This window comes from Ambystoma mexicanum, chromosome 5q, assembly GCF_040938575.1.
Source record: "Ambystoma mexicanum isolate Mex_15411 chromosome 5q, UKY_AmexF1_1, whole genome shotgun sequence".
In the NCBI taxonomy this organism is placed as follows: Eukaryota; Metazoa; Chordata; class Amphibia; order Caudata; family Ambystomatidae; genus Ambystoma; species Ambystoma mexicanum.
This window is the reverse complement of record NC_090933.1, coordinates 456,185,652-456,474,009: the sequence shown is the minus strand read 5'-3', so window position 1 is coordinate 456,474,009 and position 288,358 is coordinate 456,185,652. Positions and strand designations below refer to the sequence as shown.

General features: G+C 45.0%; 1 protein-coding gene across 1 annotated transcript; it reads right to left on the bottom strand.

The window, feature by feature from the left end:
- Nucleotides 1–236,022: 236,022 nt before the first annotated feature.
- On the bottom strand, nt 236,023–236,514 carry LOC138498279 (ribonuclease H-like). Its single transcript, XM_069622115.1, has one exon. It carries the CDS (start codon nt 236,512–236,514, stop codon nt 236,023–236,025), a length of 492 nt encoding a protein of 163 aa, XP_069478216.1.
- Nucleotides 236,515–288,358: the final 51,844 nt, after the last annotated feature.

Here is a 288,358-nt window from a genome sequence, read left to right as displayed (position 1 = left end):
TGGTTCCATAGTCCTTGGACATATGCAGAGAAGGCCTATCTTCTGGTTATAATTATAAGGTTCTTTCCTTCATGCACCAGCGAGGTTCAAGTCTGAACATGCCCTTGCTTCTCGTGGATCGTTGGCCATTGGCGATGCTGAGCTTCTCAGTGAGGTAGCTTGGGGACGTCACAGTGACAACCTTGTATTTGTATTTGTATTTTGTTTATTTGTATAGCACGCCTGGCCCAAAGGCATCTGGGCGCATATCTTACAGTTACAGTGACATCTTATAAAGCAAAAGACAGTAGAATAAAGTACAGAATATATATATATATACGATCAAAGAAGACATACAAGCTCTATACGCAGTATTTACAAAGTATTTACATTCGGGCATGCCAAGCAGTGGCAGCAACAAAGGTGCAGGTTATTCTACAGGAAGAGTTTATGGTGAATGTGACAGATGGGGGTTAAGGGGTGTCCTGAGCAAGAAGCAACAGTTTGGCTTTACTCTTGAAGGAGTGGAAGGAGGGTTCTCATCTGAGAGGGTTGGGCAGTGCATTAGACAGTTTAGCGGCTAGGACCGGGAAACTAATCGTTCCAGCTTTCTGAAGCTTGAACCTAGGAAGGGAGAGACAGTGAGCTTGGGCTGATCTCTGTGGACGGGTAGCGGTGTGGGGTGTGAATCGGCTAGCCAAGTAGCTTGGAGCCTGGTTTGCCAGACATTTGTGGGTGAGGGCGAGTGTTTGAAGGGAGACTCTTTGGGCTACTGAGAGCCAACAGAAGTTGCATATGGTGTCCGAAATGTGCTGATTCCTGGGGATATTCAGAGCTGCCCTGATGGCATTGTTCTGTGTGACCTGTAGCTTGTTCAGGTTTTGTTGGCTTGTCCCTAAGTATAGGGCATTACAGTAGTCAAGTTTTCACATGATGAGTGTTCTGGCAAGTGTGGTGCAGTTAGCAGTCGTAAGGAAAGCATGGTAGGCTGTGATAAGTTTGCACTTTAAAGGCGGAAGCTGACATTACATCATTGGTTTGTCTGGAGAGTGATAAGGTAAATCAAGATATATTCCCAGGGTTTTAGTATCACTAGATACCTTGATGGTATTTCCATTGAAGGTGAACGATTTGAAAGAAGGATCTAGTCTATTGAGTCCATGATGGGAGGCAGAGATGAGGACTTCGGTCTTATCATCATTAAGACAGAGCTCATGTTGTGCCTTCCATGCCTGAATGACCTGGTATACATCATTTAAGGATTTTGTGTCCACTGTATAGTCTCCGGTAATAAGGATGATTATCTGGGTGTCATTGGCTTAGTTAGTGTAGGTGACACCCAAATAGTCAAGAATGTCGAAAAGTGGTTTTGTGAAAACATTATAAAGTGTTGGTGAGATGCACAATCCTTCAGGAACACCACATTGGACCGGTGATGGTTCAGCGGAGGCAGAAGGGGAGAAGACCTGCATGGATCTCTTATCCAGGAAGGATCTGATCCAGGAGGTGGCAGAGTCAGAGAAATGGGCAGCTGATTTGAGATGCCAGCAGAGGATTTGGTGGTTGACCAAATCGAAAGCTGCCGATAAATCAAGCAGTAGTAGAAGGGCCAGCTTTGCGTTGTCTTTCACATCATCAATTTGTGTTTTTAAATCAATAAGGGCAGTTTCAGTTCTGTGCCTGGGCCGGAAGCCAGATTGCCTGAGATCGAGAAGTTTATTAGATTCCAGATAATCCTGGATATGCAGATAAGCAGCTCGGTCCAGTATTTTAAGCAGAAAAGGAGCAGTGGTGATGGGCCTATCGTTAGTGAGTATGCTTGGGTCTAGGGAGGGTTTTTTGAGAAGAGGGATTACCCAAGCATCCTTAAGGTTATCAGGTACGATGCCTGCCTTGAAGGATGTGTTTATGAAGGCAGTGATAAAAGGGGCTAGTTCATGTGTGGCCTCCTTGATAATGGGAGCTGGGTATGTGTTGCCCTGGCAGTTGGTGGGTTTGAGTTTGTTGATGATACGTTCGACTTCTGACGAAGTTAGAGGAGAGAAGCTGAAGGGTTTATGGGTGTGAGAGATGTGGGTGGTATTGCCAATGGGGGAGTTGAGCTGTGGTCAATATGTAGGTTACTTTTTTTGGCATTGATTTCGATTGGAGTGCCGCGGTTTTGTCAAGGAGCGCTTTTTGTATACTCACGCACCATGTGCTATCTTGAAGAGTTCTTTAGTGTTAGATTCTGCTTGAAGAATATGCTTATTATAAGTGTCTTTTTTCGCTTGGAAGATAACATCTTTGTAATTAAGGGAAGTCCTGGTGAGGTTGTCCTTGTTAGCGTCAGAGGGCAGACTTTTCCAGCGGCCTTCAGCGTTTCACTTTTCTTTACGTAGTACTCTCAGTTGTGACATGAACCATGAGTTAAGGTGTGCACATGGTTTAGGTTTCCTTAATTTGATTGGGGCAATGGAATTCATGGCTTTGAGCATGGTATGGTTGAAAGTATCAACTAGTACAGTGGGGTCTGTACATGATGTTGAGGCTTTGTTTAAGATGGGTAGGATGAGGGGAACAGTTTTTCACTTGTTATGTCCCTTTTTTTCTGGTACAGATTGAGGGAGCAATGTCCTGATTGGAGCATTGGTCTTTGGCTTTGATGTTGAAGGTGATTGTATGGTGGTCTGACCAGGCACAGGGTAGATTAGACTGTAGATTAATGTTGCAGTTTAAATTGACCAGCCAATCAAGTGTTCTCATCTTGTTATGGGTAGGTTCCTGGATATGATGGGAGAAGCCCTGGTCAGTTAGAGTGTTGGCAATGTCAAGTGCTTTAGGGTCATTGGGGTCTTGGAAGCCAAGGTTGAAGTCGCCAAGTAGGATAATTTGAGATTTAGTTTTAGTTTTATCTGCTAGGATGGACATGATGTCATCGGCGAAGGTGGTGACAGGTCCCTTTGACCTGTAGCTGAGATGCAGGGTAGCGCTTTGGTTAGGTGAGAATGGAAGTTTGACTGACAATAACTCTGCTGAGGGAATCTGTTGATTAGGGATGATTCTGAGGCCGATGCAACTGTTGTGAATAAAGGCGACACCACCGCCTTTCGACTGATTTGAGTTTCTGTGGCATCTAATGATAGAGTAGGCAGAGAGAATTGCAAGGTAGAGTAATGGACCAGAGGCTGCATGTAACCAAGTCTCTGTTATGGCAAGGAAGTCTTGATCTTGAGTTGTGATAAAATCAGCGATGTCCAGCGCATGAGCTGGGAGGGACCTGGCATTAATCAAGGCACCCTTGATTGAGGTTTCTTTGATGATGTGAGAGGTGAGGTTAGGTGTGAATGATGGAGAGGTGTTTATGGTACTACGGAATGATTGACTAGATGATAAAGGTTTGAATGTGGTGTTGAAGTTGTGTGGATGGCAGGCTGTGCCAAGGAGTCTGGAGACAAGCCTGTAGTTCCTAAGGTGCAGGGCACATGGCCGATTAGGGGTGGGTTTGGTAGCAAAGTGTTCCAGCCATGGGGCGGGGATGATGTAGATTGTTGATGATGTAGCAGGATTTGAAGATGGTACAGGCTTGCATCAGGAACCACTGCAGTTCAATGAGGGTCAGAGTGATGTGGTCGAATTTTCAGATTCCTTTGATAAGAAATGCTACAGAATGCAGGACAGATTATTTTTATATTATTTTATATTATTTTAACAATTAGGTAACGTTCAGACCTGGAGGTATCTCAGCGTTTGTGTATAGGGTAAAAGAAGACAGATTGTATAGCTGAGTTAAGTACATACTTAGAGTCATGTACAATCTAGCTCATACAGAACAGTTAGTCATACATATTGAACAAGCAGGTTTTCAGCAGTCTCTTGAATGTTTGGTAGGAGGGCTCATTTATCATGTGTGGAGGAAGTGAGTTACAGAGGGAAGGCGCTGTTGTGCTAAAGCTCACCCCCGCTGCTCTGGCATGTTTGAATCCTGATGTAAATAGATGAGGAGCGGAGTGGGCCCCAGGGCTGTTTCCTGATGATGCAACAGTTCAAGTATTTTGGGGCTCCATTGTAAATGCAAAGGTGAGCAATGATTAGGGTTTTGACGTCAATCTGTGCTTTTATTTGTAGCCAGTGGACTTCACAACGTGTTGCAGATATGTGGTCTGATTTGCGGAGGACCAGGGCTGCATGCAGGGCTTTGTTTTGACCCATCTTTAGTTTTTTTAGGTTGGAGGCAGAGGTGCCTTTGAAGAGGGCCTTACAGTAGTCCAGTTTACTCAGGAGGATGGCTCTTGAGAGAGTGAGAGTTGTTAAAACTCAGGAATTGCCTCCTTAATGAAATGATTTTAGCAGTGTGGGCATTAGAGGATGTATGGGCATTAACAAGCCTTGTCATAGATAGTTCAGCATCAAGGTAGACTCTTAGCGTTTTTGCGTGTTTGCGTTTTTGCGTGCTTGAGGACAGGGATGGTGGAGCCCTCAATGATGATGCATGTGTAGGAAGGGTCAAGGGATTTGAGGTGAGTGGGGGGCCCACGATTAGTAGTTCTGTCTCATTATCATTGAGAAATAGGTTGTGGGAGACCATTCAGGATTGAATGGGGCAGAATACGTGTTTGAAGGTGTCAAAGTCATTAGCATGATTAGTGGAGAGGGGGACCAGAATTTGTGTATCATCCTCAAAGTTGGTGTAGGTAATACCTATTTTGTCGAGGATGTCGAACAGTGGTTTGGTATATGTATTGTAGAGCATCAGGGAAAGGCCCAAGCCTTGCGGGACATCAAGGGGGACAGGGATGGGGTCAGCTGTGTGGTTGTCAAAGATGACTCTAGAAGTGCTGTTACTTATGAGGGATTTGATCCATCTGACTGCTTCCGGGGAGAAGTTAAAGGTCGTGGTGAGGTTTTGGCAGATTAGGTCATGGTCCACGAGGTCAAATGCCACAGAGAGGTCTAAGAATAGAAGGATGGCCAGGTTGCCATTGTCTTTGATGCAATCAAGTTGCATTTTTAGGTCAATGAGGGCTGTTTCAGTATTGTGTTTTGTTTGGAAGACAGATTGTCTGGTGCCAAGGAGTGAGTGTAGTTCGAGGAATTGCTGGACTTTTAGGTAGGCAAGGTTGTCTAATATTTTGAGCAAGTAGGGTACGGTGGTGCTAGGCCTATAGTTGTAGGTATAGTACGGTCCAAGGAGTTGTTTATTAGCAGGGGGTTACCGACCTGGCCTGCTTTGATACTGGTGGGAACTTTACATTAGTTGAAGGAGAAATTAACTAAATCTGTGATGATGGGGGTACGGCTTGTAGCTCAGAGCTTTATGAGGTTGGCAGAGCAAGTGCCTAATATGCAGTTGGAGGGTTTGAGGGTAGGGATGATTTTCAGGACAGTGTCCTGGGTGACAGGGTGGAAGGAGATGCTGCAAACTGGCTCTAGGTGTCAGTCAGTTACGAGGTTGGTAAGGTTAGGTTGAGTCATGAGAGTCTGATGTGTAGGTTTTGAAGTTAGTAGAGCTTTCTTGGTTGTTATTATGTTGCAAATTAGGTTTATATTGGTGCTTAAGATGGTTAGTATGCTGTTACACCATGCTTTGTCAGGTTTTACTGAGGAAGTGGGTGCACTCAGGTATTCTAATTCACCCAGGATGGCGAAGAGTTTCTTGGATTTGGAACTGGCCATAGACTTTCCTTTTTCATAGGAGTGAGCTTTACTTGTGAAGATAGCGGCCTTGTATGTCTTAGTGGCATTGGCGAGGAGGGTGGCATTATTGGCAGTAGGGTATTTCTTATACAGATGCTCAGTGGCTCTTTTTTGTCTGCAAAGCAAGACCAGTTCATCAGAGAACCAGATGATGGTGGACAGGAATGGTTTCAAGAATGTGTTTTTAAGCGGAGAATGAGGTCTATTGTGATGTGGAGACTATCATGGTAGAAGCTGTAGAGATCAGCAGGGCTCTTGCAGTTAACGCGCTGTGCGTCTATGACTGTAAGTAAGGTATGCTTGAGAGTTTCATGGGTGAGTTTACGGGTGTTTCTCACTGAGATTTGAGTTAGTTGTGGACTCGTGCTGGGCAAAAGGTTGGCATTGTGCACTGTAAATTCGACAAGATAATGAGCCGACCAGGAGACAGGGAAGAGTAGTGATACATCAATGGTAATGTTAGTTGCCAGTATACAGTCAAGAATTCGCCCTTTGGTGTGGGTGGGGTAGAGACGAGTTGCATAAAGTTCATGGCATGAAAGGTTTGGACCACGGCTGTTGCTTTATGGTCAGTGGGGTAATTGAAGCCTATGTTGAAGTCCCCTAAAATGAGGCATTTGGTGGCTTGGCTGGTTTGAGGAAGGTAGTGATGAGTAGGGGAATTTCAGTGTCTGGTTGAGGGCATTATGTTGTTGGTAAAGTAGGAGAATGGAAAGGGATGTCTGGCGAGTGGTCTTGAGTTTGGGCTAGCAATTTTTTGTATCCCTCTGTATGGGCCAGGGGGAGGATATGGATCTGGAGATCAGAATTGTAGATGAGGGCAACATAACCCCAATAGCATTGGCTAAGTCACTTCTGTTGATAGAGTAGTTGGGGGGAATGGTGATGCTGAGCATGGGGCCCAAAGCACTATGTAGCCAAGATTCCGTAATGGTGAATAGGTCAATGTGTTTGGCAATAATGAGCTCATGGCCTTCAATAGTGTTTGCGCCAAGGTATCTAGCATTGATGAGGGCACAGTTAAGAGGTATGTTCTGTGTAGTGGGAGAAGGGTGTGTTGTCAGGTGGGTTCACGGCCAGAGGAAGGAGAAGGGGTACTGGAGGTTCTATGTTCCGGCTGGAGAGCCTATGCAGTCAGAGTTTGGCTAGACTAGGGAAAGAGCGTTGTTTGACTAGGTACGTTCTAGAATGTAAGTTGTGTAGTCTTTGGGGTCCCAGACGTGGAAGGGATGGTGGTAGTGGAATACTAGTTGTAGGGGAGGGTAACAGCATCACTAATAGGGATACTGCTTGAGTGATTCACGATAATGTTACTTTGCGGTTGGTGGCTGCGGATGTACTCTTTGCTGACCGGGGTGACCATTGTAGGTTTCAGGCTTGTACTATGCAGTGCCAAGGGAGTTGTGTGTGAACAGGGGGTAAATAGCGGGCCCGGCACAGGCCCATACTGGGCCATACATTGCTCTCCAATGCTTGCCTTAGCTGTGGGCCTTTGCCAGGGGCCAGCATCACTTGCCGGCTCACAGGTAATAGGGCAACAACATTATGTTGTGGCCGATCAAAAGGTAGGCACTTTGAGTGCTGACGAAGACAGAAATGCGGTGGCCATTTTGGAACGGCTGACTGTACGATCTGCACTCTTGATTTTGAAGTTTGACAATTTGATTTTCGTGGAAACTAAGTGAAAGTGAGTCAGAGAAAGTGACTGGAGAAACGTGTCCACCAATTTAACTATAAGAACTAGCCCTAGGCGCAGAGCACCTGCACGGTGAATCCTGCATCGAGTCAGGCACTCAGGTGTGGAGACAGAAACACTGCACTGTAGCCAGAGAGGGGGCCCTGGCCTGGTGGAGTGAAGCAAACAACAATGACAAGAAAACACCTGAATTTGGATGAGGGAGGACATCAAGAAGGAAGACTTAACAGCTTGTGGATTGCCCGCCAAGCTCAAGACCATCGACCGAAGTGAGACAATCCCCCACCAGCGACATCCCACTAAGTTCGACCAGGATGGGAGACTGATAACTAACATTTTCATTAGTCCTACCGACTTAAATTTACGCTGCCCAGTAATACAGACTCAGTGCATACTGGACCAAGACACGCCTCCTCCTAAGGGACAACGCCCTGATGATAAAACACCTCACTGTGAGCTCTGTGCGTATGAAAGGGGGGAGGGCGGAACAAAGGGGGACATGGAAGGAAGAACTAAGAACGGCGAGCTACACGAGGCAAATGAACTAGACAAGCCAGATGAGCCAGTCAAGTGAGATGAAACATAGGACCAGGGCACGGAGGAAGCAGGGGGCACCATGGTTAACAAACTCAATAAAACCAGGGAGCCAAAACTAAACAACAAAAAACAGATTGAAAAACAGAATAACAAATTAAACGAATTAAACCCACAAATGAGCGATATACAGGCAGAAACACCTGTGCGAGAGGTGGTGCAATAAGCCCAGGATGCATCAGCTTTAACCGAGATAGGGGTCCTGAGTGAAGAGGAAGAGTACCCTAATATAGGGGAGAGAGAGGAACAAGGAGACAGTGCATTGACACACACCAACAGCGTATTGACAGACTCGCACAAACTACTAGTGAAGGCCGTAAAAGAAGCATTGATGGGTCAAACTCGGACATTGGCACAGAAATGGTGCCAGCCAGTAGAAATCACCTCTTTACAGATCTTCAGAGGAGGAAAACCAGCAGCCCCTCCCCTTGGGCAAATATTGAATCCATGGTAAGCCCACATCTGAACTCAGGTGGAGGTGGTAGGAACCTAATGCTTGGAAAAAGAGAAATAGTCAGACACAAAATAAGCAGGACAGCGAACGCCCACCCGAAAAGTTGAAAGGGGTTGAATACACTCTTATTGACTCACATTTAACTGAACTTACAGATAATGAATTGCTGGGAGGAACTTTAGAGGATGAAGGAGAAATGACAAGAGAGCTCTCAAGTCTGAAAGTAACAAAACAACATACCACAAAAAATTACCACCCCCCCCACCCAAAACAGACAAAAGACTAATCCTATGGACAGAGACCTCAATGTAGGCATATCATCATTGCCCAAACAATCAGAAAAATGAGGGGCCAGATAAAAGTGAGCGAAATAGGACGGGGAGAACTATCCCCAAGGAATACAGATGTTTCTAGCACAAAAAGCCAGTTAGCCTTACACAATGAAAGGCATAGACAAAGCCACAATAAAGACCCTTTGAATAAGAGAATTACAAAGGAACTCAACCTGGAGGGGGAAGAGCTGGTACACACAACCATATGTGATGATTATAGCGGCACAAAAGCCCCAGAAGAAATGGATAAGGGGAGAGGAGAGGAGATCATCAATTCAGAAGATTCTATCTGTGAACCCACTCCACCTGACCAGACAAGGAGCTCTATGAAACAAAAAAACCTAGCCAGCAATGACAGTCGGTCCCCAAATGGAAACCTCCACTCCTTAGGTTGTCACTCCAATATAGTCTACTCAAAAGTGGGAAACTTAAAGGAAAACGGAGACAGAAGAGGAATTGATAAAGGGAAATGAAAAAGAAAAGGGAACCAAGACCTGTTCTCGCAGATGTCAGTAGTTAAAATCACAATGGCCAATTCTCAAAATTATATGAAATATCAATGCTCTGAGCAGGGCGTCGATGTAGGAAGCAGGAGAAGTGAATGGTAGAAGACCTCGTCGGGGCCTTAGTACTCTGGGCTGGCGCCCGCCTCCTGGTTGTTCCGATTGGCCAATTAAGGCCAGGCAACCAATGGGAGGGGGGAGTGAAGCCAGGCAAGGCTGGTCACTGGTCACAATGTGGTGTGGCCATCTTGGAAGGCCATAGAAACAATGAGGCAAAGGTGGTAAAAGTTGAGATAAATCGAAAACCCAAGTGGATGGCTTAAATGCAGGGCAGGGATGTTTGAAACACAAGAAGTGAATGGTAGAAGGTCTTGTAGGGGCCTTAGTACTTTGGGCATGGTCCCGCCTCCCGGTTGTTCAGATTGGCCTATTACGTAAGTTCATCTTTTGTGTTAGTAAAAGTTATAGGTTTGATATTTAATGGAGGCTTTTTTGGTCAACTTGTGTGTTTTAAGGAGAGTAACACAGCAGAAGTCCATCTTATGTTGTGTTATGGTTATCTGTGACAGAAAATTGATTACGTGTAACTTCTTTCTCATTGTTTGCTGAACCTTGTAATTGATATCATGCTGTGAATGGGGGTTGGAAAGGTATGTTTTTCTATTTTACTGACATTTCTAAAAATATACTGGTATCTTGGGAAAGCTCCCAAAATTGTGTGGCACCATTTGCACAGGAGTTGAACACAGTTGCTAGTAGTTTTTAATTAGGAAAATAAACAAGTATTAGTTTGAAGAGCAGGATTTACATTGAGGTGTATGCTGTAGAAACGCTGAGTGTACTCAGTGCAGTCAATATCTATAAATGCTGAGAACCGGTTTATGCCCACCTTTGGTGTTTTAAAGAGAGTGGGGGTCATTACGACCCAGGCGGTAAGTACGCCAACTTTACCACCATGGTGTAAACTATGTTTACACCATGGTGGATGGCGGCTTTACCGCCCCATTCCAAGGTGAGTGGGGCGGTAAATCCCCATTTCCCATTTTACCCTTCCCCATTCCCATTTTTGCCGCATAGGGCATAATGGGAGTGGGGAAGGCGCTAATTACGCCACCGTAAATTACGGTGGCGTAATTAGCACCAAGGCGGTTTAGCGCCATGGATTTTAACGGCTGCTAAAAGCAGCCGTTAAAATCGGAATCAGGCGTTAAGGGTTAACGACGGCGTTAACCCTTAACGCCTGAGTTGTAATGAGGCCCAGTGTGTGAGTGGCACTCAGAACCTGTGTGTGTTTTAAAGAGAATCTCTGTGCTGCTGTCTATTTTACGGTATGGTTATCTATAACAAAAATAGGTTGCATTTATGTCTTCTTTGTTGCAGTTTTGCTGAACCATTTAATTGATAATATGCTGTCAATGTGGCTTTGGTAAATTCTGTTTTCTCCCCGTCTTTAATTTCTTAAAATTCAGTGGTACTTCTGCATACTAAAACTTGTCTGGCACTATTTCCACAGGAGTTGAACATAGATGCTAGTAGTTTTTGATTAGGAATAAAACCGATTTTAGTTTGTAGAAGCAGGATGTACATTGAGGTGTATGCTGTAGAAACACTGAGGGGGTAATTCATGGATTAAATGCGCTGAAAAAAACGGGATTTGTGCGCCATTCTGCCCGCAAATCCCTGTTTAACAAAAGGGGATTTGCGGGCAGAATGGCGCACAAATACCGTTTTTTTCGGTGCAAATAATCCATGAATTACCCCCTGAGTGTACTAGGTGCAGTCAAAATCTATAAATGCTCAGAGAACAGCAGAAATGTGATTTTTCTGCGAAGGGTTTTATGCACATGGTTGTTTGAGTGGCACTAAAAATATTTGTTTTCTAAAGAGTATTTTTTTGGGTACAGTCATTCAAATTACAATTGCTAAATATAGAAAAAGGAAATGCTGTATTGGGAAAGATTTACTGTAAATTTGTAAATGTACATGTGGCGGCGATGTTTAGGCATGTACACATGTTGATGAATATGTATTCGCTGGGGCCTCCCTCTGGAACAGGCTCCCTGCCTCTCTGAGGGGCTCATTACGACCCAGGCGCTAAGTACGCCAACTTTACCATGATGGTGTAAACTATGTTTACACCATGGTGGATGGCAGATTTACCACCCCATTCCAAGGTGAGTGGGACGGTAAATCCCCATTTCCCATTTTCCCTTCCCCATTCCCATTTTTGCCCCATAGGGCATAATGGGAGTGGGGAAGGCTCTAATTACGCCACCGTAAATTACGGTGGCGTAATTAGCATCATGGCGGGTTAGCACCATGGATTTTAACGGCTGCTAAGAGCAGCCGTTAAAATCAGAATAGGCGTTAAGGGTTAATGACGGCGTTAACCCTTAACGCCTGGGTCGTAATGAGGCCCTGAAACTTGAGGAGAACCATCTTCGGTTCCAGAAGCACTTCAAGTCCTTCCTCTTTGATTCTACCTTCTCTCATCCTCTCCACTGCTGATAGCTGTCTGTTTCTGCACTGAGTTCCTGGCTACCCTCTGAATTCGGGCCCAGATCCCTGCCCACGCAGCTGCATACCCGCACTGCCTCCTAGCAACCCCTGCACTTGGATCTGTATCTGCAACCCTTCAGTCCTCTTACCTGCACTTGCCACCTGCTGGCCGCACTACCTGTTGTTTTGATTACGTGTTCTGCACTTTCCACTCCTATCTTGCCCCTTGCACGTTCCCCCTTCCCTCTCCCCTGCACTTGCGCATTCTCAATGTCACTGGGCCTAGTAAGATTGTTGTTTTGTCCTCCCTTATACCCCTCCCTTGCGTCAACGCGCCTTGAAACACGTGTGTATGGGCGCGATATAAATAAAAGTATCCTATCCTATCCTATCCTATCATATCATATTGATAATGTGGCTTCATTTTGACACGTGGCTGCTTACGAACATGTACGTTTTCAAAACCTGGACACAATGTACTGATACATTTAGGCTTTAAAGTACCATTTTGCATCAGCTACATAGTCTATCTTCTTAAATACGTGTTTGCTTATTATACCACATACTAGGTAACAGGTGCACTTGAATTTACTCTACTGTCTGTATCCCACCCTCTGTACACCTGACACACAACCTACACCCTCTCTAATCCCAGGCATGCACCCTACCCCAAACCTGCCTATCCTCAAACACACACCCTTTCCCATCCTCTCTACCCCACCCACTGTACCCCCACCCTGTTTACCGCCACACACCCACCCATCTTTCCTATCTACCTACCCTACCTTTATGCTCACACTTTCTATCCCCACCCACACTGCCCACACACTCTCGACTCCCACCCATCCACAGTACCCCCACCCTCTCAACCCTCACGCTTTTATAGAATTCTCCATTTTTGAAGGTCTAGTGGTGACTTGTATGTACTAAATATGTTCCTTTCTTTGAGGCATTGGTGCAGAATGCCATTTAAGAATCAACAGGAATGTGCCAGGAGGAAGGATTATCTGCAGTGAAGTAAAGTATTTACATATAGAAATGTTCATACTGGTGTTTCATGTTTTGCACAAACTTGTTCTCAAATATACAAATGTCTGTTAGTGATAACGTTTTTTTTAACTCGTCCAAATTCAGATAAAAGACATGTCAATTAATGACATGCAAGGAGCCAAGCACATTTCAAGACACACTGGTTATGCAAAAAATGTATTAATATTGTTAGTATTTAGTTAACAAAATCGTGTTAAGAAAAGAGAAACTAGAACTGTAGGTGTTAGACAGAGGAATACAAATATTAACTAAAAAGTTCCACTCTCGAGTCTTTGCAAATCTTTTGAGAACTGTGAAATTAAAATCTAGGCATGTGGTGAAGCGTTTTCTGCAACAACAAAAAAATAGATGGAATAATCAGAAAAGCTTTCAATATGAATTGAACATTGTTTATTTCCTTGTTGAATAAACCTAAGAAGTTAATTAAGGTCACAAAACCATTCTACACAAAGGTACAAACAGTTTGTGTACTTACACAACACAACTTTTGTGAAGTGTTTGGTGGAGAATATAAACACACTTTTCATACAGAAAGTCTTTTAATGAAGATAGATATATTCAATAATGGGATTTAACCCTTGCTATTGACAAGAGTGGAGGTAGCTATGAAGTACACAATGGTGTGATTAATTGAAAAAGAAGAAATCCAAAAGACAGTTTGCAGTGAAGTAGAAACGTTAGGACAGGGTGTGATAAAAGCAACAGAAGAAACTTGGGTATGATATGATAAGTCATTTATAAGGCACCTGTACACAAGTGTTTCTAGGTGTGACAAGACAAGGGAGGGAAGACAGAGGGAGGACAAGACAAACAATCTTACTAGGCATTGTGACATTCAGATCCTGCAAGTGCAAGAACGAGAAGTGCAAGGGGAAAGGGAAGGGGCAAGGGAGAAGGGAGAGGGGAGGGGAAAACAGGGCAGCAATGCTCTGAGTAAGTGCAGCTAGGCCAGTGCAGCTCTACTTAGTGCAAGGAGAACAAGGGACTGTAGGGTTACAGTTATAATCCCTAAGTTTGCGTATGCCCGGAGGAGGTGCAAGGGTGACCGATCAAGAAAGAGCATGGAACCCAGTGAGACTCTGAGGGTAGACAAGCAACCAGTTACAGGTAAGTTAGCAGGGGAGGGAGAGAGAAAAAGCAGAGGAGAAGAGGAAGGGTTTGAGCTGCTTCCGGAAATTCAGGTGGTCCGGTCCAAATTTGAGAGGGGCAGGGGGGCATTCTAGAGGGAGGCAACTGCAAAGGCGAGAGATCTACCCCCCACTCTCTGCCTGGAGATGCGTCTAACTCTTAGAGAGTAGGAGGTTGCTGAGCAAAGGGCTCAAGAAGGAAGCTATTGTGGAAAATGTAGTGCAGGCGCTGGCCCCAGAAGGCCTTGTGGACAATACAAAGGGTCATGAATGTGATCCTTGCAGCCACAGGAGCCAGTGGAGAGATTTCAGGGCTGGAGAGATACAATCCCTGGACTTGAGGGCAAGGATGATTCTTGCTGTCCTGTTCTGGATTAGTTGCAGAGTGCGGAGAGTAGTGGAAGGGAGATTGAGAAAGAGGCTGTTGCATTAGTCCTAGAGGCTCTGGAGACAGTGAGCGTCTAGGGAAAAGCAAAAAAGGGCAGAGTCCCTTTGAGGAGGTGCAGCTGGTAGTGGGACTTCTTGTCGACGTCCGAGATGTCAGGAGAGAAAGAGAGAGTGGAGTTGAAAATGACACCACGTTTTTTTGCCTCGCAGGAAGGCAAAGGAAGAGGGTCCAAGGCGGGTGGCCAGAGTGAGAGAGGGAAAGCAGGGCAGCGTTTCCAATGAGAAGGATCTCCATCTTACTGGCAATAAGGCAGAGATTATTGGAGGCACTCCAATCCTGATAGACAGTCAGGAATGAGCAAGAGAGGAAAGGAGGCTGAGGGGAGCCTGAAGGAAAGCTGAGAGTCATCCACATAACACTGAACGTTAGAGCAGATTGTAGGGATCACGTGGCCCAAAGGGGCCAAGTAGAGGTTGAAAAACCAGGGTGAGAGGATTGAGCCCTGGGGACCATCACAGGGAGAGATAAAATTGGCAAAGAGAAAAGGACTAAGTTGGACCTGGCGAGGAGTGGTCCAAGAGGAAGGAAATCAGCCTTTCCACGGCCTGATATATGATGCCCAGTTCCTCAAAGAGTCGATTGATCAGGATAGCTTGGTTGACAGTGTAGAAAGCAGACGAAAGATTAAGGAGAATGAGGACAGAAGGAATGCTGGAATCAAGGTTAGAGAAAAGATCTTCAGAGGTGTTCAGGAGAGCAGTTTCCATGCCTCTGGAAGCTCTCTAGCCAGACTGATGGTCATGGAGACACCCAACAGATTCAGTGTGGATTGTAAGCAGGGTGTTGGCCAGCTTTTCAAACAGTTTTCCCCAGGAAAGGGGTGATGGAGATTGGGCGATTGTTTGCTGGGCAGGTAGGATTGGCAGACTGCTTCCTCAGGAGGGGATGCACAAGGGAGTGCCTAAGGGGAGAGGGGAAACCTCCAGTGGTGAAATAGTGATTAGAGAAATTGGCCAAGGCTGGATCTAGAGTCTCAATATGGTCCTGGATGGTTCTGGATGAGCAGCGGAGCACCTGTTTGGACAACACATTCATAGATTAGACTTGTCGAGAAACCCAATCAGGTATTGTCAGAGATAATGAGGAAAACGGAGGAGGAGTGGTAGAGATGGCCAAAGGGGGGCCGAGAGAGGAAGAGGGAGAGGGAGAGGGAGAGGAGATAGAGGACAGAATGTTCTGTGTTTTAGCAGAGAAGTGAGAGGCCAGTGAGAGGCTAGAGAACAGAGGGCCTGGGAGGGAACAGGAGAGGTAGAGACTGCAACAGGCTTGTCAAGGTCCTTGCAGTTTTTAAAGAGTTTGGCCGTGTTGTTAGAGGCTGCATAAACGCATGCTTAAATGTGTGCTCTCTTCTTGGGCAGGAAAGAGAGTCTGTATTGCCTTTGGAGCAAGCAGCAGGCCAGTTTATCAGAGGATTTGCCTCATGCCGTCAATTGCCTCCCAGCAATCCCACATTTCCATTTCAGGACAGCGAGGTCGAAATCATACCAAGAGTTGCACTTAGAGGTAGGCTTCAGCCAGATTCTCATGACAGGGGCAAGGATGTCCAGGGTGTTGGAAATAGAATGATGCAGATTAAAAAGGGCTGTGTCAGGATGTGAGTTAGCCACCGAAGTAGGAGGAACAGAGAAAGTAGAGGCAAAGGCATCCACTGACGCACACTTCATGGGTTGAATGATCGAGAAGTTAGGTGGCAGTGCGTGGGGTCTTTGCCTGATGGATAAAGAGTTTCAGATAAGAGGAGAGTAGAAAGTGGTCAGTCCGAGAGAGAGGAGTGGTGAGAGGGTTAGAGAGGGAGATGTCTGAGACGATGAGAACATCCAAAGTATGTCCGGCAGAGTGTGTCAGGCCAGAGGGCAGGATGAAAAAGAGTGTCACAGAGGTTGCGGAAACGTCCAGAGGGATTAGAAGCATCCAGGTGGATGTTTATATCTCTGAGCAGGAGAGGTTGAGAAGTATAGGGTGACCTGGCCAGGTGGCCTATAGATGGTAGCCACAGGTAGAGAGGGGCCAGGGGAGATAGAGAGCCTGCAGACCAGGCATTCAAAGGAGTAGTAGGCTTGTGTATGGATGGCAGGCGGTGGGACGCGCTCCAGAAAGATCAGGTCTACTCCACCTCCGGGTTGGTTGATTCAGGGTTTGGATTGGTTCTTGTAGCCCACAGGGAATAGAGTGTCAAAACTTGTGACAGAACTGGCCATAAACCATGTTTCAGTGAGTGCAAGGACATCTATGTCAAGCTCTTTGAGGAGGTGACAGATGTCAGATGAGTGTTTGACAGCAGAACGAGAGTTGAGATTAGCGACGTGGAGCCGGTTGCCAAATTTGAAAGGATTAGCAGGAGAAGGGAGGAAGATGATTAGATGTGGGAAACGCTTATCAAAAAGGAGGAGATTGGGCTGAGGACCCTGAACCAAGATGGTGCCGTTCACATAGACATTAATAATTGTCTTGGAAGAGTGGAAGGGGGGCAAGAGGACCTCCCACCTAGTGCCACCATTAATGGGAGAGGACGAGAAAGGAGAGAGAACATTGATCATATGAAGGGTCCATAGCTCTGGAGAGGGGATGATCAAGAGCATGTCAGTGAGAGTCTGTCTGGAGGAAGCACTCACTGTTGTAGGTATCAGCAATAGAGAGAACTGGCTTGGAGACCACAGTGTCCCTCTTGAACTACTTCCATCCAGACTTAGTGAGAGGGATGGGGTAAGGGATATAGAAGCAGTTAGAGATGATGGGAGAGACAGAAAGCACCATATGATGTGCAAAGGAGGTAGGCGGAGGAGAAGGTGGTGAGAGAAGAGAGAGAGATGAACAGCCCTGTGGCACACAACTCAGAATGTGCAGTGGGAGGAGGAAGAGGGGGGCCAGGATCGCAGCAAAGGAAGGCACAGGAGGGGAACAAGTAACTCACAACAATTAATGGCACGCCTTATCAGGGTGATCTAGGTGGGTGCCCAGAGAGAACAAGCAACAATGCCACAGTTACCAGAATGCAAAAATACCCAGATTCGACTTTCCCAGAAGGGGGAAAAAAGGCAGGTTTTTGAGCACAGCACAATGCAGCACACCCAGATTCGACTTACCTAGAAGTGGAAAAGGGCACGTTTTTGAACACAGCACAATACAACACATCCAGATATGAGTTACCTGATCAATCGCAGCAGGTTGACAGCTGCAGGCTATGTGCTACCATGGCGAACACTGGCTGGCACCACTGCCGCTGTTCTTAGCCTTTGGTTCTTGGCCAAGTGGGCTGCCATGGTTGGGGGTGCCATGGGTCGCCGATTCAAAGGGTCGGTTAATCAATGGTAGCGCGGTGGGAGTGAGGGGGGAATTCCAACATCAAGTAAGCAACCGGGACAAAGGGAGGGGGCAATGGGCACACACGCGCAGCAGCACAAGACTAACATTTTAACAAATGCACAATGTACTGTTCCACAGAGCACCTGTCCTCATCCGAGCACCAGAGAAATGGATGTTGGCATTGCATGATGATGGTGGGGATGGCCTGTGGGGACAGATGGAGAAAACACATGTCAGCACATGCTTGCCTGTTGTCTGAGCAGGTGTTCAGGCCTTGGGTCCTCCTGGTCCAAACATGTCCAAACAGGAATTGCCCTTTTCTTAATCTGCCCTTTGCTTTGGACAACCGGGCGAGAGACGCCCTTGATCTATGAGTTAAGAGCAGAAAGGGAGAGGCAGGGCTAAGAAGTTGGGTGGTGCTTAGGCCAAGAAACCTAGATCCACTTGCACCTGCTCAACAACTGCAAATGAAAAGAGGCTGGAGGGTTACTTAAGTAGGGAAAAAGAGCGGCAAACCAGGAAGGCACCAACAGTTTAAAGTGATTGACAGGTGGGCAGTACCTAGGCCGGGTGACCTAGATCCACTTGCACCTGCTCACCAACTGCCTGGAGAAAACACATGTTGGCAATTGGACCTGTTTCTTGTAGAGGGATAAACAGATTTTTACAGGTATTGCACAAAAATGAAAATGTTCAAAGACAAATTAAGATGTTGCAGAAAATAGACTGTGAAGTTGGGGAGAACATATAGAGTGGACACCGTTGAAGGCCATGGCCACCTATAGGGTCTAAAAGAAACAAATTGGGGGAACAAGTAGAGTGGACAAGGCCGAAGGCCCTGGCCACTGGCCATGGCCCAGATGTTTTTTAATATATAGAGTAGGCAGGGAGAAAGGGTGTGCTCACTGGCCAGTGTGAAAGACATGTATAGTTGTCAAGGCTGGAGTCTTTGGACCCCTAGCGGGTCCAAAAGAAACATGTCAGGGAAACATGTGGAGTGGACACAGCTGAAGTCCAGAAGACTCGATTAACCGGGGAGTGAGGGGGTCTTTGGTTATTGCATCCAATAGTTTTAAAAAAAAATATTTGACAGAGAAGGGGGTGCTTCCTTCTCCCAAAAACAAAGCTATCTCCCCGATGGTGCTTTTCAGCAGAGTGGCTTTTCAGAAATGAAAAAGCTGCCATTTATTTTTTTGCTCGATGCAAGAGATATTCTCAAATATTCAGGGTGATATTCAGAGTTACCCAAAAATGAAAAGTTAAAAAAATGCCATTTGAAGTTGGGAAAAAGATGAAATGGCATCAGGCTAGAGGTGGGGAGGGGGAAAGAGGACAGCATGTGACATTGGGGAGTTGAGAGAGGTTTGGGGACAAAGTTCAGAGCTCAAAGTTTTTGTATATTCAAGATTATTTTTTCATATTTAGGGTTATTGTAAATGTGGCTCACGTATAATAACCGCAAATATTTTTGCAATGTTTTGAATGTTTTGGGTTATTTGTAGTCCATTTTGTATATAACCGTGGTTATAGGAAAAAGTTTAAAAAGAAAAAGAGAGTTAAAGAATAGAGATTAATAAAAAAATAAGCTTTATTTTACAGCTACAGTGAGGTGTGGGGTAAACATATTGGGGTAATATCTGCAGTGAACACTGTCATGTGTGTGTACTGTGAAACACTCAAATGCAGGGGGGAGCCATTCTGCAGCACCTTTGAGGCTGTTGTCAAGGCCCATGAGGAGGATCAGCCCGATCTTAGTTTTTTTATGTATGCTCTTCATTTTCCCTTGTCCACCTGTCTCCCCTTACGGTGGTTGGTGCCCCTCCCCTAAAATCTCCCATTCATATTACACCACCAAACACCAATCCCTCCTGTGCTTTTCTTCACTCTTGAAGTCCACGGATGGAGAAAATGTCTGTGGACTACAAGATCACAAACAGAGGTTTCTACTTCACTTTACTGCTTCCTTTCTTACTATAATGTTGGCTCTTAAAAGAGCATTTTTGTTCTTGTAAGAGTCTGATCTTAATATGTATATGTACAATATGTACTAACACATGTTTTAATGATATACTCTTCTACTTTCTATTTCATTTCTGTTTCACTGGATTGTGTATATTTGAAAGAAAAAAGCTCATTTCCAACAGTTGCTAGAAGTACTCCTTCTTTTCTAAAAAAAAGTTCACTACTGTTCGCATTTTCAAAAGATAATTCTTACATTTTCAAAAGAATGCACATACAGCTTTATTGACATTACACCATGCTTTTTCAATTTGTGGACAAAACAATATCTTTTCCACATTTTTCTTTGAGTAATTTGTGAACAAACAAACATTATTTGTGGAAAAAGTTAAATTTGCCTACTAAAAGTATCTTTCCTGGCAAACTGCAAAGAAATTCAAGTTACATACCCTAAACTATTGCCTCCACAATGCACTACAATAATTTCTGGATGTGAAGTGCTTGCTACCCTGTCCTCCTCTGCAGTGGAACTGCTTCTCCAAAAATAGAAAGCCTGATTGGATGAATCTCCCGAACCTTTATGGATGTCCGCAGCCTCTGCATTCCTCTTTTCATGCAGGGCATTATTAAAAGGCCCTAATGGCAAGTGCGATCCGTTCGCAAACATTTGCAGATGTTTGTGGACATGAAAACATAGGACAGACCTTCTTCCCTTTGTGCGATTATCTCAGTAACTGTAATGCTCACCTGACTCCCACGGAGGCGCTGGCCTGGTTCGCGCTACTGTGACCTCTTCTAAGGTGATGCGCAGGGTTGGAAGACGGACTGGACCGGGCCCCCAAATCTGGCTTATCTGGCTCGCAGAAGTATCCTTCTGTAGGCGAAAATAGGGGATTAACTGTCTGCGGGGTAATGCACTCGGCCTCCCACTTTCCCCTCTCACCCTCCTCGAAACCCTTCTGTGATTCCTCGTAGCGTCTCACCTTAGGGTCTGTAAGGACGAGCTCTCCATCCTGCTTCTGATGCAGGGGCGCGTTGGTATCCAGTTATTTCACTGGATTTTCGGATTGGTGAGAACCAAACTTGCTTGGCTTCCAGGTAAGTTTTTTGATAAGAGGTTCCCCTTGTGTCCATGCATTAATGTACTAATGCTAGTGTCTTTTTCCCCATAGGGGCCGGGGTACGGAATGCCGGGGAACAGGCACCAACCCGAGATGAGAGGTGAAATCCTTGTAGAAATCAGGTAAGTCTTTAATGAGCGTTTTTTGGTAATGTCTTTTCATTCGATCATTAACGCTGATGTCTCTTTTTCCCCTTAGGGGCTGGGGTCTGGAAATGCCAGGATGCGACGCGGACCCGAAATGAAGAGGGAATGAATCAACTGGTAAGTCTTAACATGGAGATTTAGCTTTCCTTATTCCCTTCTCTCTGTCACCTTTTGTTCTGGTCTTTTTCTCCCTAGGCGCTGGGGCGTGACTGCGAATCCGGATGATCGCTGCTGAACATGGAGGCGCCCTGAAAAGGTGAGTGGAATGCGGCGCTGCAGCGATCGACGCGATGAGCTTTTAAATAAAAGTCTTCCTTTTCAGGATTGTCGGCGAGATGTCTTCGGGATGCGGATTTAGCAGGTAAGGACTTTTCCTTCTTCTGTTCTCTTCTTCTCTTCCTTTGCAGGTGATCCAGGATGCTGGCAGGCGTGGCAGAAGTCAGGATGCAGGAGCAGACACGGTGAGCGTCCAGCTGCTAGATGCAGAACAACGCGAAGCACGTGTGGCTGTTCAGGTGGGTTTTAAATAGCCTTGGAAGAAGTTCCAGGTATGTATCCTTCCTCCAATCTGGTATGTATCCTTCCCCGACCACGCCCGGATGGTAAATTAGTCCCACAGGTAAAGTAGTTCCTTTCAGGCCTCAAGGAGGCCGGGATCCTGCAGCATGGTCTGCATCAGGTAAGTGCACGCAAGCACTAACATAATGAGCCTGGCGCCTATGGCGCCAGGACTGATGTCTTTTATGAGCCTGGCACCATAGGCGCCAGGACACTGTCCAAAGGGCCCCTATATGGGGTTGCTGGGTCCTTCCTTGGGGACTGGATGTCTGCTTTCGGGGACGCAGGGCTTGAACCGGCTCCCCGGGAGCAGGCATCATGACAGTAACACAAACTGATTGGATACATTCAAACAGCTGCACACCCATCCACCAATCACATGCAAAAACTGTACATCTAACGCTCACACTTTAGTTCAACAGTTCAGATGTATCTTTCAACTCTGAGAGTGCATTTGTGCTGTGATTCAGAGCCTCCTCTATCACAAGCTACAGTGCAAACCTATACATATTTCTATTTGAAGATTCAACAACATCTACATTCCACAATATACATCTATGAAGACATACTACTAGAATTCTTTCATTTTCAAAAGTAGTTTTTTTTACCACCGTTTTTAATAATATAACTTACAAAACAACCAGTGTTTTGTGCATGAAAACATAAATCACTGCAGCACCAATTAGTTCTTTAAACACGATTTTTCCACACATACTCACCCATATGCGCTACTACTTGTGCTACTACTTATATCACTCCACCGTTCCACAGTTAACAACATGCACCATTCAAATCTATAGATCCTATTCAAAACTGTGTTTCTCCTATCTACATTCTAGAACAAGTACTTCTGTATATTAGCAACTATTGTGAGGAACCTGAGGGCATTCTCACTTCTTTTTGCACTGTATCCTCCTCTTGAGTGGCCAGGGAAAGGTCATAGCTCTTGCATCAATCCCCTGGGGGTGGATATGCAAGGGAGGATCACCTGGGTGGAAGAAACTTGGGAGTTTGGAGAGAACATCCTTAGGTGAGACATGGTATCCCTCATTTCCTTTTCATACCAAACCCTCTATCCCTCAAACCTTAGTAGGCTATTGCCAGTCCCTTGCATGTTCTACCCTTAAAACATTCCCCAAGAAACACCAGTTCGACTCTGGGATGAGGAAGAGAACAACTAGAGAGACACATCCCCATTTTATCACAAAACACACATACCAGCCTCAACTGTGTACTGAGATGAGGAGGAGGACAGCAAGAGGAATGCAGGACTACCATTTCAATAGTAAGCAGTCTAGTCCTGTCTGGACCCATCATGGTGGCGGGACCTTTAAAAATGTACATCCTTTTGGAAATGAGGCCAGCTGTGGACCAGGGCTATGGCCGACTGTGTTCAGGCAGACCTCTCCAGATTTGCAGTGTGGCAAGCACTGAAATGAAGACCCATTTGAGGATGCAGAGTTTATGCAGTGGGAACCAGAGCTGAAGGGCACTGAAATCCGGTGCCACACCACAAGAGGGAGACCAGCAAGACTGAGCGCACAGTCCCAAGCTGCAGGAAGAGCATTGATGGGTGGCCAGAGCCACAGAGAGCCTTTGGGAGAAAAAGCAAGGTACTGCATGGGAAGGAGAGAACTTGTGGCGGCAGAGGAGCTAACAGAGAAGCTGTAAACTGTGACCTTTGAGTGTACCAAGAAGGGGGAAAACCAGACTGTCGGGCGATTGTGCATAGAAGGCAATGAACATTGATTTGAATATCGAACAAAGTTAAAGCGAATATAAGTGCTTTTGAATACCAAATGTAGTGAAAGCAAATATAAGTACTTTTGAATACTGAACACAGTGAAAGTAAATATAAGTACTTTTGAATACCGAACTGAGTGAAAGCAAGTTTTGATCACTCTTGAAGATTACAATGGTCAACCTATCATACAACACATATTGCCACCTTCTTTTCATCAGGCATTATGAAGACCAACAGTTTTGCATTTTGTACACACACGAAAATGCACTTCTAAAATACTTCCATAGTACTATTAACTATCACTTGATGGTTGCAAGTGCAAAATTGTGCAAGTATCTGGCATCTCATAGCACTGCGTAGCAAATGGGAAATGCTTAGACATAAGCCAACACGGTTGCCTTTATCAATGCTTCTTTTTAACAGCACTTCAGTGAAAGCCACACATAGTTCTTATATATTTACTTTCTAAAGGCAGACCTGTTTACTGCACCAATTAAGACAGTATTAACTCTCAAAGAAACTGCTCTTAAAAAGCACTAGCAGCAACTTGGCAAGAAACATTGATGTAATGCTTGATTAAAGCAAGCTTAAATAGTTCCCATTAAAAGAAGTATGGGGCATTGAGGGGCACCAACTGTGTGGGAATTCCTGTACTAATTACCATAGCCATGAACAGTCAGTGGGTGGGTGGGTAACTAACCAAACAACACATAGAAGCTAGATGCCCCATCCTCATATATAATTTCTCCTTATGAGTACTCTAATGCAGAAGCTTACATGTGGCTCAATGTAAACTGACTTTCCTTCTCTCAAAATAATACCCATACTTCCTATGCCACTATATTATACATCCTATCCTTTAACATATTTCACTGCAGGAGCTATCATACAACTTTATTTAGAGCTTTTATAATGACGTCTGCTACCATAAAAAAGTGCCATAGCCTACTACTTATACCACTGCACAATTATCACATATTTCAACTACCTTTCTTTTACATGTACAGAAAAAAGGAAAGGCTTACCAAAGAAACATACAGAACAACAAAACAAAACCAAATACATCGAGGCCCAAAAGACCAAGTATTTTTTGATTGAATTCCAAAAATATTTTGGATGTTTTCCCTTTTTTTTAATAATGCAAGGGGGGAGGCCCCGCACCCATCATCACTTTCCACTACCTTCATTTAAATCCCGACCCAACCTCCCATCTATTTATTTTATAAAGGGTACAAATATTCTTGCAAAATTCAAACAAAAACCTCTTTTCGGCCTTTGTTTTCCAATTCGTTTTTTGGATTGTTTGCCTATTAATGTGCCATGTATATCACAACAATTGTAATACAATAACTATACTGTTTGTTATCCTAAAAATATCCTTTTATAGTATACTTTATTCTGTTACGCAGTTACACACTTGCTCATTTCATTGGAGCAATCACACTGTTTTCCATTACACACACCATTCCTTCTTATTCAACAACACCACTGCTCCTGTATTCACTAACTCCACCACTCTGCAACCCGTAACTTAATAATACATTCCCATCACATACTAATTCCACAAATGACCACCCAATGGCATTCTATCATTTAGCCAACACCCCATCATTCTACAACCTCTCACTCTACCAACCTTTTCTACCACACATATCATAAATACATCTCTGCCTCATGTGACATCCAAGTACACATGATTGACCTATATATGTATGCTTAAAACACTCTCCCTCATGTAACTTTACTAACAACAATATGTTCATTCCCATATTCCCCCTTACTCATACCATTAGCCACATTACATTATTTACTATTATTATACCCACATCCCTCTTCCTCATAGCACAACAAATGTCTACAACCTTGTCCTTTACAAATGTTTTATTCCTCACTTTATCTATACATCCCTCTTCCAAATCATACTACCCAACTAAAATATATATTATTACTCCAAAACCCCTCTTCCTCTTCCCAATACACATGTACCTACACACATTTACAACAGTCTCCCTCATGTAACGTAACTAACACCAATGCATTCCTTCCTCCATTTCTCCTTCCTCATACCATCACTAAAATCACATTGCGTTGCATTATCCTCACATCTCTCTTCCTCATACCACTACAACAGATGTCTACAACCTCTACAAATATTGACTCCATACTTCCCACTATCTATACATTGCGCTTCCACATACTACACAACTCTACTCTATATTATTAATCCAACACCTATCTTCCTCATCCCAGTACTTAATATTAATGTGCATTAGTACCCATACATCACTCTTCCTCATCCCTGTAAAATAACAGCCATAAAACACTAATTACTATACATTAACACCCACAGAACCCTTCAACAACATTAAAATATACACTTTTCTAACAGGTAAAACGCAATGCCTACTAAACTCATCTCTGTAGAAAACAAAGAAAAGATTGAGCAGATTAAAAAAAGTAAAGCCATGCACTTACCCTCCACTAAAACAATTAATAGAAAGCATACAAATAAGAGAACAAGTAACTGTGCTCTTGCAAATTATAACAGGCAGCACTAAGACATTTCCATCTCCTTCAATAAATATGGATGTAGCCACAGAAAACCATTCAAAGAAATCAATTTTTACAGAAAATGTTCCAAACCAGAATTCTTAGCAATGTCATAAAAAATCTGAAAAGCCATTCTTTTCACTTAAAACTACAAGCAAAAAGGTATCCTTGAAGCTCTGATTGACAGCATATTTAAACTAAAAAGAATTGTTTTCATATTAGTTTTAAACAGAATGAAACCACTAACTAAATTAATGATAAAACTGCAAAAACTGTTTCTAAAGATTTGCAAAGTCTATATAGTTACCTTTTCCAACTTCTGTGAAGGAGAATGGTTTCACGCTAGTAGCACAGAGCCATACTTTAATGAAAAAGCATATAAACAAAAACAAAGAAACAAAACTGCCATAGATGATAATGGACGAGGCTATGAAATACTAACAGACACATTTACGGGAAAATAAACTGTAATAGAAGAATCTTCTCCAACAAACTTTCAAACAAATGTTCCTTATGACCACACACGTCATCCAGTGTACAAATCGACATTCAGTTCAATATGCAATGTCTGCAACAGTCGTTCAAATATTTACGACAGTTCCTCACTATGTTAAAATAATGGAAATTTTACAAAAGAAGGACTCCTTTCGAGTGCATTACACACTGGACTATGAGGACATTCATATACCCACTATTCACAAATTACTTGTAAACACACCTTCCATCATATTAAACTGTTAGCAACCCACCATTCTACAATGCAAAACCTTGTGCATAGATTGTACAATGCAAAGAGGCCCGTTGTAGAATGAGAAAAACTAAATGACACTCACCAAAATGGAACAGCTGAAGAACTCCTCAGACAAATACAACACAAAGTAAATATATTGGTACTGAAGTAGAATTAGAAATTACAGTTAACTTACAAAACACAAACCAACAACTTTCTAACACTATCCTCCTTATAAACACAAAGAAAAGAAATTGAAAAGTTTCAAAACATGTCTGCTGGCTAAATTTGCAATAAGCGTGCAGGAAGATCCACACAAATTCTTAATGTACTTACTACAAGTACTAGAAACAAAACACAACCCTAGAAACAACATTTTACAAATTTCATACATGTAGAAACATAAATCCACTCTGTGCAACCATGTTTCACATTAGCACATCCCTAATGTACAATGGGCCTCATTACGACCCAGGCGGTAAGTTACCTCCTGGGCCGTGACTTTACCACCATGGCGTAAACTACGTTTACGCCATGGTGGTTGGCGGACTTACCGCCCCATTCCGACCTTGGCGGGGCGGTAAGTCCCCAATCCCCATTTACCCTTCCCCATTCCCATTTTTGCCCCATAGGGCATAATGGGAGTGGGGAAGGCGTTAATTACGCCACCGTAAATTACGGTGGCGTAATTAACTCCATGGTCCCTTAGCGCCATGGATTTTAACACCTGCTAAAAGCAGGTGTTAAATCGCCATGGCGCTAAGGGACCTCGTACTCAGGCGGTAAGGGTCGGCGCTGTTTACGCTGCCGTAAACCCCTTACCGCCTGGGTCGTAATGAGGCCCAATGTGTGTATTTATTTATACCAAATTCTAATTCAATTTCATTTCAACAGCTTCTTCAAAATGTAAATCATGGGATACCATGCTCTTTTTGCAAATCAGACAATCAATCCAAGATAAAAATAGGTTCACATGCCCAATATCTATATTAATAAAAAATGTTTAGTTATGTTTGCATACTCAGCTGATGCAATTTCTCAGTGTTAGGTTGTTTTTTGCTGGCCAAATGGCAAAGTGCACCTCTGTGTATATTTTTGAAAACATAAGAGAGCAGATTTAGTTTGAATCATTTTGGAACAAATAATGATATCTCTGCATAATGAATAATGTATTTAATATGAAAGCCATAATAAATGAATTTTCAAGTCAAAATAAATCATTAAAGACATTCAATACCATCAAACAGAAGTATTTCCTAGTTATTAACTCCTGTAAGAGCAGTGGGGTGGAAAGAAATAATTTAAAGTTACTTCTTTCCCATCCCCACTTCTCTTCACACAGGGCACAGCGGTTCCAGTGCGTTCTAAATACCCTATCATATCATATCAATGAATGGTTTATTACTGGCTCAACGTTTCAAATGCTGTAGGATGCATGTCTCCTAATGAGCTAAAACTGAAGGTAGGTGCTGTAATTATGCCACTATGCAATTGTATGCAATCACTGGCACTCTGCAATGGAACAAGGTTGACAATTATGCCACAATGATACCATTACCGTGGCCATGGGCAGTGTCCAAATTGCTGGTGCCATGTATTAAACACAAAATAAATATATTACTATATCCATGCCCAATATCCATATTATTGGCTTTACAAAGATTACATCCTTTACATCATTACTGTAACCATGGCCAGATGTTGGGGGCATGGCCAATTGTATGATGCCCCCAACAATCTGAATACTAGCCATGGCCACATCAATATAGTTCAACCATGTCACAAACAATCTAGCTATAAAAATATGTATTGTTATTACACATGCATGTAAATATTAGTCACACTCTCTAGTTTCAATACCTAACTATAAAATCAAAGGTAATCACTATTGTAACATATTATGCAACAACTCAAAGTTCAAAATAAGTCAATGTTCGTGTCTGGGCCACGGATGGTAAAAAAGAATAAAGCGCAACCCAATAGCCATTTCTAACCCACAACAATGCTTCCATTTCTCTGTTTCACCCCAACTTTCCTCAGATACTCTTTGGTCCTCAAAAATAACCCTGAATATCTAAACCAGAGGCATTTTGTGCTGCGGTATCCACGGATGAAGTAGAGTAAGTACGTGGTTTGCAGATCCAATATGGCGTCTGTTTCAGAAGATCTAACGCACCTCACGCTTTTAATCAACCAATCATCAGCCGCTTATGACATCCATGAACATTACTTGCCTCCCATTGGTCCAAATTCATATGTGGACTGAAAACCAGGAAATGAGTCCACGGACTGGACAGCAATGTAACTATTTTTTGGACCTACTTATCCATCTTTTAAAAAAACTACTCAATGTATTAACACCAAATTTGCAAAAGAGCACTTTCGGGGTCATGCTGCTGCCCCATCTCTTGCAAATGTGCAAATTTTATCAAGCGGATTTGCCTCTAATCGCAAGCAGATTTTATTTCCAATAATGTCCATCTGGATTTCACAAAGTTTGGGACCCGCTATCACGTTGCCACACCTTAACAAAACTGCATGAAACTTCTCAAAATAATTTACAGGTGGCGGCATACTTTTTTTCAATGTTTTGTGAGGATACATCAAAAGGCACCAAAGTTATGAGCTACCCAAAAACGTTTCTTCCTATGGGTTGAGCGACTTAAGCATACATAGAGGCTCATTACAACAGACAGTGACCTACATATGTATGCTCATTCATAGTGTTGGTATGGTGAGAGGTGCAGTGGTAAAACACTGAGGGTGTCTCAGAACTGGATGGACATACCACTGCATGATGCAAGCTAATAGAGGAGCATTGTGAGAGTTATGAGGGTGTTTTAGTATGGGTATACCATTCAATGCTGTAAGTGTAGATAGAGGTGCACCATGAGACCCCTGTGAGTGTCTTGGTAATGTATATGTATGCAAACACATAGTGTAACTATAGTGATGTACTATAATCGCTCTGATGGTGTCTCAATATGTTATGGGCACACTTGGACATGATATAAGTGTGGCAGAGGTGTTTTTTTAATGCTCACCTGACTCCCACGGAGGCGCTGGCCTGGTTTGCGCTGCTGAAACCTCTCCTAAGGTGATGCGCAGGGTTCGGAAGACGGACAGGACCGGGCCCCCCAAATCTGGCTTGTCTGGCTCGCAGAAGTATCCTTCTGTAGGCGAAAATAGGGGATTAACTGTCTGCGGGGTAATGCAATCGGCCTCCCACTTTCCCCTCTCACCCTCCTCGAACCCTTCTGTAATTCCTCGTAGCGTCTCACCTTAGGGTCTGGAAGGACGAACTCTCCATCCTGCTTCTGATGCAGGGGCGCGTTGGTATCCAGTTACTTCACTGGATTTTCGGATTGGTGAGAACCAAACTTGCTTGGCTTCCAGGTAAGTTTTTTGATAAGAGGTTCCCCTTGTGTCCATGCATTAATGTACTAATGCTAGTGTCTTTTTCCCCATAGGGGCCGGGGTACGGAATGCCGGGGAACAGGCACCGACCCGAGATGAGAGGTGAAATCCTTGTAGAAATCAGGTAAGTCTTTAATGAGCGTTTTTTGGTAATGTCTTTTCATTCGCTCATTAACGGTGATGTCTCTTTTTCCCCTTAGGGGCCGGGGTCCGGAAATGCCAGGATGCGGCGCAGACACGAAATGAAGAGGGAATGAATCAACAGGTAAGTCTTAACATGGAGATTTAGCTTTCCTTATTCCCTTCTCTCTCTCACCTTTTGTTCTGGTCTTTTTCTCCCTAGGCGCTGGGGCGTGACTGCGAATCCGGATGATCGCTGCCGAACATGGAGGCGCCCTGTAAAGGTGAGTGGAATGCGGCGCTGCAGCGATTGACGCGATGAGCTTTTAAATAAAAGTCTTCCTTTTCAGGATTGTCGGCGAGATGTCTCCGGGATGCGGTTTTAGCAGGTAAGGACTTTTCCTTCTTCTGTTCTCTTCTTCTCTTCCTTTGCAGGTGATCCAGGAGGCTGGCAGGCGTGGCAGAAGTCAGGATGCAGGAGCAGACACCTTGAGCATCCAGCTGCTAGATGCAGAACAACGCGAAGCACGTGTGGCTGTTCGGGTGGGGTTTAAATAGCCTTGGAAGAAGTTCCAGGTATGTATCCTTCCTCCAATCAGGTATGTATCCTTCCCTGACCACGCCCGGATGGTAAATTAGTCCCACAGGTAAAGTAGTTCCTTTCAGGCCTCAAGGAGGTCTGCAGCATGGTCTGCATCAGGTAAGTGCACCCAAGCACTCCCATAATGAGCCTGGCGCCTATGGCGCCAGGACTGATGTCTTCTATGAGCCTGGCGCCATAGGCGCCAGGACACTGTCCAAAGGGCCCCTATATGGGGTTGCTGGGTCCTTCCTTGGGGACTGGATGTCGCTTTCGGGGACGCAGGGCTTGAACCGGCTCCCCGGGAGCGGGCATCATAACAGTTTTGTGAGAGCCCTAAGGTTGCCTCTGTAAGTGTATACTATTTCATGCTGTAAGTGTGGATAGTGGTATGCTATGAAAGGTGAAATGGTGCCCCGTACTTTTTTGCACTGCCTTTCTGCCCATGAATGCAATACAATAAAGCACATTGCACAGGCTATTTTAGGTCATTTTGGTGGTCAGCAAAAGGAGCTCCCTCAGGCAGCATCCTTCAAGCTTAGAGCAGATTTACAGAGTAGCCCATGCATTTACAAATTGACTTATCCTACCAAGTCAAATGCTGTGTTGCTCACTTTTCAGGGAGCTGCAAGTTGCATTGTTGTGTTCCACATCCCCTGTTCCCATTTCTCATCTGGTTTAGCATGACACAGATGGAGGGCAATGTGTCATTGGCTTTTGGTCAAACAGGGCACACATAGCAGCTGTCCAGATTAGGAGTGATTGTGGGGTACTTTATGTTGCCTTCTCAGAAATCTCCCTAAGACATCTAACCAACTTGTGGAAACGTTGTAAATGTAAGATCACAATTTCAGTCAACAGCCCACAGACTTCAGAGAGACAGCCCGGCAGACTCTCTCCTCCTTTACTTTCCGCTTTAGTGTAAAAAAGCTGTTATTGGGTGAGACAGTATCTTGCATGGGTCCTGGAGATCCCATGTGGGTAACAGTTCACATCTTGTGCATATACTAATCCATTACAGCCACTCAACCTCCATGCGAAGGACAGCCCTTAAAATATGGATTAATAATGCTTTTTTACACTGGTCTTATCATTTAGTTGCGACACAAGTAAAGCTATTCCCCTGAAATGCGTAGTTAGCACAGGGCCAGAGAGACAGCAAACTCAAGATTGCAGACTTATCCACGACATCATGCATGTCTTACACCCCTGTCTATCACTGAGAAAACACAAGGAGGGATTATTTAACTTAAATGTTGTTGCTCTTAAACTTTTCTTCCACATTTATAAAAAACACAGTTCTCAAATGTCCAAGGGAAGTCATTTCGCCTGCTCTCTCCACCGAACAAAAATTCAGTGTTAAGTCTTGTTCACAGTCCTCAACTGTGTGGCTTCTTGTTTCTTTGCTTTCCTGGACAGGTTGTCTCACTCCCTGATATCAGACAAGGTCCTGCTCCATGGACTTAGCAGAGACACTTGTGCCTCCTTGAGAGTGTCTCGTCCTCCTCTCCACAGGTCTCTCACCACGGAACCAGCATTATCCTCCTCGCTCCTCCAGGGCTGATTTGCCGAGGTACATAGTCATTCTTTGGTTTTAATCACCGGGGCTGTCCTTCACTTGTAAACTGTACTGCATATGTTGGTTCCACGGTGAGCTTTGAACTATCTGGTTGATCTTCTTCATGCAATTGATTGTATGTGCTCCAGTTAGCTAAATCACACTCTTCCGTGTCCCAATATAATTGGAGTGAATGGAGTCCTCTATTCTACAGAGGTACATAGAGGTGTGAGGGACCTCAGGGGACTGAGTGGGATGTGAGCATAGATGGGACAGCAATTAAGGGGGTAAATACAACATTCTCCCAAAGCTATTGTAACTGGTCCCATGAAGGGCTTTCCTTCTCTTGAGATCCACACACTGAGAACCAACCCCTAGGGGGACTATCGGGTAGATGCCTCACCTCCCTGGCCTCGTTGGAAGGGGCTCTCCCATGGGAGCAGTGACAATGACCTGGGATTAAAGAAGTGAAAAGTGAACAGCATGTAACCTCTTGTACTCAGTATCATCAATACTCCAACAGAATGTCTCTGTATGTTTACATTTTAATTTTGCTATGGAAAACATATACAATGTGAATTTATTTACTTTTGTTTATTCTTCGGACATGAAATGAATTATCCCAGTGAATAGGAATACACAGATCTAATTGATCAATTTAGAAAGAATTATCAGGGATTTTGTATTAATATATCAGCGGTGTGTAATGTTCCCATTGGTGACTCTTTAGATGCTTATTGAATTTCAATGTATGTGAGATTAAGTGATTTCAGAGAGGTATTCTGTAATGTGTGGATGCCTAAAGGATTGATTGCTAGGTCTTGAGGAACCATCATTGAAGTGAAAGGACATGGGTCACAATGCCAATATCAACACTAAACTTTCCACGTTCTCATAAGCCTTGATTCGCAAGAATTGGAAAAATGTGGGTAGATCACAGACTTCAACTATCATATAACAAACTCCTTGAGGGAGAGCTAAAGCTGAGAATAATGATTTCTTTACTCGGTATCATTAGTATTCCAACAGAACTTCTCTGTATTTTAATGTTGCTATGGGAAACATATAGCTGGTGAATGTATTCCCTTTTTTTATTCATTGGACATGACATGAATGACATGAATTATCCTAGTGAATAGCAACACCCGGATATAATTGATCAATTTAGAAAGAGTTGATATAAGGAATGGGTATTATTATCAGCAGTGATATCATTTTGATATGTCATTTATAATGCATCTCTACACAAGTGTTTCTAGGCGGGACAAGATACCGGGGGAAGACAGAGCGAGGACAAGACAACAAACTTACTAAGCTTTGTGCGATTCAGATCGTGCAAGTACTAATGCAAAGTGCAGGGGAAAGGGAGAGAGGGAAGTCCCAGGGAGAGGGAAGGGGGAAGGGGGAACTACAGCCAGGGCACCATTGCTCTGAGTCAGCCAGGTAGTGGAGGTGGCTGAGGACTATAGGGTAATGATATGGCCCCTAAGTGTTTAATGTTCCCATAGGTGACTTTTTAAATGCTTATTGAATTTGAATGTATCTGAGATTAAATGATTTCAGAGAGGTATTCTGTAATGTGTGCATGACTAAGGAATTGATTCCTATATCTCGATGAACCATAATTGAAGTAAAAATGCATGGGTCACAATGCCAATATGAGTACTAAACTATACACTTTCTCATAAGCATCGATTCACGAAAATTGGAAAATCCTAGGTGGATCACAAACGTCAACTATCATATAGCAAACTGCTTGAGCGAGACCTAAAGATGGGAATAATTATTGCTTTACACAGCCACAGTATGCAAGTAGAATAGCCATTTTGCTTCTTGAGAAATAGTATTGGGCAAGGGGGAGAACATTGAATTACGGAAATATATAGAATAAGGGGTGGTGAATGGTTAGTTAATAAATATGTCCAACAAAATCCTTGAGAATTCTAGAGCTGCACTACAGGTCCTAGTAATCACACAACTCCATAAGGGAATGCCCTCCTCACTGGCATCCTGGTGACACACCTGGCCCGATTTAGTGCAGTTCAACAAGTCTCTTTCTGTTAACTAAGAAATTTGACCGCACGTCTGCATACTAAGATAATTACACTAGCTATCCATCCCAGCCAGGATGATTTTCATAACTCATGCATCACCTATAAGGACTATTTTTGAACGAGCATTAGACCACATAGCCGAAAACAAAAAGCCTAACAGAGGATAGCCTTCTCAAGGAGCCATACGATTGCAAGGCTTGAGACTAAATTCACACTCACACAGAATAATAGGTAACATGCCTTTTGGTAAAATATCTGAGTCTACTGAAACACCATCCCAATCACAATCAAGACCTTTCTAAAGGTCAAGAGTTTCAGGTGATTACAACTATAGTTAGAACATACAAAAGCTAAACAGGAGGATGAACACCCAGTGAGTCTGTTGTTTTTATTGCTCCAAGAGACAATGCAATCGCATTTTGTCGGTTTATCAACATCCATCATTCCCAAAATGCTAAATGGTCACTCTAGTATGCTAGATTTACAGAGGGCATAGAGTTTTTGGGACCTGTGGGGCAGATTAACCCCTGTGGAGACTTGACATTTGATTATTCTGAGAAACCGTTCTGTAATGGAACACTCCATAATTTATCAACCAGGACAGCACCTGTATTCCACCTGAAATTAGCTTTGAATTAACTGGATTTTATTCAAAGTCCATTATGAGAATTTAGTTTTTCGACAGATTACACTGAATCTTGGTTTTGTCGTAAACCCAATTTTACCTGTAAATAAAAAGAAATATCTTTCACATTTGTTCTTAAATTCAATACACAGTACACAGTTTTTCTTTAATTACCTACAGCTTGATTACCATATTGCATTTGGTAACATTTTTGGGGGGGTGGGTGCCAAGAGCTAGGGAAGTAGTCTGTTCTCTTTTTTTCCCTTTCTTAAACATTCCATCCAGGCCCATGGTGGGCTGGGTGGTTTAATCCACAAGTAAACACAAATGCTAAATAAAATTATTATATTTACCCTGGTGTTAATGTCTTTATTTCCAGATTTTCCCGTAGGAGAAGTGCATGCAGCCAATACTAGCCAGGCCCGTTGTGGCAACATTGCCATGGCATTGAAAATGTCTGCATGATCATGTTAGCATCATTTCTTTGAGATTCCTTTGAGTGTTCCCAGCAGTCTCTGTGGTTGATCAAGTGCCTCCAGAACCTCTATTTGTCTTTTAATGCTGCAGTGGGCCCAGGGATTTCACAGGGTCTAGAAACTGCTCCCTTCAGATTGAAAACTATTGTTGCTGTCAGTATAACACTGCATGTCATAGCCATTTGTCACATACTTTGCTTAGATTTTTGCTCTTAGGGTTCTGATATATAGGCCTTGCTTGTGAGGATCTAGGGGACAAAGTGGATCATCTGGTGGGCAACAGATATGGATATCGTTTTACTAAACTGTTCTGCAAAGCCAGGAAAAGGGTGCATCAAACTGGGTTATATGTCTGAACTCTACAAGGACACATTGGAAGAGATTTACCTCTGAAACACATTTTGTAAGGATGCTATCTAGCAGAACCTCCTCACAATTCATTTTGAGCTAGGGTCTTCTTCAGTTCATTTCCAGGTTCAAATTCCATTGATAGACAAGCTATTGATGCAGCCCATTGGATACAATATGAGTCTTGGAAGCTGAGGGTTAACTTCATTCAAATGTTTGTGGACACTATTCACTAGGGGAACGCCACATTACAGCATTTTTTGCATTTTCCTCGGCATACACTCTTTTGTGCAAACCAGAGACAAATCCAATCACCATTTCAGTATGCAGCTGGAGTACAGTCTGACTCTTCAGGACCACCTCTTTGAAAGCATGTAGAAATCATCAATGTTCCCTCTAATTACTTTTCTGTCTGTGAGAAACTGGTTGGTTGTCGTACGCACAATATTTTTCATGGGCGCAACTGACTGATGAGGTAAGTCACTTTGTGAGCATGCATAGTTAGTGAGCTACTGTCTCTGAATAGAGTTTGCAAAGGTATTTCCACATCCCATCCACTGCAATTCTTTACAAATCTGTGTAAAACTTGCATCTTGCAACACATTTTTCCAAGCACATAGGCTAAATAATATTGTATATGTTATTATAAAGACCACTCATCAACTAGTCCAAGACTTCAAGATATGCCTCAGTACCTAGCAAAAGTACTCATGTGCAGAGAAAACGGTCTGTTGTATGCCACTGGAGAAACACTCATGTGTATTACAATTAACAAATATTGAATATTTAATGTAGCTGTCAAACAATTCAGACAGATTACAATATTACAATTACACCATATAGGCGGGGACAGTCAATCAGGTGGCTAGGAACGCAGGCTTGAAAGCCAGTGTTCCAACCTGCCCGACAACCGGCTCTCCTGATGCCATCTTCCCCATTCTCTGTCCCCTTTTATTTTTCCCCTCCAAATCCCCCACTTATCGTACATCTGCAGCAGTGGGACTCCCCGCCATGCCACACCTTCCTCTCTGTTCCTGCTTTTCTTTCCATGGTGGCCATCTTGGAAAAGCATGTTCCTCTGTCAATGAGACGTGTGCCGCGTCCCGTTAAACAAAGAAAAATATATTTTTTTAGCACCCCGCGTTACTGCTTTGGCTACCCGGGGTGCTTATGGCTTTTATCCCCTGTTCCAAGTCCTGGAAGAGGGTGGGGGTAACAGCCCGGTGTCCTTGTTATCCACCTTGGATTCACTCTGGCATATAATTGGGCTACCATGCCGTTACCCCCGTTCCAGCCCTTGGAACAGGGGATTAACGCCATATTGCAGCATAATAACTACACCTCAGAATATGATGGTCAAAATTCCTGTGACTTGGCTCACTATCCACATTGCGTTGTCCTGTGAGTTGAGACAACACTTATTCGAATCTAGCCTTATATCTAAGAGACAAATACACTGCCCGTTTTTACTCCCTAAAACAGGAAAAGGTGCCCAACAAAAATGGGAAACAGTGAACACATGGGAGCCTACCCCTTCTTCTACCCACAAAGCTGCACTGATATGTTTTCAAGTTAGTTACCAGCATAATAGTGGCATAGAAACAACTGTAATAAGATTGCTGCCCAATCTCATGAGGAATTTTAAGAGGAAGGAATATGTTTTAATAAGCATAAAATATCCTTATTGGCAAAACAAATTACTTTGTTACTGCCTAATAAATCATTTGAATCCAAGCAGGGAGTAGAATCTTATCAGAGTCCTGCTTGCAACCCTGGCATAGGAAGTGAAATGACAGGGCTCATAATACAGCCTATAGTTTTTCCCTCCCTTGTTCACCACAGCCTAGAAAAAGTCAACAAGAGCCTTACTGAGGTTTCTTATGGAGCACCATTGAAGAAAATCACATATATTTGTCTTTTATGTTAATAGCAGCAATGCTCATCGGTACAACAGATTGAGTGCCTTCTTCTGTAACCAGGGACCACTCTTCTGTAATTCATTGTTATGACTTTAATAAGTTGCAAGTGGACGCTTGAGTCAATAAATGAAGAACATTTGATTATATAGAAAAGCCCTCAGCAGCAGAGCATAGATAGAAACAGACGGCACCATGTCCGACCCGTTAGCAAACAACACATTTCCTTCCCTGTACTGTACTGCCAAAACGTTTGACTTGTTTTTTAATGTTTAATTTACTGATTTGTTCATCACCAAGGAGCGTTCTCCTGTGCCCTACCACTTGTTACCATATTACTTGCTAAGGTCTATGCCCAATGGAACTATGAGCACTTGGAAAAGATCCAAATTGTCTGAAAAACATTCTAAAAGCATTCTACTATCTGAATATCCATCACCCTAATATTATAGAGGAGTAATGCCAGACATAGTCCACACCCAATACCCCCTTGCAGGCCAAGAATTTGATATTGCTATGTTGCTCTCCACTTACAGGGTAATGTTAGCAGTGCTAAAGAAGGAGATTCTGAGCATGACACTTGCCTACTCAAACTCCTTCTAGGGAAAATTAATATGAGTTTCATAATTTGTTAACTTGCTAGGTGGCGGATGCAATGCACCTGTGTGACATATGTACGAAGAAGAGGAAGCATTGGATGATGCTGCACATCCAAGTAGCCTGCTTACTGAAAGTCAGTATCCAATTTGTTGCTGAAATGTGGGTTACATAGTGTGAGTGATGCTTTGGGTAAAGCACCATGAGCAACAGGATTTCTGGTGCTTGAACGTTATTCATATTACAACAGATATAAAACAAGTGGATGTAGGTACAAGTCTCAGAACCTTTTGCAGAGCCAAAAGAGGAAGAGTCAAGGTTGATATCTGAATGTGTTCTGGGCCAGAAGTTAGTCATAAGGTAAAAGCATGGTAGAGACAAGTATCAGAGTCATGGGTGGGGAAGGGGCAATATTTGGTTAATGTATCCAGGCATATCTTGGTTACATTCTGCTGTTCATGGAGCCACTTTTTCATATTAGTTTGTAACCTCCTTGGGTGTATTTAAGTAGGATAATGCAAATGAGCCATGCCAGAAAATTATGATTAATTATTTATTTTAAGAGAAAGCAAATGTCAGGTAAATGTTGTGGCTTGCACCTTATTAAATCTTTTTAAGTAGCTAAGAATTGTCTCTGTGTGCTGCTAAAAATCTTCTGAGTGGCACACAAAAGCAAGCTAGGCAAGCGCACAAGCACACAGTTCATGACCATATATGGCAACATTTGTGTTCCACTCACCCCCACAGGATACACCAGTGGGTTTCTAGGATCAGCACTGAAATTGACAAATGGTCTTCCAACTACAATAACACATGACAGCCACCAACCAACAGAGGCCATGCAACCAACTGTTGTACAGATTCTCAGATGACCAGTGTGCCTTTGGAGCACCCAAAACGTGAGAGGCCAAGGGTATCTCAGAGGAAAATGTAGGATTTGCATCGAAGAAGCAGCTTTGGATGATTATTATTTTTATTTTTTTTTTGGTTAAAGTTGATTTAACAATTAAGGACAAAATGTAAATTTACATGACTAGAGGCCAGTTTAGCATAGAAAAAAATCAGTGAACATGACACAAAATCCTAAAGGCATCTCTATTCTGTTCCATACCAATCTTCCAATGACAATTACCTACCAGCGTCAAAAGAAACATAGATGATTCTGTATGTAAAACACTGAATTGCAATATAACACACCATTTGAAAAACAAGTGTCAAAGTATTAATGCTGCAAGTGCACAATATATGTATGCGTGTGTCACTGGTTTTCTTTATTTTGCACCTAGACAAGCAGGGCTCAACATGCATTTTATCTCTATTTAATATTGATATGTCCTTAACTCAACTAACCTTATCATGCCCTTCTTTTAGCACACACCAATTTCTGAGCAGCCACCAGTGCTGCACGGTCAAATGCACATTTGGTGCATATTTTCACACGTATTACTACTGTGCCACTGCCATCAACATGCCCATTGGGAAGTGGACTTTATTTTTGTCTGATCTGTATAATGCTGTCAGCACCACAAGAAAGTCTGTATTGTTCAAACTTTTTTATTTATTTTGTTTCTTATTTATTATGTTACAGCTTGCAATACGCCTTTCACAAAATACACATATTCAATTACACACATTCAGTAAAATGCACATTATTTCCATCTAATACTGTACAACAAACACATATATGTCTTTTAGCACATTACTGTTACATCACAAACATATATTGTATAAACACATTTTTATTTTAAATAGAAATATTCATACATGTTCTTGATACATTTAATTAGGGTCAATATGAGAGACACCTGATCTCCATTTTTAAACTAACTCCACAAATGATCGGTTTTAAAAGACATTGGATTCTGCAAGCATTTTCTAAATGCATCTTCTCAAAATTCTATAATTGGTCTGCATTTTTTAATTCAATTTTGTGTTGATTCCATTTGTTCAGCTCTTTTACACAACCTACAAAACTTAAAATTCGGAGTAATTCCTCGTATAGGACCCTGTACGTCCAAAGAACATATTAAAAGTTGCCTAACTGTCATGAATAAATAACATACTTCATTATTCAGAAACCTTATTAAATATTTGAGTAAGCACTCTAATCTTGAGCAAAGAAGGACATACTCCTTAAAATGGTTGTAAATCTTAAATCAACTTTTTGTAGAACCCCAGTCATCTTCACATCATTTCTTATTTACAACTTTTGGTAGTCTAGCAAGTATCTGACTGGTGAACTACTTAGTAACATGTTCTCACAGTATTCTATACAATTAATTAATACTCTGGTTTTCAATTCCATGAATACCGGCCATGTAGTTATGGTTAAGTTGCTAAGCCCATAGAAAGAGCACTCTTTGGGCGGCTTACAACTTTGCTCTCCCTGGACGAATCCTCACCAAACCTTGCAAAAAAAAGTATATGGCCCACTCCGAATTGTTTTGCAAAGTTTGGTGAGGTTTGATGAAAGGGGGGGGGGCAAAGTTATAGGGGTGGCCCCAACATTTCTTTTTTACCATAGACTGAACAGAGAAAAAATGTTGCGCACGTCTACAGCCCAAACCGCTGGACGGATTTTCACCAAATTTGCGGCAGGAGTGGCGGCTTGGTCCAAAAGCGTGCTTTTGTAAATTTGGTAACAATCCATCCAGTAGTTTTATTTAAAACAACGAAAAAGTAGGTCTAAAAAAATGGGTGATATCTATGTCCACTCCGCGGACACACTTCCTTGTACGCTCCGCGGACAGGACACCAATTGGATAATCGGATTGCGTCATATCCGCCGACATATGATGTGTTTGCTGATTGGTTGGAGTGAGCGTGAGGTCCATCACATTCTTTCGATGCGCCCGCCACATTGAATCCACGGACATCCGCGGAGAGCGCAGTGTGGAAGTGAACATATATCCAATTTTGGGGAGTGTGTTGGAGTGTAGGAGTGCTTGGAGAGGGTGGGTGAGTAAGAGATGAGTCAAATTATGTATTTGTTTAGGTGGGAGAAGGCAGTGATGTGTTTGCGGTGTCTGCGGTCACCGCGGTTGTCTGAGGATATACTAAACACTGGGCGCGCTACTGGCTATTTCACTTTACTATGATATTGGTTTTGGGTCGTTAGTAGAGCATTGGGTGTAGAGGGTATGTATTGAAGAGTTTGTGCGTTGGTTGTAATTATTATTTTAGAATGTTAATTGAAGTGGATAGGTTTTGAGGTGGATGTGTTATGTTTGTGGGTTGTGGCCATTCGGTAGGTGTTTTCTTATATGGGTGTTTTATGCTGCAGTGGTTGTGGCCAGGGCCTAGAGTCTTGGGTGCATGGCCATAGGCCTTCGGCCATGCACCCAAGACTCTAGGCCCTGTCCACAACCACCGCAGAATAACTCTACAATGCTAACAAACATTTTGATTGTGGTATGTTGGCTGCTTAGGGGATATGTTCAAAAATGTGAGTACTGATTGGCACCAGTTTAATAGTGTTTTTAGGATAGTGAGATGATGTTTGTCAGTTGTTTGTTGGATTGTGTTCAGAATGTTGGTATTGAAGACTGTAGACATTGTGGGTTTTATTTATTAGTGAGGTGTTCGTCTGCATGGCTGTGTTATGTTGCTGTGTTTGTGAGTCTAATTATTAAATACTTACTGTCTCCTTTGTTGATGTTGTATGTTTAGTTTTGGCCAGGCCATGCAGTCAAGACTGTAATGTTTGGGAACAAGCACTGCAGCATAACATACCTATGAAAGCAAACATTTGGATTGTGGTCTATGGTCAGGTGTTTGCTTGAATGGGTGTGTTATGCTGTGCTGTTTGTGAGTCCAATCATTATATACTTACTGTTTCACTGTTTGTGTTTCTAAGCTGTTTTTTCATGACATGGGTAGTTGGAGCAGACTTTTTTCCACCACTGTGATAAAAGAAAAAAATACATTTAGTGTAGGTAGTTTATAATGAGTATTGCATTGCATAGTAGACATTTCTGTAATGTGGTACAATATATTTATTTTATTGATTTCAGTTGGAGGAATTGCATAGGTGCATGGTTTTTGATTTGGAAGTGGTGGTAGTATTGTTGCAATTAGATAGCAGTTAGTGTATTCTATTTGTTTATTTCTTTTTCTATTTTAGTGGTATTCAGCTATCTGTTGGCTTGTTGCAGATTTTTGAGGCAGTTAGATACCTGTTAGCGTATTCTGTTTATTTCTTGTTTCATTTTAGTGGTATTAATTTATCTGTTTGCTTGTTGCAGAATCTTGGGGTAGATAGATACATGTTGACGTATTCTAACTGTTTATTTCTAGTTTCATTTGAGTGGTATTCATTTATCTGTTTCTAACTGTGCATAGTATTGAAGTTGAAGTTTTGTTTATGTTCATGCACAGATTACGTATTACATTTTGGTTTTAAGAATATTAAGTAAGCAGTTACAAGATTTGCTGGTAATCTCTGTTTTACAGTAATGGCAGTATCATTACAATCAAACCAACCACAATCCTTTATTATATATGCAGTGTAGTGACTGCATTGGTTGTGGCTCCTGTGTGGTAGAATATACCTATTGTTGTGAAGGTTTTCTTACAAAGTGATACTTGACCATGTGTGAATCCAGTCCGCTTACAGTTGTTTTTGGTACCATCTGCATTGTAACATAAAAGCATTACTATTAAGTATTTAATATGTGTCTGTATTTGTAAGGTGTGGCGAGTATCTGAAATGCAGGTAGTACATAATCTGCTATGGTTTGCATTTTGTACAAGTTGCTGAAAAGGAATGGATTCACAGTTAGGTATGGATCATATACAAAGCGTTCATTAGGAACTGCTTCTTGTGCAACATGGCTTCAAAGAGTGCATGTATGTTTCCACATGTATGAAATCAGGAAGGTTGCATTTGTAGGTACATTTTTGTTTTCTAGTACTTGTGTTAAACGGAATATCATATTATGCCTCCTTTATTGTATATATTGGCCTAAACCAAGCCGCTCTGCGAAGAAATCCGCGTTGCAAGGTTCCGACCTTAGATCGACCTAGCCGCCATTTTGGGAACATCCGCCAATTTGATTTCCGTTTCAAAGTCACTCTGTGTTCTAAAATGGTGGACAGTGTTCTTCTGCTCGTAACCTTAGCTGTTCTGACCTTTACATAAGTTTATGCCTGAACTGCCCGTAGGCTAAATGTTAGGACCCTGTAATGAGACCTTGCCCTATGTTTGACCTATAGATCGAGGATTACCTGCGCCAACAAGTCCGATCCACGGACATACACTGAATACGATGTTGTTTAAATACTGAATGTGAACACTTGTTGAACTACATTGTATAGGACGTGTACTAAGGCTTAATGTCAAATTCGATGATACACTGTTGCCATTGTGACCTGTTGTTGTATAAACTAGAAGTGATCCAAAAGCATATAGTTGGACTAACTAGAGGCCAACTCGGCACGAACCCTAGACCGAGAATAATTAACTTGCAGAGGGGCTGGACATTGCGATTGAAAACTGTATAAAAGACGCAAATGTCTAGACGTCCAGTACCTCTCACTTCTCACACCGAAGGGCTGGTACTCGTTGTGATGTACTGAGGGCTAGATAGCTGTCTGATACTTTGTTTCTTTGTAAACTGTACAGTTATTTGAATAATGATCTGAGAATCTTTATAATCCCGTGATTGGTGTATTTCCTTTTGTGGTAGTCAGCCTCGATATTTCTTTTTGCTTTTACACTTGTAGTAAGTACAGTAGAAATTCATGTGGATCTTCCTGTCTGTTTATAGTGAATTTGACCATTCCAGCACAGTAGTCCAATTCCTGCCTTATTCCAGAAACACTGTAAGTGTTGTCAGGATTGTTGGTTGCATTTCTATGAAGGACTAACATTTGCAAACACAATTGGTCCCGCGTTAGTAAATGTTGTAAATGATTGGTGGCAATTGGAGTAGAATATTGATTGCTACATTTGCAAACCAATTTACACCAGTTGTATTTGAAAATTTGAATGGACCTGAAAGTTCTGTGTCCAAGTCATTTGTTCGGTGTGCACATTCTTTCTTTGAAGAGGTAGTTGACTTTGTTTCTGCAGTATATTCTACTTTGGTTGTGGTTTTTGATGAAGTAGTAGATTCTTTTCATTTCTTTGGAGGTATTGCTGTGAGGTCCTGCATAATTTGACAGTGAAGTAGTTTTCTTTTACAAGATTTTGCTTTTTGTGGAACAGGATAGGTATTTTAGACGGGGGTGTTGAGTGATCGTAGTCTATTGTATTCTAGAATGCAAGGAATATCAGCATTTACTTTACTTGCATCAAAGTTGATTAGAAATAGTCTGTCAAGTGTACGTAAGCATCATAGTGCTACATAGCTCATGCCTTCTTTCAACACTGTGCTACCAATACCCATCAATGCTTTATCTAGGGTAAGACCTTGTGATTTGTGAATGGTGACTGTGTATCCTAGAGTTAGAGAAAATTGTTCTCTGCGTACATACAAGTCTTTGAAAAGAAGGAAGCAGGCTGTTGAGTGACCTATCCTTTTAACTTCTGATAGTTTGTCAAAGAGACTATTGACAAACTAAATGTTGTTGTCACATGGGTATGTTTGAAAGCCAACAACTGTACCAAGTGCTCCATTAACTAGCACATGGACCACGTCAAGGTTACGTTTAAGCATTACTCTACAGTATAAAGATAATTTTAATATTTTCTCCAAACCAGCTGTGTTAGAGATAGAGTTGTCTAAGGTATTTAGCCTTGGTGTGGCATGTTGACACATGAGTAGTGTCATACCATGTACGTCCAGTTTGTCTGTGGAGCAAATATCAAGTATTGATTGCATTTTTCTTTAACATTGTTTCAATGCATTTTGAACAGGTTGCAAGAGTTGGCATCAAGGACATACAGTTTACATTTTTGTGTGTTAATTGTTCCATGACATCAGTAGCACATGAATTATGACCATGGAGTGCATGGGTGTGCCTGGTTTTCAATATAGATTGTACTTCTTGAGATAGTACACCAACTCTAATACTTTTCAAAATCTTGGCGTATGTGAGTTCTGCAGACTGACACATGTTTTCAGTTAATTCTTTGAATTGGAAATGCTGCCAATGGTTGACATTTCCTATGCTGCTAAGAGTTTTACGGCATAGTTTGTGCCCTAAGGTTTTAGAAATAGGTTCACCTTTAACTGGGATTAATTGAAGAAGATCTCCAAAAACTATAATGTGTTTTACTCCAAAGAGTTCTTCACAGTCTGTTTTTAGGACCTCTTGTAGTCTGAGGTGAATGAAGGCTAACATTGGAAACCATGCTTACTTCAACTATTAGCAGCATTTTCATTTGTTTGAAAACTCTGCGTAGTTCCATTGCAACTTCTGGAGAAAGTTTGTAATAGTCTAATTTGTTTGGAGTTCTACTGGAAGGAGTAGTAATCGGTGTAAAGTGACACTGCCTATGTTGTAGGCAGCTAACCCTGGGGGGGGGGAATTACAACAGCTGAGAGTTTGTTGTTTGTCAATTGTTGGAGGAACGTGCTGATGATTTTGATTAAGAATGTTTTGCTTGAACCAGCTTGACCACTTATGTATAGCAGTATAGGTTTGTAGTCTTGGCAGGTACATATTTTAGTTTCATGCTGCACACCATGTTCAATTTGTTTTATTTCTTGGAAAATGCTATGCTGCTCATTGTTTAGTTGTGAGTTTAGTAAAGCTAAGTCTTCTGTAAATTGCTCATACTGACACATGGTGTTTTCGACTTCTGTCATGGCTAAATCTGCCTCATTTGCTATTAGTGGCTGTCCAAGATGATCTTGTCTTCCTGTTACAGAAGGATGACTACCGTGAGAAGTGTCCACATCTAATTGCGCCTGGAGTTCTTCTTTTTGTTGCTGTTCATTGTGCAACATTGTTTTGTAGTGTGTAAAATGTACATCTGTTATAGTGCTTTCATTTGCTTTGGAAGCATCTTCACATGAGTCATAGGTATCTACTAAATCTTCTTCTTTTCTCCATGGTTTAAAAAGTTGTAACAGGGACATGTAATAAAGTTCTTTATGTTGATGAGTTTTTAATGACAATTAGATATGATTAATTAAGCTTTGTTTGGTAAGGTTCACTAAGCTGCCTTCACAATTTTCCACTCTGTATCTACCTTTCTTCTCATCTGGTTTAATATTATTTTTGTATGTGACGTTTTGGGCTATGTGGTATAGACACATGGTTTCCAAAGTGGTACTCCTATTTGGGTAGTATGTGTCTAGGAAACTGTTTTTCAAAGTTTCTTGGCTGTTGGGATCATTTTTGGCTATTGTTTCTATGTCTTCATATGATTTTAGAACTCTTTTTCTAGATTTAGCAGGACCAATGCTTAGCCAAACTATATTTTCAGATTTTCCATACAAGGCAGTACCAGTTAACGGTCTGCTGCTTCTTCATAGCAGCCACATTCTCTGTGGGAGATAATTTTTATGCCTAAACTGTACAATTTCTGTGATAGTGTTTTGTCAGATGATATGTCATCCCAGAGGTCTTGGAGCTCTGTTTTTTCTGCTTTGGTTAAGTAGGCTGTGACATATCATGCAACTGCAGTGGAATTTTCATGCACATCTATGTTTGCATTCAATAGGAGGGCAATGATTGCATTGTAATCATTGTTGTATTTTAATCCTTCTGTTCTTTTTATGTAATATGTGTTTTTAGGTGATTTACCTTTGACACTATGTCTAACTGAAGACATGAAGTTGTTTACTTGACCTGTTGTTGAAACTGATCTAGGGAAACCAAAGCAGCATCTGGTGTAGTATTTCCCTTTGTTTTTATATTTGCAACGACAATAGTTCCCACATTTGTGTCTTTGAAATTGTAAAATATGTGCAGAAAGGTCACCATGTCACGTTTGCGAAGGGATTTCACAAGTGAAATATTTTTGGATGAACTGCAAAACAGTGGCATCACTGTCCTCACCAAATTTAGGAGCATCTTTAATCCACAAAAGCATGTGGATGTGTGGTGTTCCTCTGGCTTGGTATTCTTTTCTCCAAAAGATGTGTTGCACTTCTCTGAGGGGAGGAACAGTTTTATTACAAATGAAGTGTAGCATAGCAATGAAGCGATGATGGAAATATCTTGATTCATTTACAGGATCTAGAGAGCAGAGTTCTCATGTTGTTTTCATATCTATATTTATTTTGTTTTTGTTTGCTATGCATGGGAAATCGTGTAAATCTTCCCATGCATATTCTGCACAACTCAATGTCACAAACCAAGTGGGTGGGACAAGATTTCTTATCATACAGTGTACATCTCTGTAATGTTGGAAAGGTATTCTTTTGTATCACGCATGTTTGCTAAAAGATTTGTAATGCTTGACTGTAAAACCACATCTTTTTCTTGCACTTTTTTGGAGTAATGGCATAGCTGACATATTTGGAAAATTGGTACCTGATTTCAATGTGTGTGCAACTCCGTAACATAGAGTTGCTAGTTCACTTTCAAAGAGAAGGTGGAATATGTATTTGACGTTTTGTCTGAATCTGGGGTCTTCAGAATACATTCGTAAACAGCGGAATTCTGATGCTCTTATTTGTGTGGGTCTATCATTTTATCTTCCTCCTTTTCCAGTAGGAAAGAGTAGAGGAAAGGCATGTGTTTCTATACTTATTTTCCATATGCTGATTGGAGATCCTTTGGCTTGTTTTTTTTTTTTTTTTTTTTTTTTGCATTTGGTACATTTCCAGAGCGTCATCTATGGGGTCTTTAGAGTGTAATGGGTGAATTGTATAATGGTCTAAAATATTGGATTCTGTATCAGGATCTAGAAGTTGAAATTGACCAGTTTCTAATGAGTCTTGGATTATTTCAGTTGTTTCCCTCAGGTTTTCTTCAATATTTATTTCTTTGTAGTATTAATTTTTGTCTTTTAGATATTGCAGGGCTTGTCTACCTTTCTGTAAATCCACAAGTTGTTGGCACATTATTTGTGTATTTTGTCTTTTGTAGGTATGCCATTTACTAAGATAATTAAAGATTGATCTATTGGACGTTGCACTCCCAGAGTGTGTACATTTTCTTTGTGATCTAATGGCAAATAAACTACTTTGCCACAAATGCCTTTCAGTAATTCAGAGGGAGGTCATTTTGCTGTTTTTGGGTGAAGGCATATTATTGTTTGAAATGGGTGCACTGTTTGAATTATGATGCTCTCATACAAGTTACGTTGTTGCAGGGGTTTTGGTAGTGGGAATAATTCCAAGTTATTTGTGATAGCACGTGAAGTTTTTTGGTTGTTGTCAAGTTTTGCAGTGCAGAATTAAGGTGTCAGTCATTTCGTATTTGTTTTCTGCTATAAGATAGAGAGCTAATTAGAACCACTTGGAATCTTCATTGTCTTCTATTTTGTACATTATATCTACAGTTTTTGTGCTATTCTTATAAAAAGTCTGGCGGCAACACACACACACACACACAAACATGGTTTGGTACTTCAGCAAATGTACTTTTAAACATTAGTATTTCTTTTTTGTATGTGTGTAGTAGAAGGTTGCCATTCATAAAGTTGTTGCTAGTCTCTTCTAAAGCAATGGTATTTTGTAAGTGGATTGCACTTGCAAAATATTTTCTCTGGATATGCTCTATTTCTTCGAGTAGTTCTTTGGCTGTACCATGTAGATGATTGTTATTTAAATTGGCTAGTGCTAAAGCAGGACTTTTGGCATAGTACAGTTTATGAACCAGATTTCCTATAGTTATGGTGTGTTGATATCATTTTGATATGGTGGAAGGTGCTTTTGCAAATAAATCCATAAATGCTGGCTAATGAATGTCCTTGTAATCCTGTGTATTTGCACAGTAGACAGGAGTCCATACTTTGTAATAGTTTTATTTTCAATTTGTCTTTGCCTTTCACATATTGATTGAGGAACTGGAGTAATGATTTGAAAGATTTTTTGGCTATGTTACCCATTGATGTGCACGGCCATTTGTATACTGGACGCATTGGTCCAGTGGAATGGAGAGTTGATACTAAGGCTTGATCCCGACTTAGGCAGTAACGCTGGTGGTATTACCGCCAGTGGTATTAGCCCTACCGCCGAACTCCCCGGCGCTAATAGCGCCGGATCACGAGTTCGGCAGTATTGTAATTCCCCATTTCCCATTGAGCCCATTTGGGAATGCCCATTCCCCATTGGGCTCAATGGGGAAAATGTGCACTATTACCGCCAACGGATTTCCCGCCGGCGGTAATAGCGCAAATTTTCGGCGGATTTCCCCCCAGGCAAGAGCTGGGGCGAAATCCGCCAAAGTCCTGATTTGCTGGACCCTTAAATCTGGCGGTAATAGCACGACCACCCGATTTAAGGGTTACCGCCAAAGTCGTGATGAGGCCCAAAGTCTTCTGGGGAAATTTTTGTTAGCAGCGTTTCTTGTTCCAAAATGGTATTCTTAAGTTTTTCATACCTTTGTCCATTGCTATTTATGGCAATTGGGTTTATTTGCTTTTGTTTGTATGCTTCTTCATTGAAATTTCGTTCTGTGCTGGTGGTGTGAGTCCATTCACCTTTCTGTTTATTGAGAAGTCTTTTTTGTAGTTTAGTACTTAGTTTTGTTAGTGGTTTCATTCTAATTAAAACTAAAATTAATAAGAAGGATTGCACTGTCTATGAGAGCTTCTAGGATTAATTTTCTATGGTGGGTTTTAAGGGTTGTGAGTGATTTCTCTCCTGTTTTAATGAAGTTCTGAAGGACTCTGTGGCGGAAATTGTTTTGTAAATTATTTTTTATGGTATGCTTACTTGTGGCTTCATTGAGATGTATAGGTGCAGTGCTAGCACTAGTGATAGCTGCAGTCTTGTTAATCACTTTCTGTTTCATTTTACATTTTGAAAGAGGAGTCAAAGTTTCTTTACTGGAAGCTGTTTTTGTTTTGCTTAGTGACTGTATTAACTGTTTTGTTTGAACATTTTATACACATTTCTGCTAGAGGTGGATGCTTACTTTGGACACTTTTATTTTTATTTTGTCTACTTTTGTGTTGCTTTCCACAGAGTTGCTTTTTGGTAGGCATTCGTTGATGTCTGTTGGAGAAAAAAAGAAAGTGTGGGTTGGGATGTTGTGCAATGTATGTGCTTTGTGCATGAGTGTCTGAGTATGATGGTAAGCATGTATATAGAGGTTTGTGATTGTGCAATGGGCTGTTACTTAAGGTTGGGAAGGCTATTCTCATATTTGTGTGTTACTATACTGGTGTTCAGATTACAATACAAAGTATGCAGATGCTGAGGGGCCAGCAGTAATTCTGAATCTAATGCTGCAGGCTTAATACAATTGTTTCTTCTACAATACTAGAATTCTATAGTGTTTGAGTAACAGTTAGAACATTATGGCAGTATTGACTTACTTTTTTGGATGGAAAGTAGGTTTCTTCTGAGTTCTGGTTCGCACTTTAGACGCTGCTGGTTTTCAGCAGAGTTGTGAAAGAAAGAAGTTAGTAAATATGTGTGTTAATAGCACTGTTGTTAATGTAGACATGATTTTGTTTTTTTTTTGCAATGGCAGTGCTTTCTGATAACTGTGCATAGCATTTAGATGCACTTTCCTTTGTTGTCTATGTGAATTCTGTATATTTTACTCAGAAACTATCAGTTGAAATTGCTTTAGAAATTATTACAATAGTAAGCACACAGAGCACACTTAGCGTATTAAGGGGGTTTAATTGGATGTTAGGCTATAGGAGAAATAACCATATACTTCTCTTCCTATTTATACATGGTAAATGCAGGAACTGTCAGGAAAAGCATGCAATGTATGCATTTGTGAGTGTGTAGGAAATAAAGATGGGTTCAGCAGCTCATTACACTCCAGGATAGTTGTAGGGGAGAAGGTTGAAATAAGAAAACCTGGAAAAGTGGCAATGGGACAAAGCAAGTTTACCTGACTGCAGGTGATTAGCAAACTACTTGGTGATCCTGTGGTGCTTGGAGATGGGAGAGTTTGAAATAAAGTAACGGATGAAATGAAGGGTTCGGTACTTGCGCTGCAGACTGAAGGGAAGGGGGGAGATGTTGTATGTGTTGGTTTACTACATTGTTCATACATAGTTGTACATGATGTGATAGACATGCATGCACCTGTGTATAGTTGAATGCTGTGGTAAATTCGAAAATGGAAATGGGCAACCAGCTGGGATGAGAGAGCTGTGTAGATTGTAAGAGCAGTTGTAGATGCAGTGGTGTTGTTTCAGCTGGGAGCCATTCAAATGATATTGGCTATCTGTGTGCATGAATAAAGATGCATGTAATCATCCTTCTCCCACAATTATACTATTATTTTGCACATCTTTTAGCATGAAATGTCACTTTGTAAGACAGCTGTGTGTATTGTGTCTGATTACTATTATAATCGTTTCTAAAGGAAGTTAAAATGAAAGATTGTGTAAAATATGCAGATTGTGTCGAAAGGAAACTGTATGTACATCCTATGCACTATAATGCATTAAATGCTAGTATAGCTGAAATATGGATAAATAGGTGGAAGTGGTTACACAAATGACAGAAAGAATGAAGAGAATAACAGTTTGCACGTTACAGTTAGTAATATAGATCAATACAAATTTGGAGAGAAGACAGATTTGGATGCGACAGTTGATCATAGCAGATGGGAGGAATGACAGTAAGCTTTTTTCACAGGTTATACATAGCTCTCAACTCAGCTGAATAACCCAACAAGTCCCTCATATGCCCATTCACTTCTATGGCCTCTCACCTGCCAAAAAGAAAATTGGGTGTTTTCACCCACCTTGGTGACACACAGTCTGGGAGCTATGGGTTATACAGGGTAAGTGGCAGTTACCCCGTTTATATGCATTTATACAAGAGCTGTACATGTACTGTGCAGAAAATACTTTTACCTGTAGTTTGTGTTCATTCATGTGGGTGTGGATGAATCTGGAAGCAGAAATCTAGGAGAATTTTGCCATAGTTGTTGATGTACGTGCTTTGCAGTCACAGCCCAATTGTACTCAGATTGATCGACAGTACATCTAAAGTGCTGAACGGTGATGACGGAGTTAGATGTAGAGTTCTTGTATGTGATTGGTAGATGGTTGTGTGACTGCTTAACAGTAGCCAATGAGGGAATGGTGCAGAGCATGAAGCGGAAAGGGTAGAAGGGCTGCCCCAGTCTTACTTATGTGCTCCGCGGACACATCAGTCATTTGCGGACAGGGCGTGCCACATTCGGGGCTTCTGAGCATGTATTGGGAGTGTATTCTGGGGATTAGCCAATCAGGTGTTGAGGTTCTGCTTTGCATTGACAGAGGCTGTGTGTAATGAAGATGGCAGAGGTGGAGAAAGTCAGGGTGTTGGTGGTTGGAGATATGTTTGTGAATGGTTTGGAGCAGTTTGCTAAATTTAAAAATGTGGCTAACAATTTTGACGTAAAAGGAGTGGAGGTGGTGTGGAGAACTGTGCCTGGTTTCAATTTGCAGGCAATGCTAGAATTTTGTCAGGATATGGCTAGGTTTATTAGTCAACATGTAGTTGTCCTACACTGTGGTGCTTTGCATTTGGGCTATGTCAGTGCCCTTTGTTGCAAGATATGGAAAACTTGGTTCAGGCAGTCATGAAAGTACTCCCAAATGCCAAGATTATTTCTTTCTGCTTTGGTACCTAGAGCAGTATGGGACAATAGTTCTGATTTTTGTCCTCAGCAAAATGTTGTTGGTGTTTATTTAATCAAAGCATGTTCGCTTTTATGACTAGAGCTGGCATGTTCTTTTGCAATCATGACAACATTGATTCTGGTAATGTTGTTTATTTTAAAGAAGATGGTATGTCTCTATCTTTTATGGGAAATGCCATAACATAAGGATTGCTTTGAAGAAGCACTTTCCATTCACGTTTCTCCTCCCCCTCTCCCATGCACTTGCGTGTTCTCAATGTCACTGGGCCTAGTAAGATCGCTGTTTTGTTCTCCCCTGTTCCCCTCCCTTTCCTTGACGCGCTCTGAAACACTTGTGTTGGAGCGCAATAGAAATAAAATATCAATCAATCAATCAATGTGAAGTTATGGTTGCTTAACTTACCATAACTGGCAAATTTCTAGGGTTTTTTGGTTTTACTTGTAATCATAACGTCCCATTAACAAAGTTTTTTCACCGAATTTCATAGGTTTTTAGTAGCAGAACTTAACCACAATGTCCCTTTAACAAAGTTTTTTCACTGAATATATTGTATCTGTATTACATGTAATTTTAGCAATGGCAAGCCTAATCATTTCACATAGTCCCTATGGATACAGACGGTGGTAGATTGAGGGTTTCCCTCCAAAGTAAATCCTTTACCCATTTTATAATGTGTGATACCTCACTGCATAGATCCGGCTAATGAGTACTTTAGATTTATAAAAGAATTGTTCATTGACCACATGCACAATTTATTTTTCAGGTTTCTCATTTGTGCACTTAAAGCAACTGATTTTATACATAATTACATAATCAGTTAACAATTCTATCCTCATTAGTTGTGCTAATGTTTGAGCAACCTAAATACATTAAACCTTTCAGTAGCTTCATTTCATTACCCTCTAACATCCATTTAAAATTAGTTAGTTTATTCTTTTTAACAAAAGTAATGACAGCTGATTAAGAAAGGTTTATTTGCAAATTATTGTGATTCACATACAGGGCCAAAGCTATTCTTCAAGTATATTTTGGTATGATTGAAAATGATAACGTCATCGGCATAAGCCAAACATCCTATGTGAACATCACCTGCTTTTGGTGGAAAGGAATGTGTTCATTCTGACCACATTCAGATCAGAGATATATAGATATATAAATGAAATAGATAAGGCTGTAAAACACAACCTTGTCCTAGATCCGTACATGTTAATATGCTTATAGACGTTAGGTCTTTTTCATTTATCTAACTTGAATTATTGTATCCATATGAATTAACTTTTTCATGTTTTAAGAATCTCTCTGGAATACCCATTTTTGCAATTGTGCCCACACAGTTTCTTGGTGTGCATACTCAAAAGTGGCTATTAAATCCAGACAGGCTGATTCTTTTCCAAAGCTGATTTTGTATTAATTGCAGTATGAACTCATTCAAGGGGATCCCATTCATTTCCCAAAACCAATGCAGAATGTTGTGAGCCTCCCAGTTCAAATAGCCTACACCATAAGCTGATCCAACAAAATGTTAGCCAAAGCCTAACAGCAGGCATATATGAGTGTGAGTGGTATAAAGTTGTTTTCAGATAACCAATCACACTTGTTATAGATCAGGGAAAAATAACCCCTATGTCATGACTCAGGTATGGTTGAGGTTCATTTTATTTCATTAAACAGAAGTGCAGACCAACGTCTGAAATCACCTTTCGAAGTTAAGTTACTTAAACCGTTTAGGCCTGCAGCACAAGATCTTTTGAATTTACTTATTTGATTGTGACTGTCCTCCACAAATATAATACCATCCAAACTGGATAATCTATTTATGTTTACCTCTTGGTGGTAATTATTGTTAAAAGATATTCAAAATGCTTTTTCTGTTTACTTTTTGGAATCAGCTTTGCCTGTGCAATTAGTTGTAAAGTATTGTTACTATAAATACATAGGCCACAAAGTACTCATGTGTTGTAGGATATTTTGTGTAAATTTGGGGTTTGGCAGTATATTCTTACCGTCAAAATATGAGCGGTAGTTTGGTGGTAAATTATCCTTGCATTAAGATTGGGTTTGGCCTCATATAATTCTAGTGACCATACATTGTTATATTATATTGGGGAATCTAGTGATATATTATTTGCAGTATTTAGTGGTGATATATTGTTTGCAGTATTTATTGCTGAGCATATTTTACTTCCCTATATTACAACCCCATCATAAACAAAACCTTCCTTTCTATTAGAGTACCTCCCAGTGATCTATAGAGAGAGCCCTGGACCTATGCAAGTGATGGAAACCCAACAATTTTATATAGAGCGCCACCTATAGGTTGTGGCTGGTATCACTGACTTATCTACATTCAGTGATCTATGTGCCCTTGGGCATCATTGGATTATCTACAGCCAGAAATCTATATATTATATCAGATCCCTTCAAAACAACATGCAAGGAAGGTGCACACACACACAAACCTGCTTTATCACTGAATATGATCAGCTTATTCTGGATTGTTTTTCTATTTGCATGTGCAAATTGACAACTGTACTGCTAAAGAGAATGAATCTCTCCTGTGTATTCATATAAATTCACAGATGCAAAGATGCAAAAATGGCATTAACTATTTGTTTTTATATTCTCATTATATTATATACAAATACAATTCACAATTATCAGTTCTTACCATAAACATTGCACCATCATCTGTAATACAAAAGATAAAGAAACAGAGCAAGCAAGCCTTTTAAAACATGAGTTAATTTTTAACATGCTGAACATAAAGAAATAAAATGCAGGTATTTACTATCTTGTCTACACTGTATTACAATCAGTCATCCATGCGACCTTACACAGTGACCTCACTTGTACATAGTTTCTTACCAAAATGTTTCTTTGAAGTTTCCCCCACACAACCTTGCTTTGTTCATCTCACAAAGACAGGCCCATTCAGCACGAGCTGCTCCTGTAATCTTGGGTGTCTGGGAAGCACGGCGAGAAACTCTCAAGCCAGCACTCAGTGAGTCCAGGTACTTCTGTCTTTAAAGCCCAGTCAGCACGAACTAAACTGCTCTCTGTAAGTTTTCCCATTAGCAGAACTCGGGACCTTCCTATTTGGTCTACGTGGTATATCTGCAATCACTTTCCTCCAATCAGGTTAAAAGCATGTTTGCAGAATTACCCTTCACTTTTATACAATGGGATCCTTGCTCACTGAGCAACTGTACCAATTATTATTCCCTTCCGTGCATACTTTCCGCTTTCTGCAAACCAAAACAGAAAGAGAGAGAAAAAAATGCCAGTGCACATTTAAAAACAAATTCCAAAATATGTATTTTCACCTCATTTTGCACATGAGACTACATTATAATGTTAAGGAAGTTAGAGTTAGTGTTTAGTAAATGTTAATTAAGTTAGTCAGTTATATAAATAATGTAGTCTTCTATGTATGAGGTTTTCAAGGAGAAAAAAAAAATATGGTGCACTTTATTCTCTGCAGTTTCACATTGAGCTTTTGATGTGTTATGAATTCTGTACCTTGCATGCCTCCAACAACATATTCACATGTTATAGTGGCAACATAAAACATAAAATAATTATATGTGTGTGCCACATTACTGCTGGCAACATCAACAAAAATGCCATCACATTTAGTAAAGCGCTATATATTCTTATAAAGCGATATATATATATTACTACAATGTTTTAATTTGCAGGATTTGTAGCATTGAATGAACACTTCATATTTGTGGACTTCCTATCAATTTATTAATAGCAATTCTGTTTGCTAATCATATAACCAATATTCATTATAATTTCTATTATTTTGTATATATGTACATTCCTTACAAATATCTTGTTCTTTGTTTCTTACAATTACAGCATCAAAGAATTTAACATGTTGTTTATTCGACATCCCACAGTTCAAACTAGATAAAAAACTAATTCTGGTAATGCTTTCAACTAACTAACTATAATTCACTGGAATATCAAAAGATTGATCACAACCATTGGTCCAGGCATTGAAATATGTTTCCATGAGATCATTGTAATTGCTAACATTCTTAACTAACCAACTAATTCTATTTTAAGATTGATTGCTAAATATTTGAAATTCATATGTATTGTGATTGTCCTTGTAGGGTGTTCTATTACTATCTGGGGACAAACATGCTTGATATATTTTGTGTTTTCACTAGCAAGCAAAATGCAGTGATGATACACTTCAATATATATATATATATATATATATATATATATATATACATATATATATATATATATATATGTATATATATATATATATATATATATATATATATATATATATACATATATATATATATATATATATATATACATATATATATATATATATATATATATATATATATATATATATATATATATATATATATATATATATATAATAAATAAAATCAACCACCCTCTCTGATTCTGGACTACATCATTTCCCAAATAATTCTGCATTAGACAACTGGGGTTACAATTATTGAAGCTCTTTGATTTTCTTGTATTAGTGCAGTAACAATTAAAGTCGCCTGCAATTATGATCCAATCAGACCTCAACGTACTATACCAGTGCAGTAATAGCTCAGCCAGATGATCTATTAGTTTGTTTTTATTGATCCTTTGTTTTAGTTCAATAGATGTTAATAAGCAGCAGGTCCTTGAGTTTGATACTTGATTGCCAAGAAAAGACTAATTGTCATGTTGGATTCTGGCTCTACTTCCCAATTGTTAATTGTTGCACATAGTGAGTTATCATATCAACTACCAACAGCAAAGCCTTACCTCTTCATCCTTTCTTTACTGCTTTTAGATCTGTTGAATATCCATCCATTCTAATACCAGAAACCAGTCATTTGCCTCTAAAATGTGATCCTTAATTCAATACTAGTGATGGATGTCCCGCCCCAAATTCACTCAGTGCACTTTTGCATTTGTAACTGAGGCTGCCAGAACCAATTGTGGTGTTACATTTCCAGCTATGTGTACATTTGTCCCTCAATTTATTTTAAAAAGTACACGTTGAAGCTCAGTATTTTCTAAAAACTCCTTTGAAGTCACCACTTTACAACCAGATCTACCTGCTTGAACTTCCTTTTAATATTCATAAAATAGCTAAATAAAAACTCATAAAAACCATATCCCAAGGATAAAATAATTCCATCTCAAAATGTATCATAATATATGCCATTTTTGAATTCAAATGTATTATAGCAGAGTTCAATCTATCCATATGTTCTATTTGTGAACTATCACTAGTTAAACAAGTCTGTATCAATGGAATCATAGAGAGCAAAGAAAGAATAGATGACTGTTTAAAATAAGAGCAATAATCATCCTTGAACATGCTCTATATGCTAATCTTCTGCTTGTTAGTTTCTTAAAATCTTAGAGTTATTTCCATGGGCCACGTTCTTCTTCTCATATATATTGCTTTATTTTCCGATATATGTTTGCAAATATTGAACATGGCAGAGTTTAAAACTCATCTCCACAAATTAAGCTGGAATCGATTCCAATTAATTTCTTCCTGTGTAATATCTTCAGATATAACATTATATTCTAATTGAATGGTAGAGTCTCCCTGTTTGAGAAAGGAAAATATACCATCTTGACAGGTCTTTCCATTCTCTTTCTTTTTAAAAATGTTTTATGTGCAAATATACAAAAGGCTGCCCTATTTCTTATTTCCTTCAGCTTGTTTTCCAAAAGGGAGGGTATTCATTTCATTTTCTACATTTAAGCTCAGAGACATGTCCTGTTGCCTCTGTTTTTTTTCTCCCTGTGACTTTATTTGTTTCTATTTCTTTGCCAAGTGTTGTATTTTCCTTCATTTGTTTGCTCTTGCTTTTTTACTTACGCCCTTCTTTTTATGTATAGAGATGTAATTTTCTTTTCTGATTATTACACTCTTTTCATTTGTTCCCACGTTCTGTTCATCCTGAATTCTCAATTTAGGTGAGCCATTTAATAGATTAACACAAGCCTTAATAGATGTCAAGTGAGGGTACCTTAAGAATCCTCATTCACACTTGCTTATTTCAGTCCCATCAGTTCAATATTCATATTTATTTTCCCCAATAAACATGACTGAGATTTGATTTCAGCACATATTCTATCATAAAGGTCCTACTAAAAGCTCAACACTCTATTTATGATCCCATTTTTGTGGATGCTGTCACTTTATACAAGAATCAATGAGACAGCACAGATATGTTTTTGTCAGTGGGCAAACAGGGCATGTGCCCCGGGCCCCCACCCTTGGGTGGGGGCACCTGCTGCCCAACTTGGGGCACTTCCTGGTGTGTGGCCAAGTCACAATATTTTGCATTCTTTCGTTTGTTCTCTCATTTACATCATAATTTAGACAATGATAAGAACACATGCTTTGTGCAGGCATGTCTGCAGGCACATGTGACACAGAAAACATGCATTGGCAATTCCAACTGCTTGGGCTTTTGTGTAGGCAAGGGGAAGGCATTTGCCTGGCATTGTGTAGTGGTATTAACTGCCCATTGATGGTAGCAAGTGCAAAATGTAGTACCTGGGCTTCTAATAGCAACAGCTGACAAATGCCTAATACTTATAAACAATCTGAAGTGATTGGCTTTGTGTATGCTTGTTTTTAACAGGACTTCAGTAAAGCATGTGCATTGTGCTTATAAATCAAGTGGCTCAAGGTAGACCTTGTTGACATTTTTATTACAACAGTAGTGTGCTTACAACTCACATTTTAAGTCATTAACTCTCAGAAGATTGCTTTGAAAAAACACTGGAAGACACTTTGAGAGCAAAGTTTGATGGTAAGGTTTCATTAAAGGGAGCTGAAACAATTCCCATGAGAAGGTGGTTTGGATGGGGAGGTGTGGCAACTGCGAGGGAATAGCCATAGGGATTAGCATAGCCCTGGGTGGTCAATGGTAGGCAAATAGCCAAACAACACCGTCAAACTTTGTGTGTCTCCTCAGATGCCATATCCGCCTATCTGTAATCTAGTGCAATAGTTTTAGAATATAGGTGGCTCTGCCACCTAATAGCACAAATGAATGAGATAACTAATTGCTCATTAAGTGGCTATTGATGGTAGCAGGAGCAAAATTACTCAAACACCTGGGTGTCTAATAGCAGTGCCTGCAAATCCCTAATACTTATATGCACGACAAAACTGTTGGCTTTGCCAATGCTTGTTTGTAACAGGCCTTCAGTGATGGGCATGCATAGTGCTTATAAATCGATTGGCTGACGGCAGACCTGGTTAAGACATTTTTATTACACCAGTAGCGTGTTTATTGCTCCAACTAAGTCATTAAATCATCGAAGACTTCTTTGAGAAAAAACTGCAAATGCTTTGGATGAAAAGTTTGATGGTTTCATGATACACCTTGATTAAAGCAAGCTGAAAGAGTTCCCATGAGGATCTGCTTGGGGTGGGAATGGACAGAGGGATTAGCATGACATGGGTGGTCAATTGGTGGGAAAATAACCAAAGAACACCTACAAGCTTTGTGTCCCTCCTCATATACCATTTCTCCCTATCTGTACTCTATGCAATAGTTTTGGTTTATAGGTGGCGCTAAAGGGCCACTTACTAGCCCAAACTAAAAAACAGTAATGGTGATTGACATGGAGCCACTTGTTTGGTGTGATGCATGCACCTCTCCTTGCAGTGAAACCGTCATTTGTCGATTTTCTCTGTGTCTTTCCGAAATCCTGGGGGTGGCTGTGGAGTGGAAAAGGGAGTGAGCGCAACTACACAAGCCTCCAAACCAAGTAGAATGAGGGCCCACACTTTGAGAGGCAGCTGGCCCAGATTTCTATCCGGATTCCTGCCTGCCTTGGATCAGACGCTTCCCTTCCTCCAGAGCGGCTGATCTGCCTCTGACCTCCCACAGCGCCTACTGTTTGTATGCCCCCCATGATCAGTACTTTCACTTTCACTTTGTTGCCTACAGCCTGCATACCACAGAAGGACAGCCAGACATAGCCTGAGGAGCTACTCCTCGAGACGATGCTTCTTGAGGCTTGTGGCAGGGGGATTAATGATCATCAAGTTACGGAAGGTACGCACATTAGTCATCCATACGGGGCCATCACAACGGGGGTGCCATTCAGAGGGGCAAACTGTCCCGGACCTCGGAGGGCAGAGCAGCCTTGGGGGGTGGGGTCTCCTCAGGTGTTTTAGCTTATTATTTGCATATCACCTCTGGTGTCTGGGGCCTAGTACATTTAGCTGAGGAAGCCTGAGGAGGGCATTAGCAGATCCTCACTTTAGTGGAAAGTATTTCTGGGGTGTCAGCATCCCGGACCCCTTGATTCTGCAAGGCAGACAGTGAGAGGGCTCTTCCATAAAGCGGGTCCATAGATAAGTGTATATTTTCAGAAAGCAGGAATGTATGGCCCGAGAGGGAAACAATTCTTAAACAACTGAGTGTAGTTGTCGCACAGCATGCTGTAAGAGCTAAATCATGTCTTTGCCTTCCAATTGATGGTTTAGTACCTTGTCCTGTACGCATATAGGCCAGGAACATGCTCTCTCAGTCAGACACTGGGCCTCATTACAACTCAGGCGTCAAGGGTTAACGCCACCGTTAACCCTTAACGCCTGATTCTGATTTTAACGCCTGCTTTTAGCAGGCGTTAAAATCCATGGCGCTAACCTGCCATGGTGCTAATTACGCCGCCGTAATTTACGGCGGCGTAATTAGCGCCTTCCCCACTCCCATTATGCCCTATGGGGCAAAAATGGGAATGGGGAAGGGAAAATGGGAAATGGGGATTTACCGCCCCACTCACCTTGGAATGGGGCGGTAAATCCGCCATCCACCATGGTGTAAACGGAGTTTACACCATGGTGGTAAAGTTGGTGCACTTAGCACCAAGGTTGTAATGAGGCCCACTGTGTCACTTCTAAGCCATGGCATTTTTGACCCACAGTTGTTATTGGATGGGGTAACCTCCCCGGAGCCTGCATCTCCAAGAGAAAACAAGAGCTGGTGACAGGTAGGCCGCCTCCCCAGATGTAACAGGAAACTAATAGTAATGGAAATTATGTTGATCCAATGCACAATAAATATATTTTAGTGTGTGAAGGTTTTTGTTGAGAATATCTTTTCTGGCAATTATGTGCGTGTTGAACAGTTGCAGGAGGAGCTGTACAAATTAGAATACACAGACATAAGTTGCAATTTTGCCTAAGTCTCTTGCTGCTCAATGTTGGCAATCATTTTGAAAAACAAAACACACCTGCTTACTTCTCTGCGAGTGTGCGCTTTGCAGCATGCCTGTTACAGTTCATCTTTGGTGCAGGGCAGGCATTCACACCGCACATTGTAAATAGCAATCAGTGCCTAGATAAGGTGATGGCTGACAACAAAAAGAGAGTGATAACAGGCAAGACATCTGTGATCTATTTATGTGTCTGCATACACTGAGATGTTGCACTGTGGGAGGGGCCTCCACCCTTCTACCCAGCAAAGATGTTGTTACACTTTCTTTAAAGACTTAACCACATCATGATAATGCACAGTGTGCTAGTAAGGTATTGCAACCAAGTTCAGATCAGATCAACTGAACCTCTAAATGCCCAGTTTGTGCATTCATTACAGCACAACCTTTGTGGCAATTCCCTCTTTCTTTGGGCAATATAGCAGTAAAATGCAATATTCAATGTTTAAATTACTATTGATAGGTTTGAGTTCCACCCTGGTGAAGAAGATAGCTTAGTGAGTAAAGCACTTTTTGCAGAAGTCTGTATATGTGTGCTGCGGTTCATATTTGTGTATATACATGATGTTGATAGGACACTTACTTTGCTATTAAAAAACATATCAGCAATAAAAAAACTAGTTTTATATGCTAAAATAGCGTCTGTATCTTGGTGGTCTAGTTTGTGCCGGTGCATGTCTTTCGTCACACCAATATTTGTTATAGCTAGAACAGAATTTTATAATAATAGCTGCTACATTTCTCAGTGTCATCCATCTACTGGTTTAAACAAAAAGTTCAATGGGAAGTGATGATAGCATTTCTCAAATCCCCCCTATAATTGCCCTCTTCATATCTTCTTTAGTTTACCTTAATGTGTGCTTTCAAATGTATCATGTTATGGATCTCCTTTGATCTGTCATTGTTTCAATTCCTGAGCATGACATATGTCACATTTTAGAATGTGTACACTGTAAAGAATTGCCATTTGGCAAGGGTGAAATGCGCTGTTTGTTTTATTTTTGTTAATACATAAAATGATGGGGTTAATTCCACCTGTAAAGAGTAATCTGCCAACCAGATTCCCCTTTTCATCAACTCCATGCCAATAGAACAGTGGAATTGTGCCCTGCTGTATCAGTAGACTGATCTGCAGCACCTGCTCTGCTCATGGTGAAGAGCAAATTCAAATTTCACAAGATGACCACTTGGCAGCTGCAGAGACAGCCAATTTTCTGTTGAGCAGGAGCGGCATTTAAGATTTGCCGCCTCCTCTACCAAAACTATGATGATCATGAGTAACCCATGTGGTGGCAGAGTACATTCTAAATAAAGATATGCCTGAGATTAGACATGGTGCCTGGTAATACATACGATTATGGCCACCACATCCCATTTCACACATGTAATCTCCTGTGAGGCAGCTCTGCTGTGCAAGGTGATGTGAATTCTGGTCACCCGGGTGGAGATTGCCAAATGGCAAGACAGGAACCTGGATGACCAGGCCTCTTTTTTATCTCTTTGTGAGGGCAGGTAACACCCTCTACCAGAGGCAGCTTTCCTAGGTGCCGGCATCAAAGGACCACACCCATTCATTAGGACTAATGTCACGCCGGGTGCTGCATCTCTAAGGGCCTTTGTTCTTAGTGGGAAGGGAAGGGGGTGGGATAAGAGTAGGCAGGAGGACCTGGTAAATGGAACAAGGCTTCCACCATCTTGTTTCTCTGTCTCTTTCTTTCTCTTTCCTGTCCCCTCCACTTCCTCTGGAGCAAAGCATTTGGGGGTGACATCAGAATGGCAAATTCCACTCCGTACAGGAACAGCGATTGGACCATTAATCGAATCACCTGGGGATTCTTGCCTTTAAAAGAAGGGGTCTCCCACCCCTTCTTTAGATTATGTCAGGTCCTCTCAGATCCCCTCAAGACATGAAGATCCACCTCAGAGGAACTCACTGGACTTCTTTTGGGACAGTTGTGCTTTCCAAAGCCCTCAGCATGAGGTGAAGAAGGAGCCATCCCAGGTGGAAGGAAGGTCTGTCCCATACCCAGTCCCAGGGCCCATCAGTAGTGATCTTTGATGTGGCCAGGACCTAGCACACTGTGCAGAACCTGAATGAAACCATCCTGTTCTCAAGTCCCCCTGATCATGCTTCACAGCAGTTGGAGTGCCAGATGAACCAAAGCTCTTGGTTCTACCAAACCGGTCACTCTGTATGTATTGCACCGTGATCTAGAGGGAAGGTGCTGGCACTGGCTTTTGCACTCCTCCACCAAGTCGAACTATTGCTTGCACTTTGAACCAGCATGATGCTGCCTCAAGCCCTAGCCAAGCCTGTCACCTGCCAGGCCCAAATCAACTACTCAACACGGCGACATTATCTGAAACACTGGTGAGTCAACACCAATTCAGACCAGGGCTTACAATGGACATCTCATTGACCTGGACATCATCACCACCAAAGTCCCCCCTTCAATGACCGCTGCCGCCAACTCAAACCACTGGAACGTCACTCATCAACCCCTCCCAGTGGCTAAAGCCCATCTCCGCCTGGCTCTAATGCGAAGAGATCCTTGTACCCCTCTGAATGGCATCATTGAGAGCACTCGTTCTGATGCATAGAGCAATCACTTTTGCCCCTACTCGGCACCCACCAAGAACGGAATCCTAGTCCTGTTCACCCTGAACTGCCCCCTCTGTCCACTTGGGCCCTAGGGACTGCTTAGGCCACGATTGCACATGTTTTGAACATTGGCACATCCTTTTTGTGGCTAGTAATTATCCTAATATGACTGGAACCATGCTCAGAGTCTTTGTTTTTTCTTAAATCTTCTCTGTTCTTCCTTCGGGTTGGATTTTGTATAGTATTTTCTATTTATTCTATTGCAGGTGGTGTGTTTAATTAAAACATATGTATGTTTTATACAACCTTGTGTAAACATCCAAATCCAATGTACTAAAGGTGTTTGCAAGTATATGATAAGAAAACTATTTTAGCAATGCATTAGACCCCTCGTGGTGATGCAGCTGTCACATGTTGCTCTTATTGTGCCATTGTATTTAGGGTAGATGTAGTTTTGCCTCACTTCAGGCAGCTTTTAGGCTGTGCGATGCACAGATAAACTCAAATGCATCAAAACACCTTTTTAATTATACTGTATTTTTTCTATCACACTTATATTATTTATATTATTAGATGAAGTTAAGTAGTTTGGATTTAGTTGGAATGTGTAGATTTTAGTAAGTATCAGTGTTAAATGCTGTTTTAAGCAAGAGGCCCACCAAGTTAAAGCAAGCCATTGTTACAAGCTGCAGCTCTTGCCATCCTAGGATGCTAGGATGCATTTTGGAGCTATGGTCATTTAATTGAAATTTCATTTTGCTGTTGGGCAGGAGGCTGCAAGCAGCCAAGTTCAGAATGGGAAAGGGATGCCAAACAGTGTTCAGTTAATTGTTGCAAGTTCTCAGGAGCCTGAAATGAGGATCGAGGCAGCAGGTGCCTTCCCAGATGATAGCCGAATGAATACATAAGGGCTGTGAAGGACAATATGAGAAACACAAGAAAGCCCACACAGTACTGTTGCCAAATTAAAGAATTAGGATGCGTGCAAAGCACCCCCACCGATAGCAGGGCGTTAGGTCCAGAGGTAAAAGGGCCGTGTTCAAATGGATTAATAAAATAAATTATTTTCCAGCAGCAGTGCCTCGCACACGTTTTTTGATACAGCCGTTCTTTTTGAATAGATAACTAGAAGGTCACATCCAGAGTTGGCAGCATGTCTCGGGAAGGTAGTTGTTGGTGCAAGGTGAGGAATGCCAAAGGGCCAATCATGGGGAAGGGATTGTGTTTTTCCAGGGGATGCAACAAAGTTTTGACCTCACGTGATTTCCACTCACAATATCATTGGTCCAACTCGGTGGAATGCTACGGCCTGAGCTGTCTAAGGTGTCATTGCCCAATTGGGACAGCTTTGTTATCAACTTTATTATGAAGAGTGACTTCTGCTGATTGTTACATTATATATTTTTTGGTGGTTGGTGTTTTAATTGTCATGTGAATAGGAAAGTCCCAAATCAGATTGTCCAATGTATAGTGTTCTTTAGGGGCTCAATGAAAAATAACCAGTGAAAAATATTTGAATTGTAATTAATGTTGCATTTGTAGCATATGGTAATTCTTTGGTTTTCTACCTTAAATATTGTAGCCCGGAAGAGTCGTGTTGAGCTGAACATCAGTTCAGTTCCACTGAGCTGTCTGATCCTCCCACTGTATTTTGTGAATAAAGAGCAGTTTTATTTGCAAGTTGTGCACTCCATTTTTATTACTTTTATGTTATTTCACCAGCAGGGTGAGAGATTTTGCCTCTTTGTCATTGATTTATCATTATCTCTATATTGGAGTCATACTTTTAGTTATATAGGGGTTCTTGCACTTTGCAGAAAAGACAGAGATTGACAAGCCTAGATGACTACACAAACACATTCACATAAGACGGATTATGGAATGTTAAGGTAGGAACTCTGTTCTGTGAATTTGTGGAATCTGATCTAACATAACTGGTGTCAATAATTAAACCGTGCCCTAATCGAGTAAGGACTTTATTGGAAACTAGTTTTAATGTTTGATAGCATTGGACCACTGTTCTTCAGTCGAGACTCTAACCTTTTTTGACATCATCAATAATTATATTATGACACTATGGGCCTCATTAGGACCCATACCGCCTTATTACGAGATTCCCTTGCGGGACAGCTCTGGACGTCTGGTCAGACCAGACGTCCTTTGCGGGTCCTGCGAGGGGACCAGGGAGTTAACAACGGGCCCATTATTTCCCCATTCAAGGAACCTGGACCCGGACCTAATGAGGCCCTATATATTGAATCATAAAACTAATTTTCTTAAATTAGATAAAGTACATGAATATACATTTTTCATTAAATGTTTGGCTGATTTGTTTAGGCTTATGACAGTGAACAGGAGACGGGAGTTTACTTATTCTTGGGAACTCGTCTCTTGTTTTCTTGACATTTCCCGCCCATGTGTGAAGGCAGGCTTTCTCTCTCCTACACCTTAAGATTAGGAATTCCAGCATTAAAACACACTCGCAGTCATCATTTTTTTCAATACAAATTGATTTATAAGGAGGCATTGTACATATTTTTTGGTATAACATTCATAGGGTGTCATGTCAGTTTGATGAACCAAACAGTGAAGTATGATCAGACTGACAAGGGTACTACGAGGGTACTGCATCTGAGGGGACAAACATTTCAAGTGACAGTGTGTTTCATGTCGCCACATCCATGCTAGTCTCTCTCAATCCCCTGTATACCGCCCTATGCCATATGATATAATATGATAGGTCATTTATAACGTGCCTGTACACAGGTTTTCTAGGTACGACAAGACAAGGGAGCGGAGACAGAGGGAGGACAAGACAAATGATCTTACTAGGCCTCATGTCATTCCGATTGTGCAAGTGTGAGAATGAGAAGTGCAGGGAGAAAAGGGGGGGTGCCAGTGTGAGGGAAGGGGAAACATTAAGACTTGCTCTGATTAAGTGCGGCAAGGGCAGAGCAGCACTGAGTAGGTGCAAGGAGGCAGGGACTGCTAATGTTACGGTTAAAGCCCCTAAGTGAATGTTAGGACCGGAGGCAGTGCAGGGGTGACTTATCAGGAAAGAGCTGGGTACCGAGGGAAACTCTGAGGGTTGCAAACAAACAGTTGGTGCATTAGCTGGGTGGTCAGGAAGGTCAGCAGGGGAGGGAGAGAGAGAAAGCAGAGTAGAAGAGGAAAGTTTGGGCCTGCTTCTGGAACTTCAGGTTCTTCGGCTCAAGTTTGAGAGGGGCAAGGAGGTCATTCCAGAGGGAGGCACCTTCAGAGGAAAGAGATCTACCCCCAATCTATGCCTGGAGTAGTGTCTAACCCTTAGATATTTGGATGTAGCTGAGCGAAGGGCTTGAGAAAGAAGGTATTTTGGGAGAGAGTGTTGGATATAGTGCAGGCCCTGCCCCAGAAAGCCTTGTGGACAATGGACATAGTCTTGAACTTCATCCTTGCAGCCACGAGGAGCCAGAGGAGATATTTCAAGGCTGTAGAGATACAGTCCCTGGGCTTCAGGCCAAGGATAATTCTTGCAGTCCTGTTTTGGACATAGGGCCTCATGGTGAGTCTGGTGGTAACCCTTAAATGCGGCGGTAGCGCTATTACCGCCGCATTTAAGGGTCCGCCAGATCATGGCTGTGGTGGATTTCCCCCAGCTCTGAGCTGGGGCGAAATCCACGGCAAAATTGCTGATTTTCAGCCCGATTACCGCCGGCGGGAAATGCACCAGCAGTAATAGCGTGAATTTTCCCCATTGGGCCCAATGGGGAATGAGGAATTCCCGAATGGGCCCAATGGGGAATGGACAATAACCCTTCCGCCAAACCCATGATCCGGCGCTAATAGTGCCGGGGGGTTTGGCGGTAGGGCTATTAGCGCCAGCGCTATTAGCACCGGCGTTACCGCCCAACTCGTGATGAGGCCCATACAAAGGTTTCCTCCATTGCCCACCTCTACAGGTGTCTCCACCATGCATCCACACTAAAGGCCCCCGCTGACTTACACTCCATAGTGATTCTGCCTTGCCCAGCATGCAAATTAGATGCTTCATTTTTGTGAGGTGTGCAACACCTTCTCTGTACGAGAAGAATCACAGCAAGCAGGCCTCGGGAGGCCATTTGTGCATATCTAAGTCATCCGTGGATACCCTTTTGTCACAATCTCCAACCGGAACCCCTATATCACCAGGCAGGACCAAAACATAGATATTGTCAGGCTCTAAGTCTGCACACCTGGGACAGCCCTGTTTGCGCCATGGAACTGGAAAGTCCTGTGAAGGGTCATGCATGCCATATATGTGATGTATAATTGTTTGAGTTTAAACCTGAGCCTTTTTTATGTTAAGAAGTATCCATGCCCAGTGTTAGGTATATTTTGGTGTTATATCTAGTACTTCATAGTATTTTGCTATGGTAGTTTTTGGTGGTATTTTGTATAGTCCTTGGCAATATATTGTGGTAAACTTGTTGGGGTATTTTTATAGTGGTGAGACTGATTTCAGAATATTGCCAAATGATTATTTTTTTACCAGGGTCACTAAAAACAAACAAATACTGGACTCCATACACTCTGAACAAATGGGTATTGCCCCCCTGTGATGATTTATTTACAACATCACAATTATGCCATTTTGGCTATGTTCCAACAAATGTAAAGTAAGCAATTGACTTAGAACACATTCATTCAGCCTCTCTAAGTAAAACAATACACTACGGCTACTTTGCTTTGAGATATTTCTTACCACATGTTCATCTCCGTATGTATGTCAAATCAATGAGACTGAATGCATAAGAAAATACACAGAAGCTAAATCATCTTTTTTAATGTGTTCTTTATCATAAACTAGAAATGCAAGTTATACAGAATGACAAGTACACCCACATTATAATTAACAAATTGAGTGAACTTTTCTTCAGCGGCTTTCAACGCTCTATCTGTGCCAAGTTCTGCTACATCAACCTTGGCTTTGTAAAACTTGTGAAAAAAATACCCTTTCAAAAATGACTTTGAGAAGTATAAACAAAATTTCACATGTTAATTTAAATTTGAATCTCTAATGCAGTACCTAAAATGAACTGAACAATTTAAGCTAAGCTAAACTACCACTCACTCCACTTGCCCCCTCAATTAACTTGATAATTACCAGATTAAGTTGGGACCTATCCTCATGCTTACTCTTGGAATCTTGTCACATTTAAACCATATGTTTCCTGTTCCTGCTACGAGCTCTTTTTCCATGCCATTTTCTACATGGTATGCACATCCATCTACATACACAGTTGGTAAATCCTTATAGGTTTCTTTGTTGAATGCCTTGTGTGGGGATTGCTCAAATACATTCAAACTTGTTTCTAGTTCTGTGTCATCAAGCGCACAGACAGCTGCACAATCATGCAACTCTGCTAGTTGAACAACAGGCTCTTTTTATTTTGTCCATACCTCACTTCTACAGGAAATCCCTGAAGTGCTAAGGCCAGGAAGTAATTATTTTCTGTGCCAAATTCCCAGAGTCTGGTGATTTGTTTCAACAATTACCCGCTCCCCTTGCATTATGGGACGGAAATGTTGTATTGCCCAGACAGTGGTCAGAAGTGCTTGTTTGCATTCACTGAATTTGGTCTCTACCTGTGACAATGCTTTGGTAGTTCATATCTTCATTTTTGATTAGCACATCATCCACATAGACTATTGTCCCCCTTTCAGCTTCATCCGGGAGTGCCTTGCTCAGGAATATTCCAAATTAATTTTCACTATTGGCATACCCAAAAGGAGTCCGGGACCACGCATATTGTGATTTGTCAAATGAATATGCAAACACATTTTGAATATCTTCAGCTAGTGGCACACACCAGTATCCAGCTGCAAGGTATAACGTGATAAACAAATTTGACCCGTGAACTTGTGCAAGAACCTGATCAATAAATGGAAGGGGCCACCTTGAAACAGGTACCTTTTTGTTTAATTCTCGTAGATCTGAACACAAGCGCCACTGGCCATTGGGTTTTAGCACACCTAATATAGGCGTATTTGATTTACTATGAATGGGCCTAATGATTCCTCTAGATTTCTGATTATCTTAGCTAGTGCTTGCAAACATGCTAGGGTTAACCTATATTGTCACACAAATACTTGCTCTCTACCATGACCTTCTGGTAGTGTGGCAACATGTAAATCAGTCAGCCTGCAGTGATAGGCATTTTTGGCAACAAACTTTTTAAATTCGATAAATATTTATTTCAATTGGTCTTTTTCTTTTTCACTTGTGCAAGCATATGCAGCTTGAATTTGTTCCTCCACCATTTTAGAAAATTCTGGGAAGTCCTCCAAAGCAGGAACCTCTGTACTGTCCTCTAATTGTGTGGTATGTCTCTTGGGACGGTTGCTACGCTCAAATATTTTGGAATATTGACCTCCATTTCAATATGCTGTTTTTTCCCTTTTAAATTCACTTAATTCAAATAGGATGCAATAATCTTGATGACCGCACACTATTTCAAAATATTTCACTTGGCTCCTAAGAGTACATAGACTGAACTTTAAAAATTCCTTTAGGCTTAGACTCCAATGATTCTGGTAACTCACCGTGTGCAGTCACATAGCTTTCAGGAATGTTCCCGATCACTGGGTTACTGAAATCGGCAGTGTAGTAAGAGTTCTGTACGGCCATTCCTATAGCTGAATTCTCTTCCAAATGAATGTCTTGAAATCCTTTATTGCCCACCAGGATTTGAATGGGTCCATCCCTAATCTCTATCAGTGGTGTATATTCTCATTCTAACCCTTGCTGTATTATAGATTTGTTTAAGCATACAAATGAATCAGACCCTTTTATCTGTTGTCCCTTCCTGTATTTTCATTCTATCGTATTCAAAATCTTGGATCTGGGGCAGTGAGGTTGGATTAAACACTCTTATATCAACTTCTCATACAAAAATGTATTCAAAACGTGTATCACAAAATACAACTAAAATTACATGGATCCTGTACAGAGGATCAATCCTGTCTATAACACCTACCATTTGCCACCTTTCATACCCACTCGGACCTTCATACATTCAATCTTTCACCAATGTTCCTGTTGTACAAGAGAAAACAGTTCACAATAAAGTCTCTTTGCCACCCAATATCATATACTACGTTCTTCCTTGGGCACCCTTTTTCCTTTCGTGGTGTGCCTCTAGGTCCAATACAGTTTTCTTTTGGACTCTGTCTACATATGTTTCAGTCGATCCAGTGCAACCAGATATCACCCACAGTTTTCTCGACCTTCTTCAAGACAAACAAACAAGAGCAACCCAATTCTTGCTCTCGCCAAAATATTGGTGGAAGATGTCTTCGACAACTTTACAGTTCCATTTAACCTAAAACCAAACATATACACACATCTTTTTAATCCAACCTCATTTCTTGATAACGGCATAACCAAATCATGCATCACAACCAAAAACACTTTGTTGTGGACACTAGCACTAACCTCCAATTTGTCAATGATGGGGGTAGTGCAAGTACTGGGGACATGTCCCAAATGTTCGAGAGAGCAGAGTTACACAACTCAAACACACTGTCTCCTATTTATTAGGAGCAGTCCAGGAAGAAACCTGCAAAGCAAAAGCCCAGAGTCAACCTCTATTTCCACGTGAATGGACAGCCTGTCCAACCGTACCTCTATCTGGGACAGAACAACTTACTTCGTCCTGTGTGTATCTGTTTCGCATTCGCTTGTGTGTCACCATTCAGAGTAACATTGTACAATTTTATACATTGCTTCCAGCATACTATCCATCTGCAAGATAATATGATACCAGTTAGTCTAAACATAGGAATCATTCATCTGCATGATGACATTTCCCATATAGAATGTGTTTTGTGTCACGTGCAGAATCCACAAATTGTGATGAATACTCTTAGGGCCAATTGTAATATTTAACATGCATCTTCCTACAATCCTTTGTCCCGACTCGAGGTCACCCAGGCGAAAAATGTGTTGTTTTTTTATTCTGCACTTTGGAATTTCCTCCCTGTCAATTATTTTCTGGAGTACCTTTTCATTAATTAAACTCCTTTAATGTTCAACCCTCCTTTTTGCCCACTTCATTTTGAATTTCTTTGTCTATTCTCCTGGGCTCAGAAATCATTTGGAGTGTAGCCACTGACCGATTCTCTGACTTGGTACCACTAGCGTTCACACACCATTTTTTCATTGTATTTTTTTCATTGTATTTTTTCTCGCTAGTTATTTATGCACTGCAAACTTTTGACTGGGTATTTTCACAAGTGTCACGTGACAGCCGATCAACTTCTGGTCAGACGTGTGCCACTTATCTGCATTTTATATGGAGCCTGACATTTTGTCCCTTGGAATATTGGTGGTTCAAAATACTCCTCAGGTGACTGAGTTACTGTTTCCACTGTATGGGTGTCAACAGTATTTCAACTATCAAGTAAGGATAATCTATCTGTTGATTCTATCTCTTCGTCTTGTGTTTTATTTTCACATTGGGTGCTCTTTTGAAATCTGCTTCTCTTTTCTTTGGGTTTTCTTGCTCATGTTCCCCCTTGTGTTCTTAATTTTCAGACAACTGAATTGTTGGTTCAACTCTACATTGAGCCACACTCCTTTCTTGTGTTTGTCGAAATTCCCTGTCTCACTTTCATTTGTTTGTTTTCTTATTTTTAAATCTGAAAGGAATTCTGAACCGTTATTCAAAGGTGATTCATAGGCATTTGTTTTGTTCTCATTAAAGCAGAGGTCATCAGCTAGTCACTTGTTGTCACTACAAGCAAAATCACTCCTATGGCCTTCGACACCTTCACTTGGCTTTTGCTTTTGTACTGCACATCATTTTCCTATCTGTTCATGAAACATTTTGGCTTGGGTCTCTTAGAATTGAAACCTATCATTGTCTCTGGATTCCTCTCTTTGTGGCCTGGGCCGGTAATAGTTAAACTCACCCTGATTAGGCCTGTTCTGATATCTCTCAGGAGATGGATTTTTATTTATGTTACCTCTTAATTCATGTGATACAGGAGGTGGAGAAAGCGGAGTGACCATCGTTTGACCATGGTCGACTGGGGGTGGTGATTGAATATATTGGCGAGGGACATAATTCATATTTTGTCTTTCATATGGTGGGATTTGTCCCCTATGCTGGTTTCCTTTTCAATGAATCCATTCACATATCTTGGTCTTTGTTTGTGGCCATAAACCATTGTATTAGGGTCATATCCACTCTGGGTCCCTAGTGTCTGGCATGGGCCATTGTACATTTGATTTTGATTGTTATTTAGGCCTGGCATGTCGTGGCGAAATGCCGCTTTGGGAGATATACCAAGATATCTAGGGATAATGTAGAAATCCTTATTGCTGAGATCAATGGATTAGAACATAGGATTTTGTAGTCATGTCCTCTGTGTAGGCACGCCCCTTTCGCTCTGCGTTATTTTGTTCGTTGCCAAAGTTTGGGCTTAATCTAGTGCCCTCTTTACAGATTTAACATCCAAAATCGATGGTGTGAATTCCTTAGACTTTGGTTTTGTTGCTTTATTCTTAGGCCCCTCTGCTAGCTTCATTCAGTTTGGTCCCCTGTTCTAGTATCCATTATACTGTTTTTTCCCTGTCAAATTCACAAATTAACTGGGATACAATTTCTTTTTGGAGTCCATAAAAATATACAGTCTTATATTCTACAGAGTTAGGGTTAAAGGCCACATCAAAGCATGAAAATGCTCTTTTTAAATTTTGAAGGTATTGGGGAGTTGACATATGCGGCTTTGCCGTCATACTATAAGCTGCTTTTTTGGTGTCCTGTATGGACTGTTAAGGTGAGAGTTGATGTTGAACCTCTTTCTCAAAGTCTGCTCATGTCAAATGTTCCTGTTCATTGAAAGCACAAATGACACTAGCAGATGATGCCTCTAGGGTTAGGTGAAAGTACTGTCTATATTGTTCCCAAGGTATCTGGAGGATTTGAATATATCGTGAACGGTTTCGAAATGGTCATCCATGCAACAATCGACTCCCTTATTGACTGTTTTAGTTAAAGTCTTGATGGATTTCATAATTTTTATAGGACTACATGGTGCATTCTGGTGATATATTTGACGTCTTGATCGACCAGAAATAGGTGCATGAAGAGAGACTACACAATTTCATTGTGATGTTTCAGACAGAAGACAACTGTGACGGTTCTGTGCACATCCTCTTCACGACACTAGACATAATTATGTATGTAAGAACAAATATGCATGACTCCATTGAAAGGGACTTAAATAAGATGTGCCTGTTCTGGATTCTACTGAAATAAGGAAGAAATAAGAGTTAGAAGATCTATGAACCATAAGAAATCAGTAACAGCATCTGGAGGAAGGCCTCTGGAAAAACCTATTCTAGGATGGGGTTTATTCCACAGAAATAGGCAAAACGCATTGACATAACATTCCTAAGACACAGTGGCCCTCATTACGAGGTATGCCGGTAAGGGAAAAACGATGCCGGTATGTAAATACCGGCATCATTCACCGTTCCGTAGCATTCCGACCTGGAACCCCGGTATTAGCGGCATACCAAACAACGGTGCCGCTAATAGCGGCATAGGCGCGTACACGCGCCTCTTCAGGTAGTAAATACCGGCATGCCGGTGATAGGGGGTAATTACAACCCACGCAAACATGCAAATACCGGCATCGCGAACCCGGTAATAAAAGGCTGCATGATGCCGGCAAAACAGGCATCGCGGACCACCCGCAAACAGCAAGCAAGATACAAGGCAGCTGCCACAGGTGCACACAATCCCCACAGGTGGAGTCAAAGGAGGAGAAACAGGAGGTGAAGGAGGTTGAGACAGGCCCATCCATTACCACCAGCGTAGCCACCAGAGCCTCATAGGCAGCCAGCAATACCTCGCACCAGACCCAGCCCATTCAACCTTACCCCTGAGCGGATCCACACCCTGTACCGGTTGGACCGTGACACCATCACCACCATAGCGCACAAGATACAGAATGACATTGCCAGCCACATACAAATATGCACTGCCATCCCCCCACTACTAAAGGTGGTGTATGTGCCACACTTCCTGGCCACAGGCACCTACCAACACACAGTGGGCCAGCTGCATGGCATTTCACAACCACTATTTTCACGCATGCTGAACCTAGTGCTGGATGCCCTCCTGAAGAACGCCACCACCCACATATCCCTACCACGGACTGCCCAGGAGATAGCCAAAACCAAAGTAGGCTCCCAGGCACTGGCAGACATGCCCAATTGTGTCGGTGCCATTGACTGCACCCATGTGGAATTGATAGTCCCCCATGCCATAGAGGCTGTGTACCGCAATCACAAACAATACCACTCCATCAATGTGCAAATGGTATGTGACTCCAGGAAGATCATCACCCATTGCTGCGCCCGATTTCCTGGATCAACACATGATGCCATGTTACTGGGTAAATCCACGGTACCCCATCAAATGGGAGACATGCTGGACCACATGCCTGGCTGCTTGGTGAGTTGCACAACCGCCCCATGGCAGTGCTTTGGGGTACTGATGTGTGGGGATGCATGAGGGGGGGGCAATACTGCACCTGGGTGGGAATAGCCGGTGATTGGAGAATGCATGCAGAGCCAAACACTCCTGACCTGAACCAGTTAAACGGTACATGACACTTCACTGGGCCACAGATCACAAATAATGCATATCAATGAGAACAAGTAAGAGGCACAACCAGGCCACCATGGTGATGGCAAGCAATGCATGAATGAACAGGACAGCAAGTGTGGCTATGTGGGCAGTGTGACCATGCATAGTAAATAATGAACAGCATGAATTGGAGTCAAAACATTGTTGCACTACCACAGCATATCTGCCTCAGCATGCATGATTACACCCTGCATCATCTATTGAATGCCAACCAGACTACCACACCTCATGACAGTACAGATTGCACCTAGATAACATTTTTTCATGCTTACAGGGACATGTGCATGGCCACACCAAATAGCTGGCGGCATGACTGTGCGCCCCGATTTACAGGAGTTCAGAGTGACAACACCTATTTGAATCTGCTTGCAGGTGATGGAGGATATCCCTTGAGGCCGTGGCTACACACCCCTGTGCCTAACCCGCAGAACGGCCATGAGGAGGAGTATAATCGTGTGCACACCCTTATCCGTGTTGTCATTGAGCAGACCTTTGGCCTGTCGAAGGGGCGGTTCCGCTGCCTCAGCAGGTCTGGTGGGGCACTCCTATATAGGCCTGAGAAGGTGGTAAAGATCACCATGGCCTGTGTCATGCTGCACGACATGATCTCAACAAGAAAGAAAGGATACTGGTATGTGTTGGGTTGGCTACTGTGAAGTCTAAATGAATTGGAAAGGTTCACCTGGTCTCAACCCATATAGTCTTGATAATTTATCAAAATTTACATGCACAGAAGGTGTGCTGGAAACCTCCACAATAATGGAACAAAAAAAGGTTTTTTAGAAAAAAAACTTTTATATCACAACTTAGTGCATATAATAAAAACCAACTTGGAGGTACATATATAATTGAAGACATAAATACAAATCTTCCATTTGTGGAAATAAAGAATGGCAATTTTAACACAAAGGGAAAAAAAGAGAAGGATTAGTGCATCAAAAAGAAAGCATACATAAAAATACATACGACAATTTTCCTATTAGCAAAACAACAGTTATTTATCACTAAAGTATTGGAATAGATCAAATAGCAAAACATTAGAGTAAATATAGTGATAAGTACCATACTGTCTCTATTTGAAATTATAGAAACTCAAAAATGAATATTCTTCAGTGTTTTGAATCAATCCCCAAGGACTCAGGGATGAGAATGGGGTCTGCCAACGCTTTGGGGGGAGTCAAAAAGCAAAAAATTAGATACATGTTTAACAGAGAGGACATGGTCCCATTAATGGATACATGTCACATAGGCAAAAAAAGAGAGAGATCCTGGTGTCCACAGGTGATGCTGTGAAGGACCTGTAATTCCCCTCTGATAGAAGAAAAGCGTTTCGGCGGAACAGGATTGGATAAAGACAAGAAGAAAGTGTTTTTCATATCCAAGGATTGTCCTCCGCCTTCATCAGGGCAATGTTTGGCAAGACCCTGTAGGATTGGAAAGATGAAAAAAAGGGGGGAAAAAAACTGGAGTGAATCTGAAAGACAAATTGCGATTGAAACTTGAGAATGGATAAACCATGGAGGCGGGACAGTACAGGATGCCTGTTACATGTAAAGCGTAAAGCACAAATGCAAAAACAGACAATGATAATAGTCGAGTCTGTAGATGTATCTCATGGCCACAAACTCATTAAACCTCACACGGAGTCGGGGAGAACTCGGAAGTAATTCCGATGCGTCTCCCCCCGGGGAGGGGGCAGAGAATATAAATTGTGGCCTTGGGTCCCCTTTGGAGGAGTGATGCATGGGTCCCTGTGTGTCACCCACCCGCCGGAGGGAGCCGGGGGTGCAACAGGACCGGGCAGGAATGGCTGAATAATGAGGAAAAATGCTTACTTGAAAAGGGCTGCTGTCTAAGTGAGCCAATGGACGTGGGGTACTGATGGCTGGTGTCGCAGAGTCCGACCGTCTGATGAAGTGTATGAGGGTCCAGAAGGTGATTCGCGTACAACAAAGGCAGAAAAGAGGGACCTGTAATTGGTAGGAGACCATAATTAGATGCCGTGGTGAGAGGACTCATCAGTAGGCAAGTGCACACAGACTCGGAGGAATATCCGGTCGGACCAGGAGCAAAAGGAGAGATTACCTGGTTCGCATATGTGTCCTTGGTCCGAAGGTAGTGAAAGAGAGACCGGAAACCATCAAGTGGAAAAAGGCTGAAAAAACATCTCGGTCGACTTCCCAATGTTAATGAGTGCCACCGGGACACGGAAAGTCGGATGTGGGCCCTAGGTGAGAAGAGAACAGAGGAAAGAAATGGATAATCCTGTATGTGTTAAGCCAAGCGTCCCTAGTTATATAGGTGGGTAAAGAAGGTTCTGGGATGAGTGTTGATATACTTGCCTGTGTTAAGGGATAGAAACGCTCGTGAAAAGTGAAGAGCGTGTGAAGAAGTCACAGAGTATCACATACTCTGTCAGCTGCCATCTGGTTTGTAAGCTGCGGCAACGCTGAGACGAAGTTCTGAGGTTGTCGGGGAAGCCGTAGTGTGGCGTCCCTCTAGGGGGAGGCGGATGATCACTGTCAAGCGTATCAGGCCCAATCAAACGGTGCCGGCCAAGATGAGTGGCAGGTGGGTATGGGTGGGGGCTAGCCAATGCTAGTGTGCCGCTGTCTGCCTACTGGATGTGGATTGGAGGCACATGGGAGCTGGAGGTGTGGCTCGCATGGGGCCCAATAGAGTGGTGCCAACCCAAATGATGGGCAGATGAGTCAAAGATCCGGCTAACCAATGGTCGTATGAGGGGGGCGGGGAAAAGTATCCCCGCTTCGTCTTCGTTACAGTAAAGAGACATGTACGCCTGATGGGCGAGTGATTGCCGGAATTCTGCGGAGTACGTCTTATGAGGACGAAAAAGTCAGGATGGCAGTTGTTGCAGGTAAAAACCATGGAGAGCAACAAACAATGCAGTGTTTGTGTCCTTAGTGGTGTGGATCTGTCGGGAGATCGGATGTATCCCGGTCTTGAGGCTCTGGTGAGGATGTGATTATCGAGTCATGAGGGTATCCAGATGTCAGGGATCATCCCGTCTGGTCTGACTGGAGGTGGGACACGTGGTGGGCATGATAGGAAGGTGTGTGGGGGGGGCTGTGGGGGAGGGAAAAAGGAGGGGTATACTCTAGTAGCAGGAGCTGTGAACAGCGGTCCTAGTTGCACTGAAGTGGAAGGGCGGAGAGCTCCTGCCACCCTCCACAAACTTGGATGATGTGTGGGCGGGACCCAGCGTTGGTGCTAGGGAGGGACCTCGTGTAGACACCAGAAGGGGGGGGGGCTGGGGGGGGGGTTTGTAGTAGGAGGTTTGTACGGGGTGTGGTGGGTGTGTGTGGATCCAAGGGGAATGAGCAGGGAGATCACTATGGGCTCAAGGACGTTCAGAAGGGAGGGATTTGCTCATTTAGACCCTGTTCTTGTGAGTTGAGTCTGTAAATCCATCTTCTTTCTAACTCCAAAAGTCTGATTGGTATGTTTTGTCCCGTCTGGATTCTATCCAAGACCCACCACAGGATATCATCTGGGCTGTGGCAGTAAGCCAAGTCGTGAGCGACCAGCGGAGAAGTGAGGTTTTTGCATCGAATGCGGGAGCGATGTTCCGAAATGCGGGTACTGACTTTGCGCATGGTCTGGCCTACGTAACGAAGGCCGCAAGGGCATTCGATGCAGTAGATTACCTGATTGCTCTTACAGTTGGATAAGGTATTTAATGTCCATTTCCGAGAGCCAATGTTAAATGTGAGAATCTTCTTAGTAAATTTACAGACTGAGCAAGAACCACAGGGATAGTGACCTGTGGTTTTGCGCAAATCCCAAAGACCTGTGCGTGGAGCGGGTCTGGAGAAAGAGGAATGGACCAGATGTTCCCTAATATTTTTTGCTCTTTTAAAGGCAAATCTCGGTGTGGGTTCCTCAGACAGTTGCAATCTCACTATAGGCCAATATTTTTTAATGACCTTTTTGAAGTCAAAGGTGTTGGGACCATATGTGACCACACAAGTAAGTCGTTCCTTGGTGTGTGTATTGGATTCTTCCCTTGGTGTTAACAGAGAATCTCTGTTCGTAAATCTAGCTCTTTTGGAAGAGGTGTTCACCAGTCTTGTCGGGTAACCGCGTGAAAGTAGTCTAGCACCAAGTGCATCTGCGTTGGCATAAAAATCTTCAAGATGGGTGCAGTTACGTCGAATCCTCAGGAATTGGCCATAGGGAAGATTTTGTTTTATGTGTGTGGGGTGATCACTCTGGTAATGTAAGAGGGCATTCCGGTCTGTAGGTTTTCTGAAAAGATTGTAGGCGAGTTTGTCAACCACGCATGAAATCTCGAGGTCCAGAAAGTGTATTGATTTGGTGCTGTACTCCATTGTGAATTGTATATTGTTATCACAGGAGTTCAGCCATGTTAGAAAACTTTGGAGGGATATAGTGTCTCCTATCCAGATAAAGATGATGTCATCTATATATCGATACCAGTGGGAGATTTGTGCCTCCCACTGGTTCGTATGGTTGTAGATGTATTTGTCCTCAAATGAAGCCATAAATAAAATGGCTAAACTGGGAGCGAAGGTGGCTCCCATAGCTGTACCTTTGACTTGGAGGAAGAATTGATTGTCAAAAGTAAAAAAGTTTTTGTTGAGGGCAAAAGTGAGTAATTCAATAATGAATTCAGGAGGGACTCGATAGGATCCTGGTTGGGCATATTCTTGAGTGAGATGTTCATATGCACAATCAATGGCCTTGTCCTGTGGTATGGAGGTATATAGTGCCTTGATATCCATTGTTACCAAAATTTGTTGGGAATTGTTAAATGGCAAATTTTCAAACACCTGGATGGTGTGCATAGTGTCCCTCAAGTATGATCGGGTTTTGATGCTTAAAGGTTTGAGAAAGTGATCAATGAATTGTCCTAATGGTTCAAGGATAGACCCGCATCCTGAGACTATAGGTCTGCCTGGAGGGTTATGTATGTTTTTGTGAATTTCAGGAAGAGCGTACAAGCAAGGTGTGCGGTTTGAAGATGTAGTCAGAAAGGAGGATTCTTTATCTGTAATCCACTCTCTGTCGTGGGCATAGGACACTATTTCGGAAATTGCTGTTTTCATGTCCATGGATGGATCTTTTCTAAGTGTCTGATAACTAGTTCTGTCGTTCAGTAAGGTCAAGATCATGTCAGTATATTGGTCAATCGTCATGAGGACGATGCCACCGCCCTTATCTGCTGGTTTAATTATCATCTCCCTGTTGGTAGAGAGATCTTTTAGCGCTCGTCTTTCGCCTGTGGTAAGATTATGCTGAGGTATATGTTTGGTCTTTTGTAATTTTCTAATGTCTTTGAGTACGCATTTCTCAAAGGTGCGTAGGTCCTCCGGAATTTGGCTATCTGTGGGTGTAAAGGAAGATTTGGGATGTAGGCCTGTGTCAGGATCAGTCTCCTGTTCTGTGTGGTCCTGAAAAAAGACCTTGAGTCTTATGTTCCGAAAGAATCGGTGTAACTCATTCTCAGTTCTGTACCAATCAGTGTCACCAGTTGGGACAAATGACAGACCTTTTGACAGAAGAGAAATTTGACATGAAGTCAGAGGGAAGTTACCCAAATTGTAAATGGGTAACTGATTGTTGTTCGGGGTTCGGGCTATCGCCTCCGTCTGCGGGAGCGTCTGCGTTGTCCCTGATAAGGTACGTTCCAGGGTGGGGGGCCCCATCCTCCACCTTGTCCTCCTCTGCCTAAAAAAGGGAACTGTGGTGGGTAAGGGCCCTGAAAATGAGGTTGGCCAAACGGGTATCCCTGGAAAGGTGAAAAATTCTGTTGTGAGCCTCCGCTCGAAGACCCAGAGCTGCTTGATCCTGAAAAATTAACTCTATTGCGTCTTCTGTTGGGTGAGGATTGAGATCCCCCACCCTGTTTTTTAAGAGAATCAATGTAGCCTTCTGCCGTATAAGGATATATGATTTCCGTCTTAAAATCTTGAATGTCCTTATTTAATTTGTTAGTTTTCTTAGTCAAGGTGTTGGCCTTAAATTGGTCAAATTGTTTATTAATGTTAGAGAGTTGTGTCTCTATGTCAGTGAGTAGAGGGTTGCTCTTAAATCGTGTTTCTTCTGCGTCTAAGATTTTTTGTAAATCAGTACTGATTCGTTGTGTGGTGGTTATGGTCAGTACCATTAAATCTCGACTGCACTTGGTGGCAATGTAACTGAAGTTAGTGGTGTATTCTTTGTCTTCCAAAAATAGTCTGGGTTTGTTGCGCACTATCAGACCATTGGGTATGATACTTTTTTTTAAATATTCCCGAAGGAAATGACCGTGAAGTTCAGTGCGAAAGGTCTTTTTCTTAAGTTTTAACAGGTCATCAGCGGTGTTCGATGAGATTGAAGGCTGATTTGGGTCAGGTGGATCAAACAGGGAGGGGCCACGAGTTAGCTCAATTATTTCCTCCTCAGAATAACTTAAAGTAGCATTTTCAGCCATATCTGCCCAGTCGTGTAGTTAGAACCCCGTGTACCAACAACACGTGTGGGTGGAAGGGTCCATGCAGGACGGCGACCAATAGGGGAAGGGGGAGAAAATAGTGTAAGTGCAGCCAAGCCTCCACGAAAAAAAGAGTTTGAGGATGCTTGTCTGGAAACAGGCCTGAATGTGGCTACTTTCAGTGATCTCCCAAAATATGGGCAATTTTGGGGAAAGGGATAACGGACCCGATCACTAAACAACCGTGGTTGTCAAATAACATCTATGCATAAATGGGCCACATCGTGGCCACAGTGATTAGCCCCGTGGGTTCACATACCAGTGGGGGGCAAAGTATATGATCTCAACAAGAAAGAAAGGATACTGGTATGTGTTGGGTTGGCTACTGTGAAGTCTAAATGAATTGGAAAGGTTCACCTGGTCTCAACCCATATAGTCTTGATAATTTATCAAAATTTACATGCACAGAAGGTGTGCTGGAAACCTCCACAATAATGGAACAAAAAAAGGTTTTTTAGAAAAAAAACTTTTATATCACAACTTAGTGCATATAATAAAAACCAACTTGGAGGTACATATATAATTGAAGACATAAATACAAATCTTCCATTTGTGGAAATAAAGAATGACAATTTTAACACAAAGGGAAAAAAAGAGAAGGATTAGTGCATCAAAAAGAAAGCATACATAAAAATACATACGACAATTTTCCTATTAGCAAAACAACAGTTATTTATCACTAAAGTATTGGAATAGATCAAATAGCAAAACATTAGAGTAAATATAGTGATAAGTACCATACTGTCTCTATTTGAAATTATAGAAACTCAAAAATGAATATTCTTCAGTGTTTTGAATCAATCCCCAAGGACTCAGGGATGAGAATGGGGTCTGCCAACGCTTTGGGGGGAGTCAAAAAGCAAAAAATTAGATACATGTTTAACAGAGAGGACATGGTCCCATTAATGGATACATGTCACATAGGCAAAAAAAGAGAGAGATCCTGGTGTCCACAGGTGATGCTGTGAAGGACCTGTAATTCCCCTCTGATAGAAGAAAAGCGTTTCGGCGGAACAGGATTGGATAAAGACAAGAAGAAAGTGTTTTTCATATCCAAGGATTGTCCTCCGCCTTCATCAGGGCAATGTTTGGCAAGACCCTGTAGGATTGGAAAGATGAAAAAAAGGGGGGAAAAAACTGGAGTGAATCTGAAAGACAAATTGCGATTGAAACTTGAGAATGGATCAACCATGGAGGCGGGACAGTACAGGATGCCTGTTACATGTAAAGCGTAAAGCACAAATGCAAAAACAGACAACGATAATAGTCGAGTCTGTAGATGTATCTCACTGCCACAAACTCATTAAACCTCACACGGAGTCGGGGAGAACTCGGAAGTAATTCCGATGCGTCTCCCCCCGGGGAGGGGGCAGAGAATATAAATTGTGGCCTTGGGTCCCCTTTGGAGGAGTGATGCATGGGTCCCTGTGTGTCACCCACCCGCCGGAGGGAGCCGGGGGTGCAACAGGACCGGGCAGGAATGGCTGAATAATGAGGAAAAATGCTTACTTGAAAAGGGCTGCTGTCTAAGTGAGCCAATGGACGTGGGGTACTGATGGCTGGTGTCGCAGAGTCCGACCGTCTGATGAAGTGTATGAGGGTCCAGAAGGTGATTCGCGTACAACAAAGGCAGAAAAGAGGGACCTGTAATTGGTAGGAGACCATAATTAGATGCCGTGGTGAGAGGACTCATCAGTAGGCAAGTGCACACAGACTCGGAGGAATATCCGGTCGGACCAGGAGCAAAAGGAGAGATTACCTGGTTCGCATATGTGTCCTTGGTCCGAAGGTAGTGAAAGAGAGACCGGAAACCATCAAGTGGAAAAAGGCTGAAAAAACATCTCGGTCGACTTCCCAATGTTAATGAGTGCCACCGGGACACGGAAAGTCGGATGTGGGCCCTAGGTGAGAAGAGAACAGAGGAAAGAAATGGATAATCCTGTATGTGTTAAGCATGTACCATTGTCACCTGACATTGACATGCATGGGCCGGGTGAGGATGATGAGGGTGGAGACGGAGGTGAAGTAGCCCCACTGCCAATACGTGATGCACGGGATGGCCATGCTGTGCAGCAAGCACGAATTCAAGTATACTTCTGAAACACAGGGACTATGAAAGACTTGTGTCAGTCAGACACTGGGCCAATGTGAACATGCACACAGGGAATGTTGGGAGTTGGGCACTGAACACCGTAACACATTAAATGGATGCACACGAAAAATAACAATGTCCAGCCATGGATTTTTCTTCTCACAACTTGTGTATTCTTTAAAACAGCAAATATGTGCCCACTCCCCCCTCCCAGAGCCCCCAACAACATCCCTCACCCACCCCACAAACCCCAGTAAATACCCCAACAAACTCCCTCACCCACCCCACAAACCCCAGTAAATACCCCAACAAACTCCCTCACCCACCCCACAGATCCCAAATGACCCCATGTGTTCAACAAACAGTGTTCCCTTCACCAATGTAGTTCTTCACATTGTCATTGCCTATACTGTTATTTCTTTGAGACTTTCGGGTCTCGGGGTGCCATGGCCGAGTGCTGTGCGCTCCTCCGCGTTAACCGCACAGGGGTCGATTGCACCAAGGTGGAAGGGGTTGTTGTAGTGGAGGTGTCTATTGTCAGTCCCATGGCTGGGCCAAGGTGTGGCCGCTGCATTTGCGGGATGCTTGCAAGAAGGGCCTGTGTCAGTGATCCCATGCACTCTCTGAATGCACACGTAGATGCCTCCACAGCAGCTGTATTGGCTGCAATGGCCATGGCTATGGCCCTCATGGCCTCATTTCAAGCGTCCATCTGTTGATGCATGATTTGCAGCATTGACTCTTGGCGGGCCTCTACCGTTGCCAGGCGAGCCTTGAAGGAGGTGTCGGCCGCAGGTGTACTGGTGGCTGGCAGGGTGGTGGCTGGCAGGGTGGTAGCTGGCAGGGTGGTGGAAGGCAGGGTGGTGGCTGTCACGGTGGTGGCTGACAGGGTGGTGGAAAGCACCTGCGTGGGGTCCTCGTCCTGGGCACTGTCCTCCTCGAAGATCCCAATGTCTGATTCTCTAAGGTCAGAGTCATGGAGACATGGATCGTCCAGGCTCTCTCACTCCGCAGGTGGGGGGGCTGGCAATGGGCCTTGGGGTGGGTGTTCCAGACATGATTCCAGCCTCATCATCCACTTCTGTGGACACAACGTCCGTGGTGGCCGGCAGAACGGCTCCTACTGTTGTGGGTGCCTGCTGCTGTTCTGTTGCTGCAGGTGTCCCCTGCAGGGTTGATGCCTTGCATGGCACCCTGGGTGTTGCTGCAGGCATTTTCTTGGACGGGGGTGGCGGTGGCCCTGGTCCCTTTGTGTGCACTGGATGTACTCGCACCCCTGTCCTGTGTTCCACCTTCCTCATCGGTGCCTGGAAAATAGAAGAGATGCAGATCATCAGTGATGTTGTCAAATGGCAGCTATGATGTATTGCGGTGTGATATGTTCATACATTCAGGCATCATTTCATTTCTGGTGTGTGGCATTTGGTGTACTGAGGGGACATGTTGGCAATCAATGCATGGCTGGTGGCATAGCATTGGTTTGGTGTCTGTGTGGTGGGTCCCATGGGCATGGTTGGGTCATGTTGCACTTCTGTTGGGATTAGGATTTTGACTCAGCATGCATGTGGTGCAGGGTGTGGCACACATTATTCTATGGATGTGTTGCTGTAGCCTTGGAACATGCATTGCCTTGCCTACTCTAACTTCCACATCACTTGTGCCACATCATGTTTTGGTATACGTGGATGTGATGGTTTACTCACCTTCCTCTGTGGTAGTTGCAGCGCTGAACTCCTGGTCTCCTATTCCCTCTATGGATTCCGGGTCAATGAATGCACTTGCGGTCTCCACCCATGCGGTGAGCTTCACAGGGGAGTGTGTGCCACCGCCTGTCGCCATTGCGGTCCTCCTGTTCTCTGCCAGTATCTTCCTGACCCGGAGGCTGAGGTCGTCCCACCGCTTTCGGCAGTCACGTGCACTCCTTGGGGTGCTCCCCACTGCCGACACCCTGCTTCAGTTGTGGCACACAACAACAAGAGTGTAGTGGTGGTTATGGAGGATAGCAATGGATATTGTTTTCAAAGATGGCCACCGGCTCATTTCCCGTTCCTGCGCGATGACGTAATTTCCGGGTCCTTTTTTGCGACCACGGTAATACCGTGCCGGTGTTACCGTGCCGGTGTTTAGTGGTTGTTATGACGCAGTTACGGAATGGGCGGTACCCGCAATGCCGTATAGGGGGGTTGGTGGCCCGTTACCCGCATGGCGGTTTTGCCACTACCGGCATGGGGTAACGCGCGTTCTTGTGCACTCGTCATCACCCGCTGTTAGCGGGTTCATACGGGCAGGGACTCGCACATTCCGGCATGTCGGTGATGGACATGCTGTTACCGGGATACTCGTAATGAGGGCCAGTGGCTTTAAAAAAAAAAAAAACAATCTGCATCTAGTATATTTGTGCTATAAGGTCTCCCTGAAAACAAATGCAAAATTGTGATCAAATGAAACACAAAGGAAACGAGGTTCCATATAAAACCCTTGTAATATACTTCTCATAATCTGTAACGTGATGTTTTCTGTATGTTTTTTGTATGGACTGCTTAAATGAAGAGATTGCTCACTATAAAAATAAATTATTGAGTATGTAGTACGTGATGTAATCAATTAAATCCTGAGTCTGGCTGTTTTACATTGTTTTTAGAATGATATAATCATTCATCTGTCACAAAGTGATTGGCATATATTGTGAAAACTCACAGGAGACAGGGGTAGCTTGTGTTTCATTGTTCTTTTACATGAATCCCTGCCTAACTACAACACAAGCCCCCTAATAACAAAACATATGGGCATTGACCTATTGTACATATGCATTCTGATGTGTGTCATTTTGTCGCTCATTCCTGTTCTCTCATGGGCAAGAGTGTGAGTGCAAATTTGTAGGTGATTCAGACCCCACCATTGGGTTATTACCAGGTCTGGCCAAAGGGACAGCTGTTGGTACATTGTTCCCTTGGCCATATCTGTAATTGAGTTCAGTTCCATTGAAAGTGGTACCCTGTCGCTTTTCCTGAGATTTAAGATTAAATATTTGCTGCTCTAAGTTCTTGCACTGTCCATGAAGCTGTTCTACTTCATGAAAGAGATCAGAATTCTCATCCCTGACCATATTGATTATGGCTTGCAATTAATTGATTTGTGTCTGATACTGATTAAGCTCTTTGGCCTTTTTGTCATTTTCTTCCAGTCATTTAAATATCTCCTGTTGCATAACATGGAATTCTTTATCTTTCTCCCTGTCATCAAGGGCTTGTATTTCCAAAATAGCAACATCTTTATCTTGTCTTATGCGGGTTCATTCTTGCTCACTCTCATTAGATTGTTTCTCTCAGAGCCAATTGAGTAGCCAGATCGCTGCATGTTGCTTGCAATTCCGTTTCTAGCTCCATCTAGCTCCATCTGCTATAATTAAGCTTTTAATTGCTGCACCTGGTCACATTCATTGTCCAAACTGCATTGCAACTTGCTAATAACTTCACTGCCATTCCCTTGCATCTTTAAGGACCTGTGTATCAGGAACCACAGTTGTGCGCATAGTCTGATGATGCAAAGTTTCTCCTCTGTGTCTTCTGATTCTTGGAATAGCCTAAAGAGGCACAACTGCACAATTCTTCCTTCATCAAAAATATTTGCAAATGCCCTCCCCCCCGTCCTACCTCTGTGGTAATTATGTCTTTCCATACTGTCACATTTTCTGAAGACCAAACTGCATGGGCATAAAGCTTTGCCTCAAGATAATTAATTTCACAATTCAGAAAACTCAGCCTGGATCTGGGACATGACAGCACTATTTCCAATGGCACTATAATGTGCGTCAAATGAGCGCACAGTACTGCACACAGTACTGCACTACCTCACAGCTCTGATTCAATTAATGAGCGCACAATATGGTTATGCTTTAGAACGCAAGGCCACACCCAGTAATTGTTTTAAAATTTCCCGGCCAAAGCACCAAATCTGTTATAGATAGATATATTTTGGGGATATAGCTAGTACTTCGTGGTATTTTGCTATAGTGCTATTTGGTGGTATTTTTATATTCATTGGCAATATATTGTGATTTCAGAATACTGCCTAATAATTATTTTTACCAGGGTCATGGTAATGGCTCATGCCCTCCGATGATGATTATTTTACATCATCACAATGAATCCCTTTTCGCTGTGATCCAACAAATGTAAAGTATGCAATTGAAATACAACACATTCATTCAGCCTTTCTGAGTAAAACAATTCACTGTGGCTACTTTGCTTTGAGATATTTCTTACCACATGTTTATCTCCCTATATATGTCAAACCAATGAGACTGAATGCATAAGAAAATACACATAATCTAAATCACCTTTTTGAAATTGTTCTTTATCATACAATAGAAATGCAAGTTACACAGAATGACATGTACACCAACATTATAATTCACAAATTCATTAATTGAGTGAACTTTTCTGCAGTGGCTTTCAATGCTCTATCTGTGTCAAGTTCTGCTACATCAACCTTGGCTTCGTAAAACTTTTCCAAGAAAAATACCCTTTGAAAAACAGCAAGTCTTTGAGAAGTATGATCACAATTTCACATGTACATTTACATTCAAATCTCTAATGCAGAACCTAAAGCGAACTGAACTATTTAAGCTAAACTAAGCTACCACTCACTCCACTCGCCCCTCAATTATCTTGATAATTACCAGATTAAGCAGGCGATATTCCCTGACTCAGCTTGGCAGTGTTCCAGGGTTAATCCCAGATAAGGATTCTTGAAATTTTGCAGCTCTGTGAAGTATCGCCTCCAGGGAAGAAATAGCTTCAGCCTTAGTCCAGCAGACCAGCCCCCTGCTCCTTCATTAGTCAGTGCTAGAAGAGGAATGCCTCCCTACTCTGCCTCAAAACCTTCTTTATGAAACCGCTTGTCAATCATGAGCACTTCCCCTTGTCCAGCTCATCCCCCTAAAGAAATCAAGTAATTTGCCTTTCTCATTGTGCGGATTGCATTGCTGAAGCGAGAAATGATACATCTCTCTTGCGCTTCCTGCTCCAAAACAATGGCAAAAACATTTTTCAACTTACCACACAGTGCTGATTCAGCCTGCACATTTAAATTTCATTATTCTTTCCCATTTTCAGAGCATTATACCTTTTCATCAGTCTGAATCCAGCTTATTTCATGAACTAATTTACACTCAATGTTTTATGGGAATCTGTTACATGTTAAATGGGGTTGAATTAATTAGTATGTTAGATTTAGGTTAGTATTATATATAGTGCAGCTCAGTTCATTGAAATAGCATAATGAAGCAAGGTGATCAATTTCTAGCATATGCTCTGTGCATTGGCATCTATTAAATTCTACCTGAGACTCATACTCTTGAGTCCAGCAATGAGTCGCACACCCTTGGCCCCAGTTGAAGTTCAAACCCTTGCTAAAATGTGAATGTGAAATTCGGGGTCCACATGCTGAAATGCAGAGTCTAAATGTTGAAATGCAGAGCCCACACTCCTACACCACTAAATGTCTTTCCCCCACATATCCCTTATCCCGAGATTTGACATAATATGTGTATTCACAAACAACTCCTAAAGTTTGGAGACCATGTGTCCACCTTCCGACATTTCACACATAGCCGCTAACACTAGTTCTCTCTCTGTGCTACCTTTAGGTTCAGGCCATCTATTATCTATGATCCGTGTGAGAATCACATATAGTAAGAATTGACCCTTATGTATGCCAAACTGGTCTACACGTGCAGCAAACACAGGCTGCCTACCATCCTGGAGCAAATATTCTAAGGTAGCCACCCCACTAACGTCCCAGTATTTCCTAATGCATTGTCGCCACCTTGGTCGTTCACCCCATACTGCTATAAAGGGTATGTGTGGGGTGTATGGGTCTGCAACACCCAGAAGCTTCCAAACCCTGCACAACAGCATCTTTCCCAGTGTCAGGAGGTGCAGCTTTTGGGTATGTTGATCCTCTTTCACCCACAGCAACTCTTTCAGGTAAAATGGATGGACTGAGGCCTGAAAAAGCATTGTGACCAATGATGTCTCATTGGCCAGCAAGATAATATAGTTCAAAATGGGGTATCCTAATCCCTCCATTCTCTTAATCCTTTGGAGTGTGCTCAAGGCCACCCTGTTCCTGCGCCCACACCATATAAACCCCTGATTATGGAATCCAGTCCATTCATAAACTTCCTGGGTATAACAAAGGGAACATTCACAAAGTAGTATTGGATGTGAAGGAGGACCGCCATAGTCAGGAAAACTGCCATGCCCATCATCGACAGGGCGAGCTTTGGCCAGAAGTCAGTGGCTTTCACCACCTGGTCAAGAGCTGTCTATGTATTGTGCTCATGTGAGGCCCTAATGTCATGTCAGATATTGACCCCAGGTATATATAGTTGTCCATAGACCATTTCAATTCCAAACTGGGGAGTTGTTCACTACTCAGCCCTTTCAAGCCTGCAAGTGGGAACAAGCTTTATTTGTCAAGGCTGATAGTAATGCCTGAGAGCTCAGCAAAGCAGTCTAGAAAGTCCAACATGTCTTGTAAATTAACCTCTGTGTGCTGCTCATATAGACGCATGTCATTGGTATACATTGATACCACATGTGTTACTCCTTCTACGGAGATGCTAGCACCAGCATATTCTGCTCTCAGGAACCCTGCAAGTGGCTCCAGAGAGAGGATAAATAACATTGGGGACAGCAGGCATCCTTGTTTAGTGCCCTTTTTTTAGCTCTGTGCCTGCCTGTTTTAAATCTGGCTGTAGGTTTGGCATAGACCAGCTTCACACATTTCTGGAAGCCCATCCCAATACCGAACTACTGTAGGGTGGCATACAGACAGTCCCATCCAATAGAATCAAATGCCTTTATGGCGTCTAGTGAGGCTACCGCATAAGGTTCATCAAGAAACCTGGTCTTGCCAGTAATGTGGAACAATCTTTGCAGATTCCAGGAGTTGTTCATGATAGGGCCGTAAGGATTTCACAGTCCTGATTGATTATTGATAAAGGTCTGTAAGAGCTGCAATCTAGCATTGGTTTATTGGGATTAAGCACAGGAACGATGATAACCTCCTGCAACATTTCAAGAAGTCTAAGCACTGGTCCTTCCGCATATTCTTTATAGAATTCACCCGGTAGCTGGTCTGCTCCACAGACTTTGCCCAAAGGCAATGACATGATGGTAGACTTCAATTCTTGCACTGTCTGTGGAGCATCAAGGGCATCAACCGACTCTCTATCCAGGTGAAGTAATTCAATCAGGGACAATGCCTCATCAAGATCCCTTTCGCAGCCATCGTTATCCGTAGAGTACAGGGAGCAATAGTATCTAAAACCGGTGTCATTGATCTCACTCTGGGCTCGCAAGGTGATATTGCACTCGTCATTTATGGCATTTATCATTTCCATCTTGTCCTCATGCTGGGATAGCCATGCCAACAGCCTCTCAGGTGTATTCCCTTCCTCATGCAGTTTCTCTGTATATTTACCATAGTCGAACTTGCCCATCCTGTCCCAGTCTGCAATGCATTTCTGTTTCAGCACCATAGGTTCTTTGACAACAACGCCCTTTTGCATATTGCTGCATATTGCTGCCGTTTACAGCCTCGATTTCCATTTCAGTCTTAGACAAAGCATACATTAAGTTTTTCCAGACACTCCCCATCTTGCCTATCACTGCTCCTGCAATCACTGTTTTAAAAGCACCCCACAGAGTACTGAATCTCTCCACACTGCCAGTGTTGATTTAAAAATAACCTGTTATCATATCTCTGAAATGCTCCCTAAAAATTTCAACTTGCAGTGCTTCGGATCTTAATCTCCAGGTGGGAATTAATGGTTGATTAGATGTTCTCTGACATATGATTAAGAGTGGGCGTGGTCAGAAAGGACTCTGGCTTTATAATCTGCTCCAGTGAATTCACCCACATAGTCATGCAGGTGTGTTCTGTGTGAGGGGCAGAATAATGTGAATAACCTTGGTTGCCCCATGTAAGGACCTACACACGTCAACCAACCGAAGGTGCTGAATCAAAGCATTCAGGGTCTTAGCAGGCAGAGCAGGCATTCTATGCGTAGTGTCAGATCTTGTAGAATCTGATAAAATGAGGAGCCTGGGTTTGTTATCAGTACAGAATCATTACTCTTTGTTACACACCCTTACCCATCATTACCCATTGTTAGAGAACTATTATCCAGTATTACCTCTTTAGGAATCAAGTTATCCATTGCATCATGTTTAGTTATCCATCATATATTCTGTTTAGTTCTGATTAGTATTGAATAGTAACAACCATGCATTTGAAGAGAGAAATAGGCCCTGTTATATGAAGGGTTTGTTTAGTTATGTTATTGCCATATATGTTGAAAGAGATGCTTTTAGAATGATGTAGTATGCATTAGAATGTAGTGCTTAGGCTGAGAGAGAAACGTGCTAGGCACTATAGAGAGAATGATGAGGCCTGAAATGACATGTTTTTAAAACTGATATAATATTGTTTCGTCCTCATTGTTTATGTTGGCCTGTGCCCAGACGCTTTGCGAGGAAATCCGTATTGCAAGGTCACGACCTTAAGTGAATCAAGCCTCCATTTTAGGTTAAAGCCGCCATTTTAGTTTATCGTGCAAAGTAACCCTGTGGCCTAAAATGGCCAACCTATGTTCTCTTGTTCTTACTTTAACCTCTTCAACCTCTGTAGGAGAGTTAATGTCCAACCTGCCTGCAGGCTACATGTTAGGGTCATGTATACCTTGTCCTTTGTTGACCTCGGGATCAGGGGATTACTTGAATCGGCGATGTTAACCTACAAGTATACAAGAACAATAACGCTTTTTGAACACGACATGCGAAACATCTGTTTGACCTGTATTAAAACAAATGTGTAAAGAGTGTAAAGTTAAACCCAGAGAATAATAGTGTTTGTTAGCAAATGTATTAAAAAGTATACCGCATGCACGAGATATGTAAATTAGGAACGAACCTGGCGCAACCATAGCCCAGTACATGATTAACTTGTAGGAGGCTGGACATCGTTATGAAGAAATTGTATAAATACGCTGATGTCCAGCTAGCAATTCCTGTTCACTACTCACATTGAACCCTGCTGGTGTTCTCTGTGATGTACTGACGGCCAAATAGCTATTTGTGTACTTTGTTTTGTAAACTGTACAGTATTGCAATAAAGATTCTGGGAATCTTTACAAGCCCGTGTTGGTATATTTCTCTTTGCATGGTGTAAAAGCCTTAATATTGTATTTTATGATTCCACAATGTAGAGCCATTTAGAATGGCACATTGTTATGCTTTGTAGTTACACAAGTAGAGACTGTCATGTACACATGTATGCACGTAGAGTGTGCACTTAGAATAGGCTTTGAGCATGTAGCTAGTGCTTGGGTTTGCGAGAAGAAAGCGTAAACGTTAGAAAGCATTTAGATGACTCCTAAAGCCATTTCTGGAAGGAGACACACAGAAGCACGACTGGGCTCTGTGCAGAGTTGTTATGGTACACTGAAAGAAGGAATTCGTAAACAGTTGCTTGGCAGGCAGAGACAGAGATAACACAAACCCTTGTCTGAGTCGAGAGCGAAGGAAGCTAATCAGCATGGCATGGCTTGGAGTTCGCGGAGACAGCAAAGGTGGGAGGGAGTGCCACATGGGGAGATGGGAGAGGTTCTTTGCAGGCAAGGAGGAGTCTTGCACACAGGCACGGAAAGAGGATATTGTGATGCCAACAGAGCCAACAGTGGAGTGAATGACAGTGAATATAGAAATAGGAGGCAGGCACCGCCGACAGATAGGCCATGAAAGAGATATGATGTCCAATGTCACGCTGACAGAACACGACCAGAACACAGAGTGATTGCAAGTGAAAGTACATTGTAAAACACAGACTTTCAGGCACATTTATATTTAGGAAATGCTGACAGAGAAAGAGACATTCTTAGCTTAGAGAACGATGTAACCATGGGGAATGAGTGCGTCATGGATTAGTATAACCATAGCTGAAGAGAAGGGAGTTTGAGAGTTGCTGTTGGAGATGGGGTTAGATACTGATGGAGTCCATTCGAGCTAGTTGCTGTTGGTGATGGTGATAGATGGAGTTTTGGATGGAGCTGCTCTCTGAGAGATAGATCGAGAGACGTTTGGATGCAGTTCTGAGAATGAGGGAGAGATGTCTCGGTGCAGCAGCATCCGATGGCTTCGGGAGAGATCGAAGAGCTTGGCAGAGCTTGGCAGAGGCAGTTCAAGTGACCAGATCTTGAGGGGCCTGCCACCACTGACTGACTGATTGCAGAGTAGCGGGAAGAGGAGAGACCTGGCCCTGACAAAGACAGAGCTGGAGACAGAGAGGCACAAGCAAATGGGAAGTATGGTTTATGGCCTAGACAAACTGATTGATTAGAACCAGTGGAGTGGCTTTGCTGAGGATGTTGAGGGGGGCATGACATCTGAATAGAGGGTGCCCAGACCAAGTGAGTGGGGACGGGATGGTGTGCCATGGAAGTTGGGGGGACAGGCACCCATGTTACTGCCCATCCCCCTATGATTACACCCATGATTAGAACAGACACACACAAAGAACTTTGGGTTTGGGAAAGGGGAGATCAGACAGGGATTGTGTTAGAGAGTGAGTGGGAAGTATGGTGTGGATTGGAGAGGATTGATTCTGCATAAAGGAGAGGATTGTTGGATGTTTGACGCTTGCATTAGGCTACATTAGAATCACAGGCTTGTATCACAGGCTTGCATTAGAAGCCTGTAAGGCTTATAGTTATTGCATGGTAGATTTGCACCAAAAGTATAAAAGGTGCAAACTAGATGTTTGCAATAGTTTTAGTATTGTTTGGATCATGCTTTGCTGTGCATAAATACATTTATTCTATTTTTATTATTGAATCGATTCATGTGTTTTCTTTGTGTCTTATGTTATTGTGTCCATAGGAGTATGATAGGAAAATGTTGGTAGGCGTAAGATAGGAGTAACACAGTGCACATAGGCCCTGAGATACGAAAGCAGGGGGGTATTGCGATCCACACCCCCATAGGAGATTGTCTAAGATTGTCTAAGACCAGTGCATGGTTGCCCAGGGGGGCAAGATCATGATAGGGATTTGTTTTCGGACTAACAACATGGCGTCCGACGTGGGGCCCATGAAGTGAAGGAATGTTGTTTGAATGTGAATCGCATTGCACATGAGAGTATTTGTTTGAATGAAACAGATTTGTTTTTTCAACATGGAGTTATTCAGCTTTGTGAATACTTAATGATGAAAAAAATGGGAGAGTGTGGTTAGAACACATGGAAGTGACACAGAAGGAAATGCAGGATATGGAATGCAATTGAATGAGAATGCAGGTGTGCAGCATTTGAATGTGTAATTTTTGAATGTGTATTTTTTACAGTATGTCAAATTATTTGTTCTGTTTTATTTTGAGAAGGACAGAGATGGAATTGCAGGAGTCATGCATTAAGCCTGCATGCATTGAGCAGCATGGAGAGACAGGCTTAGTTAAATATATGCATTGACACATTGATAGAACTGACTGCAGACACTGAGGGAACTAACATTGATGTCTTTTGAGAGACATGGGAAGAACTAGCAATGTGCACTACAAATGCACAATGGGAAATGCTGTTTTGTTTCTGGCTTTGATTACATCTGAATCTGATTGAAGACTGATACTTGCACTTTTGTTTTATTTGCATGAAATCTGGAGACACCTTGACCAGACCGAGATCGCGTTGATGACTGACCAGATGGCATTGCATGATCTGACCGGACCATGATTGGAAGCAGCATGATGATTGAAAGCAGCATGACCAGAATGACCAGACCAGATTGACCAGACCTTGATGACCGTCTGTTTGTGATCCATGATGGCTGACACCTTGTGACTTTGTATGGCTGTTTTGAAACAGCACCGAAAAGAGACTGGCTTTTGTCACCTTGTAATGTGACACCATCTGACTTTTGCTACGCTTTGCAGCAGCACTTTTGGGGAATGCCGACCAACCGATTTGAGGCCTTATGGTGTGGCCTTGTCTAATGGCTGTGCTCTGAGAATGTACCCAGAAAACCTGCTTGCTAGGCAGACCTCGTGGCATGACACCTATTGCCATGGAAAGTGAAGATCTTGACTGACTGTACGGAGAGAATATACCTTGCAGCATTCTGTGCCAATAAGTGAGAGAGAAAGAGCAGTGAAGATTGCTCAGCAAAGAAGAGAAGAAATGTGTTTGTGAGCTGTGTTGTAATATGCAGCGAGAAGAGAATCCATTTGGAATGCCTTATCTTGTGAACCAGAACCAGACACATGTTTGGGGCTGAGGAGAAAGAGAGAAATGCAGGAATGAACAGGAAGACGCGCTCTGAAAGCATTTGAATTCCTGTCTACTTTTGTACAGCAGTGAAGCTTTGTCTCTTGAGTGAAAGAGATAGAGCATTGATCCATGGTGCTTTGAAATGTGCACTTGCATTCAACGCTGGCTGGTCCCTTAATTGAAGAGCATGGAACTGGCATGGCAGGAACTGGCATGGCATGGCAACAACTGGCAACAGCATGACCAGCGAGGAAGGAGAGAATTTGAAAGATGAAGTTTGGCCTATGCCAAGGGCCACTGTGCATGGAACTGCACTGTGCATGGGATTGCACTTGATAGTAACAAACTGCATTTTCTTGCAAACATCTGAATGAGTGCACCAGTGTTTTGCACTTCGCCTTGGTTCCCCAAAATTTGAATATGAAATGAGAATGAAGGCCTAGGGAAAAGGGAGCGCATGAGCTGTATCAAATCTGCATCAAATTGACAGTTTCTGACACGCTGTATGCCCAGTGCTACCTTTGAAAATTGAAGGCATGTGTGATCATCCCATGGGGACAAGTGGGGCGCATATGGTACCGACACATTTGATTCTTGCTCCTGCCTTTTTGGAGCTCTGTGCAAAATCTCATTAGCTTGCTGCCATTTATTCAGCAGGCCAGCCTGAACTGGCTTGAACACTTTTCTGCTACTTGAACATTGAAAACCTTTGCTGAAAACACACTGATATGCTCATAGTGAACACATTACCGAATTGTGAACACTCGCTTCGTTGACACTACATCTTTGTTGACATTTGTTGTGCAGCCCACCCACCAGAAATTCCAGGCTTAGAGCAAGACTCACCAGATTATACGAGCCCTTGACCAGATCTCTCCCAGCCACCAATAAAAGAACTATTACCCATCAAGTCAGCAATACCAATAGCAAAAGTAAGCTCCTACCACCCACACCAAAACCATAACCACCATTATAGCCCCTCCTCTTAAATGTGGACTAATAAACACCATATCCGTAACAGCACATGCCACAGACATCTGGGAGATTATACTGTCCAACAAATTGGACTTCCTCACGGTCCTGGCTGCATGAGGCGGCAGGACCCCTATTATCTCTCGCAACCCCAGATGGCTATACCATCCTGAGACAAGACAGAAATATTACACAAGGCGGTGGTGTTGCTATCATCGCCAAATCAGCCTAAATATGAGAACCACTGTCATTCCAGATCCCAAATCTTGCGAAGTGTGCGCTATCAAACTCCCAACTCACAGACCTTGACCATCCATCTCATTTATAGGCCCCCGGGTCCTCTGGGCACATTTGATGAAGATATCAACAGCCTATTATCTACCAACCGTAAAACCTCCACGCAATTACTTATTCTAGGAGACTTCAACCTACGCTATAACGACTCCTCAGACAAACATGCCTTTAATGTGGCTAATACCCTCACAGAATTAGGACTAACCCAAAAAATTATGGAGCCTACCCACAACAAAGGGAGAATCCTCGACTGGCTAGCAGATCATAACTGCTCTGCAGTCATTACCTCTATCTCCCCACTATTATGGAAGGATCACTACCTGGTTACATTTGATTTATCCACCATCAGGGCACTCCTACAGGCAGCCAATATGGCCCTGTATGCCTGACCAGGAACAAAAAGAGCATCACCAAAGACAAAGTGATCCCTGCTATTTTACCCACACTGAACCGACTAGATGAAGACCTTAACCCAGAGTTACTTGTGGAAGAGTATAACAAAATCTTACATTCCACACTTGACAATATAGCTCCCCTTAAACTCAGACCCAGTAAACCAAAAAAACATCTAAATAAATGGTTCACCCGTGAACTAAATGACCTCTGTCAACTTAAAAGAAGTTGCAAATCGTCCTGGAGAATCTCACCCACAGAAGAGCATAAAAATAAACTTACTGAAATCTCCTCACACTATAAAAAAGAAATTGTCCTGGACAAACGGAACTCTTACAATTAGCGAATATCCTCAGCTAACTCAAGTATGAGGGAGCTGTTTTCAATCCTAAAAGAATTAGAGTCACCCACTCCCACTCCGGATATATGCACAAAAGACAAAACCTGGTGCACGGAGATACAACAAGCATGGACCAACAAAGTCACCATGGTTCAAAAGAAAATTGTGGCTAGAAAAGCTACCCTTAATCAGCCACCAGTACTTAACTCCAACCCACCACCATTAGAACAAAATACAACTAGCCAATTCAGATTTACCAAAACCTCTATCCTGGAGGTGGAAAAAACTATGCTCTCTCTTAAGCCCTCCAACTGTCAAGGTGACTTGTGCCCGGCACTACTCATAAAAGATGCTGCCAGAGAATTCTCGCCATTCATATCTAAGCTCGTAAATGCCTCATTCACCTTAGGCATTATGCCATCCAACCTGAAACAATCATGGGTACTACCCCTACTAAAAAATCAATCCCTCGACCCCCTCATCCCCACAAATTACCACCCCATAACAACAGTCCCCTTTCTATAAAAAATCCCGGACAAGATAGCATACACCCAAATGCAAAAAAATTCTAGAACAACATAAGCTCCTAGGAACAAGGCAGTCTGGCTTCCGCCCACAACATGGAACCGAGACTGCGCTCATTGACTTGAAGGCCCAAATTGATGAGTTAAGAGACTAAGGCCAAACAGCACTTCTACTACTTTTGGATCTCTCTGCCGCCTTTGACCTTGCAGACCATAAAGTCCTTTGTAACCACCTTAACTCTGCAGCACACTTCTCCAAAGAAGCCATACTATGGGTCGAATCTTTCCTGAATCAAAGGACCATGAGGGTGTTCTCCCCCTCAGATGCAGCGGATCCTATTCCGATCCTGTGCGGTGTTCCCCAAGGCTCCTGCATATCTCCGACACTATACAACATACTTACAATGCCCCTTTTTGATGATCTGGACCTTCTTGGTATCACCTACACTAATTATGCAGATGCTACCCAGATCCTTCTCCCACTTTCCAGGGATTACAACAAGGATTTGGCCTTAGTGAATAGGGTGTATCTCATCATCCAGGCATGGATGGCAACACATGGTCTATGCCTGAATGATGACAAAACAGAGCTAATCATTCTAGGCACGCATTCCACCCTCAAAAAACTAGGCCAGAAATATCATGCCTTCAAGATTGATGGAAACACTATCAATGTTGCCAAGGAAGTGAAAACTCTTGGCTTATACATAGATGCCACGTTCTCCTTTAACAAACAGGTGAACTCTCTGGGCTCAGCCACAGCCTACACTTGTAAGCTTATCAGAGCTGGTAAACACTTCATTTCTGATGAGAACTGCTTAATCCTAGCGAGAGCCTGCATACTATCCAGGCTCGATTATTGTAATGTCCTACATATTGGGGCCAACAAATTCATCCCGCATAGAATACAAATTCTACAAAATAATGCCTTGAGAGCAGCTCTTGGCATCCCTAAACAAACCCATGTCTCTAAGATAAGGCAGAATAACAACTGGCTTTCGACCCAAGACAAAATCTTACTGAAAGTTGCCTCCCTCACTCACAAAGCGCTGAATAATGCGGCACCACCTTATCTCTCCAATAGATTCTTAGAAAGAAGACCATCCAGACCTTCCAGAAGCTCCTATGCCAACACCCTTATCATTCCGAGATTTAAACTGAATAAGGCCAGAGGTGCTAGCTTCCCCGTCCGGGCGGCCCACCTATGGAACTAACTGCCCACAGCCATACGCGCTGAGAAATCCTACCTTAATTTCAGAGCCAACTACATCAATCACCTGAAACAGTCGATCAACTAACCAGCACCCCCGGACATCCTCCTGCCTGTATTATAGATACAAATTGTACATTATAATTGCTCTATACTGTTTTACCATTGCTACATCACCGGCATGCATTATATAAATATCATATCCTGTATATATCCTATTGTATAATAATGTACTGCATTGCTGCCTATCCTATCTATAGTATTTTCACCATGTAAAACGCAACGTGTAACTATTGTAACCATTTGCAAGCTTTGCATACTCTGTACTGCTGCGCCCTCTTACCCTTGGGTCTGGTGCGCATTATAAATGAATAAAACAAACAAACATTCCTTGGTGAAACCGTTGCATTAGAACTGGATTTGTACTTACGTGGAATTGTGCGCAGATGTGAGGGCACACATACCTCATGAGAACCTGGAAATAACTTGGACTGGAATATACCTGTGAAAGTGACATTGTTATTTTGTGCTTGACACATTGAAGAATGGAAACACCTGTATCCACAGTACACATTCATTGATTCTATGCATCGCATTTTCGTTTTCTGCTTGAAGAGACACTTTCACACTTTTGGCTTGTAGACACTTTTGACTTTTTGATTTGACTTTTTGCTATGAGAAATTTGGGTATGCGGTTCTGAATTCTGAGACATTTGCAGCTATGCATTTGTTATGTTATGGATGAATGTGGACAAGTATAGAGGATTATTGCAGTTGGCCAATGAGTGTGGAGGGCGGATGAGTGTGGAGGGCCAATGAGTATGGAGGGGGGATGAGTGCTGAGAGCGGATGAGTGTGGAGAGCGGATGAGTGTGGAGAGCGGATGAGTGTGGACGAATGTAGAGGACTGATGCGGTTGGCCGATGAGTGTGCAGAGCGGAAGAGTGTGGAGAGCGGAAGAGTGTGGAGAGTGGAAGAGTCTGGAGAGCAGAAGAGTGTGGAGAGCGGAAGAGCGTGGAGTGCGGAAGAGCGTGGGGAGCGGAAGAGCCTGGAGAGCGGAAGAGCAGAAGAGCGTGGAGAGCGGAAGAGTGTGGAGAGCGGAAGAGTGTGGAGAGCGGAAGAGTGTGGAGAGCGGAAGAGGCGGTATAGCGGAAGAGCCTGTATAGCGGACGAATGTGGACGAATGTAGAGGATTAAGGCGGTTGGCGGATGAGTGTGGAGGACCCATGAGTGTAGAGGGCAGATGAGTGTGGAGAACGGATGAGTGTAGAGGGCAGATGAGTGTGGAGAACGGATGAGTGTAGAGGGCAGATGAGTGTGGAGAACGGATGAGTGTAGAGGGCAGATGAGTGTGGAGAACGGATGAGTACGAAGAACGGATGAGTGCGAAGAACAGATGAGTCTGGAAAACGGATGAGTGTGGAGAGCTGATGAGTGTGGACGAGTGTAGAGGATTAATGCGGTTGGCGGATGAATATGGAGAGCCGATGAGTATGAAGGGCGGATGAGTGTAGATAACCGACGAGTACGGAGAGCGAATGAGTGGGGAGGGCGGACGAGTACAGAGAATGGTTGAATGTGGAGAGCAGCTGAGTATGGAGAGCAGAGGGGCGTGGGGAAATGATGAGTGAAGAGAACGGAAGAGAGTAAGAGAGTGGAGAACGGAGGAGCCTGCAGAGCGGAAGAGAGTGCAGAGGGGAAGAACGAGTAGAGCGGCTGAGTGTGGAGAGAGGCTGAGTGTGGAGAGGCTCAGTGTGGAGAGGCTGAGTGTGGAGAGGCGCTGAGTGTGGAGAGGCGCTGAGTGTGGAGAGGCGCTGAGTGTGGAGAGGCGCTGAGTGTGGAGAGGCGCTGAGTGTGGAGAGAGGCTGAGTGTGGATGCATACCTCTTATCACACCCCACGCTTACTCTCTCCTTACACCACCATTCAACTAGAACACAGAGATACTATGACACCATTCGGTATAACTGTTCTCATATCAACATCTGCCGCTCACTCCCCATTACTCTAAGTAAACATTCCTGGTCTCACACCCCCAGCCAAGCGTTCTCCTCAGGCCTAATGCTGCCACTCTTGGTCTGGATAATTCCAGCCAGATCGAACACATACTCCTGATCTATCAGCCACCACACCTACCGCTAGGAAGCAGCTGCCACAGGAATTCCGCACCAGCTGCACACATACCTGGTTCGCACACGCACCTTTGGACTCTCTCTACTCCCTCTACTGACCAGGACTTCGGTTCCCAAGGGCGTTCAACCTACCAGCGCCTTCAGACCATACCAATGGTATATAAGGCGCTATATAAGTGTAAAATAACATAACATAACAGCTATGCATTTGAATATTTTAGCTTGCCACTGACAGAGTGAAATGCTTGCATTGTCTAGGGGTTTCTGCATGAAATAATATGTTTTTTTCACTTTTGCAACTTTGCTTGGTATTAACATACCACATTGCTATGTTATGTTATGATATATAGGTAGTAAGACTATGTAATGATAAAAGGAGAAAATTGTAGAATCTGATAAAATGAGGAGCCTGGGTTTGTTATCAGTACAGAATCATTACTCTTTGTTACACACCATTACCCATCATTACCCATCATTACCCATTGTTAGAGAACTATTATCCAGTATTAACCCTTTAGGAATCCAGTTATCCATTGCATCATGTTTAGTTATCTATCAAATATTCTGTTTAGTTCTGATTAGTATTGACTAGTAACAACCATGCATTTGAAGAGAGAAATAGGCCATGTTACATGAAGGGTTGGTTTAGTTATGTTATTGCCATATATGTTGAAAGAGATGCTTTTAGAATGATGTATTATGCATTAAAATGTAGTGTTTAGGCTGAGAGAGAAATGTGCTAGGCACTATAGAGAGAATGAATGAGACCTGAAATGACATGTAGAGCCATTTAGAATGACACATTGTTATGCTTTGTAGTTACACCTGTAGAGATTGTCATGTACACATGTATGCACGTAGAGTGTGCACTTAGAATATGCTTTGAGCATGTAGCTAGTGCTTGGGTTTGCGAGAAGAAAGCGTAAACGTTAGAAAGCATTTAGCAGGCTCCTAAAGCCATTTCTGGGAGGAGACACACAGAAGCGCCACTGGGCTCTGTGCGGAGTTGTTATGGTACACTGAAAGAAGGAATTTGTAAACAGTTGCTTGGCAGGCAGAGACAGAGATAACACAAACCCTTGTCTGAGTCGAGAGCGAAGGAAGCTACTCAGCATGGCATGGCTTGGTGTTCGCGGAGACGGCAAAGGTGGGAGGGAGTGCCACATGGGGAGATGGCAGAGGTTCTTTGCAGGCAAGGAGGAGTCTTGCACACAGGCACAGAAAGAGGATTTCATGATGCCAACAGAGCCAACAGTGGAGTGAATGACAGTGAATGGAGAAATAGGAGGCAAGCACCGCAGACAGATAGAAGGCCATGAAAGAGATATGATGTCCAATGTCACGCTGACAGAACACGACCAGAACACAGAGTGATTGCAAGTGAAAGTACATTGCAAAACACAGACTTTCAGGCACATTTATATTCAGGAAATGCTGACAGAGAAAGAGACATTCTTAGCTTAGAGAACAATGTAACCATGGGGAATGAGTGCGTCATGGATTAGTATAACCAGCGCTGAAGAAAATGGTTTTTGAGAGTTGCAGTTGGAGATGGGGTTAGATACTGATGGAGTTCGTTCGAGCTAGTTGCTGTTGGAGATGGTGATAGATGGAGTTTTGGATGGAGCTTTTCTCTGAGAGATAGATCGAGAGACATTTGGATGAAGTTCTGAGAATGAGGGAGAGATGTCTTGGTGCAGCAGAATCAGATGGCTTAGGGAGACATTGGAGAGCTTGGCAGAGCTTGGCAGAGACAGTTTGAGTGACCAGATCTTGAGGGGCCTGTCACCACTGACTGAATGATTGCAGAGTAGCGAGAAGAGCAGAGACCTGGCCCTGACAAAGACAGAGCTGGAGACAGAGAGGCACAAGCAAATGGGAAGTATGGTTTATGACCTAGACAAACTGATTGATTAGAACAAGTGGAGTGGCTTTGCTGAGATGTTGGGGGGGGGCATGGCATCTGAGGAGATGGTGCCCAGGCCAAGTGAGTGTGGATGGGATGGTGTGCCATGGAAGTTGGGGGGGACAGGCACCCCTGTTCCCCCCCTAATATTACACCCATGATTAGAACAGACACTCACACAAAGAGCTTTGGGATTGGGAAAGGGGAGATCAAACAGGGATTGATTCTGCATGAAGGAGAGGATTGTTGGATGTTTGACGCTTGCATTAAGCTACTTTATAATCACAGGCTTGCATCACAGGCTTGCATTAGAAGCCTGTACGGCTTATAGTTATTGCATGGTAGATTTGCACCAAAAGTGTAAAAAGTGCAAATTAGATGGTTGCAATAGCTGTACATAAATAAATGTATTCTATTGTTATAATTGAATCGATTCATGTGTTTTCTTTGTGTCTTATGTTATTGTGTCCATAAGAGTATGATTGGAGTATGTTGGTAGGCGTAAGATAGGAGTAACACAGTGCACATAGGTCCTGAGCTACGAAAGCAGAGAGGTATAGTGATCCACACCCCTCTAGGAGATTGTCTAAGATTGTCTAAGATTGGTGCATGGTTGCCCAGGGGGACAAGATCATGATAGGGATTTGTTTTCAGACTAACAATCTAGCTATGGTGGGATTAAGTGTCCAATTGAAATCCCTGACCTATATCCACAAGCCTCCCTAGTACGGGGACAATCTGTGATACAAATAATTTAAAAAGTCACAGGCCTTGTGGTTGGGTGCATACATACTAATTAAGCATAAGTCGAGGGCCATGAACCAGCACCATCCTGCCCTCGACATCTTATTTTGTTTGCAGTACCTTAAAGGACACAGATGGCGCTATCCATATGAGTACATCTCTGGCGTATGAAGAGTTGGTATAGCCAAAGGTCTTCCCCTCCCATTTTTTCCCCAATCACATTTTGCCAGGTTAACAGTTTCGTTTTTTGCAACATAGCAACTTCACCCTTATTTCTGCGCCATCATTTCGTTTGACAAAATTATTGTGGTCACGTGCATTCTATGTGACTGCTCTCACTACATTAACCATGAGTAGCAGGTTGCAAATGAGAAATCTCCCCGCTGTGGCAACCCAAGGGTGGGCAACCATCTCCCAGATGGGCTGATGCATACAAACTGAGTAATGGCCAAACACAAGCATTGTAGTGGTGATTGGCAAAACATCATGGCCAGAGCTCAGAGGGCAGAAAAGGCAATTTACACACAACAAACAAAAGAATAAGGAGAATACAAGAAAGTAGAGAGGCAAGGACATTCCCTTGAACTACATAACAATAGCCCAATAGCATACACTATATTCAGGCTACGCTGCTTCTCCCTCACACTTTCCACCTATCTTCTCCCAGGTGGCGAGTAGTGGCACACACATTCAAATTGGTGTTGAAAAATTCAGTTTCTGTAGTGGTGAACAACAGAAGTCAGTAATGCAACCAAACTCCACAGTATAATGTATATAATCAATCGTTCTGCCTCATAGGGAGCAGTGTAATTCCTTTAGAATCCATCCAGTCATGCGTCTCTATCATGTCCTCAAAGAAAAACGGCTTGCTGTCGTACCGCACCGTAGGTTTGGCAGGATATTTTAGCATGTTCCGCAGGTTTTCCTTGCATAATCATTCCTTAGTGGGATTAAACATGGCTCTTTGTTTTTGAACCTGCAGCATGTAGTCAGGTAAAATGCTGAGTTTCGAGGAGGTCAAGTCCCTGCCAAAACGAGTATTCTTTCTCTGTCTTTGTAGTTCAGGATGCACACTTTTAGTGGCCTAGGACGGGGCTCAGGTGGGTGTCTCTTGGTAAGGGATCTGGGCAAATTCCACAGCAAATCCCTGCAGGAGTGTACCAAGGGCTGTAATTTACCTATTTACTAGGGCTGTAAAATTACTGTTCTATTTTTTTAATGGTTATATGGTTATATATCACATTATATCTTGTAATGTCTATTTTAATAGTTACAACTAACAATTATCCAATCACTATTCCTTTGTGAAGATGACATTTTATAACAACCCTACTATACAGTATAGTTACAGCTCTTATTATGTGATGTACATCAGTAGCCTGATAATTCCCCAAAGCTAAAGGTGTTTTTTGTGTATTCAAAGTAAAATAAGTAATATTAGAAACATACACCCCACCTACCTTCGTTTTAAGCATGTATTCTCTGTGGGTGTCATTTTGAAATTGTATTTTATTTTGCAAACAATGGATCACGTCACGCATTGTGCACATAGCATTGTACGTTCTGGTGGCAGTCTTGATTGGCTTTAGATTGTACTGCACATATCGGGAAGCATTTCCCTATAGATCCCTTTATATGTGATGCTAGATGGTGCTTATAAAGTTGCTATAATTGGTCAAAATGCTAAGATTGCCTCTATGTAGATCTACAACATAGAGTTCCGGGTACAAATACCCATAGCAACTATATCGACTCAAATCGTGCTTATTTTTATATATTAAGGCCTCTAAAATGGACCACATACCTCCTGACTCAGTATGGATATAATTTGGTAAAGAGTAGAAAATAAGTGAGACACATTCTGCAATCATCATGCATTCAACACCTCGTACCACTAATCCCCATTCTGTCCCACTACAAAAGGTATTCACAGTATTCAATACCAATTGCACCCAATCAGAGTATTTGAGTGGTATTCCCAGGAAAGATCCCATCTCTTGATCCGTGTTCAATCCGAATTTGGTTGATGGCATTTTGCATATACATTTTGATTCCATTTGTCGAAGCGTACATTCTTTGTCTCTTCCCTGTTTCCATAGGGAGATTTTTTTTCAGGCCAATAAATCTCAAGGCTGTTTTGTCATCCCTTTGATGTAATATCTGCTAGTGTATGGCCAGAGGGAATTTAGAATCCTGACTACCAATCATTGCTATATGCTCAGAAAACCTGATTCTCAGTTCACTGATTGTACATCTAATAAATATGCATTGACAAACACATTGTATTGCATAAATTACAAACTTAGATCTACAATTAATATTTTCTGTGATGTTCACTCTGTTTCCCCCAAAGTCAGTACATTCTTGTGTACTTGTATGTGCATACTTGCACATTGTGCATTTTTTTCACTTGTAAATTCCCTTTCTTAAAGGCTGCAGCCAGCTTACAGCTGAGCCAGTGTCAGTGTTTGATAGAAAGCAAAGGCTTAGTTTGTTCTTAATTGTCGGTGCCCTCATGATGATTATTTTCGGTGTATTATTGTAAAGACTGGATGGGAGTGTCTGTGTTCCTGCTCTCTATATGGCAGAGGAGAGGCACAGAGGACCCTAGACAAGATTCTCTATTGTTGGTGGCAATGGACGAGCAATCAAGGCTTAGCTTCTCAGGAGGGGATGCAGGCCGGTTCTTAAGTACAGTGTAGTGCCCAGGCACCCACAAAGGAATGTCTGCACATTGTATTAGTTAAAACACAGTGTTTATATAATTAAGGTTCAAGGTTATATACAATATCACAATAACTCACTTTGTGCTCAGTCAATATACAATGGCAAATATATACAGTTCTAAGTGATACCACAATTATTATCAGATTTCATTAAAGTGCATCAACTGTACTCTGGTCAAATGTCACACAAATCAAATAATAAAGGTAACCAAAAATAGACATAGGAGGAAAGCAGTTGGTTAGAACAGTTGGCAGAATACTGACCCCTACCACTAGACACAGTTCTGTGTGGAGATCCCACCACCTGGGCAACCTGTAAAATAAAGATACACTACAAGCCCAGTCCATATATTGTTCAAGTCTTATACCCTTTTAAAATGTTTCTACCACCCAAATATACCTGGAATAGCAGAGTTCCTCGAGGAGGCCTCGAGGGATTCTTCTTGAGAGACTCCCTTTAAAGCAGGATCCACAGATCGTCGATGGGCCTCAAAGAAAGTGAACTCGGCGTTGAGAATCCTCAATGGAAGTTCGGCGGCATCGAGGCAGCAGCTTCTGTCCTATCAGTGCTCATTGACAATGAGTCGGAGACTTCCTGCAAGGAAGAGACATGCTGCAGGGCACCTCGATGTTGATAGTTCATGACTGCAAAGAGTTTGTGAAGAACTTTGGCCCAGCAAGGGCATCGAGTCGTCCACGTCTCTACGGCCTTTGGGTGGCGAGTAACCCACCGGCAGATGCTCCTCAGCGCGTCAACGGCCTGGCCTTCTCCGGCGGGATAAGGCGGTCGGCGGTGCGGATGAGCGTGTCCGGGAATCAAAATGTCTTAATCAAATGGAGCGTTGCGGCTCCGGGCGTCAATGGAACAGCATCAAGCAGTCCCCGCTTCTGGGCAACACGGCCTCCAGCAGTTATAGCAAACCTGCAAACCCTTGTCAACGACGGTGGATGGAAAGTCCGGTGCGTCTCTTCATTCTCCGTGGCGGTACCGGTCTCCGGTCGGCAGCCTGTCAAGGGTCTGACTTCCAGGGAGCTTCGGTGAAGGTTAGCGGTGCTCGATGGTCCCTCGGAGCTCGGGAATAGGGCGCCTAACCAGGTCCTCTATTGGATCAGTCTCAACGTCACGGTGGCTTTCAGATTACGGTGAAGGTAACAGCAGTCAACCTTCTTCTTCGGGCTCAGCTTCGAGATTAAGCATCAGTTTTGAACTCAGCTTCTGAACGAATTCTAGCAGTGAGAGGCCCCCCGGTATACTGTTGATCTCCCATTCATTCTGCTGGGTCACCCTCAAGCTAACTTACCACCCCCTTCCCTTTTAGAGCCGCCAGAGCGCCAGGCGGCCATTCCGGTGGTGATAGTGTGTGGTACAAATATCCTTTAACAGTAACATTAACATTAACATTCTAGAGGCAATAGTGTATTTATCGTCTTATTATGGCAATAGCTGCCGTCTCCCTAACAGCATGTGTGCATTATATAAATCTATGCAGCATTTTCTAGCTTCCTGCATAGTTGTTTCTAGGTTGATGTTTATCCTAGTTGGTCTAGCTCAGTGTAGACCCTCACATTAGTTACCTTGGTTGCGATGGCAACATAATTTGCTGGATAGCTCGACAGCAACCTGCTCAACTTGGAAGCAAGACGACACAGAGCAAAACTGGTTCGATCCCAGGTCCGCACTTTAGAAACTTCTGGGTATTAAGCGCGCTATAAATAACCTATCATACTTGCCTCAATTACCTTAGATCTTGTCTTTTTTTTTATCTTGATGGCTAGTCAGGCTCAGCTGAATTTATCGCAGGGTTACCATGACAGGTTCTTACCACGTCCCCCTGTGCAATACATCAATTATTGTAGACAACATATTGCCTGCTCTATGTTGTTATGAAGAGCCATAGTCTTACCCCACTCTCATCATTACAACATTATTATATGCACTACGTTAGACAGTGTAGGTCCTCACATCATTTAGTACTTTGCATATAATGTTCTCCAAAGTAGGCAGTTTGTATTAATGAATGGTCTCTTATTAAAACCATAAATCTAGGTTCCTTCTTAAATTCGGATATTGATCTATACACATGGTTAGCCTTACAGTTAACTAAGTGTATTTCAGCCATTGTAATGTAGTCTTTACGATTCATTATCATATTTCCCCCTGTGTTCGCTTCTTTATAACACTAGTTCTGCCATTAGCCAGATGTTTAATAGCGTCATATTCTTTCCTTGATATACTGTCTGTGTGTGCGTTTCTCCTCGACTTCTGTTTCTCCATTGCTTTATTTATGTCCTCAAATACTGCCTTCTGAAAGGTGTCGATTAAATTTTCATATTGGCAACACACCCCTGACCTAAGCTGCCTTCAGTCAACAGCAACCTCCAACTCTCTGCCTCAAACATGGGATACATTGAAGAAAGGGTGTGTCTTCAAAAGAAACTGCAAGGGATAAGTATGTCCAAAAGAGGCAGATTCTGTCGGATTCTTTTGGGTTTTGGAAACATTTTGACTAAGTCAATTTCCACCTTCCTTATGGTTTTGCGGTCGGAAAGCAAGCATAAACTCCAGTTGTTCTATGCATCTCATCATTGGTCAACACCACTTCCATTCAGCTTGAGCTAATGGTCTGACTGTTTACACATGTCGCTCTACAGCTCACCTTCAGTGGCATGCTGTTCTGAGACCACATTTTGGTTGAAAGCTACACTGTGCCCTCACCTCCTGCATGTGTTGTCATTTTGTGATGTTACTAGTGTAAAGACCCAGGTACACGGGACGGTGCAGGCTTTCATTAACACAGTAGGATCACTATATATACTAAGCCAATGCCTCCCTCTAGCAGCGACAATAGTAGAAGCTAGTTCATCAGACAAACATACATCTGACCTTTTTATTATATTGTTTGATATCGAGATTCGGTGGTTCTCTTAGTAAAACAATTTAAAACAATAAGTACCTATTGCTATTTTTGCAAACCTAAAAATGAAACTTTAAAAGTTCATAGACTTTGTGGTCCTTGAGAATGAACAGGATTTTGCTTAACACAAATGTTTGCATGAATCTGATTTGCCTTAAACTGGCTCCAGGGACAGGCATATTTCAGCATATGACAAAAATAAATGAGGAAGGAGACTAAGAAACACTCCCTACGGAGAATGAATCCGAATGCAACATGTACACAATAATCACAGCAGCAACTGATGTGTGAATTTCCATCTCTGCATGCTTAACGCATTAGCTGTAAAACTGTTGAGTGGAAGGCTGAAAATAGTTCTGCCAGCGCCTTGGGCAATCTGCTTCAGATTGTGCAGGACTGTTTACAGCCTCTAGGTTTACGTTCCCTAATTCCAGGGGGTGTTTTGCTGTGGTCTGCACTTGTTCGTTTGCCTTAAACAGTTATTCTGCTGAGAAAGTTCAATGCTTGCCAATGAAATATTACTTGGAAGCATTGAGTTTGATTAGTGAGAGATTTTAGTTCAGTAAAATGGCGGGTAGTCTGAGATCAGAACATAATATGCTTGTCCATTATTGAGGAAGACGTAAACAATTCATGTTCTGTTTCGTTTTAAGGCTCCACCTTCTAGTATGTGCTTATGAACAACAAATATTGCTCTTGGGATACAATCCTGCTCTGAATTATATATGTTAAAGTTCTGGCTGTGAGTCAGTGCTTGGAAATTCATTCATTGAGACAGTGGAGAAATATAAGAGTCTGGAAAATTTGAGTTCATCTTTTGACCGGCGAGGGGTTTGCATTTTGCACTGTACTTGTAAATATGTATGCAAAAAGGACATCCACAGCCCTAGATATGTTTCTTCTTATTCCCTGTCATATATGTGTAGTCCCAAATTCAAATATTGTAATTAAGTAGGGGGTTGAATGATAAAGAACTCGGCATACTATGGGCATTTGTAATGTCTGTTGGCATGTGACGTGCAGATGCATCTCAGAGCCTCCCAATAAACATTGGCTTATTTGTTCACTATTGGGCAAGTGAATAAACGGAAACTACCTGCAAAACTCGTTCCATGGTCTGGCGGCACATGTAAATCACACTGCCCATGCTCAGAGGTTTAACCATACGCAACAGGTTGCCTTGTCTACAGTCCTGCAGGGTAGTCACTGAGGGCCTGATTCACAGAAGCATTTTATAATGGCGCAATCCCATTGGAAAATGTTCTGTGAATAAGGCCCTGAATGTCATGTTTAAGATGAAGCCTGGCACATATTGACACATTGTTCTGTTTTTAAGATCGTGTTCACTTTTACACCAGGGAATTGGTAGTGTGGTGGTTTCAACTCAGCGTCGAAGAAGGGAGCACAATCTGCCAGTACTTTGTTGTTTGATTTTGTTTTTCCTCCTATTTTTCTTATAGAGGTATAGATATGGTATTTAATAAGAACTCACAAACTTTATCTCACATGCTGAGCAAAGCCCTGAAGGATTTTTATAAATTGAATATTGCTAAAGCTCTATATCTATCTATCTATCTATCTATCTATCTATCTATCTATCTATCTATCTATCTATCTATCTATCTATCTATCTATCTATCTATCTATCTATCTATCTATCCATCTATCTATCTGTCTGTCTATTTCTCTCTCTCTCTCTCTCTCTCTCTCTCTCTCTCTCTCTCTCTCTCTCTCTCTCTCTCTCTCAATGGGTAACATTTTTGTTAAAAAAATAACTTTAATATCAATACAAGTTGATCTCTATGCATTGTTAATCTCTATGTTGAGGTTAAGTATGAATTAGACATTAAGCCTTACACTCTAAAAGTGGCACTACACATAATATGAAATAAAAACCAACACTGTTGAAAACGTTATTCATTCTCTTGTTTTGGTTTGTTGTTAATGTGGTAATGTCTTAATATTTTTTATTTATTTATTTTTATTAGCATTGAGTTTATTAAAACTTTTAGCTATGTTTAAAATATACATTCAAAGCCTGTTTCCCTCACAAGTGGGTCTACATTTTTAGACAGACCCACAGTCTCTTTCTTCAATCCCTTATTTCCTTTGGATAGTTCTTACATTTTATTTGATGCTAGATGGGACTTTCATGGAGGTATCTTTTAGTTTCACCAATGTAGCTTTCAGGAAGTTCACAGTGGCAAAATTAGTTCGTTGGATGTCAGCTTGATATATTCTTTCCCACCATTTCTTGGTGTCCAGACCCACAATATGTCCAAGCACAGGTAAAAGATGAATCGAGCGTAGCTCTTTAAGGTTGGGGCAGAATAACACCAAATATTTCAGAGATTCTTCTTTCTGACCGCACAACTGGCATTTGTCCACTGCTACTTTGTTGTATCTTTTTAATGAACAATTGTAAACTACTGTGTAAAATGTTTAGCCTTAGCCTTATAAGTAAATTCCTCCCTATGTTACTAGGGAATTTATTCAAATATCTTATTTTCACATTCAGTAACCCAATGATGTTTTGGATAGTGCGTGAATTTTAGACATTAACCTCCTTTCCTCTGTTTTACACCAGTCGTTGGCTCATGTTGTTTTCTTTACAAGCCCAGGATTTTTGCACAGGGATTCTTTTGATATACCGAGATGATGGAGATAGGAAACACACTCAGATTTCCATTTCTTCACTGACCATTCGTCTGCCAGGTTGTTTCTATTTTGAGTAGTTCAAATTGGGGTGGGCACTCTTTGATGATCATTTTCCTGAATAGCGATATTTAATTCCAATGATTTTGGAAAGAATTGAGTGCAGTGCCAACTTGTGACAAATTATTTGAACTCGTATGGATTTTGGTAAATTTAGGATTCTTTTCCAGAAATAACTCTCACATTGGTCCCAAACTTCTTCTCTTAAGCCATTGTTCGTTTCAGCTCCGTAGATAATAACGAAGGTTACCTTTTGTTTGAAGTATTTTAAGATCGAAATTAATAAGAATTTGCCGAATCGTTTGTTAAGTGCTACATCTTGCGCCGTCAGATGATGTAGTTTCTTTCGCACATTCTCAATCCACGCTCTTTCACTTTTAAAGGTGTTTAGGATGATGCCTAGATATTTCTGGTCATGGATCGGGTAGAGTTTCTCTTTATCTAGCATCCAGAAATCTTTCTTTTTGTTTTGTTTATCACCACATACCATTATGTTAGATTTTGAAGCATTGATCTTGAGAAAGTTTTTGCCAACATAATCTTGTAGGATGTTCAGTTTTCTCTGCAGACTGACCTTAGTCTGTTCTAATAGGATCAGTTCGTCCGCATATAATATCCATCCCACAGCCTCCCCATTGATTTTCAGAGGGATGGTAGTACTGTCAGACAAGACCTCTTTTATATCCTCAATAAAGAGGTTGAAAAGGGTTGCTGCTAGGGGGAAAACCTGCCACAGCCCCTTTGAGGTTTTGATCACTCTTGATAAGTTTTCCAAGTAATCAAGCTTCACTTTCATACTGGTGTTAGAGTACAGTTCTTGGATAATTTCAAGAAGATCACTGGGGCAACCTTTGTTCTTTAAATCCACCCACAGTAAGTTGCAGTCGATGCTGACAAAAGCCTGGCTCAGGTCTGCACTGGCAGTGTAGATTATCTCTTTTTTTCACTTGGCACAATGTTTTTACAGGTTTAAGAGCAGCAGTTCAAGTTACAACCAACTTTCTTAACAAACCCAGTTTGTCTTTTGTCAAAGGAGTTGGATGCATTTATCCATGTCTTCAACCTCGCAAGTATGACCATCGCAAAAATGTTCCCAAACAAGTCTAGGAGCACAATTGGTCTATAATTCACCGGTGTGTGTCTATCCCCTAAAATTCGGGATCATGATGGCTAACTTCCATGATTTTGGTAGTTTACATCTTTTGAATATTCTGTTGAATAGGTTTTATCAGAATTCGGTCCAATGTTCTGGTTCTGCTTTCATTAGCGCATTGGTAACCCCATCAGGACCGGGGCTCGGGATTTACTGGTTTTCTTTATCAACTGGAGAATCTCTTCTGTTTTGTAAGTTATGTTCAATGGACAATTCACTGTGATGTTTTTACTTTCACTATTCAGTATTTCGTTCAACTTATTGAATAGACTGTCAAAATGTGTCACCCATTTATCTTCTGGTATGGGATTGAGAAGACATGAAGATGTTGAGTTGCTGTTTTCTTTTATTAATTGCCAAAAACTTCTCCCATTGGTGTCAGCTAAAGCATTGAGTATACTTTCAAAATCGTTCAGTTCTAAATTCATTCTGTACATTTTTTTTCCAATTTCTGTGCCTTTGTTTCCATTTTCTTATCATCTCTTTTTTTTCTACGGACTTCAGGTTCTTAATTTCTCTGAGATCTTTCTTCAGGGATTTGTTTTGATTCATTATTTCTTTATTTAATATGTATAAATACTTGTATTTTGGCTTCCATATGCCTTTTTTTGTTTCCTTAAATGTCATGAGCATTTGGTAGTATTCCACAGAGTCTTGCTTTTTTAAAAACAACTCTGTTAAGTCATTTGTTATCTTTGGAACTTCAGTTGCCTTTATTCATATACAATTGAGGCCCCCTTCTACCTCAATTCTGTGGTTCCATCTTTTTCCTGAATTGATCTGAACTTGTTCAAGTGTCATGATCAAAGGGTCATGGTCGCTCCTGTGAGTTGTTACCACCTCCATTCTTATTATCTTAGGCAATACATTACCATATGCAAACCAATAGTCTAAAGTGGCTTGGCAATTTCATTTGGACCAAGTAAAGGCTGCAGGTGTGTCCCCAGTGATGTTTCCATTCAACAAATGCAAGTCTCTTAAACTCATTTCATACATCCAATCTTCTCCTCTATGGTTTTTTTTAAAATTATTACTAGTACTGGTACGTTTTCCGTTTGTTTTTTTTATGCAGTTTGCATTCAAATCTCTGCAAATCAAAATTTTGAGGTTTGGTAGTTCTGCCAAATTGGAGTCTAGAATGTTCATTACAAAATCGATGAAGATACTGTCCTTATTCACATCAGGAATCCATTATACATTTACAACCAAGAGATCTTCTTCAAAGACTGTGTTACCTTTTGTTTTCCTTTTCATACGAATCATCTGCACATAAGGATTCGGGTTTAGTGTTCCATCACTCTTAGCTCTTGATTGTTTTTTTACCAGTGTTAATAAGCCTAAGGAGGGTCTGCCTTTGGAGCCTCCACTTGCTGGGTTTGAAAAGGCAATATAGCCATCAAGAATGGGGAAATCTGACTCCAATAAGATTGAAATGGACAAAACCAGGCTCCCTCCTGGTAAAAAACCAGGAGAGCCGTACTGTAGTTGATCCAAGGCTTATAAGGTGAGACCTCCTGTTTTAGAAGCACCTGCATTGGTACATGCAGCGGAGAGTGCCATCTGCAACCCGCAATACCTCAAACAGGTGCTAATGCTACTGAATGCTATGAACAACAGAATTCTCTCAAGCCTCCCCAGTCTTGCTTCCACCTACTCAGTCTTTGGGAGATGAGGAGGAGGAGGCGGAGGAGGAGATGGTTCGACAGCATGCAGTAGATTACAAGCAGCAGGGTTGTGATGATATGAGTCTACAGAGCATCCTCAGCTGATGCTCAAATTGCCCCCCTTTCACCTCCACCTTCACCTCCCCTGGCCTCAATTGATTGTCACTATGAGAACTGTATGCGCAGACAGTCTTGTTTCTCTATGAGGAATGCAGGCAGCAGCAGCACAGCTTGTGACAATCCTTTAACCTTGCTCTTGGACCCAGTCACGGCCATGGACTGCCCAGATAGCGCTGATAGCCCAGCATGAACTATTTTCAACACGGCAGCTTTTGTGAATTCCCCTTATGCTATCACTAGCATAAGGGGAATGTTCCATCACTCTTAGTGTCATGATTTCTGCTTCCAAAAGGTCAGGGTTTTCCCAACTCCCTTGGAAGCAGATCCATAACCCAGGTTCCGAGTGCCAACCAGTCCCTATTGGGACCTTTTGGACCCAGTCCTGGCGCCAGTGGCACCAGGCTCATAAATATGCCCAGTCCCAGCGCTGGAAGCGCCGGGCTCATAATGCTTGGGTGGACTTACCTGCAGCAGACCATGCTGCTTACTTGCCTGCCCGTTGAGTCTCTGATCCTCTTCTGTTTGGAACTACTTTTCCTGTTGGGTGGGGCAGGAGCCACTCTCTAGATTCAGAACACTGGAACTCTTCTGGAAAGCAGGAACTCTTTTCTTACCTAGGCGTCGCTGTGGAAGGAGACACCTAAGCACTACAGGAGGCTATTTAAACCACACCCGATGGATGAATCTTGCTTTGCGTTATTCTGCATCCTCAGCAGCAGAACGCTCATCGTGTCTTCTGCATCTGATCCTGGGCCTAAGGAAAAAGGCTTACCATTCTGAATCCAGTCTTCAGCAACACCTATAAAGACAAGAAAGAACAGGTTAGCATTACGGTCTTCAGTGACAGCTCTTCACTTACCTGGTCCATCGGCTGTCACCAACGCCTCGCGCTGCATTCCGGCATCTGAAAGACAAAGGCTTACCTACTCTTCGTGCGCTCCGGAGGTCTTCACACTGCATTCCGGCATCTGAAAGACAAAAGCTTACCAACTCTTCGCATGCTCCGGAGGCCTTCGGCGCTGCATCCCGCATCTGAAACAAAATAAAAAGACAGTTAGAGCGCATCGTGAAGCAGGCAACAAGCGCTTACTTACGTGCTTCCAGGCGCTTCTATTCATCACACGGGCTCCATCTTCAACTCACTTTAGCCCGCCATCCGCCATCGCCGGAACCCTGCAAAACAAGAGACATCATTACTAAAGACTTTAAAGACATTAGAATTACTCGAAACTTACCGTTCGTGCAGTAAACGACGGACAGCAGTCCTCTGAAGTCAAGAGGCCTGCTCCCCTTATCCAGTGAAGAAACTGGTTACAGCACCCTGCCTCGAGGCAGATGGAGAGCACGGCGTTCACTTACCTAAGGTGAGAGCGTTAACCTTTGGGGTTCTACAGGAGAAGAGAAAGGGAAGAAGAGAGAGACATTCAATAACCCAGTTCATTAATCCCACATTTTCTATCTGCAGACATCTTACCCTTCGAGCCAGACATACAGTGCACAGAGGTCCAGCCCAAAGAGCCAGCCGTGTGTTACACATCACCTTTGAAGATACGGTATACGCCCAGTCAAGACCGGCGCCTCTACGGGAATAAGGTGAGCGTTACAGAACGCAAAGCCTACCACAAAACTCCCGTCCAGGCGCTATGGAAACCTCGGATACCGACCAGCTAGCCCAGTTACTTGGGGAACTAAGGGCAGAAGTGCATGCAGCCCGTCAGGAAACGAACGCTCTAAGAAGGGAACTGATTATTTCCAAGGAGCGAACAGATGATCTCGCTAGACAATTGCTACAGTCACAAGCCGGACAGACCCCGTTACCCGCACCTGGGGGAAATCTTCCTTCTACATCCTCTATGAATCCAGTGCAGATCAACCTACCTGGGAATGTACCTCTGGCTCCGCCCGAACGATTTTCTGGTGACCCAAAGAGGTTTGCAGTATTTATCAATCAGTGCCGGTTGCATTTCTTATGCCGGCCAGCAGCCTTTCCAACCGATCAAGCTAAAGTAGCTTTCGTGCTTTCGTACCTTAGTGGCAATGCGGCAGACTGGTCGATCCCTCTAGTAAATCAAGATGATCCGGTCCTCCATGATTTTCAAGCTTTTCAGCTCAGTATGGAAAAACTGTTCGCAAGACATTCACAGGGGCAGGCCTTGGACAATGAGCTTCTTTCGTTGCGACAAGGTAATCAAGACCTTTTGGCTTATATTGCGTCTTTCAACAGACTGATAGTGGAAACTCACTGGCCTGAGGACAAAAGGATTACGCTGTTTTATAGAGGTCTACGCGGAGAGCTCAAAGATGTGTTAGCCCAAGTAGTGAATCCCCCACAAGATTGTTCGGACTATATAGACTTAGTCGTTCAAATAGATCACAGACTGCAGAACAGGAAGGCCGATCGTTCCAAGTTTGATGCTCGAGTATTTTCCAAACCGCCAACTCCTTCCAAAGGATTAGACTCCGGGGAACCCATGCAAATAGGGGGTCTGAAAGGTCCTCTAACACAAAAGGAGCGGGAAAGGAGAAAACAGTTGCAATTATGCCTCTATTGTGGAAACTCAGGGCACTTTCTTCGAGACTGTCCGGTGAAACCTGCCAAGAAGGCAGTAGGAGCTGCAGTTACCAAAGTTACAAACTCTGAGCAGGGAAACAACCTCGCCCGACAAGAATAGAGGTCCTCTTGCCGAGCGTGAAAACCAGTTCCGTGACCTCGCATTTCGTGATACCTATGGTCCTCATTAGCCCTGATAATCCGGATCGATTACATGCAATTGAAGCTTACGTCGACAGCGGTGCCATCGGCAATTATGTGGATCATGAAATGGTTTTGAGGATGAATCTAACTCTTTGTCCCAAGGCTGTAAAGGACGTCATTACTACGGTGGATGGTACGGAGATAGCCTCCGGGCCAGTAACGCATACCACTCAAGAAGTGACGCTAGTAAGTCAAGATGGACACCATGAGAAGATCGTGTTCGATGTGATCAAGGCCCCTCCGTTTCAGATTATTCTAGGAATACCTTGGTTAGAGAAACACAATCCTCTGATCGATTGGCGAGCAAGAACGGTCCAGTTTCCAGAATGTGTCTCTACTTGTCACCCTCCACCTGGTGTTGCACTGGCAGCAATTTCTTCAGAGACTTCCCAGTTACCTCCCGAATACCTAGAATACCAAGATGTTTTCCGTAAGGATCAGGCTAACTATCTACCTCCTCATAGGTCTTATGACTGCCAGATCGACCTGATACCTGGATCTACTCCTCCTTGTAGTAGAATTTATGCCCTCACCGAGCCTGAGAACCTTCACCTTCGACAATACCTGGATCAATACCTGGCAAATGGGTTTATTCGTCCTTCCAAGTCCCCTGCTTCTTCAGCTTTGTTCTTCGTTCCAAAAAAGGAAGGAGACCTTAGAACTTGTATAGATTATCGCTCCCTGAACCAGATCACCGTTAAGAATAGATATCTGTTACCTTTGATCCCTGAACTCCTGGACCAAGTCAGAAAAGCATGCATATATACAAAGCTGGATCTTAGAGGAGCTTACCACTTGGTACGAGTAAAAGAGGGCGATGAATGGAAGACGGCCTTCCGCACCAAGTATGGGCTATTTGAATATCAGGTCATGCCCTTCGGACTTTGTAATGCCCTGGCCGCCTTTCAATATTTCATGAACGATGTCCTCAGAGAGCTCATAGATGTGTGTGTTGTTGTTTACATTGACGACATCCTCGTTTATTCTTCATCGGAATCTGAACATCGGAAACACGTGAAAATGGTCCTCGAAAGATTGCGTCAACACAAACTTTTCGCTAAGTTGGAAAAATGTGTTTTCAACGTGACTGAAGTTGAATTCTTGGGATTCATATTATCACCTGGCGGAGTGCGTATGGATTCAAAGAAGGTCGATGCAGTTCTCAAATGGCCATCACCATCCTCCGTAAAAGGTGTGCAAAGCATGTTAGGCTTCGCTAACTTTTACCGCAGGTTTATCCCCGAATTCTCTCGAATAGTCCAGCCCATCACTGCCTTGTTAAAGAAAAACAAACGTTTTGAATGGTCTACCGAGGTGGAACAAGCTTTCCAGGATTTGAAGACTAAATTTATCTCTGCACCAATCTTAAAACACCCTCGCCCCGAACTCCTCTACATCGTGGAAACTGATGCTTCAAGCCTTGCTATGGGGGCAGTTCTATCACAAAAGGACCCGGTAACCAATCAGTTGCATCCCGTGGCATTTTGGTCTCGCAAATTCTCGCCTCCTGAAATCAATTACACGATTACTGACAAGGAACTTCTGGCTATCAAGTCTGCCTTTAAGGCTTGGCGGCATTATCTGCTGGGGGCCCGACACACCGTTACTGTGATTACGGATCACTGAAACCTGCAATATTTGGAAACCGCAAAAGCCCAATCCTCTAGACAACTCTGTTGGGCATTATTCTTTGCCGAGTTTGACTTCATAATTACCTATCGACCTGGTACAAAAAACGGTAAAGCTGATGCCCTTTCTCGGATGGGAGTGGAAGAACACTTGATCAACCCTAAACCTGTACCAATTATTCCCGAACAAAGAATTCTGGGTGTAATCGCCACAGAATCCATAGAGGAAGTTAAGGATAAAGCCAGGCAACTTGTAACTCCAGCAGACATACAGAATTGGCATCTGCAGGGAAAGGACTTTGCAGTAAAGGACAACTTATTGTATTTCCAAGAACGATTATACCTACCCAGCGCAGATTTACAGAAAAAAGTAATCTCTTGTTATCACGATTCTTTAATGGAAGGTCATCCCGGTATGGCCAAGACCTCAGAAAAGATCAAGCGCTACTTCTGGTGGCTGTCTTGGAAAAAAGATATCAGAGACTTTATAATGTCCTGTGGAGTATGCGCCCAAAACAAGAGTCAAAAGGAAAGACCAGCAGGCCTCTTACGCCCTATTGACATCCCACCTCGCCCTTGGCATACGCTTTATATGGACTTCATCACCGATCTACCTCCATGCTCCGGATACAATACGATTCTAGTAATCGTGGACTTATTCTCCAAGATGGCGCATTTCATTCCGCTCAAAGGCTTGCCAACAGCAGCAACTCTGGCCCGAGAATTTCTCGAAAACATCGTCCGACTGCACGGTTTTCCTTCGGTTCTAATTTCGGATCGAGGTAGTCAATTTATTTCTCATTTTTGGCGAAGTTGCTGTCGGTCGGCTCAAATTGATGTGAGACTATCGACCAGTCACCACCCTCAGACCGACGGACAAACCGAGAGGACCAATCAAACTCTGGAACAGTATTTACGCTGCATGCTGCAAAAAACTGAAAAAACTTGGAAAGAAATCCTTTGGATAGCCGAATATGCCTACAATAACTCTGTCCATTCGGGAACTGGGAAAACCCCGTTTTTTCTTTTGTACGGCAGTCACCCTCGAACCTCGGAGTTGGATCCCCTCCAAGATCTTGAAACACCAGCAGTAGACTACCTGCATTCTACAATCACCCAAGCCTTTAAGGAAGCTGTTTCTCACCTTCAAAGGGCTAAAGAACAATACAAGAAAGGAGCAGATCAACATCGGAAGGAAGCCCCTCAATATCAAGTAGGGGATCAAGTCTGGTTATCCACCAAATATCTACCTCTAAAAGGGCCACGCACATTCAACCCAAGAGACCTTGGTCCCTATTCCATCACTGCCATAGTAAACCCCGTAGCGGTCAAGTTGGACTTGCCCCCGCACATGAAGATACATCCGGTCTTCCACGTCTCTCTATTAAAACCCGTGCAACCTCAAACCCGACTAACCAAATCTCCAAAACCTATCCTAGTTGATGGAGAACTCGAGTTTGAAGTTAAAAGCATTCTGGACTCCAAGATCTCCAAATCTAAACTATTCTACCTAATTGACTGGAAAGGCTACGGCCCCCAAGAGAGATCCTGGGAACCTGCTGAATATGTCCACGCTCCTCGCCTAATCAAAAGATTTCACCGAACATTTCCTGACAAGCCAAAACCCCCGGAGAAGCCCGGTTTGGGAGGGGCCTTGAGGGGGGGTACTGTCATGATTTCTGCTTCCAAAAGGTCAGGGTTTTCCCAACTTCCTTGGAAGCAGATCCATAACCCAGGTTCCGAGTGCCAACCAGTCCCTATTGGGACCTTTTGGACCCAGTCCTGGCGCCAGTGGCACCAGGCTCATAAATATGCCCAGTGTCAGCGCTGGAAGCGCCGGGCTCATAATGCTTGGGTGGACTTACCTGCAGCAGACCATGCTGCTTACTTGCCTGCCAGTTGAGTCTCTGATCCTCTTCTGTTTGGAACTACTTTTCCTGTTGGGTGGGCCAGGTGCCACTCCCTAGATTCAGAACACTGGAACTCTTCTGGAAAGCAGGAACTCTTTTCTTACCTAGGCGTGGCTGTGGAAGGAGACACCTAAGCACTACAGGAGGCTATTTAAACCACACCCGATGGATGAATCTTGCTTTGCGTTATTCTGCATCCTCTGCAGCAGAACGCTCATCGTGTCTTCTGCATCTGATCCTGGGCCTAAGGAAAAAGGCTTACCATTCTGAATCCAGTCTTCAGCAACACCTATAAAGACAAGAAAGAACAGGTTAGCATTACGGTCTTCAGTGACAGCTCTTCACTTACCTGGTCCATCGGCTGTCACCAACGCCTCGCGCTGCATTCCGGCATCTGAAAGACAAAGGCTTACCTACTCTTCGTGCGCTCCGGAGGTCTTCACACTGCATTCCGGCATCTGAAAGACAAAAGCTTACCAACTCTTCGCATGCTCCGGAGGCCTTCGGCGCTGCATCCCGCATCTGAAACAAAATAAAAAGACAGTTAGAGCGCATCGTGAAGCAGGCAACAAGCGCTTACTTACGTGCTTCCAGGCGCTTCTATTCATCACACGGGCTCCATCTTCAACTCACTTCAGCCCGCCATCCGCCATCGCCGGAACCCTGCAAAACAAGAGACATCATTACTAAAGACTTTAAAGACATTAGAATTACTCGAAACTTACCGTTCGTGCAGTAAACGACGGACAGCAGTCCTCTGAAGTCAAGAGGCCTGCTCCCCTTATCCAGTGAAGAAACTGGTTACAGCACCCTGCCTCGAGGCAGATGGAGAGCACGGCGTTCACTTACCTAAGGTGAGAGCGTTAACCTTTGGGGTTCTACAGGAGAAGAGAAAGGGAAGAAGAGAGAGACATTCAATAACCCAGTTCATTAATCCCACATTTTCTATCTGCAGACATCTTACCCTTCGAGCCAGACATACAGTGCACAGAGGTCCAGCCCAAAGAGCCAGCCGTGTGTTACACATCACCTTTGAAGATACGGTATACGCCCAGTCAAGACCGGCGCCTCTACGGGAATCAGGTGAGCGTTACACTTAGCTCTTGATTGTTTTTTTAACAGTGTTAATAAGCCTAAGGAGGGTCTGCCTTTGGAGCCTCCACTTGCTGGGTTTGAAAAGGCAATATAGCCATCAAGAATGGGGAAATCGTTGAACCATATCTCTTTAAGACAGATTAGGTCTGACTCCAATAAGATTGAAATGGACAAAACCTTGTGTATTCCAACAGCTAGCTTTCCAGCTGCTCTGTAGGCCAATCGTCTGCCTCTAATTTTGTGTGTTTAATTCCAAAGCATGAGTGAGCCAATCCCATGACTGATTGCTTTCAGACTCATTTTTAGTTTTGATGAAGCTTCCTTTTAAGAGTGATTGTTCAATCTTGGAGTTGTTTCACTATATGGTTATTTTTATTATTTGTTGTTCCTGATCCTCTTCAATGACCTGGAGTTTTTGATCAGCTCCATCCTTACTGGCATGTCATACAGTACTCAACAAAGGAGCCTGTGGGTAACTCAAGTTAGTGTCCTGTTTTTTTCAATTTGTTTTCGTTGAGCACATTACCAGCCAATCCATTTGCCACCCTTCATCCTGATTGACATCTTGGGCATCAAAATCTAATGCTCTTAATTCTTCTCTCACTTCGGAAATAAGAGAGCACGCAATAGCAGAGTTCATGGTAAGAATAATTTTATTGTTTAGGTTTTTGCCAGCAAAAGCAACCGTCTTTATATCCTTTGACATCATTACTTTCAATTTTGGAATGTGATGCATTAAGATCATCAGATTCGTACAGTTTACACCCAATCCATCCTCACATTTTTTTATTCTTTTGAGAAATATGAGGTTTGAGTCTTTGTCGTGTCCCTTTGAAGACCCTGGTCCAGTTCCCGCTTTTGTGTTTGCAGTAGGGTTCAACCGAAACAGTGGTTGCTCCATTTGTAAAGAATGATCATTCATTTTGGGTTTCATCACATTAGAATCTTTCCCTACTGATTGCCTCACAAATTTTTGAGATTTAGGAGCTTCCCCTCTTATAGTAATTTTTGTCATAGCTTGCCTTTTTTCACTTACAATGTGAAATCTTGTAGAATTGAACCTTTTACTTTCTAGATCGGTCACTAGGGTTGCATTCCTTATTCATGGTATAATTTGGAAGATTTGAGATTGCTCCTTTATAGTGAGTACTTCATCGTCATAGGTTGACAACTCTAATAGATCAGTGACACTTAACTCCATTTTAACTGGTGCTTCAATTTGCAAGCACTTAGTGCTCTTGGATTTTTGATTCACCTTGTTTGAGGAACCCACTGAAGAAGTCACTATGAGTTTGTTACAAGAAACTGTATCATCAGTTTTGGCCTTTTCATCAGCAGCTTTCAGTATCCGTAGACATTTCCGGGAGACACAGGTTTTCGTCTTTGCCCATTTTTGATGTTTTTTTTTTTTGCATCTGCATTGCTTTTCCTTTACAATACCCTCTGACATTGAGTTCAGAATTCTGTTTAAAGATTGAGAAGGTGTTATTAGTGACTTGATTAGATGAAATTCCAACATTTTCCTCTTACAGAGTTGAATTTGGCTCGAGCAGCTTTCATTATTGTGTATCATTGCTGTCACAATCATTAAGGATGGTGTGGCTGCAGGTGCTTGAATAAGAGTTGGGGGTTGAGGCAAAGTCCCTGCTTTTCGCAGATCAGTGAGTAACAAACCGGTGATACCCCTATCGATATTTTAAAATCTCAAAAGTTCATCCTTCTCCGTTACAACAGGTCTTGATGATAAGCTAAGGTCACAAGCCAGCAGAGTTGCAGGGATGTGTGAAGGTTAATGATGTTGCTTCACACCCCGCAAACACTCTGCAAACACTGTGCAGATGCTGCACTATAGAGTGAAGTTTAAATGGAATCCTGGTAATGATAGAAACAATAGACACACTCGAATCTCAGCCAAGCAGAAAGATAGTCCAGCAAACTCCTTGAGTAGCAGCTTCACACTTTGCAAACACTCCGGGTTTTAATTTGTCAATAGTGTTTTGTATTTTGTTTATATATTTCTGTTGTATATGTGCTTGTTTGTACTTCATATACGATGTTGTAGTTTGGTGTGAAGTTTGTAGTAATAGTATATGTTGTAAGCTAATACATTAAGTTAGGGTTGGTGAAAGTTGTGTGGTCATTGAATGCATCTTGTAAATTATTTTGAGTTATGTAAGTAGTAACTTTGTGTGGTTTTGGAATATAATTTATATATGCTATGTATGCGCTGGTGCAATGTTTTTACATGTTATTTCAGATGGTGAGTTAAGATTCCAACAATGTTGGTTTTATTATAAATTATTTTTGGTATTAATGTTGGTTTTGATGTATGTTTAGTCCTAAATGTATTTGAATCATTAAGGTTGGCAATACCAGCGTTTCTAGCCTTAAACTTTTTCTCGATAGAACATGTATTTTTTAAGAAGGCTTTCTAATAGGTGTCTTCATTTTAGAAAGAACGTATTGTATGAATATGTCTGAAATGTATTGACAAACTTGCGTAGAGTACACTGTTACAATTATATGATTATTATTTCCCTACATTTTTTGTGTATTGTTTTTCTGGTCAGCGAGTGATTGCATGCCAAAAGCAGCTGTGAGATTGTGTCTGGTGCAAGCAGTGCGGCTTGACACAGTCTGTGTGCCTTTTCCTCTACCTGAATTGGACAGGCCTGCCACAGTCCCCCAGTGAAGGTGCTGAGGCCGTCGGATTGTTCTGCAATATGCCACGTCAAGCAGAGAGCTGAGAGGAAGACCTGCAGTGAAAGTGACAATGGTGGTGGTGTTTGACCAGTGGCTCACTCCTGGTAAAAAACTAGGAGAGCCATACTGTAGTTGATCCAAGGCGTTATAAGGTGAGACCTCCTGCTTTAGAAGCACCTGCATTGGTACATACAGCGGAGAGTGCAAACTGCAACCCGCGATACCTCAAACAGGTGCTCATGCTACTGAATGCTATGAACAACATAATTCTCTCTAGCCTCCCCAGTCTTGCTTCCACCTACTCAGTCTTTGGGAGATGAGGAGGAGGAGGCGGAGGAGGAGATGGTTCGACAGCATGCAGTAGAGTACAAGCAGCAAGGTTGTGATGATATCAGTCTACAGAGCATCCTCAGCTGATGCTCAAATTACCAGAGGACCTCTGCCCCCCTTTCACCTCCACCTTCACCTCCCCTCTCCTTGGCCTCAATTGATTGTCACTATGAGAACTGTGTGCGCAGACAGTCTTGTTTCTCTATGAGGAATGCAGTCATGGCCATGGACTGCCCAAATAGCGCTGATAGCCCAGCATGAACTCTTTCCAACACGGCAGCTTTTGTGCATTCCCCTTATGCTACTTTTGTTCATCGACCAATCAAGTCATTTTTTCCTCTGTTCCCGCTATTTCCAATATTATATTGTACCATCTCTCTGAATTGCAGACAGACATTAATAATAACAACCTTGCTGCTGGTAAACCTCTATTGGACCGCAGTATAGGACTAGGCATGAGGATCAATAGATTTGATCTCATAAAGCATTAAGCTATGTGCATGGATATCTCTAAGGCCCATTCTATGAGGCCTCCATCGGTGGCTGAGCACGACAAACAGATAGACTCTGTGAATCTCAGTGGCCCAGAAATAATCCTCTTAAATGCTAGCTTCTTAGTAGAATGTGTGAATCGCTTAACAGATGACTATAACAAAATTAATCTCTCTTAAGGACATTTGGCTGAATAGAGAGACAGGGACGCAATTTACATGGACACGTGTTTGTATATAATTGCTACTGTTGCTAACATGATGGAGGGTTTTTACAAGCAGTCTGCTTTCAAGCCCCACACTTCCTCAGATTCCAGTGTAGGTGGTCCCGTGGCTGAGCCTACTCTCAGGCAAAATACTAGCCATGAGCCTGCTTTAGCTCTCGATCCAAGCGCTGGACACCCGTTGGCCCTTCATCTAAGAAGCCACCTGCTCAGACCCATGCTGTCCATGTGGGGTCCCCTTCTGTTCCTCCAACCTGTTCATATGTGTGCAAGGCCTTGGCAGTAAAGGTGGCGATTGAAAGAACTGAGGCACCCCAAGAGTCTTGTCCTCAGATACAGAGTTCTGGTGGTACACATATAATTGTTGATCGTTTGAAAGGTTGCAGGAAAAATAATTGAATTCTCTGTTTTAAGGGATTAACACATGGAAACAAAAACTCTTATATGAGAATAATGATCAAAGCTTTGTCTGATGTTCTTAGGATTAATTTAAACTGTTTCCCTGTAACAATTCTCTCTGACTGTATGTACTGCAAGGGTTGTAATATTCGGTTTTCTTGTGCAAATATTGACCTTCAAACAAGTATTTTAAACTGCTGTGACGGGTTGGCAGCTAAAAGCATAGAAGTGTACAAGGATGTATGTGCCTCAGTGTGTCACCTTCACAATTCTTGGCACACTAACAGGAATTTTGTGAAATCCTCTACTAATTCTATTTATACAAGGGCTCGCTCTCCAGCAAACCCCCCCTTAGAAAACAGGCTTATTATTGACTTGACTAGTGAAGAATTGGAACATTGATTAGGTTACCCAAACCCTCTAAAGATTAACATTTCAAATCAGGCGAAGGAGATAGTAAATAATTTTGCACAACAGTCCAGGTTGTGGGGGTAGCTTATCGGGCTTCTTTTCAGCTCTCACCCATAAATCTCAGGCTGGTGCTAATCACAGTGCCCAATGGAATATGGATAGAAGCAGTAAGAAGTGCTCCACCAAGGGGACAGCTTTGGTTGGCCCACCCTCACCTGCAGCCCGTTTGATGAGCTGGAATGTGGTGGGGTTGGCTAACAAATTAGAAGACCCAGACTGGTTAGGATGGCTAAAAAGCTTTTGATATACTATGTCTTTAGGAGACATGGTTATCTGAAGATACTTTATTCGTGAAACCCTTCCCGGATTACTGGGTAACAATTTCACTAGGTACGCATGTGGGGATTTTCCAGCCAAGCAAGGTCTTTACCACTTTGATACGCTGATCTGGGAACTGGGATCCTGCACCTATCCTTTCACCAGCAGACCAAATTCTTTTGATGTCCATCACACAGGTAATGGGGGGACACTAGATGTGTTATTGGAAATATCTATCTTCACCCTAAGGAGGATCTAAAAAATATTCTATCCCCAAATGGCTTACCGGAGGACAATCTACTATGCAAATGTGCCTCTAGCATGGTCATTTTCGGTGATGTTAATGCCAAACTGTCAAACTCGAGGCCACCCTATGATAGGCTCTTCCTTGAAGCTGCTTGTGAGAACCCCAAACAAAGTAAAAAGCTGGTTTCTGGCAATGCTCGTGGTTCTTGACTGGTTTCCCTTTTAAATGCAACCATGTTGGTCAAACTAAATGTGAGGTCACAGGGCAATGCACCCCCGAAATTCATCTACTGCCGAGCTGGAAGGAATTCTCTGATTGATTACTCTCTGGTTGATTGGCATTCTTTTTGGCGAGTGAGAAGTTTCAAGGTTTGTCTGTGCCCAAAGAGCGGCCATGATCCACTAATTATTGGCTGGACCGTCATGACCACAGGCACTGGACCAAAGCCCTCTGGTGTAAGCCATGACAATTTGGGAATAGCTTACTATTTAAGAAAATTAGATAAAGGGAGGTTGGCTGAAATTGTGGACAGCACACGGCCTGCAAGGTATGCTTATATGGTGCAGTCATTTGCAGGTGACCCCAATGCCCCTGTAAGGGCTAGTGAAAAACTGTTGACTTTTATCGCTGGACTATGCAGGGGTCCGATTTCTCTTTTTCTAGGGAAGGGTCCAAGATGGAAAGCAGGAGCCTGCTCTGACACCCAGTGGTTTGATGTGGAATGTTGTAGGGCTAAGTTCACCTTACGGCTTATTGATAGATCTAACAACATAACAGCAGGCGCTAGGTACGTGGCTAAGAGAAAGTATAAGAAACTTCTGAGCCTAAAGAAAAGACTGTTTTATGAATCTCAGTGGGAAAAACTCAAAGCAACGATACGTGACATAGACAAGAAAGGCTTCTGGAACTTGGTGGCATGTGGTTTTCGGGAAGGTTCTTTACTTCCCTCTGCCCTATACAGACTGCGAGTGGGCTGGGCACTTTAACACCATTATATTTGACAACAGTGAAATATTCCCTTTACTAACTAAGGCTGATATTGATTTTAATTTCCCACTGGATGAAGTGGCAAAAGTGATTATCGGTATCAAACCAGTCAAGGCTCCAGGCCCAGACAATATCAGACGTGAAATATATAGGTACTTCCCCGATTGGTGGCTACCAGTCTTGTTAAAACTTTTGAATGCAATCTCTACCTTATTGATGACTCCTCACTCTTGGTCTCTGAGTCTAATCAAAGCAATCTTCAAAAAAGGCTTGAGGCTGGATCCTCAGTCTTATCGCCCCATCTCTTTATTAGATTTTAGCTCCAAAATATGCAGGGATAAGAAGGGGCACAGTGTATGTGGGTTTTCTGGATCTAGCCAAGGGCTTGGATTCCATTGAACAATCTCTACAATGGGCTAAACTCAAGAGACAGGGTGTTCCATCCCCACTACTCCAGCAGATTGTTTATACGCAGATACTAGTATCTCTTTTAGAGGACAGCCCAGTGCAGGGCCGTCAAGTGAGTTCCCCACGAACAAAGGAGTGCATCAGGGCTGTCCTTTGGCCCCCCTTCTGTTTAATATATTTCTAGCTGATTTTATGCCGCCCACAAATTTGATGGGCATTCTCACCCAAGCTCGAAAGGGGTGCTATACCCTTCTTTACTTTATGCAGATGATGCAGTATTAGGGGTTGGCCTGCATCTATTATTTTAGGAACAACAGTCTAAAATTAAGCCTAAAGAAAACCAAGATTGTTGTGTTTCTTTCTAAAAAAGAAAATAAAGATAATTGGTGTAGAGACAAGGTCAATCTGAGTGTAGTGGATTGTTACTACTACTTGAGTTTTATGTTCCCAAGCAACTGTCAATGGTCTGCACATTTGGCAATGATGGAAAACTGCAGTAGCCTGGGTCGGCTCAGGCGATTTTACCAAAAATGTGGTGGATTCCGCATATTATATAGCAGCAAGCTGTGGGGAAGCATGAACTGTGCCTCCTTAGACTGTATACTTGGGATTTGTCTAAGAAAGTTGTTGGGTCTGATGCCAATCACTATCGGAACTCCTCTTGCACTATAGACTGGGGTTTCTAAAATTGGCATAGAGGCTGAACTCTGTTTTTTAGAATATTCCCACAAACTACTTTCTTTATTGTTGAACCATAAACTTTTGAATGTAAAAGAATAATTAGAAAAGCCAGAGCTGTATGCCATATATCCCTGTTTTAAAGATTGTACCAACTGTGCAAAATTGTCTGGAATTGGCTTTGATGAGTTGAGGAGTTGTACAATTACTAAACAACAACTATTCATGGGAGCTAGAAGGAGAGACTTTGTACTAGCAACAAATAGTATGGATAAGCTTAGCTCGTTGGGGCAGTTGAAGAGGGCCAGTCAGACCTACTCTGAATTTTTTTTTTCTGAGTGGTATCAGCTCACTGACACAAAGACGCATCATTGAGATGGTCTGTCAGAATGTTTTTCCTCCGAGGGCGCAAGTGAAATGGCTTTTTAACTCCAAGCTTTGTACATGTGGTTTCAGTACTCAGAAGGACCTAACTCACTTTTTACTTACCTGCCCAAAACATTTGGATCTGAGACACCTATGACTGAAAAAACATGTTTATGTCAATAACATCAGGCATGTCTCAGAGGCTATGAAATGTGTTCTCTCATGTGTTGACGTGTATTCATTAATGACTTATGCAAGTATATTGTTGAAGCTTTTAAACGTTCGGCGAGAACATTTTAAGCACTTTGTATATTTAATCACTCAGTGTTGTATTTTATTTATTGTTAACGGTGAAAACCGAAATAAAATGTTTAACTAACTAAACATAAAATGAAATAAAAACCACCATTGTTGAAACCTTAATTCACTCTCTTGTTTAGGTTTGTTGTTAATGTGGTAATGTCTTAATATGTCAATAGTGTTTTGTATTTTGTTTATATATTTCTGTTGTATGTGTGCTTGTTTGTACTTCACAGACGATGTTAGTTGTAGTTTGGTGTGAAGTTTGTAGTGTTAGTATATGTTGTTAGTTAATCAATTTAGTTAGGGTTGGTGAATGTTTTCTGATCATTGAATGTATCTTGTAAATTATTTCGAGTTATGTAATTCCGAGGTTGGTGGTAGTCATGACGCTATTAGCGCCATGACTAGCATCAATACCGGTACCGCCACCGACTTGGTGGAATGGGGACTTACGGCTCTATTCCGACCATTGCGGGACTGGTAAATCCCCATTTGAAAAACCATTCCCCATTCCCATTTGAGCCCCCATAGGGCTCAATGGGGAGGGGTAAGGCGTCAATAACGGTGCCGCAAATTGCGGTACCGTTATTGACCCGGTATCCCTTTGTGGGTCCTGTCCATAACGCCTGGAAAAACCAGGCGTTAAGGGATGGACCAGCAAAGGGACCTTGGAATAGGGCGCAAAGGGATTACCGGCACCGGTGTCATTGCCAGTGCCCGGTATCCCTTGGCGCCCAGGTCATAATGAACCCCTTTGTGTGGTTTGGGAATATAATTCATAAAGGCTTTGTATGCACTGGTGTGATGTTTTTACTTGTTATTTCAGATGGTGAGTTAAGATTCCAATAATGTCGGTTTGATTGTAAATTATTTTTGGTGTTAATGTTGGTTTTGTTTTATATTTAGTCCTAAACATATTTGAATCATTAAGGTTGGCAATCGCAGCGTTTCTAGCCTTCAATCTTTTATTGATAGAACATGTATATTTTTAAAAAGGCTTTCTAATTCATTTCTTCAATTTTGAAAGAACGTATTGTATGAATGTGTCTGAAACGTATTTACAAACTTGCCTTAGAGTCCAAGGTTACAATTATGTGATTATGATTTCCCTCAATTTTCTGTGTATTGATTTTCTGGTGTGTGTAGATTATTTTGTCATTTATCTGAGTATCAACTTCCTGAATGTTGTGTTGTTGGTATGTACAGACTATTTATGATTGATAATATGTGTAGCTTATACAACATACCATGGCAGGGGGTGTACATTTGGTGATTTAGTTATATAATATTGGGTATTTTTATCCCAATTCAGACATTTAGAAGCACATTTTCCAAAGCCCCTGAGCATAAATAATGAGTGTAAAAATAACTCATAAAACGATTGCACATTATATTTTTGCTCCACCATATTCTCCACCTCAGGGCACTCAGTGCATAACCTCCCACCTTGAAAACCATATTTGAAGAGTGTCAATGTAAGGTGGTAGCATCACACAGACAACATTTGTGATTTTACTACTTGATTTGTATGCCTACATTTTACATTTTGGAAAAACGCATAAAAGACTAATACAACACACTTGTATTTGTTTTAGCACAAACCTTGACATATAAAAATACCACATGCTAATAAAAGACACTATTTGAGAATAAGTGGTGGGTCACACATAAGGGTAAATAACAGCAAAGCAAGGAAGTCCAGCATCTACAACATTACAACGGTTTTCCCGGGACAGTCCGGGGGAAATCACCCTCCGTCCCGGGGTCCCGGTAGTTTTTACATTTTAGAAAACCCGTCCGGGGTTTGCACGGTTCAGTGGCTACGGCATTTAAAAATTGTAATTTTTTCTCACAACGCTTTCAGAATTTTGAAGTTGGAGCAGTGGCGCGAACCCCCAACCTATCAGGTACAAGGCACAACACTTACTGACTGTGCCACCGGAACTGATTTGAAAATGAGGGTACAGCAAGCCATGTTATATGCAGTAGAGCAAATGCCTGTTTTGAATTAACATGCCAATATTCATAGACAAAACTGCACAAATGAGATCATATACAGTTTACAGAAAGGAGAAGTGCTCGAAACATAATTGGGTGGTGGTTGTGGGGGCTTGTTGGGGGAGGGGCGGTAATTGGTGGGCTGTGATGGTGTAGTCCCTCTTTTATGTTGTTGGTCGTCCCGGTTTTTCGTTTTGGAAATCTGGTCACTCTACACCTGACCAAACTTGGACGCAGGGGATGGGGTCAGACCATAAATGAGTTTTACAGTATCTTGGTAGGAACAGCATTTTTTTTCATTCGAACTGAGGCAGTTATAGAGATGCCTGGTCCATGGATATTTGTGACAGAATCAGCTGCACTCCAAACAGTAAGCCCAACAGCCTCCTCTGCACCGTACGGCAACTGATCGACCTGCTGTACTGCTTTCCCCAACAGCCTGCAATCCAGCCCACCCCAGGTGAACAATCAGCTGCACTGCAGCTCTCCACATGCAGCCATCAGTATGCACTCCAGCCCACACCACGCAGCCAATCAGCCTGCCCTGCAGCTCTGCACATGCAGCTTATCGTCTTGATATGATATGATATGGCATTTGTAACGCGCCTATACACAAGTGTTTCAAGGCGCGACGAGGCGAGGGGGGAGGGGAACAAGGGGAGACAGACAACGATCCTACTAGGCCAGGTGTCATTCAGATTGCGCAAGTGCAAGGGTAGAGGGGAAGGGAAAAGTGCAGGGGGAAAGGGAAGGGGGAAAGTGCAGTACAGGGTTAGTAGAATACAGATAAATAATAGTGGCCAGCTAGTGGCAAGTGCAAGGTAAGTGCTGGGAGGAGGGGCTGTAGGGATACAGAGACAGTCCCGCAGAGCAGGGGTTGCCATGGAGACAGTGCTGAGAACAGTGGCTGGGCCAAGGACTGAGATCGGTGAGTGGCCCAGTTGCAGATTCAGTGCAGGTGCAGTGATTTTAGCAGGGGAGAGGGGGAGAGAAAGCGGAGGCAAAGTGGAAGGTTTTGAGGTGCTTCCGGAACTGGAGATGGTTCTTCTCAAGTTTCAGGGAGGCAGGAAGGCTGTTCCAGAGGGACACCCCTGCTGCGGAGAGAGATCTACCCCCAACTCGTTGCTTGGAGAAGCGGCTGACCCTGAGGGAGTTGGAGGCGGACGAGCGAACAGCTCGGGAAGGAAGATATTTAGGAAGAGAGAGTTGAAGGTATTTTGGCCCAGGGCCCCAGAAGGCCTTGTGGACAATGCAGAGGGTTATGAACTTAATCCTCGCAGCCACTGGGAGCCAGTGTAGTGATTTCAGTCCTGGAGAGATACGGTCCCTGGGCTTGAGGCCAAAGACAAGTCTCGCTGTCCTGTTCTGGATGAGTTGCAAAGGGCGGAGTGTAGAGGCAGGCAGATTTAGATAGAGGCTGTTACAGTAGTCCAGCTTTGAGAGAACCAGGGCTCTAGAGACAGTGAGCTTCTGGGGGAAGGAGGGGAAAGGAAGGATACCTCTGAGGAGGTGCAGCTGGTAGTGTGACTTCTTAGAGATGACAGATATGTGAGGAGAGAAAGAGAGTGTGGTGTTGAAGATGACCCCAAGGTTTTTTGCCTTGCAGGTAGGAGCAGGAAGAGGGCCAAGAGAGGCCGGCCAGAGAGCTGCAGGGAAGGAGGGAGTGGGTGTGCCGATGAGTAGAATCTCAGTCTTACTGGCATTAAGGCAGAGGTCGTTGGCGGCACACCATTGCTCTACAGTCTTATTCAGTAGCAGTGTCAGGACAGGAGGAGTGATAGAAGAACTCGATGATCCAACAAAGAAAGGGTATGTCTGACTTCTTCCTTTCTCCTTCTCTTGACCTCATTACCTTTGCTGAAATCTGGATCTTTCCCCCCTGACTGTGCGACCCCTGCTTCCCTTTATGACCGTACCTACACCTTCACTCATCCTCCAAAAGTCTTATATCGCCTACTCCCCTATATACTGCTAATGATCCCTCATTCAAATGCAGTATCCCCACAATCACTGTTCACTATGGCGTACATATTATCTCTCTCTGCCGGTCAGCTGGTCCATTCTTCCACCACCTCTCCCAACTAATTGACTCTCTTCCCCTCCCAATCACCACCATTGGTGACTTCAACCTCCCCTCTGCTACTCTGGCCACTGACTTTAACTGTTTTCTACTTAACCACTCACTCACTTCTGTCCACTCTCTGCCCACTCATTCAAAGCGAAACTCCCGTATTCTTATCTCTTCTCAACTCTCTGCCTCTAATATTTCCACTGTGCCTTCTCCCTCTAAAACCGCTGTCGTCTTTGCCTCAATCTCCACTCCTGCTTCTTCCTCACTCACTTCATCTACCACAACTATTACTAAGCACAATGTTCCCTCCTTCAAATTCCCAGACTACCTCATTGACCTACACCAAACTCTCTCTCCTATGCAGAACTCACCTTTCCATCCACTGAAGAAGCCTTCACTAAATTTGGACTAGGTTTGCACTTGGCAAAGGTCAAGACACTCCTCTGATTCTGATCTACAATTTTATTTTACTGCAGTTCAAAAGGTTCCCTCTACTCTTGACCCAGTCAAACATGACTTCTATGCCTCTCTCATTTCGTCTCACTCCTCCTAACATAGGTGCCTCTCAAAAATCTCTTAACTCAATTCTCTCTCCTCCTAAACCCACCTGCATCTCTTCTACTATTTGTGCAAATCATCTTGCTTTTTACTTTGTATCTACAATTTCTACCATTCACATTACCCTCTCTAATTACATTCCCTCCCCTCCTCACTTTTCTCCACCCCTCCTACCTTCCTCTCCAGTTACTTTATCTTCCTTTGCCCCGCCAACCCTGATGAAATTATTACATGACTCCTCAAGCCTCACCCTCCCTGTGCCCCACTGACCTACTATCCCCTCACATTGTAAAGCACACAATCCCAGTGCTGCTTATATCTTACTTCTCTCTTCAACTCCTCTCTTGACAATGCCAATGTTTCATCATCGTATAAGACAGCTACTGTCACCAGTACACCCTGTTTTGGCATGGCCCTTTCAATGCTGGCCGTTTTTGCACAGCACTTTGGCCACAGGGCCCCTTTTGGCATTGCCAAAGTAGCACAAAGGCCGATTTGCAGCAAGCCTTTTGGCGCCAAGGTCATTTGGACGCGGCTGACATTGCAGTCTATAAGCAAACCGCCCTCATGCCAAATGGACACTCAGGGGTAATAGATTTACAGCGAGCTGCACGGCATCCCATCTCCATTAATAGGAACATTTAACAGGCTTCCTGCTGATGTTCATGCACTAACGAGGACCTTATAAAGAGCAGAAAAAAGGGTTAACTTCACCATGGAAAAAACATCACAAAAGCTCAGTGTTCAACAAAAATGCAAGTGCTTCTCTCTCGATTTCAGGATATTCACATGACTTCTATAAGTGAAAAGCAAAGGTATTGGTGTGTTCACAGCCATCACACTTTCTGCCAATATTGATCTGAGATCGCAATAGTGTTGCTTTTAATAAATGTTGTGTTGAGTGCCTCGAGTACTTTCTTTCACTCTGTCTAATTTTTCAGTTTGTTTTTCAGTCAAATTGTGTACCCTGGTTGAAAAACTTATTTCGTGGTTTCATTGTGCATGCACAATTGTGGCCTCAATTCTTGGAATATTCCCTCAACCCGAGGAACGATAACAAGGATATTAGCGCTTCCTCTGTAACTTTGGCAGGGGCTAGACTGACTGATCCCGCTACTTTCTCCATTATGTCGGATTTTCAGAAAACGGACTTGCACATTCATAGATTTGCACATGCATAAATGTTACCATCTGCATATTTGGATCTGCGTGATTTTTCCATCGCGGAAAAGTCTGCAGCGGAAAAAAAGTTTGCATGAGAAATGTGCGAACCAAAAAAGATTTGCACATTTCCCATGCGAACACGCATTCAAAACCCCTACATACCCACAACCCCACCCACACCCACAACACTCCCCCATCCAAACCCTCAACACACCCCCACCCACACTCCCAAAATAAACAAACCCTACTTACCTTTTTCACACACTGAGTCCCTGCAGCACCAGTTCCCTTTCACTTCCGTGATGGGGAACTTGCGCCACAGGGTCCTTTTCTTTTCTTTTTTTTCAGGAACGGCAGGGGTGTCCCCCGCAATCCCTGCTCACTATACCACACAGTATAGTGAGCGGGGTGTTAAGGGGCACACCCCTGCAGCCCCCACCGACTTTTTCTTTATACTTACCTACATTGCTACCACCAAAGGTTCAAACCTTTGGTGTTCGATCCTTTGGTGGTAGCCATTTTTTTATCAGATCGTACAATTCCTATATCCTATATTTCTGCGTTAATTACACAATTTGAGTTGTAAATAACAAAGATTGAGATTATCATGCCTGTCTTGGTTCAAAAACCCTGCAAATAGGAAGCCTTTGCAGGTAGCCAAACTATCTCTATTCTGGGGAAGCAAGCATGCGTTATCGGCCAGACTTCATGTCCTCTTCAAGTGTCTCACCCTCTGATGCCATTTCCACTCATGCTGTATGTTCACGTCCATGATGTTATTTCCAAATTATCTGAATTATCAGGGTGCAGGCCACTGCATCTACATCATTTATGCATCACCTTCTCAAAGCTAGTTCTTTGATGTTAGCAATTCTATCCAATTTAACACCATTTACACTAATGCCGTGCATTTTTCCAAAGTAAAAACCACATAACAGCACTCGGTAATACCCAAACTGGGTGAAATATGGTGGAATTTCGATGGCCTTTTCTCCCCAATTTAGCTGAATAGTATAGTTACAAAAAGTACATTTTGTCATTTGCGCTTAACTCCCAGAACAGAGATGTACATACTCAGGTCTATGCAGCAAAACAGCGGTTCCAAAATGTCCAGCAACAAATTGTCATGCCTATATGTCCTGCTCTGACTGTCATCCCACTCCATAAGAAACCGGGATGAATCCTAACTGTACTGCCAACTTTCGCCCTGTCTCTTTTCTACCAATCTGTTCCAAAATCCTAGAGCAAGTAGTATTCAACTGACTCACTGAGTTTCTTGATACTCACAACCTTCAGAACCCTCTCCAATCTGTCTTCCGATCTCTGCGTTCTACCGAGACAGTTCTCCTCAATGTCATCTCTTCCGCTTTGCATGCAAACCTGTCATCTATTCTTATTGACCTCTCTGTTGCCTTCGATACTGTTGAACATTCTGGCCTTCTCTCTACATTATATCTCCTTGGCATCAGATAGAAGACCCTGCCTTGGTTTTCTTCCTATCTTGCCCCCAGACACTTTTATATATTTATTATTAACTGCATTATGGTTTTACGATAAGAAAACCTTTTACGCTACACAACAACAAAGCTAGTGATACATTGATAACAACAAAGCTAGTGATACATTGATAATAAAATACAGGTCATCAGTTGCCAAAAATACTAATACAATACAATGTCACAACAGGCTGTCCAGGTAAAACAAGCTAAATGATACATTCTAAAAACATGTCATACATTTTCCATACGGATGTCTAAACATAGTTATCAATAGAATCAGGTAGTATTTGTCTCTTATAACCTAAGAGGACAGGCACAAATATCATATAAAATGTGCTTTCCATGTGTACTATCAAAGCTCACTAAAAAAGAGAAAGTGGTCCATTACATATATGGTGGGATGCAGAAGTAAAGATCAGGGATTCTGTTGAGTAAATGCAAACCCAAAATTGATCGGAGGCTATTCTAAATGGAGTACTAACAAAGTGACTGTATCCTTTACAATCATTTAACACACACTGCGGAGTGCCTGTTGATTGCAGACTGAGACTGTAAGGCCTGCTGCTACTCTGCACAATGATCCACTTTTACCGACTTTGGAGATTCATTTGTATACTTTCATTCCTCTCATTGACTTGGCTCCACCCACCTCCCCGTAATTTTCTTCAAAACCGGGTGGCCGCACAAACCCACATGCTTGCACTGCAGCGTGCCTGTTGAGTTCAGACTGAGACTGCAAGCCCCGCCTCATTGACTTGGGTACTTTAAATTGCACATAAACACTTATTATTGCACCAACTCACATTATTTAAATACCCGAGTTGATTCTATTTTGTTCTTTTCCTTTAGCTCCTCCCACCTTCCTGTGATCCTCTTCAAAAGGTGGCAGCCGCACGCACCCGCATGTGTGCACTGCAGAGTGCCTGTTGAATGCAGACTGCAGACCGCAGTACCGCGTGCCAGGTGCCAAGGCCACCTCCCTCATATCTCTCCATTTCTTAATTCTGTAAAAAACTGTCATTATTAGTTACAGTGTAAACTTTCTATTCCCCTTTCAACTCCCGATAGTTGGCTAAGTCTAATGATGACTTTTCGACAAACCTCGGGCATGCCCCCCACAGGCCCGCCTTACCTAGCCTCATATTCATCTGACTTAGCAACCAGCTCAAATGGACGAGGGACATTGCAAAATACTCTCCCTCAACGCCCCCTGCTGTCTTCGGTAGGAACTTAGATATTTGACATTCACGGAGCAACACCACTTACAGTTGCATTGCCTGTGTCGGCGAACGCAGGTATGACAGTTTTTTCTGATCTTCCGCCTGGTGCGAAAGACTCGGCCTGGCCCATAGATATTGTTTCTGATGTCACAATGAACCTCTGCCCTACTCCAAGTTCTAATAATTGCGATCAAAACATAGATTAGTTTCATACACCTAGAGCGCAGATTGCCCAATCGTCTGCACAAGATGTTCAAGCAAATGTGCACATAGTGGACTCATCTTGTATCCCTCTTTTATATTCCCAAGTTGAAATGCCCAATCAATTGAACCCATGTCCTTTCTATCCCTCTGGTCACACACTTCAACCGCCAAATTAGGTTGGCTTTTCTTCCCACATTCAACCACGGAGTTCTTCCACCCAAGTACCATTGAACAGTATTCAACCTCCTGTGGATCAACCTCATGCAGACAGACTTTCGTAATCACCAGAAATGTTCCCTAACAAAAAGCAAATAAAAGAAAAATAAGAAAAATAGAAGATTGAGAAAAACCCTAGCAAGCCTGCTGTGGCAGACACAACTAACAAAATAAAAAAAAAACAAGAATGCATCAATGCCCACTAAGACTAATTGGAAACAAAAGACGAGAAAATGTCTTTCAAATGTGTCCTCTCTACCTGACTCCTCACCCGACCTCAATGAGGAGAGGCCTGACTCTTTTTCAATGACTAACCCTGAAAACTCTGAGTCAGCTAGTGCTGATCGCGCTCTGCCATCCCAGTCGCCACCATCCTCGTCAAGCAACAGCACCCTTGCCAGATGATGCCAAGATTATACCTAGAAACATTATAATTGATGATGATGATGTGCATGATGAAGTGTTGATGAATTTATCTGTTTATAGTGTCTCACCACCTCCAATTACTGAAATAGTGCACAAAAGCCTACAATCTATAACCATTATTTCTACAAAACCAAAGCAGGCTTTCTGTGTGAACCTAAATGTTGAACCAGCTTTCTTTAGGACACCATCTCAAAAATGTGAGACATGCCAAAATGAAACTTCAAGAGACTCATCCCATATTATGCTACCAACTTCTGTAGTCACGAGCAAGGGGCTGACCCAGCCATCACACGAGTCAATGCAATTTTCAGATGAAAAAAGATTTACCACAACCTCCTGTTACAAAAGAATTACATAGCATCTTAGATGAAGGTTCGCTAGTCTCAACAATGTTAGATAGATCAAACTTGGATCCTTTCCCTCATAGATGAACACTTTTTACCATCTTTCAATCAAGTAGTAACTTGCAACACATAAGATCATACGAAATTGAAAGAGTAACTTATTTGGATCCATCCATTCCCAACAGGGTAGAAATCCACATTCCTTCACCTATCATCAATAATGTAATATGGCAGATGCAAGACGAGTTACTTGATCAGGGCTTGTTGAAAGAAGAGAGATCCAAGTCTGCACCTAACCAAGACTCTCAAGTACATCAGTCACAGAACAACAATCCTACAACATAAAGAAATGAAAACTTGAGTACTCAGCTTCCGTGTTGTCATTGTAACAGAACACTACAATCACAACCTCAGCAATTGGCTCCTATTCCCCCTTCCCAGCCCAAATCAAGATGGACATGGCTACATGATGCTGAAACAAATTTGTCAAATGCTAACTCTAGGTAACATGAGTATGTAGAAAATGTTCAGCAGGTCTCATTTGCAGTTTGGAACACAAGGGGGTTTTCGGATTTACTAAACAAGGAGGTAAATGTCCTTATTGAATTTGATGTGATAATGTTGCAAGAAACCTGGATTATGTCAGAGCCCACGTGGCCTAACTATAATATTGCGTGGGTTCCCGCAACAAAAGCAGCAAGGGGTAGACCTGCTGCAGGCATAATCACTGCCATTTCGTTAAAGTCTAAACTACACATTGAACAATCCTATTCTCCGTGCCCTTGCATTCAACTAGTAGTTTTGTCAACTACACAATCTAATCATCCCTTCTTTCCTAAAATAGCATTGATAAATGTTTACTGGAATCCCCTGTCAATAACTGACTCTAAATTTTTGCAGCTCCTTGAGTCGGTTCTAGACTCAATTTTACTTGCTCCTAAAATACAAACCACTCTTGTGGCAGGGGATCTGAATATGAACTGCATCACACCAAATTCTAAAGAGGCCAATTCTAGATTAACTAACTGGACTCTTTTAATGCAAGTCAGGCAATTCACTATGCTGAATGGTTCATTTATTGAAGACAATCTCCTAAATCGACCTCAACGAGATTATCTATAATAGACTGTGTACATCTCTTCTAATGCTAATATGAAGATCGCCTCCTTGGAAATACTCTCCAATTCAGCCAGTGATCACAACGTATTGCTGACAAAATGGCTTCCTCATAAAACTGCAAAAACACAATTATATTGTCCGGTGGTCAGTCTAAATCAAGGACCTAATCGTTTGACCTGGAAGGCTCATTATTTAGCAATTTTATTTAGCAATTTTACTTCAATGGCTTACATCTGCTTCTGGAAATAACCTAAATTGAAAATCACCTTCACTATCCTACTTTTATAACCATCTTGAAAGAAGTGCCTACACATCACTCTCAATGTCCAATATTTACTAATAAGTATCAAGTTATCATGGAAATTCAAGACCTTAAAAAGAAGCTCCACAAAGATCTTCGAGTGCTCCCCGCATTACTCTGAGGATGAAATGTAGGAATAAAATAAAGCAAATTATTTCTAAACTAAAACAAGATCAAGCTGAACAAATGCTAACAGCCATAATGCCAAGTCAGCATCACAAATATTTAAACTCGTCAATGATAACAAGAATAACACTCCTCAGTCATTAACTTTAAATATTATTGATGAGCAGTCATGGATTCAACATTTTTCTTCTCTTTTATATGATCCTGCACTTCCCCTCTCTACTCTTGTCTCCAACCAGTGAATATTTACTCCTCAATCGAATTTGATATGGAAGATATAATAATGATTCTTAAGAACAGTAGTTCATCTAGAGCACCGGGGCCCGAATCACTCTCTAATTATACCCTAAATGCCCACCCCTCCCAGTGGGCTAACATCTTAAGCATCATTTTTTGACAAGTTATACATTCTAGGAGGATTCCAGTGTAACGCTCACCTGATTCCCACGGAGGCGCTGGTCTTGGCAGGGTGGTAACTGTATCTTGAAAAGTGAAGTGCAGGACTCGATTTGCTTCCGGGGCTGGGCCTCTTCGCACTGTGTGTCTAACTCGAAGAGTAAGATGTCTGCAGGTGAAAGAATATGGGGTTAATGGCCTGGGATTGTTGGGTGTCTCTCTCTCTCCCCCTCTCACTTTTCCGTGGAGCCCCAAGGTCAACGTGCTCACCTTAGATAGGTGAATGCTGGACTCTCCATCTGCGTCTGGTGCAGGGTGCCATTACCAGTTCCTTCACTGGGTTGAAACGTAGGCCTCTTGACTTAAGAGGATTGCTAACCATCGTTAACTGCACGAACGGTGAGTTTCCGGGCACCTTTAATGTCCTTACAATCTTTAGGTGCATGGGCACGTTAGTATGGAATAGGGCTCTGTATAATGTTCTTTTCAAATGGTGCCTTTTGTCTTGCAGGGCTCTTGAGGCGGAAGATGGTGGTTTGAAGAGAGCCGGAGTTCGAGCCAGCGCATAGGAATGAAGCGCTTGGGAGTGCGTAAGTAAGTGCCTGTTGCCTGCTTTCGAAATGCACTCCAACTGTCTCTTTTCTTTTGCAGGTATGAGTTCGGATGCTGAAGAGACTCTGGAAAACACTGGGGTATTTGCAGGCGCCTAATTGTGGAGGGCGCGATGGCGCGTGAGTAAATAGGCTGCCTAATGTCTCTCCTTTTCTCTTTCAGGTGCAGGAATGCAGCGTTGATGAAAACCGGAATTCGAGGGGTGCCGGTAAGTAATAATTATGCTTTTGTCTTCACAGGCTTTTATAATGGCGGAGGAGCAGCGCGAAGAGTTGGTAACTGCCGATGGATCAGGTGAGGAAAGCGCTGCGAGTGAAGGTTGCTGTGCTAACCTGTTGTTTCTTTGTCTTTGCAGGTGCTTCTGAAGGCTGGATACAAGAAAGGTAAGCTTTTGTTCTCACAGGTTCAGGATCGGAAGAATGAAGACTGGAACCGACACGGTGAGCGTTCTGCTGCAGATGCAGAATAACGCGAAGCATGTGCATCAATCGGGTGTGGTTTAAATAGCCTTGGAGTGATGAGGCGTCTTCCTCCACTGCCTCGCCCAGGAAAGAAAAGAGTTCCTGTTCTAGAAGAGTTCCAGTGTTGTATCCAGGGAGTGGAGCCTGCCCCATCCAGGTAAGAAACTAGTCCCGGCTCGTAGAGGATTCCCATATGGCTGGTAAGTAAGCAGCATGGTCTGCTGCAGGTAAGTCCACCCAAGCATCTTTATACATGTTATGAGCCCGGCGCTTCCAGTGCCGGGACCAGTGATTTTGATGAGCCTGGTGCCACCGGCGCCAGGACAAGGTCCAAAAGGTCCCAATGGGGACCGGCTAGTGCCTAGGATGAAGGTAAGAGGCCTGCTTCCAAGGACGTTGGGCTGGTCCTAGCCCCTTGGAAGCAGTGATCATGACAGCACCCCCCCTGAAGGCCCCTCCCAAGCGCGTCTTCTCCGGGGGTTTTGGCTTGTCGGGGTGATTTAGATGGAATTTCTTGACCAGACGAGGTGCATGGACATGTTCTGAGGGTTCCCAAGACCTTTCCTGGGGGCCGTATCCTTTCCAATCAACCAGGTAGTATAACTTAGATTTGGAGATTTTGGAGTCTAGGATGTTCTTTACTTCGAACTCAAGTTCTCCATCCAATAGAACAGGTTCTGGGAGTTTGGTCAATCGGGTTTCTGGTTGTACTGGTTTTAGTAGGGAGACATGGAATACTGGATGTATTTTCATATGAGAAGGCAATTCCAATTTGACAGCCACCGGATTAATTATGGCAGAGATGAGATAGGGTCCTAGGTATCTCAGGATGAAAGTGCGGGGTCCTTTTAGAGGCAGGTGCTTAGTGGATAACCAGACCTGATCTCCCACAGAGTAGTGAGGGGCCTCTTTACGGTGTAGATCCACTCCTTTTTCCTATAGTGCTTTAGCTCTTTGCAGATGGGCAGTGGCTTCTTTAAAAGCATGAGTGATCACCGAGTGCAAGTGATCCACAGCAGGTGTTTCGAGTTTTTGGGGAGGATCCAGGTTAGAGGTCCTAGGATGGGTTCCGTATAACAGGAAGAAGGGAGTCTTCCCGGTTCCAGAATGGATCGAATTGTTATAAGCATATTCAGCGATCCAAAGGATGTCCTTCCAAGGGTTTTCAGTTTGTTGGAGCATGCAACGTAAATATTGCTCCAGAGTTTGATTTGTCCTCTCGGTTTGTCCGTCAGTTTGTGGATGGTGACTAGTTGAAAGTCTCACATCAATCTGGGCTAAGCGACAGCAACTTCGCCAAGAGTGGGAGATGAATTGACTTCCTCTATCGGAGACCAAAACCGAGGGAAAACCGTGTAACCGAACAATGTTTTCTAGGAATTCTCGGGCTAACACTGAAGCTGAAGGTAGGCCCTTTAGGGGAATGAAGTGAGCCATCTTGGAGAATAGATCCACGACTACTAAAATGGTATTATACCCTGAGCACGGAGGTAAGTCAGTGATGAAATCCATGGACAGGGTATGCCATGGACAGGGAGGGATGTCAAGCGGGTGTAAGAGGCCGGCTGGTTTCTCCTTCTGGCTTTTATTCTGAGCACACACACCGCAGGAGATTACAAAGTCTCTAATGTCCTTCTTCCATGATGGCCACCAGAAATGTCTTTTGACCTTTTCCATGGTTTTGGTAATGCCAGGGTGGCCCTCCATTAATGAGTCATGATAACAGGAGATTACCTGTTTTTGTATTTTCTCACAGGGCAAGTACAATCGTCCTCGGAAATATGGTAGGTCTTGATCCACTGAGAAGTCCTTCTCCTTGAGTTGCCAGTCCTGTAATTCTGCCGGAGTTAGGAGTGATTTGACCGTTGTCTCGATGTCTTCAAGGGATTGAGCGCTGACCAAACCCAAAACTCTTTGTTCAGGGATTATGGGTATTGGTTCAGGATTGGTCAAGTGTTCATCTATTCCCATCCGGGAGAGGGCATCTGCTTTTCCATTTTTACTGCCTGGTCGATAAGTAATTATAAAGTCAAACTCAGCCAAAAACAGAGCCCAGCGGAGCTGCCTGGAAGACTGAGCTTTGGCCGTCTTCAGATATTGTAAGTTGCAGTGATCTGTCATTACTGTGACTGTGTGTCTGGCTCCCAAAAGGTAATGCCGCCAGGCCTTAAAGGCCGATCTGATAGCTAGAAGTTCCTTGTCTGTAATAGTATAGTTGATCTCGGGAGCCGAGAATTTGCGGGACCAAAAGGCTACAGGATGTAATTGGTGTGTAACTGGATCCCTTTGTGATAAAACTGCCCCCATAGCAAGACTAGAAGCATCTGTTTCAACGATGTAGGGGAGTTCTGGGCGGGGGTGTTTCAGAACAGGTGCAGAGATGAATTTAGCTTTTAAGTCTTGGAAAGCTTGTTCCGCCTCTGTAGACCACTCAAAACGTTTGTTTTTCTTTAACAGAGCGGTGATGGGCTGGACTATTCGAGAGAATTCGGGAATGAACCTGCGGTAAAAGTTAGCGAAGCCTAACATGCTTTGAACTCCTTTTACAGAGATTGGTGAAGGCCACTTGATGATTGCATCGACCTTTTTTTAATCCATATGGACTCCGTTAGGCGACAGTATGAATCCCAGGAATTCAACTTCAGTTAACTTGAAAACGCATTTTTCAAGCTTAGCAAAAAGGTTATGTTGACGCAATCTCTCGAGGACCTCTTTAACGTGTTTCCGATGTTCCTCTTCAGATGGTGAATAGACGAGGATGTCGTCAATATAGACAACTACACACACATCTATGAGTTCTCTGAGGACGTCGTTCATAAAATACTGGAAGGCGGCCGGAGCGTTGCATAGTCCAAAGGGCATAACTTGATATTCAAACAGCCCATGCTTGGTGCGGAAGGCCGTCTTCCATTCATCGCCCTCTTTTACTCATACCAAATGGTAGGCTTCTCTGAGATCCAACTTTGTATATATACATGCTTTTTTGACTTGGTCCAGGAGTTCAGGGATCAAAGGCAACGGGTATCTGTTTTTAACGGTGATTTGGTTCAGGGCGCGGTAATCTATACAAGTTCTAAGGTCTCCTTCCTTTTTCGGAACGAAGAACAAAGCCGAAGAAGCTGGGGATCTTGAAGGACGGATAAACCCGTTAGCTAGGTATTGGTCCAGATATTGTCTGAGGTGGAGATTCTCTGGCTCGGTGAGGGCATAAATCCTACTGCAAGGAGGAGTAGATCCGGGTATCAGGTCTATTTGACAGTCGTAAGACCTATGAGGAGGCAGGGAGTTAGCTTGGTCCTTCTGAAAGACGTCTTGGAATGCCTGGTATTCAGGAGGTAGTTGGGGAACCTCAGAAGAGATTGCTGCCAGTGAAACGTCGGGCCGAGGATAACAAGTGGGGGTACATTCAGGAAACTGAACCGTCTTTGCTCGCCAATCGATCTGAGGATTGTGCTTCTCTAACCAAGGAATTCCTAGAATGATCTGGAACTGAGGGGCCTTGATCACATCGAACACGATTTTCTCCTGGTGTCCATCTTGGCTCACTAACGTCACTTCCTGGGTGGTGTGAGTTACTGGTCCGGAGGCTATCTCCGTGCCATCCACTGTAGTAATGACGTCTTTTACTGCCTTAGGACAAAGAGGTAGATTCATCCTTGATACCATTTCACAGTCCACATAATTGCTGATTGCTCCGCTGTCGATGTAAGCTTCAATTGCATGCAAACGATCCGGACGTTCAGGGCTAATGAGGACCATAGGCACCACGAAATGCGAGGTCACGGAACAGATTTTAACGCTCGGCAAGAGGACCTCTACACTTGTTGGGCTAGGTCGTTTCCCTGCTCAGAATTTGTGGTACAGGTAACTGCAGCTCCTACAGCCTTCTTAGCTGGTTTCACTGGACATTCTCGAAGAAAGTGCCCTGAGTTTCCGCAATAGAGGCATAATTACAGCTGTCTTCTCCTTTCTCGCTCTTTTTGGGTTAATGGTCCTTTCATGCCCCCTATTTGCATGGGTTCCACGGTGTCAACTCCCCTAGCTAAGGTCTGCGGTTTGGAAAACACTCGGGTATCAAATTTGGAACGATCAGCCTTCCTGTTCTGTAATCTGTGGTCCAATTGAACAACTAGGTCAATATAGTCTGAGCAGTCTTGTGGCGGATTCACAACTTGAGCTAACACATCCTTGAGCTCTCCACGCAGGCCTCTGTAGAAAAGCGTAATTCTCTTATCCTCAGGCCATTGAGTTTCCACTATAAGTCTGTTGAATGATGCGATGTAAGTCAAAAGGTCTTGATTACCCTGTCATAACGAAAGGAGTTCATTGTCCAAGGCCTGCCCTTGTGAATGTCTTGCGAACAGTTTCTCCATGCTGGACTGGAAAGCCTGGAAATTATGAAGAACCGGATCATCCTGAGTGACTAAAGGGATCGACCAATCTGCGTCACTGCCACTGAGATAAGAAAGCACGAAGGCCACCTTGACCTGATCTGTTGGGAAGGCTGCTGGCCTACATAAGAAGTGTAAGCGGCACTGGTTAATGAACACTGCAAATCTCTTTGGGTCACCAGAAAAGCGTTCGGGCGCAGCCAAGGGCACATTACCGGGTAGATTGATTTGCACTGGGTTTGTGGAGGATGCTGAAGGATAGTTTCCTCCTGAAGCGGGCAGAGGTGTTTGTCCTGCCTGCGTTTATAGCAATTGCCTAGCGAGGTCATCTGTTCGCTCCTTGGATATAATCAGCTCTCTTCTTAGAGAGTTTGTTTCCTGACGAGCTGCATGTACTTCCGCTTTTAGTTCCCCAAGTAACTGGGCCAATTGATCGGTATCTGAGGTTTCCATTGCGCCTGGGTAGGAGTTTTGCGGTCGGCTTCGCGTTCTGTAACGCTCACCTGATTCCCACGGAGGCGCTGGTCTTGGCAGGGTGGTAACTGTATCTTGAAAAGTGAAGTGCAGGACTCGATTGGCTTCCGGGGCTGAGCCTCTTCGCACTGTGTGTCTAACTCGAAGAGTATGATGTCTGCAGGTGAAAGAATATGGGGTTAATGACCTGGGATTGTCGGGTGTCTCTCTCTCTCCCCCTCTCACTTTTCTGTGGAGCCCCAAGGTCAACGTGCTCACCTTAGATAGGTGAATGCTGGACTCTCCATCTGCGTCTGGTGCAGGGTGCCGTTACCAGTTCCTTCACTGGGTTGAAACGTAGGCCTCTTGACTTCAGAGGATTGCTAACCGTCGTTAACTGCACGAACGGTGAGTTTCCGGGCACCTTTAATGTCCTTACAGTCTTTAGGTGCGTGGGCACGTTAGTATGGAATAGGGCTCTGTATAATGTTCTTTTCAAATGGTGCCTTTTGTCTTGCAGGGCTCTTGAGGCGGAAGATGGTGGTTTGAAGAGAGCCGGAGTTCGAGCCAGCGCATAGGAATGAAGCGCTTGGGAGTGGGTAAGTAAGTGCCTGTTGCCTGCTTTCGAAATGCACTCCAACTGTCTCTTTTCTTTTGCAGGTATGAGTTCGGATGCTGAAGAGACTCTGGAAAACGCCGGGGTATTTGCAGGCACCTAATTGTGGAGGGCGCGATGGAGCGTGCGTAAATAGCCTGCCTAATGTCTCTCCTTTTCTCTTTCAGGTGCAGGAATGCAGCGTTGATGAAAACCGGAATTCGAGGCGCGCCGGTAAGTAATAATTATGCTTTTGTCTTCACAGGCTTTTATAATGGCGGAGGAGCAGCGCAAAGAGTTGGTAACTGCCGATGGATCAGGTGAGGAAAGCGCTGCGAGTGAAGGTTGCTCTGCTAACCTGTTGTTTCTTTATCTTTGCAGGTGCTTCTGAAGGCTGGATACAAGAAAGGTAAGCTTTTGTTCTCACAGGTTCAGGATCGGAAGAATGAAGACTGGAACCGACACGGTGAGCGTTCTGCTGCAGATGCAGAATAACGCGAAGCATGTGCATCAATCGGGTGTGGTTTAAATAGCCTTGGAGTGATGAGGCGTCTTCCTCCACTGCCTCGCCCAGGAAAGAAAAGAGTTCCTGTTCTAGAAGAGTTCCAGTGTTGTATCCAGGGAGTGGAGCCTGTCCCACCCAGGTAAGAAACTAGTCCCGGCTCGTAGAGGATTCCCATATGGCTGGTAAGTAAGCAGCATGGTCTGCTGCAGGTAAGTCCACCCAAGCATCTTTATACATGTTATGAGCCCGGCGCTTCCAGTGCCGGGACCAGTGATTTTGATGAGCCTGGTGCCACTGGCGCCAGGACAAGTTCCAAAAGGTCCCAATGGGGACCGGCTGGTGCCTAGGATCAAGGTTAGAGGCCTGCTTCCAAGGACGTTGGGCTGGTCCTAGCCCCTTGGAAGCAGTGATCATGACATCCAGCCTCTTAGCGTCAAGCTAATAATTCCTATTTTTAAAAAAGGAGACAGAAGCAAACCAGCTAACTATCGCCCCATTGTGCTCCTTGATGCGCCGGGAAAAATATTTGCTAGATTGATCTTCAAAGCATTGCCAAAGTGGTTGAATGATACTAATCATCTAGCTATGCACCAATTTGGTTTTACAAAAGGTGTAGGTATTGTTTTAAACTTAACAATTTTATCTGCGATTAAGAAGCAAGCAGTCGCAACCAAAAAGACAGTGTTTCTAGCCTTGATAGATTTTAGAAAGGCTTTTGACACACTGTCCCGTGAGCACCTATGGATTAAACTACATAATGGAAAATCTCCTGCTTATATTACATATTTTATTCGTCAATTTTACTCCGAGACAAATGTCAAAGTAAAACTCACAAATGATGGTGTTTTATCCCAATCTTTTTTTACAAACAAAGGCTTGAATCAGGGATGCATATTTGTATCTATTTTATTTAACTTTTAAATCAATGATTTAGAGGAAAGCTTTAAACTAGTGAGACATTTTCCACCGCAATTAGGATCAGAGGAGATTGCTTGGCTGCTATATGCAGACGATTTAGTGATTTTAGATATGACTGCAATAGGGCTGCAGAGAAAGTTACTGGAACTTGAGGTTTATGCCCCAAAAAATGATTTATGTATCAACTCAGAAAAATCGAATATATTAGTCTTCCACCACCATCCTTCGCCAAATGGCTTCAAAGTTAATTGGACATTAGCTAAAATATCTTTATCCCAAGTGTCAACTTAAAATATCTTGGAGTTAACATGAATATACATCGATCGGACCTTCCATATAAGTTGGAATTAAAAACTAGAATGAATTTATTAGCTGTCCAAGGAAAAGCGCTTTGCAGAGAATGTGGTACATTTTCATTCAAATCCTCTATCATATTTTATAAAATGAAAGTCATTCCTGTAATTACTTACAAAGCACAATGCAAACCTGTAATGCACCAAAATGGGATGTACTTGAATCCATATTTTGGAAAACCATGCTATCATTACCATTTAGCACTCCGATAGCGGTAATACGTTTTGAACTTGGACTGACTAACCTTTCTACCGTAGTCTCTTGGCAATATCTTGCAGCATTTCTCAAATGCTTAACATCTTCAAATTCTGCCTCAAACTTGTTACCTACTTTGAAAGCTTACCGCTAATCTAAACTCAAGGCCCATTACATGCATGGAAGACTTATTGGCCCTCATTACGAGTTTGGTGGTAACCATGGAGCTATTAGCTCCATGGATGCCACCAAACCGGGCTCATTTACCGGGTTCCTGCAATGAGGAATAACCGGGTCATTCCAACATTGGAGGACCCGGTAATTCCTCCTTGCAGGAACCATTCCCCATTCCCATTTGAGCCCTCATAGGGCTCAATGGGAATGGGGATGGAGGTAACAATGGGAAGATTATAACTGGCCCGTTGTTACCTTCTTCTTCCCCTCGCGGGTCCCCCGTAAAGCACGTCTAGTTTTACCAGGCGTCCGATCCGGGTCCCACGATGGGAAGCTTGTTATCGGCGCTCATGTAATGAAGGGGGCCCCTTTATTAGGGGAGCGCCAGGGTCGTAATGAGGCCCATTGTCATCAAATGCTTAAGAAAGCTGATATATATATGGATCTCCTTCTCGAAGAAACTGACAAAGTCAAATTGAAGTTATGGTGTTGGGATTTGTCCCACACTTGGGATACATGCCAACCCTACTCAATATTTAAGTTCAGGTACTTTATGCATACGCCTATACATAAGCCTAGAGACAAACTTCCATCTTATCTTGAAAAGTTCCCTGACCTACAGTACGCTACTGTGATTCTTCGCCAAAGATAAAACCTTTGGCCAAACAAGGTGAGAAGGGTAACATTCAAACAAAAAAGTGACAAGGAGCAGTCGTGCAGATTTTGCAGAGCTAAATCACTGATTGCACATGCTAATGGAAGTGAGGTTGTTATATCTTTTTAAATACTTCAAAGAACTAACTACACTGATGAAAGATGAAATTTGGATTCATATTTTTAACGCTACAAATTTTGTATGCTTGAATATTGCTGAAGTTCAATTTCCCCTAGCTTTACATTTAGATCTAAACCCAAGTTCTCAAGTATAACCTGCCCAACAATCTGAAATATCAACTTCATATAAACCCCCTGCTATCTTTTTCCTCAAATACTTAAGAAGAGATTCAAATTACAATAACATTACGGGACAGTTTTCCAGACAATTTACAATTGTAAACAGAACCGCCTAGTATAGTATAGACTGAATCCCCTTTCAAGAGTCACTTAATCTCATTATATATCAGTCGTACACATGATGCATCTATGAATGAATAATTGGATTGTTAAATCATTATGCTTTAAGAGATCTGACTGTTTATGATTTAATATTATCAAGGATATTCCAGCTGTGTTATTGTGACCTGTGTCTATTTAATTCTGTATGTTTATTTTTTGTTCCAAACTGTGTCTTTTGACATGCATGACCTCAGTGTAATAACTAATTGTAAATCCTTGTGTAGTTAATGATAAGAAGTACCTTGAGCGAGCACATTGTTTGAAAATGTTTTGTTTTAGATGCTCTTTTTTATCTATATAGATTAATTTCATTATTTATGATCTATGAGCTAATAGAAATTGTACAAATGAACACATGTATATAGATTGGGTGCTAAATTATTGGCTTAGGCATTAGGCTCTAATATCTACACACTGCTACATCTATACGATGTGAAAGCTGTTACTTGTATACTATTTGATCGAATTGATGTGAACGCTTTTTATCCTGTTAACTGTTGAAAAAGTTGACATTGTCAGCTAACACAACTTTTAAATAAAAAACAATAATAATAATAATAATAATTTAACGAGAAATAAGGACAGGCTGTGAAAATATGACAACACATTTCAATAGTTCCTCAACATAAACTGCATAGCCTTTCATTCGCAGGAATATCCAGCCAATCCACAAAATATGCACACATACAGGATGAAGCGCCTGAGATCAAGGCCACAATACTTTAATAGATAACTGTGCAGGATACCAAGGGATAAGGCTTGTGTGACATACTCAGCATACTTATTCTTCTTAGCCAACTTAAGTTGATGTTGTGAACAATCCCAGTCAGTAGTTTTAACTTTGAGCTTGAAGAGGAAATCATGGGAATACTCCTCAGAAGAAAAGTCTAGGCCAGGTGCCCTCAAAAGCTCCTGGCAGCACCGCTCAAAGCCACAATAAATCTGGTTAGTAAGATTATTGTAGCTATTATTGGCAATAAGAACAAGTAGAGAGTCTCCATTTCCTTTTGCCCAACAGACTCTGGCAAACACCTTACACCATTGAATAATCAATGTGCCTCCAGGGAAGTCAACCCCAATTCAAATCTCATGGCCTCAACAGGAATCGTTCTGGCAAGGCCCAACAAGGAGCACAACAATTTCCCCTCAACCATGTCAAGCCAGGAATCAAATCTCAAGGGTAAGGTCTCAATCAGTATAAAATACCAGGCTTGACACTAACCTTATACATTTCAAATAGGCCTTCAATAATATGCCCCCTTTTTTTTAATGACAAGCCATTTCTTGAGCAATTTCTGCGGCAGCAACATCCTGTAAAATGGGTGAGCTGCGTTGTTCTTAAAAGGAATGCCCAAGTTAACCACCCCCAAAGTTTCTTCACCAAGCTTCCAACAAAACCAACCATTGTTATAGTTTTTATTCCCAGTAACCATGATTTAGTTTATTTTCATATTATTTGCAGAAGCAAATGAGTAAAGAACTTCCATGGAACTCTGTAACCCTATAGGGGTGCGATCTAACATCACTGTGTCATCAACGTATACAATCCATGGTATGGATTAAATACCAATTTTACATGGAAAGTTGCACAAGCTCTTATGGTTGCGTCCATGTTCGCCAAATAAAAAATAAATAACAGAGGTGCTAAACTGCACCCCTATCTCCTGCCATTGTTCGTTGCAATGGGCCTGCTGGTCTGCCCCCCCCCCCCGGCTCCATTGATATGACTAGTCACGTGTTTGTATACATTTGTTTGATTCAGGAGCCGATTCATGGAATAATTAGCGCGGCGCAAGTGGGCAAAAACGTGCGAATCGCAGTGGAATAGCGAAAATCGCAGTGCAAGTGTGAAAATCACACGAAAAGCAGCGCACATCGATTCATGGAAGTCCGTGCGCGAGAAAACCAGCGGATGTGCGATAAAAAAGTGCGCGGCGCACGTTGGCGCACAGGCCATCTAACAGCGTGCGCCAGGTCACAGCGAAAATCGCACAGGCCACAGCGAAAATCGCACATAGCGCGGCGCACGCAACAAAAGTAGGCGGAACACGGGCGTAACACTCGGAATGGGGAACAACTTGCCAAAACATGGGCGTCACGGGGGAAGTACAGGGCACAAGTGCGCAGAACGCCCACACGCTCGCCTACAACACGTATTCATGGAATAGAATAGGGCAAAAAAGCGCAAGCTCAAACCAGCGCACAGGCACAAACACGACCGCCACAAGAAAGCAGGCGGTAGCGTCTCTGCGGCTGTAAGAAATGTGCGCCAAAAGGTGCGCCAACAAATAGCACCTATATACTGCCATGAAGAATGTCCTATACTGTGGCCCTCCAGGACAAATGACGTGCAAAGGGGTACCCACAAACACGGACACCCGCTGACAAAAAATACGTGTGCATGTATACCGGGGTGTGCGGGAAGTCTCACACGCGATTTGGCCGGGTACGTGTATTTCAGGGGTGCGCGGGAAGTTCCACACGCGATTTCAGCAGGGTACGTGTATTTCAGGGGTGCGCGGGAAGTTCCACGCGCGATTTCAGCAAGGTATGTGTATTTCAGGGGTGCGCGGGAAGTTCCACACGTGATTTCATCAGGGTACGTGTATTGCAGGGGTGCGCGGGAAGTTCCACACGCGATTGGCCAAGTGCGAGCAGGGTACGTGTATTTCAGGGGTGCGCGGGAAGTTCCACACGCGATTTCAGCAAGGTATGTGTATTTCAGGGGTGCGCGGGAAGTTCCACACGCAATTTCATCAGGGTACATGTATTTCAGGGGTGCGCGGGAAGTTCCACACGCGATTGGCCCAGTGCGAGCAGTGTACATGTATTTCAGGGGTGCGCAGGAAGTTCCACACGCGATTTCAGCAAGGTATGTGTATTTCAGGGGTGCGCGGGAAGTTCCACACGCGATTTCAAAAGGGTACGTGTATTTCAGCGGTGCGCGGGAAGTTCCACACGCGATTGGCCCAGTGTGAGCAGGGTACGTGTATTTCAGGGGTGCGCGGGAAGTTCCACACGCGATTTCAGCAAGGTATGTGTATTTCAGGGGTGCGCGGGAAGTTCCACACGCAATTTCATCAGGGTACGTGTATTTCAGGGGTGCGCGGGAAGTTCCACACGCGATTGGCCCAGTACGAGCAGGGTACGTGTATTTCAGGGGTGCGCGGGAAGTTCCACACGCGATTTCAGCAAGGTATGTGTATTTCAGGGGTGCGCAGGAAGTTCCACATGCAATTTCATCAGGTTACGTGTATTTCAGGGGTGCGCGGGAAGTTCCACACGCGATTGGCCCAGTGCGAGCAGGGTACGTGTATTTCAGGGGTGCGTGGGAATTTCCACACGCGATTTCAGCAAGGTATGTGTATTTCAGGGGTGCGCGGGAAGTTCCACACACGATTTCAGCAGGGTATGTGTATTTCAGGGGTTCTGGGGAGTACGACACGTGAATTGGCCGTGTGGGCCCTCCCAGGTGTACGCTCCACAACCTCCACGGACCCTGCAGGCAGCCCACACCACGGGGGACTACCCTGCACCCATGCTCATGTCCCACAGGCAGCCCATCCACCATGGGCATGCCCCCAGCCAACCCACATGTCACCTTGCACTACTGATCAACAATGCATGTCTACCACCACCCCCACCCCCCTGCCACCATGGGCATCCTCCACCAGGCCCCCACTCATGTCTCCCACCACCCCCACCCCCCTGCCACCATGGGCAGCCTCCACCAGGACCCCACTCATGTCTCCCACCACCCCCACCCCCCAGCAGTGCAGGGGCAGCCTCCAGCAGGCCCCCACTCATGTCTCCAACCACCCCCCAGCAGTGCAGGGGCAGCCTCCACCAGGCTCCCACTCATGTCTCCCACCACCCCCACCGCCCTGCCACCATGGGCAGCCCCCACCAGGCCCCCACTCATGTCCCCCTGCACCCCCACCCCGCAGCATCCAGGGGCAGCCTCCACCAGGCCCCCACTCATGTCTCCCACCACCCCCACCCCCCTGCCACCATGGGCAGCCCCCACCAGGCCCCCACCCATGTCTCCCACTACCCCCACCCCCCAGCAGTGCAGGGGCAGCCTCCACCAGGCCCCAACTCATGTCTCCCACCCCCCTGCCACCATGGGCAGCCCCCACCAGGCCCCCACTCATGTCCCCTGCACCCCCACCCCCCAGCATCCAGGGGCAGCCTCCACCAGCCCCCCACTCATGTCTCCCACCACCCCCACCCCCCAGCAGTGCTGGGCCAGCCTCCACCAGGCCCCCACTCATGTCTCCCACCACCCCCACCCCCCAGCAGTGCAGGGGCAGACTCCACCAGGCCCCAACTCATGTCTCCCACCACCCCCACCCCCCTGCCACCATGGCCAGCTCCCACCAGGCCCCCACTCATGTCTCCCACCACCCCCACCCCCCTGCCACCATGGGCAGCCCCCACCAGGCCCCCACCCATGTCTCCCACCACCCCCACCCCCCTGCCACCATGGACAGCCCTCACCAGGCCCCCATTCATGTCTCCCACCACCCCCACCCCCCAGCAGTGCAGGGGCAGCCTCCAGCAGGCCCCCACTCATGTCTCCCACCACCCCCACCCCCCAACAGTGCAGGGGCAGCCTCCACCAGGCCCCAACTCATGTCTCCCACCACCCCACCCCCCTGCCACCATGGCCACCCTCCACCAGGCCCCCACTCATGTCCCCCTGCACCCCCACCCCCCAGCATCCAGGGACACCCTCCACCAGGCCCCCACTCATGTCTCCCACCACCCCCACCCCCCAGCCACCAGGGGCAGCCTCCACCAGGCCCCCACTCATGTCTCCCACCACCCCCACCCCCCAGCAGTGCAGGGGCAGCCTCCACCAGGCCCCCACTCATGCCCCCCTGCACCCCACCCCCCAGCAGTGCAGGGGCAGCCTCCACCAGTCCCCAACTCATGTCTCCCACCACCCCCACCCCCCTGCCACCATGGGCAGCCCCCACCAGGCCCCCACTCATGTCTCCCACCACCCCCACCACCCTGCCACCATGGGCAGCCCCCACCAGGCCCCCACCCATGTCTCCCACCACCCCCACCCCCCTGCCACCATGGGCAGCCCCCACCAGGCCCCCACTCATGTCTCCCACCACCCCACCCCCCAGCAGTGCAGGGGCAGCCTCCACCAGGCCCCCACTCATGTCCCCCTGCACCCCCACCCCCCAGCAGTGCAGGGGCAGCCTCCACCAGGCCCCAACTCATGTCTCCCACCACCCCCACCCCCTGCCACCATGGGCAGCCCCCACCAGGCCCCCACTCATGTCTCCCACCACCCAAACCCCCCTGCCACCATGGACAGCCCCCACCAGGCCCCCACCCATGTCTCCCACCACCCCCACCCCCCTGCCACCATGGGCAGCCCCCACCAGGCCCCCACTCATGTCTCCCACCACCCCCACCCCTCAGCAGTGCTGGGGCAGCCTCCACCAGGCCCCCACTCATGTCTCCCACCACCCCCACCCCCCAGCAGTGCAGGGGCAGCCTCCACCAGGCCCCAACTCATGTCTCCCACCACCCCCACCCCCCTGCCACCATGGGCAGCCCCCACCAGGCCCCCACTCATGTCTCCCACCACCCCCACTCCCCAGCAGTGCAGGGGCAGCCTCCACCAGGCCCCAACTCATGTCTACCACCACCCCCACCCCCCTGCCACCATGGGCAGCCCCCACCAGGCCCCCACTCATGTCTCCCACCACCCCCACCCCCCTGCCACCATGGGCAGCCCCCACCAGGCCCCCACCCATGTCTCCCACCACCCTCACCCCCCAGCATCCAGGGTCACCCTCCAACAGGCCCCAACTCATGTCTCCCACCACCCCCACCCCCCAGCCACCAGGGGCAGCCTCCACCAGGCCTCCACTCATGTCCCCCACCACCCCCAGCCCCCAGCCACCAGGGGCAGCCCCCACCAGGTCCTCACAATCCCCAATCATGTGCGTAATGGTCAGCCTCCACAGCCAAAAAGCCCTACCAAGTAACCCATTCACCACATGGAAATGGAAATCACATGTTACACCCCCAATGTTCATGAAGCTAATGAACCCATGTCCGTCACACACAATGGTTGCAATTGAATGGGAAAACACACAACATGACATGCATGAAACCAATGAGATGATACCACACAGTGAAGTATGGAAACAAAATTGTATTGAAAAAAATAAAGAATGCTAAAGAAAGAAAACAAACTACAATGTGAATGAGAAAAAAAAAGCTGCATGTCCGTATAAAAACACAAAACTGCAAATCAGAATCAAAAAAAAATTTGGCCAAAGTCAAATGTAAAAAAATCTCCATACAATAAAGAACTATGTACAAAACTACCAAGGGTCCATGAGCCCAACTGAACAAAGGAAACCTACTAAAAAATCTACCTAAAAATCAACTATATACAAAAAGTGGAGCAGTGTCCGTCGACTCCAAATCATAATAAGAAAGAAAGGAAACCTAAAACTAAAGAACTATATACAAAGGCGGCGGGCAAGTCCAGCGGCTCACTCCGTGGTGTCCCGGGCCAGGGCATCATCGAACTCCTGTTCGATGTCCCGGAGGCGGTCCAGTTCCATGGCCCCGAAGGTCCGCAGGGACGACACCGTGTCCTCCTCCAACCCCCTGCGGATTGCCTCGAGGCACTTGGCCCGCCTCAGGGCCCTCCGCATGGAGTTCTCCACCCTGACCATTGTGAGACGCGCCTCTTCCGCCCGCCGCCGCTCCGCACCTATGGCGTGGCCCAACCGCTGCCACACGGAAGACACTCTCTGTCCTGGGTCCCCCTGCCCTCCGGCCGATGCCTGCCCCTCCGATGTCGAAAGCCCTGAGCCTTCATGTCTCCCACCATGTTGCTGCTGCTGCTGCTCTGCCTCTGCCCGTGCACTGCCTCCTGCTGCCTGCACATCCTCCGCCGGCTGGGGTGCAGTTGTTGATGTGGCCACCCCTGCTGGACCTCCGACTCCCGACTGTGGCAGGGATGCCTCCTCCACCAGCCTGGCCGCACCGTCAGAGGCAGCTCCACAGGGCACCCAGGTGACTGATGGGTGGGAAGATGGCACAGAGGACGACTGGCGCGTAGGGGGTCCAGTTGAGGAGGGGGTCAGAGCAAGCCCCATCAGACGGAGGAATCCGGCCTGGGTGACCTGTCCCAGCAGGCTGACGTGGTCAACAAGCCATTCGAGATAACGTGCAGTCTCTCCATGAAAAGACTGTAGGTCACCTCGCATGGCCCGTTGACGCAGCGCCACACCAGCCAGGACAGGCTCAACCCGGACCTGGATGGCCACGTCCGCAGGCAGAGGAAGGCCAGTTGACGTCAGCTCATCCCCTGCCTGAAAACAGGTCTGGACGTAGGCATCCCTGCTGGTGCAAGATGATGCAGGGACAGGATCGGGGACAGGATTGCACACAGGCACCTCCGCGGCCGCCTGTGCTGCCTCCTGTCCCTGGTCCTGCACTGCACCACTAGCACCAGTGGGATCCCCACCTCCAGACCCCGTCTCTGGTGCTTGCATGGCCCCCTCCTCCACCAAACCCCCCACCAACCTGGATGACTCCGTGCCATCTTCCCCTGTTGGGCCCTGTGGGGTCCCAGCTGCCCCTTCTGCTGCCGAGGAGTCCAACTGCGACCACCGCCTCTTGGACCTCCTCCCGGCAGCTGCGGCCTGGGACGCGGCACCGGACTCCTCACTCCCCGACGAGATGACAACACGGAAGGGGAGCCGGGCCTTGCGTCTCCGGCTGGCGGTCGGATCCCCGCCGCTGTGCTCCACAGCACCTTCTCCGCCCTCTTCATCAGTTGACGCTGCAGACAGGGAGAAACAAAACACAGGCATCAGGGCACTGTACAATGGACACATACACGCATGACAGTTGCACATGAGTGGCATTGGCAAACCTCAGACATGTCATCACAATCCCCAACACACATGTCATTGCAACTCGCACACATGAGCCATACCACAGCCATATCGCAACTGCCACCACCATCCCTACACATACAACAGCATCATCAGCCAAAGGGGAGTCAAACATCACATGCAACACAGGAAGTGCACCACACATGTACACACACCACCACACTTGCATGCATGTCTACACCTCTGCCAAGTGTCGCACTGTTCAGACGGGCATCCATGTCACATCTGCCAATCAGGCTTCCACATACCGCTGTCACATGCATCCATGTTGTATCACTGTTGCACCCTTGACAAATACACACACATGCACATGTACACAGTGCTCATACATGCAGCCGAAAACAACATACATGCCTGACATCACGGACATGTCTACTTACATACACATTCCTCCAAACATGTTTGCACGCACAACTGCATTTGCCATGCAAGCCCACACACACAAGCACCATCCATGTCTCACACATTACAGCCCTCGCATGTGTCAGCCCCACGGCCCTGTACACCCCCACCCATACTCGACCCCATACAAACAGATGTGCAACCGGCACAATACCGAATAATGACCACACGCACTGCTCACAATCAGGATGCATGTACACTCACCGCTCGACTCCAGACGGGTCTGCTTCTCTAGGACCTGGACGTGGAGCGCTGGGGATATGCGTTCCAGGACCCCCATCTGTTCTTCCGACAAGTGGCCCCGGCGCCCCTTGGCATCCGCTGCCTTCAAGAGGCGCCGGGCCTTGTTCAGGGTCCTGGACCTGAAGTCCTCCCAGCGCTTCCTGACATGTTGTAAGTCCCGGACTGCCACCCCCTCCGCGTTGATGGCAGTCACGATGTCAGTCCAGATCCGAGTCCGTCCTTCCTTGTCGGCGCGGGAACTTCCGAAGAGGGCATCATACTGCCCCAGGACTTGCTCCACCAGGACACCAACTTCGGTGGCACTGAAGCTGGTGCCCCTCTGCCTCTCTGGCCGGGGGTTGTCAGTGGTCACAGATGGTGTTTGCCCCGACATGACAACCCCAGAGGCAGGAGTGGGTGGGCAACTGGGTCCTGGGGCTGGGCTGTGGAGCGATGGAATTCCAGTCGGGAGTCTTCGGTTCCAGCAGGGGTGGTCACAGCAACAGCACCCCTGGCTGATGTGCAGGCAGCAAATGGCAGTGCACGTGGGCAGCAGGCAGTCAGGCAGCAGCAGATGGCAGGTGGGAGCGTGCTCGGGGCTCTGGGGGGCAGTAGTTCGGCCTTCTGGGCAGAAGCATGGTCTTCCGTGTGCTTACGCATGGCCAGCTTGGTACGGAGTGATTTGGCACGTGAAAATCCTGCACGTCAGCGTGAAAACCGAGAAAAGGCCCTTAGCGCGTAAGCGCGTCAGCACGCATACGCGAATCTATTGGACCAAAGGCCCCCAGCGCGTAAGCGCGTCTGTGACGTGACCCGCACGGGTGTTTCCCACACAGCACGTGATGACAGAGCACACGTGGAAAGACTGCACGTCAGAGTGTCATCGCGTGTAATTGGACAGCACGTCAGAGTCTCATCGCGTGTAATTGGACAGCACGGCAGAGTCTCATCACGTGTAATTGGACAGCACGTCAGGGTGTCATCGCGTGTAATTGGCCAAAAGTGCGCGTACACGCGATTGGCCTATGTACGTGTATATCAGGTGTGCGCGGACACTTACACACGCAAGTACGTCAGCGCACCTGTATCCCGGTGTGCGCGGGAATTCCCGCACGCTATTGGACTGGGTACTGGATTTCAGGGGTGCGCGGGTCACACGCTCGCCTACAACACACGCAACGCATTAATTTGCGGGCTAACAAAATAACAAGCTCAAACCCAGGATGAACATACCGTTCCTAGAAGCAGTGGGCGTGGCCTACCAAAGGAGGAGGAGGAGGATAGTCAGGGCCAGAATATTCACACCCAGAACCAGCCTTTTCGGGATGCCTGATGACCAGGTGCATGGGAGGTACAGGTTTCCACCACACATCATACTGGACCTGGTGAGTGAGTGGGAGGATGACCTCACATCACCCACCCTGTGCTCCCAAGCACTCAGCCCCCTGGAGAAGGTCCTCAATGTACTGCACTTCTTAGCCACTGGATCATTTCAGCGGACAAGTGCCATTGTTGGTGGTGTATCACAGGCCACCCAGTCACGCTGCCTACACCAGGTCTTGAACATCATCACTGCACGCCCATCAGTCCGCAGGCACATATACCTGCCCAGAACCCCTGCAGAAAGGCATGCTGCTGCCCTGGATTTTTACACTGTGGCACGATTCCCCAAAGTGCTAGGTGCCATCGACTGCACCCATGTGGCTCTACGTCCCCCCAGGGCATCTGAGCACATCTATAGGAACCGCAAGCACTGGCATTCCATCAACGTGCAGGTAGTATGTAATGCCAAGGGAATCATCACCTCAGTATATGCCAACTATCCCGGGTCAACCCACGACAGCTTCATTTACCGAATGTCCACCCGAAGCCGGGACCTAGAAGCTGGGCGGCATGGCGATACATGGCTGCTTGGTGAGTATGAATGCCACTGCACATGCATGCATGTCAGATACTGAGCAAGGTCACAACCCCACCAATGATACCAATCACCACCTCCACAGGGGACAGTGCCTACCCTCTCAGCCCCCACATGATGACGCCAATTCGGAACCCCACCACGCCACCCCAGGTAAGATATAACGCAGCCCACATTACAACCCGGGGCATAGTGGAGCGCACATTCGGAGTGCTGAAGTCACGCTTTCGCTCCCTTGACCGTTCTGGCGGGCAGCTGTTGTACGCTCCCCCAGTAGTGTGCAGGATCATAGTGGCAGCATGTGTCCTGCACAACGTTGCAACACGCCGGGGCCTGGCCATGAACATGGTGGTGCCCCCCCATCCCCAACCACATGCACAGCCGCTGCGCATGGGAGGGGAAAGGGCATGGGGGGAGGCAGCCCGTACACAGCTAGTGGCTAATTACTTCACATAGAAATCACACCCCTGTGGAGTGCACACTGCCCTGGCACATTCCATCCGACAATCAATGATGACTCAACCTGACACTGATCCTGAATGTCTGGAGAAAGAACCGTGAAAACCATATCAGCCTGAGATTGTTCACCTGGAAGTGTCACAATGTGTGCATCCCTACCCACACAGACACCACCAATGCAGTTTTGTGAAGTTACACATTCAAGCAGCTAAAATGAATACCCACTTGCAAAATGCAACAAGAGGACAGTGCCATGTCAGCCAACCCAACCCCAGCACCGCCACACGACACACCGTGCCATGTCATGCTATTTGCAGGTAAACAAAGTAATCCCCACAACATGACACTAGTGTCACAATGTACAGTGTCACTATTAGAAACTTGCAACACCTGAAATGCTCACAGTAATGCCGGACCAACAACAAACTTGAGCACGTACTACCATTAACATGACATCAGTAATGTTAAATATTAGTAGTCTCACCACCTGGAAATGCCTGCACTCCCACCACGACCAACTGTGCAGTGTTGGCGCCATGTAGAGTTGTAGGTGCACTCCTGCCAACATGGACCACATCTCCAGACTAGAGTTCCTTGTGTAGACATGAGGAAGGGACCTGCAAATTGGGAGGTAGACACAGAAGATGAGTTACACATCAATGCAACATGCAGTGTACAACACCACAGCAATATGCACTAGGAATGTATGCACAGTATTGACTACAGACTGCCCACACAGCTCATGGGAGTCCAACGTCACTGTGTAATTCACTGTCACTTGGGCACACCCTTTGCAAGCCCATGGAAACGCAAGCAGGAGGGGTGTGTGTGACTCAAACCCAAGCATCTGAACCAAATACATTACAAGTCTGCATGTGCCCAGCCACAATGCAGCGTATGCCCACAGGAACCACGGAAGCCAACAAATCGTCACAAAAAAATTGGGAATAAAATAAATAAAAATAAAAATAAAAATAAAAATAAAAAAAAATCAAAAATGGCCATTGAAGTGCCCGGGGGGGTTGGGGAGGCCACCCAGGAGGTCCGAGGACAGGATGCACACCAGAACCCACCTGTCGCTATTATCACCCTGTGCAGCTGCATCCGGAGGTGGTTGCACTATGGGAGGCAGCCCACGCAAGGCCCTAGTCTGCTCTTCCATGGCTGCAAGCATGCGGGTGTGGTAGGTCTGGTTCTGGAGGATGAGTGTGCAGAGGTCCCCATGCAACAACTCACGGGATGCCCGGACCTCCGCCCTCGTTGCCTGCATCTCAGCTGAGACGGTACAGGTGAGACGCTCCAGCTGCTGTTCTGTCCTTTGGTGTGTTGAAGCCTCAAGCTCAACAAGAGTCGTCCTGAGGTGAAGGAGCTCCTGCCTCAGGGCTTCCCTGTGGCCCTGGGACTCAATGGAGATGGCCTCCTGCAGAGTCGCCAGTGCCGCCCGCCTGTCCCTGTTGGACCCCAACATGTCCTCCCTGTGTGACTGGCAGATGGAGTCGGTTGCCTGCTCTAGTCGCTCCATCAGCCTTTCAGGGGGGACAATGGAAGTGGCCACCCTATCCATGGCCTGAGCCATCATCTCGGATGATGCTGCCTGTTGGGTTGCCATACCGTAAATGGATTGCTCCCATGCGGTATTGCCAGGTGGCGTACGGCCACCACGTCGGCGGGCACCACACCTGTCTGGGGCAAGGCGAACTGCGCCTTGCTGTGCCGGCACTGCCTGAGGCTGCAGACCTGCATTCCCCCTCTGATCTGCTGGCCCAGGAACAGGATCAGATGTCGCGGAGTGTGACCCTGCATCCGTAACCACCGAAGGCGTAGCTGCCAACACTGACATCCCCATTGAGGGTTCTGACCCTGGTGCAGGTGGGTGAGACAGAACAGAATCCCTCCCTGGAACACTCACCTGCGACGGCACGTAGGTCTCATCCGAATCAACACCTGAGTACAGCTCGGGGGAGGTGTAGCCAGAGACACCCCTTGAGAGCACGACCTGCAGCACTTGTGGGTTCTCACCCACCACCACACCACGTCCCTCACTGGTGGTAGGTCGGCCCTCGGACCCCTCCTGGGTCTGCACCATCTCCACAACCCCAGCAGTATCAGGTGCGTCTTCCCCTGCAAAGACATAAAAACAAAGAAATGGAAACAGGCATTAGCACCATGGCACACAATGAGGGCTGAGAAGCAAGAGAACCAGTACTTGATTGACACATGTCCCACATGACTAAAACCCTCCCATGCATGCACCCTCACTGCGTATGAAGGGCAGGCAAATGGCACACACTGATGTCACCAAGATGGAAGATGAACACATTTTCTGCATGCTGCCTGGCAGTGGCATCACACATTGGCCTGTGATTGGCAGGTGAAACACACATTCCATCACACAGATGGCATGTACCATTGCTATTGAGTCAAGATGGAGAGGAGGGCAGCACATATTCATTCAGTCCAGTTCCCGCATGTAATAGCTTTTCTAATTCAAACAGGTCAGATTCTTCACCTGGAGCTGCCAGTCCGAAATGGTGCAATTGCACAGGGACATGTTTGAACAAATGATATCCAGGTAACAAAGTCACTCCACTTTACCATAGCCATGTCAGACATGTGACTAGAGGACTGAGACATGCCTAGTAAAAGTGGTGGAATGCAAACAATCTGACTAAATGAACAGTGAAAAATTAAGCAACAATGTTGTGGCAAGGTGACACTTCAAGGGCAACTGGCGTGCAGTTGGGCTAGATGTCTACTGTTGGCAGAAGGGATACTGCTATGGCCAAATGCAGCTGCGCAGGATGTATTGAATGAAGCACATGGCTGACCCATACGACTCAGGCGCACACACTCTCACCTGGCACACAAACAGAAGCCCTCACACACACCATGCACATGGATGACACACACATGCATGTGCACTCACCGGACAATGCCTCGTAATCAGCCAAATCTCCCACGCCTTGGATCTGTTCCTCCGTGACGTAGGTCCCAGCGACTGACTCATGTGGAGTGAGTTCCATGTCTACTACTGGAGACCCACCTCCAGTCACTAGAGTTGCGGCATGACTTGAGGCCAGCTTACTCTTTGCCCTGCGCTTTAGGTCATTCCAGCGCTTATAGCAATCATTGGCTGTGCGCCTCACGATTCCAAGGGCACTTACGATGTCCGCAACGGTCTGCCAGTGTGCCTGGCGTTGTGCAGGTGTGGTCTTGGATCCTGCAACAATGACCATCTCGTTGTCATGTGCGGACACATACTCGACAAGTGCATTCAGTTCGTCATCCGTGAAGCTGGGCTTCATGGACGGGCCGGACTGTGTAGCCGTGTCTGGGGCATCAGCCAGTTCCGGACGAGCACTCTTCCTCTTTCGCTTGGAAGGTGGTGGTGATCCTGAGTGTCCTGCGCCGCTCTGGACACTAGGGGCAGGAGCCCTGGTGGACTCTGTATCAGGAGTGTGGGATTGCACACTCAGCATGGGAGTTGGTGCAGGCATTGGCTCTAGTGTGATGGTGTCAGGGGGAATGTCAGCAGCATGGACTAGGACCGACACTGTCCGGGCTGGGTGTGTGAGGGCTGGGGTGGATGGAGCCGCAGCTGCCCCTGCAGCCTCTCCGCCCTGCCTACTTGGTGCAGCAGATGACCTTGCTGCCCCAGATGCACGTGGCATGGTGACATCAACGTGCACCAGCGCACGTGTCATAGGCCTGCTGACCTGGAAGTCAGCAATGGAGTCAGCCAGGTCTGGTGCCACAATGGGATGGTCCAACAAGGGCTGAGCATGGATGGTGTCAGCCACATCAGCCTCAACGGGAGGGGGGGAGATTATGGGTGCCCTTGACTGGTCCTCCACACATGGGGGGACAGGCTCACCCTGCAAGTCACGACCACATCCCCTACCGGATCCACCACGGCCACCACTTGTGGCTCTTCCACCTTTGCCACCCTTACGGAATCCTCGCCTCCCAGCCATGGCACTGATGTTAATGTGCGTATGGGAGTGGCTGTAAAATATTGTCCTGGGCAATTGGGGGTCAAAGGGGTTGGGTACCAGATGGTAATTGTACCCTAGTGCTCTTGCAAGGCTGTATGTAACCCCTGGGGAAAGATGACGGGTCACGCTACGCACAGGAGCCCCAAAAAAGGGAGATGACGTGCACGCAACCCCTCCTAGACCACGTGTGCAGAAAGAAAAACCTGCACTACGCTGTGGCACCCAGTAACACAAGAATGAACGTATGCATGTCACACGCAGCCTAGAATGACCTCTGAAGGGGTAGGCTACACACGGGGCAAGCACAGATGTTAGATACGTGCGTGACTCACTGTCTGCCAGGTAAAAGAGCGTGAAAAAGGAGCACGTTTGGTTGGCAACACCCCCGCCAAAAGAAGATTTGTACGCTGTCTGAGGAGACAGGACAACAGTAGAAGGGAACACTGTTTGAGGGAACAGGCCCAGGTAAACCAGTAAAAGAGAAAAAAGAGAAAAAGCTGTCAGAGGTAACAGGGAATACGAACTTGAAACGCCGTGAAGTAAATCGCGTGTGAAACGACACGAAGTACAGAATTCACCCACTCGCTCTCCACGAAAAGCACGTACAAGGAAATGGTGTTCTACGCGTACCTTTTATACAGGCCCACACGTCCAGCGTCACTTACGCAGCGTGTACGCGCTAGGGCCATTTCCACCAATTACACGCTTAGTCACTTATGCGTGTAGGGCCATTTCCACCAATTACACGCTTTGTCACTTCTGCGTGTAGGGCCATTTCCACCAATCACACGGGATGACACTCTGACGTGCAGTCTTTCCAGGTGTGCTCTGTCATCACGTTCTGTGTGGGAAACACCCGTGCGGGTCACGTCACAGACGCGCTTACGCGCTGAGGGCCTTTGGTCCAATAGAATCGCGTATGCGTGCTGACGCGCTTACGCGCTAAGGGCCTTTCCTCGGTTTTCACGCTGATGTGCAGGATTTTCACGTGCCAAATCACTCCGTACCAAGCTGGCCACGCGTAAGCAAACGGAAGACCACGCTCCTGCCCAGAAGGCCGAACTACTGCCCCCCAGAGCCCCGAGCACGCTCCCACCTGCCATCTGCTGCTGCCTGACTGCCTGCTGCCCACGTGCACTGCCATTTGCTGCCTGCACATCAGCCAGGGGTGCTGTTGCTGTGACCACCCTGCTGGAACCGAAGACTCCCGACTGGAATTCCATCGCTCCACAGCCCAGCCCCAGGACCCAGTTGCCCACCTACTCCTGCCTCTGGGGTTGTCATGTCGGGGCAAACACCATCTTTGACCACTGACAACCCCCGGCCAGAGAGGCAGAGGGGCACCAGCTTCAGTGCCACCGAAGTTGGTGTCCTGGTGGAGCAAGTCCTGGGGCAGTATGATGCCCTCTTCGGAAGTTCCCGCGCCGACAAGGAAGGACGGACTCGGATCTGGACTGACATCGTGACTGCCATCAACGCGGAGGGGGTGGCAGTCCGGGACTTACAACATGTCAGGAAGCGCTGGGAGGACTTCAGGTCCAGGACCCTGAACAAGGCCCGGCGCCTCTTGAAGGCAGCGGATGCCAAGGGGCGCCGGGGCCACTTGTCGGAAGAACAGATGGGGGCCCTGGAACGCATATCCCCAGCGCTCCACGTCCAGGTCCTAGAGAAGCAGACCCGTCTGGAGTCGAGCGGTGAGTGTACATTCATCCTGATTGTGAGCAGTGCGTGTGGTGATTATTCGGTATTGTGCAGGTTGCACATCTGTTTGTATGGGGTCGAGTATGGGTGGGGGTGTACAGGGCCGTGGGGCTGACACATGCGAGGGCTGTAATGTGTGAGACATGGATGGTGCTTGTGTGTGTGGGCTTGCATGGCAAATGCAGTTGTGCGTGCACACATGTTTGGATGAATGTGTATGTAAGTAGACATGTCCGTGATGTCAGGCATGTATGTTGTTTTCGGCTGCATGTATGAGCACTGTGTACATGTGCATGTGTGTGTATTTGACAAGGGTGCAACAGTGATGCAACATGGATGCATGTGACAGCGGTATGTGGAAGCCTGATTGGCAGATGTGACATGGATGCCCGTCTGAACAGTGCGACACTTGGCAGAGGTGTAGACATGCATGCAAGTGTGTTGGTGTGTGTACATGTGTGGTGCACTTCCTGTGTTGCATGTGATGTCTGGCTCCCCTTTGGCTGCTCATGCTGTTGTATGTGTATGGATGGTGGTGGCAGTTGCGATATGGCTGTGGTATGGCTCATGTGTGCGAGTTGCAATGACATGTGTGTTGGGGATTGTGATGACATGTCTGAGGTTTGCCAATGCCACTCATGTGCAACTGTCATGCGTGTATGTGTCCATTGTACAGTGCCCTGATGCCTGTGTTTTGTTTCTCCCTGTCTGCAGCGTCAACTGATGAAGAGGGCGGAGAAGGTGCTGTGGAGCACAGCGGCGGGGATCCGACCGCCAGCCGGAGACGCAAGGCCCGGCTCCCCTCCCGTGTTGTCATCTCGTCGGGGAGTGAGGAGTCCGGTGCCGCGTCCCAGGCCGCAGCTGCCGGGGGGAGGTCCAAGAGGCGGAGGTTGCAGTTGGACTCCTCGGCAGCAGAAGGGGCAGCTGGGACCCCACAGGCCCCAACAGGGGAAGATGGCACGGAGTCATCCAGGTTGGTGGGGGGTTTGGTGGAGGAGGAGGCCGTGCAAGCACCAGAGACGGGGTCTGGAGGTGGGGATCCCACTGGTGCTAGTGGTGCAGTGCAGGACCAGGGACAGGAGGCAGCACAGGCGGCCGCCGAGGTGCCTGTGTGCAATCCTGTCCCCGATCCTGTCCCTGCATCATCTTGCACCAGCAGGGATGCCTACGTCCAGACCCGTTTTCAGGCAGGGGATGAGCTGACGTCAACTGGCCTTCCTCTGCCTGCGGACGTGGCCATCCAGGTCCGGGTTGAGCCTGTCCTGGCTGGTGTGGCGTTGCGTCAACGGGCCATGCGAGGTGACCTGCAGTCTTTTCATGGAGAGACTGCACGTCATCTCGAATGGCTCGTTGACCATGTCAGCCTGCTGGGACAGGTCACCCAGGCCGGATCCCGCTGTCTGATGGGGCTTGCTTCGACCCCCTCCTCAACTGGACCCCCTACGCGCCAGTCGTCCTCTGTGCCATCTTCCCACCCATCAGTCACCTGGGTGCCCTGTGGAGCTGCCTCTGACGTCCAGCAGGGGTGGCCACATCAACAACTGCACCCCAGCCGGCGGAGGATGTGCAGGCAGCAGGAGGCAGTGCACGGGCAGAGGCAGAGCAGCAGCAGCAGCAACATGGTGGGAGACATGAAGGCTCGGGGCTTTCGACATCGGAGGGGCGGGCATCGGCCGGAGGGCAGGGGGACCCAGGACAGAGAGTGTCTTCCGTGTGGCAGCGGTTGGGCCACGCCATAGGTGCGGAGCGGCGGCGGGCGGAAGAGGCGCGGCTCACAATGGTCAGGACGGAGAACTCCATGCGGAGGGCCCTGAGGCGGGCCGAGTGCCTCGAGGCAATCCGCAGGGGGTTGGAGGAGGACACGGCGTCGTCCCTGCGGACCCTCGGGGCCATGGAACTGGACCGCCTCCGGGACATCGAACAGAAGTTCGATGATGCCCTGGCCCGGGACACCACGGAGTGAGCCGCTGGACTTGCCCGCCGCCTTTGGATATAGTTCTTTAGTTTTAGGTTTCCTTTCTTTCTTATTATGATTTGGAGTCGACGGACACTGCTCCACTTTTTGTATATAGTTGATTTTTAGGTAGGTTTTTTAGTAGGTTTCCTTTGTTCAGTTTGGCTCATGGACCGTTGGTATTTGTGTACATAGTTCTTTATTGCATGGAGATTTTTTTACATTTGACTTTGGACAACATTTTTTTGGATTCGGATTTGCAGTTTTGTGTTTTTATACGGACATGCAGCTTTTTTTTCTCATTCACATTGTAGTTTGTTTTCTTTCTTTAGCATTCTTTATTTTTTTCAATACAATTTTGTTTCCATACTTCACTGTGTGGTATCATCTCATTGGTTTCATGCATGTCATGTTGTGTGTTTTCCCATTCAATTGCAACCATTGTGTGTGACGGACATGGGTTCATTAGCTTCATGAACATTGGGGGTGTAACATGTGATTTCCATTTCCATGTGGGTGAATGGGTTACTTGGTAGGGCTTTTTGGCTGTGGAGGCTGACCATTACGCACATGATTGGGGATTGTGAGGACCTGGCGGGGCTGCCCCTGGTGGCAGGGGGGTGGGGGTGGTGGGAGACATGAGTGGGTGTCTGGTGGAGGCTGCCCCTGCACTGCTGGGGGGTGGGGGTGGTGGGAGACATGAGTGGGGGCCTGGTGGAGGCTGCCCCTGCACTGCTGGGGGGTGGGGGTGGTGGGAGACATGAGTGGGGGCCTGGTGGAGGCTGCCCCTGCACTGCTGGGGGGTGGGGGTGGTGGGAGACATGGGTGGGGGCCTGGTGGGGTCTGCCCATGGTGTCTGGGGGGTGGGGGTGGTGGGAGACATGAGTGGGTGCCTGGTGGAGGCTGCCCCTGCACTGCTGGGGGGTGGGGGTGGTGGGAGACATGAGTGGGGGCCTGGTGGAGGCTGCCCCTGCACTTCTGGGGGGTGGGGGTGGTGGGAGACATGAGTGGGGGCCTGGTGGGGGCTGCCCATGGTGGCAGGGGGGTGGGGGTGGTGGGAGACATGGGTGGGGGCCTGGTGGGGGCTGCCCCTGGTGGCTGGGTGGTGGGGGTGGTGGGAGACATGAGTGGGGGCCTGGTGGAGGGTGCCCCTGCACTGCTGGGGGGTGTGGGTGGTGGGAGACATGAGTGGGGGCCTGGTGGGGGCTGCCCATGGTGGCAGGGGGGTGGGGGTGGTGGGAGACATGGGTGGGGGCCTGGTGGAGGGTGCCCCTGCACTGCTGGTGGGTGGGGGTGGTGGGGGACATTAGTGGGGGCTTGGTGGGAGACATGAGTGGGGGCCTGGTGTGGGCTGCCCATGGTGGCAGGAGGGTGGGGGTGGTGGGAGACATGAGTGGGGGCCTGGTGGAGGGGGCCCCTGCACTGCTGGGGGGTGGGGGTGGTGGGAGACATGAGTGGGGGCCTGGTGGGGGCTGGCCATGGTGGCAGGGGGGTGGGGGTGGTGGGAGACATGAGTGGGGGCCTGGTGGGAGCTGCCCATGGTGGCAGGGGGGTGGGGGTGGTGGGAGACATGCATTGTTGATCAGTAGTGCAAGGTGACATGTGGGTTGGCTGGGGGGCATGCCCATGGTGGATGGGCTGCCTGCGGGACATGAGCAGGGGTGCAGGGTAGTCCCCCGTGGTGTGGTCTGCCTGCAGGGGCCGTGAAGGTTGTGGAGCGTACACCTGGGAGGACCCACACGGCCAATTCACGTGTAGTACTCCCCAGAACCCCTGAAATACACATTCCCTGCTGGTATCGCGTGTGCAACTTCCCGCGCACCCCTGAAATACACGTACCCTGCTCGCACTGGGACAATCGCGTGTCGAACTTCCCGCGCACCCCTGAAATACACGTACCCCGCTCGCACTGGGCCAATCGCGTGTGGAACTTCCCGCGCACCCCTGAAATACACGTACCCTGCTCGCACTGGGACAATCGCGTGTGGAACTTCCCGCGCACCCCTGAAATACACGTACCCTGCTCGCACTGGGACTATCGCGTGTGGAACTTCCCGCGCACCCCTGAAATACACGTACCTTGCTCGCACTGGGCCAATCGCATGTGGAACTTCCCGCGCACCCCTGAAATACACGTACCCTGATGAAATCGCGTGTGGAACTTCCCGCGCACCCATGGAATACACGTACCCTGCTCGCACTGGCCCATTCGCGTGTGTAACTTCCCGCGCACCCCTGAAATACACGTACCCTGATGGAATCGCGTGTGGAACTTCCCGCGCACCCATGTAATACACGTACCCTGCTCGCACTGGCCCATTTGCGTGTGGAACTTCCCGCGCAGCCCTGAAATGCACATACCCTGCAGAAATCGCGTGTGGAACTTGCCGCACACCCCTGAAATACACGTACCTTGCTGAAATCCTGTGTGGAACTTCCCGCGCACCCCTGAAATTCACGTACCCTGCTTGCACGGGGCCAGTCGCGTGTGGAACTTCCCGCGCACCCCTGCAATACACGTTCCCCGCTTGACGTTTGCTGTTTGCCAGCCCGGTGAACTGGTCCAGGGTTAGCGCAGCCCTTTGCGATGATTTAGCGATTTTGATGGCTTTTCCTTGCGCGAGGGCGTTCTTGGGGGCGTTACTGGCGCTGCTGCAGGGTCGCTGCGATTCTCTGCACCACAGCTGGTTTGGAAGCCTGAAATCCATGAATACGCTGTTTCGCGGAAATCGGTTTTAGCGCACGTGCCTGGCGCAGTCAATCGCACGCGGACACTCTGCGCCAGCCGCTTGCGACACTTTTCTGCGAAATTCTATGAATTACCCTGAAAGTGTCATATGGTAGGATCAGTGCCCCAGTGCACCACCTTCTCACATGGAATGTTACGTGAGACACAATCGAAGGCACCAGCATAACACAAATATAGTTTGCTATTGGGATGGTGATCAGTATCAGCAATGAGGTGCTGTAGCATACAGATTTTCAGGCCGATTCATGCAAAAGCGTGCGATTCGCAGCGCATGTGCGAAAATCGCAGTGAAACCAGTGCACAGCGATTCATGATAGTCCGTGCGCGTGTAAATCCATGGATGTGTGCTAAAATCCTGCGTGGCGCATGCTGGCGCACACCGCTTCATACAGCGTGCGCACAGCGAAAGCACACATAGCGCAGTGCACACAACAAAAGTAGGTGTAACACGGGGCGTAACACGCGGAATGGGGAGCAACCTGTGAAAATGTGGGCGTCACGGTTGAAGTGCAGGAGGCAAATGTGCAGAACGCCCACACGCGCGCGTACGACACGTATTCATGGAATTGAATGGGGCTAATGCGTGCGCCAAAAAAGACGCGCTAATCCGGAAACATGTATGCCAGCAAGAAGCAGGCGTACAGGGACCCGCGCAGCATAAAAGTGCACGCAAACAAGCTCAGACGCTAAGATGAATATACCGTTCCTCGCAGCATTTGTCGTGGGATACCGCAGTAGGAGGAGGAGGATAGTCAGGCCCAGAATTTTTACACCCAGAACCAGCCTTTTTGGGATGCCTGATGACCAGGTGTATGGGAGGTACAGGTTTCCACCTCACATAATACTCGATCTGGTGAATGAGTGGGAGGATGACCTCACATCACCCACCCTGTGCTCCCAAGCACTGAGCCTCCTGGAAAAGGTGCTCAATGTACTGCACTTCTTGGCCACTGGATCATTTCAGCGGACAAGTGCTATAGTGGGGGGAGTGTCACAGGCCACGCAGTCACGCTGCCTACACCAGGTGTTGGCCATCATGACTGCACGCCCATCAGTCTGCAGGCACATATACCTGCCCAGAACACCTGCAGAAATGCAGGCTGCCGTCCAGGATTTCTACGGGGTGGCACAATTCCCCAAAGTGCTAGGTGCCATTGATTGCACCCATGTGGCTCTATGTCCCCCCAGGGCAACAGAGCACATCTATAAAAACCGCAAGCACTGGCATTCCATCAACGTGCAGGTAGTATGTGATGCCAAGGGAATCATCACCTCAGTATATGCCAACTATCCAGAGTCTCCACCCATGACAGTTTCATTTACAGAATGTCAACCCTAAACCGGGACCTAGAAGCTGGGCGGCATGGCAATACATGGCTGCTTGGTGAGTATAAATGCCACTGCACATGCATGCATGTCAGATACTGAGTAATGTCACAACCCCACTAATGATCCCCATCACCACCTCCCCGGGGGACAGTACCTACCCTCTGAGCACCCACATGATGAAGCCAATTCGGAACCCCACCACACCACCCGAGGTAAGATACAACATAGCCCATATTGCAACACAGGGCATAGTGGAGCGCACATTCGGAGTGCTCAAGTCACGCTTTCGCTCCCTTGACCGCTCTGGTGGGCAGCTGTTATACGCTCCCCAAGTAGTGTGCAGGATCATAGTGGCAGCATGTGTCCTGCACAACATTGCAACACGCCAGGGCCTGCTGGTGGACATGGTGGTTCCCCCACATCCCCAACCACAAGCACGCCCGCTGTGCATGGGAGGGCAAAGGGCACGTGGTGAGACAGCCCGTACGCAGCTGGTGGCTAATTACTTCACCTAAAATCACACCACTGTTGAGTGCACACAGCCCTGGCACATACCAGCTGACAATCAAGGATGATGACATAAGGGACAGTCAACTGTCACAACCATACCAGCCTGAGATTGGTCACTTGGAAGTGTTGCATTGTGTGCATCCCTACCTACCGAAACACCACCAATGCTGTGTCATAATAGGACATACATCTATGCTGCTAAATTGATTACCCCCTTGCAAAATACAACATGAAAACAGCGCCATGTCATCCAACCCCTCCCCAGCTCTGCCACCCAACGCACCATGGCATGTCATCCAATGTGAAAGCACACAAAACAATGCACAAGGCCTGACGCAAGTGACACAAAGTACAAGTGTCACAAAGTACAGCAACACACCATGAAACATTGCAAAAACATAACAGTACTAAGTCAAAGTAGTGGTAGTCTTACAACCTGAATAAGCCAGCACATCGACCCCTTCCAACTGTAGAGTGTTGTTGCTACGCAAATGTGTCAGTGTACTGCATACAACATGAACTCCATCTGCAAAGGAGACGGCCTTGTGAAGACATGAGGAAGGAACCTGCAAATTAGGAGGAAGACATGGATGCACAAGCACATATCAATACACCATGCAGTGTACAATACAACAACAATACCCACTAAGGATGTCCACACAGTATTGACTACAGACTGCCCACACAGCTCATGGGAGCCCAATGTCACTGTGTAAGTCACTGTCACTTGGTCACACCCTTTGCACGTGTCATAGGCCTGCTGACCTGGAAGTCAGCCATGGAGTCAGCCAGGTCTGGTGCCACAATGGGCTGGTCCAACAAGGGCTGAGCATGGATGGTGTCAGCCACATCAGCCTCAACGGGAGGGGGGGGATTATGGGTGCCCTTGACTGGTCCTCCACACATGGGGGGACAGGCTCACCCTGCAAGTAACGACCACGTCCCCTACCGGATCCACCACGGCCACCACTTGTGGCTCTTCCACCTTTGCCACCCTTACGGAATCCTCGCCTCCCAGCCATGGCACTGATGTTAATGTGCGTATGGGAGTGGCTGTAAAATATTGTCCTGGGCAATTGGGGGTCAAAGGGGTTGGGTACCAGATGGTAATTGTACCCTAGTGCTCTTGCAAGGCTGTATGTAACCCCTGGGGAAAGATGACGGGTCAGGCTACGCACAGGAGCCCCAAAAAAGGGAGATGACGTGCACGCAACCCCTCCTAGACCACGTGTGCAGAAAGAAAAACCTGCACTACGCTGTGGCACCCAGTAACACAAGAATGAACGTATGCGTGTCACACGCAGCCTAGAATGACCTCTGAAGGGGTAGGCTACACACGGGGCAAGCACAGATGTTAGATACGTGCGTGACTCACCGTCTGCCAGGTAAAAGAGCGTGAAAAAGGAGCACATTTGGTTGGCAACACCCCCGCCAAAAGAAGATTTGTACGCTGTCTGAGGAGACAGGACAACAGTAGAAGGGAACACTGTTTGAGGCAACAGGCCCAGGTAAACCAGTAAAAGAGAAAAAAGAGAAAAAGCTGTCAGAGGTAACAGGGAATACGAACTTGAAACGCCGTGAAGTAAATCGCGTGTGAAACGACAAGAAGTACAGAATTCACCCACTCGCTCTCCACGAAAAGCACGTACAAGGAAATGGTGTTCTACACGTACCTTTTATACAGGCCCACACGTCCAGCGTCACTTACGCGGCGTGTACGCGCTAGGGCCATTTCCACCAATTACACGCTTTGTCACGTATGCGTGTAGGGCCATTTCCACCAATTACACGCTTTGTCACTTCTGCGTGTAGGGCCATTTCCACCAATCACACGCGATGACACTCTGACGTGCAGTCTTTCCACGTGTGCTCTGTCATCACGTGCTGTGTGGGAAACACCCGTGCGGGTCACGTCACAGACGCGCTTACGCGCTGAGGGCCTTTGGTCCAATAGAATCGTGTATGCGTGCTGACGTGCTTACGCGCTAAGGGCCTTTCCTCGGTTTTCACGCTGACGTGCAGGATTTTCACGTGCCAAATCACTCCGTACCAAGCTGGCCACGCGTAAGCACACAGAAGACCACGCTCCTCCCCAGAAGGCCGAACTACTGCCCCCCAGAGCCCTGAGCACGCTCCCACCTGCCATCTGCTGCTGCCTGACTGCCTGCTGCCCACGTGCACTGCCATTTGCTGCCTGCACATCAGCCAGGGGTGCTGTTGCTGTGACCACCCCTGCTGGAACCGAAGACTCCCGACTGGAATTCCATCGCTCCACAGCCCAGCCCCAGGACACAGTTGCCCACCCACTCCTGCCTCTGGGGTTGTCATGTCGGGGCAAACACCATCTGTGACCACTGACAACCCCCGGCCAGAGAGGCAGAGGGGCACCAGCTTCAGTGCCACCGAAGTTGGTGTCCTGGTGGAGCAAGTCCTGGGGCAGTATGATGCCCTCTTCGGAAGTTCCCGCGCTGACAAGAAAGGACGGACTCGGATCTGGACTGACATCGTGACTGCCATCTACGCGGAGGGGGTGGCAGTCCGGGACTTACAACATGTCAGGAAGCGCTGGGAGGACTTCAGGTCCAGGACCCTGAACAAGGCCCAGCGCCTCTTGGAGGCAGCGAATGCCAAGGGGCGCCGGGGCCACTTGTCGGAAGAACAGATGGGGTCCTGGAACGCATATCCCCAGCGCTCCACGTCCAGGTCCTAGAGAAGCAGACCCGTCTGGAGTCGAGCCGTGAGTGTTCATGCATCCTGATTGTGAGCAGTGCGTGTGGTGATTATTCGGTATTGTGCAGGTTGCACATCTGTTTGTATGGGGTCGAGTATGGGTGGGGGTGTACAGGGCCGTGGGGCTGACACATGCGAGGGCTGTAATGTGTGAGACATGGATGGTGCTTGTGTGTGTGGGCTTGCATGGCAAATGCAGTTGTGCGTGCACACATGTTTGGATGAATGTGTATGTAAGTAGACATGTCCGTGATGTCAGGCATGTATGTTGTTTTCGGCTGCATGTATGAGCACTGTGTACATGTGCATGTGTGTGTATTTGACAAGGGTGCAACAGTGATGCAACATGGATGCATGTGACAGCGGTATGTGGAAGCCTGATTGGCAGATGTGACATGGATGCCCATCTGAACAGTGCGACACTTGGCAGAGGTGTAGACATGCATGCAAGTGTGGTGGTGTGTGTACATGTGTGGTGCACTTCCTGTGTTGCATGTGATGTCTGGCTCCCCTTTGGCTGCTCATGCTGTTGTATGTGTATGGATGGTGGTGGCAGTTGCGATATGGCTGTGGTATGGCTCGTGTGTGCGAGTTGCAATGACATGTGTGTTGGGGATTGTGATGACATGTCTGAGGTTTGCCAATGCCACTCATGTGCAACTGTCATGCGTGTATGTGTCCATTGTACAGTGCCCTGATGCCTGTGTTTTGTTTCTCCCTGTCTGCAGCGTCAACTGATGAAGAGGGCGGAGAAGGTGCTGTGGAGCACAGCGGCGGGGATCCGACCGCCAGCCGGAGACGCAAGGCCCGGCTCCCCTCCCGTGTTGTCATCTCATCGGGGAGTGAGGAGTCCGGTGCTGCGTCCCAGGCCGCAGCTGCCGGGGGGAGGTCCAAGAGGCGGAGGTTGCAGTTGGACTCCTCGGCAGCAGAAGGGGCAGCTGGGACCCCACAGGCCCCAACAGGGGAAGATGGCACGGAGTCATCCAGGTTGGTGGGGGGTTTGGTGGAGGAGGAGGCCGTGCAAGCACCAGAGACGGGGTCTGGAGGTGGGGATCCCACTGGTGCTAGTGGTGCAGTGCAGGACCAGGGACAGGAGGCAGCACAGGCGGCCGCGGAGGTGCCTGTGTGCAATCCTGTCCCCGATCCTCTCCCTGCATCATCTTGCACCAGCAGGGATGCCTACGTCCAGACCCGTTTTCAGGCAGGGGATGAGCTGACGTCAACTGGCCTTCCTCTGCCTGCGGACGTGGCCATCCAGGTCCGGGTTGAGCCTGTCCTGGCTGGTGTGGCGTTGCGTCAACGGGCCATGCGAGGTGACCTGCAGTCTTTTCATGGAGAGACTGCACGTCATCTCGAATGGCTCGTTGAGCACGTCAGCCTGCTGGGACAGGTCACCCAGGCCGGATTCCGCTGTCTGATGGGGCTTGCTTCGACCCCCTCCTCAACTGGACCCCCTACGCGCCAGTCATCCTCTGTGCCATCTTCCCACCCATCAGTCACCTGGGTGCCCTGTGGAGCTGCCTCTGACGTCCAGCAGGGGTGGCCACATCAACAACTGCACCCCAGCCGGCGGAGGATGTGCAGGCAGCAGGAGGCAGTGCACGGGCAGAGGCAGAGCAGCAGCAGCAGCAACATGGTGGGAGACATGAAGGCTCGGGGCTTTCGACATCGGAGGGGCAGGCATCGGCCAGAGGGCAGGGGGACCCAGGACAGAGAGTGTCTTCCGTGTGGCAGCGGTTGGGCCATGCCATAGGTGCGGAGCGGCGGCGGGCGGAAGAGGCGGGGCTCACAATGGTCAGGACGGAGAACTCCATGCGGAGGGCCCTGAGGCGGGCCGAGTGCCTCGAGGCAATCCGCAGGGGGTTGGAGGAGGACACGGCGTCGTCCCTGCGGACCCTCGGGGCCATGGAACAGGACCGCCTCCGGGACATCGAACAGGAGTTCGATGATGCCCTGGCCCGGGACACCACGGAGTGAGCCGCTGGACTTGCCCGCCGCCTTTGTATATAGTTCTTTAGTTTTAGGTTTCCTTTCTTTCTTATTATGATTTGGAGTCGACGGACACTGCTCCACTTTTTGTATATAGTTGATTTTTAGGTAGGTTTTTTAGTAGGTTTCCTTTGTTCAGTTGGGCTCATGGACCCTTGGTATTTTTGTACATAGTTCTTTATTGCATGGAGATTTTTTTACATTTGACTTTGGACAAAATTTTTTTGGATTCGGATTTGCAGTTTTGTGTTTTTATACGGACATGCAGCTTTTTTTTCTCATTCACATTGTAGTTTGTTTTCTTTCTTTAGCATTCTTTATTTTTTTCAATACAATTTTGTTTCCATACTTCACTGTGTGGTATCATCTCATTGGTTTCATGCATGTCATGTTGTGTGTTTTCCCATTCAAGTGCAACCATTGTGTGTGACGGACATGGGTTCATTAGCTTCATGAACATTGGGGGTGTAACATGTGATTTCCATTTCCATGTGGGTGAATGGGTTACTTGGTAGGGCTTTTTGGCTTTGGAGGCTGACCATTACGCACATGATTGGGGATTGTGAGGACCTGGTGGGGGCTGCCCATGGTGGCAGGGGGGTGGGGGTGGTGGGAGACATGAGTGGGTGCGTGGTGGAGGCTGCCCCTGCACTGCTGGGGGGTGGAAGACATGAGTGGGGGCCTGGTGGAGGCTGCCCCTGCACTGCTGGGGGGTGGGGGTGGTGGGAGACATGAGTGGGGGCCTGGTGGAGGCTGTCCCTGCACTGCTGGGGGGTGGGGGTGGTGGGAGACATGGGTGGGGGCCTGGTGGGGGCTGCCCATGGTGGCTGGGGGGTGGGGGTGGTGGGAGACATGAGTGGGTGACTGGTGGAGGCTGCCCCTGCACTGCTGGGGGGTGGGGGTGGTGGGAGACATGAGTGGGGGCCTGGTGGAGGCTGCCCCTGCACTGCTGAGGGGTGGGGGTGGTGGGAGACATGAGTGGGGGCCTGGTGGGGGCTGCCCATGGTGGCAGGGGGGTGGGGGTGGTGGGAGACATGGGTGGGGGCCTGGTGGGGGCTGCTCCTGGTGGCTGGGGGTGGGGGTGGTGGGAGACATGAGTGGGGGCCTGGTGGAGGGTGCCCCTGCACTGCTGTGGGGTGGGGGTGGTGGGAGACATGAGTGGGGGCCTGGTGGGGGCTGCCCATGGTGGCAGGGGGGTGGGGGTGGTGGGAGACATGGGTGGGGGCCTGGTGGAGGGTGCCCCTGCACTGCTGGGGGGTGGGGGTGGTGGGAGATATTAGTGGGGGCCTGGTGGGGGCTGCCCATGGTGGCAGGGGGGTGGGGGTGGTGGGAGACATGAGTGGGGGCCTGGTGGGGGCTGCCCATGGTGGCAGGGGGGTGGGGGTGGTGGGAGACATGAGTGGGGGCCTGGTGGAGGGTGCCCCTGCACTGCTGGGGGGTGGGGGTGGTGGGAGACATGAGTGGGGGCCTGGTGGGGGCTGGCCATGGTGGCAGGGGGTGGGGGTGGTGGGAGACATGAGTGGGTGCCTGGTGGAGGCTGCCCCTGCACTGCTGGGGGGTGGGGGTGGTGGGAGACATGAGTGGGGGCCTGGTGGAGGCTGCCCCTGCACTGCTGGGGGGTGGGGGTGGTGGGAGACATGAGTGGGGGCCTGGTGGGGGCTGCCCATGGTGGCAGGGGGGTGGGGGTGGTGGGAGACATGAGTGGGGGCCTGGTGGGGGCTGCCCATGGTGGCAGGGGGGTGGGGGTGGTGGGAGACATGCATTGTTGATCAGTAGTGTAAGGTGACATGTGGGTTGGCTGGGGGGCATGCCCATGGTGGATGGGCTGCCTGCGGGACATGAGTAGGGGTGCAGGGTAGTCCCCCGTGGTGTGGGCTGCCTGCAGGGGCCGTGGAGGTTGTGGAGCGTACACCTGGGAGGACCCACACGGCCAATTCACGTGTAGTACTCCCCAGAACCCCTGAAATACACATTCCCTGCTGGTATCGCGTGTGCAACTTCCCGCGCACCCCTGAAATACATGTACCCTGCTCGCACTGGGACAATCGCGTGTGGAACTTCCCGTTCACCCCTGAAATACACATATCCTGCTCGCACTGGGCCAATCGCGTGTGGAACTTCCCGCGCACCCCTGAAATACACGTACCCTGCTCGCACTGGGACAATCGCGTGTGGAACTTCCCGCGCACCCCTGAAATACACGTACCCTGCTCGCACTGGGACTATCGCGTGTGGAACTTCCCGCGCACCCCTGAAATACACGTTCCCTGCTCGCACTGGGCCAATCGCATGTGGAACTTCCCGCGCACCCCTGAAATACACGTACCCTGATGAGATCGCCTGTGGAACTTCCCGCGCACCCATGGAATACACGTACCCTGATGAAATCGCCTGTGGAACTTCCCGCGCACCCATGGAATACACGTACCCTGATGGAATCGCGTGTGGAACTTCCCGCGCACCCATGTAATACACGTACCCTGCTCGCACTGGCCCATTCGCGTGTGGAACTTCCCGCGCAGCCCTGAAATGCACGTACCCTGCAGAAATCGCGTGTGGAACTTGCCGCACACCCCTGAAATACACGTACCCTGCTGAAATCCCGTGTGGAACTTCCCACGCACCCCTGAAATTCACGTACCCTTCTTGCACAGGGCCAGTCGCGTGTGGAACTTCCCGCGCACCCCTGCTATACACGTTCCCCGCTTGGCGTTTGCTGTTTGCCAGCCCGGTGAACTGGTCCAGGGTTAGCGCAGCCCTTTGCGATGATTTAGCGATTTTGATGGCTTTTCCTTGCGCGAAGGCGTTCTTGGGGGCGTTACTGGCCCTGCTGCAGGGTCGCTGCGATTCTCTGCGCCACGGCTGGTTTGGAAGCCTGAAATCCATGAATACGCTGTGCGTGGAAATCGGTTTTAGCGCACGTGCCTGGCGCAGTCAATCGCACGCGGACACTCTGCGCCAGCCGCTTGCGACACTTTTCTGCGAAATTCTATGAATTACCCTGAAAGTGTCATATGGTAGGATCAGTGCCCCAGTGCGCCACCTTCTCACATGGAATGTTACGTGAGACACAATCGAAGGCACCAGCATAACACAAATATAGTTTGCTATTGGGATGGTGATCAGTATCAGCAATGAGGTGCTGTAGCATACAGATTTTCAGGCCGATTCATGCAAAAGCGTGCGATTCGCAGCGCATGTGCGAAAATCGCAGCGAAACCAGCGCACATCGATTCATGGTAGTCCGTGCGCGTGTAAATCCATGGATGTGTGCTAAAATCCTGCGTGGCGCACGCTGGCGCACACGCCTTCATACAGCGTGCGCTATGCGCACAGCGAAAGCACACTTAGCGCAGTGCACACAACAAAAGTAGGTGTAACACGGGGCGTAACACGCGGAATGGGGAACAACCCGTGAAAATGTGGGCGTCACGGTTGAAGTGCAGGAGGCAAATGTGCAGAACGCCCACACGCTCGCGTACGACACGTATTCATGGAATTGAATGGGGCTAATGCGTGCGCCAAAAAAGACGCGCTAATCCGGAAACATGTATGCCAGCAAGAAGCAGCGTACAGGGACCCGCGCAGCATAAAAGTGCACGCAAACAAGCTCAGACGCTAAGATGAATATACTGTTCCTCGCAGCAGTTGTCGTGGGATACCGCAGTAGGAGGAGGGGGATAGTCAGGCCCAGAATTTTTACACCCAGAACCAGCCTTTTTGGGATGCCTGATGACCAGGTGTATGGGAGGTACAGGTTTCCACCTCACATAATACTCGATCTGGTGAATGAGTGGGAGGATGACCTCACATCACCCACCCTGTGCTCCCAAGCACTGAGCCTCCTGGAAAAGGTGCTCAATGTACTGCACTTCTTGGCCACTGGATTATTTCAGCGGACAAGTGCTATAGTGGGGGGAGTGTCACAGGCCACGCAGTCACGCTGCCTACACCAGGTGTTGGCCATCATGACTGCACGCCCATCAGTCTGCAGGCACATATACCTGCCCAGAACACCTGCAGAAATGCAGGCTGCCGTCCAAGATTTCTACGGGGTGGTACAATTCCCCAAAGTGCTAGGTGCCATTGATTGCACCCATGTGGCTCTATGTCCCCCCAGGGCAACAGAGCACATCTATAAAAATCGCAAGCACTGGCATTCCATCAACGTGCAGGTAGTATGTAATGCCAAGGGAATCATCACCTCAGTATATGCCAACTATCCAGAGTCTCCACCCATGACAGTTTCATTTACAGAATGTCAACCCTAAACCGGGACCTAGAAGCTGGGCGGCATGGCAATACATGGCTGCTTGGTTAGTATAAATGCCACTGCACATGCATGCATGTCAGATACTGAGTAATGTCACAACCCCACTAATGATCCCCATCACCACCTCCCCGGGGGACAGTACCTACCCTCTGAGCACCCACATGATGAAGCCAATTCGGAACCCCACCACACCACCCAAGGTAAGATACAACATAGCCCATATTGCAACACGGGGCATAGTGGAGCGCACATTCGGAGTGCTCAAGTCACGCTTTCGCTCCCTTGACCGCTCTGGTGGGCAGCTGCTATACGCTCCCCAAGTAGTGTGCAGGATCATAGTGGCAGCATGTGTCCTGCACAACATTGCAACACGCCAGGGCCTGCTGGTGGACATGGTGGTTCCCCCACATCCCCAACCACAAGCACGCCTGCTGCGCATGGGAGGGGAAGGGCATGTGGTGAGGCAGCCCGTACGCAGCTGGTGGCTAATTACTTCACCTAAAATCACACCACTGTTGAGTGAACACAGCCCTGGCACATACCAGCTGACAATCAAGGATGATGACATAAAGGACAGTCAACTGTCACAACCATACCAGCCTGAGATTGGTCACTTGGAATTGTTGCATTGTGTGCATCCCTACCTACCGAAACACCACAAATGCTGTGTCATAATAGGACATACATCTATGCTGCTAAATTGATTACCCCCTTGCAAAATACAACATGAAAACAGCGCCATGTCATCCAACCCCTCCCCAGCTCTGCCACCCAACGCACCATGGCATGTCATCCAATGTGAAAGCAGACAAAACAATGCACAAGGCCTGACACAAGTGACACAAAGTACATGTGTCACAAAGTACAGCAACACACCATGAAACATTGCAAAAACATAACAGTACTAAGTCAAAGTAGTGGTAGTCTTACAACCTGAATAAGCCAGCACATCAACCCCTTCCAACTGTAGAGTGTTGTTGCTACGCAAATGTGTCAGTGTACTGCATACAACATGAACTCCATCTGCAAAGGAGACGGCCTTGTGAAGACATGAGGAAGGAACCTGCAAATTAGGAGGAAGACATGGATGCACAAGCACATATCAATACACCATGCAGTGTACAATACAACAACAATACCCACTAAGGATGTCCACACAGTATTGACTACAGACTGCACACACAGCTCATGGGAGCCCAATGTCACTGTGTAAGTCACTGTCACTTGGTCACACCCTTTGCAAGCCCATGGAAATGGGAAGCAGGAGGGGTGTGTGTGTCACAAACCCAAGCATCTAACCCAAACTCAGGACAAGTCTGCATGTGCCCAGCCGGAATACAGTGGATGCCCACGGGAGCCACACAAGGCAACACACTGTAATAAAAAAGAATGGCAATGTGAGGGCCAGGGGGGAGGCCACCCAGGAGGTTCGAGGACAGGGTTCACACCAACACCCACCTGCGTGGATGTTGCGGAAAAAAAAAATACCTCCATGGGCTCATGGCCTGCACGGCTATGCCATTGTGGGAGAACTGCTGTCACTCTCTTCACCCTCTGCTGCTGCATCAGGAGGTGGTGGCACTATGGGAGGCAGCCCACGCAAAGCCCTGGTAAGGTCCTCCATGGCAGCAAGCATGCGGGTCTGGAAGGTCTGATTCTGGAGGATTAAAGTGTGGAGATCCCCATGTAGCACCTCACGGGGTGCCTGTACTTCTGCACGCATGGCCTCGCGTGATGCCCGGATCTCCTCACGTGTTGCCTGCAGCTCAGCTGAGAGGGAACGCGTGAGCTGCTCCAGCTGCTGTTCTGCCCTAACATTTCTGGAAGGCTCAAGTTCAAGCAGACTCTGCCTGAGGTTATGGAGTTCTACCCTCAGGACTTCCCTGTGGCCCTGTGACTCTATTAATATGGATTTGCGCAGTCTCCAGTGCCCCCCATCGGTCCCTGTTGGACGCCAACATGTCTTCACTGTGTGATTGGCAAATGGAGTCTGTTGCCTGCTGTTGTTGCTCCATCTGCCTTTCAGTGGGGATAATGGAAGTGGCCACCCTCTCCATTGCCTGAGCCATCATTTCTACTGATGCTGCCTGTTGGGTTGCCATACTGTACATGGAGTTTTCCCATACAGTATTGCCTGGTGACGCACGGCCACCGCGTCAGCGGGCACCACACCTGTTCGGGGCAAGGCGATCTGCACCTTGCTGTGCTGGCACTGCCTGAGGCTGCAGGACTGCATTCCCCCTCTGATCTGCTGGCCCAGGAACAGGATTAGATGCTGTGGAGTGTGATCCTGCATCCGTAACTGCCAAAGGCGGACCTACCAACACTGACATCCCCACAGAGGGTTCTACCCCTGGTGCAGGTGGGTTGGACAGAACAAAATCCCTGCCAGAAGCGTTGACCTGCGACAGCACATAAGTCTCATCATCCGACTCAGCACCTGAATAGAGGTCTGAGGAGCTGCACCCAGAGACATCCCTTGACAGTATGGTCTGCAGTACAAAAGTGTTTTCACCCACCACCATACCACGTCCCCCACTGGTGCTTGGTCGTGCAGAGAATCCTCCTGGGCCTGCACCATCTCCTGAACCTCACCAGCATCAAGTGCGTCATCACCTACAAAAACATGAAATACAAGAAATGGAAACAAGCATGAGCACATAGCACACACATAGGCCTGACAAGACAGAGATCCTGTACATGGTTTACACATGTCCCACATGACTATAACCCTGGCATGCATGCACTGTCAATGAGTTTTAAGGGGGGTCAAAAAGGCAGACAATGAGGACACCAAGATGGAAAAGCAACATATTTGCAGCATGTTGTGTAGCACTGGCATCACACATCAGCCTGTGAGTGGCATGTCCAATACACATACGTGACACATGCCAGCACACAGATGTCATGTAGCATAGCCATGGTAAATTAGACAACTACAGCGATATGTCAGTGAATGAGTACTGTCACACATCCATGTCACATGGACATGATGAGAAGATTAATGCAGAATAGTGTTGCAAAATGTGCATGTGCCACACACTGCAACACATCCAGTGTACAATAATACAGTCATTGTAGGCAGATGTACACATCAATGGTTGGTCACTTCAACATGACAGGAAACAACTATCATGTTCCACATGCAAACAGGCCCTAAAAATAAATTTCAGCAGGCCAATACTCTCTCGCTCTGAATGGTCTAATCATTCACATGACCAGGTAACTAATGTGGCACAATGTGGGATGTAAACAATGACAGAAGCATGTCACATATGTGGCATTTGGGATGAAAAAAGCATATGAAAAATGGGATGATCTAAACAATCAGCCTCAATGAACACAGAAAAAATCAGAACAATGCTGTTGCAAGATGATAGTTCAAGGGCAACAGCAGTAATGTGGGGCTAATTGCCTACTGTGGGCAGAAGGGATACTGTCATACCCAAATCAAAGGCACGTGAATGTATTGGAGGAAGCACATGGGTGGCCCATAACACTCAGGAGTACACACCCTCACCTGGCACTCAATCAGAACCTGTCACCCAAACAACATACAAATGGATTACACACACATGCATAGGCACTTACCAGACAATGCGTCCTAATCAGGTAGGTCTCCCACGCCTTGGATCTGTTCCTCTGTGATGAAGGTCCCAGCAACAGACTCATGTTCAGTGAGTTCGTTGTCCTCTGGTGGAGACCCACCGCCAGACACCAGAGTAGCGGCATGATTTGAGGCCAGCTTGTTCTTTTCTCTGCGTTTCAGGTCATTCCACCACTTGTAGCAATCATCAGCTGTGCGCCTCACAAATCCAAGGGAACTTATGCGGTCTGCGATGGTCTGCCAGTGTGCCCTACGTTGACCAGGTGTGGTCTTGCACCCTGCAGTCACCACCATTTTGCGGCTATGTGCCAACACATAGGCCACAAGTGCATCAAGTTCGGCGTCATTAAAGCTAGGGTTCCTTGACGTGCCGGAGTGTGTAGCCGTGTCTGGGGTCTCAGCCTGTAGTGCCAGAGCACCCTTCTTCCTCTTTTTCAATGGTGGAGAGGAGCCTGAGTGGCTTACGCCGCTCTGGTCAGTAGGGGCAGAAGCGCCGGTGGACTGGGTACTAGGAGTGTGCGAATGCACAATGACCATAGGTCTTGGTTCAGGCATTGGCTGAAGTGTGATGTTGGCAGGGGCAACGTCAGTTTGATGGACCTGGACCGACACTGTCCCGGCTGGGAGACTCAGAGCTGGGGTGGATAGAGCTGCAGCTGCCCCTGCAACCTCCCCACCCTGCCTACTTGGGGCAGCAGATGACATCGCTGCCCCAGATCCACGTGGCCTGGTCACTCCAACTTGCACCACTTCACGTGGCTTAGACTTGCTGACCTGGAAGTCAGCCTGGGAGTCATCCTGTGCTGGTTCAGGTGCCGAAATGGGCTGGTACAACAAGGGCTTATCTGGGATGGTATCAGCTATGTTTCCCACAACCATGGGGGGGGCATGCGTGTCCCTGATTGGTCCTCCACACATGGGGGTCTAGGGGCACCCTGCAAATCCTGGCCACGCCCCTACCGCGCTCACCACACCCACCTTTTGGAGGTCGGCCATCTTTGCCTCCCTTACCGCTTGGTCGCCTCCCAACCATGGCACTGATGTTGTTGTGCATATGGGAGCAACAGTAAACGATTGTCCTGGGCAATTGGGGGTGAAAGGGGTAGGGTGCTAGATGGAAATCATACCCTAGTGCTCTAGCAAGGCTGTCTGTGACCCCTGGGGGAAGATGACAGGTCACGCAACGCACAGGCACCCCGAAAACAAAAAATAACATGCACGCAACCCCTCGTAGACCACGTGTGTGGAAAAATGAACCCGCACTACGCTGTGGCACCCAGGAACACAAAAATAAGCGTACGCGTGTACACACAGCCTACAATGACCTCTGAAGGGGTACGTGACACACGGGGCAAGCACAGTTGGTAAATACGTGCGCGACTCACCGTCTGCCTGGAAAAAGAATGTGAAAAAGACACACATGTGTGCGTTGGCAAAACACCCGCCAAAAGAAGAATTGTACACTGTCTGAGAAGACAGGACAAAAGAAGAAGTGAACGCCCTCAGAGGTAACAGGGAGTACGAACTTGAAATGCTGTGAAGTAATCGCGTGTGAACCGACAAGAAGTACAGAATTCACCCACTCGCTCTCCACGAAAAGCACGTACAAGGAAATGGGGTCCTACACATACCTTTTAAACCGGCCCACACGTACAACGTCACTTACTCGTGTACGCGCTAAGGCCCTTTCCTCCAATTACACGAGCTGACACTCGGAGGTGCAGTTTTTGGACGTGTACGATGAACATGCACCCGTGTTGAGGGAAACGCCTGCGCATGTGACATCACATACGCGTAGGCCTTTCCTCGGATTACACACATTCACATGCAGACGCGCAGTTATTTTCATGCGCCATGAGCCACTATGCCCACGTCACGAATGAAATGCCCGCACGCGTAATGTCACAGGCGCGCTTACGTGCTAAGGGCCTTTCCTCGAATTACACGCAGACGTGCAAGATTTTCACATGCCAAATAACTCTGTATCAAGCTGGCCACGCAACAACACACAGAAGACAACGCTCCTGCCCAGAAGGCCAAATTACTGCCCCCCAGAGCCCCGAGCATGCTCCCACCTGCCATCTGCTGCTGCCTGCCTGCTGGCCATGTGCCTTGCTATTTGCTGCCTGCACATCATCCATCTGCAGGGGTGCAGTTGTTGTGACCACCCCTGCTAGAACTGAAGACTCCCGACTGGGATACCATCACTCCACAGCCCAGCCCCAGGACCCAATTGCCCTCCCACACCTGCCTCTGGGGTTGCCATGTCGGGCACACCACCATCTGGCACCACTGGCAACCCCCAGCCAGAGAGGCAGTGGGCCACCAGCTTCAGTGCCAGGGAAGTTGGTGTCCTGGTGGAGCAAGTACTGGGGCAGTATGATGCCCTCTTTGGAAGTTCCCGCGCCGACTGTGAAGGACGGACCAGGATCTGGATGGACATCGTGAATGCCATTAACGAGGAGGGGGTGGCAGTCCGCGACATCAAACATGTCAAGAAGCGCTGGAGGACTTCAGGTCCAGGACCCTCGACAAGGCCCGGTGCCTCTTGAAGGCAGCGGATGCCAACGGGCGCTGGGGCCACCTCTCCGACCACCAAATGACGGTCCTGGAATGCATATTCCCAGCACTCCACGTCCAGGTCCTTGAGAGGCAGACCTGTCTGGAGTTGAGCGGTAAGTGTACATGCATGCTGATTGGACACTGTGCATGTCGTGGTGTGCCAGTAGTGTGCAGCTTGCACATGTGTTTTTGTAGGGTCATGTATGGATGTGTATGTACAGGGGCGTGAGGCTGACACATGCGAGTCCTCTCATGTGTGAGACACATGGATGGTGTATGTGTGGGTAAGCATGCAGGCCAAATGCAGATGTGGGAGCACACATGTTTGAATTACTGTGTATCTACGTTGGCATGGTTGTGGTGTCACACATGGATGTTGGTTCCATATGCATGTATCTGCGCTGTGTGCATGTGCATGTGTGTGTATTTGTGTGCAACTGTGATGCAACATGGATGCATGTGGCACTGACATGTAGAAGGCTGAATGCCAGATGTGACACAGATGGCGATCTCATCACTCTGACAGTTGGTGGACATGCACACATGCATGTAAGTGTGTTGGTGTGTGTGCATGTGTTGTGTACTCCCCGTGTTTCATGTGACGTCAGGCTCACCTTCGGATGCTGATGCTGTTGTATGTGTATGGATGGTGCTGCCTGGTGCAATATTGCTGTGGAATTGCTCATGTGTGCAAGTAGAAATGACATGTGTGTTAGGGAGTGTGATGCCATGTCTGAAGTTTGACACTGCCACTCATGTACAACTCTCATGTGTGTATCAGTCTATTGTACAGTGCCCTGATGCCTGTGTTCTATCTCTCCCTGTCTGCAGCGTCAACTGATGAAGAGGGCGGAGAGGGTGCTGTGGAGCAAAGTGGCAGAAATCACACCACCAGCCGGAGATGCAAGGCCCGGCTCCCCTCCCAGATTGTCATCTCTTCGGGGAGTGAGGAGTCTGGTGCCGCGTCCCAGGCCGCAGCTGCTGGGGGGAGGTCCAAGAGGCGAAGGTTGGAGATGGTCTCCTCGGCAGCAGAAGAGGCAGCTGAAACCCCACAGGGTCCGACGGAGGAAGATGGCACGGAGTCATCCAGGTTGGTGGGGGGTTTGGAGAAGGAGGAGGCCGTGGAAGGGACACACACTGGGTCTGGAGGTGGGGATTCCACTGGTACCAGTGGTGCAGTGCAGGGACAGAAGGCAGCACAGGCCGCTGTGGAGGTGCCTGTGTGTAATCCTGTCCCTGATCCTGTGAGTGCATCATCCGGCACCAGCAGGGATGCCTACATCCAGACCCGTTTTCAGGGAGGGGATGGGCGCACAACAACTGGCCTTCCTCTCCCTGCAGACGTGGCTATCCAGGACCGTGTTGAGCCTGTCCAGGCTGGGATAGCGTTGCGTCAACGGGGCATGCGAGTTGACTTGCAGTGTTTTCGTGAAGACACTGCACGTCATCTCGGATGCCTCTTTGACCGCATTGACCTACTGGGATGGGTCACCAGTGCTGGATTCCTCCGTGTGCTGGACCTTCTTGCGACCCCCTCCTCACCTGAACCCCCTACGCGCCAGTCGTCCTCCATGCCATCTTCCCACCCATGTATCACCTGGATACCCTGTGGAGCTGCCTCTGACCCAGTGGCCAGGCTGGTGGAGGACACATCCCTGTCGCAGTCGGGAGTCGGACGTCCAGCAGGGGTGGCCACCACGACAACTGCACCCCAGCCGGAGGAGGACATGCAGGCAGCAAGAGCCAGGGCGCAGGCACAGCAGCAGCAGCAACATGGTGGGAGCAATGATGGCTTGGGGCCTTCAACATCGGAGGGGCAGGCATTGGCCAGAGGGCAGGAGGACCCAGGATTGCAAGTGTCTTCCATGTGGCAGCGGTTGGGCCATGCCATAGATGTGGAGCGGCAGCGGGGGGAAGAGACACGGCTCACAATGGTCAGGGCAGAGAACTCCATGCGGAGGGCACTGAGGCAGGCCGAGTGCCTCGAGACAATTCACAGGGAGTTGGAGGCCAACATGTCATCGTCCCTGCGAACCCTCGGGGACATGGAAGAGGACCACCTCCAGGACATTGAGCGGGAGTTCGATTATGCCCTGGCCCAGGACATCCAAAAGTGAACCGTCGGACTAGCCCGCTGCCATTCAAAATAGTTAGTTAGTTAGTTAGTGTTAGGTTTCATTTTGGTTTTCATTTTCTTTTTGGGGCGCTTGGAAAATACCCCTCATTTTTGTATATAGTTCTTCATTAGTTAGTGTATTTTTGTAGGTTTCATTTGGACAGTTGGGCTCATGGACCCAGGATTTCATCCTTGTAAATAGTTGGAGGGTGGATTTGTCAGCATTTTCTTTTTTGATTTTTCCATGGAGCAATGGATTTTACTTTTTCATTTCTGTTTGGATTTGCTTTGTTGGAAGGAGACTTTGGAGACATTTTTGATTTCATATATTTTGGATTCTGATTTCCTTTTTTTATCATTATGTGACATTCTGCATTGTTTTCCTTATGTCCATTGTTTGGTATTTGATTTTCTTTCACCACATTTTTTGTTCAATACATTTGTTCCCGTACTTCAATGTGTGGTATTCTCTCATTGGTTTCATGCATGTCACGATGTGGGTTTTCACATTCACTGGCACCCATTGTGTGTGTGTGACGGAAATGGGTTGATGTACATACATGACATTTGGGCTGTTTCATGTAATGTGCATTTCAATGTGGGGTGTATGTTATGCTTGGTTGGTTATTTGGGCAGGGGTGGCGTGCTGTGGGATTTTGGTGGCCATGAGGGCCATGATTGTGGGTCATGTTGACATGTTGGGGGGGTGAGTGGGGGCCTGCTGGCAGGTGGCCCTCACTGCTGGGGGGTGGGGGTGCAGGGGGACATGAGTGGGACATGGGTAGGGGCCTGCTGGCAGGTGCCCCTCACTGCTGGGGGGTGGGGGTGCAGGGGGACATGAGTGGGACATGAGTGGGGGCCTGCTGGCAGGTGGTACTCACTGCTGGGGGGTTAGAGTACAGGGGGACATGAGTGGGACATGAGTGGGGGCCTGCTGGCAGGTGCCCCTCAATGCTGGGGGGTGAGGGGGCAGGGGGACATGAGTGGGGGCCTGCCGGCAGGTGCCCCTCACCGCTGGGGGTGCAGGGAGACATGAGTGGGACATGAGTGGGGGCCTGCTGGCAGGTGGTCCTCACTGCTGGGGGGTCAGAGTACAGGGGGACATGAGTGGGACATGAGTGGGGGCCTGCTGGCAGGTGCCCCTCAATGCTGGGGGGTGAGGGGGCAGGGGGACATGAGTGGGGGCCTGCCGGCAGGTGCCCCTCACCGCTGGGGGTGCAGGGAGACATGAGTGGGACATGAGTGGGGGCCTGCTGGCAGGTGCCCCTCACTGCTGGGGGGTGGGAGTGCTGGGGGACATGAGTGGGACATGGGTAGGGGCCTGCTGGCAGGTGCCCCTCACTGCTGGGGGGTGGGGGTGCAGGGGGACATGAGTGGGACATTAGTGGGGGCCTGCTGGCAGGTGGTCCTCACTGCTGGGGGGTCAGAGTACAGGGGGACATGAGTGGGACATGAGTGGGGGCCTGCTGGCAGGTGCCCCTCAATGCTGGGGGGTGAGGGGGCAGGGGGACATGAGTGGGGGCCTGCCGGCAGGTGCCCCTCACCGCTGGGGGTGCAGGGAGACATGAGTGGGACATGAGTGGGGGCCTGCTGGCAGGTGCCCCTCACTGCTGGGGGGTGGGAGCGCAGGGGGACATAAGTGGGGGCCTGCTGGCAGGTGCCCCTCACTGCTGGGGGTGCAGGTGCAGGGGGATATGAGTGGGATATGAGTGGGGGCCTGCTGGCAGGTGCCCCTCACTGCTGGGGGGTGGGAGTGCTGGGGGACATGAGTGTGGGGCCTCCTGGCAGGTGCCCCTCACTGCTGGGGGTGGGGGTGCAGGGGGACATGAGTGGGACATGAGTGGGGGCCTGCTGGGCTGGCAGGTGCCCCTCACTGTTGGGGGGTGGGGGCACAGGGGGACATGAGTGGGGGCCTGCTGGCAGGTGCCCCTCATTGCTGGGGGGTGGGAGTGCTGGGAGACATGAGTGGGGGCCTGCTGGCAGGTGCTCCTCACTGCTGGGGGGTGGGAGTGCTGGGGGACATGAGTGGGGGCCTGCTGGCAGGTGCCCCTCACTGCTGGGGGGTGGGGGTGCACAGGGACATGAGTGGGACATGAGTGGGGGCCTGCTGGCAGGTGGCCCTCACTGCTGGGGCGTGGGGATGCAGGGGGACATGAGTGGGACATGAGTGGGGCCTGCTGGCAAGTGCCCCTCACTGCTGGGGGGGAGTGCTGGGGGACATGAGTGGGGGCCTGCTGGCAGGTGCCCCTCACTGCTGGGGGTTGGGGGCGCAGGGGGACCTGAGTGGGGGGCCTGCTGGCTGGTGCCCCTCACTGCTGGGGGGTGTGTGCACAGGGGGACGACATGAGTGGGGGCCTGCTGGCAGGTGCCCTTCACTGCTGGGGGTGGGGGTGCAGGAGGATGGTGATCATATTGCAAGGTGACATGTGGCTTGGCTAGGGGGCATGCCCATGGTGGAGGGGCTGCCTGCGGGACATGACCAGGGGTGCAGGGTAGTCCCCTGTGGTGTGGGCTGTCTGCAGGGGCCGTGGAGGGGGAAGAGGGGACACCTGGGAGGACCCACACTGCCAATTCACTTGTAGGACTACCCGCGCACCACACTGGATACACGTAACCCGATCTGACTACAAAATCACATGTGAAACTTCACGCGAACCCCAGTAATACACGTACCCCGCTCGCACAGGGCCAATCGCGTGTGAAACTTCCTGCAAACCCCAGTAATACACGTACCCCGCTCGCACAGGGACAATCACGTGTGAAACTTCCCACGATCCCCAGTAATACACCTACCCCTCTCGCGCAGGGCCAATCCCGTGTGAAACTTCCCGCGAACCCCAGTAATACACGTACCCCGCTCGCACAGGGCCAATCACGTGTGAAACTTCCCGCGACCCCCAGCAATACGCGTACCCTGCTTGCACAGGGACAATCGCGTGTGAAACTTCCCGCGATCCCCAGTAATACACGTACCCAGCTCGCACAGGGCCAATCGCCTGTGAAACTTCCCACGAACCCCAGTAATACACGTACCCCGCTTGCACACGGCCAATCGCGTGTGAAACTTCCCGCGAACCACAGTAATACATGTACCCCGCTCGCACAGGGCCAATCGCATGTGAAACTTCCCGCGAACCCCAGTAATGCACGTACCCCGCTCGCACAGGGACAATCGCGTGTGAGACTACCCGCGCAGTGGGGTACGTGTATTCGGAGGGGTGCGCAGGGAGTTTTACAGGCGTTTTTGAGGTTGTGAACCTGTGCGCCATGTACGGGATTTGTGCGCTGTACATGGCACACGGGGAGGGGTTGGGGTGTAACTGGTGCTGCTGCAGGGTCGATGCGCCACTCTGCGCCATGGCTGGTTTTGGATGTTAAAATCCATGAATACGCTGTGAGCGGAAATGGATTTTAGCGCACGCGGCTGGTGCAGAAAGTCACACACGCACACTGTGCACCAGCCGCGTGCGCCACTTGTGCGCTGAATTCTATGAATTACCCCGTTTGTGTACGGTGCTGTTTTTTTTTTTAAAATCAGTTTTTTTTGTCAACCCACATATTCAGCTCTCTCGATAGTAGTGATGACCCAAGATTTAAAACTCAATTCAGTCATGACGAGTAGTCTATAATTCCAGAGGTCACATCTTAGTCCTTTTTTAAAAACTGGAATCAAAATAGATTCTCAGCAGGTGTCCAGAATAATTCCCTTACGAAGTACCAAAGTAAAAACTTTGTGTAACAACTGCACCCAGAGACTGGGGTTTCTTTTAATCACTATATTAGCAAGGCCATCAGGTCAGGATCCATACAGGCCTTTATTTTCCTAATGAAACACATTAAGTCCTCAATCTCAATCTCAATCTCAAGATCATCATCTAAATCGGTACATACTTATGATTTGTCTGTGGATCCCTATTAACATTTTTATCATAATAAAAACTACTGATATGATTATTCCAGCAGTCTTCAGCAATGGGATTGACCTCATCAGGCATCTCTTCTTCTAAAAACATGCGGTAGAGATGCCAACATTTTTTGCTATTAGGGATTTTGAATAGGTTAAATAGAAATCTCCAATTTGCGTTGTTCAAGTCATTCTTCGGGAGCCAGTTTTTGTATCGAGTACGTAATAGTGTGACATGGCGCTTGTTGGCTTCCCAAGAAAGGATACCAAATGGCTCAAGGCAGTACGCAAATGTTTATTTTCTTTGAAAAGGACAATGTTGAAAAGTCAAGGACCACTCGATCTAGGCAAGGTTTTATCCGATATTGTCCATCATGGTACAGATTTTCCATTGATGGTGTGATAATAAAGAATAAACAGACCTCCCACAACATTCATGATATGATAACATTTTCCAACATTAGCTTCTTGCGGGCTACTCTGTACCCTTGAGCATTGGTAGAAACCCTTTGCTGGATCCTATTAATTATCTTTCCCATAGAAAAAACAATGGCCAAAGACATCATAGCATGGTTATTGAAGTCGGTGAAACCAACAGCAAATGTTTTAACCATCCTTTTGATTACAGGCCTAACAAAGTAGTAATCCACACTGGACAACAACTTCCCATTCATCTATATATCAGTGGCACCATTACCATAGCCATTACTCATAGTCAGATAAACAAGATCATATCCATGTAGAAATTCTACCCAAGGACGACCTGTCTCAGTCAGCTTCTTATGATATGCACCTATTTTTGCACCATCACTCCTACTTTGAATGGTGGATCCACTTTACTGGCTTTCAGGAAATAAGGGTAGAGCACAATAGACATTAAAATCACTGGCAACAAAAACTGGGGAAATTTGGATAACTGTTTCCTCTATATAAAATCTAAACACAAAAGTTGTATTACCTCCTCAAGGGTCATACAAATTAAAATGTAGAAGATTGTTCCAAGCAGAGGGTAATGCTTCTACTGTGGCACATTATACATAAGGAGAGGGCCTGCCTTTAGAATACTCTCAACATTATATGTTCTCTGGCCCAAATACAAAGTCCTCCCATAGAGCGCCCACTATCAAGTGAAATGGACACTTGCTACATGATATTATATCCATCGATAATAAAAACATTTGCAACCATGTCTCGTGAAGAAGATATATTTCACTTGCAATAACTACAGAATGTCTAACCGAATAACACAAAAAAGAGCAGAAACCTCTAGTATTCCATGAGAGGAATTGACAAGAGTGAATCAGCATGCCTCGTCAGATTCAGTTTTCTAATTGATTATCTCCAATGGATTCTCAGGATCCATCGTTCCTCCTCTCCCGCATGCCTCAACTTATGTATGTGGATAAGTTGCAGACACTTTCAGGTGTCCTGCAACAGCCATACCTCCCCGCTCCCTCCCATTACTGTTGGAGTTCCTTAAGGGTCTGTTCTTGATCCACTTCTCTTCACTATACTTCAGCTCTTGGTGCCCTGATCTCCTTTAATTGCTTCTTCTATCAACTCTTCATGGTTGATTCTCAGATCTTCTTCTGCTTTCACTCTGATGAGCTGTTGCCAAAAATGTCATACTGTCTCTCTGCCATCAAATATTAGATGGCATCTCACTCGCTCATTCTCAACTCCACTCTAATTCCCAGCCGAACAGGCTATCTCTTTCAATCCTTGCTTCTTCTCTTCTCTCCTTACTACCGTCCTTACACTGCTTTCGATGGTAACATTGGCGTCATCTTCAACCCATCATACAACTTCTCACTCTTCATCTCCAAATCTGCCACTGCAGCCAGACTCAACCTCCTCAATATCAGAAAAAAACACCTGTCAACTTCTTCCTTTTAATTCTGCTAAACAGCTATTCTCCTTAGTCCTTCCTAGTTCGGACTACTGTGTCAGTCTCCAATATGCACTTCCCAACTATGCTTTTTTGCCTCTGGACAAAGTCCTCAACTTCGTGGTCCACACAGTTTTCAACCTCTACCTCCTCTGCCCATCGCCAGATTGGCTGGCTATCTATGAAACAACATGCTAACTATAAACATCTTGTCATCAACTTCAAAACTATTGATAGATTCACGTCACCCTAGCTATCATCTTATTTCACTCCCTAGTCTCCTCCTCGCTCTTTAAGACTATCCTCAGCTCACCTCCGTGAACCAACCACTCAAGCCCCCTATGCTCCCTCTTGTTTCTGCTATCTCAGCACTCCCCTTACTCTGGAATGCTCTTCCTCTCCCTCTCTGTGCAATTCCAACTCTACCAATATTTAAATCCAACCTCATAACTCTTCTTCTTTTTGAAGAACCTGTTTACTAGCACTTTACACAACTGCATCACCCTGTTTCCTTTATGCCTATCCTTCCTTGAGCACTTTCAGGCACCCCTCCATGCTTAATTCAGCCATTTATCCACCAAGCCATTCCTTTGTGAGTGTGTCCTGTCTTCGTCCCTGGTTTATTTTTCCACCTCACTCTGCAACACCTGGTCTTCAAGTCAAATTCTCTCACCCCATTGTAAAGGACCCATGTCCTCCACTCTATTATCAATGTTACATTCTGTACGTGTTTTGTCCCAAAACGGCATTGCTTTCCCTGTGAATAAATAAATACATATAGAAAAATTAAGCTGATGCTGCTCCACCTAGACACAACAGACTAATTGGTTGTCACCACCTACAGCCTGAAACTTCTCACCTCTTTGGGCTAGTGGCAGAAATTGAGTAACATCTATCCTGCATAATTGAAGTTCCTCAAAGTGATCCCTTTCTGTGGCACAGGAATATTTTATCACTCTGTAGCACACGCACATGGCATATATTGATGCTCTGCCTCATAGCAAATGCACAAAAGCACACAAATGCTCTGCATGTGACCCACACCACTGTGCGCATATCTGTCTGACAGCACACAGATGTGAAGGAATACACATGGCCATGGGAATGCAAGGAGGACAGGTTGTACTGGTCCTCACTCTGCAGTGAGTTGTGCACTTGTCAGAAGTCATGTTTCACAATAATTGAGCGATCATTGTTCCTCCTTTGCTATTGGGCCACTGTACTAACAATTAACACCCTTCTTCAGCAATATTTATAAATTACTAGCAGAAGTACCTGTTCTTCAAATGCATACTGGGACCTTCTGTGTTCTCTCCTCACCTGTAGCCTCAGCCTGGCGTAGTACAGTTCGTTTTGGTGCATTGCAGTGCAAATATCGTGGAAAATGTGCACCCTAGGGACTGGACATCGAGTTTGTTTCCTGTGTCGGGACCGGTCCTTCTACGACCACATTAATGTTTTGCCGATTTCAGGCAACCATCTCATGTGTGAAGGTGCTGAAATGCAGGGAATGGGGTGGGGTGTCGAAATGTCATGTAGCTAGTAAAGTCGTGAGGGCCCTAACAGGTAACTATGCAAAAGTTGGTGCAGATCGGTGAAACAGTGTGGAATTGTATAAGGAACAACGCTTCAAAAAGCCACCAACCCACAAACAAATTTTGACTTGTTACTGAAATCCGGGGAACAGAATGTGGTGTCCAAATGTCATGTAGCCTGTAATTTCCAGAGGGTTCTAACAGGTAACTATGCAGGATTTGGTGCAGATTGGTGAAACGGTGTTGAATTGCATGAGAAACAACACTTTGCCAAGCCACAAGCCCACAAACCCACAAACAAATGTTGACTTTTGCTGAAATCCAGGGAAAAGGGTGGGGTGTCCAAATGTCGTGTAGCCAGTATGTCCAGATGGTCTTAACTGGTAACTAAGCAACATTTGGTGCACATTGGTGAAACAGTGTGTAATTAAACAAGGAACAACCCTCTGCCAAAAATGCACTAACCCCCAGATTTTGCATTTGTTCATATCCAAGGAAGGAGGTGATATTATATGATATGGCATTTATATCACGCCTGTACACAAGTGTTTCTCTGTGCCAAAAGAACATGCGTCCTGGTTTTCCCTCTTATTTTTTTGCAGGGTTATATAGTGCCACATTTGGATACATCCAGGTTTATGAGGTTCATAGCACTGGTGGTCTTACCGGGTTTAGTGCTGCCTGAGGAAATGCTTTAGACAGGTGTTGCTTTCACATTCAATCATATAGGACATAAAAGGATGACAAAAAGAACGGCTCACTGGAAAGGGCACTTGAGCTGAGGAAGGGTGTCCCAATGCTTCCGCACTGTACTCGTGTGGCCTGCTTCTTACCTGCTAAGGATTGCTATCTATGTGTGTGCAGCAGAGGTAAATGTAGATACTGTGAGACTTTGCCCGGCGTGCCTGGGACCCTTCTGGGAGCACACATGTTCTTCTGGGGTGGCAGGCCTTTCACTATGCCTCGGCTTCAATGGGAACATTGCAGAGGGTAGTCCCGGACTTCTACGCAAAAAGAACTCTGATTCAGGTTTTCCATCTTGCTTACCTTCCTGGTGGCACTAGCCTCCCTGCACCCATCTTCTGTGTCACCACACTCATGCTCATGGCACAGGCCCACTCCTTCTACCACCTGACTGAATGAGTCCTCAGCATGACACAGAAAAAACTGACATTGAAACCCAATGCTTTTTTTAATGATGTGCTCAAAGACGTTCTACCCAAATAAGACGCACACCAGGACAGTGACCATGACTTGCCTTCCTCCACTCCTTCTTTCACGATGGCCTTTTCTGTACTAGGTTACTGTACAGTCTGTCTCTTGTGGAAGGGGCCCTCACTTTCTGGTCAATGCATGTTAACTACACTGTTTAAGGGCTGATTTCCGTCTTAACTTGCATTTCAATTGCGTTCTTCTTGTTATTCTCCAGTGTGGTGCTAGCTTCTTGATCCCCTTTATACATGCCCCCAATTGTCGAAGTTGTTAGTGCAATTACAGCAGGTCTTCCAGAAGGTTTTCCTCTGTTGAATATCTAGTACCTTCCTTTAGCAGTTCCTGTTTCTCCTTGCTAATCCCACCATTCGCAAACAGGCTGGGTTTGCGAGATAGAGCGTGCAATGCCCACTGGTCTGAAATGCTGGCTACAGAATCTTAAGCAAGCATCAAGCCACAGGAAGTCCAGAGTTAGTGGGTAAAACCGGCCCTTGATAATTTGAGGTAGCAGCAAAATCATTCTCCTCAAGAGGAGATGGAAAGGCTCTGAGAACTGATGGTGGTTGTGGCTATCTTAACCACAAAAGTGGTTTCGCTCTAGAAAGCCAAGGCAGTGCTCCGGCTGACCATAGCAGCTATCTCCCCTTCTTTGCCTAGTCTCGCACTGTGACAATTGCAAGAGAGATTCCAAGGCATGTAAGGATTTTCTGGATATGTGTACAATACAGTACACTTCCAAGCCCCATCAGTTTGCTACCAATAAAGCAAAGGTGGGTTATCATTTCGGAAAATCTGACTGGGTATGGTTTGGCTTGTGGCACTCATTTAGTGACACAGGACAGCTTCTATGAGGATTTTTTGAGAGAGTTAATGACAATGTTTTCCAGACACGATCAAGTGTAGCCTGCACCAGAGGTATTGCTGGACTTTCAGCAGGGTTCTATGGAGTTCTTGTGATACTTTTAAAAAATACATATTTTATTAAGTGCATTCTAGTTTAATTAAGCCTTTTGACTATAAAATCAAACAATTTAAATTAAAACACTTGAATGGCAATTCATGACAATTCAATTGATTAAAAATTAGTAATAAATCAGTCGATTAAGACCGCCGTAAAAAAAAAGAATTACATAAAAATATTCATGACATCATACATTCTTTACAGTTTCATTAAATCATTTCATGCATCCTACTCTTTTGTAAGGTTATAAGCACAGAGTACAGAACTGAATGTGTTAATGGGCACCGTATATTCATGATTGTTTTTCGAGTTTCAGAAGCACCTCTGATCCAGGTTGGGGAGAAATGTTTGATATGCTCTACAATGATAATCCCCCAAGGCTGGACACTCCAACAGTAGATGCCAACTAGTCTCGACCACTTGGCAGCACAGGTGGCATGTTCTACAATGTAACGCAATACCAGCCCATGCACCATGATACTCATTGGTGGGAAATGTATTAACACGTACATACAAAATGAAAGGTCTAATAAAAGAGCAACCCAGCTTCAATAAATACTGTAAAGGGCTTCCAACATTAAAATCGGACATGGAAAATTCAGCATATCGCTTTTTAAATTCATTTATTGTGTTATAGTAAAACCAATCTGACTTTTCACAAAATCATGGCTTAGATAAAATCAACAAATAACAGGGGGGTAACAGCTACCCCCTACTGATGAGGGTCAACCAGACCAAAACACATGTCTGGGGTTGCTGTTGGTACTCTTATTCAGAGGAGAATTGCCTAGCATGTCGGTGCTGGACTGCCCCAGGGCGGGACAAAGACCGATATGTTTAGGATATTTCTCCTCAGTGAAAGATAGTGAGCTAAAGACTCTGGGTAAGGCTCTTGTAAACCAGGACTCATGTCTGGCAGAGAGTCTCCCAGGACCCCCCTTGTTATTTAGATAAAATCAAGTCAGTACCAAGAAATAGAAAAATGAAAACAGTGAATCAGAAAAAAATACAAAAGAGAAAAAAAAAGCTAGGAAACGGAACATTGCAAATATACATACAGAAAATCTATGTTAAACCAGATCAGCACCACAAATAAAAACAATCTATCTCTTTAGCCAATAATAATTACTAAGAGTAAAATACACAAGAGATTTCTCATCTTATAAAACTCATGATTAATATCATATCACAGCAAGGAATGGAAAGCATAAGGTATCTTTGATCTTCTGTGTTAATACTCCCTAAGAACACATCATATCTTTAAGCAGTATCTTTCTGTTTCATTCTCATTACTATCCAGTAAGATTTAATTCTTTCAGTATCTTTAATACTTCAGCTGTCAGAAAAAACATCATTCCCCGAAGCTAGTTTTAGCCAAAAACAATTTGTTTCTAAGGACCATACCTTATGTACAAATCTTTGAAGCCATTTCACCCTCAAGTCCCATGTCTCTGAGCATGCATTTAATGTCTGTTCTATGGACTGTTTTTCAGCCCTGTCACATTTTTGGCAGATGTTAGTAGGAGTCTCTACATCATCTTTAATATGCTGTATTTCCAATATGGGTAGAAGATTTCATTGGAATCGTAAGAAGTCTGATCTACTTGTGGGGTCTGGTGACTTCCTTAGATAGATAGGTAGAAAGGACCAAGGTTTATCAGTCAGAGTCATAGATGCAGATATTTTTGCATATCTCATCCTCTCACTGGTCCTAATCCAGTCCATCTTTTTAATGCATTCTTTGACCTTGAGTGGGTTTTGGATCAGTATTTCTACTGTACTATCTGACTGTATCAGTATATCTGTACATTTTTCGCTCAACTTAACTAAATTATTAGCGGAACCCTGTAAAAGAACTGCCACATCTTCATATAAGGATAGCAAGGGTGGATCAAGGATCCATCTATATAGGGATATCCATTTACACTCCAACCATGCTCTAAGTGAAGTGAGGCCCAGTTCGTAACGTACACAAGCAAAAGGGATGCAATTAGGGATACCCAATGTTTGCCTCCATATTTTTCCTTCAATGCTGTCCCAGTCAATAGCAAATGATTGAAAATTAGTATCCAAACCATAAAGTAGAATTGGAACTATTTTGCAAGTATAGATTCTTATGACCGGGACAATAGAGAATTTGCAAAGTCTAGTTAGTATTTTTTCATTTGCAAACCCAAAATGTTTGCCTCTAGGGTCAATGTCAAGTAGCCATTTGTTGGAAATGCACTAACCTGTGAGCCCAAGTAGGTAACCTCCTTAACATTTGGATTTATTTGGTTGTTCAAGTGCCAGATTAATTATTTAGTGACCTTTAGAGGATGTTTAAAAATCCCAATTTTCAACTTGTCAGGATTTATTCTGAGTTCATTTAAATTCACATATTCTTGCAAAGCATAGAGCAGCCGCTGTAGACCTGTCTGCGTGTGGTCCAGTATCACAATATCATCAGCATATGCCAACCAATTTATCCTTGTAGTTCCTCTTTTGGGACTCACCAGGACCACGTCTTCAAGCCATAGTACCTAGTCTGATAGATATAAATTGAACAAAAATGGGGCTACCAGGCAGCCCTTTCGGATTCCTCTTTCTATTTGGATGGTCTTCAATAATTCCCCAGATATACTATTCTGACCTGAAGTTCCGAATTGTTATGAAGTTCTATAAGAATGGCCAGGAGACTGTCTGGTAAGCCACATTGTTTCAATATTCCCCAAAGGCGGTCCCTATTGATGGTGTCTAATGCTTGGGACAGATCGACCCAAGCCCCGAATAGTGAAGTACCGCCTTGGAGAAAGCACTGCAGCTGACACAGCTGAGGACCAAGCCATTAAGTGAAGTCGAGAGGCCTCTTCTAAAACCTATCTGTTGTTTAGGAATAATTCCAATGGTTTTTGCCCATAGTCCCAGGTCCCTCTACACCAATCCGGTGAAGATTTTTACCATCCGCGTTCAAGAGTGAGATTGAGTGATAGTTCGTAGCAGCCAGACGATCTCCCCTCTTGTATATCGGAATGATAATCGATCTTCTCCACGAATCTGGGATTTGTCGTGTCTCAATTATTCTGCCAAAAAGGAATTTTAGGACCCTGGCCTAGAGATTGGAGTTTAATTTGAGGATCTTGTTGCTTAGACTGTTTGGCCCTGGTGATCTAATTTTCTATTAAGGTAGTCACCTCTTCTAAAGAAGCATTCAAGGATCATTTTGAGTCTATTGTGATCTTGATGTTAGGAGATCCTGTGATACCATATAGATTAGAGAAGTGATCCACCCAGACTTGCTCCTGGTTGACATCATGATGTGTGGTATTAACTGGTCTCTCCATCGATCCAATGATCAACCAGAAGTTACGGAAATTCTTCTGACAGACCGACCTCAGCATGTCTTCCCCCTCTCTTTGGAGTCTAAGGGATTTGTGGGACCTGGCCCAGTACCTATAGTTGTTATTCACCAGTCTTACTTCCCTTTTATACACTTCAGCATCTTTGTTGGCAGTTTTGAGTTGTCTTCTACTTCTCCTCTTATCTATTTTTTTCTCAAAGATTTGTATATCAAACAGATGTTTATGTTTGTCAATTTGAGATGCAAAGGTCCGTGGTGGATTAAGATCCCATAGAAATTCTACAAAGTGGCTAGGTTGGCAAAGTTTTGAGAATTCCCCATCAGTCATGTGACCTATTGTGTTTCCTAGTATTTTAATAAGGACACATCCCCCTTTTTGAAATTTTGCCAGTCTATTGCCAACAATGTTCAATACCAGCTCTTGGCTAAATCGGAGTACACTATTTCCCTGTTTTATGTTGAAGATGGCTTCCAAGGTAGCATGGTTATGTATATCTTCATGTAAACACTGTATCATAATTGTAAATTGCTATGTGTATTGTGTAATTAGTCTTATTGTAACTGTCTCATGCAAAATTTACAAATGTATGCTGCCTATGTAGCTATGTAAGAAATGTGCCCAGATACCCATGGGCTTGGCGCGCTATATAAATAAATACAATACAATACAATACAATGGTCACTTGGAGCCTTATTATTTACAAAGAAATGGACACACCTATTAAAGAGGCTCATTGAAAGAAAAATATAATCAATAATTGAGAAGCTTGTATCCCTTGTCCAGGTAGGGGCTGGAGGAATATCCCCAGTGATGTTCCCATTAAGCATTAATATGTCCCATCCCATTTTGAAGGTTACGCCATATGTCCCCATTATACATGGGAGGTTTACATCTCTCAAAGCCCAAGGGGGCACCTTTTATACATTGCAAGTTTAAATCTCTCATAATCAAAGGTTCATCACTTGGAAATTGGGAAGCATAATAAAGAAGCAAACCTGACAGTTTCTGGAGAAAGCCCAACAAGGGGCACTTCGGGGGATTCCAGTAGATGTGTATTACTATCCAACTTGGATTGGAACCTCCCAATCCAGATTCGACTCTTACAACCAATATACCGGAAACCCCATCAGACAGCAAAGATGAGTGTGAAAAGCGCTAATTTCTGCAGGCAGTACACTATCCCCCTGCTGGACGTAATACCCCTTCCCCTAAAGCCAGTTGATGAAATGTAGAGAAACCGTCTAGCCCAAAAGGGGACATTCACCATGTTTCTTGGAACAATACCAAATCAAATTTATCGAAGATGTAGCCCCTCTTGGTTTCACCAAAAAACGATTTGTGCCCTCTCGTGTTCCAGGATAACACTTTAATCGTATCCGTGACTAGAGTGACTGCTCCGGAAATTTTCACATTATTTTACCTGTTTTGTGGTACATCATATTTAGCTACATGCAGATTGCCTACATTTGGCATAACTGGCAGATCTTGTGATACTGTATAGCCCCTCTTAACCCACTCCAAGTTAGTTCGCCGGATGACTTCCATCCCCAGTATTGACTTTAAGTCTAGCTCAACAATATCTGTAGCTGGGGAGAATGGAAATCTATATCTGCCTAAGTAAAAAATTGCAGGTCAGTTGTGGCCTGATCAATGTAAATCCAGCTTGTTACCTTTGTTCTTGCTGGCCCTCCAAAGGTACGGCCCCTGTCACCAGCTTAGTTTCAGTCCTTTGTTTGCCCCTTAGGAAAATCGGAGCAATCTTTAGTGGTCCGTGATACTTTTCCATTCGGATCCCCACTGTGACTTTAGAAGATTCAGGTCTGCTGACCTGTTTCCCTGCCATTTAACTTTATCTTGCTTAGGTTTCTTGTTTCTTCCCAATTCGGAAGAAGGCTTAGCCCCCTTCTTTTTTGTCTTATTTGTTTCACTTAGGGCCACCCCTTTTACATTCTGAATTATTAGATTAGCATCAACACTGTGATTTTTTTCTTATGTTTCTGAGTATTAGTTGCCCTCAGTTCTCCAGAAACAATTGGCGAGGCCTCCAAGTCATTTCTTTCTCCTCGTTTTAGTTTTCCCATTTGTTTTTTTTTGCTTCTCTGTTATTTCCCTTATTTTCGGATTAGGCCTCTCCAGGGCATCTCCAGTGTTGGAGATGCCATGTCCTCTTCCTCGGCCAATGAGCCACACAAATAAATTCTTCTAGTTTGGATGCGGATAACGGAGTGTCATCCATGATGGCACTCAGTCAATTAGATGGCAAGGATTGTAAGCAGCGAGGGCATCTTCGCTGGTGGACACCATTCAAACCTTCTCCAAAATTTGAGTTCAATATCATCAGCTCCTCCTTAGTTCGCTCCCATTCTTGTATAAGAATGTCCATATTTCCATATTGTTTCTTGGATATGGAGCGGAACCCTGCCAGGTTTTCCCCTAGCAAGTCATTAACTGCGGACCTAAGTGCTACCAATGAAGATTTGTTGATCTCTAAGTCCTTTGTAATTTCAAGAAGTATGCCTGAATGTTGCTGCATTTCTGTTTTCGAGTTTTCAAATACTTTTACAAGTAAGCTGAGGACAAAATGTAATGCTGTTAATGTCGGTGTTGCAATCTCAGTCTCCAGTATATTGGGTTTAGGAGAAGGTCTTATTTCTCTTTTTGTTGATATTACCCGATGCTCCATGGCTACCTTAGAGACCTCTAAAAGAGCTGACATTGCATTCAGCTCAAAGGAAGAGTCCAGCGGTAAATAGAGTTCTGAGGTCCCCACTTCCCTGCCTGTCATCAGGTTATTGATTCCAAAGTTCCCATTCTGGAAGTCACCCATCCTGGATCTCCGGTGATGACATGTAGATTGACCTGGTGAGGCTTCCTTCCCATGGGGTGCCTCTCCTGTAGGAAAAAACAGCAGTATTGTGTTTTTCATTGTGGTGGCCGTAAGTGTGTTTTCCAGGTTTGGTAATAGAGTGTCTCTTACCTTTCTTTGCGCGTATCCTTGGGGTTGAGAGCAGCTCGCCGGGCAGCTCAGCTGCAGGATAGAAACATCAGGATAGTCCATCTGGGCCTCAAGTTAGGATTTGTGTCTTTTTGTTCTTTGTTTAGCGCTCCGAGCGTGTGGTTGTGTTTCTCCCTCCCCCCTCTCCTTGCAGCCTCTTCCTGGTGCCCTCCTCCAGCCCGCCTCCCTGCCCGCCCCCCCCCACCTGATTGGCTCCATCGGGTGTCCCTCTGGACTACCCGACGGTTGGTCTCCCCGCTCGCCTTTTTGCGCGGATCCTTGGGGTTGAGAGCAGCTCGCCGGGCAGCCCAGTTGCAGGATAGAAATCCTGCCGGTCCATCTGGGCCTCAAGTGAGGATTTGTGACTTTTTGTTTTTTGTTTAGCGCTCCCAGCGCGTGATTGTGTTTCTCCCTCCCCCCTCCCCTTGCAGCCTCTTCCTGGTGCCCTCCTCCAGCCCGCCTCCCTGCCCGCCCCCCCCTCTGATTGGCTCCATCGGGTGTCCCTCTTGACTACCCGACGGCTGCTCTCCCTGCTCGCCTCTTTGCGTGGATCCTTGGGGTTGAGAGCAGCTCGCCGGGCAGCCCAGTTGCAGGATAGAAATCCTGCCGGTCCATCTGGGCCTCAAGTGAGGATTTGTGCCTTTTTGTTTTTTGTTTAGCGCTCCGAGCGTGTGGTTTTGTTTCTCCCTCCCCCCTCCCCTTGCAGCCTCTTCCTGCTGCCCTCCTCCAGCCCGCCTCTCTGTCCGCCCACCCCCCCCTATATACCGACCCTCCTGGGCAGCCCCCTGCCCGGCAGCCCCCACGGCTAAGTGCCCCTCAGGCAAAGGGCGGCTCCTACGCCTGCGGCTCCCACTGTGTCTGCAGGTGTCCGCAGGGGACGCTTGGCGCCGGTCTACCTGGTTAGCTCCACCTGCCCCCTCGGCCTGCCGCACCTACAACTGTTGACTTCATTCGCATGGTGCCTTCACTTCACTGTGCCCTGCTAATTGTGGTAAATTAGGGTTTTTCTCCCCTCGCAGGATTCTCAAACTTAGGTGACCTCTCCACTGGGTACCTAATACGCATTTACTGTTGTTCTCTGAAATGTGGTAAACTTGGGCTTGCCGCTCACTTCCTGTCCGCGTGCTCTCGTCTCATCTGTCTCCCCCCCCACTCCCTCCTATTCCATGGTGCTCTCTATCTCGCCTATCTTCTCTAACTGCTTCTCTATTGACTATCCTGCTCTCCTCACTAAATCTGGTAGGAAAAAGTATAAAAAGGACATCCTGGTCTCCAACCCAAGGAAGTCCTTCAAGGATGGCAACCTTCTCCACATTGCCACTCTTAACTCTCGCTCTGCCACCAAACATTCCTCTGATATCTGTCGCCTTCTTGAGGAACTGGACCTTGACGTCCTCGGTCTCACTGAGACATGGTTCACGGCCAGCTCTGTCACCAGCTTTGACACACTCCTACCTGACGGTTACAAGATCCTCTCCGTGCCATGCCCAACAGTTCAGGGGGGGTGTGGCCCTTATCTTCCCTGAGTGGATTCCTGCCACTGTCACTCCTACGCATACCTACTCCTCTTTTGAATGTCTTGTCTGCCGACTCGCTCTCTCTCCTAGCCATTCCCTTACCGTGGCTACTATCTATCAGCCACCTGGTCAAATTTCCTCCTTCCTCTCTGAGTGGGCTGACCTCTCCTCCTCACTCCTGTCCTCAAACACTAAACTCCTCTTTCTTGGTGACTTCAACATCCACCTGGATGCCTCCTGTCCCCCCTCTGGACTCTTTCGTGACCTCTGCGACTCTCTCTCACTCTCAATTCTCCCGTCTGGGCCTACTCATTCTGTAGGGCACACTCTTGATGCTCTGATCTCTTCTGACCTTCCTCTCTCCGTCCCTCTCTCCACTCCTCTCTCCTGGAGTGATCACTTTCTCCTATCCTCCCACCTCACCCTCCCTACCCCACAGGCAAAGCCACCCTCACCACTGACACCCACCTTCTCGGTCATCCGACCCATGAAGCGCGTGTCAGTTGAGGCTTTCACTGCCACCTTCTCGCTCCCCCTCCCCCTTCGGCTGACTCCCACCCTGACACAGCCCTCTCCACGCTCCACTCTGCTATATCCGATACTCTTGATATCCTTGCCCCTGTCATGAGAATCCGCCTAAAGCCCAAAGCCAAATGTAACTCCTGGTATGACTCGGATCTCGTCACCCTAAAACGCAAGTGCAGGGTGACAGAGAGGAAATGGTGTGCTTCATGTTCATCCTCTGACAAACTGGCCTGCCGCCTGCTCCAAAGGCAATACCGTCTCTCCGTTCTCACCAAGAAGAGAGCCCTTATCCAATCCCGCATCTCTGCAGCATCTAACAATTCGGCCGAACTCTTTAAAATCTGCAAGGAGCTTGACAACCCTGCTGCAGTCTCTACCTCTCCTGTCCCCTCCCAGTCCCTCTGCACTGCACTGGCCTCTCACTTCATCTCTAAAACTCAGGACATCCGGGCCTCACTCTCCTCCTATCACCTCCCTCCCTCTCTTCCTGGCTCTTCCTCCGGCCCTTCTGCAGCCACCCCTCTTCCCTCCTTCTCTGCCTTTCCCCTTTTCTCTGCTGACAAGGTTTCCAGACATGTCTGATCTATGAAAGTCTCATCTAAACAAGTTCACCCCTGTTCCTCCAAAACTATCAAGGACCACATCGACTCCCTGGCTCATGCCCTGGCTGACTTTTGCAACCACTCCTTCGCCTCTGGAGTCTTCCCATCCCCCCTTAAGCACTCCCTTGTGCACCCTCTTCTTGAGAAACCCTCTTCCGACCCCTCCTGCCCGACTAACTATCGCCCAATCTCCATCACTCCCTTCCTGGGCAAGCTCCTGGAGAAACTGGCATTCTCCCAGCTTAACCTCCATGCTGAATCTGTTGGTAGTCTTCATGACCATCAATCTGGCTTCAGAGCTGCCAGAAGCACGGAAACTGCTCTCCTGAACATCCGTGAGGACCTGCTCTCGAACCTCGACTCCAACACTCTGTGTGTTCTCATTCTGCTCGATCTCTCTTCTGCCTTTGACACTGTCAACCATGCCATCCTGCTCAACCGTCTCCGTGATAACCTGGGTATCACTGGTCAGGCTCTGGCGTGGCTGACCTCTTTCCTTTCCAATCGTCCCTCCCAGGTCCAACTGGGGTCCTTCCTCTCTGACATCTTTTTCTCTACCTGTGGTGTCCCCCAGGGTTCTAATCTCTCTCCCTGGCTTTTCAATCAGTATCTGGCACTCCTTGCCCACCGCATCGCCGCTCTCTGCCCCAACTTTCAGTGCTATGCGGAAGATACCCAGCTCATTTTCAGGCTACCCTCGGCCTCCTCCTCTCCTTCCCTCATCTCTGACTGTCTGTCTGCTATCCGGGAATGGTGTGCCGCCAATGACCTCTGCCTTAATGCCAGTAAGACTGAGATTCTACTCATCGGCACACCCACTCCCTCCTTCCCTGCAGCTCTCTGGCCAGCCTCTCCTGGCCCTCTTCCTGCTCCTACCTGCAAGGCAAAAAACCTCGGGGTCATCTTCGACTCCACACTCTCCTTCTCTCCTCATATATCTGACGTCTCTAAGAAGTCACACTACCAGCTGCACCTCCTCAGAGGTATTCTTCCCTTCCTCTCCTTCCCCCAGAAGCTCACTGTCTCCCGAGCCCTGGTTCTCCCGAAGCTGGACTACTGTAACAGCCTCTATCTTAATCTGCCTGCCTCCACTCTCCGCCCTCTGCAACTCATCCAGAACAGGACTGCGAGACTTGTCCTTGGCCTCAAGCCCAGGGACCGTATCTCTCCAGGACTGAAATATCTACAATGGCTCCCAGTGGCTGCGAGGATTAAGTTCAAAGCCCTCTGCATTGTCCACAAGGCCTTCTGGGGCCTGGGGCCTAAATACCTTCAACTCTCTCTTCCTAAATATCTTCCTTCCCGAGCCCTTCGCTCATCCGTCTCCAACTCCCTCAGGGTCAGCCGCTTCTCGAAGCAACGAGCTGGGGGTAGATCTCTCTCCGCGGCAGGGGCCTCCCTCTGGAACAGCCTTCCTGCCTCGCTGAAACTTGAGGAGAACCATCTCCGGTTCCGGAAGCACCTCAAAACCTTCCTCTTTGCTTCTGCTTTCTCTCTCCCTCTCCCCTGCTAAATTCTTCACGGAAACTGCACTGAATCTGCAACTGGGCCACTCTCTCCGACCTCGGTCCTTGGCCCAGCCACTCTCCACTTGCACTGCCTCCCTGGCAACCTCTGCACTGCGGGACTGTCTCTGTATCCCTACAGCCCCCCGTCCCCAGCACTTGTCTGCACTTACCTTGCACTTGCCACCAGCTGGCCCTATTTTTTATTTTTTATTCTACTTACCCTGTACTGCACTTCCCCCATCCCCTTCCCCTTGCACTTTTCCCTCCCCCCTACCCCTGCACTTGCGCGATCTAAATGACACCTGGCCTAGTAGGATCGTTGTCTGTCTTCCCCTTGTTTCCCCCTCCCTGCCTCGTCACGCCTTGAAGCACTTGTGTATAGGTACGTTACAAATGCCATATCATATCATATCATATCATGGTGTTGATTCAGCGGTTACTCTTGGTTCCACGTTTTCTTGCATCCCAGTTCCCGACCCTGTAGCTAATTGGTTGTCCATGGGGACTACACTTTTCGGCGGGTAAAACCTCTCACCACCCACCAAGTATGACTTAAATATTGTTCTATCCACAGTAATTGGATTTTTGGCCCACCCAGCGTTTTCTTCAGTTTCCGGGGCCCTAAAGTTTTCTCCCAGGCCAGTAGTACGTACATTTTCAGAACGTGACATGATGTAATACAGCACAAGTATTCAAATTGGATTCTTTGCTATTTATATCAGATCAGATACGCTGCTGCTCTCTCGAGTTTGTCCATAGCTCTCAACTCACACGCTTTTGGCGGGTGTCACCCGCCTTGTAAAGGGCTGACTCACCCGCCAACCCTCCTGCACGCCCATACATTCCAATGGGCGTCTCACCCGCCAAAAACAAAATCGGGTGATTTCACCCGCCTTTGCAACACAAATGGTTGAGAGCTATGGTTTGTCGGACTTCACACTTTCCACTCTTCAGTTTCAACTTTCCGCTTTCTATATGGTCAAAGCAGACCCTCACACTCTCCACTCGCTAGAATGCTCTAGCACGGAAAGGATGCACCCCCACACGAGTCAAAGGCCCTAGGCCCACTGTCCCTGCCTGGTTGAAAGTGTCCAGCGCTTTCATTAATTAAGGTTCCTCCACTGATAATAAAGGATGTACTCCAGCATGGGTCAAAGGCCTTAGGCCCACAGTCCCCGCCTGGTTGGGAGTCTCCATAGATTTGCTTGTGTAGTGGCTAGTTAAAACCATGCCCCAAGGCTGTATATCTTGCAGCTCCCAACACAATGTCAAGCCAATTGGTGTCATGGTTTGTAAGCATGTACCATAATAGGTACTCCACAGAGTTACCAATGGGTATTATGGGTATTGTAGCTCCATGTAAAGCAATATTTGCGCACTTCACGAAGTTTGATTTTGTTCAGGGCAATACCACGTGGAAGTGAATCCAACAGCTTGTTTTACCTTACAGAGGCAGTGTTGCCGTCGTGGGTTTCACTGCCCTCACTGACTGCAATGACTGCAAATACACTCTGCGGCCTGCTCCGCAGTACAAATGGGGTTTTGTAAAGATGTGCTCTGCAGGCCCCTCCTCCCAGGACGACTGCAATAGTTGAAAGACTCTAAAAAGCACTGAATGCAAACACACTCTGCAGCCACACTCCTCTATCACTTTTTCGTATGCAGACTATCCAAATTAGTCAAGCGAGCCCAGTTTGACATTTTTACATTAAGGTGATGAAAGTAACTGGGACAGTACTTGTCTGGAGTAAGAGATAGACCTATAGCTTTTAAATGTGTCTGCACCGTTACCTCTAAATCAACACAGAGCACATTTTTGGGGGCCAGTCTTTATGCCCAAAGCTATCAAGTTTAAAATAGAACAATTTCTAGACTGGGCCCATTTGAGCTTAATTTTAAGGTTACTGCACCAAAGCAACCAGAGCGCCCTGAGAGAGGTTATGCTCAGTTCAAATCTAAGCGTTTTCGACCAGGACTGCCCGAGGTACCACTAGGATAGATCGTAAAAGATTCCCCTCCAGTCTACCGAACCATGTCAATTGCTTCAGGGCTAAGGCTTCAATGCCATACAATAATGCAGGGATAATTCTGTTTTTTATATATCAAGGATACACTTAATGCTGTAGCCACCCTTCCTCAAGATCAACTGGCAGACTGCTGACCATTTTCTAAGGACTTTTTGCATTATATACATTTCAACGAAGGCTAGACTGGGGCAAGGAGTCATGGGGGCCCCCAAATATATCTAGGTTCCCACAACTTCCAGCATTTCCCTCCCAATCTTCCTTGCATGCCCATGACCATCATTTTGGTTTTCTTATAATTTATAAGCAAGTTGTTATTGTTTGCATAGGTGTGCAATGTGTCTAGTGACCCCTGAAGGCCATCTATCTTCTTCTCTACCTGTGGTGTTCCCCACGGGTCTAACCTCTCGCCCTGGCTTTTCAACCAATACCTGGCAACTCTCGCCCACTGCATTGCCACTATAAGTCCTTTATTCGTGGAAGTGGTCATAGTTACCTGTCCTGCCTGATCTATTCTGGCAAACACTGATGTACTAACGTATGAAAACTTTATATAATATATTAAGAGGGGGTTAATTCCCCATTTTAAAAGATTTGCCCAAAGTGAACTGCTGGAGACAGAGTGAAATGCACATGCACAATCTACATAACATATACAGTGCCTAGGGGCCTCTGCAATCATATAATGAAGGGCAAGTACAGAAGGATCAGTAATCCCATCTAGCCTGACCTGGCAGATTTATATGCCATGGGCCTCATTACGAGTTTGGAGGTAGCCATGGTGCTATTAGCGCCATGTCTGCCTCCAAAATTGTGTCCGGGTTCCCTGAATGGGGAAATACCGGGCCATTCCGACTTTGGAGGGCCCGGTATATCCTCCTTCAGGAAACCCGGACCCGGTCCTTCCGCATTCCCGTTCAAGCCCCCATGGGCTCAATGGGGATGAGGATGGAGCTAATAACGGCCCCGTTATTAACGGGCCCGACATTAACTCTTTGATCCCATCGCGGGACAAATGAGGCCCCAATGTATTTGTAGATCTGCAAATGGATGAAAATTTCAAATAGAGATGTGAGGAAAAGAAGCACGCCTGAGCTGGCCCTGCATGACTAAATTATAAACCTGCCTTCTGTTCAGCATCAATCAAGAACCTGGACACTGAGGGCCAAATCCATAAAGACTGGGCATGAATAGTCCCTCTAACCCCTTAAACCAAGATGGAATACATGGGACAGAGAACAGGCAATTGCATGTACTGCAGAGAGAAAATACTGTTTTTTCAGGGCTGGCCGGTATGACCGGTATTGACACCATTACAATTTTAAAGAAAAAATAATGCTCAGCCCTGAAAGGGAAGAGAGGTCTGGGTACACTATGAATTCTTCCCTTATCATTTCAGCAGACTGACAAGCAGTTGGAAGCATCTGGCAGTATAACAGTGTTGCATTTAAGGGTCGTCGTTATATTGTCTATGGTATTACTGACATACCCACTGTAGATGATTCCATGGTGTAGGGGAGAATATAAGAAACATTAAAACTGCCTAAATCTAATGTGAGAGGCAGTGAAGTAATGCCTCTCTCCATTCATGTGTTGTGTTTTTTGTCAAGTACCTAAACAATCTGCACCATGTAAATAGTTATCAGTTTCACTGGGGAATAACACTTGACAAATGGCACAGATTTGTACCACACACCAGGAACATTCCTATGGGATGCACAGGAACAATGTACTGAAAGCCAAGGACTAGCACTGGTTTATGTGTTATTTGAAAAATATTGACATGCATTAAACAAAATCTGGCGACAGATTCTACATTATCCAGAAACATATGATTACATATGATTACATTTTCAACAGATCTGTACTGTTATCACATTTAATTTTATAAATCAACATTTTTGTATGTGTTTAATATTGATGCATCACATTGCACAATCTCGTAATTACACAAAGTTGTGCATTGTAACTTCACATGAACATCTGATTGTACGAGGTGTGTCAGCTTTTAGTTTATGCCATCATAATAAATATAAAAATGATGTCTTTGTAAATGCGAATAGAGGGCTATTGTAAATACCCCAATGTCGATGTGAGACTTTAAAAAGGGTTATACATTACTGTTTCAATGTATAACAAAGCTTTGTTTTTTTGAGATGGCTCTGCCAGTGTTGACTTTCCAGATAACCTGACAACAAGCTGAACTCACGTTCTTCCCTGCTGATATTGTTCATGTGGGTAGGCTTGAAATCCCAGGCAATCAGTATGAATATTTGGAGACAACCTACGCCAGAAAAACCCATTTAAAACTTAGAGTTACAAAGATCATTTGTTCAAGGCCATTTTTTTAATGAGATGCTTCCCAATCATATAGCCGTATCACAAGAGACATATTTTTAAGGAAAAACACATTTAAATTGCAGCAATGGTAAATCTTCAGTCTTCTAAGATACAATCTGAGCAAAACACATGACATGAGCACTGTATTCCAGACTCCTCAACTTCATATTGTCACCTCTTGGCGTGAGCTAAGTTAATAAAGTTTGCCAGATTCCCAGTAATGACAGAGGAAGGAGCCACTGAGAGCTGTTTATATATATTTTATATTTGAGAGCTGTTTATATATATTTTTTTTATTTTTTTACATTTTTTATTAAGTGCTTTTTGATCAAATTCAACCTTTTACACTTTAAAAATGTATACACAATTCATAAAACATTTCAAACATCTTATACATAAAATAGACTTTTAAATAAAAGCACATTAAAATTTTTTGCCCAACTGAGGTGAATCCATCCCCTATCCCAATGTTGTCTGTCCTTGGACAGCATCTCTGTTAGCCCTTTCAATTCTTCCCTGAGCCTAGCTGCTGCAATCACAAGTGATTGTGTCCCAAATATTGGGCCTCATTACGACTTTTACATAATGGGTTAACGGGCTACGCTAATGGAGGCGGACCCGTTAAACCGATTACGCAAAATTGCAAGGTCCCCTTGTGGGACCCGGTAAGGACGCCCACGAGGGAACCAGGGATCTAACAACGGGCCGGTCGTAATCGGCCCGTTGTTAGCTCCCTCTCCCATACCCGTTGAGCCCTATGGGGGCTCAGATGGGAATGGGGAAGGTCCGGGCCCGGGTTCACAGAGGGAGGACAGAGGGAGGAATTACCGGGCTCCCCAAATTCAGAAAGGCCCAGTAATTCCCCATTCTGTGAACCCGGACCCGGTTTTGGTGGCAGCAATGCCGCCAATAGTGGCATGGCTAACGCCAAAGCCGTAATGAGGCCCATTGTGTTCCAGAATTGGTCTGCCTGCTGCATTTTAAACTTGGCATATCTCTAATAATTTTCCCTTGTGAGTCCCGGACAGTTTATGAGTATGTGTCTCTGGGATTCCACTTGTCCGGCACACAAGCAACACAGCCTTTCGACCCAAGGGATCATATCCCATGCCCCGGCAACATTTAATCTCAATGAGAGGATAAATCGTGTTAGAGTGGGAGTGCTGAGTTTTGTGTGGTAAGATCTTGGTGAATCCCTGTCAAAACCCTGGTGAGAAAAGATTGCATAACTCGCTGGGTAGCCAGGTGATTCACCCCTTTCGAGATATCATGGTGTCTGGTTTTCCTCTCCAATTTGATCAGATGAGGGTCTAACCAGGTTGCCCGTGGATTTTTAATTCCCAAGTCCTCAAAATGTTCTGCCACCATATTCCCCTGTCCCCTATACCAGTTTCTTTTCTTGCATCGGGTTGAATGGGGAATTGTGAGGTTCAGTAAGGTCACCACCCTAGAGTCACTAGGCTGTATTTCTACCCACAGTTTGCAGGCCACAATCTTCCAAAGTGAGAGCAGAGAAGGTAGCCCTAACTCAAGGCGTACTGCTTCTACTGGAATGCTAGATGGAAGACCAAGCAAAGAGCGCAGTATTTCTGCCTCTAGATTTAGCAACCAATCTATAAGATTTATTGGATAGGTTTCTGGCACATATAGAATGCTGGGGACTATCGACTGTATATAAGCTCTAATCTTGGCCTTTAGAGAATGGCCACCATGAGTGTCAATGATTTTCTTCAGAACAAGCTGTTTTTTCCATACTTTGCTTGTCACTGCCTCCCTCAGTTGAGCTTAGGTCAATTTTGCTCTAATCATTGTTCCAAGATACCTATATTTTTCTGTTTGTTCCAGAGTAACCCACCTTGGTGCCATCTGAATGAGGGGGCCCCATATAATCCTATCCCCACCCTGAGGACTTTGGTCTTTGTGCTATAAGGGTATAGCCCATGTTCTGCAGAATAGGTATACAAAGACTCCAATGAGCGTTGGAGACCTATAGCCGTCCGCTCTATGATAAATGAGGGGGGGTGATTATGTGCATTTTCCAGGGCTTGTCCTAACTCTGTTGTATATAAATTATATAGCAAGTGGGCTAGAGGGCATCCCTTCTTGAGACCTGTATTAGTCATGGGGGCTATGCTAAAGTTCCCTCTTGGGACAGTCTCACCTGAACCTCTGTTTCAGAGTAAAAAACAGCATAACAATGACGGATCTATTCTCCATCTTACTAACTTCTCCCATAACATTTCTCTGATGATCCTATCTAATGCAGCTGTGTAATCTGCCAAAAGCGATGTAAAGCACTGTACCAGGATGGATATGGGTATCTGTTTTCAAGGTCATCACGGCCCATATAGAGTGGGTTGTTCTGCATCCCTTCCAGAAACCAGTCTGGTGGAAGGGAAACAGGACTTCTCGCTTTACCCACTCAACCAGGAGTGCTTGCAGTAAGATAACAAAGATCTTTGCACTATGGTCCAACATTACCAATAATCTAAGTCTTGATGGTATTTTATGAGGCCCTTCTTGTGCACTGGTATTAGTATGATGCTTCTTCAACTCTTTGGTAGAATTCCCGTTTCACAAATATGGAGGAAGATGGATTGCAATAGCAGGCCCCACCATGCAGGATCACTCTTCATAACTACATTGCATTCAAGGGTTTCATCTTAACTAACAACCCCTCTATGTCAGCTCCTCTTATGTGATTTTCCACCACTGTGTCCCTCATTGAGCTAACCTCCCATAGGTCCCCGGGCTCCCTGTCCCATCTAAAGGTTTTCCCATCAAAGACATCCCATTGTTCCTCAGTTCTACACACTTCCAGCACTATGCTGCCCATCCCATTGCTCCGAATAAGATGCCAAACCTTCTTCGTGTCATTTGTTTGGATTAGTTTATCTATGTGTTTCCAAGCAGCCAAGTGTTTGACATATTTGTAATTCTGCCATCTTGCTTTGTACTTAGATCTGACCCTTTTCTGCAGTTCTCTCTTTTCTGCCTGTGGTATGTTCTGAGATCTTTTGATTATCCTTATCAGGGAATTTACTTCCCTTGTTGACTTAAATATTCATGGGTCAAATCTAGGTCTTACTTCTCCCAATTGTTTGGTGACAACAGGCTGTCTGGTGGGGGGGGGGGGTATATGGCTAGTGTAGACACCAGTCTCTTTAAATCCCAATTGCAGGATTTCTTCTCCATTCTGACCCAGCCCTCTAACCGTAAGGATAGAGTGGCAAATTACAGCCCCTGACCAGACTAATCTGTTTCCTTGTAGGTTTACCATGGGATTGGCTGGCCACACAAAGGTAGTTGTCTCCATTTTTCCTTTGCACTTCATGCTGAGTGTGGCGTGGCCACTGCTCGGGGCAGGGGCAGGGAGTATTTCAAGCCTAGTTGACCCTCTCCTTATGGTCATGTTTACATATATGAAATCAATACTGCTCTTATGTATTCCATTATGTATTCCATTTGACCATGTTGTTTGCGCTTCTCCAACTTCTAATACCAAGTGGGATAGTTCAAACTCATCTAGGGCCTCTCTCCAATGGTTCCCAGGCCTTCCTTTCTCTCTAAGGAAATAAGGCCTAGGTGATTGTGCGCACATTCCATGTTGAAGTCTTCTTTTAAAATGATACCCCCATTGGGGAAGCTGTGACACCAGTTTCTGAGGGTGTCTACCAAAACCTCTCTCCACCCGCAGGGTCATATAACATTATTACGAGTGTGGGTCCCACTCCAGGCCATAGGTTGCTTACTTGACCACATATTAGATCACTGTGGGGAGTCGCAGTTTGGTATTCTGTTCAATTCAAATATGTTTTTCCCCGATGCACAAACCTCCCCTACGGCGGCCCGTCTTAGGGTGTTTTGATAGGTTAAATAGAATTGTGAAATCATCTAGCTCAAAGCAAGCCGTCAGCCAGATCTCCTGGAAACAAAATAGCTTGGCCCTCCTGATCAGTTCCAGCACTGGCTGCTAGTTAAGGAAGGAGCAAAAACCCCTAGTGTTCCAGGAAGTAAGTTGCCAGTCCTTTACCCTTTCCATTGGTCATAAGTGTGATGTTTTAATTGGGGACCAGTACCCCATCTGGCCTCCCTTTCACTTTCTATCTCGAGTTGTTTGCCATAATGATGGCTTCTTATTTTCTAAAGGTGGTGTTATGGGGAGGATGCTTTGAGCATGTGGGCGGAACACCAGAATCTCAAAACCCTGATCTTTAAATGCCAGGGCATTTTAACAGACATGTTCCACCACGAAAGAGCAAAGTTAACCAGTACCCAATTGGTTGTACCGTCTAACTGTGGAAGCTCCAGCTTCCTTATGTCCCATGACATAATGTTTTTCAAGTCTTGTACCAGATGTATTAGTTCTAGAAGCCACAAACAATTGAGAAATCAACTGGAGGTAGTGGGATTGATCTCAATCAATTTTACAAAGTGTGTGGGCCTCATTACAACCTTGGTGCTAAGTGCACCAACTTTACCACCATGGTGTAAACTCCGTTTACACCATGGTGGATGGCGGATTTACCGCCCCATTCCAAGGTGAGTGGGGCGGTAAATCCCCATTTCCCATTTTCCCTTCCCCATTCCCATTTTTGCCCCATAGGGCATAATGGGAGTGGGGAAGGCGCTAATTACGCCGCCGTAAATTACGGCGGCGTAATTAGCACCATGGCAGGTTAGCGCCATGGATTTTAACACCTGCTAAAAGCAGGCGTTAAAATCAGAATCAGGCGTTAAGGGTTAACGGTGGCGTTAACCCTTAACGCCTGAGTTGTAATGAGGCCCTGTGTCTCTATAATATTTGGCACTGTCTCTGATTGCTATTTTAGCTAGGGAGGAAGGATGGAGTTACCCCACTCGCTTCCATGAGTATGTGAGGTTCTGTGTACTAGGGCCGCACCCTTTGGCTTATTCTGAGTGTGGTGACTGCAATGGTCTCAGCGAATTCCCTGGTCTCTGTCGTTCCCCTCCCACTCTGTGGAAGTGGCATCGAGGATAGACCCGGAGTGAGGCTCTCCACTTTGCTGTGAAGCTTTGGTATAATGCACATGAGCCAATTGGCCCACTATGCCTGCTGAAGGCCTCTTCTCTGGTGTAAGTGGTCTAGTGTCTTGGCATGAAGGGGGCAATTTTTCAGACCTCTTAACAGAAGCCACCCAATTGTCCAATGGGCCCTGTAATTGTACCCTCCTTGTTGTTCCATCCCCCATCCACTTGCTTACTCTCTTTTTTTTCATCATCTTTTTATGGGCCTTTTCCATTCCTTCTCTGACGTTCATTTCTACATTTGTTCTTGGTTGGTGGGCTTGCCGCTCGTTAGGTGTTTCCCGCCCCTAGATTGGATGTCTCTTCTCCTATTAATATATAATTTCTGATCTTGCAGTATTCTATTTGGTCCTCTGGTAGTCCCCTGCCAGGTTCCAGGTGTTTTGTCATGGCCTTGGATTGGTGAGTGGTTCTGGCCGCTTCTGGTTCTTGGCTGGCCCTCAGTATCATGTCTACCAATTTTACCAATATTTCTTGGATCCCCGCGGTCTTCCGCAATTTTGGAACAGAGACTTAAGACTGCATCTATGTTTGCCCCTAATGTTTCCAGAGATGGACCAGTGGCAGAAAAAAGGTCTTGAGACAACTGAGAAAGAGTTGAAACCTCAAGCCTCGATTCTTCCTCCATATCACTTCCACTAGAGGATGAGACATATGTTGTGAGTAATTTTTCCAAGTCTGGAGTCTGTGATAAGTTTTAGGCCAAGTTGATATCATATGCAAAGTTTTTTTGTAGCCATGGTATTTCCTTGGATGACTTTGCATAGTTTCAGCAGAGAGCCATTGTTATCAATTGAAATATTCTCTACAGAATCCTCCACCTCCAATGACTCTTGGGTCCTTTGCAGCAGCTCCTACAGCCCATTGTTTTGCTAGGTACGCTTGACCCAAAATAAAACTCTAACTTTGCTTATTTGGGTCAGAGGAGCCACCTCTCTCTCATTTGTCTTTTTTCCTACAGGGGGGTGGGATCAGTTTTTATTTTACTTTCTGAGGGCGAAGGGGGCACTTTACTGATATGCAGCAGTGACTTCTAAGGGTTGCACACTGAGTGATTTTGGATTTTCCCATATCTTTGGGCTTATTCTACCGTTGGAGTGCCTGGTTTAATCCCCACTCCCCCGCTCCAACTCATTTAACAACCTTGCCCCATAGTTCCTTAGAAAGAAGAGTTAGGGGGTAGGGGAGTGGTGGAGGAAGGGGGTGGGGGTCAGGCAATAGAATCATTTGAGTTATGCCCAGGGTCCACCAGAGGCACCAGGAGTCCATTGGAGTAACATTGGGGGGGGAGTCCCTGGGCCATCAGTTCTTTCCATTTTAAACAAATACTCTCTTGGCTCGGACATAGCAGCTATCAGCAAACTGTTTGTTTGAGAATGGTAATAGATAGCTCACCCGGGTCTCATCTTCAGGGCTCCTCCTACAAGGGCTTTTCGTTCAGACTCCTATGCTGCTGCAGTGTTGTCGATCATAGGAAAAGGGCTTTGGTTGCTGGCACGCCCCTCAGTTCCAACTGCTCCCAAGCTGTGTTTTTCAGTCGGAACAGGCAGTGGGTGTGGACAGGGGTTGGGGGCAGAGCACAAGTGTCAAAAATGATAGGTCCTACAAGTCCGCTACCCGCTACACCGCCAGCACTAGCAACACCCATCTCACTCTGCTCGCTCCAATCCTGACAAGGACCTTGAATGGTGAGGCTACTCCTTTAATGTGAAAACAGTAAACAGACTCGGGTTCAATAGCCAGGCACAACGTGTGGTTGCAACACTCTTCACACTCTGTGTTTATGTGGCTAATGTTGGTAGCACATGGTGTCAGAATTCAAGGAAATGAAACTCAGTTTAAATTAACACCAGAAACACATTTATAATCCACAACCATATGACAGAGAATGAGACGTAGAAAATGTGCAGCTGTTAGATTCTCCTCTATCACGTGTGTCCAAACCAGATATTTGTAGTATAAGTACAAATCAATACACATTAATACAATTATAAATATTATTACATGAGTCATGACTAATCACATACATTGATGATGAACATCCCTGTGTTTGGAGGGATCATGGGGATCCGGAAATTCATAGTCCACTCATGTACCATTTTGCTATGATCAGATAGGTATGAAATATAATTTTTAGCTTAATATTGTCCAGTGTACAGCCCCATCAGTGTCACACATTTACAAATATGATCAATCTTTGAACGTTAAGTGGTATACTCTCTGGGAGGGTCTGCCTGTTAAGCAGACCAATGGACATTTTGACCAATTAAAAAGTGTGATGTCACAATGACAGAGTGTAGGAATCGTTTCCATTATAAAAAATGAAACACAAATAAATGAGGGAGAAATAGGAATTTGAAAGCTGCCGAAAAGCGCAAGTTTGTTCCAACTGGATGAATGCTCGATTGTATAGTATCTGAGATGAAAGCGCTTTGTCCCAGGAGGAGCTTAAAGTAGATTTACCTGTGATAGACCCGCTATCCGAGAAGAGTGAGGGACCAGAAGAGGCCAGGTGACTGGGACATCCCTGCAAATGCTTGAGTATATTTCTGACGTTATGACATAATGAATTATTCAAATGTCAATATGAAAATCTGCCAATTTAATTGAGCATATGGTGCCTAGAAGCATTTCTCTGCTAGGTCCAATAATGAGTGAACTGGCAGGGATTTCCACTATGGGTGTTTATTTCAAATTGAATGCTGGTGCTCTTTGCTTCCTCACTGTGATTAAATTTATTTTACATGGGAAATACAGGGATGTCATTTGTGGGTAGCCAGGGGTCGCAATTGCAACCCCTAGGGGCCAAAGTTGCAAACCCTGAGACTCCCTTGTGACCCTAAACTTAAAAAAAAAGATCCCCCAAAACAAACAGGTGCTCCTGGTGAAGCGTGCTGTCTCGCATCATAGGGGGCACTCGCCACACCAGGTCTGGTGGGTCCCTGGCCCATCCCTCACCAATCAGGGTAAGGGCTCGGCCGAGGAGGTACTCAGAAGGGGTTGGAGCTGACTGTGACATGTGGCCTTCTCCCATCGGCTTCCTTACAGCTCACATACAGGAACCAGAATGCTCTCGTAGCTTTCTGTTTCCTGTTTGTATCCAGCATGGAGGAGACAAGGGGGCCTGGAAGAAGGGCCCGAAGCTGCAACAAAAAGGTAAGAAGGCTTTTTTTCTAGTATGATGTGTGTTTTGCATGTGTGAAGTGCGAGTCAGATGTATGTGCGTGAATGAGAAGTGATGTGATGTGTGTTTTTGAATGTTCCGGGTGGGTGGGTCTGTGCCGGTGTAGAAAATGCAATGAGTGGATGTAAAAGAAGGTGTGAGTGAATGATGAGTGAATGTGAATTGATGTGATGTGGTCTGTGTTTTTGAATATTCTAAATTGGTGTGTGCTTCGTAGAGAATGCAATCAGTGAATGGAAGAGAAAGTGTGAGTGACTGGGGGTGAATGTGAAGTGATGTGATGTGTGTTTTTGAATGTTCTCGGTGGGTGTGTGCCTGTGTAGAGAATGTAATGAGTGGTAGGAGGAGAAGGTGTGAGTGACTGATGAGTGAATGTGAAGTGATGTGATGTGTGTTTCTGAAAGTTCTGGGTGGGTGGGTGTGTTCATGTGTAGAAAATGCAATGAGTGGATGTAAGAGAAAGTGTGAGTGACTGGTGGGTGAATGAGAAGTGATGTGATGTGTGTTTTCAAATGTTCTGGGTGGGTGGTTGTGTGCCTGTGTAGAGAATGCAATGAGTGCATATAAGAGAAGGTGTGAGTGAGTGACTGGTGGGTGAATGATCAAACATGTGGCAGTATGTGTTTGAATGTTCTGTGTGGGGTTTGGTGTGTACCTGCAGACTGAATCCAGTGTGAGCTAGTGCGAGAGGCGATGTATGGGTGAGTGACCGGTGGGTGAAATGGGATGCATGTGTGTGTAAAGTCATGGGAGACTGGGGATCACTGGAGCTTTGTTGCCACATCCTTTATTAACTTTGCATGTTTTACTGGTATTTTTGGGAAAAGGCAAGTTCATGTGTGTTCATAGACTGGCATTTTGGTGCAGTCAGTCTAGCCATTGCTTACTGTGGCATGACACTTATTACTCAACATCTAAGAGCAAGCATGATGAGTAGTGTTACCTCACTAGAGTGATGTTTTGGCATAGCGGCATGGGTGTTCTTCACTGTAGCATGACTTTTTATTAACTGAGCAACTATGATGAATCAAGCAAGATAAGTGTTCTTATGGGTTTAGACTGGCTTACATAGGAACCAGTTTGGACAGGTTTTCCTATTATGACATTTCACTTTTAATGGCCAAACCAACAGGAGTACGTACATACTTAAGAGAACTGGCATATATTGGCAAAGCCAGTTTTGTGCACAGTGCCAGTAATGTTACTATAGAAACATATTTTAAAGCGAACATAAGTATAGTCTTATATGGGAATACTAGCATATGCTGGTGGAGCCAGCTAAGAAATATATGGTCACAGCCAGCATACAAAGGATTTTTACACTGGCATATATTGCATGGACCGGCATGATAATGCATCGGAAAATGCCCTGTGCACTTTTAGTGACTTGCATCTATTGTACTTTTACCATGATTTACCCTACACCCTACAAAACCGATTGTTGCTCTTTTACCCACATTGTTGGCCTTTTATGCAAATTTTCCCAGACAGTGTGCTTTTTAATGCCCCATTTTAAACCATTAATCAAAACATTTACTCTGGGGAGGGAGAAGGATCCCCCGGCAACCCAACCCCATTTCCGATAGTTCATGCTCGCTCGTTACTGTAACGATTACCTGGACTCCTCAGGAGCCTAATGCCTTGTCAGCCTGTGGACCTGGCACCTTGGAACATTTAGGATTATCTTTCTGTTTAAACAAACAATGACAACAGTAGAAATGCTATAACATCTATTAAGTGAAATAGTACTGCATGAGATGTATACTCCTGTAATCCCTCCCTTCTCCCCTGTGTTTATTTATTGTCGAGCTCTCCATCCTGCTTTTCTACATGGGCGAGTTGAGATGCAGGAACAATGGTAACTTGGATAGCTGATGTACTCTATAGCATCTTGCCTTTAAATATCTCTACTTTAAGAATGAGTCTTTGGGTAAGAAGCTGGTGAAAATACTGTAATCTTTAAGGGCTTCAATTGATTCCTACGTCAGAGAGATCTCTCTTTCTAATAATTTGCTCTTTTTCTCTTTTTTTGCAGGTTCTCGAAATTTGGGGAAAGAATTATGGCTGCAGAGTTAGTCAGGATGAGAAAACGTGTTTTTTGAACCCATAAATTCGCCAATAGGGAGTAACTGCAGCCTTCAAGGAAGAGCGCAGAAACAACTGTGAGGTGAAAAGTTGAAGAACCTTTAGGTACATAAATGTTTATTAAACGTTTTTTTCTTTTTTACTGTTAAGTGCATTTGTAAATTAAATACATCTTGTATTTTCTGCAGCTTTTCGGAAGATGCAGTTGCTGCGGAAAAAACTTCTGACTGAAGATGCTGCAACTATGAGCGAAAACTGCTGACTGAAGATGCTACGGCTGTGAATGAAACTTCTGACTGAAGATGCTGCGGCTGTGAGTTAAAACTGCTAACGGAAGATGGTGGGGCTGTGAGTGAAACTTCTAACTGAAGATTATACGGGTACGAGCGAAGACTGATGATTGAAGATGCTGCGGCTGTGAGTGAAACGTCTGACTGAAAGATAACCGCTTCGGAGATAACTTCGGTCTGGTAAGTATTTTCTATTAACTGAGTATTCTGTAGTTTTCTGTGAAGCTAATGTCTCTATTTTCTCCTTTTACAGATTCTGTGAGGATAAATGCTGGTAGCGTTACCCACTGTCAGCGGAGCAGATGTGAAGCGTGCATTCCAGCGGAGGCGGGGCTTAAATAGCTCCCTTTGCAATATGAATAGAACATGCTGCAATTTGTAAATGTATCTTGCAGCGGCCATGATTAGTGTAGGAAATTACTGTAAAACATCACAAGAATCTATGAAAGCATATGCTGTGAATGGTGTAAATGCCATATGTGCCAGGCTAATACCCACCTTTGACCTGCTGACTGATATAATGTTCCCTGCCTAGCCTGAATACCTGAATGAGGACTTTGCTCACTGCCTGGGATCATGACAGTTACGCTCAGTAACAATCACATACTTGTGGCAAATATTTACCCCCTCCAAAAAAACAACTCATCAGCCACCACTGGTGGCTGGTATATTTGTGGACCAGACACCACCCCCTTCTCTCTATGTTAAATTAAAGACTTAAACTTTGAAAAACATGTTTACCTCTTTCACTTGCAGTAGTGCATGCCCCTGCAGTGGCATAATCATCATGGACATGCCGCCCACATGGTGGTCTGGACTGGCCCGGGGGTCGGCTTGCCCTGTGCTTTGCTAAGGAGCCTAGGCGGGCCCCAACATCATGACTCGCAGGGGAGCTGCCAAATTTTGTGCTGTGCCATTGAGCACCACTAGGTCTGACCAAGGGGTAGTGTGCCATGCGCGCCTTGAAGTCTGCCAGTGAGTTCCCGGTTGAGAAGCAACTTCTGGGTGTTTAACATTTTAAAGAAATGTGTGGTGCAATGAATTTATGTGTGGAGCAATGATATTATATCAAATGGTGATTTTTTAAAAAAGTCCTCTGGCACACATTATTATGCTTTGATAATAAAAACTATGGGGTGGGGGATCTTAGTTATATTGAAAGAACCTTTCCCAGGTATTATACTGCAGCAAAGATAACATTAACAGGTGCACTCCCCTCTGTGCATGCAGACCAGTCTAATAGGTTTCTTCTGTCGTAGTGGTAGCTGAATCATAGACACATTTATAATCTGGGAATTTTGTTTATACTAAATCCTGGTCAACGATTTAATTTTCAGGCCTTGCTCATGCAGCATTTTTATCCTGGTTAAACAGCAGTGCACGCCTCCCCAGGTCAGTGCTTTTTTGGCTTGCTTAACACAGTAACACCACAGATAGCACATACGTCTGTGCCCATTAATCTACAGATGTTTCATACACTAGTGTAGCCTGTGTTTGTGCCCTCCCCGACTTACACTTGCAAAAGAATAAAACAGACACACGCCAGATGGGGAATAAGACATAGAGAGCAGGCTGCGAGAGTTCAAGGCAAGGTTTATCTAATGAATGGCATTCAAAAGATCTCTGAGAGCGCTCTGACACAAGTTATCATTACATTACATTTTATAGGGTAAATGACGCAACTAACATAGGATACTATGTTGGTCCCGGATTGGTCAGCTCACGCGATGTCTCAGGTGTGGGCGGCATCTCTTGCTCAGGGTTGGTCGCTCGGTCGGCGGGAGAATTTGACGTTCATCTGTGCTCCGAATGGGTGAAGGTCAGGTCGCTGGGAGGCTGGGTGGTCACTATCTAAGCTAACATAATATATTCTCAAAAATGCATGCACTAAATAACAATTGTTCAAAGTCTTTCAGTAGTTTATCATGTCTCTATAAAAGTCACACATACATCTATACTATCAATAAAATTGGATTATACAGGTCTTAGGTTAAGGGTCTTGACCACTATCATACACTGGTTGAAGTTAAGATCTGCACTCATAAGAATCTCTGGTATGTGGCATTTGTTACTGGTAGGCAACGATATACTGCAGCAGGGGTCTAATGTTAGTTGGGGATCTGCTGGGTGGGCATCATGGCGTGGTCAGTGGTCTGGCACATAAAAGGAATATCTTGCAGGGACACAGGGTCACGCTAGCAGTAAGTTTCCACTGGCGAGGGACTGGGGGCGAGGACACGTTTGTGAAGATGGACGAGCTATGTGCTTAGCTCATGCTGGTTCACATGCAGGACAGTGATCTCAGAGGAAGAGTGATGTGTTACATTTATTATGTGTTGCAAGCACCTCCGGCTTCAGCGTGACAATGGAACCCCAGAGTTTTCCAGTCAGAGTGAGAGCGAGGGTGGGGGCCCTGTGCCCTGTGCACCTGGCCGTGCTGCTGCGAGAAAAGGGAAGAGAAGTGTGTTTGTACTATCGCAGTGAGGCCTAGTCACCAAGATAGAGTCAAAAGGGGGTACAAAAATTGATGCCCCATGTCCTGCTCAGTGGTCCCATCTACACGAAAGTCAACCAAAGTTAACATTGCATAAGGGGAAGGGGCGAACCCACTACTGGAGGCACTTGGTCCGAGTTTTGTACTGAGAAGTAGAGGACATGAGGGGCCTGATGGCCCCTCGCTCCCACACATTCCCCCCTTTCGTTACATCTAAAGTAACAAATTATGACACTTTATTCTTTTCATTCTCCCTTCGGTAGTACTCAGCTTCAGCGACTGCTTCTACACAGGCTGGGTACCCTTTATTGGCATCCATGCTCTGCATACACTTCTCAAGCTATTCCCTCTTCTTGCATATTCATCTGGAGTGCATGTTAAGTATATCCTACCATCTCTGTCCAAATCTACCCATACCTCATTATACCATTGCAATTCTGTTGGTTCCTTTATTGTGGTGTGGTATAAATTATCAACCCTGTCCACATATTGCCTGTATATGGCAGTCATCCTGTACTTTAGAGGGTTATGTTCTCCTGTTTGTATTTGTGCATCTATCATAGTTGCTACCGTTGCCGGTCGGCCGATTGTTACCATCATCATAGTTGAGGTAGGCATGCTTTTTGAACAACACTGGAGTCCCAGTTGGCACACAAAGAAGAATAGCAACACAAAGACGATGATAGGGACAAGTATTTTCATCATCACATTTACCCATGATGGTATCTAGCTGAACAAGTTGTCAAACCATGTACTTTCTTCCGCTCCGTCTTCTGTTCTCATCTTCTCTCCTAGATTGTGGACTGCTGTTATCACATGTGAGAGTGTCCCGTTATCTGCATCTTCGGATGGCATGAATGTGCAACAGGCCCCCTGATTTTTTGGCAAACACCACCGTCCACCGCCGTGTGGAGATCTAGAACATATCTGTTTTGCATTGTCATTAGGCAAAGGGCGCAGAGCTCTATTTTTATAACGTTGAATCCTTCTTCTGTGTCATTGGCCAGTTGGATGAGCTCCCAGCGCACTATTTGTAACCATTTGGCGTTTGCTTGTGCTTGGAGCCCTGGTGCTAGGAGCGATGCGAAAAATGTCTCTGCAGATGAGAACAGCTTGTATTTTTGTGGGATCTCAGCAAGGAGTTTTGACGATTCAGGCGAAATATAGTTGGATGATCTTTTGCTTCGTGACAACTTTGTTTTCAACTCGTATTCTGACAACAGTTTATAAGCTGGAAGCTCTGTGGTTTCTTGTTGTGGTGCTGCCGATGGACCAGCCGACTGCCCTGTTGCCAATCTGCCAGCCGAATCTCCTGCTGCTCCTTGGATATGGCTTTCTGGTATTACCATCAGGGCTGTATGGAGAGTGGCTAAGGCGCAAGTACCTTTCCAGGATGCGGGTAGATGCAGGTAGGCTTGTTTGCCACAAACCCAGTACATGTCCATGAGGGCTGCGGTGCCTTTTTTCATGTCTGCTATTATTAGTGTCTTGTTGCATTTTCTTGCTTCCCCCATGTTCACTTTTCCTTCCCCAGAGAAGCACAGTTTGTGCGGTATTTCTTTTTGTGCTTTTATAGGCTTTTCCAGCACTGTAATCCATGTTAGCTTGGCAACATGCTGTGACCAGATAGGGGTGCACACTCCTTTTATCCATTGGAACGTGTCCTCAGCCAGCCCCCGGAGTGCTTCTGCTCTGCATTCAATAGTTTCATCGTGCCATTTGTTCTCTGCATACCTAGTTCCTTTTATGACAAGAAATTGCTCTCTGAGGCAAATTACTCCTTGACGCCGGCTCGTGCAGGTTCTCTCACTCTCCATTCTTTCTAGGCTGACGGTGTGCACCTGGAAGGTGCTTTTTATCCTACACAGAACTAAGTGAATTAAACATTGAGCCTCCGACAAGGGCACTTCCTGGGGTATCAACATTTTGGGTGTCCCTGATGCATGAGGTATGAGTGAACAGACATAGCAGCTTTCATTTGTTGCTTGCTTTGCTGTAGCACTCATGTCCGAGTACCATTTGTTAGATCAATCAGGGTGGCGGGGGTCTTCTAATTCATCTAACCGTAGGTCATGATAAATGTCATATCTTTTCCCTCCCGCCCCCCTTTTCCTTCTCCTTCCCCCTCCCTCCTTGTAGCTTCCCACTTTTTGGTAATGTATTGGGAAAATTCCAGCCCAGGCAGTGTCATTGCTGTTGAAGATGGCATGTGTGTACTCATCAGTAGCAGCATAATATGAGGTAGGTTCTATGGCTATTTGTGCATGTGTACTTGTGTTTGCTGGTTGCTCAGCCAATAATAGTCGCCATCATACTCAATCAATTCATAATCATTACTCATATTTATGCCAGGATGTGACAAAGAGACAATTGTTGGGCCTGCAGCGGCGTGTTCTGTAGGTTGCTTTACATTTGTATTGTTAATACCAATATTATAAGTTTCTACCCACATTGTCTTTACTCCAGTCCATATTAAGTGGGAACCTTCTTGTATCCTATTAGCCCCGCTCCCCCCTTTGTGCAAATCATTAACCAGAGATAAGAGAGTATAGTACCAGGCCATGAAAAACAACATCACTGAAAACAAAACTGCAGCACATTTCAAAACACATTCAACATTGCTAAACCTTTTTGCCCTAATGGTGTCCCTATCACTATCTAACATTATTGCATTCTCCGCGATTGTACTTCGTTGGGCCATTTGTCACCTGGAGGGGAGATATAAAGTTGTTAAGTCACCAGAATACGTACATTTATTTATATATTTACATTTCATATTTACTCATTAGTTCCATTTACAATTGCTTTTTTATATACATTTCTCAGGCCTTGTTTCAATTACGTCCTCTGTTTTAGGCATTTTTATAGTGAGAGAGAGAGAGAGACAGTGATGAAAAGAGAGTGAAAGGAAAAGGGATACAAAGATAGGGCAGAGCAACCCAGAGGGCATACCATCCCTTCATGTTCCTTTTTCATTAAATAACATTGTCATTGTTTCTCAACATTGTTTGTAGTACCAGTTGCACATTCTTGTTCAATCTGAGGGAGTGTACTATCGCGTGCCCTCCTCACATCTGAGAGGTGCACCCAATATTTCAGTCCCTTAACCTTAACTGCAGTGGGTGTACTATATATAACCTCGTAGGGGCCATGAAACCTAGGTGAATTCCATCTTCTCACAAAGCTTTGGACGTACACCTGTGCCCCTGGCATCAGTGGCCCACTTGGGCTGACTTCTGCTGGTGTTGTGGTATCAGTTGCCACATTCTCAGTAAAGGATGGTGCTATTTGTCGTGCTATGCTTCGGACTGCGCGGGTCAGCTGGTGAAATATTCCTTAAATTCTTCCCCCAGCACTGTGGCAGCCCTGTGTGCATCTGATGCTCTCCTAATCGGGGAGAGTGGTGTGTGGATTCGCCGCCCAGTCACAATTTCATGGGGGCTAGGATGGTGGTCCTTGCATGGTTGCGTTCTGAGTTGGAACAGTGCTAGGGGCAGGCAATATACCCAGTTTTTCTTAAGTGTGTTACACAACTTTGATAATTTACTCTTGAGCAGGCCGTTGATCTTTTATACCATTCCATTGGCCATTGGATGATAAATGGAACACAGTTTGTGCTTTACCCCCAAGAGTGTCGTCACTTCCTTGAAGAGGACATTCACAAAGTGTGTGCCGTTGTCTGACCGTATCACATCACATATCCCCCACCGGGAAAACACTTCTCGTACTAGAAATTTCGCCGCACACTTCGCGTCTGGGCGGGGACATGGACCCGCCTCCAACCACCTTGAAAAGGGACACACCACCACAATTAGATATCTTGCCCCGTTACATCTCTCTCCCATGTCGGTGTAGTCTATGTGGAGTTCTCTGAATGGACCTACTGGTCGTGGCAAAGTGCCTCGCAATGTCCTCAATGTCATCCCTGAATTGTATGTTTGATATGTTGTACATTCTATGATACATTTTGACAACTGTCCCTGTAGGTTAGGGACAAACCAATGTTCCTGGATGTCTGCGGCGATGTGTTGTTTCGCTACATGGGCTTCGAAGTGCAGCTGTTGGAATGCTACTTCCAGTAGTTCTACTGGCATCACTACCTTTCCCGTTGTCTCTTGCCTCCAAATGAAATCTGTAGCTGACTGTTTACACCCTTACTTGCCCCACAACTCTTGCTCTTCCGGTGGTGCTCTCCTCTGTAGCTCTATTAGATGTGCTATGGGTGTGTTACTATAAGCTTCTTCTAGTGGCTCCATAGTGGTTTCCTTTACAATGCATTCAGTTACTGGTATATTGAAATACGAGGCCTCCTTCGCCGCTGCGTCGGCTGCCGCGTTTCCCAATTAGGTTGCATCGGTATTATTGGTATTGGCTTGGCATTTCACCACTGCCACTACCGATGGTTCCGATAAGGCATCTATCAATTCATTCAATAGTGCAGCGTGCTGTACTGGCGAGCCATCCGCTCGTCTGAACCCCCTCCTACGCCAGCGCGATAGTCCTGAATGAACAGTGGTAGTTGCATATGCTGAATCTGAATATATTGTCACTGTGCATCCTTTGGCTGTGCGTAATGCTTCAATTAATGCAGTTAGTTCTGCCACTTGTCCGGAGTAATGGGACAGGAGGCACTTGTGGACGATTGTTTCATAGCTATCTTCTTCCATTCGTACTACGGCCATCCCTACATGTTTTTCCCCTATTTCTGGATTTATTGATGCTGACCCATCGATGAAATATGTTTCTCCTTCCTTCAGGGCATTTTCACTGGCTTTGGGAATATCATCACCCTCCCCCTCATACGTTGCACAGTCATGTTCCTGAATGTTCTCCATTGTGCATGGCTCTGTTATGAACGTTGCTGGGTTTACCGTTTGACACCTTACTACATGTACATTGGGGCTTGAAATTATTATTTCATGTGCGGTTGCTCTTTGTGTTGTCAGTGTTGATTTTGACCGCTCGAGAATCGCAAATAATGACTGCTCTGCATATAGTGTTACTGAACATCCCATCACAATGGTGGCACTTTTTTCAATGTCGAAGGCCGCAGCTGCGAGGGCCTCTTCGCATGCGAAGTGACCTTGCATCACCACGTCTAGTGTTCCACTGTAATAGGCCAATGGCTTGTGGCCTAATGATGTTTTTTGTGTCAGCACTGCTGTCATCAGTGTTCCATTGCAGTGTGAGAACAGGAAAAATTCCCTCTCATAGTCTGGGTTCGCGAGGACTGGGGCATCTGCAATAAGTTCTTTTAGTCGGAAGTACTGAGTCATCATGTCATGTGCCCATTTCATTGGGGCTCTATTCTTCTGTGCTTCTTTTAATGCTTGCAGTAATGGACGTGTGTATGCTGCATAATCAAGGATCCATGCTCAGCAATAGTTACATATGCCAAGACATTTTCGCATGTCCTTCACTGTTTTTGGTATGATTGTGTTGCGTATAGCAGCTGCCCTGTCTGGGAGAATTTGTTTCCCATCTTTTGATATTGTCCGAGGGATATAACTTCAGCAAGGCAGTATTGTAGTTTTCCTTTATCCACCTTGTACCCCTTGGTAGCTAACACATTTAATAGTGTTATGGAGTCTTCTCTGCACTTTTCTTCTGTCTTGATGCAGATGAGTAAATAGTCTACGTATTGTATAATGGTGCTCTCTACATCTATGTTTCCAATATCTTCACATAGTACTCTGTTAAAAATGCTGGGGCTTTCGCAATACCCCTGTGGGAGTCTGTGATGCTCATATCTGTTGTTTCCCAGTGTGAATGCTGTAAGGTAATGTGATCCTGGATCAAGTGGTATAGAGAAGAAAGCATTCTTAAAGTCAACTACAGTAAAACATGTAGATTCTTTGGGTATACTGCACAGTATTGATGCCGGGTTGGGCACTAACAGGAATTCCTTTTGGATGACATCATTAAGTGGGTGGAGATCTTGGATCATCCTCCACACCCTTCCTTTTGCTTTTTTGATTGGGAAGATAGCCGTGTTACACAGAGAGTTTGATGGCACTATGATACCTTGGCTCAGAAGTGCATTTATTGTTTCCCTAATTCCTTCCTCTGCTTCTCTGGATATTGGGTATTGTTTCACTCTTGGTGGTATTGCACCTGGTTTGAGTTTTATCTTTATTGGTGTCACTTCATGTAGTAACCCTACATCATGGGGGCCTATAGTCCAAATTTCTGGTGCCACCTTGGCCATGTCTTCCTCAAATATTGTCGGTGGAGCACTAACACTAGCCATAAGTGGGTTGTGTACCTCTCTGTACTGGATCATAATGTCACACGGTATGCTTATTTCCATTATTATTTCTCCATCGTCTTCGTTATCAGTGAATAATTCTTCATCAGTTATGTCTCTTAGCATCATGTTGGGATCTATGCATAACACAGTTCTCCACTCGCACCCATACGTGTCCAAGCCTATGACCACAATACATTTACTTGATACCTGAACTGCCTCAATGTCTATGGACATTATCGTGCCTGGCACGACATCTACACTTGAGATTGGGCGGAATATAAAGTCTGATGGTGTTCTCCATTCTTTTCTCATTATTTCAGGCACTATTCGGGCTAACACCTTGATACCATAGATGAACATGTCTATGTCAATGGGTATCCCTCGCACAACAACTTCATTCATCATTGTACTGATCATCAACATAGCTCGTACTGGGCATACTCCTAGGGTGGAACACACTATTCCCCGCTCTGTAAATGAAATAGTCATGTTCAATTTACTTAGCAAATCTCTTCCCAGCAAGTTGATTGGTGCGTCTTCGTGGTACAGTAAGGGTGCGCACACTGTTTTTCCCCCCACCGTTATATCAAGATCTTTGGTGTAAGGAAGTTTTAAAATAGCCCCAGAGAACCCCTGCATTTCCAAATTCCTGCCTGAGAGCAGAAACCGCCCTTCCATAAGACATGATTTTTCCGCTCCTTATTCTACCATAAAGATAAACTGCTTATTTCCTATCTCTGCCCCCACTAGTGGTTCCTCTTCTGAACGTTGTGTGGTGGATAAGACTGGACACGCAAGTGCTCTCTGTGGGCTGTCCTAATATGCATACCTCTCTTGTCCTGGCACTGAAAAGGCATTATCTCCAACTACTGTTACGCCACAGAATGGTGCAGGTGCACCATTTGCAGCTGTTGCAAAACTGTTATTGCTGGCGTTCCCTACAGTGTTTTGTCTTGCCATGGGCTGTGATGTGGTTGTGAGGGTGGCTGTCTTTGTTGTACTTGTGGTTCATTATAACACTGGTCCTGTGGTCTCCCGCCTCTCATGTGGTAATCCATAGGGGCTACCTGAGTGTGGGCAACCCCATACCTGTTCATTGTCCATAGGTTGTTGCCCCTGAAAATACCCTGAAGGCTGCATTCTGCAATCTCTTGAATAGTGTCCCCATCTTCCACAATTCTAACATGACCCTTGCTGTCCCCCTCTCATCCCTTGCCCACTGAATCCTCTATTTCCCATACCTGCGAACCCCCCTCTCTGGCCACGGTACCCACCTCTTCCTCTTGCCAGTCTTTCTTACCCCTGCAGTCCTCTTTGTGGCTCTCTCTGTTCCACGGTCCTTGCTCTCCTATGGCCCACAGTGATGCTATTCCAACTGGTCTGTATCCCGTACTTTCATCCCCCTTGTTCTCTCTATCAGCAGTTACGCTGGCGTTTATGGCAGCGACCATCATCAATTTGTTCTGCACCAGTTTCGCTTCATCTGCCAGCCTTTTTTGTGCTATCTCCTTTTCTCTCTCTTTGATCCTCCTACAGTGGTGTACCATTATACTCTGAATTTCAGGCCAACCCTTGGCTTCTATCCCAGCTATTTTATCCAAGGCCATCTGTACCTCCTTCGGGAGCCCTTTTTTGATAATAAAGTAGAACAGGGCAGTGGATTGATTCCATGCCGTGCCAGTTTCGCTTCTCCACAAATCTTACACTCGCAGTATGAATTGCGTAGGATCCTCGTTCTCCTCCATTGTACATTGCATCTCTAAATGTAAGTCTGGAATATCTGGAAATGTGTGCAGCAATGCGTCCCATACTTGTGCTCGAACATTGTTGAAGGGCCATCCATTGTGGCGGTCACAACTCATTGTCACTCCTGGAAACCCTGCCTTCTCCCACACAGCGTCTGCTTGATCACCGACGACGCCCACTAGCAAACTCTTTACATCACCTATCGCTAATGATACTCCTGACGTGTTTTTCTCGAATGCATGTATCCATTTCCCTGCCCCTCCCGCAAGTGGGGGGAGGAGCTTCAACAGGTTGTTTTTGTCCATTTCGCCCACGGAATATAATGTGGCCTAACTGCTCCTTTATGTATCAGCTGCATCTGCAACTTGTGTTTCCTTCCTGTCTTACTTACTGTCCCTTTCTTTACCTTACTCACCAACATGTTCCCTACCCACTGCCTTAGTCTTCCCTGCCATTGTGGGGGTGATCGTGGATCCATGTCATCAAAATGATGTGGCAGTGGGAATCCTACAGCTGCCACTCCTTCCTCGTATTCATCTAAATCGCTCCACACCTCCTCTACTTCCTCTTCTTGCTCACCATCCTCCTCTTGTCCTTCTCCGTGCTGGCTTTCTGGGGTGGCTGGATGTATAATTCTCACTGGTTTATCATTCAGATGGAACAGAAACTCTCCTGATCGCCATTCTTTTTCTTGCCCTTGTGATGTGGGTGTTCCTTGGGATAATACCAACTGCGCTGGCTGTGGTGTAGTTGGGGCTAACTCCCCTGTTGCACTTAGCGGGGGTGTAACATCTACCATAGTCAAGGGTGGCACTTCTCCTCCTCCCGGTAGCATTTGGCCCCTGTCACACAGTGCTCGTAATCGGGTTATTTCTATTTGTGCATGCGCTAATTGTCGGTCTAACTCTCGGGTTAGCCGTGCTAAATGCACGGGGGGTGCACTCGTTGGGCCATAAAGGCCTCCCTTATTGTATGGTGATGGCGCTGTGGCTACTGCTCCGTTTGAGGGGGTGGGGATGGTTCACGCTGGTATGTACAGAGGCTCACTGTATCCTACTGCTGGCCTTGTCATTAAGGGGTATATCTTGGTTGTGTCATTCTCAGCTGTGTTCGTTGTGCACTCACCCTTCGGCGCTCTGCTTATCTCTTCCTGCTTTTTCTGTTTTTCGATTGCTTCTTCTGTACTTACCTCTGCTGTGGGGGCGATTTCCTCAAACATTCGCCACAGGTCTAATACTTCCCTTCTGTTCTGCAACTGTTTTCCCTTATACCTCACCAATAAGTGCGAGGACACTAAATCTAACACCCGTTTGTCGAACGATCCTCCCTCTGGCCAAATTGGTGTCACTCTGTCCTCTTTTATCTCTGTCACCCACTGATCGTGGCATTTTTGTATTCTATCACTATATAGTGGGAGGTGCTGGCAAATATGACCTAACAGTGTTACTCCCCACATGACGATATTCCTCCCGTCGCTTGTATGTGTGCTTGCACCTGAGCCTCCCTTCTAATCACACCCTCCTAACACCTGTCCCCTTGTATAGATCAACAATATGTCATGCATTTCTCAATTATTGGCAATTATTGTGTATCCATATTCAATGTTACCTTTGTACTTATTGCATTTCTAGCTTCAATAGTTCACTTTTAGCATGTTTGACCTCCTTCCAACAAATTACTTGCAACGTTTTGAAATATGTGACATAAAATGGACAGAAAGCAAAAACACATAACACATAACATGCACATGCATTACCTGCGTGCTTTTACTTCTCCTTTGTTCCCGTTACTGAACACTTTTTCCCTTTCCCCATTTTGCCTGCTCTTCTCATTCACTCCCCACCTCTTACACCCTCTTACCCATTCCCAAGAATCCTTGCTTGCACAGAAAAAGAATATTCTAAATAACTACTCCGAGTCTACTCAATATACGAGACCCCTATTTTTTTCTCTTATCTTCACTTATTTATCTGCACTGGACGAGACAATGCTACGCGGCGCCGCCTTCTACCACGTTTGGGCTAGGATACCTCTTCTCTTCTTCTTCTCACTTTTTCACAAAACCTAATGGCCATATAAAGGACCGATCCGAAAAGCCTCAACATCACTCACACAGTCCCTATTCTCAGCTTTAACCCACTTTCACCTGTTCCCTTGTTCCCTTAATTTCCCCCTTACCTTTCCTTGGAAATCTTTGCAACTGGCACTCATGTGTTCGGTCAGGTAATCCGAGGGTCACCGTTCTCGGTCTGACCCCAGTCAGGCCGCACCCCAACCAAGCCGTGGCCCGCCTCAGCGAGCAGCTTTTCAGTCGGGTATTCATCAACCGGGAACCCTTGACCCTTTCTTGTAGTGTGCAAAGGCTGGTCGGCCGCGGAGGCGATGGTTTTGCTGGGGGGCATCCTGGATCTCGCCGCACGGTGTGGGCCTCAAGGCACTTTTCCAAATCACGTCGCAGAGGGTCACCAAATGTTTGTGCCCTCCCGACTTATACATGCAAAAGAATAAAACAGACACACCCCAGATGGGGAATAAGGTACAGAGAGCAGGCTGCGAGAGTTCAAGGCAAGGTTTATCTAATGAATGGCATTCAAAAGATCTCTGAGAGTGCTCTGACACAAGTTATCATTACATTACATTTTATAGGGTAAATGACGCAACTAACATAGGATACTATGTTGGTCCCGGATTGGTCAGCTCACGCGACGCCTCAGTTGTGGGTGGCATCTCTTCCTCTGGGTTGGTCCCCATGGTCGGCTGGAGGATTTGACGTCAGTCATCTGTGCTCCGAATGGGTGAAGGTCAGGTCGCTGGGAGGCCGGGTGGTCACTATCTAAGCTAACATAATATATTCTCAAAAATGCATGCACTAAATAACAATTGTTCAAAGTCTTTCAGTAGTTTATCATGTCTCTATAAAAGTCACACATATATCTATTCTATCAATAACATTGGATTATACAGGTCTTAGGTTAAGGGTCTTGACCACTATAATACACTGGTTGAAGTTAAGGTCTGCACTCATAAGAATCTCTGGTATGTGGCATTTGTTAGTGGTAGGCAACAATATACTGCAGCAGGGGTCTAATGTTAGTTGGGGATCTGCTGGGTGGGCATCATGACGTGGTCAGTGGTCTGGCACATGAAAGGAATATCTTTCAGGGACACAGGGTCACGCTAGCAGTAAGTTTCCACTGGCGAGGGTGTGGGGGCAAGGACACGTTTGTGGAGATGGACGAGCTATGTGCTTAGCTCATGCTGGTTCACATGCAGGACAGTGATCTCAGTGGAAGAGTGATGTGTTACATTTATTATGTGTTGCAAGCACCTCCGGCTTCAGCGTGACAATGGAACCCCAGAGTTTTCCAGTCAGAGTGAGAGCGAGGGTGGGGGCCCTGTGCCCTGCGCAGCTGGCCGTGCTGCTGCGAGAAAAGGGAAGAGAAGCGTTTTTGTACTATCGCAGTGAGGCCTAGTCACCAAGATGGAGTTGAAAGGGGGTACAAAAATGGATGCCCCGTGTCCTGCTCAGTGGTCCCATCTACGAGAAAGTCAACCAAAGTTAACATTGCATAAGGGCAAGGGGCGAACCCACTACTGGAGGCACTTGGTCCGAGTTTTGTAGTGAGAAGTAGAGGACACGAGGGGCCTGATGGCCCCTCGCTCCCACACACCTGCGTTACAGATTTTGGTGACCATGTTAGAAATACTGCATTATGTATGTTTTACATATAGATCCCACATTGAATCTGGAAAATGGGATTCCCCAAATGTGTAATCATGGATAAATCAAGCCACCCTATGTGCCTCAGTTCTTATATCTGGCTGAAATGAGAGCACCTGGAAACATGGGTGCTAGATACATCTACAAAATCCGAAGGTTTTTTGCCATCACTCCCTGTGATGTCACTTGGGGTGGGGTCGCATTACATCATTTCCTGTTATGTCATCAGGAGTCAAGAACCATATGACATCACTTCCGCTACTCCTGGCATTTTGGTGAAATTACATCGCTGGGGAAATAAGGCATTTCTGTGCAGATACAGCACAGCTATTTGTAAATCCAAAGCCAACTAAATAATACTCTGCTGATTTCCACAGGTGTATACAGATATCAGATTTGTAGAAGGGTGCACATTTCCATATCTTCAGGATTAATTGATAATGTGTGACTGGTGAAAATCATAGATATTTAAAACAACAGATTGCAGATGAAAGGGTGCTTAGCTGTGTCACTTCCATAGCCATAGAAAATAATGGCAACGTAAATTAGATTAACTCCTCACTCATATGATCATGCAGTATGGGGAGGACCCTACAGCAGTGGGACCAGATCTTCAAGTTCAGGAATGACCTATTAAAAACTGTCAGACAGTGGGGAACTATCCCTTTTGGTGATATTGGATCTATAGGCAGCATTTCATACAGTGGACCATAGTATCTTACTATCACATTTGAGGACAGTAGGGGGAGTTTCAGAGCATGCTCTTCAATGGCTCAACTCTTTTCTATCCAACCATCCTCAACGTATGAAATTTGGTGGACACTTTTAGAATATTCTACCTTAGGATTGTGTTGTTCCCCAGGGCTGTTCGCTCTCTCGCCCCTACATTCAACCGCTAATGAGCATCTTCAGGAAACACAACCTAGGCTTTCACTCATACGTGGACGACATTCTGATTTACTTGAGAGTTTGTAACTTCAAGGAGTTTTTCATTAAGGTCGTTCAATGCTTGGAGGACGTTGTACTATGGATGCCACAGAATTGGCTGCAGTTAAACCCTATTAAAACTGAGGTGATACTATTTGGACCTAAACATCTTCCAGCAGAAGAAACTAAGCTCCCTCCACCTTTTTGCGTCATGTGATCTATACTCACTTATGACTCTAAAATCAAGAATTTGGGAAGAATTTGGCATTCAAAACTTGGTAGTGAAAATTAGGTAGGAGCAAATGTGCAATCTGTGTTGTATTCCTTGCACCAATTGTGCCTTGTTCTTCCTTTCCAGCTTTTTGCTGGAAGTAAAAACGTCCCCTTTCCACTCATTTCTGGCGCCATTAGCACAGCGCTAATTGTGCTGGTGCTAATAGCGCCTTCACTGACCTATAGAGGCCAATGGACTCTCAAAAAAATGGGGAGTAACAGCCTTACCGCAACTGGGGATCCGGCTCTCATAGCGCCGGACCGAGTTGCGGTTATGTTATTTGTGTTGGTGGCATCGTGATGCAATTACCACTAGGATACCACCAAGGGCATGATGAGGCCCCAAACTACTGTAGTGGGGCACTAATCAATTCACGACTTGATTATTGCAACAGCATGTTAGCAGGCATTCTGAACAGTGAACTGACCAGGAATCAGAGAGCTCAGAATACTCCAGTTTGACTAGTTAATAAAGTATTGAATTCAACTACCAATTCACCATTGTACAGATCTCTCCACAGGCTTCCTCTTAAAGAGAGGCTTGACTTCAATATATTATGCCTGGTCTTTAGGTGCCTACTCAATCTTGCACACACATACCTCACAGATAATCTGAGGTTGTATAAACCAAGCCATCACTGCAGTCCTCAGACAAGCTATTGTTGGTAATTCCACCTTCCTGCTGTGTCTCTGTGGGAGGGGGGGGACTGGCGTTTTGTGGTATATGGGCCAAGATTATGGAACACCGTGTTTTATGTAATTTGTAAATGCCTAAAAACATACTTGTTGAAATAGACTATTGGACAGGGGCAGTCATCTAGATCATAATCAGCGAGCTTTGGTGAGTAGTTGAATTTGTTGCTTCATATCACCTGTGCCCAAATGCAGTTTATTCACAACACACCATACATGAATTAATAGTGCATGCTCTCCCCAATTCAGTAGATTTTTATGGGATTTAATAATGGAGATACCCCTTACAAGCTGGCGAATGCAAAATGTACAACATATATATATTAGACAATACTTTGGGATTTGATTTCGGTCCTCAGAATGAATGCAGATAGTAGATCGGCACTGTCTAATAAAAATAAATAAGATGAAGACTTCCCTAACATAGGAGTCATTAATGTGAACACTTATTGAGTTACAAAAGTGAGGTATTAAATGAAGCCTCCCTGAGTTTTATACATCAGTGAGGGTTTGAGCAATGGAGATACTCCCGTCTAAGATGGCCGCCGCCATATACACACTAGGCCACACTTTTGGAAACAACTTCTGGTCCCCGGGACAAACTTAGAGGAGCCAGACAACACAGTGAAGTAGGAGGACATATGAACAATGCCAGCTAAGAAGAGCAATGGCGTTGTTAAGCAAGAGAACGATTAGTGTCTTCAAAACTCTTACGCTTACAGACTCTGCAATGATGCAAAATGGGAATTAAAAACACTGAAAAGGGTGGAAAAAGTTTGCCCAAATCACACACAGAAGAGACCTAGTATGTTTATAGCCATAGATGGTAAAATATACTGGTCCCATATGAGCTGTGTTTAGTTTAAAATAAATTGCTGAGTAATATTGCCTGCGTAATATGATTGTGTATTTGTAGATATACAGAGATCCCAAAACATATTAGTATGTTTCTTTTATGGAGGACTTATCGCCCCCTCAGATTGCATAGTTAAACATGGAACATTTGAAAACCCTATGACCATTCCATAAAGTTAATTAATTATGAAGGATAAAAGATTTATAAAGGGGTATGCTCAAGACTGTAATGTTCCCAATTTGTTGTTTTTGAAAAAGCATAAAGGACAGAACCATGCCATGTTGAGAAAGAGAGCACAAATGAAAACTGTCCCTAACATTTTTTTTAAATAATAAAATAAAATAAGATAAAATTAAATAAAGTAAAATAAGTAAGAAATAGTACTCTAGCACAAATACTGTTGTTAAAAAGAGGGACTTTTCACTGAATTGGTGATGATTATAATTTAATGAGTCACGTGGGTAAGAAGTCATGAACGGTGGATGTTTATTATAATAGTTATTCGAATTTTGGGAAAAAAAAGTTTTTTAAATAGCTTTGGAATTAGTGGAGTCATTGTATTGTATATATGTTAAAATAAATAATTTGTATGTAGTGGATGCTTTCCCACATACTGCAAAAAATTGATTGTTGCCCTTCACTGAAGGTTATACGAATGAGGTGGTGTATCCGGGGTAGGTGAAAGTACTGCACACCTTATAGGAGTGTTATTCCCACGGGTTCCTTACGTATAGATTTGGTATAGTGGCAGTTGTTGTCACAAGACTTTATTAAGGCACCTGTATATATTGTTCACACATATCAATATGGCAGAGGATAGATTATTTGCATTTAGTGACAAATATGCAGCTTCTTCAATGCCTACAGTATTGATACTTTCTGAACATGAACTAGGAGGAGAGGGCCAAGCACCTAATGATTGGAATGAGACAGTCCAATTGCGGAAATGACTAATTTGAAAAGAACGCCACAGAGAAATCATGTTGGAAACCAAACAAATCCCTAACACAAGGACTGTTGATGAGGAATTAACCTAGGTTATTCATAGACCATGCTAAATTCAAGGTACAATTGAGCTATATAGCCAACAGATGCAGAAGGGACTGGCATATTCTTATAATAGATACAGTGAAAGAAACATCCCAGAAATTAGAGATATATTTGAAAATAATTGAGAAAGAAATACAAAAAATGGCATCAATAGAGAGTTATAAAGAGAGAATGGAAGAAATTGAACAAGAAATGTATTAATTCAAACAGAATACAACAATAGATAGGGTCAAAAGACTACAAAAGGAACTCTTCAAATACTACCATGAGAAAATGTTCCCTTACATATAGTAGGCATATCAAAACAAAGCCATACAGCAGGCACGGGCAAATAATAAAAACAGAAGAGTGCATTTCACAACTCCTCATATAGTACTAGTGAGGACAGCAGTAAGATAGAAGAGACAGGAGAAGGCTCCTTTACCCCAAGACAAAATGAATATAAGTGGAGGAGATTTTCATAATACACACAGAGCAAGAGGGAACAGAAATAGAAATATAGGAAATCGCTCTTTTTAACAGCAGGGCCAGACCAGGGGTGGTTGGGAGTACGAGCACAGGCAAACAAGGAGTACTACCTGCTCGGAGTGAATATTTTAGAGTGTACCTTATCAGAAACAGTATAGAAGGTGCTGAATAAAGGACTTGGATTTGTTTTAACTGAACACCATGACCCCTTTGAATTCTGACAAGAATTTTACAAATGTATGTGGAAAATACATCTAAACCAATTTTTGGAAACTACCAAACCTTTTGAAAGAAGCAATGCTACCAGTTTAAGACAACCTTCTACTTTCACACCAGCTATACATTCACATTCTCCATAATGTATCTTTTTTGAGAAGAGAATGTTGGAGGAAGTCTCAAAACTTGTGTTTAAATCTTTGAAGAATTTACAGAATTAGAATAAAGAGGATAGAATAGCCCTCACCGCCTTTGGAAAAGATACTGAGATTTTAATGAAAAATTCAGATAAAGGAAGAAAAGACTATATAGGGCCTCATTACCAGTTTGTACCAAAAAATCGGCGGTAACTCTGCTATCACTGAATGAGCATTACTGATGTGTGTCAGAGTGGAATTTCAACCAGATTACAACCTGCCGGGCATGTGCACACACCATTGCTGGTAATGGTAATTCCGCACGGCAGAGTTTCCGCCAATCAACCTGTAAAATGCAGAATGTTCACTAATATTGGCAGAATTTCTGTTACCGCCATGCTGGTCAGTGGAAGTTTGGCCAGCGGAAATTCCAAAAAAATTAATCATCGCTATATAAGGAAGCACTGCAGTGACCATTTTGAAAATCACAATCCGTTCTATTTCTCGACAGAGGAGTGCCATCTAAATACACAGGCAATCCCAAACATGTCAGGAGGAAAGGGCAAATGCAGAGTGCCTGATATGAGGTTGTGCAAGCCTAAATTCTCAGAGCAGGACTTCACAGTGTTAGCAGAGAAAGTGGTTGCCCACTCTGAGGAGCTGTATAGGGAACAACATTGGAGACCAGCCAACAATGCAAAAACTGTATATGGCTGAAATCTGAGACAAAGTGGTGGGCATAGGCCTTGTCCAACGTGAGGTGGATGACATGAAAAAGCGGTGAAATAACCTCAGGGCCAGAGTCAGGAGCCCCTCCACTCTAGGGGAGACAGCGGAACCACTGCGACAGACACTCTTGGGAGGACATGGTCAGTGGCATCCCGCATATTGTCAGATCAAGGTCATGGCCACTGCTGAGTTAGGAGCCAGCAGCCAAGTTGCATCTTGTGAGTGTCACAGCGAAATATGGTCCCATACATGGACAACCCTTCAGGTATTCATGAACACCCAGACTGCCATGCAAGCAAATGACGTGAACCTCAGCAAGCATGCACCATCCATGTTTGTTTTGTTTGTTTGTTTGTTTGTTTCTTTATTTGTATTGCGCACCAGACCCGAAGGTATCAGGGCGCAGAAGTTAAAAGGAAGTTCACAGCTTGGGTTACATAAATAAATACACATCGCACAAATATAGAACAAGATCAGGCAACAATGTCACAGGTATGTCATCACAAAACAGGGATAGGAACAAAAGCAGGAGCACAATGTCTATGATCTAATAGCAGCCTTTAAGAATCAATGTAGAGTGCAGAGGGGGGCGGTACTTATCGGTTTGATGTCTTCAGCCAGTTAATGCCATTGTGTGTAAAGTTCTGGTATGATTGATCAGCTTGGATTGATGGTGACAGGGAGTTCAAAAGCTGGGCCGCTTTGACAGGAAAGCTACTGACCCCAACCTTTGAGAGTTTAAATCTGGGAATAGCGAGGCAGTTGGTGTTGATTACTCTGGAGGTTCTTGAGGAGGTCCTTCTGAGGAATCTCTCAGAGAGATAGCTAGGAGCAGCACTGTTCAGTGATTTGTGAGTAAGCAAAGCGATTTTTAGCTGCATTTTGTTGTAGGTAGAGAGCCAATTATTTTGTCGCCTAATCTCAGATATATGATCTCTCTTAGCTATGCCGAGGGCAGCTGTGAGAGCGTTATTTTGGAAAGTTTGGATTATCCTAATAAAATATTTGTTGCAAACAATATAGAGGGTGTTGCAATAGTCCAGCCTGGACAGGATTAGGGCTCTGGCCAGGATGATGCAACTGTTGTTGGAAAGAAAAGGTTTGCCGTTTGTGATAAGTTTACAAGTATAAGCGGTGGCAGAAGCCATGGCATTAACTTCTTTAGTGAAGGTGAGAGTCAAGTCGAGGTAAAAACCTAAGGTTTTTAGCTCATTGGCAACTTTGATTAGGTTGCCATCGATTATGAAGGAGGTGTATTTGTGACCTAGTTTTTTTAGATTAGTGAGGGTGCCCAGGATGATGAGCTCTGTTTTGTCATCATTCAGGCATAGACCGTGAGTTGCCATCCATGCCTGGATGATGAGGTAGACTCTATTCACCAAGGCCAACTCCTTGCCGTAATCCCCAGAAAGTGGGAGGAGAATCTGAGTATCATCTGCGTAATTAGTATAGGTGATACCAAGATGGTCCAGATCATCGAAACGGGGCTTAGTGAATATGTTGTACAAGGTGGGAGAGACACAGGAACCCTGGGGTACTCCGCAGGTAATGGGGATAGGGTCAGCAGCTGCTGATGGAGAGAAATCCCTCATGGTCCTGTTGCTTAAAAATGAACCCAATTCAGACTATGGCCTCCTCAGAGAAGTATGAGGCAGAGTCTAGGTGGCTGCATAAGACCTTATGATCCACAAGATCAAATGCAGCCGAGAGGTCGAGGAGGAGGAGGGCTGTTTTCCCCTTGTCCCTGGTGCCTCAATCTACAATGATATGAGTCAGAGGGGACAGAACCGCCCTTACATGACACCCCAGCATGAGGTAGAGGGGATGACATACACAAGATTCACCATGACAACACAACTCAGAAGGTACAGAGCATGTCCACATTGCACATCAAAACCACCCCAACTCAGTGCAGTGGACACCCATGCACAGGCAACATAGCCATCATGCAACCATTTGACATGCCCATGCCCATGGATACACATCCGTGGATAGTTGTGTCAGACCCATTAGCCCCTCAACTGCAAAGCTCCATGTAGAGACACATTGAGGAATGCATGCCCAACATCATGGTCACCTGACTCACACACAACTAAATGCAATGCAACCACCTGACTGCACCACCAGAAACCTGTTGCCAACTGTCCCGACACACTTCTGGACAGGACACCCTGTGGCTCAACACATCCCAGGGATGCACTACTGATGCAAGCCAGCCACCACACACCCGGCCAGCCAGATGAAATGCATATAATGAACACAGAGGCTGGTGCATGATGCTTGCCCCCCAGGAGGCCCAACACACATTGATGGCATAGCACAAGTGACAGTGAATGTTGATTCGCCATGCACCTCAGCACCAAAGTGGTAATGCACACATCAATTTGCTCTAGCAGGCATGCAAGACACCCAGGAAACCACCCGAGGAACCTGGCCCCTCCAAAACACCTGCACCAACCACTTCCAGCAAGCAGTCAGGCCAAGGCAGTTCGGGGAGTGGGAGTGTGCCACCCAAGAAGAGGTGAACCAACCATCCAGACAGACACGGCCACGGGGCCTCCACAGACCTCAATCATGGAATCAGCACCATCAGCAACAGGCCAAGATACCACTACAGCTGGTCTGACTATGGCCACACACGTGAGGCACAGTAGGGACGACAACCTGCAATCTGAGCAGACTAATGCAGGCACTGCAGATGTGCAGTATGAGTGTGCACAACCTGCATCTTGCCAGCTGTTTTCCCAAGTCTGTCTTTTTTCACCGGAATCCTCCCCCCTGTGCAGCCCTTTCCCACTGTACACACCACCTTCCCTATGGGCATCCTGCCTTGCTCTACTCTATGCAGAGGATTCCAGCGATGAGCAGGCCGAGGATGTTCGTTGTCCAGGGCTCCATGATGACCATGACAGTGGACATAAACCACAGGCAGTGCATGGCCCCGCACTCCAGGCCATCTGGGACCGTCTTGATCAGATGGAACAGAGGCAGGCAGAGATGCACACCATAGCCCAGAAACACTTGGGGTATTCTCAGACTACGCATGATTGCATTCAGGGGGCATCTAGGTGGTTATCAAGGTCCATAGGCCATCTGTGCAGGAGCACAATGTCTTGCAATGCCAGCCTGTGCCTCACAAGCCAGAGGGTGTGAGAGCTGGCCACACAGTTGTCCTCGTCCCCTGAACCCATGGCCAGAGCCATACATCTTAGCATGGAACACCTACAGGGGGAGCATGCAGGGGAGTTCACAGTCTGCTACCCCTAATGGGGGTTCAATAACGAGAACCCACCCATGCGCTCACAATGGCCTGCATTAGATGCTGCAAAGCCTGCGGACAAGGGGGAAAAGTGCAAGCGCTAGTGGGGTAGTTCATGGGGCTGTGGGTGGGGGTTGGGAGTAGTTCTTAGGGCAGGAGGTGGGGGGACGGTAGTTTGTGTTGGGGACTGGGGTAGGGATCGCAGTTGCTCTTGATTTTATTTAATTTAATTTGTTATATCACGCTAAATCGCCCACAGGCCTCAGAGTGCACAAAAAAAATAAACGTTACACAGATACAGAACTATAGCTACATTAAGGTGGGGGATGGTTAAGTTTAGTCTGTGACGAGACTGAATAGGTCGGTCTTAATTCCTTTTTTGAACTCAGAGATGGACATAGCCTGTCGTAGTTGAATGGGAATTTTATTACAGGCCAGGGGATCTTGTACATCATTTCTAGTGCCTCCAGAGCTCGATAGTTTAAATGTGGGTTATAATAGCTTGGTGGCATCATAAAAACGCAATGAGCGACTTACATTGTGAGGGGTTAGGTGATTGATCAGGTATTGGGTTGCTTCAGAGTTACAACACAAAAAGGTAAGTGAAATAATTTTATGTGTGACATGTTGTTTTACTTGGAGCCAGTGGAGTTTCCGTCTAGCCTCAGAGACATGATCTCTGCGGGAGAGGCCAAAGACAGCTCTGACAGCGTTGTTTTGTGTGATCTGTAGCGTATGAAGTTTTGTCTTTGTACTGTCGGCCAAGAGACTATTGACATAGTTGTGGCATGAGTTTACCAGTGCTGTAGCAAGCATGGACCTATTCTGCAGGGAAATCTATGGACAAATATATGAAAAATGCACTGGGGAAAACAGGCCCAAAAGTCGTGAATGCGCACAGCTGAAGTGGAAAATCTCCTAATTTGTGGGGTGATTGCATAGGTGGCTGCAGCCGAATGGTTAGACTGGTGATCTTCCACTATCACCTATGTAGAAAACGTATTGTGAGAGGTGCTAACCTAACAGACTGCGCTCAGGCAATCCTAATGTACCACCACATTGGGATGTTTGTTAAAGTTTGATTGAAAATAATTACAAGTACCAGACAAAGTAATTAGATAAAGGTTTGTATTGAGATGCAGACATCTGTCTGGTGAAAATGGTTTCATACACTTGCAATGTTATTGTTCATGGTAGTATAAACACCATATACCACCATATACCACTACCATATACCACTTGTTAGCTGTGCTGTTTTAACATCTATGCTACTTGGTAGCTTGTCATAGTTCAGACCAGAAAGTAAGTTCATACTGAGTATTTAGAACATTGTAAAAACCAAATGGTAAGTGTCAAATACAATTGTAAGCTTTCTCACAGACTTTAATTTGCCTCATTAATCACATAAATAACTATGTCACTCCTACACGTGTTTCAACCTAACTAGGCTATCTTCAGGTAGTACTGATTGATGCAAAAATTGCATTGACTTCAACCATCACATTTGTTTACAATTCCTGTCACAGAGAGACGTGGGGAGGGAGCAAACATGGAGAAAGAGGGAAAAAGGAAAGAAAAAACATAATGAGTTTGTGAACAAAAGGACAAGATATTGCAAATACTGCATCAATATTGCAGTTGAATTGTGGAATAACTGTTAGGTATTAGGATACGGTTAGCGGCGTGCTGTATAATTCTCCTACTAGTGGACCTATAGCTGCATGTAGGTACTTATAACAAAAATAATGACATGATAATTACTCATTTTGAGTGTGTGTGACTCTGTTATTATAGTGATATTGCATTTTCGTGCCTTGGTTTGTACTTGTGATTAAAGGTTGGCCATTAGGCAGTGTATAGTACAGGCTATAGAAAAAACTTTGAGCTCATATTCCTTGTTGAGGCCGAGTGAAAGCACTCATAATTTTATCTTCTACATGAAATAACACTAACTCATATATAAACGTATATGAGATTATCCGAATGACCCTAATGTTATCTTGACCATAGATACTGGTCTAAGATGAACTGTTTTTTTGTCCGATTTAATAAATTGGCTTTATGCACGCTACCTTGCCCGCATGTCTTAGTCTCAGGTGAAAATAGCTCTTACTTCATACCTGATATACGTCCAGGTGGAAAAAATTGTAAAAAATTTTCTTTTCCAAAACCCTAAAAGGGAATTCTAACGAATTACTTGCATACCCTATAAACAACACTTTATGTTGAAAATGCATATCAATATTGATGCGGTATTTTCAATATCTCGTCCTTTTGTTCACACACTCATTATGTTTTTTTCTTTCCTTTTTCCCTTTGTCTCCATGTTTGCTCCCTCTCCACGTCTCTCTTTGACAGGAATTGTAAACAAATGTGATGGTTGAAGTCAATGCAATTTTTGTATCAATCAGTACTACCATTACGCCCTGAAGATGGCCTAGTCAGGTTGAAACACGTGTAGGCGTGACGTAGTTATTTATGTGATTAATGAGGCAAATTAAAGTCAGTGAGAAAACTTACAATTGTATTTGACACTTACCATTTGGTTTTTACAATGTTCTAAATACTCAGCAGGAACTTACTTTCTGGTTTGAACCATGCCAAGCTACCAAGTAGCATAGATGTTAAAACAACACAGCTACCAAGTGGTATATGTTCTAATGTGCAAAATGATTATACTAACATGAACAATAACATTGCAAGTGTATGAAAGCAATACTACTTTTTCATTTGTGGTTTTCACCAGACAGATGTCTGCATCTCAATACAAACATTTATCTAACTACTTTGTCTCCTACTTGTAATTATTTTCAATCAAACTTTAACAAACATCCCAATGTGGTAGTACATTAGGATTGCCTGAGCGCAGTCTATTAAGTTAGCACCTCTCACGATACGTTATGGACAAATATAGTTAAGTAATTTTGAGACATAACTGCATGAGGCTTTTACCTGTGAAACCTGCGGCTTCATAGATAGTTCTGCATCCAGTGTAATGCCCATTGTCTTTACTGATTTCGGCACCTTGATCTTGTTGTTAGCTATGGTGAAAGTATCATAGTCGGAGCCCAGCTTCTTGAGTTTATGCCCGGAGGCGATGATCAGCAGTTCATTTTTTTCTGCGTTCAATGAAAGTGAATTGATCACCATCCAGCCCTGAATGCGGTGATAGATGAAGTTAATGATGTTAGTGTCACTAATGTGACAGCCTGATAGCTCGATTTTGACCTGTGTGTCATCTGCATAGTGGGTAAATTGGACACCCAGCACTTCAAGGAGAGTAAGGACGGACACAGTATGTACATTAAACAGAGTGGAAGAAATACATGAGTCGTGTGGTACTCCACAGGTAATGAGTGTGGGGGTGGAGCTGACATTATCCACTGCTACTTGTGCATATAAGGAAGATTCAATCCATTGGGAGGCTGATGGAGAGCACACTAGCTGGTCCACCATTCTTTTGACCAGCCGAGTATAATCAATCAAGTCAAAAGTTGCAGACAAGTCCAGCAGCAGAGGATATGCTGGTTTTCTTTTCCCACAATGCCAGCAATGTTTGACTTAAGGTCGAGAAGTGCCGTTCCGGTGCCATATTTTACTCTAAAGCTTGATTGCTTTGTGTTAAGAAGGTAATTCCTTTCTGAGTGGTCCTGCAGTTGTAAAAAGACCTCCTGATCCAAGATTTTTAATTTAAAGGCCACATTTGTGATTGGCCTGTAATTTTGCGGCTGTTGAGTATCCAAGGTGATTTTTTAAAATAAAGGAGTCACCCATGATTCTTTAAGGTCCCTGGGTACAGTTGCTTCCTCAAAGGACATGTTGACAAGGCGAGTCACCCTCGATGCAAATGTTTTGATACAATCTTTAAAAAGCTAGATGGACAACAGTCGCCTAGGCAGGATTTAGATTTCATGTTGGAAATGATTTTACATATTTGGTCCTCGGAAGAGGGTTTACATTGATAGGCTATCTTTCTTGGGGGAATGTACGAATGAATCATGTGCATCAATTTGACCCATTAGGATGGGTGAAATTAGATTGACTTGAGAATCAATTCCTTTTTTGTGCCCTTTTTTTTTACTTAAGCTTGTTGTGTATTGACTGACACCAATCTGCATCCTCGTGTACAATGGAGACCCTTTGGGTTTTACCTTCGAACTCTGTAAAGACTGCAAACAGTTCACGTAAGTTAGATTTGGTGGATGATATCCTGTTATTATAGCTATCTGACTTTGCAGATATGCTTGCTTGTTTAAGATTGGCAGCAGAGTTTTCATAGGCAGTAAGTTGTGGGGAGATGGGATTCATGCTCCACTCTCTCTCGCCTTCAGATTTATCATGGTGTACGCTGATAATTGTGTCTTGGGGATGGGGTGGGTGGTGGGAGTTGGTGTTGGGGCTGGGGTGGGAGGTGGTTGTTGGTTTTGGGGCAGGGGGCTCCTTGTTTTCAGACACAAACACTGTTGAATTATGATTATATTGATGGTTTTTATTCTATGCAATTGAGACATGTGCATTCATTGCATGTATGCACTGCATGTGTCCCAAGTCAAAAAGAAATTGTCCATGAGGTCCTGGCAGATCATTGGTCCATCCTTCACATCCCCACATATGTCCTGGGTGCCCTGTTCACTCCTTCATCATCTTCCTCATCTGAGCTTGGGGGTTATGGTCCTCATCTGCAGGCATTTCAATTTTCCTACGTAAGCACAAGTTGTGCAGAATTGAGCATATAACTACAATTTTGCCAACTTTTTCGGGGCTGCACATGAGTGCACCGCCTGTGTGGCGAAGGCACCCGAACTTTGATTTCAGCAGTCCAAATGTCTGCTGGCTGCATGACCTGGTCCTCCTCTGGACCTCATGATATGATATGATATGTTATTTATAACGCACTTAATACCCAGAGGTTTCTAAGCGTGGACCCGGGGATCGAACCTGTGTTGCTTCATGTCATCTTGCTTCCAAGACAAGCTTGTTGCCCCTGAGCTATCCTCCCGGAACTCACTCACTATGAACTGTGGTCTAGCAGAGTTTCTCACCGGGGTCATCAGCCATGGCAACTGCGGGTATCCGGCATCACCTGCAAAACATGAATGAACTTTGTGAGACATGCCGGTGTGTGTGTCGGGAGCAAGTTAATGGTCCTGACGTTTCTACCCCTATGTGCATGACTCAGCGGCTGTGCATGGTGCAAAGTGGGTGCATCAAGGTTGATGTGACTTGGGCTACATGGTTCACTTGGAGTCATTCACGTTGTGGGCGTCAGCAGTCATGAGGTATTTGTGAATGCTATGTCATTAGCAATGCACTGTTCAACTATGGTGTCACAGTACACCATTTAGGGTCCAGGGCAATGCTTTCGTGAGTTTTGTTGCCCTGATTGCGTATTGTTGCATTTTCTATTTATTTTATTTATTTATTGCACATGTGTATATCGCCTATACAGCAAAGGTGTTTCCAGGTGCCACAAGGCTGGGGGTGGAGAGACAGAGGAGAAAATCAATAACGGTCCTACTAGGCCTTGTGATGTTCGGATCCTGCAAGTACAGAATAGGAAGTGCAAAGGGAGGCAGGTCAGGGAGGAGGGATGGTAGGGGAAAGGGGGAGCGAGAAGTGCAGGGGGAGGGGGCCACAGGGGCTGGTCAAGTGCTAAAGGGAGCACAAGAGGACATGTGCCAGGGGAACAGGGAGAGGGGTCAATTAGTGCTCTGGGGGGTGGGCCAGACTCAGTAGGCAGGTCAGGGAAGGGTGCCCGAGGGTAAGTGCTGGTTATAGGAGTGTTGGGGGGAAACTGGTCGAGGAGGGCCTGGCCCAAGTAAGACTCATAAGGGACCAGGAAAACAGTAGCAAAGGCAGGGGTCATTAGCAAGGGAGGGGGAGAGGGAAGAAGGAGGATAAAAGGAAGTATTACAGCACTCCCAGAATTTAAGTCTGAGAGGAGCTGGGAGGCCATTCCAGAGGGAAAATACTGCTGAAGCAAGAGATCTACCCCATACTCTCCGCTTGGAGAAATGTTTATCTGCATAGAGTTGGATCTACAGGACCTAAGGACTCTAGCAGGGTGGTATTTAGGGAGAGAAAGTTGGCTGTAGCAAGGTGCCATGTCCCAGAAAGCTGTGTGGATGCTGCACAGGATCTTGAATTTGATCCTTGGAGCAACCAGGAACCAGTGGAGAGATTTTAGGGCTGTAGAGATGTGGTCCCTGGGATTGAAGCCAAGGATAAGTCTTGCAGTCATATTCTGGATTAGTTGAAGAGAGCAGAGGGAGGAAAGAGGCAGATTGAGGAAGAGGCTGTTGCAATATTCCAGCCTGGAGAGAACCATATTTCTGGAGACATTGAGTTTCTGGGAGAAGATGAGGAGAGTGTGAATGCCACTGAGGGGGTGAAGCTAATATCGAGCATTATTGGCAAGGCCAGTAATGTGAGGTGAAAAGGAGAAAGAGGAGTCGAAGATGATACCCAGGTTTTTGCCTCAAACAAAGGTGATGAGAGGGAGCCCAACGAGGGCAGCTAGAGGGTAGGAGAGATCGAAGTGGGCAGGCAGTTTCCCCAGGCAGAATGATAAGGTCACAGTCCTGCTCAATGAAAATGCAATAGAAATTGTTTTTTAGCTCTGGCGTTGGGACCCCCACCATTCAGTCGGATGCTCTGGACATGGTAGAAATCATTCCACAATTACCACCTCTGACTCCCATTAGAGTGGCAGTCGCCTATCTGAAGTCTTAGCACTTAGTGCCATAAGGAAGCAAAAGCTCCAAAAAGAATGTCTCCTCCTTACTAATCTCTTACTCAGTAATGAAGCCTGCAAGAATGACGCCAATTCCATTTCCAAACAAAGAAAGAGGGGGGGGATTTGCCCCATGAGCAGAAAAGGAGGGGACAAAAGACCAAAATAACACCGTAGATCCCTTACTGCTATGTATCAAAATCAACATGATTAAATTGTTCAAAAAAGTACCAAACTCTGGTATCATGCATTTTTATGAAATTCTCTGAAAACAAAAAGGGCAAATTTCTAGAAAGTTATTTGAAATATTTATTATTTAGACAAATAAAATCCTGATGAGCATAAAGGTTGTAATAACAAAGAAGTATAACAGAAATTGTTAAAACACTCACAGTTGTAATTCACAATTTTGTTTAAAGAACAGAAAACAATCAATTATTCTTTTTATGAGAAACAGAAAAAAAATATTTTTTAAAATAGGTTCTTCTTTGTTGTAAAGTCACAAAGAAGAAATAAAAAAGGAATGGAGTACTAGTGGAGAGAAGATATATAGACGGTTCTTAAGGTAAAAAGTTCTTCCGTCTCTACACAGAACAACCGTATCCTCTCAAACTCTAACTCCAATATTCCTAATGACAGGTCTGCCTACGTGTAGGTGTCAAAAACATTTTTTTCAAGAAAAATCAAGGTTGACATCATCACAACAACGTTTCGGCTGAAATGCCGCCTGTCTGGCCATAGTTTCTTTACATAGTTGAAAGTTGCCTTCCTCAGGGCGAAAGAACCTCACAACAGTTTAACCCTGTGGGGAAGCAGACATGAAAGAAAATGGAATTAAATTTAAAAGCATAATGGGAGTGAACTCCAAAATTTGAGTAAAGTTGCCCTTGTTGTTTAAAAGAGAATAAATTAGGAAATCAATTACCTCAATTTTGTAGGCTGTGGAAAAGTTAGAAATATAGGCGTGAAACGGGCTCAGGGGCCCACAACAGTAATGCCTGAAGAGCGGAACCAACAGGGCCCTTGGTGTAACTGCATCGGGTCAGGTTGGAAAAAACAACAACTGAAAGGGAAGGGGGAACTTATCAGAATAAAAGTGAAGAAAAGTACAAATAGAAGTTATCCAAATGGGGAGAGGAGTATAGAGGTATGTACTCACATGTGGATTAAATCCTGTAACTAGATAGCATGCACAGTTGAAAGGTGCAGTCTGCGGAGTATATAGTGCAGAGAGCACATGCGTCGGGTAGGCTAGTGTGGTCCCATATCACTGGCATAAAAGGTGTACAGCCTCTGAAAAATAGAAAATGATGAAAAAGTGTTAGAGGGATGGACAGATATATACTGTAAACACTAAACTGTGTTTAAGAAAGAACCCACGAGAAATCGTGTTAGAAGAATGGACGGATATATGCAGTAAACGCTAAACTGTGTTAAGGAAAGAACCCACGAGAAAATCGCGTCTTACCTATAACGACTTGACCAAAGTATAATGCAGATGTACGAGGGGAACAGCCTTTCTTGAAAACCTCTCGCAACACTCTGCAAAGCGAGCACGAATGTTCATATAGCCTAAAGAGGGCAGGAGGCCTAACTCGCCATTTCATTGGGCCTGAAAATAAGATGTGTGGATAGGCTGAGAGCTGCCCCACCTGCATGTCACTCACTTGGGTGGATACAAAAGGGCGCCATAACAGCGGCCTCTGTAACGTCAACTAAGAGAAGCTGCTGCGCCGGAAAGGAGACAATATTGTTCACGGTAAAGGTGGTGGATCAATATGCGGGCCAGAGGGTGTAACTGGGTCGTCTGCAGCAGATAAGGAGCCTGATAAATCAAAGTGCTACTTGCCTTTAGGCATCCAGGTTTTGTCAGCACTTTCATACAACATGGTGGTTGGGGCAGGTGAAGGGGCCTTGGAAAGTAATGCCAGCAGGATGGGTGCAACCAAGACTCCAGAAAACGGACTGCTGTTTAAAGAATGTATGCAGTGGGACCTTCCTGCTTGTACTAACATTAAGGATTTTCAGGCCTTGGTGGCCTCTATTAGTTCCACAAAGCCTATCTCTTGTCCGTTAAATGGACTGAAGTCCAGACAGAAGGAACCTAAAAGACTGGGTAAGTCCTCTCAAACTCCCCACTCTGTGAGTGGGATCCATCAAGGCTGCCAAACAGACTGTATAGAGGCTCCCTATAAAGAACAACCACTGCAGGCTAGGGTAGTCCACCTTAGTCGGGACGTAGGGTGTACAGCTCCAATGGAGAATACCCTGAGTTCAGTTAAACTTGCGTTATCTTCGGCGCCCTTAATATCCATGGATATTCGCCCAAAAAAAATCCACAATGGCTAAAATCACAAACCCCAATATAAGGAGCTTTGTTTTGGACCCTAGACATTTCATCATTACAGATGTTGACAAGCCGAGGGAATTTGAATCCAGGGAGGTGCTTCAGAACAAAATTCTATCGTGGCTCTATCAAAAAGTGGGCTGTATTGTGTTAGAACTGAAGACCTGAAAGTCCTTCGGAGGATACAGTTAAACTATTGGTGTTCCACTGATAACACTGACTGCATTGTTATTAGATGTGGCTCTAGCAGCCTACCTTTGCTGTTTATAATAGAATCATAAATCTGCACACCAATTCCTCTGCTAAATTAAGAATTGTTCTGAATTTACCTGTTTAATTTTTATGGATATTGTGGTATAACATATTTTGGTTTTATTTTTTCTTGTTTATTTATTATAGATGTGTTCGATTATTAGGATACTTATTTATGTTTTAATTGTTTGTATGTCAGTGCTCTTAAGCTTCAGGGTCAGTGAAGCGCGGTATAAATAAAATAAAATAAAAACATGTTTTTCTTTTATAAAATATCAACTGTCAGAAAGTGTTTGAGCGAGGACTGTAACACTTGAAACAGCTTAGGTAAACACCATGTGAAAATCTCCCCAACCTGGTGTGTTCAGATGATATTAGTAGCAACAAAAAAAACAAGTCAGTCGATACATAATACCCAAGGTTAACTGATTTTTCAATATTAAATCTCGAGAACATTGTGACAGTTTCCTCTATACCTGTATACTAATGCTTAGGGCAACATAAACCCACTGATGCACGTGCTGGTTTTTCGGACAAACATTTGCTTTTATAGGCTAGACATAGATTTACTATTCTAAAAGTGTTCAACTTGTTATGAGTGCATTGTATACATTTCCTAGATAATTAGTCAATCCACCTCTGAGAGAGCATCAAGAGGAAAAAACAGACAGTTGAGATAATGTCCAAGAAGTTACTCATATTACATGTGTTTCATAAAAAAGAAATACAGTAACAGTTGAATATAATTGTACATAAATGGTTAGAACAACCTATCGTTGCACTCACCTGGTATCCACGGGGGCGCCACACGATACTGGATGGAGGTCTAAGCGCTATCCCGGACCCCTCTCTGCTTGGTTATGTGCCAGAAGTTGGGTAGCGCCTATAACAGGAGAATGGAGGGTTAAGATACTGGTTCTGTGATGGGTGGACTCCCATCTCCCTCTCGTCCAAATCCCCTCCCTTGGGGTTATTGCTCACCTTAGGTTTTTGTGCGTTGAACTCTCCATCCTGCGTCTCTATGCAGGGGCGCGTGGTTGGTGCGGGCGTTCCGTGGACGTAGTTGCTTCACTGGTCCGTGTGCCCTTGTCGGGTCCAGACCGGCTGGGACTCCGACACTGCTTGCTGTCTTCCAGGTGAGTTATAATGTCTTTTTCTTTCCCTCCGTTTTCTCTGTCTTCTCAGCGTCTTGCTCCACTACGCTGTTCCCTAACAATGTCTCTTTTTGTTTTCACAGGGATGGTTGCGATCTCGGAGTTGCCACGCCGATGGCGAAGACCAAGGTGAGTTATTGATGCGCGGAGTGCTGCGCTGTTTATTGGTGTTAATTGCTAACCTGTGTTCTCTTCCTTTCATTGTACAGGTTATGGTGATGTTTCCGGAGTGATGAGCAATCGAAGTGCTGCTTGCCCAGGTAAGTGCTTTGTTAATGCTGACCTTGTGCCTTCTCCCTTGCAGGTTCTGGTGAAACCCAGAGATGGGTGAGGTAAGAGAAGCGCAGGGTGCTGCCAGGACTCACTGCTTGCCCAGGTAAGAATTGTTATTAATGCTGTCCTTGTTTCCTTATTTTTGCAGGTTGCGGCAACTCCGGAGATGGGCGAGGTAAGCGAAGCACAGGATGGATTCAAGACCGGTTACTTCACAGGTAAGTGTTCTGCTCGCTAATGCTGTTCTTGTTCTTCAAGGTTATTAATGGATTCCGGATCTAGGGCTTCAGGATCGGGCCGCCGGAGAATCAGATGAGCAGGAGCTGGAAACGGTGAGCGTTACGCTGCAGGAGTGCAGAATAACGCAAAGCGTGTTCTGCTGTTTGGGTGTGGTTTAAATAGCCCAGATAAAGTAGTTCCAGGCCACGTAGTTCCAGGTCCAGCCACACCCAAAACACTAGACCGCATGGCTCTAAAGAACTGAGCTGTGTAATAGGCCTCCATGTTGGAATAAGGTCAAAACTGGTATTGCTTTATTCTTGATAATGAGCCTGGTGCCAAAGGTGCCAGGACTGACTCCATTTATGTTTCTGAAGGAGTTTTAAGGCCGTTGGGGCCAGTGTGAAGGGCTTTAGCCCCACTGCTGCCAGGGGGCTGGTATACCTGAGAGGGTCAGGGGCCTGGATCGTGACACCTACATCAACATCGTGCATTATCTCATTTGAATTAGACACCCCTGAGCTTCACCCATCCTGCATCTCTGCATTTTCTGTTTTAGCATATACCTTTTAATGGGGATTGTGCAATGTGACTACTGCTGTGAGAGAACCCTCCCCTTATTATATAGAAACAACAGGTCACAAGTATGACTATTCTGGAGAGCACCCAATTTTAAAATAGTTTTTAACTCATTATGTCATCCAGTATGTATACCATCTTTGCATTGCAGCCCAGTAATGCTTTTTGTAAGTTATACTGGGTGTATTTGTGATATAGTGATCACCCAATTAAAGCATATGTGGAAGTGAATATGAATATATGGAGAGATACTACTCAGTGCATGAAACGGTCACTGACATGTTTAATGCACTAGAAATATGCCCAATCTATATATACCTCTAATATGTATTACCCACTACCATGGTTGGGTATGCAACATTTGTGTTTCAGAAAGTTTTATTTCTTATTTCTTGGACATCCCGATCCTTCCAGTGGCCTGTAAGTGATGTTTCAAAAAAGTAACTTGCAAAAACACTTTTATAATGAGACTTGCAATAGCCTCCTTTGTTATAACACTCAATATCTAGTGTGTATATTGGGATTCCTTACTTGCACGTGCAGTGAAGTGTGTTTCAATCTGGCCGGCATTCTGCATGCTATAGGTAGCTGCTGCCATCTAGAAACGTGTATTTATAATTAATTTGTCATGGTCGTGAGGAACCCAGTTGCAATGCCCCTTACGCTAGGCGGGTCTATTTATTTTCCAAATGAATTTCAACATCAGTGTGTAAATGGGCCTTTAATCACCTTAACGCAAAATAGGCCCACCCCTTAAGAAACAAATGCACGTTTGTACATGAGGCAAGTTTATTGTACAATCGGCCAGGAGGGGCTAGATGATTCAATAGAGTCAAACTAACCTGATTCTCCCTGAACCACACAAGTTTACACATATATAAATATCTACAACAGTTGCAACCCTCCAGGCGTTAAGGGAGGGACCCGCAAAGGGACCTCGAAATAGGGCGCAAAGGGATTACTGGCACCGGTGTCATTAACAGTGCCTGGTATCCCTTTGCGCCCAGGTCGTAATGACCCCCATAAACATTATTCATTACAAGTTCCAGGTGGTCTGGGATCTTTTAACCCCAGATGTGATGTAAACATGGTTTGCAAGGTGTCACGCTCACCTGGTCTCTACGGGGCGTTGCACAAAGCTCCAGGAATAATGTCTGCACTGGCGTTACACAGGGCTGTGTGATGAGGCTTGCAAGCGACTTCTCCCTCACTGTCACTTCCCAGTTTGCTTAAAATGTCAAAATAAGATATTAGCCAGCCGTGAGGAGCGGGTTTGGTTCCCACCTCCAGTAACCTCCTAATGCCCCCTCTCTGCTTCAGCCTCACCTTGTGTTTTTTAATGGTGGACCCTCCGTACTGCGATCTCTAGCAGGGTCACAAATGTTCAGTCTTTCCCTGGTTCGAGTTCCTTCGCTGATCCTGCGGGGCTGTAGCGCAGTCTTGAATAGCTTGACTCAGAAGGTAAGTCTCTATGCCTATAGATGCCTATAGATGCTTGGTATAGTTGCTTAATGTCTTTGTTGGCCAAGTTTTGACCTTTGTTTCTCTTTTCTTTCAGGCGCGGCCTTGAGCGGTTTTCAGATGAAGATTTGCCTCTTCCTACAACGCTGAGCAGATTTCCTGCGGGTGAGTACAGCGCGAGTGTGTGGCGCTGAATGGCTTTAATAATGGTTTCTTTCCTGAGCGCGACTAACCTGCTGTTTTCTTTTTCTTTTTCTGCAATGCAGGTGCAGCATGGCTCCGGAGCGGCGATTGGATGAACCGCTTCAAAGAAATCCCATAAGAAAGCAGTCTCCGGGCAAGTATTGGCTATTCTTGCAGATGCTTTCTTTTCTGCAGGTGCAACAAGCCAGAGAGCAGATGAAGGTGCGGCCATTCAGATGGAACGCTTCACGTAAGACCTCAACTGCTGTACTAATTCCTGTTCCTTTCTTTCTCTTCTTCTCAGGTGCCGATGGATCGTGATTCCAGGACAGGCGTGGCTGTTGAAGTTCAGGTACTGGAGCTAAGCAGACATGGTGAGCGTTACGCTGCTGGAGTGCAGAATAACACGAAGCGTGTTCTGTCTGTAGGGCGTGGTTTAAATAGCCTTGTTAGTAGTTCCAAGTAAAATTGTCCCTCCAGCCTCATCCTGCAATCTCAGGTAAAGTAGTCCCTCAGCCACACCCAGGGTAGGCTGGGTGGCTCAGCCCATTAGGCTGGGCTGTATGTAGTCGCATGCAGTTTACCACCAGACGGAATATTATGAGCCTGGCGCCAACGGCGCAAGGACTGAGTCCAGGAAGTCCTAGGACAACCCTTTGGGGCTTTATAAGCCCTTATGTGTGCCAGTGACTGGGGTAGGCCCGCCAGCTCCAGCGTTTGGGAGCATGCACCATGACACAAGGACACTTCAAACAATATAGTGAGAGGAAGAGTAAATAAGTTTCCTTTCAACTGGTGATAAATATCTCACCCACCCAGACTTGCTGGCATCTCTGGAATACTCTAATCTAAACGACTACCAATTCAACACGCATGACCTCCAGACACAATCTGAGAAAATAATTTAAACCCATATGTATCGGTCAACTCTGTCCTCAGGCATCCTTCACCCCAGGTTTATTGCTGGTCAAAAGCAAATGGCCGGATTGATTCCCCTGAACAATAAATAACAAGCTCCCACACACTTAAAAGATTGCATTTCCTTTCCACGATACTGCCAAACCATACAAACTTTGGATCTGCCTGTTTGTGACCATCTGATTATTGTGGCAGCCGGCCTTCCTCTGTCCTTCAATCCTTGCCACACCAGTTTTTCCCAGTCACACACAGAGATCCCTCGCGAGCCCTGGCTGCAAAGTCTAACCAAATTATGAATGATCAAACGGCATACAGATTTGTGCATTTCCCCATGTATATACTTCGGTGCATTGATGCTTAAAAATACTGTGTCCTCTTTACTGTGGTTTCTTCATGACAAATCTCCTTTTTGGCATGCACTTTGTGGAGCTTCTCATTGGCCAGTTTCTAGGTGCTTATGTGGCATACCATAACTATATTTTGTTTATATTTAATCAGCAGTTTTTGACATTTATCTTGCTGCATGCATGGAAATCTAAATGTATCACCTTAAACACAAAGTAACACTAAAGTAACACATACATTCCATTCTCATCAACTATGCTAGATACATACAACATTGGAACATTGTGCCAACTTCACAACTCTCACAGTCACATATGTGGAGCGTGCAATGTGAACCCCTCTTTCTCATCATGACCTTTGCTGGCCACCCCAACATTATTTACATTGCAGGATCAGGAAAAACAGGGATTGATGCTCTTACTAGACACTTTTTATACACGATCAAGAGAGAATTTGTTTTGATCATCATCTGATCATCAAGAAAATAAACAACCCTCCCTTGTCTTTGCAAATCTCATACACACTGAGACTGATAAGGATTCCACCACATCAATTAAAGGTATCATGAAATGACTCAGTAAATAATGGTCTGGTCTTCTGACAGGGGAGATGCAATATTCCTATTACTTTGCACTCTCAATTCCTGCTTTGGAACCATGACTCCTTACTTACAGACCATTCTTGCATGAGACCATCTACCCAACTCATAAGCAGACATTATTGGTGGCCTACTATTCAGAAGCAAGCCCACAATTATTTTAGATCACGTTCTGTGTGTGTTCAAATGAAAATACATACATAAAAGAAACATGGTTTGTTATGACCCTTAAAAACTCCTACAAGACCATGGGAGATCCTTTCTATTCGATTTATGGTTGACTTACCACTCTCACAAGGGCATGCTGTGGTTATAGGCATGGACGTTTCTTTTTCCAAAAAGGCCTACTTTTTTGGTCCTTTCTGGCATTCCTTAAGCCAAAGAAATTGCAACAGCTTTTCCCTCTGATATTTTCCACCTTCAAAGGTTACCTTGGAAGAAATATGTCTGGCTTGGGTGTGCAGGACATATTCAATTTGTGATCAAGCTTATATAAATATTTGGAAATAGAGTATGTTCTTTTTTTGCCATACAATCTGCATAGTAATGAACAGACAGAAAGATGACATCAAAACTTGGAAGAATGTTTACAATGCTTTATGAATGAAACCCAAATAAATTGGTACTTCCTAATGGCCACTGTAAAACAATGTTAATGTTCTTTGCCGAATCACTCAGTTCTGTAATGATGTGTATGTGCGTCCCTCCGTCTTGAAGGATGAATCTTGGCTTTCACAAGTCTCTGCTGATGGCTTTCTAGCTAAATATATTTCATACATATACTCTTCCACATCTGCCTCTGCTAGTGGAGGGTTCAGTGAGTATGAGATTGCAGACATATGTGATTCAAGACTCCATCCACAGGGGCGATGGGCTGTTTGGTATATTTTGAAAGGGTTATCCTCCATTAGAACACTCCTGGGGGTCGGCTTCAATGGTCCATTCTCCTGAGCTGGCCAATTCATTGTATTGGTTTTTCCCTCATAAGCCTGAGGTTTCAAGAGGGGGGTCATACTCTTACAATGCAGTGCTGCTGCACTTGCATGCCTGATTTAAAACTGCTATGCTGTGCCATCTATGTGAGCGTCATGATAATGCAAGGTATGCTAGGTGACTTTACGCTGGGTGCCTGGGCCTACTTTGGTAATTTCCAATGTCACTGCATTATCTTCTAGGTTGCTGGTCCTGTCACAGTCCTTTAGTGTCCACAAATACATCACTCTGTAGATTCCTGTTCACCTACCTCCAATGCAACCCAGTCAGGTTTTCCAGTGGGCTTTCCTCCCGGACTACACAAGCAACCACACACATTTCTTCTGTTGCACCACTCCCTGGCTCAGAAAAGGGGTCCATTCCTTCTACCACCAGTGCTCCCCTGCAAAACACAGAACACTCAACCCAATATTGAAACCAAAATTGTCTGTGAACAATCCACCCAAAGAACTACTCCTCTAAATGAGACACAGTCTAGCATAAAATACTGTTGATGAGTTGCATCTCTTCTCTCCCAGTTCCAAGATGGCATTTTCTATACTCGGTTTGTGGACAGTCTGTTTCATGTGACTCTCCTTTAGGTCACAGCATTTTCCAGTCACTTCTTGTTTCCTAGACTAGTTAAGGGAAGATCTTTTGTTACACCTCAATTGTGTTCCTTTGTTATGTTCCAGTTTGGTGCTAGCTTGTTGGTCGCTCTTATTTTTGTTTTGAATACAGAGGCTTTTTGTCTGCTGGCAGCAGCTCTTGCCGGAAGTATTTCCTCTAGTGAAGATACAAGGTCTTCCTGTTTTCGTACCAGTCTTTCCGTGTTTAGCCCAGAATTTGCTCTGGACCTAGGTTTGTGAGTGAGGCCTAAACTGCTCACTTCACTGAAATCCAAGCTTCAGACTCATGGCCAACCAGGAAAGACCAAAGGGAGCCAGTAAGACCTGCCCTTCATAAAGAGGCTGTTCCATACCAGATTGCTAGCACATGACTGACTCAGCCCTAGCCCTACTATCTTTTCAGAATCAAGAGAATGTAATGAATTACATTATGTTTTTCCATTGACCAGGAACAGTCAACAGAAAAAGTGCATGATACATGAGATTCTCCATTTCTGCATTCAAAGGGAGAGTGTTTGCATACAAAGTCACCCGTTTGCTTGACTGCAAAGTAAAAGTAAAAGGTTTGATTTATGGTCCAGAAACTCATTTTGGACCTAGGCCCCAAACTATTTTGTGCTAGGCCCCAAACTATTTTGTGCTAGCTATGGGGACATATTATGGGTATAAATAATATGGGCAATTAAGACTAATTTATCCACATGTAACAGGTCTCACATGTGACCCCATGCCATGTGTCAGTAGGTCAGGCAGTTTAGATCCCCGTCCTTGCACTCTAGGATTTGTAGTATCCTTTACCCCTCACAAAATCAGTTATAAGGTTCACATTATGCAAGCAAAGTAAAGAACCCGATCTTGCATTCATGTATGGGGAGACCTCATAGTCATGTTTTGACACACAAGTAATAACATCGACCTGAACGTCTGTTGTGACAACTCACATACATGGCCTTCCCCCCTCTCTTGAAGATTCATGAGTTTCAACTCTTCTCTGTGCACTCCTGGGAGAAGGGACCTTATCGCATTGCATGATCAAAGCAACCAAAATGCACATTTCATAAACATTGCTACATAAGTGAGTGTCACCTATTTTATCCCATAAAGTACACAAATTACCATCACATCCCTTCTCTAACTACGTTCCCAGGTGATGCTGGTTTCCCCACTGACCCTTGGCTGATGACACCGCTGTAGAATCAAATGAACCCCAGACAGCACCCCTTTAATGAAGCCAACATCTGGAACCACATTATTCAGGCGTGTGAGGCCCCCAAGAACCACTTTGCATGTCTGTTAAGGACTAGAAGTACATTTATGTACCAAATGGAGACAGTCTGATCGTGACCATGTCCTGCACAATGCACAGTATTGTCATCTGGCACAGCATGCCCATACCCAATGATGCTGATGATGATGATGCAGACTTTGATGATGGGGCCATGAAGCAACAGGTCCTTGGCAGCAATAGGAGAATGTGAATGTCCTACTTCTATGGCAAGAAAGCATCAAAAGGTTATGCTGTACATACCAAGTCACACATGATCACTTTCACCGTCCCCAGTGCAAGTGTAACAAAGGAAGAGAACAAATAAACAAACACAAATTTAATAAATCGAGGAAGTGTAGGAAGATTGCTACTGCCTTGCTGGGTATATGTTCCGAAATAACAAGGTCTAGGTCATGTTACAACCAAAAACATATTGAGGCTACGTCCAATGAAATGCAAGCCTGGGGTTAAATCTATTAGGGGAAAGACCAGGGTGCAGAAAAACAGTTCCAGGTTCAAAAGGGGTGGAGTAGAATTACAAGCCGATGGACATCCAAATGATACACTGTTCTGCAGAAGATTGGGGAAGTCTACATATTTTTAAGGAGATATGTGAGGCAGGATTGCTTTCCCACATGTCCACTTGGACTCCAATAACTGAATGGCCAGAGTTTTTGCATGGCCAAGCTACCAACAACAGAAACAGAAATGTTTTGCTGATGTAGGAGTAGAGGGGGTGCTGGAAAGGATTGAGGAGGTAGTACTTTAGGTTTAATTAATCCCTGTATACTCGTGGATATGGGAAAGGGAGTGGTCCTGGAAGGTCACCAGACCAGCAAAGGCAATGTGTGACTGGGAATGGTGCAAACAGGCCTTCACCATTTGGTGGCAGAGAGTGGAATTGCCACAGGTTGTTGGTGAACCACTGAAGAGTAGGCTTGGTGCACATGAAAATTGCAGTTGACCTGAGAGTGTCTGGGGAGTAGGCAATCACCCTTCCAGAGCCTGCATAGGCCTACACAGTAGCAGCAGAGGCCTACTCTGGTCAATTGGGCTTTCACCTTGTCCCAACGAAGGCCTCTGCAGAATCAGGGCTTTGCTCTTGAACCAGTCATGAATACCTGACTCTAACCAATGCAAACCTCTGCAGCAGCAGCAACATGAGCCTGCTTTCTGTACTCTCTGGCCTCAGGATAGGCTCCCACCACAGCAGCTGACAACTACTGTTGGACAGGCTGGGAATTCTCCATTGCTCAAGCACAGACGTCTGCAGTTCCTGATGCAGAGGCCAGTAACCAGGAAAGTGAACCATAATCCCTAGCTTCTTACCTTGATGTCCTAGAAATTCAATCCTCAGTAAGTTGACTGCCTCTTACTGCAGTTTATTATAAAAGTATTTGTGGACCACTGCCATGGTTGGCCACAATGTGGAACAGGAATCCTACAGTTCCCTCCCATTCTATAGCATGTGCTGCCTCTATAGCTGATAGTCTTTCGATAACGTCTGATTAGACACATACAGCTGTGGGAACAGTCAAACTGGTTGTGGGGTGATGGCTGTGGGTGCCTGAATTGGCACTAATCTCGGGGCGACTTACACAAAGTCCCTATGTTGTCTATGAAGAGTCTGCTTCAAGGGAGTGGAGGTATCGTCTACCAACACCACAATGTCTCTATCACTCTGCACTTATCTCTGTTTGGGCCATTGTGACAATATCCATAGTCCTGATGGTGGTGGTAGAGTCCTCCCCGCTGTGATTGGACAACAGGTGTTTTTGGATGGGTGGAGGCCTAGGGCTCAATGTTGAGTATATCTGCTGGATTTGAGTACCATCGAGGATCATACTCTTCACTCGTCTGCGACAGGATTACTTTGCCCATCCTCTCCACCATCTATATCACTGGGAATGTCATCACTGACCCCTTTGAGTGAGAACAAACTGGCACTGTATTTGGCATACCTGGAACTTGTGATCATTGGTCCCCACTTATACCTGCATCACATCCGTAAACACTGCCTATCTTCCACTATTAGGAACATTGCCAGAGTAACATAAATTCATAGGACGCAAGATGTCCTTCTGTGGCTTTTGGAATGTCTTAGTACAGACAGTGAAGTTGAATAAGCATATTTTTATATTGTTTGTGCATTATATTGTCTGTGCTTATATTCAATGATTTTCAAAATTATGAAACTGAATTGCTTGAATGTCTTCATTTTCTTCCTTCCTATGTGTGCCCAGAGCCATGGTACAGGCAAGTGATGTGTGTCCAGAGCCATGGTCACAAGCAATTGATTTGCTAAATTATCCATTCCCTCTCCCTTCCCCACAGCTCTGTTTCATCCACTCAACTGTACACATTTTTGAGGTCATGGTGTTCAGTGGAGTCTGTGGGGCCTGGGCTTTCTACATTCCTGTTGAACGGTCAACAATGGGGAGGGGATGCATGTTGCAGATATGTCTGAACCACATCATGTAAGGAGGGTATGTATTGGAAGAATAAGTGATAACCTCATTTCTATTCACAGACAGCCTCAATTTGACTGCTCTATCCTCAACCCACAGTGAGGATGCACACATTTTACTGAATCAGTATGGGCCTGGCATGAGGACTACTGAAAAGATACCCAGGGGCTGTTGGGTATTTTGTGGATATTTGGGGCTTTGCAGTATTTTCTTACCGCCAAAATACCTTTGGCAATAATCACTCTCTGTATTCATATTGGGTCACACATGACAATAATACATTGCATTATTTCAGAATTCAGACCTATTTAGATGATGTGCGCGGTAGTTTGCGTGGTTGGTTGGTATAGTGGTTGGTTTATTTGTGGCCCCAATATCCAACATCCCTTGTTTTTTATCTAGATTGTTCTTGATCACTAGAGAGACCTCAGGCCTACATTTTAGGGATGCCACATTTTCAGTGTTAGTGTTGTGTGCCACCATGGGCTATTGTGGTATTTTTGTGGTAATTTCCACTACCTTATATACGGTAGGGAACTATGTCCAGAGAGTCTCTCTTCCCGTTGACTCATGTACCTCCAACAGGCTATGCTACAAACAGTCACTCACAACTGTCCATACTGAATAGAATCATGCACACATCTGTTTTAAAATGACAATTGCACTGTTTAAAAATCTACCCACGTTTAAACCTTTTCCCATGCAAAATGAAAGAGAGAAATAATACACACTAGCTATCTGTTTTCAAATATTTTTGTATTATAGAAATTTCTTTTAAACACAGTTTAACTTTTTTTACAGAAATAAATGAAATGGTACAACATTATTTGTGATAAAATGAACAGAGAGCTACGAGAATATATTCAATTGGTAACATTAAATATGCTGATAAGAGACTGAGACTCCCTCGAATACACTGACTGAACAGTTTCGCACACTTTTGCACAGCTCCCACTCGCTTCTGTAATTACCTTATCTGTTCAGCATGAGTTTACTCCGGCTATTCTCTTTCTGAATTTGGCTCCCTTGAAAATCAACCCCAGTGAGAACAAGCGTCTGCCGTTCTCAAACCGAGGTTATTGCCTGGAACTCTCAGCTTTTGCAGCAGGAATGCCCCAGCCAGGAAACAGATCCTTCTCCCAGCTCTGCAAGATCTCCATTGTTCTCCCCCTCCCCTCCAGCTTCTCCAGCAAAGTTCTAATCACAGCCTCTAGCATGATACTTGCTATGACGCTGCTCCAATCAGAATCAATCATGTCATCTCCTCCCTCACTACACAATGGCTCACTTCTACAGTGGCAATTGTAACAAACAGATTTCCTGTTCCTTCGAGCTCTTTGCTTCCTGTAGTTATGTGGACAGAGCAGCAGAGAAAAAAAAATGAATGTGCGTTTAAAAGTTCACTTTCAGAGTAGGCCTAATTCTGCAGTGGAGACACATTTTTATCAGTGGGTTATGTTAAATGAAGTTTTATTAGTCAGGTTAGTTATTAATAAGGTTAGTTATTAATTTTCAAATGTGTCTCTTGCAACATAGGCATTTCAGGTGAAAAATAGTGTGCATTTTGAATGTGCACATGTGTGCTTTTAACTGTAAAAATAGATTTGCATCTTATATGTAAAAATCGTTTTTGACTGAATAGCCTGTCTTTACTTACATGCCCATGTTACTCTGGCAACACATATAGCAATGCACCACACCCATGTGGTGGTGCTGCATCAAAAAAAAAATGCTACCTGTGCAGTAGTGCTGTACTCTGTGCTGTAACACTCCAAATATCCTTACATTCCCTCCTTTTGTTTTTAGAACTTGGCTACGATCCAAGCCAATTCCTAAAAACAACTTGTTCTTTTTTTTCTTTTAAAATGCATGTGTATTGGGATATCTTTCTCTTCCTGACGTAGCTACTAAAATCAGTAACATTTTCATTTTTACTGATAGCACAATCAACCATCCACCCATGATTAGCACCAGGACAGCCAAACCCAATATTGAGCGTTCCCCCCAGGTTCCCCAATTAAATCTTTCCACTTCTTTTATCCCCAGATTACTAATTTTAATATTGTTTTTTCTCAAATTCATTTTTATAACATGTCTTTCTTTGTGATTCAATAAATATTCCACAACCGGATCTATTGGAAAAGTATCCCTTTGAAAAAAATCGATATTTTCCACTTGGCTTTCCCAAACATCATTTGTTACATGAAACAATGTTAACCCCCCAATTGACACAATTGTATCCTTTGGAACCTGTAAATAAAAAACATTATATTTCACCTGTTTAACCACGTATGTTCCATGGTTTAAATGTACTACCGTCATGTTCTTTATCTTTAAACAGGTGCTGACCAACCATTTACCTCTGACCATCTTAGCCTGTGCCAGTTCTTCACTCCCCATATTGCTAATAATCACATGACATCCTTCTGATATACTTGGGTCAGATTTCAAACCACAAATAGCATCTGTGGCATCAGGAACAAACGGCTTACCTGGACACATATAATTGTGTTCTTTAAATTTGACACATGTTTCCAGGTTTGGTATTAAATAAACTTCAGGTTCCCATGACTGAAATGCCACCACTTCTGGAGTCTTAATCTTAATAAATTTGTCCTCTTGCCAAAATCCCACATTGTGTACCCACTTCGTTTGATAAATAAGTTCAGGAGCTACATATGGGATGCATAGCAAAAATTCGATCTCTAGTCTTTCCAAGTCCACGTATAACGGCATTGCATTACCCATTTCAAATGCAATTTTTACCTGTATTATATCAATTTCCCTCCTGGTCAATCATTTCTATCATTTGACCAATAATATCTTGCGAAACAAAATACAAGGGGATATGTCCTTGAATCAATTGTGAAACTGCAGTTTGAACTTCTCTCATATAATTCGTTAATAGTCTATCAACAGGACTCATTATGTTCAATATTTCATTTAAAGTTCTGTCATGCTTAAGTATTATTTTAGTCGCCCGTTGCATCACATCTGCTTGTTCATTTAGAATGATTGCAGTTTCATTTATGAATCTTACTTGTTCATCCAGTCCCCCTCTAATCCCATCTAATGTTTTTTGTATTATTTCTAGGTCAATACTCAGTTGTTGCGCTTTAGTACTCAGTGTTCCTACCGAAATAGAATTGGCTGTTGATATTGTGGTACCTATTATGGCTCCAACTATAGACATTACCAATTATATCGCGAGCATCACCGCTCCTCTCTTTCCTCTCCTCTTCTTAATGTCTGCTGAATTCACAAATGTTTTCTCCAACTGCATTAATATATCTCTTATTGACTACTTAGTGTCCTCTTTTCTTATTTCCAGCCACTCTTTAGTCTGTTCAATCTTAATTCCGGTATTGTTCAAATGTTTTTCAATCAAAATCTCAGGATTCAATGGTATGTAGATATTTTGGAAAATCATCCTTCTATCACTCATGATGAATCCTGGTGCCTCTTCCACCGCGATACCAGATGCTGGTCCAGGTTCAATGACAACCCGTGCTTCTGAATTCTTGAAGATCCCTCCAAATATCATCATCATTAACCATATCATCGGTATCATCTTCAATGCTGATCGCTTTGCAGCCTTGGTCTTCACCCCTCTTTGGGGCTTTCCCGGAATCCGTCCACGTGGGCTCCAGGACTCTATGTCTCCCGTGACCTCTGGTATAAATAGTTAATGTTCTAAACCAAAATAGAAAAGAAACAGATTAAGTATATTGCACAATACTAACTTCACCCTTTTTCCAAAAATAAAACATGCTTGGTAAAAACATTTCGTATTTTTTTTTCCTGAAATTAAACACATGTTAAAAAGAAAACAAGCATATATAAAACAGCATTCAATATTTAATACATTTTCTCTCTGCACACCAACCATGAGCTTCCATTATATTTATTTATTTATTTATTTATTTATTTATTTATTTATTTACTTATTTTGTATTATATATTTTTACATATATTACAGTGTTTGTGTGCCATTATAACAATCAACTTTTTAACTTCTCTGTCACTGCCTCCTGATTGTATCCATTTATTTTCTCTTTTTGTCTTCAAGGGACTTTATGTTGTATTTTGTGCATCAGTGGGTAGTAGCCCCAGGGCTTTCTGTTTCTACATGCTCAAGCCGCCTGATCTCGTGTCTGGGATGGCATGGCTTGATCTGATTTACATGGACAAACTGCTCTATCGCCGTTTCACCTTCATTTTTCAAAATTTTATAAACCACAGGAGAGACCTTATCTATAATTCGAAATGGCCCCTGCCAGGCTGCTAGAAATTTAGAATTTTTCTGTTTACTTTTTCCAAAATGAAACTTGTACACCTGATCCCCTACACTGTATTCCTTTACTGATGTCTTTTTATCATAATAAGACTTTGCACTGTCAGCAGCTCTTTCCAGATTTCTCTGCACAAAAGCAAATGCATGTTGCAAATGCCTCCTCAGTTCATCAATATATTCATGAACTGTGGATGCACTCACAAGTGTTTGCTCATGTGTTCTGTATAGTAGGTGTTGTGGTAACACCATTTTCCTACCTGTCAAGACCTCATGGGGGCTAACACCTGTTGCTTTGGCAGGAGTTGATCTGATTGCCATCAAAACCAACGGTAAACGTAAATCCCAGCTGGAACCTGCTTCTGCCACAAATTTCTTTAAAATATCCACAACAGACCTATTGCTTCGTTCAACTCCACCTGAAGAGGCCGCCCGATATGCAATATGTAGTTTTCTTTTCACACCCAGTATTTGCCATACCTTACTCATTAGAATACTTGTGAAATGACTTCTTCTGTCTGACTCAATTCTTTGTGGCAACCCAAACCTTGAGAACACATGGTTCACCAGCAATGTGGCTGCTGTTTGCGCACTACAATCTGGTGCAGGAATGCATTCAATCCACTTTGACATCAAACATACCACACTCAAAATATAACGGTTTCCTCTGCTCGACCTTTTTAAAGGCCCTGCATAGTCTATTTGCAAATCTGACCATGGAAGAGTTAGGCCTCTTTTCATTAATGGGGCTCAATGCATTGGTGAAGCAGGTTTAAATTGGGCGCATACTAGACATCCTCTAGTATATAATTCCACATCTTGGGACATATGTGGCCAATAAGCATAATCTTTTAGTATTTCTAATGTTTTTTGTGAACCTCTATGGCCTGCAGTTATGGCATCATGTGCATGGTGTAGCATTAGCCCTCTGAATGAAAGGGGTACCACCCACTGTATCTGTCCTATTATGGACTCTCTAACCATGAGTCCAGCCTGTAGTCTAATTCGTTTTTTATTCTTTAATAGCACCCTCAATTCCTCTTTTCCCACACAATCATCTTCTGTTAAAGGATTTTGTTCAGGATCTATCCAATGGTTATAATAGATTCCCAAAATTCGATCATTCTTTTGTGCCTCAATCAAATCTTGGTCTGGAGTGTTGTAACTCCATTGTACCACTGATTGTTCTGTCTCCTTTGGTGCTTTAGAACGTGTCACTGCATCAATCTGTATTTCACCCAGTAAATGTTCAATAGGTAGCAATTCTCCCATCACAGCCCCAATTTTAGCCAGGAGGTCTGCCTTATCATTCCCCTCTTTATCCTCTCCTGAAGTTTTTAAATGCCCACAAATTTTTCTCCAGTATATTGTCAAATTATTTTCTGACACTAATTTGTCTATGGCTTGTATCATTTTTCCATGCTTAAGTGGCTTTTTGTTGTATGTAATCATGCCTCTCGCTTTCCAGCCAGGTAGATATTCCACAAAGCTGTTTCGTGCATAGAATCAGTCACCAGGACAATTTCACTGAATTTATTATCAATTGCAGTAGCAATTGCTTTAAAAATGGCTGCCAATTCTGCTACTTGACTGCTCCTAGCTTCAATTCGCATCCCTATGCTGGGGATACCTTCACATTTCAATCAGACATTTCCTATTCCTGACACTAATTGCTTATTACTGTCACTTTCAATGTGAAAAGCACAACCATCGACATATACAGTTGGCAAGTCCTTGCATGTTTTTTCATCAAAAGCTTTGTGTAGTGATTGTTCAAACTCCTGTAAATTAGGTTCTATTTCCATTTCGTTTGATGCTTGTTCAGCTGCACAGTCTTGTTAATCTGCTAAACTTTGAGCAATTTTGCTCTTTTTATTTTGGCCATATCTCACTTCTACAGGAAAACCTTGTAATGCTAGCGTCCATGAAGTGATTCTGGACTGCACTATATTACCTGACCTAATTCTTTTACTCTCTAAGAATTGCAAACGTTGATGATTTGTTTCAATAATCAGCTTTTCTCCCTGAACAATAGGGCGGAAATGTTGTAGCGCCCACACAGTGGTTAATAGGGCCTTTTCACATTCATTGAATTTCATTTCAACTTGGGAAAATGCTTTACTTGCATAGGCAATGGTTTTGTGATTCACATCATGTTTTTGTGATAACACTGCTGACATACAATGTTCAGAGAAACCTATTTCTATAAAGAAATCCCATTCCTTTATGGGGTATGCTAAACATAGTGCCTTTACAAGACATTCCTTCAATTTGGCTACTGCCTCAGACTGCTCTTTCTCCCATTTCCAGGGCATATTTAGTTTTAGCAGTTTAGTCAATGGTTGAGTGATTTCAGCATAATTTTCAATGAACTTTCTGTTATAGCCTGTCATTCCTAATAAACTTTTCACCCATTTCACATTTTTAGGGTCTTTTAGTTTTTGTATGGCCTCTATTTTCTTCTTTTGTGGATTTAGTCCATGTTCAGTTACTTCATGGCCTAGAAAATTCACTTTTGGTGCCTGCTTTCTACAATAGGCCAAGCACATGCCTCATTTCATCAAAATGGTTTTTTAAGCTTTCATTTTTAATCAGGACATCATCCACATAAACTATGGTTCCTCTTTCCGCTGCATCAGGCATGGCCTTCCTCAAAAATATTCCAAATTCACTCCCACTATTAACGTACCCGAACGGAGTTCTAACCCATGCGTATTGAGTCCTGTCAAATGTAAAGGAAAATAAATTCTGTATCTCCTCTGCCAATGGCACGCACCAATGTCCAGAGGTGAGATCTAATGTGGTAAACACTTTTGAACCAGGTACCTGAGCTAGGCCCTGATCAATGAATGGCAGTGGCCATCTGGACACTGGAACTCTTTTATTTAACTCCCTCAAATCTGCACAAAGCCGCCATTGACCATTTGGCTTTAACATACCTAAAATGGGCGTGTTGGATGTGCTATGGATAGGCCTGATGATTCCTCGTGATTCTAAATTTTTAATAATCTCTGCCAATGATTCTAAACATGCCAGCGGTAGTCTATACTGGCGTACAAATACTGGACTTCTGCTACACCCTTCCGGAAGTGTGGCCACATGTAAATTAGTTAACCCGCAATCATAGGCATCTTTTGCAAATACATCTTTAAATTCCATAAATATCTTCCTAAATTCGTTTCTATCCTCATCGTTGTCACACGCATCCGCTAAGGAGATCTGCTCTTCTACCATTTTGGAAAATTCTGCTAGTGGAATCTCGGCGCTTTCCTCTAGCTGTGTGGCTGTGTCTCTTTGTAAAGCTGCCACTTTTAAATGTTTTGTCATGTCAGCTTCCATTTCAATGGGCTGATTTTCCATTTCATTTTCACTTAAATCAAATGTTATACAACTCTCTTGATAACAGCACACTGTCTCACTTGAACCACAAGGGTACACAGAATGAATTCTAAATATTCCATTGGGCTGAGAGTCCAGGTATTCTGGCAACTCACCCTTGGCATCTACATACTTTTCAGGGATATTTCCAATCACCATGTTATTTAGATCTGCAGTATAATGTGATTTTTGTATGGCCATTCCTAATGGGGAGTTTTCCTCTAAGTGAATATCTTGACAACCCTTATTATTTACCTTATTTAATTCTTACAGGCCCTTCACCAATATCTACCAATGGAATGTATTCATAATCCAGGCCTTGCTGTTTTATGGATTCATTCAGGCACACAAATGCATCAGTGTCTTTCATCTGCTGTCCATTTTTGCATTTCAGTGTTATTGCAAATTGTTTTGTAAATCCAGGAATAATAGTATCTTTCCTCATTTGTAGTTCGATTGCATAAGGAACCAGTTGTGCACAATGATAAGCCCTTCTTTTGTCTTCAAATTCAGGTGCCGGCCCACCTATGCGTGACCATATTTTTTGATTAAGGAAATCTAACACCATACACATTCTGTGCATGATGTCATTGCCCATGTAAAAATCATTTTGTGCTCCACTCACTATCCATACATTATGGTAAATTGCTTTCTGCCCAATGCTAATTTTAAGCATGCATCTGCCTGCAATTCGGTTTTCAAAGTCTGGACTGTCCAACCCAGAAACATATTGGTTTGTAATCCTAAATTTCGGGATTTCCTCCCTCTCCATTATTTTTTGCAACAATTTCTCATTAATGAAGCTCCTCTCCTGTTCAAGCGCTAAAGTGGCTTTTATTGTTTTAAAACAGTCATTTATACCAACATGAACCCATGGTTGCTCATCTTCCATGTGTATTTCAGCAAGAGTGGTAATGTGTTTTTCTGAATCTGCTTTAGGAGTAATATTTTGTTTGCATATCTTTTCTTTTAAATAAAAACGTAATGTGTGCTCATCTATGGCGGTCTGCCAATTTTTCCTTGGGTCCAAGTATATTTGTAGAGGTAGTTTTTCATTGTCGCTCTGCATTTTGTCTTGACACATTAATATAACAGTGACACTAGGTATGCAACTATTCTGGAGATATACCTCCACAGCATCATTTGTTTTGGCAACGGTGTGACATTCATTTATGTTGCTGTTTTGTGACTTTAGTTTCTTGGGTCTCAATGGTTTTTTGGTTAAGGACCACATCACTCCATTCACCCCATCTATGAGAGGAGACAATCTTTTCAGGCAATCTGTCCCCATCAGAAATGGAATTTCACAAATATATGTGATCAACACCTCTTGTTTCATTCTATGCTTTCCTATTTTTATGTCAACCTCAGTTACAGCTATGATGGGCACCTCCTCCCCATTAAAGTTATGCACTGGACCTTGATTTTCCTTCACTGTGATCTGATTCTGTGGGGATCTCCCTTCATTGATACTCTTTACCAGCTCCTTGGACATAATTGTGGCCTGTGCGCCAGTGTCAATCATTGCAAATGTTTGGCATTTTTCTTCTACAGTGATGGGAGCATAATACCTGTCCTCAACTTCCTCTAATACACATAAGAAGTGTGAATTCTTACTGATTTCAGGACTCACTTTTCTCAGGCCTTTTTCACTTTTGGCTAAGCACATTGGTAAATGGAAAGACATGTTTCCCTCCTTTTTACCCATTTCTGTGCAAGAGACTTTATTCATTTCTCCATGTTCAGAGGTTTTTTGGAGTGTGGCCACTGTTCGCCTATCCATCCAGGTATCATCAGAGGCCATATTACAACCCTCCAACTGAACATGTGTAACAACATCATTCAGCAATCTGTCATTGTTTAATTCTGTGCATTTGTGATGATTTAGTGTGGTACCAGCCCTTTCAGCCTCTTCAAAAATATGTGGCTGAAATAATTCTTCAGGTGTTTGGCATGTACCCTCCTTTGGACTATTTCCTTTTTCTGCCTGTGTTTGGTCATTGTTTTGACTGCCCAGGGAAGAAACCATAGCATCCCCACTTACTCCCTGTTTGCTGGTATTCCCCATGCATGAGTCATTTTTCTTAAATCTGTCTCCTTGTTCTCTTGGAGTTTCAGGTTTTCTTATTTCATTTGTACAAATCTCCAATGTTTGATTTAGCTCTAGGTTAAACCGTACCTCTCTTTTAGAAGTATTTTCACTTTCTGTTACATGTTTATTTACTGGTATTTTCACTTTTAAATCATTAGACATCTCAGAGTCATTATGCAAAATTTCATCAGAGCAATCTGTCTTTTCGGCACTGTAGGTACCATGAGTACTTAGTCACTTTTCAGAAGAAGCCCCCCGGTCATTGCCATGGCCATCAGCCCCCTCCTTTGATGACTGTTTTTGTGCTGTACAAAGCTTGCCTATTTGTTCAGCTAACATTTTCACTTGGGCCTCAAGGTACTGGAACCTTTCCATCTCTCTAGAATCCTCCCTCTGTGGCCTAGATCGATATTGCTTGCTTTCTCCCTGATTGGATCTATTCTGATGCCTCTCAGGTGAGTGATTTCTATTGGGATAGTTTCTGAACTCTTGATTCATTTGTGGAGGGGAGCGGGGTGCACCCATCCTTTGGTTGTAGTCCCCTGGTGGGGAATCATTGTACTGACGTGGAGTGTAATTCATGTTCCGTCTCATGTCCTGTCTCTCATGATATGGGTACTGACCCCTATGTTGATTCCCATTATCAGCAAATCGATCCACATATCGGGGTCTATCCTGATTACCATATATCATGGTGTTGGGATCACATTTTCTCTGTGTCCCCAATGTCTGGTAGGGACCATCATTTCTTTGATCTTGATTTTGTCTCTGATTATAGTTCATACCTGACATATCAGGCCGATAGCCTGCCCGGGGCCTATCTCCTAAATACCTAGGACTGATGTAGCTCTCCCTATTACTAGGATCATGTGATTGAAACATTGGTGCAGAGTGTGATGACCTTTGTTGATTAACCCTTTGTTCAGGTGCCGTATTATTTTTACCTGGACTTTGAGCAGACTCAAGGGACATTTTGGCTGACCTGATTTCCATCACTGTTGCTGAGGGTTCTTTAGATTTAGGTCTAGTATCTTTCATTTTATCACTTTCTCTACCCTGACAATAGAGTACCTCATATAGTTTTGTGCTTTGATGCGCAATCCACTCAAGGGACTTGTCACGATCAAATTCACAAACCAATTGGGATATGATGTCTTTCTGTAGCCCATAGAAGTAGGCGGTTTTAAATACATCAGAATTGGGGTCAAAAGATACATCAAAGCGAGAAAATGCTCTTTTTAAGACTTGTAAAAACTGGCGAGGGGATGTATTAGGCCCAGCAGTAAGTGTGTAAGCAACTTTCTTTGCCTCCTGTAATGACTGGAAAGGAGAAAAATGACACCTAATTTATTTTTCAAATTCCACCCATGTCATATTCTGCTGTTCATTTAATCCCCTTATGATGCTGGCCGTCGGAGCATCTAAAGTTAAATGAAAATATTGTCTGTACTGTTCCGTAGGTATCTGGAGTGCTTTAAAAATGTCATGAACCGCTTCTAAGTGATCCTCAATGCAGCATTCCCCTCCTTTTTTAAATGGTTTGATCAGAGCTTTAATAGATTTCATTATTTTTATGGGGCTACTTGTTGCAATGCATGGAATTGCACTACTTGGTGACTCAATCCTGGTTCCAGGTGTATGGGATTGGTGGCTGCCCCCAATGGGAGTATCAAATCCCCCAAGGGCGCTGCAACCAAGTTCAGTCACCGGCCCAGTCACTGGAGCACTAGCTCTTTGGGCAGAACTAGAATTCACCTCCACTCCATTGAATGTAGTACCCTGCCGCCTCTCCTGGGACCTGGGAATGCACATTTGCTGTTCTAAGTCCTTGCACTTTTTAAGGAGCCTGAGTGCTTCATTTTGCAGATAGTTGTTTTCATCACTCATTGTATTTATTACCTCCTGCATGTCGCACATTTGCATTTGGCATTCATTGAATTCTTTGTTTCTCTTGTCTCTTTCTTGAATCATTTTAACCATTTCTTGCTCTGCACCTTGGAGATCACTTTCTTTTTCAAAATGTTCTTTTTGTAAAATCTGCATTTCTCAAACAATCTCATCTTTATCCTGTCTAATGTGATCCACTAAGGCTTTTAAGTGTACCAATTTTTGCTCACTGTCTTCATACTGTTTCTTGCTTTTGGACAACTGAATATCAAAATCTCTGCATTTTAATTGCATGTCTTTCTGACATCCTTCTAATTCTGTCCTCTTTTTTACTTGCCCCATCTAAGTCAGTCTTTAACCTGTTAGCTGGGTATCATTTTCTTGCATTCGCAGGCACCCATTCAAAATAAACCATGTTTTGGCGCATAGCCGTATTAAACAGTCGTTCTCTCCACTTTTATCGGCTGCATTCAATAACCTTGTAAGGCAGACCTGAATTATGCTGCTTTCTGCAAAAATATTGTCTAGTTTTTCTTTCTGCACCTCACCCTGAATGCGGTCATGCCATTCTGAGGTACTGTTCGATGACCACGTCCCATGTGCAAACAACTTTGCCTCTAAATATTGCACTAAGTCTGAGAATGTGGTTTCCCTTTGTGACATTCTGAAATTCGTTTTTGGTGACACACTGTTATTATGAAATGGGTTCCCTTTAATGTACAGATGGCAGTGTGAGACACACTTGCCACGCCCAGTAGGTGCTCTATGATTACTTTCCCGGCCTGCAACGCACCATAAATATGTAGTGTATTTTGTATAGATTTGGGGCCTAGCGGTATTTTCTTACCGCCAAAATGAAAATAATTCAGTAATAATTACTCTTTGCATTCAGATTAGATTTGGTATATAGTACTACAGTATACATACATTATTTCAGCACACTGATACATTTAGTGGTATACATTGTGTTGGTATGCGTTATTGGTGGTATTTATGGTAAGCATAATTCCTTTGTTTTATATGTGGCCGCAATATCCAGAACCCCTTATTTTTCCTTAGTTTGTTCGTGTGATCACTAGAGAGGCCTCAGGCTTACATTTCAGGAACACCACATTTTCAATTGGAGTGACACCATGGGCTGTCCTCACCAACTTATCTACATCGGTGAACTATGTCCAGGGCCTCTCTTTCTGCTGACTCATGTACCTCCAGCAGAAGTCTAATTCATTATATTATTATTATATTCCGTTCAGAAACATATACTTATATACTAAATGGAATCTTGCACACAGATACCGCTAAATCTTATTTTTAGCTAGCTTAAAAATGACAATTGCACTGTCTAAACCTCTCCCCATATTATCAGTACTGTAATGGTAGATGCACAAATAAAAGAGAAAAATAAAACACACTATCCGTCTGCTTTCAGATATTTTTTTGTGTATTATAAAAATTGCATTTCAACACAATCTTATTCTTTTTACAGAAATAAATGCAAATTGCACAGTAACAACCTTATCTGTAACAAATTGAGAAGAGAGCGGCGAAAACATATTCAATTCGCAACATTAAACCTGTTGATAAAACACTGGAGTTCCCTCTTCCACGCTGACTGAATAGTTTTGCACACATACACACTGCCCCCACACTCTGTAATATAATTACCAGGCCTGTCCAGCATGTGAAGTTCGTTGGCTGGTCGCCTTCTGGAAGTGGTTCAATGAATTCTTCTTAAATCACCCCAGCAAGGACGAGCATCTGGCGTCACTCAAACCGGGGCTTATTGACTGGAATTCCCAGTCTCTGCAGCAGTGCACTGGGATCTGCTTTTTCAATCAGGAAAATCCCCAGCCACCAGCCAGGTCTTTCTCCCAGCTGTGTAAAATGTCTTCTCCTCCCTTCTTCCCCAGAGATTCATTAGCAAAGCTCTGTTACAGCCTGCCAAACGAGTTCAACCAATGAAATTCTATCATATCCTACCCTCCTTTTCTTTAACAATGGCTTGGCTTATACAGTTGCAACTGTAACCAAACTGATTTCCTGCTTATTCGTGTCTTTGCTTCCTGCAAATACTGTGGACAGAGCGCAGATAGAAGCAAAGAAAAAAAAATCTGGATGCGCGTTTAAAATGACTTTCAGAGCCTGTCATTTTCCATCCCATTTTGCACTGGAGAACACATTATATTATTAATGAGTTAGACTCATTAGTATTGTTAATGAGGTTAGTTCATTAATCCTCAAATGTGTCTCCTGCAACAGAGGAATTTCAGGTGGAGAAAAAAAATATGCTTTTAACTGTGAAAAAAAAATGATTTGCATTTTAAATGTAGAAATCGTGTTTGACTGAATAGCCTGTTTTCATTTACATGTCCATGTCACACTGGCAACACATGCCTTGCTGTACCGCATTATAGCAATGCATCAAACCCATGCAGTGGTGCTGCATGAAAAAAAATGCTAAATACTCTTACAATACCCAAACACAAATATATCCCTGAAATCCAGATTCAAAAGTGGTGCCTTGGTCACTCATTACTGGGCACCTATGGTTTCAGGGTGGTAAGGGGGAGCGTGTCTGTAACATTCCGTGATTTGGGACAGGAGGAGTAGAGGTGATGCCAATACATTTAGTACAAGGTTGAGGATGCAACTTGTGTGTGCTGCGGATTTTCGTATAATGAGCGGATTTTCGTATAATGAGAAGGCCTACTGTCTTATCAAAGCACAGTTGGCCTCACCAGTTTACTTTGAATGCGTCTAGATCGTCTGGGCTTGTATTATTAGTTTGTCAATAAGTGTAAATGTCCAATCCCGTAACTGGATTTGCTAGTGATGATGTAGCGGGCCATGTGTCTGGGCCAATGGGGTTAGATAGGATGTGGCCAATCGGTCAAGGGACTATAAGAGAGTATAAGCAAGTTCTATAAGTGGTAAGTAATGAGGGTGGGTTGATTACATTGTAACCTTCATATTCAGGTTTTGCGTGTTCCCGCTGTATAACCTGTAACTTCATGATGGGTGATGATCTCCATGTCCGTTTGGTTTTACGGAACCGTTTGAGACCTTTTTGCATTGAATGAACCTTAGTTTCCGCTTGCAAAGAGGTGCAGCGATTATTATTTTGGATTACTGTTACCGCGCAGGTTTTGGCTTTCTCTTTCTCTTTAGACTCTACTGGGGCATTCTTCCAAAAGACAGCAGGAATAGCATCATCAGCATAACAAATTAGTTTTAGTGAAGTTAATATTTTCCTACAGCTTTAGGAGAAACCAATTTGTAGCAATCTCAAGAAGAACAACCTCTGAGCTGACAACTTAATAGTGGATCAAGAGCTTGCTTTGTCAAAAATGAAGATGTTCAGGAGATCACTTTCTCACATTTCCCAAGCACTGTCATAATGGACCTGGCCATGACATAGCAACAGCAGGATCATTGTGTATGTACCCATTCATATGTCAGCGCCTCACAAATGCCTATCTATTACCTACACAGAATCCAAAATTATAGCCTTTGTTGCTACGTGGTTGTAACTGGACTTAAATGCAAACAACAGATGCAAGGGAACACATCTGTCTTATTTTAATTACACCAGGAATTCAAATAAATTCAGAATTAAGGCATTACATCTCAGAAGACTGCTTAAAAATAATACTAGTAAGACAAGTACAACACACTCTTTGATGTTACTACATGATAGACGCTGATTTACATTGATGAGCTCTTCACACATATATCCGAATGTATGTGTTAGACTTTGATTTGTAAGCAAGAGATGGTTTTCATGCAATATGTTTCATAAATATATTTAAATATATTTCAGGATTTTGTTACCTTGTCATTTACGCTGATATATTGCCATTCATACATGTCCTCTTATGAAACTGTGATTTGTCTACTGAGTATACCAGATGTGCATTTCGATGTGTTGTGAATGTAACTGCCAAGTGTGCATGTTCAATTTGTGTTGTCATTGTGCTTGTGGTTTCGCGTTAGGCTTGTGGGGATCCAAGGGGGGGTTGCATGGTCGCAACAGGAGCATGATACTTCGCTTGAATACCCACTAGACCAAGGTCAGGCACAGGATTCCTATAGATGGGGAAATGGACTAGGGCAGGGTGGGGTTGTGGGGTGGGGGTGATTGTTTTTTTTAGAGCCCCAGACGTCTTGGAGATTGGTAATGTCATGGAGGATGAGACAGTGTCTTTGACTACAGATGACCATGTATTACCGCCATCACACTGGTATCCAATATTTAAAATTTGTACTGCAATAACCCAATGGTACAGACAAGAGGACATGCATTGAATG

Excerpts from the sequence above, each read along its gene's own strand:
- LOC138498279 (XM_069622115.1), bottom strand. The coding sequence starts at position 236,514 with ATGGAGAACATTCAGGAACATGACTGTGCAACGTATGAGGGGGAGGGT.